This window comes from Taudactylus pleione, unplaced genomic scaffold (genome assembly GCF_031769625.1).
Source record: "Taudactylus pleione unplaced genomic scaffold, aTauple2 ptg000441l, whole genome shotgun sequence".
Lineage (NCBI taxonomy): Eukaryota > Metazoa > Chordata > Amphibia > Anura > Myobatrachidae > Taudactylus > Taudactylus pleione.
In genome coordinates, this window is record NW_028284843.1 from 455,692 (window position 1) to 691,199 (window position 235,508).

General features: G+C 47.4%; 1 protein-coding gene across 1 annotated transcript; it reads right to left on the bottom strand.

Moving 5' to 3' along the window:
* Window positions 1-90,031: 90,031 nt before the first annotated feature.
* Window positions 90,032-188,380, bottom strand: LOC148505730 (somatostatin-2-like). Its single transcript, XM_088447800.1, has 2 exons — window positions 188,255-188,380; window positions 90,032-90,853 (listed from the first exon to the last, which is right to left on the bottom strand). Exons 1-2 carry the CDS (start codon window positions 188,357-188,359, stop codon window positions 90,641-90,643), a joined length of 318 nt encoding a protein of 105 aa, XP_088303926.1. The 5' UTR covers window positions 188,360-188,380; the 3' UTR covers window positions 90,032-90,640.
* Window positions 188,381-235,508: the final 47,128 nt, after the last annotated feature.

Below are 235,508 nucleotides of genomic sequence, written 5' to 3' on the forward strand. Positions count from 1 at the left end.
GTGTAAGCACAGCCCAGCATAGGGACTCCCACTGCTGCCTCCTCATATCCGTACAGTGTAATCAGAGCCCAGCATAGGGACGCCCACTGCTGCCTCCTCATATTAATACAGTGTAATTAAACCCCAACGTAGGGACAGCTACTGCTGGCTTCTCATATCCATACAGTGTAAGCACAGCCCAGCATAGGGACGCCTACTGCTGCCTCCTCATATCCGTACAGTGTAAGTACAGCCCAGCATAGAGACACTCACTTCTGCCTTCTCATATCTGTACAGTGTAATCACAGCCCAGCATAGGGACGCCCACTGCTGCCTTCTCATATCAGTACAGTGTAAGCACAGCCCAGCATAGGGACACTCACTTCTGCCTTCTCATATCTGTACAGTGTAATCACAGCCCAGCATAGGGACGCCCACTGCTGCCTCCTCATATCTGTACAGTGTAATCACAGCCCAGCATAGGGACACCCACTGCTGCCTCCTCATATCTGTACAGTGTAATCACAGCCCAGCATAGAGACGCCCAATGCTGCCTTCTCATATCAGTACAGTGTAATCACAGCCCAGCATAGGGACGCCCACTGCTGCCAACTCATATCTGTACAGTGTAATCACAGCCCAGCATAGGGACGCCCACTGCTGCCTTCTCATATCCGTACAGTGTAAGCACAGCCCAGCATAGGGACGCCCACTGCTGCCTTCTCATATCTGTACAGTGTAAGCACAGCCCAGCATAAGGACTCCCACTGCTGCCTCCTCATATCTGTACAGTGTAAGCACAGCACAGCATAGGGACGCCCACTGCTGCCTTCTCATATCCGTACAGTGTAAGCACAGCCCAGCATAGGGACGCCCACTGCTGCCTTCTCATATCTGTACAGTGTAATCACAGCCCAGCATAGGGACACCCACTGCTGCCTCCTCATATCCATACAGTGTAATCACAGCCCAGCATAGGGACGCCCACTGCTGCCTCCTCATATCTGTACAGTGTAATCACAGCCCAGCATAGAGATGCCCACTGCTGCCTCCTCATATCCTTACAGTGTAATCACAGCCCAGCATAGGGACGCCCACTGCTGCCTCCTCATATCCGTACAGTGTAATCACAGCCCAGCATAGGGACACCCACTGCTGCCTCCTCATAGCTGTACAGTGTAAGTACAGCCCAGCATAGGGACGCCACTGCTGCCTTCTCATATATGTACAGTGTAATCACAGCCCAGCATAGGGACACCACTGCTGCCTTCTCATATCTGTACAGTGTAATCACAGCCCAGCATAGGGACACCCACTGCTGCCTTCTCATATCTGTACAGTGTAATCACAGCCCAGCATAGGGACACCCACTGCTGCCTTCTCATATCCGTACAGTGTAATCACAGCCCAGCATAGGGACGCCCAATGCTGCCTTCTCATATCAGTACAGTGTAAGCACAGCCCAGCATAGGGACGCCCACTGCTGCCTTCTCATATCTGTACAGTGTAAGCACAGCCCAGCATAGGGACTCCCACTGCTGCCTCCTCATATCCGTACAGTGTAATCAGAGCCTAGCATAGGGAGGCACACTGCTGCCTCCTCATATCTGTACAGTGTAAGCACAGCACAGCATAGGGACGCCCACTGCTGCCTTGTCATATCCGTACAGTGTAAGCACAGCCCAGCATAGGGACGCCCACTGCTGCCTTCTCATATCTGTACAGTGTAAGCACAGCCCAGCATAGGGACACCCACTGCTGCCTCCTCATATCTGTACAGTGTAAGCACAGCCCAGCATAGGGACGCCCACTGCTGCCTTCTCATATACATACAGTGTAAGCACAGCCCAGCATAGGAACGCCACTGCTGCCTCCTCATATCCGTACAGTGTAAGCACAGCCCAGCATAGGGACTCCCACTGCTGCCTCCTCATATCCGTACAGTGTAATCAGAGCACAGCATAGGGACGCCCACTGCTGCCTCCTCATATCCATACAGTGTAATTACACCCCAACGTAGGGACAGCTACTGCTGGCTTCTCATATCCATACAGTGTAAGCACAGCCCAGCATAGGGACGCCCACTGCTGCCTCCTCATATCCGTACAGTGTAAGTACAGCCCAGCATAGGGACGCCCACTGCTGCCTTCTCATATCAGTACAGTGTAAGCACAGCCCAGCATAGGGACGCTCACTTCTGCCTTCTCATATCTGTACAGTGTAATCACAGCCCAGCATAGGGACGCCCACTGCTGCCTCCTCATATCTGTACAGTGTAATCACAGCCCAGCATAGGGACACCCACTGCTGCCTCCTCATATCTGTACAGTGTAATCACAGCCCAGCATAGGGACGCCCAATGCTGCCTTCTCATATCAGTACAGTGTAATCACAGCCCAGCATAGGGACGCCCACTGCTGCCTCCTCATATCTGTACAGTGTAATCACAGCCCAGCATAGGGACGCCCACTGCTGCCTTCTCATATCCGTACAGTGTAAGCACAGCCCAGCATAGGGACGCCCACTGCTGCCTTCTCATATCTGTACAGTGTAAGCACAGCCCAGCATAAGGACTCCCACTGCTGCCTCCTCATATCCGTACAGTGTAATCAGAGCCCAGCATAGGGAGGCACACTGCTGCCTCCTCATATCTGTACAGTGTAAGCACAGCACAGCATAGGGACGCCCACTGCTGCCTTCTCATATCCGTACAGTGTAAGCACAGCCCAGCATAGGGACGCCCACTGCTGCCTTCTCATATCTGTACAGTGTAATCACAGCCCAGCATAGGGACACCCACTGCTGCCTCCTCATATCCATACAGTGTAATCACAGCCCAGCATAGGGACGCCCACTGCTGCCTCCTCATATCTGTACAGTGTAATCACAGCCCAGCATAGGGACGCCCACTGCTGCCTCCTCATATCCTTACAGTGTAATCACAGCCCAGCATAGGGACGCCCACTGCTGCCTCCTCATATCCGTACAGTGTAATCACAGCCCAGCATAGGGACACCCACTGCTGCCTCCTCATAGCTGTACAGTGTAAGTACAGCCCAGCATAGGGACGCCACTGCTGCCTTCTCATATATGTACAGTGTAATCACAGCCCAGCATAGGGACACCACTGCTGCCTTCTCATATCTGTACAGTGTAATCACAGCCCAGCATAGGGACACCCACTGCTGCCTTCTCATATCAGTACAGTGTAATCACAGCCCAGCATAGGGACACCCACTGCTGCCTCCTCATATCTGTACAGTGTAATCACAGCCCAGCATAGGGACACCCACTTCTGCCTTCTCATATCCGTACAGTGTAATCACAGCCCAGCATAGGGACGCCCAATGCTGCCTTCTCATATCAGTACAGTGTAAGCACAGCCCAGCATAGGGACGCCCACTGCTGCCTTCTCATATCTGTACAGTGTAAGCACAGCCCAGCATAGGGACTCCCACTGCTGCCTCCTCATATCCGTACAGTGTAATCAGAGCCCAGCATAGGGAGGCACACTGCTGCCTCCTCATATCTGTACAGTGTAAGCACAGCCCAGCATAGGGACGCCCACTGCTGCCTTGTCATATCCGTACAGTGTAAGCACAGCCCAGCATAGGGACGCCCACTGCTGCCTTCTCATATCTGTACAGTGTAAGCACAGCCCAGCATAGGGACACCCACTGCTGCCTCCTCATATCTGTACAGTGTAAGCACAGCCCAGCATAGGGACGCCCACTGCTGCCTTCTCATATACATACAGTGTAAGCACAGCCCAGCATAGGAACGCCACTGCTGCCTCCTCATATCCGTACAGTGTAAGCACAGCCCAGCATAGGGACTCCCACTGCTGCCTCCTCATATCCGTACAGTGTAATCAGAGCACAGCATAGGGACGCCCACTGCTGCCTCCTCATATCCATACAGTGTAATTACACCCCAACGTAGGGACAGCTACTGCTGGCTTCTCATATCCATACAGTGTAAGCACAGCCCAGCATAGGGACGCCCACTGCTGCCTCCTCATATCCGCACAGTGTAAGTACAGCCCAGCATAGGGACGCCCACTGCTGCCTTCTCATATCAGTACAGTGTAAGCACAGCCCAGCATAGGGACGCTCACTTCTGCCTTCTCATATCTGTACAGTGTAATCACAGCCCAGCATAGGGACGCCCACTGCTGCCTCCTCATATCTGTACAGTGTAATCACAGCCCAGCATAGGGACACCCACTGCTGCCTCCTCATATCTGTACAGTGTAATCACAGCCCAGCATAGGGACGCCCAATGCTGCCTTCTCATATCAGTACAGTGTAATCACAGCCCAGCATAGGGACGCCCACTGCTGCCTCCTCATATCTGTACAGTGTAATCACAGCCCAGCATAGGGACGCCCACTGCTGCCTTCTCATATCCGTACAGTGTAAGCACAGCCCAGCATAGGGACGCCCACTGCTGCCTCCTCATATCTGTACAGTGTAAGCACAGCACAGCATAGGGACGCCCACTGCTGCCTTCTCATATCCGTACAGTGTAAGCACAGCCCAGCATAGGGACGCCCACTGCTGCCTCCTCATATCTGTACAGTGTAAGCACAGCCCAGCATAGGGACGCCCACTGCTGCCTTCTCATATGCATACAGTGTAAGCACAGCCCAGCATAGGAACGCCACTGCTGCCTCCTCATATCCGTACAGTGTAAGCACAGCCCAGCATAGGGACTCCCACTGCTGCCTCCTCATATCCGTACAGTGTAATCAGAGCCCAGCATACGGACGCCCACTGCTGCCTCCTCATATCCATACAGTGTAATTACACCCCAACATAGGGACAGCTACTGCTGGCTTCTCATATCCATACAGTGTAAGCACAGCCCAGCATAGGGACGCCCACTGCTGCCTTCTCATATTAGTACAGTGTAAGCACAGCCCAGCATAGGGACACTCACTTCTGCCTTCTCATATCTGTACAGTGTAATCACAGCCCAGCATAGGGACGCCCACTGCTGCCTCCTCATATCTGTACAGTGTAATCACAGCCCAGCATAGGGACGCCCACTGCTGCCTCCTCATATCTGTACAGTGTAATCACAGCCCAGCATAGGGACGCCCACTGCTGCCTCCTCATATCCTTACAGTGTAATCACAGCCCAGCATAGGGACACCCACTGCTGCCTCCTCATAGCTGTACAGTGTAATCACAGCCCAGCATAGGGACACCCACTGCTGCCTCCTCATATCCGTACAGTGTAAGGACAGCCCAGCATAGGGACGCCACTGCTGCCATCTCATATCTCTACAGTGTAATCACAGCCCAGCATAGGGACACCACTGCTGCCTTCTCATATCTGTACAGTGTAATCACAGCCCAGCATAGGGACACCCACTGCTGCCTTCTCATATCAGTACAGTGTAATCACAGCCCAGCATAGGGACACCCACTGCTGCCTCCTCATATCTGTATAGTGTAATCACAGCCCAGCATAGGGACGCCCAATGCTGCCTTCTCATATCAGTACAGTGTAATCACAGCCCAGCATAGGGATGCCCACTGCTGCCTCCTCATATCTGTACAGTGTAATCACAGCCCAGCATAGGGACGCCCACTGCTGCCTTCTCATATCCGTACAGTGTAAGCACAGCCCAGCATAGGGACGCCCACTGCTGCCTTCTCATATCTGTACAGTGTAAGCACAGCCCAGCATAGGGACTCCCACTGCTGCCTCCTCATATCCGTACAGTGTAATCAGAGCCCAGCATAGGGAGGCACACTGCTGCCTCCTCATATCTGTACAGTGTAAGCACAGCACAGCATAGGGACGCCCACTGCTGCCTTCTCATATCCGTACAGTGTAAGCACAGCCCAGCATAGGGACGCCCACTGCTGCCTTCTCATATCTGTACAGTGTAAGCACAGCCCAGCATAGGGACACACACTGCTGCCTCCTCATATCTGTACAGTGTAAGCACAGCCCAGCATAGGGACGCCCACTGCTGCCTTCTCATATACATACAGTGTAAGCACAGCCCAGCATAGGAACGCCACTGCTGCCTCCTCATATCTGTATAGTGTAATCACAGCCCAGCATAGGGACGCCCAATGCTGCCTTCTCATATCAGTACAGTGTAATCACAGCCCAGCATAGGGATGCCCACTGCTGCCTCCTCATATCTGTACAGTGTAATCACAGCCCAGCATAGGGACTCCCACTGCTGCCTCCTCATATCCGTACAGTGTAATCAGAGCCCAGCATAGGGACGCCCACTGCTGCCTCCTCATATTCATACAGTGTAATTACACCCCAACGTAGGGACAGCTACTGCTGGCTTCTCATATCCATACAGTGTAAGCACAGCCCAGCATAGGGACGCCCACTGCTGCCTCCTCATATCCGTACAGTGTAAGTACAGCCCAGCATAGGGACGCCCACTGCTGCCTCCTCATATCTGTACAGTGTAATCACAGTCCAGCATAGGGACACTCACTGCTGCCTTCTCATATCTGTACAGTGTAAGCACAGCCCAGCATAGGGACGCCCACTGCTGCCTCCTCATATCCGTACAGTGTAAGCACAGCCCAGCATAGGGACGCCCACTGCTGCCTCCTCATATCTGTACAGTGTAAGCACAGCCCAGCATAGGGACACCCACTGCTGCCTCCTCATATCTGTACAGTGTAAGCACAGCCCAGCATAGGGACACCCACTGCTGCCCCCTTATATCCGTACAGTGTAATCACAGCTCAGCATAGGGGACACTCACTGCTGCCTTCTCATATCCGTACAGTGTAATCACAGCCCAGTATAGGGACACCCACTGCTGCCTCCTCATATCTGTACAGTGTAATCACAGCCCAGCATAGGGACACCCACTGCTGCCTACTCATATCCGTACAGTGTAATCACAGCCCAGCATAGGGACACCCACTGCTGCCTCCTCATATCTGTACAGAGTAATCACAGCCCAGCATAGGGACACCCACTGCTGCCTCCTCATATCCGTACAGTGTAATCACAGCCCAGCATAGGGGACACTCACTGCTGCCTTCTCATATCTGTACAGTGTAATCACAGCCCAGCATAGGGACACCACTGCTGCCTCCTCATATCCGTATAGTGTAATCACAGCCCAGCATAGGGACACCCACTGCTGCCTTCTCATACACATACAGTGTAAGCACAACCCAGCATAGGGACTCCCACTGCTGCCTTCTCATATCTGTACAGTGTAAGCACAGCCCAGAATAGGGACACCCACTGCTGCCTCCTCATATCTGTACAGTGTAAGTACAGCCCAGCATAGGGACACCCACTGCTGCCTTCTCATATCTGTACAGTGTAATCACAGCCCAGCATAGGGACGCCCACTGCTGCCTTCTCATATCCATACAGTGTAATTACAGCCCAGCATAGGGGACACTCACTGCTGCCTTCTCATATCTGTACAGTGTAACCACAGCCCAGCATAGGGACACTCACTGCTGCCTTCTCATATCCATACAGTGTAATCACAGCCCAGCATAGGGACGCCCACTGCTGCCTCCTCATATCTGTACAGTGTAAGCACAGCCCAGCATAGGGACGCCCACTGCTGCCTTCTCATATCCATACAGTGTAATCACAGCCCAGCATAGGGGACACTCACTGCTGCCTTCTCATATCTGTACAGTGTAAGCACAGCCCAGCATAGGGACACCCACTGCTGCCTCCTCATATCCGTACAGCGTAATCACAGCCCAGCATAGGGACACTCACTGCTGCCTTCTCATATCTGTACAGTGTAACCAGAGCCCAGCATAGGGACACTCACTGCTGCCTTCTCATATCTGTACAGTGTAAGCACAGCCCAGCATAGGGACGCCCACTGCTGCCTCCTCATATCTGTACAGTGTAAGTACAGCCCAGTATAGGGACACCCACTGCTGCCTCCTCATATCTGTACAGTGTAAGCACAGCCCAGCATAGGGACAGCCACTGCTGCCTTCTCATATCTGTACAGTGTAAGCACAGCCCAGCATAGGGGACACTCCCTGCTGCCTTCTCATATCTGTACAGTGTAAGCACAGCCCAGCATAGGGAGACCCACTGCTGCCTCCTCATATCCGTACAGTGTAATCACAGCCCAGCATAGGGACACTCACTGCTGCCTTCTCATATCCGTACAGTGTAATCACAGCCCAGCATAGGGACACTCACTGCTGCCTCCTCATATCTGTACAGTGTAAGCACAGCACAGCATAGGGACACCCACTGCTGCCTCCTCATATCGGTACAGTGTAAGCACAGCACAGCATAGGGACGTCCACTGCTGCCTCCTCATATCTATACAGTGTAAGCACAGCCCAGCATAGGGACACCCACTGCTGCCTCCTCATATCTGTACAGTGTAAGCACAGCCCAGCATAGGGACACCCACTGCAGCCTCCTCATATCTGTACAGTGTAATCACAGCCCAGCATAGGGACACTCACTGCTGCCTCCTCATATCCGTACAGTGTAATCACAGCCCAGCATAGGGACACCCACTGCTGCCTCCTCATATCTGTACAGAGTAATCACAGCCCAGCATAGGGACACCCACTGCTGCCTCCTCATATCCGTACAGTGTAATCACAGCCCAGCATAGGGGACACTCACTGCTGCCTTCTCATATCTGTACAGTGTAATCACAGCCCAGCATAGGGACACCCACTGCTGCCTCCTCATATCCGTAAAGTGTAATCACAGCCCAGCATAGGGACACCCACTGCTGCCTTCTCATATACATACAGTGTAAGCACAGCCCAGCATAGGGACACCCACTGCTGCCTTCTCATATCTGTACAGTGTAAGTACAGCCCAGCATAGGGACGCCCACTGCTGCCTTCTCATATCTGTACAGTGTAATCACCGCCCAGCATAGGGACGCCCACTGCTGCCTTCTCATATCCATACAGTGTAATCACAGCCCAGCATAGGGGACACCCACTGCTGCCTCCTCATATCTGTACAGTGTAAGTACAGCCCAGCATAGGGACGCCCACTGCTGCCTTCTCATATCTGTTCAGTGTAATCACAGCCCAGCATAGGGACGCCCACTGCTGCCTTTTCATATCCATACAGTGTAATCACAGCCCAGCATAGGGGACACTCACTGCTGCCTTCTCATATCTGTACAGTGTAATCACAGCCCAGCATAGGGACACTCACTGCTACCTTCTCATATCCATACAGTGTAATCACAGCCCAGAATAGGGACGCCCACTGCTGCATCCTCATATCCGTACAGTGTAAGCACAGCCCAGCATAGGGACGCCCACTGCTGCCTCCTCATATCCGTACAGTGTAAGTACAGCCCAGCATAGGGACGCCCACTGCTGCCTCCTCATATCTGTACAGTGTAATCACAGTCCAGCATAGGGACACTCACTGCTGCCTTCTCATATCTGTACAGTGTAAGCACAGCCCAGCATAGGGACGCCCACTGCTGCCTCCTCATATCCGTACAGTGTAAGCACAGCCCAGCATAGGGACGCCCACTGCTGCCTCCTCATATCTGTACAGTGTAAGCACAGCCCAGCATAGGGACACCCACTGCTGCCTCCTCATATCTGTACAGTGTAAGCACAGCCCAGCATAGGGACACCCACTGCTGCCCCCTTATATCCGTACAGTGTAATCACAGCTCAGCATAGGGGACACTCACTGCTGCCTTCTCATATCCGTACAGTGTAATCACAGCCCAGCATAGGGACACTCACTGCTGCCTTCTCATATCTGTACAGTGTAATCACAGCCCAGCATAGGGACACCACTGCTGCCTCCTCATATCCGTATAGTGTAATCACAGCCCAGCATAGGGACACCCACTGCTGCCTTCTCATACACATACAGTGTAAGCACAACCCAGCATAGGGACTCCCACTGCTGCTTTCTCATATCTGTACAGTGTAAGCACAGCCCAGAATAGGGACACCCACTGCTGCCTCCTCATATCTGTACAGTGTAAGTACAGCCCAGCATAGGGACACCCACTGCTGCCTTCTCATATCTGTACAGTGTAATCACAGCCCAGCATAGGGACGCCCACTGCTGCCTTCTCATATCCATACAGTGTAATCACAGCCCAGCATAGGGGACACTCACTGCTGCCTTCTCATATCTGTACAGTGTAACCACAGCCCAGCATAGGGACACTCACTGCTGCCTTCTCATATCCATACAGTGTAATCACAGCCCAGCATAGGGACGCCCACTGCTGCCTCCTCATATCTGTACAGTGTAAGCACAGCCCAGCATAGGGACGCCCACTGCTGCCTTCTCATATCCATACAGTGTAATCACAGCCCAGCATAGGGGACACTCACTGCTGCCTTCTCATATCTGTACAGTGTAAGCACAGCCCAGCATAGGGACACCCACTGCTGCCTCCTCATATCCGTACAGCGTAATCACAGCCCAGCATAGGGACACTCACTGCTGCCTTCTCATATCTGTACAGTGTAAGCAGAGCCCAGCATAGGGACACTCACTGCTGCCTTCTCATATCTGTACAGTGTAAGCACAGCCCAGCATAGGGACGCCCACTGCTGCCTCCTCATATCTGTACAGTGTAAGTACAGCCCAGCATAGGGACGCCCAGTGCTGCCTCCGCATATCTGTACAGTGTAAGCACAGCCCAGTATAGGGACACCCACTGCTGCCTCCTCATATCTGTACAGTGTAAGCACAGCCCAGCATAGGGACAGCCACTGCTGCCTTCTCATATCTGTACAGTGTAAGCACAGCCCAGCATAGGGGACACTCCCTGCTGCCTTCTCATATCTGTACAGTGTAAGCACAGCCCAGCATAGGGAGACCCACTGCTGCCTCCTCATATCCGTACAGTGTAATCACAGCCCAGCATAGGGACACTCACTGCTGCCTTCTCATATCCGTACAGTGTAATCACAGCCCAGCATAGGGACACTCACTGCTGCCTCCTCATATCTGTACAGTGTAAGCACAGCACAGCATAGGGACACCCACTGCTGCCTCCTCATATCGGTACAGTGTAAGCACAGCACAGCATAGGGACGTCCACTGCTGCCTCCTCATATCTATACAGTGTAAGCACAGCCCAGCATAGGGACACCCACTGCTGCCTCCTCATATCTGTACAGTGTAATCACAGCCCAGCATAGGGACACTCACTGCTGCCTCCTCATATCCGTACAGTGTAATCACAGCCCAGCATAGGGACACCCACTGCTGCCTCCTCATATCTGTACAGAGTAATCACAGCCCAGCATAGGGACACCCACTGCTGCCTCCTCATATCCGTACAGTGTAATCACAGCCCAGCATAGGGGACACTCACTGCTGCCTTCTCATATCTGTACAGTGTAATCACAGCCCAGCATAGGGACACCCACTGCTGCCTCCTCATATCCGTAAAGTGTAATCACAGCCCAGCATAGGGACACCCACTGCTGCCTTCTCATATACATACAGTGTAAGCACAGCCCAGCATAGGGACACCCACTGCTGCCTTCTCATATCTGTACAGTGTAAGTACAGCCCAGCATAGGGACGCCCACTGCTGCCTTCTCATATCTGTACAGTGTAATCACCGCCCAGCATAGGGACGCCCACTGCTGCCTTCTCATATCCATACAGTGTAATCACAGCCCAGCATAGGGGACACCCACTGCTGCCTCCTCATATCTGTACAGTGTAAGTACAGCCCAGCATAGGGACGCCCACTGCTGCCTTCTCATATCTGTTCAGTGTAATCACAGCCCAGCATATGGACGCCCACTGCTGCCTTTTCATATCCATACAGTGTAATCACAGCCCAGCATAGGGGACACTCACTGCTGCCTTCTCATATCTGTACAGTGTAATCACAGCCCAGCATAGGGACACTCACTGCTGCCTTCTCATATCTGTACAGTGTAAGCAGAGCCCAGCATAGGGACACTCACTGCTACCTTCTCATATCCATACAGTGTAATCACAGCCCAGAATAGGGACGCCCACTGCTGCATCCTCATATCCGTACAGTGTAAGCACAGCCCAGCATAGGGACGCCCACTGCTGCCTTCTCATATCCATACAGTGTATTCACAGCCCAGCATAGGGGACACTCACTGCTGCCTTCTCATATCTGTACAGTGTAAGCACAGCCCAGCATAGGGACACCCACTGCTGCCTCCTCATATCCGTACAGCGTAATCACAGCCCAGCATAGGGACACTCACTGCTGCCTTCTCATATCTGTACAGTGTAATCACAGCCCAGCATAGGGACGCCCACTGCTGCCTCCTCATATCCGTACAGTGTAATCACAGCCCAGCATAGGGACGCCCACTGCTGCCTCCTCATATCCGTACAGTGTAATCACAGTCCAGCATAGGGGACACTCACTGCTGCCTTCTCATATCTGTACAGTGTAATCACAGCCCAGCATAGGGACGCCACTGCTGCCTCCTCATATCCGTACAGTGTAATCACAGCCCAGCATAGGGACGCCCACTGCTGCCTCCTCATATCCGTACAGTGTAAGCACAGCCCAGCATAGGGACACCCACTGCTGCCTTCTCATATCTGTACAGTGTAATCACAGCCCAGTATAGGGACACCCACTGCTGCCTCCTCATATCTGTACAGTGTAAGAACAGCCCAGCATAAGGACACCTACTGCTGCCTTCTCATATCTGTATAGTGTAAGCACAGCCCAGCATAGGGACACCCACTGCTGCCTCCTCATATCCATACAGTGTAATCACAGCCCAGCATAGGGACGCCCACTGCTGCCTCCTCATATCCATACAGTGTAATCACAGCCCAGCATAGGGACACTCACTGCTGCCTTCTCATATCTGTACAGGGTAAGCAGAGCCCAGCATAGGGACACTCACTGCTGCCTTCTCATATCCATACAGTGTAATCACAGCCCAGCATAGGGACGCCCACTGCTGCCTCCTCATATCTGTACAGTGTAAGTACAGCCCAGCATAGGGACGCCCACTGCTGCCTTCTCATATCCATACAGTGTAAGTACAGCCCAGCATAGGGGACACTCACTGCTGCCTTCTCATATCTGTACAGTGTAAGCACAGCCCAGCATAGGGACACCCACTGCTGCCTCCTCATATCCGTACAGTGTAATCACAGCCCAGCATAGGGACACTCACTGCTGCCTTCTCATATCTGTACAGTGTAAGCACAGCCCAGCATAGGGACGTCCACTGCTGCCTTCTCATATCCGTACAGTGTAAGTACAGCCCAGCATAGGGGACACTCACTGCTGCCTTCTCATATCCGTACAGTGTAAGTACAGCCCAGCATAGGGACGCCACTGCTGCCTTCTCATATCTGTACAGTGTAGTCACAGCCCAGCATACGGAGGCCCACTGCTGCCTTCTCATATCTATACAGTGTAATCACAGCCCAGCATAGGGACGCCCACTGCTGCCTCCTCATATACATACAGTGTAAGTACAGCCCAGCATAGGGACGTCCACTGCTGCCTTCTCATATCCGTACAGTGTAATCACAGCCCAGCATAGGGACGCCCACTGCTGCCTCCTCATATACATACAGTGTAAGCACAGCCCAGCATAGGGACGTCCACTGCTGCCTTCTCTTATCTGTACAGTGTAATCACAGCCCAGCATAGGGACGCCCACTGCTGCCTCCTCATATACATACAGTGTAAGTACAGCCCAGCATAGGGACGTCCACTGCTGCCTTCTCATATCCGTACAGTGTAATCACAGCCCAGCATAGGGATGCCCACTGCTGCCTCCTCATATACATACAGTGTAAGCACAGCCCAGCATAGGGACACCCACTGCTGCCTTCTCATATCCGTACAGTGTAATCACAGCCCAGCATAGGGACGCCCACTGCTGCCTTCTCATATCCATACAGTGTAATCACAGCCCAGCATAGGGGACACTCACTGCTGCCTTCTCATATCTGTACAGTGTAAGCACAGCCCAGCATAGTGGACACTCACTGCTGCCTTCTCATATCCGTACAGTGTAATCACAGCCCAGCATAGGGACACCCAATGCTGCCTCCTCATATCTGTACAGTGTAATCACAGCCCAGCATAGGGACGCCCACTGCTGCCTTCTCATATCCGTACAGTGTAAGCACAGCCCAGCATAGGGACGCCCACTGCTGCCTCCTCATATCTGAACAGTGTAAGTACAGCCCAGCATAGGGACGCCACTGCTGCCTCCTCATATCTGTACAGTGTAATCACAGCCCAGCATAGGGACGCCCACTGCTGCCTTCTCATATCCGTACAGTGTAAGTACAGCCCAGCATAGGGGACGCCCACTGCTGCCTTCTCATATCCGTACAGTGTAAGTACAGCCCAGCATAGGGGACACTCACTGCTGCCTTCTCATATCCGTACAGTGTAAGTACAGCCGAGCATAGGGACGCCCACTGCTGCCTTCTCATATCTGTACAGTGTAATCACAGCCCAGCATAGGGACACCCACTGCTGCCTTCTCATATCCGTACAGTATAATCACAGCACAGCATAGGGACACTCACTGCTGCCTTCTCATATCTGTACAGTGTAATCACAGCCCAGCATAGGGACGCCCACTGCTGCCTCCTCATATCTGTACAGTGTAAGTACAGCCCAGCATAGGGACACCCACTGCTGCCTTCTCATATCTGTACAGTGTAATCACAGCCCAGCATAGGGACGCCCACTGCTACCTCCTCATATCTCTACAGTGTAAGCACAGCCCAGCATAGGGACACTCACTGCTGCCTTCTCATATCTGTACAGTGTAAACACAGCCCAGCATAGGGACGTCCACTGCTGCCTTCTCATATCCGTACAGTATAATCACAGCACAGCTTAGGGACGCCACTGCTGCCTTCTCATATCTGTATTGTGTAAGCACAGCCCAGCATAGGGACGCCCACTGCTGCCTTCTCATATCCGTACAGTGTAAGTACAGCCCAGCATAGGGACGCCACTGCTGCCTCCTCATATCTGTACAGTGTAATCACAGCCCAGCATAGGGACGCCCACTGCTGCCTTCTCATATCCGTACAGTGTAAGTACAGCCCAGCATAGGGGACACTCACTGCTGCCTTCTCATATCCGCACAGTGTAAGTACAGCCCAGCATAGGGGCGCCACTGCTGCCTTCTCAAATCCGTACAGTGTAAGTACAGCCCAGCATAGGGACGCCACTGCTGCCTTCTCATATCTGTACAGTGTAATCACAGCCCAGCATAGGGACACCCACTGCTGCCTTCTCATATCCGTACAGTATAATCACAGCACAGCATAGGGACACCCACTGCTGCCTTCTCATATCCGTACAGTGTAAGTACAGCCCAGCCTAGGGACGCCACTGCTGCCTCCTCATATCTGTACAGTGTAATCACAGCCCAGCATAGGGACGCCCACTGCTGCCTTCTCATATCCGTACAGTGTAAGCACAGCCCAGCATAGGGACACCCACTGCTGCCTCCTCATATCTGTACAGTGTAAGCACAGCCCAGCATAGGGACGCCCACTGCTGCCTTCTCATATACATACAGTGTAAGCACAGCCCAGCATAGGAACGCCACTGCTGCCTCCTCATATCCGTACAGTGTAAGCACAGCCCAGCATAGGGACTCCCACTGCTGCCTCCTCATATCCGTACAGTGTAATCAGAGCCCAGCATAGGGACGCCCACTGCTGCCTCCTCATATCCATACAGTGTAATTAAACCCCAACGTAGGGACAGCTACTGCTGGCTTCTCATATCAGTACAGTGTAAGCACAGCCCAGCATAGGGACACTCACTTCTGCCTTCTCATATCTGTACAGTGTAATCACAGCCCAGCATAGGGACGCCCACTGCTGCCTCCTCATATCTGTACAGTGTAATCACAGCCCAGCATAGGGACGCCCACTGCTGCCTCCTCATATCTGTACAGTGTAATCACAGCCCAGCATAGGGACTCCCACTGCTGCCTCCTCATATCCGTACAGTGTAATCAGAGCCCAGCATAGGGACGCCCACTGCTGCCTCCTCATATCCGTACAGTGTAAATACAGCCCAGCATAGGGACGCCCACTGCTGCCTTCTCATATCAGTACAGTGTAAGCACAGCCCAGCATAGGGACACTCACTTCTGCCTTCTCATATCTGTACAGTGTAATCACAGCCCAGCATAGGGACGCCCACTGCTGCCTCCTCATATCTGTACAGTGTAATCACAGCCCAGCATAGGGACGCCCACTGCTGCCTCCTCATATCCGTACAGTGTAAGCACAGCCCAGCATAGGGACTCCCACTGCTGCCTCCTCATGTCCGTACAGTGTAATCAGAGCCCAGCATAGGGACGCCCACTGCTGCCTCCTCATATCCATACAGTGTAATTAAACCCCAACGTAGGGACAGCTACTGCTGGCTTCTCATATCCATACAGTGTAAGCACAGCCCAGCATAGGGACGCCCACTGCTGCCTCTTCATATCCGTACAGTGTAAGTACAGCCCAGCATAGGGACACTCACTTCTGCCTTCTCATATCTGTACAGTGTAATCACAGCCCAGCATAGGGACGCCCACTGCTGCCTCCTCATATCTGTACAGTGTAATCACAGCCCAGCATAGGGACGCCCACTGCTGCCTCCTCATATCCGTACAGTGTAAGCACAGCCCAGCATAGGGACTCCCACTGCTGCCTCCTCATGTCCGTACAGTGTAATCAGAGCCCAGCATAGGGACGCCCACTGCTGCCTCCTCATATCCATACAGTGTAATTAAACCCCAACGTAGGGACAGCTACTGCTGGCTTCTCATATCCATACAGTGTAAGCACAGCCCAGCATAGGGACGCCCACTGCTGCCTCCTCATATCCGTACAGTGTAAGTACAGCCCAGCATAGGGACGCCCACTGCTGCCTTCTCATATCAGTACAGTGTAAGCACAGCCCAGCATAGGGACGCCCACTGCTGCCTCCTCATATCCGTACAGTGTAAGCACAGCCCAGCATAGGGACTCCCACTGCTGCCTCCTCATGTCCGTACAGTGTAATCAGAGCCCAGCATAGGGACGCCCACTGCTGCCTCCTCATATCCATACAGTGTAATTAAACCCCAACGTAGGGACAGCTACTGCTGGCTTCTCATATCCATACAGTGTAAGCACAGCCCAGCATAGGGACGCCCACTGCTGCCTCCTCATATCCGTACAGTGTAAGTACAGCCCAGCATAGGGACGCCCACTGCTGCCTTCTCATATCAGTACAGTGTAAGCACAGCCCAGCATAGGGACACTCACTTCTGCCTTCTCATATCTGTACAGTGTAATCACAGCCCAGCATAGGGACGCCCACTGCTGCCTCCTCATATCTGTACAGTGTAATCACAGCCCAGCATAGGGACGCCCACTGCTGCCTCCTCATATCTGTACAGTGTAATCACAGCCCAGCATAGGGACGCCCACTGCTGCCTCCTCATATCCTTACAGTGTAATCACAGCCCAGCATAGGGACGCCCACTGCTGCCTCCTCATATCCGTACAGTGTAATCACAGCCCAGCATAGGGACACCCACTGCTGCCTCCTCATAGCTGTACAGTGTAATCACAGCCCAGCATAGGGACACCCACTGCTGCCTCCTCATATCCGTACAGTGTAAGTACAGACCAGCATAGGGACGCCACTGCTGCCTTCTCATATCTGTACAGTGTAATCACAGCCCAGCATAGGGACACCACTGCTGCCTTCTCATATCTGTACAGTGTAATCACAGCCCAGCATAGGGACACCCACTGCTGCCTTCTCATATCAGTACAGTGTAATCACAGCCCAGCATAGGGACACCCACTGCTGCCTTCTCATATCTGTACAGTGTAAGCACAGCCCAGCATAGGGACACCCACTGCTGCCTCCTCATATCTGTACAGTGTAATCACAGCCCAGCATAGGGACGCCCAATGCTGCCTTCTCATATCAGTACAGTGTAATCACAGCCCAGCATAGGGACGCCCACTGCTACCTCCTCATATCTGTACAGTGTAATCACAGCCCAGCATAGGGACGCCCACTGCTGCCTTCTCATATCCGTACAGTGTAATCACAGCCCAGCATAGGGACGCCCAATGCTGCCTTCTCATATCAGTACAGTGTAATCACAGCCCAGCATAGGGACGCCCACTGCTACCTCCTCATATCTGTACAGTGTAATCACAGCCCAGCATAGGGACGCCCACTGCTGCCTTCTCATATCTGTACAGTGTAAGCACAGCCCAGCATAGGGACTCCCACTGCTGCCTCCTCATATCCGTACAGTGTAATCAGAGCCCAGCATAGGGAGGCACACTGCTGCCTCCTCATATCTGTACAGTGTAAGCACAGCACAGCATAGGGACGCCCACTGCTGCCTTCTCATATCCGTATAGTGTAAGCACAGCCCAGCATAGGGACGCCCACTGCTGCCTTCTCATATCTGTACAGTGTAAGCACAGCCCAGCATAGGGACACCCACTGCTGCCTCCTCATATCTGTACAGTGTAAGCACAGCCCAGCATAGGGACGCCCACTGCTGCCTTCTCATATACATACAGTGTAAGCACAGCCCAGCATAGGAACGCCACTGCTGCCTCCTCATATCCGTACAGTGTAAGCACAGCCCAGCATAGGGACTCCCACTGCTGCCTCCTCATATCCGTACAGTGTAATCAGAGCCCAGCATAGGGACGCCCACTGCTGCCTCCTCATATCCATACAGTGTAATTACACCCCAACGTAGGGACAGCTACTGCTGGCTTCTCATATCCATACAGTGTAAGCACAGCCCAGCATAGGGACGCCCACTGCTGCCTCCTCATATCCGTACAGTGTAAGTACAGCCCAGCATAGGGACGCCCACTGCTGCCTTCTCATATCAGTACAGTGTAAGCACAGCCCAGCATAGGGACACTCACTTCTGCCTTCTCATATCTGTACAGTGTAATCACAGCCCAGCATAGGGACGCCCACTGCTGCCTCCTCATATCTGTACAGTGTAATCACAGCCCAGCATAGGGGACACTCACTGCTGCCTTCTCATATCTGTACAGTGTAATCACAGCCCAGCATAGGGGACACTCACTGCTGAATTCTCATATCTGTACAGTGTCATCACAGCCCAGCATAGGGACGCCTACTGCTGCCTTCTCATATCAGTACAGTGTAAGCACAGCCCAGCATAGGGACGCCACTGCTGCCTCCTCATATCCGTACAGTGTAATCACAGCCCAGCATAGGGACACCCACTGCTGCCTTCTCATATACATACAGTGTAAGCACAGCCCAGCATAGGGACACCCACTGCTGCCTTCTCATATCTGTACAGTGTAAGTACAGCCCAGTATAGGGACACCCACTGCTGCCTCCTCATATCTGTACAGTGTAAGTACAGCCCAGCATAGGGACGCCCACTGCCGCCTTCTCATATCCATACAGTGTAATCACAGCCCAGCATAGGGGACACTCACTGCTGCCTTCTCATATCTGTACAGTGTAATCACAGTCCAGCATAGGGACACTCACTGCTGCCTTCTCATATCTGTACAGTGTAAGCACAGCCCAGCATAGGGACGCCCACTGCTGCCTCCTCATATCCGTACAGTGTAAGCACAGCCCAGCATAGGGAGGCACACTGCTGCCTTCTCATATCTGTACAGTGTAAGCACAGCCCAGCATAGGGACGCCCACTGCTGCCTCCTCATATCCGTACAGTGTAATCACAGTCCAGCATAGGGACACTCACTGCTTCCTTCTCATATCCGTACAGTGTAATCACAGTCCAGCATAGGGACACTCACTGCTGCCTTCTCATATCTGTACAGTGTAAGCACAGCCCAGCATAGGGACGCCCACTGCTGCCTCCTCATATCTGTTCAGTGTAATCACAGTCCAGCATAGGGACACTCACTGCTTCCTTCTCATATCCGTACAGTGTAATCACAGTCCAGCATAGGGACACTCACTGCTGCCTTCTCATATCTGTACAGTGTAAGCACAGCCCAGCATAGGGACGCCCACTGCTGCCTCCTCATATCTGTACAGTGTAATCACAGCCCAGCATAGGGACGCCCAATGCTGCCTTCTCATATCAGTACAGTGTAATCACAGCCCAGCATAGGGACGCCCACTGCTACCTCCTCATATCTGTACAGTGTAATCACAGCCCAGCATAGGGACGCCCACTGCTGCCTTCTCATATCCGTACAGTGTAATCACAGCCCAGCATAGGGACGCCCAATGCTGCCTTCTCATATCAGTACAGTGTAATCACAGCCCAGCATAGGGACGCCCACTGCTACCTCCTCATATCTGTACAGTGTAATCACAGCCCAGCATAGGGACGCCCACTGCTGCCTTCTCATATCTGTACAGTGTAAGCACAGCCCAGCATAGGGACTCCCACTGCTGCCTCCTCATATCCGTACAGTGTAATCAGAGCCCAGCATAGGGAGGCACACTGCTGCCTCCTCATATCTGTACAGTGTAAGCACAGCACAGCATAGGGACGCCCACTGCTGCCTTCTCATATCCGTATAGTGTAAGCACAGCCCAGCATAGGGACGCCCACTGCTGCCTTCTCATATCTGTACAGTGTAAGCACAGCCCAGCATAGGGACACCCACTGCTGCCTCCTCATATCTGTACAGTGTAAGCACAGCCCAGCATAGGGACGCCCACTGCTGCCTTCTCATATACATACAGTGTAAGCACAGCCCAGCATAGGAACGCCACTGCTGCCTCCTCATATCCGTACAGTGTAAGCACAGCCCAGCATAGGGACTCCCACTGCTGCCTCCTCATATCCGTACAGTGTAATCAGAGCCCAGCATAGGGACGCCCACTGCTGCCTCCTCATATCCATACAGTGTAATTACACCCCAACGTAGGGACAGCTACTGCTGGCTTCTCATATCCATACAGTGTAAGCACAGCCCAGCATAGGGACGCCCACTGCTGCCTCCTCATATCCGTACAGTGTAAGTACAGCCCAGCATAGGGACGCCCACTGCTGCCTTCTCATATCAGTACAGTGTAAGCACAGCCCAGCATAGGGACACTCACTTCTGCCTTCTCATATCTGTACAGTGTAATCACAGCCCAGCATAGGGACGCCCACTGCTGCCTCCTCATATCTGTACAGTGTAATCACAGCCCAGCATAGGGGACACTCACTGCTGCCTTCTCATATCTGTACAGTGTAATCACAGCCCAGCATAGGGGACACTCACTGCTGAATTCTCATATCTGTACAGTGTCATCACAGCCCAGCATAGGGACGCCTACTGCTGCCTTCTCATATCAGTACAGTGTAAGCACAGCCCAGCATAGGGACGCCACTGCTGCCTCCTCATATCCGTACAGTGTAATCACAGCCCAGCATAGGGACACCCACTGCTGCCTTCTCATATACATACTGTGTAAGCACAGCCCAGCATAGGGACACCCACTGCTGCCTTCTCATATCTGTACAGTGTAAGTACAGCCCAGTATAGGGACACCCACTGCTGCCTCCTCATATCTGTACAGTGTAAGTACAGCCCAGCATAGGGACGCCCACTGCCGCCTTCTCATATCCATACAGTGTAATCACAGCCCAGCATAGGGGACACTCACTGCTGCCTTCTCATATCTGTACAGTGTAATCACAGTCCAGCATAGGGACACTCACTGCTGCCTTCTCATATCTGTACAGTGTAAGCACAGCCCAGCATAGGGACGCCCACTGCTGCCTCCTCATATCCGTACAGTGTAAGCACAGCCCAGCATAGGGAGGCACACTGCTGCCTTCTCATATCTGTACAGTGTAAGCACAGCCCAGCATAGGGACGCCCACTGCTGCCTCCTCATATCCGTACAGTGTAATCACAGTCCAGCATAGGGACACTCACTGCTTCCTTCTCATATCCGTACAGTGTAATCACAGTCCAGCATAGGGACACTCACTGCTGCCTTCTCATATCTGTACAGTGTAAGCACAGCCCAGCATAGGGACGCCCACTGCTGCCTCCTCATATCTGTTCAGTGTAATCACAGTCCAGCATAGGGACACTCACTGCTTCCTTCTCATATCCGTACAGTGTAATCACAGTCCAGCATAGGGACACTCACTGCTGCCTTCTCATATCTGTACAGTGTAAGCACAGCCCAGCATAGGGACGCCCACTGCTGCCTCCTCATATCTGTTCAGTGTAATCACAGCCCAGCATAGGGACGCCCACTGCTGCCTTCTCATATCCGTACAGTGTAATCACAGCCCAGCATAGGGACGCCCACTGCTGCCTTCTCATATCCATACAGTGTAATCACAGCCCAGCATAGGGGACACTCACTGCTGCCTTCTCATATCTGTACAGTGTAAGCACAGCCCAGCATAGCGGACACTCACTGCTTCCTTCTCATATCCGTACAGTGTATTCACAGCCCAGCATAGGGACACCCAATGCTGCCTCCTCATATCTGTACAGTGTAATCACAGCCCAGCAAAGGGACACCCACTGCTGCCTTCTCATATCCGTACAGTGTAAGCACAGCCCAGCATAGGGACGCCCACTGCTGCCTCCTCATATCTGAACAGTTTAAGTACAGCCCAGCATAGGGACGCCACTGCTGCCTCCTCATATCTGTACAGTGTAATCACAGCCCAGCATAGGGACGCCCACTGCTGCCTTCTCATATCCGTACAGTGTAAGTACAGCCCAGCATAGGGACGCCCACTGCTGCCTTCTCATATCCGTACAGTGTAAGTACAGCCCAGCATAGGGGACACTCACTGCTGCCTTCTCATATACGTACAGTGTAAGTACAGCCGAGCATAGGGACGTCCACTGCTGCCTTATATCTGTACAGTGTAATCACAGCCCAGCATAGGGACACCCACTGCTGCCTTCTCATATCCGTACAGTATAATCACAGCACAGCATAGGGACACTCACTGATGCCTTCTCATATCTGTACAGTGTAATCACAGCCCAGCATAGGGACGCCCACTGCTGCCTCCTCATATCTGTACAGTGTAAGTACAGCCCAGCATAGGGACACCCACTGCTACCTCCTCATATCTGTACAGTGTAAGCACAGCCCAGCATAGGGACACTCACTGCTGCCTTCTCATATCTGTATTGTGTAAGCACAGCCCAGCATAGGGACGCCCACTGCTGCCTTCTCATATCCGTACAGTGTAAGTACAGCCCAGCATAGGGACGCCCACTGCTGCCTTCTCATATCCGTACAGTGTAAGTACAGCCCAGCATAGGGGACACTCACTGCTGCCTTCTCATATCCGCACAGTGTAAGTACAGCCCAGCATAGGGACGCCACTGCTGCCTTCTCAAATCCGTACAGTGTAAGTACAGCCCAGCATAGGGACGCCACTGCTGCCTTCTCATATCTGTACAGTGTAATCACAGCCCAGCATAGGGACACCCACTGCTGCCTTCTCATATCCGTACAGTATAATCACAGCACAGCATAGGGACACCCACTGCTGCCTTCTCATATCCGTACAGTGTAAGTACAGCCCAGCCTAGGGACGCCACTGCTGCCTCCTCATATCTGTACAGTGTAATCACAGCCCAGCATAGGGACGCCCACTGCTGCCTTCTCATATCCGTACAGTGTAAGCACAGCCCAGCATAGGGACACCCACTGCTGCCTCCTCATATCTGTACAGTGTAAGCACAGCCCAGCATAGGGACGCCCACTGCTGCCTTCTCATATACATACAGTGTAAGCACAGCCCAGCATAGGAACGCCACTGCTGCCTCCTCATATCCGTACAGTGTAAGCACAGCCCAGCATAGGGACTCCCACTGCTGCCTCCTCATATCCGTACAGTGTAATCAGAGCCCAGCATAGGGACGCCCACTGCTGCCTCCTCATATCCATACAGTGTAATTACACCCCAACGTAGGGACAGCTACTGCTGGCTTCTCATATCCATACAGTGTAAGCACAGCCCAGCATAGGGACGCCCACTGCTGCCTACTCATATCCGTACAGTGTAAGTACAGCCCAGCATAGGGACGCCCACTGCTGCCTTCTCATATCAGTACAGTGTAAGCACAGCCCAGCATAGGGACACTCACTTCTGCCTTCTCATATCTGTACAGTGTAATCACAGCCCAGCATAGGGATGCCCACTGCTGCCTCCTCATATCTGTACAGTGTAATCACAGCCCAGCATAGGGACGCCCACTGCTGCCTCCTCATATCTGTACAGTGTAATCACAGCCCAGCATAGGGACGCCCACTGCTGCCTCCACATATCCTTACAGTGTAATCACAGCCCAGCATAGGGACGCCCACTGCTGCCTCCTCATATCCGTACAGTGTAATCACAGCCCAGCATAGGGACACCCACTGCTGCCTCCTCATATCCGTACAGTGTAAGTACAGCCCAGCATAAGGACGCCACTGCTGCCTTCTCATATCTGTACAGTGTAATCACAGCCCAGCATAGGGACACCACTGCTGCCTTCTCATATCTGTACAGTGTAATCACAGCCCAGCATAGGGACACCCACTGCTGCCTTCTCATATCAGTACAGTGTAATCACAGCCCAGCATAGGGACGCCCATTGCTGCCTTCTCATATCAGTACAGTGTAATCACAGCCCAGCATAGGGACGCCCACTGCTGCCTCCTCATATCTGTACAGTGTAATCACAGCCCAGCATAGGGACGCCCACTGCTGCCTTCTCATATCCGTACAGTGTAAGCACAGCCCAGCATAGGGACGCCCACTGCTGCCTTCTCATATCTGTACAGTGTAAGCACAGCCCAGGATAGGGACTCCCACTGCTGCCTCCTCATATCCGTACAGTGTAATCAGAGCCCAGCATAGGGAGGCACACTGCTGCCTCCTCATATCTGTACAGTGTAAGCACAGCACAGCATAGGGACGCCCACTGCTGCCTTCTCATATCCGTACAGTGTAAGCACAGCCCAGCATAGGGACGCCCACTGCTGCCTTCTCATATCTGTACAGTGTAAGCACAGCCCAGCATAGGGACACCCACTGCTGACTCCTCATATCTGTACAGTGTAAGCACAGCCCAGCATAGGGACGCCCACTGCTGCCTTCTCATATACATACAGTGTAAGCACAGCCCAGCATAGGAACGCCACTGCTGCCTTCTCATATCTGTACAGTGTAAGCACAGCCCAGCATAGGGACACCCACTGCTGCCTCCTCATATCTGTACAGTGTAAGCACAGCCCAGCATAGGGACGCCCACTGCTGCCTTCTCATATACATACAGTGTAAGCACAGCCCAGCATAGGAACGCCACTGCTGCCTCCTCATATCCGTACAGTGTAAGCACAGCCCGGCATAGGGACTCCCACTGCTGCCTCCTCATATCCGTACAGTGTAATCAGAGCCCAGCATAGGGACGCCCACTGCTGCCTCCTCATATCCATACAGTGTAATTACACCCCAACGTAGGGACAGCTACTGCTGGCTTCTCATATCCATACAGTGTAAGCACAGCCCAGCATAGGGACGCCCACTGCTGCCTCCTCATATCCGTACAGTGTAAGTACAGCCCAGCATAGGGACGCCCACTGCTGCCTTCTCATATCAGTACAGTGTAAGCACAGCCCAGCATAGGGACACTCACTTCTGCCTTCTCATATCTGTACAGTGTAATCACAGCCCAGCATAGGGACGCCCACTGCTGCCTCCTCATATCTGTACAGTGTAATCACAGCCCAGCATAGGGGACACTCACTGCTGCCTTCTCATATCTGTACAGTGTAATCACAGCCCAGCATAGGGGACACTCACTGCGAATTCTCATATCTGTACAGTGTCATCACAGCCCAGCATAGGGACGCCTACTGCTGCCTTCTCATATCAGTACAGTGTAAGCACAGCCCAGCATAGTGACGCCACTGCTGCCTCCTCATATCCGTACAGTGTAATCACAGCCCAGCATAGGGACACCCACTGCTGCCTTCTCATATACATACAGTGTAAGCACAGCCCAGTATAGGGACACCCACTGCTGCCTCCTCATATCTGTACAGTGTAAGTACAGCCCAGCATAGGGACGCCCACTGCCGCCTTCTCATATCCATACAGTGTAATCACAGTCCAGCATAGGGACACTCACTGCTGCCTTCTCATATCTGTACAGTGTAAGCACAGCCCAGCATAGGGACGCCCACTGCTGCCTCCTCATATCCGTACAGTGTAAGCACAGCCCAGCATAGGGACGCCCACTGCTGCCTCCTCATATCTGTTCAGTGTAAGCACAGCACAGCATAGGGACGTCCACTGCTGCCTCCTCATATCTGTACAGTGTAAGCACAGCCCAGCATAGGGACACCCACTGCTGCCTTCTCATATCTGTACAGTGTAATCACAGCCCAGCATAGGGACGCCCACTGCTGCCTTCTCATATCTGTTCAGTGTAAGCACAGCACAGCATAGGGACGTCCACTGCTGCCTCCTCATATCTGTACAGTGTAATCACAGCCCAGCATAGGGACGCCCACTGCTGCCTCCTCATATCTGTTCAGTGTAAGCACAGCACAGCATAGGGACGTCCACTGCTGCCTCCTCATATCTGTACAGTGTAAGCAGAGCCCAGCATAGGGGACACTCACTGCTGGCTTCTCATATCTGTACAGTGTAAGCACAGCCCAGCATAGGGACACCCACTGCTGCCTCCTCATATCTGTACAGTGTAAGCACAGCACAGCATAGGGACACCCACTGCAGCCTCCTCATATCTGTGCAGTGTAAGCACAGCACAGCATAGGGACGTCCACTGCTGCCTCCTCATATCTATACAGTGTAAGCACAGCCCAGCATAGGGACACCCACTGCTGCCCCCTTATATCCGTACAGTGTAATCACAGCCCAGCATAGGGGACACTCACTGCTGCCTTCTCATATCCGTACAGTGTAATCACAGCCCAGTATAGGGACACCCACTGCTGCCTCCTCATATCTGTACAGTGTAATCACAGCCCAGCATAGGGACACCCACTGCTGCCTCCTCATATCCGTACAGTGTAATCACAGCCCAGCATAGGGACACCCACTGCTGCCTCCTCATATCTGTACAGAGTAATCACAGCCCAGCTTAGGGACACCCACTGCTGCCTCCTCATATCCGAGCCCAGCATAGGGACACTCACTGCTGCCTTCTCATATCTGTACAGTGTAAGCACAGCCCAGCATAAGGACACCCACTGCTGCCTCCTCATATCTGTACAGTGTAAGTACAGCCCAGCATAGGGACGCCCACTGCTGCCTCCGCATATCTGTACAGTGTAAGCACAGCCCAGTATAGGGACACCCACTGCTGCCTCCTCATATCTGTACAGTGTAAGCACAGCCCAGCATAGGGACACCCACTGCTGCCTTCTCATATCTGTACAGTGTAAGCACAGCCCAGCATAGGGGACACTCCCTGCTGCCTTCTCATATCTGTACAGTGTAAGCACAGCCCAGCATAGGGAGACCCACTGCTGCCTCCTCATATCCGTACAGTGTAATCACAGCCCAGCATAGGGACACTCACTGCTGCCTTCTCATATCCGTACAGTGTAATCACAGCCCAGCATAGGGACACTCACTGCTGCCTCCTCATATCTGTACAGTGTAAGCACAGCACAGCATAGGGACACCCACTGCTGCCTCCTCATATCTGTACAGTGTAAGCACAGCACAGCATAGGGACGTCCACTGCTGCCTCCTCATATCTATACAGTGTAAGCACAGCCCAGCATAGGGACACCCACTGCTGCCTCCTCATATCTGTACAGTGTAAGCACAGCCCAGCATAGGGACACCCACTGCAGCCTCCTCATATCTGTATAGTGTAATCACAGCCCAGCATAGGGACACTCACTGCTGCCTCCTCATATCCGTACAGTGTAATCACAGCCCAGCATAGGGACACCCACTGCTGCCTCCTCATATCTGTACAGAGTAATCACAGCCCAGCATAGGGACACCCACTGCTGCCTTCTCATATCTGTACAGTGTAATCACAGCCCAGCATAGGGACACCCACTGCTGCCTTCTCATATCTGTACAGTGTAATCACAGCCCAGCATAGGGACACCCACTGCTGCCTCCTCATATCCGTAAAGTGTTATCACAGCCCAGCATAGGGACACCCACTGCTGCCTTCTCATATACATACAGTGTAAGCACAGCCCAGCATAGGGTCACCCACTGCTGCCTTCTCATATCTGTACAGTGTAAGTACAGCCCAGCATAGGGACGCCCACTGCTGCCTTCTCATATCCATACAGTGTAATCACAGCCCAGCATAGGGGACACCCACTGCTGCCTCCTCTTATCTGTACAGTGTAAGCACAGCCCAGCATAGGGACGCCCACTGCTGCCTTTTCATATCCATACAGTGTAATCACAGCCCAGCATGGGGGACACTCACTGCTGCCTTCTCATATCTGTACAGTGTAATCACAGCCCAGCATAGGGACACTCACTGCTGCCTTCTCATATCTGTACAGTGTAAGCAGAGCCCAGCATAGGGACACTCACTGCTGCCTTCTCATATCCATACAGTGTAATCACAGCCCAGCATGGGGGACACTCACTGCTGCCTTCTCATATCTGTACAGTGTAATCACAGCCCAGCATAGGGACACTCACTGCTGCCTTCTCATATCTGTACAGTTTAAGCACAGCCCAGCATAGGGACGCCCACTGCTGCCTTCTCATATCCATACAGTGTAATCACAGCCCAGCATAGGGGACACTCACTGCTGCCTTCTCATATCTGTACAGTGTAAGCACAGCCCAGCATATGGACACCCACTGCTGCCTCCTCATATCCGTACAGCGTAATCACAGCCCAGCATAGGGAAACTCACTGCTGCCTTCTCATATCCGTACAGTGTAATCACAGCCCAGCATAGGGACACTCACTGCTGCCTCCTCATATCTGTACAGTGTAAGCACAGCACAGCATAGGGACACCCACTGCTGCCTCCTCATATCTGTACAGTGTAAGCACAGCACAACATAGGGACGTCCACTGCTGCCTCCTCATATCTATACAGTGTAAGCACAGCCCAGCATAGTGACACCCACTGCTGCCTCCTCATATCTGTACAGTGTAAGCACAGCCCAGCATAGGGACACCCACTGCAGCCTCCTCATATCTGTATAGTGTAATCACAGCCCAGCATAGGGACACTCACTGCTGCCTCCTCATATCCGTACAGTGTAATCACAGCCCAGCATAGGGGACACTCACTGCTGCCTTCTCATATCTGTACAGTGTAATCACAGCCCAGCATAGGGACACCCACTGCTGCCTCCTCATATCCGTACAGTGTAATCACAGCCCAGCATAGGGGACACTCACTGCTGCCTTCTCATATCTGTACAGTGTAATCACAGCCCAGCATAGGGACACCCACTGCTGCCTTCTCATATCCGTACAGTGTAAGTACAGCCCAGCATAGGGACACCCACTGCTGCCTTCTCATATACATACAGTGTAAGCACAGCCCAGCATAGGGACACCCACTGCTGCCTTCTCATATCTGTACAGTGTAATCACAGCCCAGCATAGGGACACCCACTGCTGCCTTCTCTTATCCGTAAAGTGTAATCACAGCCCAGCATAGGGACACCCACTGCTGCCTTCTCATATACATACAGTGTAAGTACAGCCCAGCATAGGGACGCCCACTGCTGCCTTCTCATATCCATACAGTGTAACACAGCCCAGCATAGGGGACACCCACTGCTGCCTCCTCTTATCTGTACAGTGTAAGTACAGCCCAGCATAGGGACGCCCACTGCTGCCTTTTCATATCCATACAGTGTAATCACAGCCCAGCATGGGGGACACTCACTGCTGCCTTCTCATATCTGTACAGTGTAATCACAGCCCAGCATAGGGACACTCACTGCTGCCTTCTCATATCTGTACAGTGTAAGCAGAGCCCAGCATAGGGACACTCACTGCTGCCTTCTCATATCCATACAGTGTAATCACAGCCCAGCATAGGGGACACTCACTGCTGCCTTCTCATATCTGTACAGTGTAAGCACAGCCCAGCATAGGGACACCCACTGCTGCCTCCTCATATCTGTACAGTGTAATCACAGCCCAGCATAGGGACGCCCACTGCTGCCTTCTCATATCCATACAGTGTAATCACAGCCCAGCATAGGGGACACTCACTGCTGCTTTCTCATATCTGTACAGTGTAAGCACAGCCCAGCATAGGGACACCCACTGCTGCCTCCTCATATCCGTACAGCGTAATCACAGCCCAGCATAGGGACACTCACTGCTGCCTTCTCATATCTGTACAGTGTAATCACAGCCCAGCATAGGGACGCCCACTGCTGCCTCCTCATATCCGTACAGTGTAATCACAGTCCAGCATAGGGGACACTCACTGCTGCCTTCTCATATCTGTACAGTGTAATCACAGCCCAGCATAGGGACGCCACTGCTGCCTCCTCATATCCGTACAGTGTAATCACAGCCCAGCATAGGGACGCCCACTGCTGCCTCCTCATATCCGTACAGTGTAATCACAGCCCAGCATAGGGGACACTCACTGCTGCCTTCTCATATCTGTACAGTGTAATCACAGCCCAGCATAGGGACGCCACTGCTGCCTCCTCATATCCGTACAGTGTAATCACAGCCCAGCATAGGGACACCCACTGCTGCCTTCTCATATACATACAGTATAAGCACAGCCCAGCATAGGGACACCCACTGCTGCCTTCTCATATCTGTACAGTGTAAGCACAGCCCAGCATAGGGACACCCACTGCTGCCTCCTCATATCCATACAGTGTAATCACAGCCCAGCATAGTGACGCCCACTGCTGCCTCCTCATATCCATACAGTGTAATCACAGCCCAGCATAGGGACACTCACTGCTGCCTTCTCATATCTGTACAGGGTAAGCAGAGCCCAGCATAGGGACGCCCACTGCTGCCTTCTCATATCCATACAGTGTAATCACAGCCCAGCATAGGGACGCCCACTGCTGCCTCCTCATATCTGTACAGTGTAAGTACAGCCCAGCATAGGGAAGCTCCCTGCTGCCTTCTCATATCCATACAGTGTAAGTACAGCCCAGCATAGGGGACACTCACTGCTGCCTTCTCATATCTGTACAGTGTAAGCACAGCCCAGCATAGGAACACCCACTGCTGCCTCCTCATATCCGTACAGCGTAATCACAGCCCAGCATAGGGGACACTCACTGCTGCCTTCTCATATCTGTACAGTGTAAGCACAGCCCAGCATAGGGGACACTCACTGCTGCCTTCTCATATCTGTACAGTGTAATCACAGCCCAGCATAGGGGACACTCACTGCTGAATTCTCATATCTGTACAGTGTCATCACAGCCCAGCATAGGGACGCCTACTGCTGCCTTCTCATATCAGTACAGTGTAAGCACAGCCCAGCATAGGGACGCCACTGCTGCCTCCTCATATCCGTACAGTGTAATCACAGCCCAGCATAGGGACACCCACTGCTGCCTTCTCATATACATACAGTGTAAGCACAGCCCAGCATAGGGACACCCACTGCTGCCTTCTCATATCTGTACAGTGTAAGTACAGCCCAGTATAGGGACACCCACTGCTGCCTCCTCATATCTGTACAGTGTAAGTACAGCCCAGCATAGGGACGCCCACTGCCGCCTTCTCATATCCATACAGTGTAATCACAGCCCAGCATAGGGGACACTCACTGCTGCCTTCTCATATCTGTACAGTGTAATCACAGTCCAGCATAGGGACACTCACTGCTGCCTTCTCATATCTGTACAGTGTAAGCACAGCCCAGCATAGGGACGCCCACTGCTGCCTCCTCATATCCGTACAGTGTAAGCACAGCCCAGCATAGGGACGCCCACTGCTGCCTCCTCATATCTGTTCAGTGTAAGCACAGCACAGCATAGGGACGTCCACTGCTGCCTCCTCATATCTGTACAGTGTAAGCACAGCCCAGCATAGGGACACCCACTGCTGCCTTCTCATATCCGTACAGTGTAATCACAGCCCAGCATAGGGACGCCCACTGCTGCCTTCTCATATCCGTACAGTGTAATCACAGCCCAGCATAGGGACGCCCACTGCTGCCTTCTCATATCCATACAGTGTAATCACAGCCCAGCATAGCGGACACTCACTGCTGCCTTCTCATATCCGTACAGTGTAATCACAGCCCAGCATAGGGACGCCACTGCTGCCTCCTCATATCTGTACAGTGTAATCACAGCCCAGCATAGGGACGCCCACTGCTGCCTTCTCATATCCGTACAGTGTAAGTACAGCCCAGCATAGGGACGCCCACTGCTGCCTTCTCATATCCGTACAGTGTAAGTACAGCCCAGCATAGGGGACACTCACTGCTGCCTTCTCATATCCGTACAGTGTAAGTACAGCCGAGCATAGGGACGTCCACTGCTGCCTTCTCATATCTGTACAGTGTAATCACAGCCCAGCATAGGGACACCCACTGCTGCCTTCTCATATCCGTACAGTATAATCACAGCACAGCATAGGGACACTCACTGCTGCCTTCTCATATCTGTACAGTGTAATCACAGCCCAGCATAGGGACGCCCACTGCTGCCTCCTCATATCTGTACAGTGTAAGTACAGCCCAGCATAGGGACACCCACTGCTACCTCCTCATATCTGTACAGTGTAAGCACAGCCCAGCATAGGGACACTCACTGCTGCCTTCTCATATCTGTACAGTGTAAACACAGCCCAGCATAGGGACGTCCACTGCTGCCTTCTCATATCCGTACAGTATAATCACAGCACAGCTTAGGGAAGCCACTGCTGCCTTCTCATATCTGTATTGTGTAAGCACAGCCCAGCATAGGGACGCCCACTGCTGCCTTCTCATATCCGTACAGTGTAAGTACAGCCCAGCATAGGGACGCCCACTGCTGCCTTCTCATATCCGTACAGTGTAAGTACAGCCCAGCATAGGGGACACTCACTGCTGCCTTCTCATATCCGCACAGTGTAAGTACAGCCCAGCATAGGGACGCCACTGCTGCCTTCTCAAATCCGTACAGTGTAAGTACAGCCCAGCATAGGGACACCCACTGCTGCCTTCTCATATCTGTACAGTGTAATCACAGCCCAGCATAGGGACACCCACTGCTGCCTTCTCATATCCGTACAGTATAATCACAGCACAGCATAGGGACACCCACTGCTGCCTTCTCATATCCGTACAGTGTAAGTACAGCCCAGCCTAGGGACGCCACTGCTGCCTCCTCATATCTGTACAGTGTAATCACAGCCCAGCATAGGGACGCCCACTGCTGCCTTCTCATATCCGTACAGTGTAAGCACAGCCCAGCATAGGGACGCCCACTGCTGCCTCCTCATATCCTTACAGTGTAATCACAGCCCAGCATAGGGACGCCCACTGCTGCCTCCTCATATCCGTACAGTGTAATCACAGCCCAGCATAGGGACACCCACTGCTGCCTCCTCATAGCTGTACAGTGTAATCACAGCCCAGCATAGGGACACCCACTGCTGCCTCCTCATATCCGTACAGTGTAAGTACAGCCCAGCATAGGGACGCCACTGCTGCCTTCTCATATCCGAGCCCAGCATAGGGACACTCACTGCTGCCTTCTCATATCTGTACAGTGTAAGCACAGCCCAGCATAGGGACGCCCACTGCTGCCTCCTCATATCTGTACAGTGTAAGTACAGCCCAGCATAGGGACGCCCACTGCTGCCTCCGCATATCTGTACAGTGTAAGCACAGCCCAGTATAGGGACATCCACTGCTGCCTTCTCATATCTGTACAGTGTAAGCACAGCCCAGCATAGGGGACACTCCCTGCTGCCTTCTCATATCTGTACAGTGTAAGCACAGCCCAGCATAGGGAGACCCACTGCTGCCTCCTCATATCTGTACAGTGTAATCACAGCCCAGCATAGGGGACACTCACTGCTGAATTCTCATATCTGTACAGTGTCATCACAGCCCAGCATAGGGACGCCTACTGCTGCCTTCTCATATCAGTACAGTGTAAGCACAGCCCAGCATAGGGACGCCACTGCTGCCTCCTCATATCCGTACAGTGTAATCACAGCCCAGCATAGGGACACCCACTGCTGCCTTCTCATATACATACAGTGTAAGCACAGCCCAGCATAGGGACGCCCACTGCTGCCTCCTCATATCTGAACAGTGTAAGTACAGCCCAGCATAGGGACGCCACTGCTGCCTCCTCATATCTGTACAGTGTAATCACAGCCCAGCATAGGGACGCCCACTGCTGCCTTCTCATATCCGTACAGTGTAATCAGAGCCCAGCATAGGGACGCCCACTGCTGCCTTCTCATATCTGTACAGTGTAAGCACAGCCCAGCATAGGGACACCCACTGCTGCCTCCTCATATCTGTACAGTGTAAGCACAGCCCAGCATAGGGACGCCCACTGCTGCCTTCTCATATACATACAGTGTAAGCACAGCCCAGCATAGGAACGCCACTGCTGCCTCCTCATATCCGTACAGTGTAAGCACAGCCCAGCATAGGGACTCCCACTGCTGCCTCCTCATATCCGTACAGTGTAATCAGAGCCCAGCATAGGGATGCCCACTGCTGCCTCCTCATATCCATACAGTGTAATTACACCCCAACGTAGGGACAGCTACTGATGGCTTCTCATATCCATACAGTGTAAGCACAGCCCAGCATAGGGACGCCCACTGCTGCCTCCTCATATCCGTACAGTGTAAGTACAGCCCAGCATAGGGACGCCCACTGCTGCCTTCTCATATCAGTACAGTGTAAGCACAGCCCAGCATAGGGACACTCACTTCTGCCTTCTCATATCTGTACAGTGTAATCACAGCCCAGCATAGGGACGCCCACTGCTGCCTCCTCATATCTGTACAGTGTAATCACAGCCCAGCATAGGGGACACTCACTGCTGAATTCTCATATCTGTACAGTGTCATCACAGCCCAGCATAGGGACGCCTACTGCTGCCTTCTCATATCAGTACAGTGTAAGCACAGCCCAGCATAGGGACGCCACTGCTGCCTCCTCATATCCGTACAGTGTAATCACAGCCCAGCATAGGGACACCCACTGCTGCCTTCTCATATCTGTACAGTGTAAGTACAGCCCAGTATAGGGACACCCACTGCTGCCTCCTCATATCTGTACAGTGTAAGTACAGCCCAGCATAGGGACGCCCACTGCCGCCTTCTCATATCCATACAGTGTAATCACAGCCCAGCATAGGGGACACTCACTGCTGCCTTCTCATATCTGTACAGTGTAATCACAGTCCAGCATAGGGACACTCACTGCTGCCTTCTCATATCTGTACAGTGTAAGCACAGCCCAGCATAGGGACGCCCACTGCTGCCTCCTCATATCCGTACAGTGTAAGCACAGCCCAGCATAGGGACGCCCACTGCTGCCTCCTCATATCTGTTCAGTGTAAGCACAGCACAGCATAGGGACGTCCACTGCTGCCTCCTCATATCTGTACAGTGTAAGAACAGCCCAGCATAGGGACACCCACTGCTGCCTTCTCATATCCGTACAGTGTAATCACAGCCCAGCATAGGGACGCCCACTGCTGCCTTCTCATATCCATACAGTGTAATCACAGCCCAGCATAGCGGACACTCACTGCTGCCTTCTCATATCCGTACAGTGTAATCACAGCCCAGCATAGGGACGCCACTGCTGCCTCCTCATATCTGTACAGTGTAATCACAGCCCAGCATATGGACGCCCACTGCTGCCTTCTCATATCCGTACAGTGTAAGTACAGCCCAGCATAGGGACGCCCACTGCTGCCTTCTCATATCCGTACAGTGTAAGTACAGCCCAGCATAGGGGACACTCACTGCTGCCTTCTCATATCCGTACAGTGTAATCACAGCCCAGCATAGGGACACCCACTGCTGCCTTCTCATATCCGTACAGTATAATCACAGCACAGCATAGGGACAGTCACTGCTGCCTTCTCATATCTGTACAGTGTAATCACAGCCCAGCATAGGGACGCCCACTGCTGCCTCCTCATATCTGTACAGTGTAAGTACAGCCCAGCATAGGGACACCCACTGCTACCTCCTCATATCTGTACAGTGTAAGCACAGCCCAGCATAGGGACACTCACTGCTGCCTTCTCATATCTGTACAGTGTAATCACAGCCCAGCATAGGGACGCCCACTGCTGCCTTCTCATATCCATACAGTGTAATCACAGCCCAGCATAGGGACGCCCACTGCTGCCTCCTCATATCTGCACAGTGTAAGTACAGCCCAGCAAAGGGACGCCCACTGCTGCCTTCTCATATCCATACAGTGTAAGTACAGCCCAGCATAGGGGACACCCACTGCTGCCTCCTCATATCCGTACAGCGTAATCACAGCCCAGCATAGGGGACACTCACTGCTGCCTTCTCATATCTGTACAGTGTAAGCACAGCCCAGCATAGGGGACACTCACTGCTGCCTTCTCATATCTGTACAGTGTAATCACAGCCCAGCATAGGGGACACTCACTGCTGAATTCTCATATCTGTACAGTGTCATCACAGCCCAGCATAGGGACGCCTACTGCTGCCTTCTCATATCAGTACAGTGTAAGCACAGCCCAGCATAGGGACGCCACTGCTGCCTCCTCATATCCGTACAGTGTAATCACAGCCCAGCATAGGGACACCCACTGCTGCCTTCTCATATCTGTACAGTGTAAGTACAGCCCAGTATAGGGACACCCACTGCTGCCTCCTCATATCTGTACAGTGTAAGTACAGCCCAGCATAGGGACGCCCACTGCCGCCTTCTCATATCCATACAGTGTAATCACAGCCCAGCATAGGGGACACTCACTGCTGCCTTCTCATATCTGTACAGTGTAATCACAGTCCAGCATAGGGACACTCACTGCTGCCTTCTCATATCTGTACAGTGTAAGCACAGCCCAGCATAGGGACGCCCACTGCTGCCTCCTCATATCCGTACAGTGTAAGCACAGCCCAGCATAGGGACGCCCACTGCTGCCTCCTCATATCTGTTCAGTGTAAGCACAGCACAGCATAGGGACGTCCACTGCTGCCTCCTCATATCTGTACAGTGTAATCACAGCCCAGCATAGGGACACCCACTGCTGCCTTCTCATATCCGTACAGTGTAATCACAGCCCAGCATAGGGACGCCCACTGCTGCCTTCTCATATCCGTACAGTGTAATCACAGCCCAGCATAGGGACGCCCACTGCTGCCTTCTCATATCCATACAGTGTAATCACAGCCCAGCATAGCGGACACTCACTGCTGCCTTCTCATATCCGTACAGTGTAATCACAGCCCAGCATAGGGACGCCACTGCTGCCTCCTCATATCTGTACAGTGTAATCACAGCCCAGCATAGGGACGCCCACTGCTGCCTTCTCATATCCGTACAGTGTAAGTACAGCCCAGCATAGGGACGCCCACTGCTGCCTTCTCATATCCGTACAGTGTAAGTACAGCCCAGCATAGGGGACACTCACTGCTGCCTTCTCATATCCGTACAGTGTAAGTACAGCCGAGCATAGGGACGTCCACTGCTGCCTTCTCATATCTGTACAGTGTAATCACAGCCCAGCATAGGGACACCCACTGCTGCCTTCTCATATCCGTACAGTGTAATCACAGCCCAGCATAGGGACGCCCACTGCTGCCTTCTCATATCTGTACAGTGTAAGTACAGCCCAGCATAGGGACACCCACTGCTACCTCCTCATATCTGTACAGTGTAAGCACAGCCCAGCATAGGGACACTCACTGCTGCCTTCTCATATCTGTACAGTGTAAACACAGCCCAGCATAGGGACGTCCACTGCTGCCTTCTCATATCCGTAATTCCGTACAGTATAATCACAGCACAGCTTAGGGACGCCACTGCTGCCTTCTCATATCTGTATTGTGTAAGCACAGCCCAGCATAGGGACGCCCACTGCTGCCTTCTCATATCCGTACAGTGTAAGTACAGCCCAGCATAGGGACGCCCACTGCTGCCTTCTCATATCCGTACAGTGTAAGTACAGCCCAGCATAGGGGACACTCACTGCTGCCTTCTCATATCCGCACAGTGTAAGTACAGCCCAGCATAGGGACGCCACTGCTGCCTTCTCATATCTGTACAGTGTAATCACAGCCCAGCATAGGGACACCCACTGCTGCCTTCTCATATCCGTACAGTATAATCACAGCACAGCATAGGGACACCCACTGCTGCCTTCTCATATCCGTACAGTGTAAGTACAGCCCAGCCTAGGGACGCCACTGCTGCCTCCTCATATCTGTACAGTGTAATCACAGCCCAGCATAGGGACGCCCACTGCTGCCTTCTCATATCCGTACAGTGTAAGCACAGCCCAGCATAGGGACGCCCACTGCTGCCTTCTCATATACATACAGTGTAAGCACAGCCCAGCATAGGAACGCCACTGCTGCCTCCTCATATCCGTACAGAGTAATCACAGCCCAGCATAGGGACGCCCACTGCTGCCTCCTCATATCCTTACAGTGTAATCACAGCCCAGCATAGGGACGCCCACTGCTGCCTCCTCATATCCTTACAGTGTAATCACAGCCCAGCATAGGGACGCCCACTGCTGCCTCCTCATATCCGTACAGTATAATCACAGCCCAGCATAGGGACACCCACTGCTGCCTCCTCATAGCTGTACAGTGTAATCACAGCCCAGCATAGGGACACCCACTGCTGCCTCCTCATATCCGTACAGTGTAAGTACAGCCCAGCATAGGGACGCCACTGCTGCCTTCTCATATCCGAGCCCAGCATAGGGACACTCACTGCTGCCTTCTCATATCTGTACAGTGTAAGCACAGCCCAGCATAGGGACGCCCACTGCTGCCTCCTCATATCTGTACAGTGTAAGTACAGCCCAGCATAGGGACGCCCACTGCTGCCTCCGCATATCTGTACAGTGTAAGCACAGCCCAGTATAGGGACACCCACTGCTGCCTCCTCATATCTGTACAGTGTAAGACACCCACTGCTGCCTTCTCATATCTGTACAGTGTAAGCACAGCCCAGCATAGGGGACACTCCCTGCTGCCTTCTCATATCTGTACAGTGTAAGCACAGCCCAGCATAGGGAGACCCACTGCTGCCTCCTCATATCTGTACAGTGTAATCACAGCCCAGCATAGGGGACACTCACTGCTGAATTCTCATATCTGTACAGTGTCATCACAGCCCAGCATAGGGACGCCTACTGCTGCCTTCTCATATCAGTACAGTGTAAGCACAGCCCAGCATAGGGACGCCACTGCTGCCTCCTCATATCCGTACAGTGTAATCACAGCCCAGCATAGGGACACCCACTGCTGCCTTCTCATATACATACAGTGTAAGCACAGCCCAGCATAGGGACGCCCACTGCTGCCTCCTCATATCTGAACAGTGTAAGTACAGCCCAGCATAGGGACGCCACTGCTGCCTCCTCATATCTGTACAGTGTAATCACAGCCCAGCATAGGGACGCCCACTGCTGCCTTCTCATATCCGTACAGTGTAATCAGAGCCCAGCATAGGGAGGCACACTGCTGCCTCCTCATATCTGTACAGTGTAAGCACAGCACAACATAGGGACGCCCACTGCTGCCTTCTCATATCCGTACAGTGTAAGCACAGCCCAGCATAGGGACGCCCACTGCTGCCTTCTCATATCTGTACAGTGTAAGCACAGCCCAGCATAGGGACACCCACTGCTGCCTCCTCATATCTGTACAGTGTAAGCACAGCCCAGCATAGGGACGCCCACTGCTGCCTTCTCATATACATACAGTGTAAGCACAGCCCAGCATAGGAACGCCACTGCTGCCTCCTCATATCCGTACAGTGTAAGCACAGCCCAGCATAGGGACTCCCACTGCTGCCTCCTCATATCCGTACAGTGTAATCAGAGCCCAGCATAGGGATGCCCACTGCTGCCTCCTCATATCCATACAGTGTAATTACACCCCAACGTAGGGACAGCTACTGATGGCTTCTCATATCCATACAGTGTAAGCACAGCCCAGCATAGGGACGCCCACTGCTGCCTCCTCATATCCGTACAGTGTAAGTACAGCCCAGCATAGGGACGCCCACTGCTGCCTTCTCATGTCAGTACAGTGTAAGCACAGCCCAGCATAGGGACACTCACTTCTGCCTTCTCATATCTGTACAGTGTAATCACAGCCCAGCATAGGGACGCCCACTGCTGCCTCCTCATATCTGTACAGTGTAATCACAGCCCAGCATAGGGGACACTCACTGCTGAATTCTCATATCTGTACAGTGTCATCACAGCCCAGCATAGGGACGCCTACTGCTGCCTTCTCATATCAGTACAGTGTAAGCACAGCCCAGCATAGGGACGCCACTGCTGCCTCCTCATATCCGTACAGTGTAATCACAGCCCAGCATAGGGACACCCACTGCTGCCTTCTCATATACATACAGTGTAAGCACAGCCCAGCATAGGGACACCCACTGCTGCCTTCTCATATCTGTACAGTGTAAGTACAGCCCAGTATAGGGACACCCACTGCTGCCTCCTCATATCTGTACAGTGTAAGTACAGCCCAGCATAGGGACGCCCACTGCCGCCTTCTCATATCCATACAGTGTAATCACAGCCCAGCATAGGGGACACTCACTGCTGCCTTCTCATATCTGTACAGTGTAATCACAGTCCAGCATAGGGACACTCACTGCTGCCTTCTCATATCTGTACAGTGTAAGCACAGCCCAGCATAGGGACGCCCACTGCTGCCTCCTCATATCCGTACAGTGTAAGCACAGCCCAGCATAGGGACGCCCACTGCTGCCTCCTCATATCTGTTCAGTGTAAGCACAGCACAGCATAGGGACGTCCACTGCTGCCTCCTCATATCTGTACAGTGTAAGCACAGCCCAGCATAGGGACACCCACTACTGCCTTCTCATATCTGTACAGTGTAAGCACAGCCCAGCATAGGGGACACTCACTGCTGCCTTCTCATATCTGTACAGTGTAAGCACAGCCCAGCATAGGGACACCCACTGCTGCCTCCTCATATCTGTACAGTGTAAGCACAGCACAGCATAGGGACACCCACTGCTGCCTCCTCATATCTGTGCAGTGTAAGCACAGCCCAGCATAGGGACACCCACTGCTGCCCCCTTATATCCGTACAGTGTAATTACAGCCCAGCATAGGGGACACTCACTGCTGCCTTCTCATATCCGTACAGTGTAATCACAGCCCAGTATAGGGACACCCACTGCTGCCTCCTCATATCTGTACAGTGTAATCACAGCCCAGCATAGGGACACCCACTGCTGCCTCCTCATATCCGTACAGTGTAATCACAGCCCAGCATAGGGACACCCACTGCTGCCTCCTCATATCTGTACAGAGTAATCACAGCCCAGCATAGGGACACCCACTGCTGCCTCCTCATATCCGAGCCCAGCATAGGGACACTCACTGCTGCCTTCTCATATCTGTACAGTGTAAGCACAGCCCAGCATAGGGACGCCCACTGCTGCCTCCTCATATCTGTACAGTGTAAGTACAGCCCAGCATAGGGACGCCCACTGCTGCCTCCGCATATCTGTACAGTGTAAGCACAGCCCAGTATAGGGACACCCACTACTGCCTCCTCAAATCTGTACAGTGTAAGCACAGCCCAGCATAGGGGACACTCCCTGCTGCCTTCTCATATCTGTACAGTGTAAGCACAGCCCAGCATAGGGAGACCCACTGCTGCCTCCTCATATCCGTACAGTGTAATCACAGCCCAGCATAGGGACACTCACTGCTGCCTTCTCATATCCGTACAGTGTAATCACAGCCCAGCATAGGGACACCCACTGCTGCCTCCTCATATCTGTACAGTGTAAGTACAGCCAGGCATAGGGACGCCCACTGCCGCCTTCTCATATCCATACAGTGTAATCACAGCCCAGCATAGGGGACACTCACTGCTGCCTTCTCATATCTGTACAGTGTAATCACAGTCCAGCATAGGGACACTCACTGCTGCCTTCTCATATCTGTACAGTGTAAGCACAGCCCAGCATAGGGACGCCCACTGCTGCCTCCTCATATCCGTACAGTGTAAGCACAGCCCAGCATAGGGACGCCCACTGCTGCCTCCTCATATCTGTTCAGTGTAAGCACAGCACAGCATAGGGACGTCCACTGCTGCCTCCTCATATCTGTACAGTGTAAGCACAGCCCAGCATAGGGACACCCACTGCTGCCTTCTCATATCTGTACAGTGTAAGCACAGCCCAGCATAGGGGACACTCACTGCTGCCTTCTCATATCTGTACAGTGAAAGCACAGCCCAGCATAGGGACACCCACTGCTGCCTCCTCATATCTGTACAGTGTAAGCACAGCACAGCATAGGGACACCCACTGCTGCCTCCTCATATCTGTGCAGTGTAAGCACAGCCCAGCATAGGGACACCCACTGCTGCCCCCTTATATCCGTACAGTGTAATTACAGCCCAGCATAGGGGACACTCACTGATGCCTTCTCATATCCGTACAGTGTAATCACAGCCCAGTATAGGGACACCCACTGCTGCCTCCTCATATCTGTACAGTGTAATCACAGCCCAGCATAGGGACACCCACTGCTGCCTCCTCATATCCGTACAGTGTAATCACAGCCCAGCATAGGGACACCCACTGCTGCCTCCTCATATCTGTACAGAGTAATCACAGCCCAGCATAGGGACACCCACTGCTGCCTCCTCATATCCGAGCCCAGCATAGGGACACTCACTGCTGCCTTCTCATATCTGTACAGTGTAAGCACAGCCCAGCATAGGGACGCCCACTGCTGCCTCCTCATATCTCTACAGTGTAAGTACAGCCCAGCATAGGGACGCCCACTGCTGCCTCCGCATATCTGTACAGTGTAAGCACAGCCCAGTATAGGGACACCCACTGCTGCCTCCTCAAATCTGTACAGTGTAAGCACAGCCCAGCATAGGGACACCCACTGCTGCCTTCTCATATCTGTACAGTGTAAGCACAGCCCAGCATAGGGGACACTCCCTGCTGCCTTCTCATATCTGTACAGTGTAAGCACAGCCCAGCATAGGGAGACCCACTGCTGCCTCCTCATATCCGTACAGTGTAATCACAGCCCAGCATAGGGACACTCACTGCTGCCTTCTCATATCCGTACAGTGTAATCACAGCCCAGCATAGGGACACTCACTGCTGCCTCCTCATATCTGTACAGTGTAAGCACAGCACAGCATAGGGACACCCACTGCTGCCTCCTCATATCTGTACAGTGTAAGCACAGCACAGCATAGGGACGTCCACTGCTGCTTCCTCATATCTATACAGTGTAGGTACAGCCCAGCATAGGGACACCCACTGCTGCCTCCTCATATCTGTACAGTGTAAGCACAGCCCAGCATAGGGACACTCACTGCTGCCTCCTCATATCCGTACAGTGTAATCACAGCCCAGCATAGGGACACCCACTGCTGCCTCCTCATATCTGTACAGTGTAAGCACAGCACAGCATAGGGACACCCACTGCTGCCTCCTCATATCTGTACAGTGTAAGCACAGCACAGCATAGGGACGTCCACTGCTGCTTCCTCATATCTATACAGTGTAGGCACAGCCCAGCATAGGGACACCCACTGCAGCCTCCTCATATCTGTATAGTGTAATCACAGCCCAGCATAGGGACACTCACTGCTGCCTCCTCATATCCGTACAGTGTAATCACAGCCCAGCATAGGGACACCCACTGCTGCCTCCTCATATCTGTACAGAGTAATCACAGCCCAGCATAGGGACACCCACTGCTGCCTCCTCATATCCGTACAGTGTAATCACAGCCCAGCATAGGGGACACTCACTGCTGCCTTCTCATATCTGTACAGTGTAATCACAGCCCAGCATAGGGACACCCACTGCTGCCTCCTCATATCCGTAAAGTGTAATCACAGCCCAGCATAGGGACACCCACTGCTGCCTTCTCATATACATACAGTGTAAGCACAGCCCAGCATAGGGACACCCACTGCTGCCTTCTCATATCTGTACAGTGTAAGTACAGCCCAGCATAGGGATGCCCACTGCTGCCTTCTCATATCCATTCAGTGTAATCACAGCCCAGCATAGGGGACACCCACTGCTGCCTCCTCTTATCTGTACAGTGTAAGTACAGCCCAGCATAGGGACGCCCACTGCTGCCTTCTCATATCTGTTCAGTGTAATCACAGCCCAGCATAGGGACGCCCACTGCTGCCTTTTCATATCCATACAGTGTAATCACAGCCCAGCATGGGGGACACTCACTGCTGCCTTCTCATATCTGTACAGTGTAATCACAGCCCAGCATAGGGACACTCACTGCTGCCTTCTCATATCTGTACAGTGTAAGCAGAGCCCAGCATAGGAACACTCACTGCTGCCTTCTCATATCCATACAGTGTAATCACAGCCCAGAATAGGGACGCCCACTGCTGCCTTCTCATATCCATACAGTGTAATCACAGCCCAGCATAGGGGACACTCACTGCTGTCTTCTCATATCTGTACAGTGTAAGCACAGCCCAGCATAGGGACACCCGCTGCTGCCTCCTCATATCCGTACAGTGTAATCACAGCCCAGCATAGGGACACTCACTGCTGCCTTCTCATATCCGTACAGTGTAATCACAGCCCAGCATAGGGACACTCACTGCTGCCTCCTCATATCTGTACAGTGTAAGCACAGCACAGCATAGGGACACCCACTGCTGCCTCCTCATATCTGTACAGTGTAAGCACAGCACAGCATAGGGACGTCCACTGCTGCCTTCTCATATCTATACAGTGTAAGCACAGCCCAGCATAGGGACACCCACTGCAGCCTCCTCATATCTGTATAGTGTAATCACAGCCCTTCATAGGGACACTCACTGCTGCCTCCTCATATCCGTACAGTGTAATCACAGCCCAGCATAGGGACACCCACTGCTGCCTCCTCATATCTGTACAGAGTAATCACAGCCCAGCATAGGGACACCCACTGCTGCTTCCTCATATCCGTACAGTGTAATCACAGCCCAGCATAGGGGACACTCACTGCTGCCTTCTCATATCTGTACAGTGTAATCACAGCCCAGCATAGGGACACCCACTGCTGCCTTCTCATATCTGTACAGTGTAATCACAGCCCAGCATAGGGACACCCACTGCTGCCTCCTCATATCCGTAAAGTGTAATCACAGCCCAGCATAGGGACACCCACTGCTGCCTTCTCATATACATACAGTGTAAGTACAGCCCAGCATAGGGACACCCACTGCTGCCTTCTCATATCCGTAAAGTGTAATCACAGCCCAGCATAGGGACACCCACTGCTGCCTTCTCATATACATACAGTGTAAGTACAGCCCAGCATAGGGGACACCCACTGCTGCCTCCTCTTATCTGTACAGTGTAAGTACAGCCCAGCATAGGGACGCCCACTGCTGCCTTCTCATATCTGTTCAGTGTAATCACAGCCCAGCATAGGGACGCCCACTGCTGCCTTTTCATATCCATACAGTGTAATCACAGCCCAGCATGGGGGACACTCACTGCTGCCTTCTCATATCTGTACAGTGTAATCACAGCCCAGCATAGGGACACTCACTGCTGCCTTCTCATATCTGTACAGTGTAAGCAGAGCCCAGCATAGGAACACTCACTGCTGCCTTCTCATATCCATACAGTGTAATCACAGCCCAGAATAGGGACGCCCACTGCTGCCTTCTCATATCCATACAGTGTAATCACAGCCCAGCATAGGGGACACTCACTGCTGTCTTCTCATATCTGTACAGTGTAAGCACAGCCCAGCATAGGGACACCCGCTGCTGCCTCCTCATATCCGTACAGTGTAATCACAGCCCAGCATAGGGACACTCACTGCTGCCTTCTCATATCCGTACAGTGTAATCACAGCCCAGCATAGGGACACTCACTGCTGCCTCCTCATATCTGTACAGTGTAAGCACAGCACAGCATAGGGACACCCACTGCTGCCTCCTCATATCTGTACAGTGTAAGCACAGCACAGCATAGGGACGTCCACTGCTGCCTCCTCATATCTATACAGTGTAAGCACAGCCCAGCATAGGGACACCCACTGCAGCCTCCTCATATCTGTATAGTGTAATCACAGCCCTTCATAGGGACACTCACTGCTGCCTCCTCATATCCGTACAGTGTAATCACAGCCCAGCATAGGGACACCCACTGCTGCCTCCTCATATCTGTACAGAGTAATCACAGCCCAGCATAGGGACACCCACTGCTGCTTCCTCATATCCGTACAGTGTAATCACAGCCCAGCATAGGGGACACTCACTGCTGCCTTCTCATATCTGTACAGTGTAATCACAGCCCAGCATAGGGACACCCACTGCTGCCTTCTCATATCTGTACAGTGTAATCACAGCCCAGCATAGGGACACCCACTGCTGCCTCCTCATATCCGTAAAGTGTAATCACAGCCCAGCATAGGGACACCCACTGCTGCCTTCTCATATACATACAGTGTAAGTACAGCCCAGCATAGGGACACCCACTGCTGCCTTCTCATATCCGTAAAGTGTAATCACAGCCCAGCATAGGGACACCCACTGCTGCCTTCTCATATACATACAGTGTAAGTACAGCCCAGCATAGGGGACACCCACTGCTGCCTCCTCTTATCTGTACAGTGTAAGTACAGCCCAGCATAGGGACGCCCACTGCTGCCTTCTCATATCTGTTCAGTGTAATCACAGCCCAGCATAGGGACACTCACTGCTGCCTTTTCATATCCATACAGTGTAATCACAGCACAGCATGGGGGACACTCACTGCTGCCTTCTCATATCTGTACAGTGTAATCACAGCCCAGCATAGGGACACTCACTGCTTCCTTCTCATATCTGTACAGTGTAAGCAGAGCCCAGCATAGGGACACTCACTGCTGCCTTCTCATATCCATACAGTGTAATCACAGCCCAGAATAGGGACGCCCACTGCTGCATCCTCATATCTGTACAGTGTAAGCACAGCCCAGCATAGGGTCGCCCACTGCTGCCTTCTCATATCCATACAGTGTAATCACAGCCCAGCATAGGGGACACTCACTGCTGCCTTCTCATATCTGTACAGTGTAAGCACAGCCCAGCATAGGGACACCCACTGCTGCCTCCTCATATCCGTACAGCGTAATCACAGCCCAGCATAGGGACACTCACTGCTGCCTTCTCATATCTGTACAGTGTAATCACAGCCCAGCATAGGGACGCCCACTGCTGCCTCCTCATATCCGTACAGTGTAATCACAGTCCAGCATAGGGGACACTCACTGCTGCCTTCTCATATCTGTACAGTGTAATCACAGCCCAGCATAGGGACGCCACTGCTGCCTCCTCATATCCGTACAGTGTAATCACAGCCCAGCATAGGGACGCCCACTGCTGCCTCCTCATATCCGTACAGTGTAATCACAGCCCAGCATAGGGGACACTCACTGCTGCCTTCTCATATCTGTACAGTGTAATCACAGCCCAGCATAGGGACGCCCACTGCTGCCTCCTCATATACATACAGTGTAAGTACAGCCCAGCATAGGGACGTCCACTGCTGCCTTCTCATATCCGTACAGTGTAATCACAGCCCAGCATAGGGACGCCCACTGCTGCCTCCTCATATACATACAGTGTAAGCACAGCCCAGCATAGGGACACCCACTGCTGCCTTCTCATATCCATACAGTGTAATCACAGCCCAGCATAGGGACGCCCACTGCTGCCTTCTCATATCCATACAGTGTAATCACAGCCCAGCATAGGGGACACTCACTGCTGCCTTCTCATATCTGTACAGTGTAAGCACAGCCCAGCATAGCGGACACTCACTGCTGCCTTCTCATATCTGTACAGTGTAATCACAGCCCAGCATAGAGACACCCACTGCTGCCTCCTCATATCCGTACAGTGTAAGCACAGCCCAGCATAGGGACGCCCACTGCTGCCTCCTCATATCTGAACAGTGTAAGTACAGCCCAGCATAGGGACGCCACTGCTGCCTCCTCATATCTGTACAGTGTAATCACAGCCCAGCATAGGGACGCCCACTGCTGCCTTCTCATATCCGTACAGTGTAATCAGAGCCCAGCATAGGGAGGCACACTGCTGCCTCCTCATATCTGTACAGTGTAAGCACAGCACAGCATAGGGACGCCCACTGCTGCCTTCTCATATCCGTACAGTGTAAGCACAGCCCAGCATAGGGACGCCCACTGCTGCCTTCTCATATCTGTACAGTGTAAGCACAGCCCAGCATAGGGACACCCACTGCTGCCTCCTCATATCTGTACAGTGTAAGCACAGCCCAGCATAGGGACGCCCACTGCTGCCTTCTCATATACATACAGTGTAAGCACAGCCCAGCATAGGAACGCCACTGCTGCCTCCTCATATCCGTACAGTGTAAGCACAGCCCAGCATAGGGACTCCCACTGCTGCCTCCTCATATCCGTACAGTGTAATCAGAGCCCAGCATAGGGACGCCCACTGCTGCCTCCTCATATCCATACAGTGTAATTACACCCCAACGTAGGGACAGCTACTGCTGGCTTCTCATATCCATACAGTGTAAGCACAGCCCAGCATAGGGACGCCCACTGCTGCCTCCTCATATCCGTACAGTGTAAGTACAGCCCAGCATAGGGACGCCCACTGCTGCCTTCTCATATCAGTACAGTGTAAGCACAGCCCAGCATAGGGACACTCACTTCTGCCTTCTCATATCTGTACAGTGTAATCACAGCCCAGCATAGGGACGCCCACTGCTGCCTCCTCATATCTGTACAGTGTAATCACAGCCCAGCATAGGGGACACTCACTGCTGCCTTCTCATATCTGTACAGTGTAATCACAGCCCAGCATAGGGGACACTCACTGCTGAATTCTCATATCTGTACAGTGTCATCACAGCCCAGCATAGGGACGCCTACTGCTGCCTTCTCATATCAGTACAGTGTAAGCACAGCCCAGCATAGGGACGCCACTGCTGCCTCCTCATATCCGTACAGTGTAATCACAGCCCAGCATAGGGACACCCACTGCTGCCTTCTCATATACATACAGTGTAAGCACAGCCCAGCATAGGGACACCCACTGCTGCCTCCTCATATCTGTACAGTGTAAGTACAGCCCAGCATAGGGACGCCCACTGCCGCCTTCTCATATCCATACAGTGTAATCACAGCCCAGCATAGGGGACACTCACTGCTGCCTTCTCATATCTGTACAGTGTAATCACAGTCCAGCATAGGGACACTCACTGCTGCCTTCTCATATCTGTACAGTGTAAGCACAGCCCAGCATAGGGACGCCCACTGCTGCCTCCTCATATCCGTACAGTGTAAGCACAGCCCAGCATAGGGACGCCCACTGCTGCCTCCTCATATCTGTTCAGTGTAAGCACAGCACAGCATAGGGACGTCCACTGCTGCCTCCTCATATTTATTTATTTATTTTATTTATTACCAGTTATTTATATAGCGCACACATATTCCGCAGCGCTTTACAGAGAATATTCGGCCATTCACATCCGTCCCTGCCCAGTGGAGCTTACAATCTATATTCCCTACCACATGCGCACACACACACATACACACACTAGGGGTAATTTTGTTAGGAGCCAATTAACCTACCAGTATATTTTTGGAGTGTGGGAGGAAACCGGAGTACCCGGAGGAAACCCACGCAAGCACAGGGAGAATATACAAACTCCACACAGTTAGGGCCGTAGTGGGTATCGAACCAACGACCTCAGTGCTGTGAGGCAGTAATGCTACCATTACACCGTCTGTGCTGCCCCATATCTGTACAGTGTAAGCACAGCCCAGCATAGGGACACCCACTGCTGCCTTCTCATATCTGTACAGTGTAAGCACAGCCCAGCATAGGGGACACTCACTGCTGCCTTCTCATATCTGTACAGTGTAAGCACAGCACAGCATAGGGACACCCACTGCTGCCTCCTCATATCTGTGCAGTGTAATCACAGCCCAGCATAAGGACACCCACTGCTGCCTCCTCATATCTGTACAGAGTAATCACAGCCCTGCATAGGGACACCCACTGCTGCCTCCTCATATCCGAGCCCAGCATAGGGACACTCACTGCTGCCTCCTCATATCCGTACAGTGTAATCACAGCCCAGCATAGGGACACTCACTGCTGCCTTCTCATATCCGTACAGTGTAATCACAGCCCAGCATAGGGACACTCACTGCTGCCTCCTCATATCTGTACAGTGTAAGCACAGCACAGCATAGGGACACCCACTGCTGCCTCCTCATATCTGTACAGTGTAAGCACAGCACAGCATAGGGACGTCCACTGCTGCCTCCTCATATCTATACAGTGTAAGCACAGCCCAGCATAGGGACACCCACTGCTGCCTCCTCATATCTGTACAGTGTAAGCACAGCCCAGCATAGGGACACCCACTGCAGCCTCCTCATATCTGTATAGTGTAATCACAGCCCAGCATAGGGACACTCACTGCTGCCTCCTCATATCCGTACAGTGTAATCACAGCCCAGCATAGGGACACCCACTGCTGCCTCCTCATATCTGTACAGAGTAATCACAGCCCAGCATAGGGACACCCACTGCTGCCTCCTCATATCCGTACAGTGTAATCACAGCCCAGCATAGGGGACACTCACTGCTGCCTTCTCATATCTGTACAGTGTAATCACAGCCCAGCATAGGGACACCCACTGCTGCCTCCTCATATCCGTAAAGTGTAATCACAGCCCAGCATAGGGACACCCACTGCTGCCTTCTCATATCTGTACAGTGTAAGTACAGCCCAGCATAGGGACGCCCACTGCTGCCTTCTCATATCCATACAGTGTAATCACAGCCCAGCATAGGGGACACCCACTGCTGCCTCCTCTTATCTGTACAGTGTAAGTACAGCCCAGCATAGGGACACCCACTGCTGCCTTCTCATATCTGTTCAGTGTAATCACAGCCCAGCATAGGGACGCCCACTGCTGCCTTTTCATATCCATACAGTGTAATCACAGCCCAGCATAGGGACACCCACTGCTGCCTCCTCATATCCGTACAGTGTAAGTACAGCCCAGCATAGGGACACCCACTGCTGCCTCCTCATATCTGTACAGTGTAATCACAGCCCAGCATAGGAACGCCACTGCTGCCTCCTCATATCTGTACAGTGTAAGCAGAGCCCAGCATAGGGACACTCACTGCTGCCTTCTCATATCCATACAGTGTAATCACAGCCCAGAATAGGGACGCCCACTGCTGCATCCTCATATCTGTACAGTGTAAGCACAGCCCAGCATAGGGACGCCCACTGCTGCCTTCTCATATCCATACAGTGTAATCACAGCCCAGCATAGGGGACACTCACTGCTGCCTTCTCATATCTGTACAGTGTAATCACAGCCCAGCATAGGGACGCCCACTGCTGCCTCCTCATATCTGTACAGTGTAAGCAGAGCCCAGCATAGGGACACTCACTGCTGCCTTCTCATATCCATACAGTGTAATCACAGCCCAGAATAGGGACGCCCACTGCTGCATCCTCATATCTGTACAGTGTAAGCACAGCCCAGCATAGGGACGCCCACTGCTGCCTTCTCATATCCATACAGTGTAATCACAGCCCAGCATAGGGGACACTCACTGCTGCCTTCTCATATCTGTACAGTGTAATCACAGCCCAGCATAGGGACGCCCACTGCTGCCTCCTCATATCTGTACAGTGTAAGCACAGCCCAGCATAGGGACACTCACTGCTGCCTCCTCATATCTGTACAGTGTAAGCACAGCCCAGCATAGGGACCCACTGCTGCCTCCTTATATCTGTACAGTGTAAGCACAGCCCAGCATAGGGACGCCCACTGCTGCCTCCTCATATCTGTACAGTGTAATCACAGCCCAGCATAGGGACACTCACTGCTGCCTTCTCATATCTGTACAGTGTAAGCACAGCCCAGCATAGGGACGCCCACTGCTGCCTCCTCATATCTGTACAGTGTAAGTACAGCCCAGCATAGGGACGCCCACTGCTGCCTCCTCATATCCGTACAGTGTAAGCACAGCCCAGCATAGGGACACCCACTGCTGCCTTCTCATATCCATACAGTGTAAGTACAGCCCAGCATAGGGACGCCCACTGCTGCCTTCTCATATCTGTACAGTGTAAGCACAGCCCAGCATAGGGACGCCCACTGCTGCCTTCTCATATCCGTACAGTGTAAGTACAGCCCAGCATAGGGGACACTCACTGCTGCCTTCTCATATCCGTACAGTGTAAGTACAGCCCAGCATAGGGACGCCACTGCTGCCTTCTCATATCCGAACAGTATAATCACAGCACAGCTTAGGGACGCCACTGCTGCCTTCTCATATCTGTATAGTGTAAGCACAGCCCCGCATAGGGACCCCCACTGCTGCCTTCTCATATCCGTACAGTGTAATCACAGCCCAGCATAGGGACGCCCTCTGCTGCCTTCTCATATCCGTACAGTGTAAGTACAGCCCAGCATAGGGGACACTCACTGCTGCCTTCTCATATCCGTACAGTGTAAGTACAGCCCAGCATAGGGACACCCACTGCTGCCTTCTCATATCTGTACAGTGTAATCACAGCCCAGCATAGGGACGCCACTGCTGCCTTCTCATATCTGTACAGTGTAATCACAGCCCAGCATAGGGACACCCACTGATGCCTTCTCATATCCATACAGTATAATCACAGCACAGCATAGGGACACCCACTGCTGCCTCCTCATATCTGTACAGTGTAATCACAGCCCAGCATAGGGACGCCCACTGCTGCCTTCTCATATCCGTACAGTGTAAGTACAGCCCAGCATAGGGGACACTCACTGCTGCCTTCTCATATCCGTACAGTGTAAGTACAGCCCAGCATAGGGACGCCACTGCTGCCTTCTCATATCCGTACAGTGTAAGTACAGCCCAGCATAGGGACGCCCCCTGCTGCTCTCTCATATTCGTTCGGTGTAATCAGAGCCCAGCATAGGGACACCCACTGCTGCTCTCTCATATTCGTACAGTGTAATCACAGCTCAGCATAGGGACGTCCACTGCTGCCTCCTCATATCCATATAGTGTAAGTACAGCCCAGCATAGGGACACCCCCTGCTGCCTCCTCATATCCATATAGTGTAAGTACAGCCCAGCATAGGGACGCCACTGCTGCCTTCTCATATCCGTACAGTGTAATCACAGCCCAGCATAGGGACGCCCACTGCTGCCTTCTCATATCTGTATAGTGTAAGCACAGCCCAGCATAGGGACGCCCACTGCTGCCTTCTCATATCCGAACAGTATAATCACAGCCCAGCATAGGGACGCCCACTGCTGCCTCCTCATATCCGTACAGTGTAATCACAGCCCAGCATAGGGACACCCACTGCTGCCTTCTCATATCCATACAGTGTTATCACAGCCCAGCATAGGGACACCCACTGCTGCCTTCTCATATCTGTACAGTGTAATCACAGCCCAGCATAGGGACACCCACTGCTGCCTTCTCATATCTGTACAGTGTAGGTACAGCCCAGCATAGGGACACCCACTGCTGCCTTCTCATATCCATACAGTGTTATCACAGCCCAGCATAGGGACACCCACTGCTGCCTTCTCATATCCATACAGTGTAATCACAGCCCAGCATAGGGACGCCTACTGCTGCCTTCTCATATCAGTACAGTGTAAGCACAGCCCAGCATAGGGACGCCCACTGCTGCCTTCTCATATCCATACAGTGTAATCACAGCCCAGCATAGGGACACCCACTGCTGCCTCCTCATATCTGTACAGTGTAAGCACAGCCCAGCATAGGGACTCCCACTGCTGCCTCCTCATATCTGTACAGTGTAATCACAGCCCAGCATAGGGACACCCACTGCTGCCTTCTCATATCCATACAGTGTAATCACAGCCCAGCATAGGGACGCCCACTGCTGCCTTCTCATATCCGTACAGTGTAATTACAGCCCAGCATAGGACGCCCACTGCTGCCTTCTCATATACATACAGTGTAATCACAGCCCAGCATAGGGACACCCACTGCTGCCTTCTCATATCTGTACAGTGTAATCACAGCCCAGCATAGGGACACCCACTGCTGCCTTCTCATATCTGTACAGTGTAATCACAGCCCAGCATAGGGACACCCACTGCTGCCTTCTCATATCTGTACAGTGTAGGTACAGCCCAGCATAGGGACACCCACTGCTGCCTTCTCATATCCATACAGTGTTATCACAGCCCAGCATAGGGACACCCACTGCTGCCTTCTCATATGTGTACAGTGTAATCACAGCCCAGCATAGGGACACCCACTGCTGCCTCCTCATATCCGTACAGTGTAACCACAGCCCAGCATACGGACGCCCACTGCTGCCTCCTCATATCTGTACAGTGTAATCACAGCCCAGCATAGGGACGCCCACTGCTGCCTCCTCATATCTGTACAGTGTAAGCACAGCCCAGCATAGGGACGCCCACTGCTGCCTCCTCATATCCGTACAGTGTAATCACAGCCCAGCATAGGGACGCCCACTGCTCCCTCCTCATATCTGTACAGTGTAAGCACAGCCCAGCATAGGGACGCCCACTGCTGCCTTCTCATATCTGTATAGTGTAAGCACAGCCCAGCATAGGGACGCCCACTGCTGCCTTCTCATATCCGAACAGTATAATCACAGCACAGCATAGGGACGCCCACTGCTGCCTCCTCATATCTGTACAGTGTAAGCACAGCCCAGCATAGGGACGCCCACTGCTGCCTCCTCATATCCGTACAGTGTAATCACAGCCCAGCATAGGGACGCCCACTGCTCCCTCCTCATATCTGTACAGTGTAAGCACAGCCCAGCATAGGGACGCCCACTGCTGCCTTCTCATATCTGTATAGTGTAAGCACAGCCCAGCATAGGGACGCCCACTGCTGCCTTCTCATATCCGTACAGTGTAATCACAGCCCAGCATAGGGACGCCACTGCTGCCTCCTCATATCCATACAGTGTAATCACAGCCCAGCATAGGGACACCACTGCTGCCTTCTCATATCCGTACAGTGTAAGTACAGCCCAGCATAGGGACGCCCACTGCTGCCTTCTCATATCCGTACAGTGTAATCACAGCCCAGCATAGGGACGCCACTGCTGCCTCCTCATATCCGTACAGTGTAATCACAGCCCAGCATAGGGACGCCACTGCTGCCTTCTCATATCTGTACAGTGTAATCACAGCCCAGCATAGGGACACCCACTGCTGCCTTCTCATATCCGTACAGTATAATCACAGCCCAGCATAGGGAGGCCCACTGCTGCCTTCTCATATCCATACAGTGTAATCACAGCCCAGCATAGGGGACACCCACTGCTGCCTCCTCATATCTGTACAGTGTAATCACAGCCCAGCATAGGGACACCCACTGCTGCCTTCTCATATCCGTACAGTGTAATCATAGCCCAGCATAGGAACGCCACTGCTGCCTTCTCATATCCGTACAGTGTAAGTACAACCCAGCATAGGGGACACTCACTGCTGCCTTCTCATATCCGTACAGTGTAAGTACAGCCCAGCATAGGGACGCCCACTGCTGCTCTCTCATATTCGTACAGTGTAATCACAGCCCAGCATAGGGACGCCCACTGCTGCCTCCTCATATCCATATAGTGTAAGTACAGCCCAGCATAGGGACACCCCCTGCTGCCTCCTCATATCCATATAGTGTAAGTACAGCCCAGCATAGGGACGCCACTGCTGCCTTCTCATATCCGTACAGTGTAATCACAGCCCAGTATAGGGACGCCTACTGCTGCCTTCTCATATCTGTACAGTGTAATCACAGCCCAGCATAGGGACACCCACTGCTGCCTCCTCATAGCTGTACAGTGTAATCACAGCCCAGCATAGGGACACCCACTGCTGCCTCCTCATATCCGTACAGTGTAATCACAGCCCAGCATAGGGACACCCACTGCTGCCTTCTCATATGTACAGTGTAATCACAGCCCAGCATAGGGACACCCACTGCTGCCTCCTCATATCCGTACAGTGTAATCACAGCCCAGCATAGGGACGCCCACTGCTGCCTTCTCATATCTGTACAGTGTAATCACAGCCCAGCATAGGGACGCCCACTGCTGCCTCCTCATATCTGTACAGTGTAATCACAGCCCAGCATAGGGACACCCACTGCTGCCTTCTCATATCTGTACAGTGTAAGCACAGCCCAGCATAGGGACGCCCACTGCTGCCTTCTCATATCTGTACAGTGTAATCACAGCCCAGCATAGGGACACCCACTGCTGCTCTCTCATATTCGTACAGTGTAATCACAGCCCAGCATAGGGACGCCCACTGCTGCCTTCTCCTATCCGTACAGTGTAATCACAGCCCAGCATAGGGACACCCACTGCTGCCTCCTCATATCTGTACAGTGTAATCACAGCCCAGCATAGGGACACCCACTGCTGCTCTCTCATATTCGTACAGTGTAATCACAGCCCAGCATAGGGACGCCCACTGCTGCCTCCTCATATCCATATAGTGTAAGTACAGCCCAGCATAGGGACACCCCCTGCTGCCTCCTCATATCCATATAGTGTAAGTACAGCCCTGCATAGGGACGCCACTGCTGCCTTCTCATATCCGTACAGTGTATGCACAGCCCAGCATAGGGACGCCCACTGCTGCCTCCTCATATCTGTACAGTGTAAGTACAGCCCAGCATAGGGACACCCACTGCTACCTCCTCATATCTGTACAGTGTAAGCACAGCCCAGCATAGGGACACTCACTGCTGCCTTCTCATATCTGTACAGTGTAAGTACAGCCCACATAGGGACGCCACTGCTGCCTCCTCATATCCGTACAGTATAATCACAGCACAGTATAGGGGACACTCACTGCTGCCTTCTCATATCCGTACAGTGTAAGTACAGCCCAGCATAGGGACGCCACTGCTGCCTTCTCATATCTGTACAGTGTAATCACAGCCCAGCATAGGGACAATCACTGCTGCCTTCTCATATCTGTACAGTGTAAGCACAGCCCAGCATAGGGACGCCCACTGCTGCCTCCTCATATCTGTACAGTGTAAGTACAGCCCAGCATAGGGACGCCCACTGCTGCCTCCTCATATCCGTACAGTGTAAGCACAGCCTAGCATAGGGACACCCACTGCTGCCTTCTCATATCCATACAGTGTAAGTACAGCCCAGCATAGGGACGCCCACTGCTGCCTTCTCATATCCGTACAGTGTAAGTATAGCCCAGCATAGGGACGCCACTGCTGCCTTCTCATATCCGTACAGTGTAAGTACAGGCCAGCATAGGGACACCCACTGCTGCCTTCTCATATCTGTACAGTGTAATCACAGCCCAGCATAGGGACGCCACTGCTGCCTTCTCATATCTGTACAGTGTAATCACAGCCCAGTATAGGGACACCCACTGCTGCCTCCTCATATCTGTACAGTGTAATCACAGCCCAGCATAGGGACGCCCACTGCTGCCTTCTCATATCCGTACAGTGTAAGTACAGCCCAGCATAGGGGACACTCACTGCTGCCTTCTCATATCCGTACAGTGTAAGTACAGCCCAGCATAGGGATGCCACTGCTGCCTTCTCATATTCGTACAGTGTAATCACAGCCCAGCATAGGGACACCCACTGCTGCTCTCTCATATTCGTACAGTGTAATCACAGCTCAGCATAGGGACGTCCACTGCTGCCTCCTCATATCCATATAGTGTAAGTACAGCCCAGCATAGGGACACCCCCTGCTGCCTCCTCATATCCATATAGTGTAAGTACAGCCCAGCATAGGGACGCCACTGCTGCCTTCTCATATCCGTACAGTGTAATCACAGCCCAGCATAGGGACGCCTACTGCTGCCTTCTCATATCAGTACAGTGTAAGCACAGCCCAGCATAGGGACGCCCACTGCTGCCTTCTCATATCCATACAGTGTAATCACAGCCCAGCATAGGGACGCCTACTGCTGCCTTCTCATATCAGTACAGTGTAAGCACAGCCCAGCATAGGGACTCCCACTGCTGCCTCCTCATATCTGTACAGTGTAATCACAACCCAGCATAGGGACACCCACTGCTGCCTCCTCATATCTGTACAGTGTAAGCACAGCCCAGCATAGGGACTCCCACTGCTGCCTCCTCATATCTGTACAGTGTAATCACAGCCCAGCATAGGGACACCCACTGCTGCCTTCTCATATCCATACAGTGTAATCACAGCCCAGCATAGGGACGCCCACTGCTGCCTTCTCATATCCGTACAGTGTAATTACAGCCCAGCATAGGGACGCCCACTGCTTCCTTCTCATATACATACAGTGTAATCACAGCCCAGCATAGGGACACCCACTGCTGCCTTCTCATATCTGTACAGTGTAATCACAGCCCAGCATAGGGACACCCACTGCTGCCTTCTCATATCTGTACAGTGTAATCACAGCCCAGCATAGGGACACCCACTGCTGCCTTCTCATATCTGTACAGTGTAGGTACAGCCCAGCATAGGGACACCCACTGCTGCCTTCTCATATCCATTCAGTGTTATCACAGCCCAGCATAGGGACACCCACTGCTGCCTTCTCATATGTGTACAGTGTAATCACAGCCCAGCATAGGGACACCCACTGCTGCCTTCTCATATCTGTACAGTGTAATCACTGCCCAGCATAGGGACACCCACTGCTGCCTCCTCATATCCGTACAGTGTAACCACAGCCCAGCATACGGACGCCCACTGCTGCCTCCTCATATCTGTACAGTGTAATCACAGCCCAGCATAGGGACGCCCACTGCTGCCTCCTCATATCTGTACAGTGTAAGCACAGCCCAGCATAGGGACGCCCACTGCTGCCTCCTCATATCCGTACAGTGTAATCACAGCCCAGCATAGGGACGCCCACTGCTCCCTCCTCATATCTGTACAGTGTAAGCACAGCCCAGCATAGGGACGCCCACTGCTGCCTTCTCATATCTGTATAGTGTAAGCACAGCCCAGCATAGGGACGCCCACTGCTGCCTTCTCATATCCGAACAGTATAATCACAGCACAGCATAGGGACGCCCACTGCTGCCTCCTCATATCTGTACAGTGTAAGCACAGCCCAGCATAGGGACGCCCACTGCTGCCTTCTCATATCTGTATAGTGTAAGCACAGCCCAGCATAGGGACGCCCACTGCTGCCTTCTCATATCCGTACAGTGTAATCACAGCCCAGCATAGGGACGCCACTGCTGCCTCCTCATATCCGTACAGTGTAATCACAGCCCAGCATAGGGACGCCACTGCTGCCTTCTCATATCCGTACAGTGTAAGTACAGCCCAGCATAGGGACGCCCACTGCTGCCTTCTCATATCCGTACAGTGTAATCACAGCCCAGCATAGGGACGCCACTGCTGCCTCCTCATATCCGTACAGTGTAATCACAGCCCAGCATAGGGACGCCACTGCTGCCTTCTCATATCTGTACAGTGTAATCACAGCCCAGCATAGGGACACCCACTGCTGCCTTCTCATATCCGTACAGTATAATCACAGCCCAGCATAGGGAGGCCCACTGCTGCCTTCTCATATCCATACAGTGTAATCACAGCCCAGCATAGGGGACACCCACTGCTGCCTCCTCATATCTGTACAGTGTAATCACAGCCCAGCATAGGGACACCCACTGCTGCCTTCTCATATCCGTACAGTGTAATCATAGCCCAGCATAGGAACGCCACTGCTGCCTTCTCATATCCGTACAGTGTAAGTACAACCCAGCATAGGGGACACTCACTGCTGCCTTCTCATATCCGTACAGTGTAAGTACAGCCCAGCATAGGGACGCCCACTGCTGCTCTCTCATATTCGTACAGTGTAATCACAGCCCAGCATAGGGACACCCACTGCTGCTCTCTCATATTCGTACAGTGTAATCACAGCCCAGCATAGGGACGCCCACTGCTGCCTCCTCATATCCATATAGTGTAAGTACAGCCCAGCATAGGGACGCCACTGCTGCCTTCTCATATCTGTACAGTGTAATCACAGCCCAGCATAGGGAGGCCCACTGTTGCCTTCTCATATCCGTACAGTGTAATCACAGCCCAGCATAGGGACGCCCACTGCTGCCTTCTCATATCTGTACAGTGTAATCACAGCCCAGCATAGGGACACCCACTGCTGCCTTCTCATATCTGTACAGTGTAATCACAGCCCAGCATAGGGACGCCCACTGCTGCCTTCTCATATCTGTACAGTGTAATCACAGCCCAGCATAGGGACGCCCACTGCTGCCTTCTCCTATCCGTACAGTGTAATCACAGCCCAGCATAGGGACACCCACTGCTGCCTCCTCATATCTGTACAGTGTAATCACAGCCCAGCATAGGGACACCCACTGCTGCTCTCTCATATTCGTACAGTGTAATCACAGCCCAGCATAGGGACGCCCACTGCTGCCTCCTCATATCCATATAGTGTAAGTACAGCCCAGCATAGGGACACCCCCTGCTGCCTCCTCATATCCATATAGTGTAAGTACAGCCCTGCATAGGGACGCCACTGCTGCCTTCTCATATTCGTACAGTGTATGCACAGCCCAGCATAGGGACGCCCACTGCTGCCTCCTCATATCTGTACAGTGTAAGTACAGCCCAGCATAGGGACACCCACTGCTACCTCCTCATATCTGTACAGTGTAAGCACAGCCCAGCATAGGGACACTCACTGCTGCCTTCTCATATCTGTACAGTGTAAGTACAGCCCACATAGGGACGCCACTGCTGCCTCCTCATATCCGTACAGTATAATCACAGCACAGCATAGGGGACACTCACTGCTGCCTTCTCATATCCGTACAGTGTAAGTACAGCCCAGCATAGGGACGCCACTGCTGCCTTCTCATATCTGTACAGTGTAATCACAGCCCAACATAGGGACGCCCACTGCTGCCTTCTCATATCCGTACAGTGTAAGTACAGCCCAGCATAGGGACGCCACTGCTGCCTTCTCATATCCGTACAGTGTAAGTACAGCCCAGCATAGGGACGCCACTGCTGCTTTCTCATATCCGTACAGTGTAAGTACAGCCCAGCATAGGGACGCCCACTGCTGCCTCCTCATATCCATATAGTGTAAGTACAGCCCAGCATAGGGACGCCACTGCTGCCTTCTCATATCAGTACAGTGTAAGCACAGCCCAGCATAGGGACGCCCACTGCTGCCTCCTCATATCCGTACAGTGTAATCACAGCCCAGCCTAGGGACGCCCACTGCTGCCTTCTCATATACATACAGTGTAATCACAGCCCAGCATAGGGACGTCCACTGCTGGCTTCTCATATCCGTACAGTGTAAGCACAGCCCAGCATAGGGACACCCACTGCTGCCTCCTCATATCTGTACAGTGTAATCACAGCCCAGCATAGGGACGCCACTGCTGCCTTCTCATATCCGTACAGTGTAAGTACAGCCCAGCATAGGGACGCCCCCTGCTGCTCTCTCATATTCGTACAGTGTAATCACAGCCCCGCATAGGGACACCCACTGCTGCTCTCTCATATCCATATAGTGTAAGTACAGCCCAGCATAGGGACACCCCCTGCTGCCTCCTCATATCCGTACAGTGTATGCACAGCCCAGCATAGGGACACCCACTGCTACCTCCTCATATCTGTACAGTGTAAGCACAGCCCAGCATAGGGACACCCAATGCTGCCTTCCCATATCTGTACAGTGTAAGCACAGCCCAGCATAGGGACTTCCACTGCTGCCTTCTCATATCCGTACAGTATAATCACAGCACAGCTTAGGGACGCCACTGCTGCCTTCTCATATCTGTACAGTGTAAGTACAGCCCAGCATAGGGACGCCCACTGCTGCCTTCTCATATCCGTACAGTGTAAGTACAGCCCAGCATAGGGACGCCCACTGCTGCCTTCTCATATCTGTACAGTGTAAGCACAGCCCAGCATAGGGACGTCCACTGCTGCCTTCTCATATCCGAACAGTATAACCACAGCACAGCTTAGGGACGCCACTGCTGCCTTCTCATATCTGTATAGTGTAAGCACAGCCCAGCATAGGGACGCCCACTGCTGCCTTCTCATATCCGTACAGTGTAAGTACAGCCCAGCATAGGGACGCCACTGCTGCCTCCTCATATCTGTACAGTGTAATCACAGCCCAGCATAGGGACGCCCACTGCTGCCTTCTCATATCCGTACAGTGTAAGTACAGCCCAGCATAGGGGACACTCACTGCTGCCTTCTCATATCCGTACAGTGTAAGTACAGCCCAGCATAGGGACGCCACTACTGCCTTCTCATATCCGTACAGTGTAAGTACAGCCCAGCATAGGGACGCCACTGCTGCCTTCTCATATTTGTACAGTGTAATCACAGCCCAGCATAGGGACGCCCACTGCTGCCTTCTCATATCCGTACAGTGTAAGTACAGCCCAGCATAGGGACGCCACTGCTGCCTCCTCATATCTGTACAGTGTAATCACAGCCCAGCATAGGGACGCCCACTGCTGCCTTCTCATATCCGTACAGTGTAAGTACAGCCCAGCATAGGGGACACTCACTGCTGCCTTCTCATATCCGTACAGTGTAAGTACAGCCCAGCATAGGGACGCCACTGCTGCCTTCTCATATCCGTACAGTGTAAGTACAGCCCAGCATAGGGATGCCACTGCTGCCTTCTCATATTTGTACAGTGTAATCACAGCCCAGCATAGGGACACCCACTGCTGCCTTCTCATATCCGTACAGTATAATCACAGCACAGCATGGGGACACCCACTGCTGCCTCCTCATATCCGTACAGTGTAATCACAGCCCAGCATAGGGACACCCACTGCTGCTCTCATATTCGTACAGTGTAATCACAGCCCAGCATAGGGACACCCACTGCTGCTCTCATATTCGTACAGTGTAATCACAGCCCAGCATAGGGACACCCACTGCTGCCTCCTCATATCCATATAGTGTAAGTACAGCCCAGCATAGGGACACCCCCTGCTGCCTCCTCATATCCTTATAGTGTAAGTACAGCCCAGTATAGGGACGCCACTGCTGCCTTCTCATATCCGTACAGTGTAATCACAGCCCAGCATAGGGACGCCTACTGCTGCCTCCTCATATCAGTACAGTGTAAGCACAGCCCAGCATAGGGACACCCACTGCTGCTCTCATATTCGTACAGTGTAATCACAGCCCAGCATAGGGACACCCACTGCTGCTCTCATATTCGTACAGTGTAATCACAGCCCAGCATAGGGACGCCCACTGCTGCCTCCTCATATCCATATAGTGTAAGTACAGCCCAGCATAGGGACACCCCCTGCTGCCTCCTCATATCCTTATAGTGTAAGTACAGCCCAGTATAGGGACACCACTGCTGCCTTCTCATATCCGTACAGTGTAATCACAGCCCAGCATAGGGACGCCACTGCTGCCTTCTCATATCCGTACAGTGTAATCACAGCCCAGCATAGGGACGCCTACTGCTGCCTCCTCATATCTGTACAGTGTAATCACAGCCCAGCATAGGGACTCCCACTGCTGCCTTCTCATATCCATATAGTGTAAGTACAGCCCAACATAGAGACACCCACTGCTGCCTCCTCATATCTGTACAGTGTAATCACAGCCCAGCATAGGGACACCCACTGCTGCCTTCTCATATCCATACAGTGTAATCACAGCCCAGCATAGGGACACCCACTGCTGCCTTCTCATATCTGTACAGTGTAATCCCAGCCCAGCATAGGGACACCCACTGCTGCCTTCTCATATCTGTACAGTGTAAGCACAGCCCAGCATAGGGACACCCACTGCTGCCTTCTCATATCCATACAGTGTAAGCACAACCCAGCATAGGGACACCCACTGCTGCCTTCTCATATCCATATAGTGTAAGTACAGCCCAGCATAGAGACACCCACTGCTGCCTTCTCATATCCATACAGTGTAAGCACAGCCCAGCATAGGGACACCCACTGCTGCCTTCTCATATCTGTACAGTATAATCACAGCACAGCTTAAGGACGCCACTGCTGCCTTCTCATATCTGTACAGTGTAATCACAGCCCAGCATAGGGACACTCACTGCTGCCTTCTCATATCTGTACAGAGTAATCACAGCCCAGCATAGGGACACCCACTGCTGCCTCCTCATATCTGTACAGTGTAACCACAGCCCAGCATAGGGACGCCCACTGCTGCCTCCTCTTATCCGTACAGTGTAATCACAGCCCAGCATAGGGACGCCCACTGCTGCCTCCTCATATCTGTACAGTGTAATCACAGCCAAGCATAAGGACTTCTACTGCTGCCTTCTCATATCCATACAGTGTAATCACAGCCCAGCATAGGGACGTCCACTGCTGCCTTCTCATATCCATACAGTGTAATCACAGCCCAGCATAGGGACACCCACTGCTGCCTTCTCATATCTGTACAGTGTAATCACAGCCCAGCATAGGGACACCCACTGCTGCCTTCTCATATCTGTACAGTGTAATCACAGCCCAGCATAGGGACACCCACTGCTGCCTCCTCATATCCGCACAGTGTAATCACAGCCCAGCATAGGGACACCCACTGCTGCCTCCTCATATCCGTACAGTGTAATCACAGCCCAGAATAGGGACACCCACTGCTGCCTCCTCATATCCGCACAGTGTAATCACAGCCCAGCATAGGGACACCCACTGCTGCCTCCTCATATCTGTACAGTGTAATCACAGCCCAGCATAGGGACGCCCACTGCTGCCTCCTCATATCTGTACAGTGTAATCACAGCCCAGCATAGGGACACCCACTGCTGCCTTCTCATATCCATACAGTGTAATCACAGCCCAGCATAGGGACGCCCACTGCTGCCTCCTCATATCTGTACAGTGTAATCACAGCCCAGCATAGGGACACCCACTGCTGCCTTCTCATATCCATACAGTGTAATCACAGCCCAGCATAGGGACACCCACTGCTGCCTTCTCATATCTGTACAGTGTAATCACAGCCCAGCATAGGGACACCCACTGCTGCCTCCTCATATCCGTACAGTGTAATCACAGCCCAGCATAGGGACACCCACTGCTGCCTCCTCATAGCTGTACAGTGTAATCACAGCCCAGCATAGGGACACCCACTGCTGCCTCCTCATATCTGTACAGTGTAATCACAGCCCAGCATAGGGACACCCACTGCTGCCTTCTCATATCTGTACAGTGTAAGCACAGCCCAGCATAGGGACACCCACTGCTGCCTCCTCATAGCTGTACAGTGTAATCACAGCCCAGCATAGGGACACCCACTGCTGCCTTCTCATATCTGTACAGTGTAAGCACAGCCCAGCATAGGGACACCCACTGCTGCCTTCTCATCCGTACAGTGTAATCACAGCCCAGCATAGGGACGCCCACTGCTCCCTCCTCATATCTGTACAGTGTAATCACAGCCCAGCATAGGGACACCCACTGCTGCCTTCTCATATCCATACAGTGTAATCACAGCCCAGCATAGGGACACCCACTGCTGCCTTCTCATATCTGTACAGTGTAATCACAGCCCAGCATAGGGACACCCACTGCTGCCTCCTCATATCCGTACAGTGTAATCACAGCCCAGCATAGGGACACCCACTGCTGCCTCCTCATAGCTGTACAGTGTAATCACAGCCCAGTATAGGGACACTCACTGCTGCCTCCTCATACCTGTACAGTGTAATCACAGCCCAGCATAGGGACACCCACTGCTGCCTTCTCATATCCGTACAGTGTAATCACAGCCCAGCATAGGGACACCCACTGCTGCCTCCTCATATCTGTACAGTGTAACCACAGCCCAGCATAGGGACGCCCACTGCTGCCTCCTCATATACATACAGTGTAATCACAAGCCAGCATAGGGACACCCACTGCTGCCTCCTCATATCCGTACAGTGTAATCACAGCCCAGCATAGGGACGCCCACTGCTGCCTTCTCATATCTGTACAGTGTAAGCACAGCCCAGCATAGGGACACCCACTGCTGCCTCCTCATATCCGTACAGTGTAATCACAGCCCAGCATAGGGACGCCCACTGCTGCCTTCTCATATCCGTACAGTGTAATCACAGCCCAGCATAGGGACACCCACTGCTGCCTTCTCATATCTGTACAGTGTAATCACAGCCCAGCATAGGGACGCCCACTGCTGCCTCCTCATATTTGTACAGTGTAAGCACAGCCCAGCATAGGGACACCCACTGCTGCCTTCTCATATCTGTACAGTGTAATCACAGCCCAGCATAGGGACGCCCACTGCTGCCTTCTCATATCTGTACAGTGTAATCACAGCCCAGAATAGGGACACCTACTGCTGCCTTCTCATATCTGTACAGTGTAAGCACAGCCCAGCATAGGGACACCCACTGCTGCCTTCTCATCCGTACAGTGTAATCACAGCCCAGCATAGGGACGCCCACTGCTGCCTTCTCATATACATAGAGTGTAATCACAGCCCAGCATAGGGACACCCACTGCTGCCTCCTCATATCCGTACAGTGTAATCACAGCCCAGCATAGGGACGCCCACTGCTGCCTTCTCATATCTGTACAGTGTAAGCACAGCCCAGCATAGGGACACCCACTGCTGCCTCCTCATATCAGTACAGTGTAATCACAGCCCAGCATAGGGAAGCCCACTGCTGCCTCCTCATATCCGTACAGTGTAATCACAGCCCAGCATAGGGACGCCACTGCTGCCTCCTCATATCCATACAGTGTAATCACAGCCCAGCATTGGGACGCCCACTGCTGCCTTCTCATATCCATACAGTGTAATCACAGCCCAGCATAGGGACGCCCACTGCTGCCTCCTCATATCTGTACAGTGTAAGCACAGCCCAGCATAGGGACACCCACTGCTGCCTCCTCATATCTGTACAGTGTAATCACAGCCCAGCATAGGGACACCCACTGCTGCCTCCTCATATCTGTACAGTGTAATTACAGCCCAGCATAGGGACACCCACTGCTGCCTTCTCATATCTGTACAGTGTAATCACAGCCCAGCATAGGGACGCCCACTGCTCCCTCCTCATATCCGTACAGTGTAATCACAGCCCAGCATAGGGACGCTCACTGCTGCCTCCTCATATCCGTACAGTGTAATCACAGCCCAGCATAGGGACGCCCACTGCTCCCTCCTCATATCCGTACAGTGTAATCACAGCCCAGCATAGGGACACCCACTGCTGCCTTCTCATATCCGTACAGTGTAATCACAGCCCAGCATAGGGACACTCACTGCTGCCTCCTCATATCTGTACAGTGTAATCACAGCCCAGCTTAGGGACACCCACTGCTACCTCCTCATATCTGTACAGTGTAAGCACAGCCCAGCATAGGGACGCCACTGCTGCCTTCTCATATCCATACAGTGTAAGCACAGCCCAGCATAGGGACGCCACTGCTGCCTTCTCATATCTGTACAGTGTAATCACAGCCCAGCATAGGGACACCCACTGCTGCCTTCTCATATCTGTACAGTGTAAGCACAGCCCAGCATAGGGACACCCACTGCTGCCTTCTCATATCCATACAGTGTAAGCACAGCCCAGCATAGGGACTCCCACTGCTGCCTTCTCATATCCATATAGTGTAAGTACAGCCCAACATAGAGACACCCACTGCTGCCTTCTCATATCCATACAGTGTAAGCACAGCCCAGCATAGGGACACCCACTGCTGCCTCCTCATATCTGTACAGTATAATCACAGCACAGCTTAAGGACGCCACTGCTGCCTTCTCATATCCATACAGTGTAATCACAGCCCAGCATAGGGACACTCACTGCTGCCTTCTCATATCTGTACAGAGTAATCACAGCCCAGCATAGGGACACCCACTGCTGCCTCCTCATATCTGTACAGTGTAACCACAGCCAAGCATAGGGACGCCCACTGCTGCCTCCTCTTATCCGTACAGTGTAATCACAGCCCAGCATAGGGACGCCCACTGCTGCCTCCTCATATCTGTACAGTGTAAGCACAGCCCAGCATAGGGACGCCCACTGCTGCCTCCTCATATCCGTACAGTGTAATCACAGCCCATCATAGGGACGCCCACTGCTGCCTTCTCATATCTGTACAGTGTAATCACAGCCCAGCATAAGGACTTCTACTGCTGCCTTCTCATATCCATACAGTGTAATCACAGCCCAGCATAGGGACGTCCACTGCTGCCTTCTCATATCCATACAGTGTAATCACAGCCCAGCATAGGGACACCCACTGCTGCCTTCTCATATCTGTACAGTGTAATCACAGCCCAGCATAGGGACACCCACTGCTGCCTTCTCATATCTATACAGTGTAATCACAGCCCAGCATAGGGACGCCCACTGCTGCCTTCTCATATCTGTACAGTGTAAGCACAGCCCAGCATAGGGACACCCACTGCTGCCTCCTCATATCCGTACAGTGTAATCACAGCCCAGCATAGGGACGCCCACTGCTGCCTTCTCATATCCGTACAGTGTAATCACAGCCCAGCATAGGGACACCCACTGCTGCCTTCTCATATCTGTACAGTGTAATCACAGCCCAGCATAGGGACGCCCACTGCTGCCTCCTCATATTTGTACAGTGTAAGCACAGCCCAGCATAGGGACACCCACTGCTGCCTTCTCATATCTGTACAGTGTAATCACAGCCCAGCATAGGGACGCCCACTGCAGCCTTCTCATATCTGTACAGTGTAATCACAGCCCAGAATAGGGACACCCACTGCTGCCTTCTCATATCTGTACAGTGTAAGCACAGCCCAGCATAGGGACACCCACTGCTGCCTTCTCATCCGTACAGTGTAATCACAGCCCAGCATAGGGACGCCCACTGCTGCCTTCTCATATACATAGAGTGTAATCACAGCCCAGCATAGGGACACCCACTGCTGCCTCCTCATATCCGTACAGTGTAATCACAGCCCAGCATAGGGACGCCCACTGCTGCCTTCTCATATCTGTACAGTGTAATCACAGCCCAGCATAGGGACACCCACTGCTGCCTCCTCATATCAGTACAGTGTAATCACAGCCCAGCATAGGGAAGCCCACTGCTGCCTCCTAATATCCGTACAGTGTAATCACAGCCCAGCATAGGGACACCCACTGCTGCCTTCTCATATCTGTACAGTGTAATCACAGCCCAGCATAGGGACGCCCACTGCTCCCTCCTCATATCCGTACAGTGTAATCACAGCCCAGCATAGGGACGCTCACTGCTGCCTCCTCATATCCGTACAGTGTAATCACAGCCCAGCATAGGGACGCCCACTGCTCCCTCCTCATATCCGTACAGTGTAATCACAGCCCAGCATAGGGACACCCACTCCTGCCTTCTCATATCCGTACAGTGTAATCACAGCCCAGCATAGGGACACTCACTGCTGCCTCCTCATATCTGTACAGTGTAATCACAGCCCAGCTTAGGGACACCCACTGCTACCTCCTCATATCTGTACAGTGTAAGCACAGCCCAGCATAGGGACGCCACTGCTGCCTTCTCATATCCATACAGTGTAAGCACAGCCCAGCATAGGGACGCCACTGCTGCCTTCTCATATCCATACAGTGTAAGCACAGCCCAGCATAGGGACACCCCCTGCTGCCTTCTCATATCCGTACAGTGTAATCACAGCCCAGCATAGGGACACCCACTGCTGCTCTCTCATATCCGTACAGTGTAATCACAGCCCAGCATAGGGACACCCACTGCTGCCTCCTCATATCCGTACAGTGTAATCACAGCCCAGCATAGGGACGCCCACTGCTGCCTCCTCATATCCGTACAGTGTAATCACAGCCCAGCATAGGGACGCCCACTGCTGTCTTCTCATATCTGTACAGTGTAATCACAGCCCAGCATAGGGACGCCCACTGCTGCCTTCTCATATCCATACAGTGTAAGCACAGCCCAGCATAGGGACACCCACTGCTGCCTCCTCATATCCGTACAGTGTAATCACAGCCCAGCATAGGGACACCCACTGCTGCCTCCTCATATCCGTACAGTGTAAGCACAGCCCAGCATAGGGACACCCACTGCTGCCTCCTCATATCCTTACAGTGTAAGCACAGCCCAGCATAGGGACACCCACTGCTGCCTCCTCATATCCTTACAGTGTAAGCACAGCCCAGCATAGGGAGACCCACTGCTGCCTCCTCATATCCGTACAGTGTAATCACAGCCCAGCATAGGGACGCCCACTGCTGCCTCCTCATATCCGTACAGTGTAATCACAGCCCAGCATAGTGACGCCCACTGCTGTCTTCTCATATCTGTACAGTGTAATCACAGCCCAGCATAGGGACGCCCACTGCTGCCTTCTCATATCCGTACAGTGTAAGCACAGCCCAGCATAGGGACACCCACTGCTGCCTCCTCATATCCGTACAGTGTAATCACAGCCCAGCATAGGGACACCCACTGCTGCCTCCTCATATCCGTACAGTGTAAGCACAGCCCAGCATAGGGACACCCACTGCTGCCTCCTCATATCCTTACAGTGTAAGCACAGCCCAGCATAGGGACCCTCACTGCTGCCTTCTCATATGCGTACAGTGTAATCACAGCCCAGCATAGGGACACCCACTGCTGCCTTCTCATATCTGTACAGTGTAAGCACAACCCAGCATAGGGACACCCACTGCTGCCTTCTCATCCGTACAGTGTAATCACAGCCCAGCATAGGGACGCCCACTGCTCCCTCCTCATATCTGTACAGTGTAATCACAGCCCAGCAAAGGGACACCCACTGCTGCCTTCTCATATCCATACAGTGTAATCACAGCCCAGCATAGGGACACCCACTGCTGCCTTCTCATATCTGTACAGTGTAATCACAGCCCAGCATAGGGACACCCACTGCTGCCTCCTCATATCCGTACAGTGTAATCACAGCCCAGCATAGGGACACCCACTGCTGCCTCCTCATAGCTGTACAGTGTAATCACAGCCCAGTATAGGGACACTCACTGCTGCCTCCTCATACCTGTACAGTGTAATCACAGCCCAGCATAGGGACACCCACTGCTGCCTTCTCATATCCGTACAGTGTAATCACAGCCCAGCATAGGGACACCCACTGCTGCCTCCTCATATCTGTACAGTGTAACCACAGCCCAGCATAGGGACGCCCACTGCTGCCTCCTCATATACATACAGTGTAATCACAAGCCAGCATAGGGACACCCACTGCTGCCTCCTCATATCCGTACAGTGTAATCACAGCCCAGCATAGGGACGCCCACTGCTGCCTTCTCATATCTGTACAGTGTAAGCACAGCCCAGCATAGGGACACCCACTGCTGCCTCCTCATATCCGTACAGTGTAATCACAGCCCAGCATAGGGACGCCCACTGCTGCCTTCTCATATCCGTACAGTGTAATCACAGCCCAGCATAGGGACACCCACTGCTGCCTTCTCATATCTGTACAGTGTAATCACAGCCCAGCATAGGGACGCCCACTGCTGCCTCCTCATATTTGTACAGTGTAAGCACAGCCCAGCATAGGGACACCCACTGCTGCCTTCTCATATCTGTACAGTGTAATCACAGCCCAGCATAGGGACGCCCACTGCTGCCTTCTCATATCTGTACAGTGTAATCACAGCCCAGAATAGGGACACCCACTGCTGCCTTCTCATATCTGTACAGTGTAAGCACAGCCCAGCATAGGGACACCCACTGCTGCCTTCTCATCCGTACAGTGTAATCACAGCCCAGCATAGGGACGCCCACTGCTGCCTTCTCATATACATAGAGTGTAATCACAGCCCAGCATAGGGACACCCACTGCTGCCTCCTCATATCCGTACAGTGTAATCACAGCCCAGCATAGGGACGCCCACTGCTGCCTCCTCATATCCGTACAGTGTAATCACAGCCCAGCATAGGGACACCCACTGCTGCCTTCTCATATCCATACAGTGTAATCACAGCCCAGCATAGGGACACCCACTGCTGCCTTCTCATATCTGTACAGTGTAATCACAGCCCAGCATAGGGACACCCACTGCTGCCTCCTCATATCCGTACAGTGTAATCACAGCCCAGCATAGGGACACCCACTGCTGCCTCCTCATAGCTGTACAGTGTAATCACAGCCCAGTATAGGGACACTCACTGCTGCCTCCTCATACCTGTACAGTGTAATCACAGCCCAGCATAGGGACACCCACTGCTGCCTTCTCATATCCGTACAGTGTAATCACAGCCCAGCATAGGGACACCCACTGCTGCCTCCTCATATCTGTACAGTGTAACCACAGCCCAGCATAGGGACGCCCACTGCTGCCTCCTCATATACATACAGTGTAATCACAAGCCAGCATAGGGACACCCACTGCTGCCTCCTCATATCCGTACAGTGTAATCACAGCCCAGCATAGGGACGCCCACTGCTGCCTTCTCATATCTGTACAGTGTAAGCACAGCCCAGCATAGGGACACCCACTGCTGCCTCCTCATATCCGTACAGTGTAATCACAGCCCAGCATAGGGACGCCCACTGCTGCCTTCTCATATCCGTACAGTGTAATCACAGCCCAGCATAGGGACACCCACTGCTGCCTTCTCATATCTGTACAGTGTAATCACAGCCCAGCATAGGGACGCCCACTGCTGCCTTCTCATATCCGTACAGTGTAATCACAGCCCAGCATAGGGACGCCCACTGCTGCCTTCTCATATCCGTACAGTGTAATCACAGCCCAGCATAGGGACGCCCACTGCTGCCTCCTCATATTTGTACAGTGTAAGCACAGCCCAGCATAGGGACACCCACTGCTGCCTTCTCATATCTGTACAGTGTAATCACAGCCCAGCATAGGGACGCCCACTGCTGCCTTCTCATATCTGTACAGTGTAATCACAGCCCAGAATAGGGACACCCACTGCTGCCTTCTCATATCTGTACAGTGTAAGCACAGCCCAGCATAGGGACACCCACTGCTGCCTTCTCATCCGTACAGTGTAATCACAGCCCAGCATAGGGACGCCCACTGCTGCCTTCTCATATACATAGAGTGTAATCACAGCCCAGCATAGGGACACCCACTGCTGCCTCCTCATATCCGTACAGTGTAATCACAGCCCAGCATAGGGACGCCCACTGCTGCCTTCTCATATCTGTACAGTGTAAGCACAGCCCAGCATAGGGACACCCACTGCTGCCTCCTCATATCCGTACAGTGTAATCACAGCCCAGCATAGGGAAGCCCACTGCTGCCTCCTCATATCCGTACAGTGTAATCACAGCCCAGCATAGGGACGCCACTGCTGCCTCCTCATATCCATACAGTGTAATCACAGCCCAGCATTGGGACGCCCACTGCTGCCTCCTCATATCTGTACAGTGTAATCACAGCCCAGCATAGGGACGCCCACTGCTGCCTCCTCATATCTGTACAGTGTAAGCACAGCCCAGCATAGGGACACCCACTGCTGCCTCCTCATATCTGTACAGTGTAATCACAGCCCAGCATAGGGACACCCACTGCTGCCTCCTCATATCTGTACAGTGTAATTACAGCCCAGCATAGGGACACCCACTGCTGCCTTCTCATATCTGTACAGTGTAATCACAGCCCAGCATAGGGACGCCCACTGCTCCCTCCTCATATCCGTACAGTGTAATCACAGCCCAGCATAGGGACGCTCACTGCTGCCTCCTCATATCCGTACAGTGTAATCACAGCCCAGCATAGGGACGCCCACTGCTCCCTCCTCATATCCATACAGTGTAATCACAGCCCAGCATAGGGACACCCACTGCTGCCTTCTCATATCCGTACAGTGTAATCACAGCCCAGCATAGGGACACTCACTGCTGCCTCCTCATATCTGTACAGTGTAATCACAGCCCAGCTTAGGGACACCCACTGCTACCTCCTCATATCTGTACAGTGTAAGCACAGCCCAGCATAGGGACGCCACTGCTGCCTTCTCATATCCATACAGTGTAAGCACAGCCCAGCATAGGGACGCCACTGCTGCCTTCTCATATCCATAGTGTAAGCACAGCCCAGCATAGGGACACCCCCTGCTGCCTTCTCATATCCGTACAGTGTAATCACAGCCCAGCATAGGGACACCCACTGCTGCTCTCTCATATCCGTACAGTGTAATCACAGCCCAGCATAGGGACACCCACTGCTGCCTCCTCATATCCGTACAGTGTAATCACAGCCCAGCATAGGGACGCCCACTGCTGCCTCCTCATATCCGTACAGTGTAATCACAGCCCAGCATAGGGACGCCCACTGCTGTCTTCTCATATCTGTACAGTGTAATCACAGCCCAGAATAGGGACACCCACTGCTGCCTTCTCATATCTGTACAGTGTAAGCACAGCCCAGCATAGGGACGCCCACTGCTGCCTTCTCATATCTGTACAGTGTAATCACAGCCCAGCATAGGGACACCCACTGCTGCCTTCTCATCCGTACAGTGTAATCACAGCCCAGCATAGGGACGCCCACTGCTGCCTTCTCATATACATAGAGTGTAATCACAGCCCAGCATAGGGACACCCACTGCTGCCTCCTCATATCCGTACAGTGTAATCACAGCCCAGCATAGGGACGCCCACTGCTGCCTTCTCATATCTGTACAGTGTAATTACAGCCCAGCATAGGGACACCCCCTGCTGCCTTCTCATATCCGTACAGTGTAATCACAGCCCAGCATAGGGACACCCACTGCTGCTCTCTCATATCCGTACAGTGTAATCACAGCCCAGCATAGGGACACCCACTGCTGCCTCCTCATATCCGTACAGTGTAATCACAGCCCAGCATAGGGACGCCCACTGCTGCCTCCTCATATCCGTACAGTTTAATCACAGCCCAGCATAGGGACGCCCACTGCTGTCTTCTCATATCCGTACAGTGTAATCACAGCCCAGCATAGGGACGCCCACTGCTGCCTTCTCATATCCATACAGTGTAAGCACAGCCCAGCATAGGGACGCCACTGCTGCCTTCTCATATCCATACAGTGTAAGCACAGCCCAGCATAGGGACACCCACTGCTGCCTCCTCATATCCGTACAGTTTAAGCACAGCCCAGCATAGGGACACCCCCTGCTGCCTTCTCATATCCGTACAGTGTAATCACAGCCCAGAATAGGGACACCCACTGCTGCCTCCTCATATCCGTACAGTGTAATCACAGCCCAGCATAGGGACGCCCACTGCTGCCTCCTCATATCCGTACAGTGTAAGTACAGCCCAGCATAGGGACGCCCACTGCTGCCTTCTCATATCTGTACAGTGTAATCACAGCCCAGCATAGGGACGCCCACTGCTGCCTTCTCATATCCGTACAGTGTAAGCACAGCCCAGCATAGGGACGCCCACTGCTGCCTCCTCATATCCGTACAGTGTAATCACAGCCCAGCATAGGGACACCCACTGCTGCCTCCTCATATCCGTACAGTGTAAGCACAGCCCAGCATAGGGAGACCCACTGCTGCCTCCTCATATCTGTACAGTGTAAGTACAGCCCAGCATAGGGACGCCCACTGCTGCCTTCTCATATCTGTACAGTGTAATCATTGGTAACACTGATGCAGATCAGGCAGCCTTACAGCATATGCGGGAAGCCACAAACACTGCCGCGCTCCTTATATGCAGAGAGCTCTCATGCTGCATTAAAGATCGCAGTGGCTAATTTATGCATAACCATGAAATGACATTTACACAGACAGACATGTCTGCTTTTTTCTGTTCACCCCCCTTTACGCCCCCCAAACACTGACTCCCTGTCACTCACTTTGTGAATTTGAGAGGATAAATGCAAAACAATCGCTGCACGTACGCAGTGTGGATTACTTACATGTGAAATGGCTAAATTGCTCGATATGTGTAGAAATCAGTTTGTGTACATCTCTGAATCATGCCCCCAGTCTTGTTCTATTGCTGTGTCTCCCAGAGCGAGTCCTAGGTTTAAAAATAGGGGGAAAAAATGAGTGGGGTTCCCTTTATTTTTAAAACCAGCACCGGACTCAATTCTAACCAAGGTGTAATGCCACAGCCAAGGGTCTCCCCGGCCAAAGCATTAACACCCCAAGCTAGTCAACACAAGCTGGGGATCTCAGGGGAGGTGGGGACCCCCCAATAAAGGAGTCCCCCACGTCCTAAGCCTGGGGCTCTTTCCTGCACCCCTGGCCAGTGGGTGCAGGGGTAATAGTGGTGAAAAATAGAATGATACTATTGTTTTTTACAGTGGAACTACAGGTGCCAGCATGCCTGCCCTTTGACACATGTGGAACTACAAGTGCCAGGAGGCAGCCGGCACCAATACCCCCACTGTAAAAAAAATAGTAAAAAAAACACAGGCCCTGATTCAGAGCCACTCACAAAAAGCGAGCGCTCACTCTGAATCAGGGCGGGCGCTTGTTTTTTAAGTTGCGACCTCCTGGCCGCTCGCATAGCTGTGGGTGACCACCAATAGCTTATGCGAGCGGCCAGGTGATGGTCGCGATGGTCAAGACCATCGCGACTATAGGTCTTGCGACGAGACCCTTACGGTAGGGTCTCGTGGCCGCAAAGCCCCAGTAGACTTCCTGTTCTAATAGAGCAGGAAGTCCACCTACTGACATCACGAGTGATGTCAGTAGGGCCACCCACAAACAGCAGGCATTCCTGCAGGAACGCCTCCGTTTGCCCAGCCACGCCCCTCCCCGCCTACAAAATGGGGCGAGCTGTCGATCAACATCGACAGCCGCCCCGTTTGTCGCGAGTGCTTTTTGCACTCACTCCGGGGCTTGCGTGCGCACTGGCCAACCATCGACCCGCTTGCGAGTGCTATGCGCTTGCAAGCGGGTCTGAATCAGGCCCACAGTAAACACACACCGTAGATTTTAAAAGTTCATTACACACCTAACATACTCATACTTACTTACTACAAAAAAACCAGCGCTACAAAAAAAAGACAGTAAGTCGTGATAAACAATTTAATAACACTAAAATCACAGACACAGAAAAATATGAAATATAAAAATAGAAAGTATAATAAAATAAATTATATTCAATAGATAGACATGCACATATTAAAATATGTGGTAATGTAATATAGCCACATTGGAATAAATAAAAATCAACACTGCTGGTCCATGGTAGATACTCCTTCCAGGCCAATAAGATGACACAAGTCATAGGGGCTCACACAGTTAATCAGGACTTCTCTCCCTCTAGGCGAAGAGTTTTACCGGATTCCAAAGTATCTTCTCTGATTACCAGCGTTTAACTCATTCTTTAAATGCTGTTTTAAAAGGGACTTTTTATATTTAGATATAAGGATATCTGTGTTTGACAACAACCAAAAATCAGGACCAGTTGGTACAGGAAAGCTAAGAATCTTTGACGCCAAGGCTATTACCTCCCTCCAAAACGGTATGATAAGTGGGCAATCCCACCAAATATGAAGTAGTGTTCCTTTTTCCTTCATACATCTCCAGCATAGCGGCAACACACCCGGGAGAATTTGTGTATTATGTTGGACAACGATACCATCTCGTCATCACCTTATACTGTGTTTCAAGAACTTCCAGGCTGGCTGGATGAGCAGGCACTAGTTGTCTGAAATACTTTATCCCAGTTTATCTGGATGCCTTGGGAGATAAAATCCTTTTCCCAAGCTTCTTGAAATGTTCTATTACTTGGAATATTGCTAGTCAATAATATGTGATATAATGATACTAAAAAAAGTGTCAGGAGAGGGTGCGCAAAACCTGCAGTCTACCTATTGTACAGAATCCGAGTATCACCCTACTCAAAACACAATATAAAACAAATTATTTCCAGTAAATTGGGAAATTATCTTGTTAAGAATCACATCTAAAAGGACTTTTGTTTTTACTTGTGTTTTTCCGGTTTAAACAATATGGAGAAGCACCGAAGATTTTGACCACCGACAAGGAAGTGTATCTAACACCAAGGCAAAGGGGAGAAGGAGAAATAGAGGATTAAGTAGTTCTCTTTTGGACATTATATTTATTTTTTTTGGAGATTTTGATATCCAGCGCCATCCCATGCACAGACTGCTTTTGTTAAATATTTGGTATAAGTCAGAGATAACATGTCTAGAGATAGCAGGTTTAGTACACATACTCTCAAAGGGGGCAAATTTCTATAAAATTTAGCGGCTCTTCCCAATGAGAAAGCAAAATGGGGAACTTGCAAATAGAACCAGTGATCTAGCTTAATTAATCACCCCATTTGAAACAGGTGACCCATTCTAGTAATACCCTTTGCAGCCCAATTTAATGCTGTCTGACCCGAAGTCCTGGGGACATAAGGGGGTTATGTATAATGGGGTTAGATGTGAAGTCTCTGAAGAGATCTCAGGTTTTGTGCATAGTTTCCTCCATTGCAACAAGGTCGACCCTACTGTAGGGTGGTCAGAACCCACCACTCTCAAACACCATGGCATAATATGTAAATGTAGATTTGTGGATACTGATTCTATCTCCACCCACTGTTTCTTCCCAAAGCCTCTAGACCAGAGGTTCTCTAACGCGGTCCTCAAGGCTCCCCAACAGCTCAGGTTTTGTAGATATCCATGGTTGAGCACAGGTGATTAAATCAAATTGACTGCAGTACTAATTAAGTCACCTGTGTTCAACCATAGATATCTCTAAAACATGAACTGTTGGGGAGCCCTGAGGACCGTGATTGGGAACCTCTGCTCTAGAGCAATCTAGTATCTCACTCAATACAGTTGCCTAGTAATATGCTGAGATCATTGGCAGCTGTCTACCTCCTGGGAAGTTCGCCGAAACAATACCTGATGTTTTAATCTGGGTTTACTACCTCCCCATACAAATTCACAAATAATATTATGAACAATTGATAGAAAATGAGGAGGAAGCCCTGTTGGAAGACGTTTGAAACAAATATAAAAGTCGAGGGAGCACGTTCATTGTTATCAGATTTATTCTACCCAACCAAGAGAATTTCTGCGGGAGCCACTGAGACAGTTCTGAGCGCAACTTATTGAGCATTGGAATATGATTTAGTGTGAATAATTGGTTAAGCCAGTTTGGTATCATTATACCTAAATATTTTATATATGATGGATACCATGTAAACGGGAAAGAAGCACTAAGGGCTGAAACTGTCTCTCCAAAGGCAGTTACGTTAAGAGCTGTGGACTTCATATAATTAATTTTGAAATTAGACAACCGGATAAAGCGGTAAAACTCCTCCATGAGATTTGGTAGAGATGTCGCTGGGTTCCTAATAATTGCCAGTAAATCATCTGCAAAAAGTGCCAGACGATAGTTCTGTGCACCTTCTCTCAAGCCAGTCAATGAGGCGATTGGCCATAAGCTTAGCATATAATTCAATGTCTACATTCAAAAGAGATATGAGTCTGTACCTAGCTGGTAAACAAGGGTCTTTTCCTTCTTTTGGAATGACCGTTATATGAGCGGCGAGGGACTGGTCTGAAAAAGGAGTCTGATTTGATATGGCATTACAGGCCTGTAGAAGAAGAGGGACCAATTTATCCTGGAAGGCCTTAAAATAGGAAACGGGAAAGCCGTCTGGGCCCAGACTTTTCCCATTAGGGGACGATTTAAGGGCTTCTAACAGTTCAATTTCTGTGAATGGTGAGTCTAAAGCTTGAATCACCCCTTAGGAAGAGTTGGGAAATCAATTTTCCTCTAGATATTGCTGAATGTCTGAATCGTGCTTCAACCAATCCTGTTCTGACTGAGATATTGTCAAATTATATAGGCCTGAATAATATCTGTGGAAAATGGCGGTAATCTCTTTGTCAGAAGCACGCAGATTAATTGCAGAATCCTAAATTTTTTGGATATATGTCTGGGACCTTTGTGCTCTTAAAGCCCTCACTAGCAACCTACCTGGTTTGTTTCCCCACTGGTAATATTTATGTCTACAATGCCTGAAAACTCTCTTAGCTCCCTCATTGAGTAGAGAATGAAACGATTTTCTAGTTCTTTGCAATTCCGCAAACGTGTCAGAGGCAAGAGTACTCTTATGGGCCAATTCCAACATTTTTATTTTGGATAGCAAGGCGTCTCTGCATTCAAGTTTCTGTTTTTTAAGAAACGACCCCAGTTGTATACATTTGCCTCTGATGACGCATTTATGGTCTTCCCATATCGAAACCAGGGAGATGACATCAGTCACATTGGAAGAAATAAAATTATCCAAGCATTCTATTAATTGAGCTTGACAAGTAGGGTCTCTGAGAAATTGCTCATTAAATTTCCAATGCCAGTGACGAAGTGAAGGGTGGCAAACAAGCATCGTTAAAGAAATAGGTGCATGATCAGAACCAGCAATATGGCCTATCGTTGCGTCTAATAACATGTCGAGATGTGAATGGTTTACATAGAAATAATCTATGAGAGAATATGTTCCATGGTGATGAGAGTAAAATGTGTAATCTTGTTCTGCCGGATGAAGTAGTCTCCAAGTGTCAACTAATTGAAACTCATGTAGAATTGTTCTAAATCTATTAGCTCCTTTAACAGAGGATCTAGGAGCTCCTGAGGAGGTGTCCAGCTGAGGTTCCAATGCCCAATTAAAGTCACTACCCACAAGCAACACTCCCTCTATATAGCTTTCAATACATTCCAGAGACTCACGCAGAAATCGGGATTGACCATGATTAGGCAGATAAAGATTTACAAAGGTATATCTTTGATTAGCTATAGTAGCCTTTACAAGGATGACTCTTTCATCTCCAATAGGAATCTCCTCAATATCAGTTAATATTAAAGTTTTGGAGAATAGGATGGCAACTCCTCTAGCCTTGGCTTTAGAGAAACTATTAAAAAAACCTAAAGGAAAATGTCTTGAGCACAAAGAAGGAGAGATGCCTCTCTTAAATTGTGTCTCCTGTATAAAGGCAATATCAACTCTATCTACATGTAGTGTGTTTAACAGACGCAACCGCTTTACCGGGACATTAAGACGATTCACATTATTAGGAAATAACAATAGTGTAGTCATGACAAAGTAAGAATTAGTGGACCTGCAGTTGCGTATACCCCATTGAAAGCTCAGTCCACATATCCACAAAAAAAATAACTAGGGTCTGCTTGAAAAAACAAACAACAAAAAAAACGAAAAAGGGAAAGGGGAAAGGAAAAAACAGAAGGGTAAGACATAAAAACAAAAACAGATAGGGGAACAAAAACAATAAACATAATTTTAAAGACCAACTATATCATCATTGGTAAAATGAATACAAATATAAAATGATAGGAAATTGAAAAAGAACGCTCTGCATAAAAAGCCATGAAAACTCCTAACGAGTCCACAGTCAACATTTGTACAGCAGAGAAAGGGGGAAAACTGAGGGAAATAGTGCACGTGACATCACTATAAAGTCCCATCAAAGTATGGGAGAAACCTTAAATAATTTGGAATTCCTAGGATATAAAAATATGGATCATACATAGGCAACCTACATAGAAACAATCAATGGATTGGAATATGATTCGAATTTTAGCATACTAAACAGTCCTGTGGTGTAAAAGAAACAAGAAAAACAAAAACCAGCAAACAGTAAGAGAATATACAGTACATCACCACAGAATTAGTACTGGAAACCACATTGTCAGCAGGTTATATTATCTAGAATCAAGTTCTCATTTCAGATAACCGTAGAATCATCTACTTCTGGAGAGCTGTGTGGCCATCGTTGGGAGCTGCGAACCTTCTGCCAAACCTTATTCCTTGTTTGAGAGACTACATTGGACTCCGAAGGTTCTAACCAGTTTGGCATAGATAAAGCTGGTAATCCCAGGGAGGAAAAGAATGGTGGTACGTCATCATAGTCTTTAATAATATGAAGAACACATTCACGGACAACCGTAATACTTAGGGGGAATCCCCAACAAAATCGAATATCTCATTTCCTAGGTTCCTCATTAAGCAAGTCGAAGTATGCGTCATTGTTGCAGGGTATTCCAGGATAAATCTTGATAAACTTGTATTGGGTTACCGTTGAAATCTATCTCTTTGGCTAAACGAGCCTTCATCGATATGTCCTCCTTGACCGTGTAATAATGGAGCCTACAAATAATGTCCCAAGGTTTCTCTGAGGGCATACCCTTTGGGCGTAGAGCCCGATGGACTTGGTCGAATAGGATCTGGGAGTCCGGTTCCACCTCCACTAGTTCATTGAAAATTTTTGTTAGCACATCCATCAAACCTTGCTGTAGGATAGCTTCCGGTACACCTCTGATTCTCAAATTGTTTCTATGACCCCTGTTGTCTATGTCATCCAACCTACGTTGCATATCGATCAACCAACGTGATTGACATTTGGAAGCCTCAATTAGATCCGTTAGTTTAGAGTCAGTCTCTTCCTTGTGTATCTCCAATGACTCCACATGGTCTGCAACCTTTGTAAGGTCTGCTTGGATAGTTGCTATATGGGTCTTCACTGTGTCTTTTATACTTTGTTCAAGATGTTGAAGGTCTTGTTGTATATCCTGTCTTGTTGGGAGAGACTATAGGTGATTTAATATCTCACTAACATCAGGGTTCAGGATTTGAGAGGATGATGATAAACGAGGTGAACGGGTTAAGGGGTGGAGCTATCCGAAGCCATTTGCAGAGATCAAGGGCCAGTTGGCGTCGGTGAGGAAGAATTAGATACCCCAAAAAGAGTATGGAATGCAGCAGCCGACAAAGTCTTGGCAGTGGTAGCGGCAGTATTTTTAGGAGCACTTCGTCTTCCCATAAGGCAGGCCAGTAAAATATATCTGAGATTTTATGAATATGTAGGTAAAGGTACAATGTAAAACAGATGTCACATTACATCTCTCTCAACACGTTGTGTTCATGGCCAGACAGGCATCATCCGTATATACGTTTTAGGACATGGTTAGTAGAGAAGCATCTGTGACCGAATATAAAGGGAAGGGCAATCCCAGTAATGTGTGTCTGCTAATGACAACCACAACACTGAGGGGACCCACAGAAATGGCAAGAATGTGGCACTAATCAGTAATCATACAAAATTATGGTTAATTCACTAAATTGTGTAATTGCAGCCACAAGGGGGGAACCGGGGAGCCAGATCCTCAATTATCACTGGAAAGGGGGCACTGTGAATATATGCAAGGGAAATACAGTCCCAATCCTGATAAAATAATGATAAAATGTCAGCTCTGGCCAGTCTACATCAAAGCCAGCAGCAGTACAATAGCAAAAGTTCCTTGTACAACTACTGTCCAGTGACCATATTGTTGGAGCAGGGCACCCAGCTACAGTGACAGAGTGTTCTTCAGTCAGAGCCGCAGGACTGACAGAGAGCCCCGACTCCTCCGCACACAAGCAGAAGAGGCATACCTCCAGTAAGCGCTAATGTAGGGAGCTTACAAGAAACTCTTCAGTGCTGGACAAGTATCTCAGGATAGAGGTGTTCCGGAGTTCATGGGTGTCACGGGCAGGAGCTCCGTCCGCCGCAGCCAGCTGTGGCACCTGCCCAAAATAGAGGTCCCGGCCTGGCCCAAAGCTGCAATCTGCAAGCACACCTAATGTGTCCCCCGACTCCGTGCACCTCGCTATCCAGGGGAGCCTGGGTTAGTAGCCGCAATCAAGCCCCAGGAGTGTCCCCAGCGCTATGGATAAGGGATTCCCAGGGGGTTATTAGAGGAAGCCGATAGGAGCACTATGGATTCACGTCCTATACTGCTGCCTGCCAGGCCACGCCCCGAACTAGTTATTTTGATGAAAAAAATATTGCTAAATGCCATTCTTCACCACTTATTTAAAGACGCTAATAGCAAGCTTTGGGAGGAAAAAAACCCAGATTACCTTTATTAGGGGTACTAGAACACCCCTATAGTGATCCCCTATGTTAGTGCTGCTTTTCGGGTAGTACAGAGTGTTTTCCCCACTTTTCGCCCGGTCCGAATTCGCTCGGTGCCGTTTTTGCTGATTTCTAATTGAATACAGGGATAAGCGGAGACTTTTCCGCATTGAAAATCAGCGATGATGGTGAAAAGTCCGGCATGCGAAATGTATGGGACTTTTTGCACTTAATTGAATATGCCCCTTAGTGTCACAAGATTAATTATTTATGAATAAGACCTTTGTAGTCGGCGTGTAGACTAATCATTAATTCACAAATGAGGTAAGAAGTGAAAAGTTGAATTTTAGACTGCGCTACCACTTACAGTGTCACAAGATTAATATTTATGAATAAGAATGACACACTGCGCTAACACTCAGGGGCAGATTCAATTAGCCGCGAGGTTCTCCCCATGACTAATTTCCATCCAAAATCCCCACTGCGCGGGGAAAAGCTATTCAATTAAATAGCCTTTTTCCCGCACCGTAAAATCGGGACTGAGTAACTGCTGAATCAATGTGTTTTTTCCCCACGCGCGAGGCCGATTTGGTTGTTTTAACATAGATTTTACCTCACACTTCAATGAGCTGCGAGGTCAAGTCCAACTGCGGGGACTTGGGCGCGGGATCTCGGGGACTCCCGGGCGAGGAATCCCCTGCAATTGATCTGCAGCTTGGTGTCACAAGAGTAATTATTTATGAATAGGAATAACACACTGCACTACCACTTACAGTGATGTTAGTATGTTTTATATATAACGCATGTTATTTAGCACTTTGTTGTGGTCTTGTAGTCGGCGTGTAGACTAATCATTTTTTCACACATGAGGTAAGAAGTGAAAAGTTGAATATTAGACTGCGCTACCAATTACAGTGTCACAAGATTAATATTTATGAATAAGAAGAACACACTGCGCTACGATTTATAGTGTCACAATACATGGACGATAAACTGCGGTCTGGCAGTGTCACCAAACAATAATAGCGCAGCTAAGTTGCTAACGCACACACAGAAAAAAATATATCTTTTTTTGTGGATTGATATATGATATTATTCATTTAAATTCGCTTTCAATTTTTCACACTGGGAAAGAGCACCCCTGAATGAGGCAGCACCCCATGGACAACAAAGCACCCCTGCCAAGTGCGGACAGACCACCTGCAGAGTCACAAATACATGGACGATAAACTGAGGTCTGGCCGGCAGTGCCACCAAACTATAATAATGCAGCTAAGTTGCTAACACACACTGGGGAAGACACAGCAGCTGCAGCACCCACTGAAGCCCCCTTCAGGACAGGACAAGTTGGTCAACACATCTGTTCAGTTCACCTTCCACACTCGGATTGAAAATGGCGCGAGAATCCAACAGTGGGATGATGACATTTTGCCTTGTTTTAAGATCTGAGTCATGCGGAAAAACCTGAGCCGAGCTCGGCTCTCGCCTCGGATCTGGAAGTTTGGGTGGGTCAGGTTCACTGAGAACCGGACCCGCTCATCTCTATTTACTACCCTTCATGTCCCTGCTTTCAACTACATACATACTCCAACTCCCTCAGGCCTCTTGAATAATAAACACATATGTTTCCTTATGTGCCATGTTGGAAGTTGAACTGTCACATGTTTGTGCTGCCCACTGATGCCGCTTAGCTTAGTCAGCCAGCTAGCTTGGTGCAAATTTTAGGCTAAAACCGGGCTGTGAGTTGGTCAACATTTACTGGAAATGAGTGGAAATTAATATTATTGAGGTTAATAATACTGTAAATCCCCAAATTATGTGATTTTAGCAGATTTTATAAAAAAAAAATGTAAATACAGATTCCAAAACCAAAACCAAAACCCGCCATCACTCCTCCTAATGACTAATTAAGCTTTTGGAAATGTCCAAATTTGCTTAGTGAGTAATTACTCACCTTCTGCTGCTCTGTCTTCTGCTTCCAGCATCGGGACCCGGACTCCAGCAGCAGCGGTGAGTATGAGTGAGTGTGTGTGAGTATGAGTGAGTGTGTGTGAGTATGAGTGAGCGTGTGTGTGTGTGTGACCCCCGGTGTATGTGTCCCCCCCCAGTGTCAGTGTGGCCCCCCAGAATGGGCGCTGGGAGAACTTCATCTCCCAGCAACCCTTGCCTCTCCCACCAGCCCCTGGAAAGACTTAGCAGCCCCCAAGACTCCCAGCAGCTCCACCGGAGAGAGGGGTTTTCAGAGCTGAAACCCCCACGAACACTTTTTTAAATTGGATTCCGCGGGTATCGGGATTACGCATACCCGCGGTAAGTCAAAATTGGGCGCAAGGGGTACAAGGTTTTTTCCTCACGCCCAATTGAATATGCCCCATAGATTATCAATGCAAACATTGGAAGGAAACTGGTGATGTCATTGGTAATCTGCAGCAGCTCTGCGATACCGTCCAACAGAATGTAAATGCAACAGGAGGTGTCTGGAGGTAACAGCTGCATCTGAGAGATCCAAGTGCAGCATCCATAGACACGATCATCGGCTGCCCCTTTGGCTAGGTTGCATAAGGTGAGACTTATTCAGCCTGGACGGTTCCTGGCCACTTGAGAGGCTAGGAAATTTGCGTCCAACGATCCTGGCCTTATCTCTCCTGTAAAACAGGGATGATGCGCCCGTTTCCAGAAAGGCTTGCCAGTAATGCCCCCATTCTGGCCCCCCAAATGCTGCAGCCTGTCAATCAGGCTGCGGCTGGGAGACACTGTGAGTGGACTCTCAGATGGAGGGCTGCACATGCGCAGTATAATCGGAGATGCGCGCTATCCATCGGGTTAGCGTACATCTCTGCCTCAGGCCGGCTGACCCAGCACACGATGGCTCCAAAACTACTAGTATGTAATATCTAGCAATGTCCACTACTTGTCGCATTTGTGCTTGGAAGGAAATGTCTGGGTGAAACTTGTTGCTTTATTAATTTGAAACCATATATTTGATTTCCATTTTAATAAGTTACATTGCATTAACTATTAAGTTTCATCATATTTGAAATAAGAACATTCTTCTGTATAGAAGCCCTTGTTAAGTTATACCTCTTTTCCTCCAAAAACCCAGGTCTGACACCGTTTATAAAGCACCATCAATCTGGGTTATTCCCAAGTCAGCCCCGTTCACACTGAACCTGGTTCTGTCCTGCTATACTTGGGAGGTCATAAAAAGTGGGAGGTGACTGCTCCACAACCACCAATCAGCTCATTTTAGGCATGACCCAGGTCGGATAACCCAGGTTGCGCTGTTTACACTGCACCATTACCCAGGTCAATCCTGGGTCCGACCCTGGTAGCTACCTGGGTTGGATTGCTGGGTCACTTGACCCGGGTTATTTTTCAGGGACCCTTTTACACTGAGCTGCGACCCGGGTAGACCCAGCAAAAACCCATGTTTTTGCTCTGGTGTAAAAGGGGTATAAGTGATGTATTCGTTTTAAACAATACAAAAACTTTAATTGAAGATGATGTCTAGTTTTGATGAAATCACTTTGAAAATGTTTCATTCAATTCATAAAACCCCCAAAAAAGTTGAAAAGTATAATTGTTGTTTCTCTTCAGTCTGTTTTTTTATGATTGGTTTGTTAAACAAAACACAATATAACCTCTTAGTGCTGGATGACTCTTTAATATGTACGGTGACAATCTGAGCCCACAGGGGGATAATGTTGTATTATTTACAGTCCTGTAAAGCACAAATGTTGATTCAGGGCTGGGAGCAAAACGAAAACTGCTCACACAAAGGTTATTAATCCAACCATTGGAAGGAAACTGGTGATGTCATTGGCAATCTGGTAATGTAACCGGTGATATGGTAATGTAACTGGTAATATGGTAATGTCATTGGTAATCTGGTAATGTAATCGGTGATATGGTGATGTCATTGGCAATCTGGTAATGTAACCGATGATATGGTAATGTAACCGATAATATGGTGATGTCATTGGTAATCTGGTAATGTAACCTATGATCTGGTAATGTAACCAGTAATATGGTGATGTCATTGGCAATCTGGTAATGTAACCGGTGATATGGTAATGTAACCGGTAATATGGTGATGTCATTGGTAATCTGGTAATGTAATCGGTGATATGGTGATGTCATTGGCAATCTGGTAATGTAACCGATGATATGGTAATGTAACCGATAATATGGTGATGTCATTGGTAATCTGGTAATGTAACCTATGATCTGGTAATGTAACCAGTAATATGGTGATGTCATTGGTAATCTGGTAATGTAACCGATGATATGGTAATGTAACCGATAATATGGTGATGTCATTGGCAATCTGGTAATGTAACCGGTGATATGGTAATGTAACCGATAATATGGTGATGTCATTGGTAATCTGGTAATGTAACCGGTGATATGGTAATGTAACCGATGATATGGTAATGTAACCGGTAATATGGTGATGTCATTGGTAATCTGGTAATGTAATCGGTGATATGGTGATGTCATTGGCAATCTGGTAATGTAACCGATGATATGGTAATGTAACCGATAATATGGTGATGTCATTGGTAATCTGGTAATGTAATCTATGATCTGGTAATGTAACCAGTAATATGGTGATGTCATTGGTAATCTGGTAATGTAACCGATGATATGGTAATGTAACCGATAATATGGTGATGTCATTGGCAATCTGGTAATGTAACCGATGATATGGTAATGTAACCGATAATATGGTGATGTCATTGGTAATCTGGTAATGTAACCGGTGATATGGTAATGTAACCGGTGATGTGGTAATGTAACCTATGATCTGGTAATGTAACCAGTAATATGGTGATGTCATTGGTAATCTGGTAATGTAACCGATGATATGGTAATGTAACCGATAATATGGTGATGTTATTGGCAATCTGCTAATGTAACCGGTGATATGGTAATGTAACCGGTAACATGGTGATGTCATTGGCAATCTGGTAATGTAACCGATGATATGGTAATGTAACCGATAATATGGTGATGTCATTGGTAATCTGGTAATGTAACCGGTGATATGGTAATGTAACCGGTGATGTGGTAATGTAACCTATGATCTGGTAATGTAACCAGTAATATGGTGATGTCATTGGTAATCTGGTAATGTAACCGATGATATGGTAATGTAACCGATAATATGGTGATGTCATTGGCAATCTGGTAATGTAACCGGTGATATGGTAATGTAACCGGTAACATGGTGATGTCATTGGCAATCTGGTAATGTAACCGGTGATATGGTAATGTAACCAATGATATGGTAATGTAACCGGTAATATGGTGATGTCATTGGTAATCTGGTAATGTAACCGGTGATATGGTAATGTAAGCTATGATCTGGTAATGTAACCAGTAATATGGTGATGTCATTGGTAATCTGGTAATGTAACCGGTGATATGGTAATGTAACCGGTGATATGGTGATGTCATTGGTAATCTGGTAATCTAACCGGTGATATGGTAATGTAACCGGTGATATGGTAATGTAACCAGTAATATGGTGATGTCATTGGTAATCTGGTAATGTAACCGATGATATGGTAATGTAACCGATAATATGGTGATGTCATTGATAATCTGGTAATGTGACCGGTGATATGGTAATGTAAACGGTAATATGGTGATGTCATTGGTAATCTGGTAATGTAACTGTTGATATGGTAATGTAAACGGTAATATGGTGATGTCATTGGTAATCTGGTAATGTAACCAGTGATATGGTAATGTAACCGATAACATGGTGATGTCATTGGTAATCTGGTAATGTAACCGGTGATATGGTAATGTAACCGGTGATATGGTAATGTAACCGGTGATATGGTAATGTGTCTGAGCAAACGGCAGTTGGCTATTTCCCCCCAAAGGCTGGAAACTGGATGAAAACAGTTGTTCAGACAAATTGATTAAATCATATTAATTCAACCAACTTGTTTGAATAATTGATTTCTGGCATTTGGGAGGAAATGGCCAATTGCCGTTTGCTCCAATACATTACCAGATTACCAATTACATTACCAATTAGTTGGCTGGCTGGAATGATAAGCTTTAGACAGGTGACTCCTTGGAAAAACCATGCTGCACTGTAGGTGGGGAGCTATAAATGAGCAGAGAGACTTATACCCCACAGCTAAAATCTGACTTATTGACATGTTAATCCGGGCTGCTGCTGCTGCTGCTGCTGCTTGGTGTAAAAGGGTTAAACTGGGTTCCGTGGTAGCAGGGCAGTGTAAATGGGTGACCAGGTAACTGCATACAGAGGGCTGCATTCCATACACTGGGAGATAATGTCATGTCAGCCACCAGATCAGGGAAGCCCCGGCAATATCCTGGGTCCAGCCTGCGGTGTGAATGGGTTTCCAGCCACGGTGACACGGCTTGAAACCCCTGTTCAGTGACCTGGGCTGAACCCAGAGTTTTAGTACAAAAGGGGTGTTAGATGTGGGAGGGGCGCAAGCTGTCCAGCATCTGTGGGCTACATGCAGAAGCAGCAGAATAATAAAATGCATCTGCACCCTCTCATGGCAGCGTGGTTTCCCCATTGTTACTCCTGCTCCCATCTCTGAATCAGCCACACAATGAATAAGGGCAGGAATCTGCAGCAGGTCACTGGCACATAGTGAACGTCTTCCAGAAGAAATGTTTGCACGAAGCTTTTCGTTCACGTGGAGAAAAATGCTGGAATTTCATGGCTGGAATAAACTTGGTCTCAGAAGTGTCAGGAGAGGCTCTCTCCACCTCTAATGAATGACTCTCTGCGCTATCTGTCCACCCAGACAGCAGTTTCAGTAGGAGATCTTCCTGTATTGCCCCCAACTCCTAAGATAAAACACAAAACATTAACAGATTACATTTTACTTATTGAGAAGTTATGTTCTCTAATCAATCTCGTTATACTGGGCACCATAACTTAATGGAATAAATCCTAATACTTCAAAAATAAGTTGTGCTTGAAATTACCAGGTGAAAGGTTGGTACACACTAGAACGACCGGCAATCTTGCCAATGGTTGGAGCAATTACCTTTCTCCCCGGACCAGGCAAGGTGGCTAGTACACACTAGGAACGATGGAACAATCACTTGTTCCATCCTTCATTAAACTACACAGCTCGGCAAGTGATATTGGACCTGATTCAGAGCCGCTCACTAGATGCGATCGCTCGCCCCAGCGTATGGAAATTCGGCTAAGTGACGCCATGGCATGTGCTCGCTCAGAAAGGCATAAGCACGCCCACTTTGTATTTGTGAGCGATCACTTTGTGTATGCAGACACCCATTAGAGTATGTAGAGACGCCCACTAGCGCACGTCATCTCCAGGAAGTGTATTAAAACATTGGTACATCGTGGACCCTCGGAAGGGTTTGCAGCGCTTGTGGTTGCCTTACCTTACCGCAAGCACTGTGAGGATTTCAGTGTAAAAAAAAGGATGGTGACATGTACTATGACGCTGTCTGTTAATTATGCACGCCTGCATTCGCACCTCCGCTCCCCCGTTATTAGTGTCCTGCCCCTGCTACCACCCACAAATGGCCTCTCCTGTCACTCATTACACTGGGCTGTCTTTCCTTAGCGAGCGAGCGGATTCCGATTGCTCTGAGTAGTTTGTGCATGCGCAGAGAGAAGCATACACATGCGCGGTCACTTAATATAAGCCGCGTAGGAGCGAGCAGCCGTTTGCGCCTGGATCTGAATGAGCTCCATTATGTGCAGCACAGCCAATTACACGAAATCGCATGCGACCTGTGAGAGCGCGCAATCGGGCATACACACTGCACGATTTGCCCGATCTGTTGCTCCGATTTGCCTGGAAATGACAAATCAGGCCAATAATGTGCAAGTGTGTACCCGGCCTTAAATTCAGTAACAGCTTTATCTAACATTTCACAAACAGGTACTTATTAGCAACATCTGCATTCATTATACAATCACCGCAGTCCAACGCTAATCTCCATGGTTACATATGTTGCTATGAATGACCGCCGGCCGTATGGCCAAATCCTTGCGCCAGAAGACCAGTAGGAGTGAAGATCCCGACAGGTAATTAAGGTAAGTAAAACTAACCCTACTCCCCCCCCTAACCCTAACCTCCCCCCTAAGTGCCTAAACCTAACCCCCATGTCCCGGAACCCTAAACCTTACTCATCAGGGGGGGTGCCTAATCCTAACCTCCCCCTAGTGCCTAACCCTAACCCTAACAGAGTGGCAGTAATAATGTCAGATACAGAGTGGCAGTAATGATGTCAGATACAGAGTGGCAGTTATGATGTAAGATGCAGAGTGGCAGTAATGATGTCAGATGCAGAGTGGCAGTAGTGATGTCAGATAGAGAGTCATGGCAGTGATGTCAGATGCAGAGTCGCAGCAGTGATGTCAGCTACAGAGTGGCAGTAGTGATGTCAGATACAGAGTCGCAGCAGTGATGTCAGATACAGAGTCACAGCAGTGATGTCAGATACAGAGTCGCAGTAGTGATGTCAGATACAGAGTGGCAGTAGTGATGTCAGATACAGAGTGGCAGTAGTGATGTCAGATACAGAGTCACAGCAGTGATGTCAGATACAGAGTCACAGCAGTGATGTCAGATACAGAGTGGCAGTAGTGATGTCAGATACAGAGTGGCAGTAGTGATGTCAGATACAGAGTGGCAGTAGTGATGTTAGATAGAGAGTCATGGCAGTGATGTCAGATACAGAGTGGCAGTAGTGATGTCAGATACAGAGTGGCAGTAGTGATGTCAGATACAGAGTGGCAGTAGTGATGTTAGATAGAGAGTCATGGCAGTGATGTCAGATACAGAGTGGCAGTAGTGATGTTAGATAGAGAGTCATGGCAGTGATGTCAGATACAGAGTGGCAGTAGTGATGTCAGATACAGAGTGGCAGTAGTGATGTCAGATACAGAGTGGCAGTAGTGATGTTAGATAGAGAGTCATGGCAGTGATGTCAGATACAGAGTGGCAGTAGTGATGTCAGATACAGAGTGGCAGTAGTGATGTCAGATACAGAGTGGCAGTAGTGATGTCAGATAGAGAGTCATGGCAGTGATGTCAGATACAGAGTGGCAGTAGTGATGTTAGATACAGAGTGGCAGTAGTGATGTTAGATAGAGAGTCATGGCAGTGATGTCAGATACAGAGTGGCAGTAGTGATGTCAGATACAGAGTGGCAGTAGTGATGTCAGATACACAGTGGCAGTAGTGATGTTAGATAGAGAGTCATGGCAGTGATGTCAGATACAGCGTGGCAGTAGTGATGTTAGATACAGAGTGGCAGTAGTGATGTTAGATAGAGAGTCATGGCAGTGATGTCAGATACAGAGTGGCAGTAGTGATGTCAGATACAGAGTGGCAGTAGTGATGTCAGATAGAGAGTCATGGCAGTGATGTCAGATACAGAGTGGCAGTAGTGATGTCAGATACAGAGTGACAGTAGTGATGTCAGATACAGAGTCGCAGCAGTGATGTCAGATACAGAGTCACAGCAGTGATGTCAGATACAGAGTGGCAGTAGTGATGTTAGATAGAGAGTCATGGCAGTGATGTCAGATACAGAGTGGCAGTAGTGATGTCAGATACAGAGTGACAGTAGTGATGTCAGATACAGAGTGGCAGTAGTGATGTCAGATACAGAGTGACAGTAGTGATGTCAGATACAGAGTGGCAGTAGTGATGTCAGATACAGAGTGGCAGTAGTGATGTCAGATAGAGAGTCATGGCAGTGATGTCAGATACAGAGTGGCAGTAGTGATGTCAGATACAGAGTGGCAGTAGTGATGTCAGATACACAGTGGCAGTAGTGATGTTAGATAGAGAGTCATGGCAGTGATGTCAGATACAGAGTGGCAGTAGTGATGTCAGATACAGAGTGGAAGCAGTGATGTCAGATACAGAGTCGCAGCAGTGATGTCAGATACAGAGTCACAGCAGTGATGTCAGATACAGAGTCGCAGTCGTGATGTCAGATACAGAGTGGCAGTAGTGATGTCAGATACAGAGTGGCAGTAGTGATGTCAGATACAGAGTGGCAGTAGTGATGTCAGATACAGAGTGGCAGTAGTGATGTTAGATAGAGAGTCATGGCAGTGATGTCAGATACAGAGTGGCAGTAGTGATGTCAGATACAGAGTGGCAGTAGTGATGTCAGATACAGAGTCGCAGCAGTGATGTCAGATACAGAGTCACAGCAGTGATGTCAGATACAGAGTCGCAGTAGTGATGTCAGATACAGAGTGGCAGTAGTGATGTCAGATACAGAGTGGCAGTAGTGATGTCTGATACAGAGTGGCAGTAGTGATATTAGATAGAGAGTCATGGCAGTGATGTCAGATACAGAGTGGCAGTAGTGATGTCAGATACAGAGTGGCAGTAGTGATGTCAGATACAGAGTGGCAGTAGTGATGTTAGATAGAGAGTCATGGCAGTGATGTCAGATACAGAGTGGCAGTAGTGATGTCAGATACAGAGTGGCAGTGGTGATGTCAGATACAGAGTGGCAGTAGTGATGTTAGATAGAGAGTCATGGCAGTGATGTCAGATACAGAGTGGCAGTAGTGATGTCAGATACAGAGTGGCAGTAGTGATGTCAGATACAGAGTCACAACAGTGATGTCAGATACAGAGTCACAGCAGTGATGTCAGATACAGAGTGGCAGTAGTGATGTCAGATACAGAGTGGCAGTAGTGATGTCAGATACAGAGTGGCAGTAGTGATATTAGATAGAGAGTCATGGCAGTGATGTCAGATACAGAGTGGCAGTAGTGATGTCAGATACAGAGTGGCAGTAGTGATGTCAGATACAGAGTGGCAGTAGTGATGTTAGATAGAGAGTCATGGCAGTGATGTCAGATACAGAGTGGCAGTGGTGATGTTAGATACAGAGTGGCAGTAGTGATGTTAGATAGAGAGTCATGGCAGTGATGTCAGATACAGAGTGGCAGTAGTGATGTTAGATAGAGAGTCATGGCAGTGATGTCAGATACAGAGTGGCAGTAGTGATGTTAGATAGAGAGTCATGGCAGTGATGTCAGATACAGAGTGGCAGTAGTGATGTTAGATAGAGAGTCATGGCAGTGATGTCAGATACAGAGTGGCAGTAGTGATGTTAGATACAGAGTGGCAGTAGTGATGTTAGATAGAGAGTCATGGCAGTGATGTCAGATACAGAGTGGCAGTAGTGATGTCAGATACAGAGTGGCAGTAGTGATGTTAGATAGAGAGTCATGGCAGTGATGTCAGATACAGAGTGGCAGTAGTGATGTTAGATAGAGAGTCATGGCAGTGATGTCAGATACAGAGTGGCAGTAGTGATGTTAGATAGAGAGTCATGGCAGTGATGTCAGATACAGAGTGGCAGTAGTGATGTCAGATACAGAGTGGCAGTAGTGATGTTAGATAGAGAGTCATGGCAGTGATGTCAGATACAGAGTGGCAGTAGTGATGTTAGATAGAGAGTCATGGCAGTGATGTCAGATACAGAGTGGCAGTAGTGATGTTAGATAGAGAGTCATGGCAGTGATGTCAGATACAGAGTGGCAGTAGTGATGTTAGATACAGAGTGGCAGTAGTGATGTTAGATAGAGAGTCATGGCAGTGATGTCAGATACAGAGTGGCAGTAGTGATGTCAGATACAGAGTGGCAGTAGTGATGTCAGATACAGAGTGGCAGTAGTGATGTTAGATAGAGAGTCATGGCAGTGATGTCAGATACAGAGTGGCAGTAGTGATGTTAGATAGAGAGTCATGGCAGTGATGTCAGATACAGAGTGGCAGTAGTGATGTCAGATACAGAGTGACAGTAGTGATGTCAGATACAGAGTGGCAGTAGTGATGTCAGATGCACTGATGCAGAAGTGATGTCAGATAGAGAGTCATGGCAGTGATGTCAGATACAGAGTGACAGTAGTGATGTCAGATACAGAGTGGCAGTAGTGATGTCAGATACAGAGTGGCAGTAGTGATGTCAGATAGAGAGTCATGGCAGTGATGTCAGATACAGAGTGGCAGTAGTGATGTCAGATACAGAGTGGCAGTAGTGATGTTAGATAGAGAGTCATGGCAGTGATGTCAGATACAGAGTGGCAGTAGTGATGTCAGATACAGAGTGGCAGTAGTGATGTTAGATAGAGAGTCATGGCAGTGATGTCAGATACAGCGTGGCAGTAGTGATGTTAGATACAGAGTGGCAGTAGTGATGTTAGATAGAGAGTCATGGCAGTGATGTCAGATACAGAGTGGCAGTAGTGATGTCAGATACAGAGTGGCAGTAGTGATGTCAGATAGAGAGTCATGGCAGTGATGTCAGATACAGAGTGGCAGTAGTGATGTCAGATACAGAGTGACAGTAGTGATGTCAGATACAGAGTGGCAGTAGTGATGTTAGATACAGAGTGGCAGTAGTGATGTTAGATAGAGAGTCATGGCAGTGATGTCAGATACAGAGTGGCAGTAGTGATGTCAGATACAGAGTGACAGTAGTGATGTCAGATACAGAGTGGCAGTAGTGATGTTAGATACAGAGTGGCAGTAGTGATGTTAGATAGAGGGTCATGGCAGTGATGTCAGATACAGAGTGGCAGTAGTGATGTCAGATACAGAGTGGCAGTAGTGATGTTAGATAGAGAGTCATGGCAGTGATGTCAGATACAGAGTGGCAGTAGTGATGTCAGATACAGAGTGGCAGTAGTGATGTTAGATACAGAGTGGCAGTAGTGATGTTAGATAGAGAGTCATGGCAGTGATGTCAGATACAGAGTGGCAGTAGTGATGTCAGATACAGAGTGGCAGTAGTGATGTCAGATACAGAGTGGCAGTAGTGATGTCAGATAGAGAGTCATGGCAGTGATGTCAGATACAGAGTGGCAGTAGTGATGTTAGATACAGAGTGGCAGTAGTGATGTTAGATAGAGAGTCATGGCAGTGATGTCAGATACAGAGTGGCAGTAGTGATGTCAGATACAGAGTGGCAGTAGTGATGTCAGATACACAGTGGCAGTAGTGATGTTAGATAGAGAGTCATGGCAGTGATGTCAGATACAGAGTGGCAGTAGTGATGTCAGATACACAGTGGCAGTAGTGATGTTAGATAGAGAGTCATGGCAGTGATGTCAGATACAGCGTGGCAGTAGTGATGTTAGATACAGAGTGGCAGTAGTGATGTTAGATAGAGAGTCATGGCAGTGATGTCAGATACAGAGTGGCAGTAGTGATGTCAGATACAGAGTGGCAGTAGTGATGTCAGATACAGAGTGGCAGTAGTGATGTCAGATAGAGAGTCATGGCAGTGATGTCAGATACAGAGTGGCAGTAGTGATGTCAGATACAGAGTGGCAGTAGTGATGTCAGATACAGAGTGGCAGTAGTGATGTCAGATACAGAGTGGCAGTAGTGATGTTAGATAGAGAGTCATGGCAGTGATGTCAGATACAGAGTGGCAGTAGTGATGTCAGATACAGAGTGGCAGTAGTGATGTCAGATACAGAGTCGCAGCAGTGATGTCAGATACAGAGTCACAGCAGTGATGTCAGATACAGAGTCGCAGTAGTGATGTCAGATACAGAGTGGCAGTAGTGATGTCAGATACAGAGTGGCAGTAGTGATGTCAGATACAGAGTGGCAGTAGTGATATTAGATAGAGAGTCATGGCAGTGATGTCAGATACAGAGTGGCAGTAGTGATGTCAGATACAGAGTGGCAGTAGTGATGTCAGATACAGAGTGGCAGTAGTGATGTTAGATAGAGAGTCATGGCAGTGATGTCAGATACAGAGTGGCAGTAGTGATGTCAGATACAGAGTGGCAGTGGTGATGTCAGATACAGAGTGGCAGTAGTGATGTTAGATAGAGAGTCATGGCAGTGATGTCAGATACAGAGTGGCAGTAGTGATGTCAGATACAGAGTGGCAGTAGTGATGTCAGATACAGAGTCACAACAGTGATGTCAGATACAGAGTCACAGCAGTGATGTCAGATACAGAGTGGCAGTAGTGATGTCAGATACAGAGTGGCAGTAGTGATGTCAGATACAGAGTGGCAGTAGTGATATTAGATAGAGAGTCATGGCAGTGATGTCAGATACAGAGTGGCAGTAGTGATGTCAGATACAGAGTGGCAGTAGTGATGTCAGATACAGAGTGGCAGTAGTGATGTTAGATAGAGAGTCATGGCAGTGATGTCAGATACAGAGTGGCAGTAGTGATGTCAGATACAGAGTGGCAGTGGTGATGTTAGATACAGAGTGGCAGTAGTGATGTTAGATAGAGAGTCATGGCAGTGATGTCAGATACAGAGTGGCAGTAGTGATGTTAGATAGAGAGTCATGGCAGTGATGTCAGATACAGAGTGGCAGTAGTGATGTTAGATAGAGAGTCATGGCAGTGATGTCAGATACAGAGTGGCAGTAGTGATGTTAGATACAGAGTGGCAGTAGTGATGTTAGATAGAGAGTCATGGCAGTGATGTCAGATACAGAGTGGCAGTAGTGATGTTAGATAGAGAGTCATGGCAGTGATGTCAGATACAGAGTGGCAGTAGTGATGTTAGATACAGAGTGGCAGTAGTGATGTTAGATAGAGAGTCTTGGCAGTGATGTCAGATACAGAGTGGCAGTAGTGATGTTAGATAGAGAGTCATGGCAGTGATGTCAGATACAGAGTGGCAGTAGTGATGTTAGATAGAGAGTCATGGCAGTGATGTCAGATACAGAGTGGCAGTAGTGATGTTAGATACAGAGTGGCAGTAGTGATGTTAGATAGAGAGTCATGGCAGTGATGTCAGATACAGAGTGGCAGTAGTGATGTCAGATACAGAGTGGCAGTAGTGATGTCAGATACAGAGTGGCAGTAGTGATGTTAGATAGAGAGTCATGGCAGTGATGTCAGATACAGAGTGGCAGTAGTGATGTTAGATAGAGAGTCATGGCAGTGATGTCAGATACAGAGTGGCAGTAGTGATGTCAGATACAGAGTGACAGTAGTGATGTCAGATACAGAGTGGCAGTAGTGATGTCAGATGCACTGATGCAGAAGTGATGTCAGATAGAGAGTCATGGCAGTGATGTCAGATACAGAGTGACAGTAGTGATGTCAGATACAGAGTGGCAGTAGTGATGTCAGATACAGAGTGGCAGTAGTGATGTCAGATAGAGAGTCATGGCAGTGATGTCAGATACAGAGTGGCAGTAGTGATGTCAGATACAGAGTGGCAGTAGTGATGTTAGATAGAGAGTCATGGCAGTGATGTCAGATACAGAGTGGCAGTAGTGATGTCAGATACAGAGTGGCAGTAGTGATGTTAGATAGAGAGTCATGGCAGTGATGTCAGATACAGCGTGGCAGTAGTGATGTTAGATACAGAGTGGCAGTAGTGATGTTAGATAGAGAGTCATGGCAGTGATGTCAGATACAGAGTGGCAGTAGTGATGTCAGATACAGAGTGGCAGTAGTGATGTCAGATAGAGAGTCATGGCAGTGATGTCAGATACAGAGTGGCAGTAGTGATGTCAGATACAGAGTGACAGTAGTGATGTCAGATACAGAGTGGCAGTAGTGATGTTAGATACAGAGTGGCAGTAGTGATGTTAGATAGAGAGTCATGGCAGTGATGTCAGATACAGAGTGGCAGTAGTGATGTCAGATACAGAGTGACAGTAGTGATGTCAGATACAGAGTGGCAGTAGTGATGTTAGATACAGAGTGGCAGTAGTGATGTTAGGTAGAGAGTCATGGCAGTGATGTCAGATACAGAGTGGCAGTAGTGATGTCAGATACAGAGTGGCAGTAGTGATGTCAGATACAGAGTGGCAGTAGTGATGTCAGATACAGAGTGACAGTAGTGATGTCAGATACAGAGTGACAGTAGTGATGTCAGATACAGAGTGGCAGTAGTGATGTCAGATGCACTGATGCAGAAGTGATGTCAGATAGAGAGTCATGGCAGTGATGTCAGATACAGAGTGACAGTAGTGATGTCAGATACAGAGTGACAGTAGTGATGTCAGATACAGAGTGGCAGTAGTGATGTCAGATGCACTGATGCAGAAGTGATATCAGATAGAGAGTCATGGCAGTGATGTCAGATACAGAGTGGCAGTAGTGATGTTAGATAGAGAGTTATGGCAGTGATGTCAGATACAGAGTGACAGTAGTGATGTCAGATACAGAGTGGCAGTAGTGATGTCAGATACAGAGTGGCAGTAGTGATGTCAGATACAGAGTGACAGTAGTGATGTCAGATACAGAGTGACAGTAGTGATGTCAGATACAGAGTGGCAGTAGTGATGTCAGATGCACTGATGCAGAAGTGATGTCAGATAGAGAGTCATGGCAGTGATTTCAGATACAGAGTGACAGTAGTGATGTCAGATACAGAGTGACAGTAGTGATGTCAGATACAGAGTGGCAGTAGTGATGTCAGATGCACTGATGCAGAAGTGATGTCAGATAGAGAGTCATGGCAGTGATGTCAGATACAGAGTGGCAGTAGTGATGTTAGATAGAGAGTCATGGCAGTGATGTCAGATACAGAGTGACAGTAGTGATGTCAGATACAGAGTGACAGTAGTGATGTCAGATGCACTGATGCAGAAGTATACTGAAAATGTATGGTGCATTCTTTGGCAGGGACAGGACGGTGACTGGTCAGACACATGGAGATGGTTCTTTTCTTGGGCGTGTTATGGGTTTGTACCAGGAATGTCGGTGAAATGGTTGTGCACACAGACACTTAGTTGCTCACATTGGAGCTCACACTTACACAGAGATTCTGTGCCATGCATTGCGGCTGGTACAGGTTTAGATACACTAAGATGTACTAAGCACGGTTACAGTGCCTGGGGCGCTGTAAATGGGGGGTATCTGTCTTTGCTCAGTCATATACACAGGTGTACATCTGGGGAAGTGCTTGTAGCGGCATTAGCATAAAGTCACAGACATGCTACTGGCAAAAGATGCTGCGTCCCGTTTAGAATCAGCCCCTTAGTCTCAGCCTTAGTACTATCCCTGCCATAGGTGATGCTATTTTATATTGCTTCTTTTAAATGGCCACTAAGTTATTATTATCACAATATCTTACTGCTGGCCTTTACAGAGCCTTTACAGAGCCTTTACCGAGCCTTTACAGAGCCTGCACAGAGCCTTTACAGAGCCTGCACAGAGCCTGCACAGAGCCTTTACAGAGCCTTTACAGAGCCTGCGCAGAGCCAGCACAGAGCCTGCACAGAGCCTTTACAGAGCCTTTACAGAGCCTGCGCAGAGCCTTTACAGAGCCTGCACAGAACCTTTACAGAGCCTGCACAGAGCCTGCACAGAGGCTGCACAGAGCCAGCACAGAGCCTTTACAGAGCCAGCACAGAGGCTGTACAGAGCCTGCACAGAGCCTGCACAGAGCCTTTACAGAGCCTGACAGAGCCTACACAGGGCTTGCATAGAGGCTGCACAGAGCCTGACAGAGCCCGCACTGAGGCTGCACAGAGCCTGCACTGAGCCTGCACAGAGCCTGCACAGAGCCTGACAGAGCCCGCACAGAGCCTGCACAGAGGCTGCACAGAGCCAGCACAGAGCCAGCACAGAGGCTGTACAGAGCCTGACAGAGCCCGCACTGAGGCTGCACAGAGCCTACACTGAGGCTGCACAGAGCCTGACAGAGCCCGCACAGAGCCAGCACAGAGCCTTTACAGAGCAAACACAGAAGCTGTACAGAGCCTGCACAGAGTCTGCACAGAGCCTACACAGAGCTTGCATAGAGCCTTTACAGAGCCTGCACAGAGCCAGCACAGAGCCTTTACAGAGCCTGCACAGAGCCAGCACAGAGCCTTTACAGAGCCTGCACAGAGCCTTTACAGAGCCTGCACAGAGCCTTTACAGAGCCTGCACAGAGCCTTTACAGAGCCTGCACAGAGCCTTTACAGAGCCTTTACAGAGCCTGCGCAGAGCCAGCACAGAGCCAGCACAGAGCCAGCACAGAGCCTGCACAGAGCCTTTACAGAGCCTGCACAGAGCCTTTACAGAGCCTGCACAGAGCCAGCACAGAGCCTGACAGAACCTTTACAGAGCCTGCACAGAGCCTGCACAGAGGCTGCACAGAGCCAGCACAGAGCCAGCACAGAGCCAGCACAGAGGCTGTACAGAGCCTGCACAGAGCCTGCACAGAGCCTGCACAGAGCCCGCACTGAGCCAGCACAGAGCCTTTACAGAGCCAGCACAGAGGCTGTACAGAGCCAGCACAGAGGCTGTACAGAGCCTGCACAGAGCCTGCACAGAGCCCGCACTGAGGCTGCACAGAGCCTTTACAGAGCCTGACAGAGCCTACACAGGGCTTGCATAGAGGCTGCACAGAGCCTGACAGAGCCCGCACTGAGGCTGCACAGAGCCTGCACTGAGCCTGCACAGAGCCTGACAGAGCCCGCACAGAGCCTGCACAGAGGCTGCACAGAGCCTTTACAGAGCCAGCACAGAGGCTGTACAGAGCCTGACAGAGCCCGCACTGAGGCTGCACAGAGCCTGCACAGAGCCTGACAGAGCCCGCACAGAGCCTGCACAGAGCCAGCACAGAGCCTTTACAGAGCCAGCACAGAAGCTGTACAGAGCCTGCACAGAGTCTGCACAGAACCTGCACAGAGCTTGCATAGAGCCTTTACAGAGCCTACACAGAGCCTTTACAGAGCCTGACAGAGCCAGCACAGAGCCTGCACAGAGCCTGCACAGAGCCAGCACAGAGCCTGCACAGAGCCAGCACAGAGCCAGCACAGAGCCTGACAGAACCTTTACAGAGCCTGCACAGAGCCAGCACAGAGCCTTTACAGAGCCAGCACAGAGGCTGCACAGAGCCTGCACAGAGCCTGCACAGAGCCCGCACTGAGGCTGCACAGAGCCTTTACAGAGCCTGACAGAGCCTACACAGGGCTTGCATAGAGGCTGCACAGAGCCTGACAGAGCCCGCACTGAGGCTGCACAGAGCCTGCACTGAGCCTGCACAGAGCCTGCACAGAGCCTGACAGAGCCCGCACAGAGCCTGCACAGAGGCTGCACAGAGCCTTTACAGAGCCAGCACAGAGGCTGTACAGAGCCTGACAGAGCCCGCACTGAGGCTGCACAGAGCCTGCACAGAGCCTGCACAGAGCCTGACAGAGCCCGCACAGAGCCCGCACAGAGCCTGCACAGAGGCTGCACAGAGCCAGCACAGAGCCTTTACAGAGCCAGCACAGAAGCTGTACAGAGCCTGCACAGAGTCTGCACAGAGCCTACACAGAGCTTGCATAGAGCCTTTACAAAGCCTGCACAGAGCCTTTACAGAGCCTGACAGAGCCAGCACAGAGCCAGCACAGAGCCTGACAGAGCCTTTACAGAGCCTGACAGAGCCTGCACAGAGCCAGCACAGAGGCTGTACAGAGCCCGCACAGAGGACGCGCCCGGGCAAACAGTACCTGCTCCCCCCCCTCTCGGCGCCCCTGGCTGTGCCCTCCATAGACATGGTTCTCCTTCAGAAGTTCCAGCAGATTTCCCCACTGCTGCTGGCACATGCATTAAGGAGCTGGCAGGCAAACCTGGCTTGGGGGACACCTGAGAGAGGGGTAAGGGGCAATTTAACAGCAATCAAGCTGACTGCAGCTGCAGCAGGGATCCCCGAATTTCACAGAACTGCTCCCGGCGGGGTTATGGCTCTGCCTCTGCATTAGGCTCCTCCCCCCGCTGAGCTTCTCCAGAGCAGCATGAGGAATGGTCCTGGGATAAGGTGCAGGTGCAATGCCCCTAGTACTGGTCGTGGGAGGGCATCGGCAGGGCAGTCTCTTACATTGGGCTTTTAGGGCAGTTGTCCAAGGGCCCGAAGCTTCAAGGGGCCCTCCAGCCCCCTGCAGCCGCAGCCAGTGAGTAAATGTTGTTTTTTTTTAAAGCACTTTCCGTCAGCCCCCCCCCCGTGACGAGCGAACCCCCTTCCATGACAAGCGACCCCCCCTGGTACGCAGCCACGTAGGGCGCCACATAGTGGAGGGCAACGCCGCCTTGGCTGCAGTGCCAAGCGGGCCGCGGGAAGTCTGTGTCTCTTTGACACAGCTGCACCCCACGTGTAGTGCTAACCGGATGGAGTACGATCAGCACTACACAGTGACAAACACACAGCCGCTGGCACCGGCAGCTGTGTGTTTGTTTTAATTAGCAGCCAATGAGAGTCTGTCAGACTCTCATTGGCTGCTGCGCCCACTGCCGGAGCTGACTCATGAGCTCCATCTTCCGGCTCTCACAGTGGGTAATGGGAGAGACGTCTCTCCCATAATGCAGAGCGGGCCGGCACAGGAGGAGCGGGTGGCGGCGGCAGGAGCAGGAGCAGGGATTCAGGTAAGTGTTTTATTATTTATTTTTATTACGTGTGTGTCTACTGGGGAGGCACTACTGGGGGCACTACAAGGGGGGGACTACTACTAGGGGAAATACAAGGGGGACTACTACTAGGGGAAATACAAGGGGGGACTACTACTGGGGGCACTATAAGGGGGGACTACTACTAGGGGAAATACAAGGGGGGGACTACTACTAGGGGCACCACAAGGGGGGGACAACTACTAGGGCCACTACATAGGGGGGGAGATCTCCACTGGGGGAATTACAAGGGGCGTACTACTACTAGGGGCACTACACAGAGGGGAGACCTCCACTGGGGCATTACAAGGGGGGGACTACTTCTAGGGGCACTACAAAAGGTGGTTCAACTACTAGGGGCACTACAAGGGGAGGGGACTACTACTAGGGGCACTGCATCAGGGGACCACTATTGTGGGCTCTATATAAAGGGCAATACTTGGGGTACTGCATAGGGGGGAGACTACAACTGGGGCCACTATTTAAAGGCACTGCATAAGGGGTACCACTATTGGGGGCACTGCATGGGGGGGACTACTACTGGGGGAACTATATAAGGGGCTTACTACTGGGGGCACAAGGTTCACTGCACAGGGAGGACCACTACTGGGGTTACTGTATAAAGGGCACTGCATTTTTTTTCCATGAATGGGTGGGTTGGGGCCCCAGTGCAATGCTTTGCCCAGGGCCCACACTGCTGTTAAGACAGCCCTGGGCATGGGGCACTTCCACAGGCTGAGCAGCAACCCCTCCCCCTTCCCGATCATGGCCAGCAAAGCCTCACCCCCTCCTGAAAAAACAGTGGGGCCACCAGGGATTTACCCGATTCCCCGGCAGCCCAGTCTGAGCCCGTTTGCACCCCACCCATCTGCCCTTCGGTGCATTTAATCATCTACACAGGTTCCTACATTTCCTATGTACATATTAGAATGAGCACAATGTGTTAGTATTAAGGATGTTAGGGACCCATCTTATGGGGTTCACCTTGACGTGGTGGAAGAGCAAACAAATTTGCCCAAACTTGTACTAAGAACCTGACTAATGCTCCATTATAATTGTAGAGTTTATCAGGATTATTTTGACAATCATTGTTCTTAGTACTCAGAGGGCCCGAATCAGACCCGCTCGCTAGGCTGCGTTTGCACGCAGCTGGCCGGTTTTCACATTCTGCGTAAAGGACGCAGTGCGCGTGCGCGAATAAGTCCTAGTGATCGGGAAGCGGTCTTTCATAGTACACAGACTGCCCACTACTTTGAGTGACAGAATGGGTGACAGAATGAGTGACAGAATGGGTGACAGAATGGGTGACAGAATGAGTGACGGAATGAGTGACAGAATGGGTGACAGAATGAGTGACAGAATGGGTGACAGAATCAGTGACAGAATCAGTGACAGAATGGGTGACAGAATGAGTGACAGAATCAGTGACAGAATCAGTGACAGAATGGGTGACAGAATGAGTGACAGAATGAGTGACAGAATGGGTGACAGAATGGGTGACAGAATCAGTGACAGAATGGGTGACAGAATGGATGACAGAATCAGTGACAGAATCAGTGACAGAATGGGTGACAGAATGGATGACAGAATGGGTGACAGAATCAGTGACAGAATGAGTGACAGAATGGGTGACAGAATGGGTGACAGAATGGGTGACAGAATGGATGACAGAATGAGTGACAGAATGGGTGACAGAATGGGTGACAGAATGAGTGACAGAATGGGTGACAGAATGAGTGACAGAATGGGTGACAGAATCGGTGACAGAATGAGTGACAGAATGGGTGACAGAATGAGTGACTGAATGGGTGACTGAATGGGTGACAGAATGAGTGACAGAATGGGTGACAGAATGGGTGGTAAGAGGGGAGAATCTAGGAAAATGGGGGAGTGGATGTGCGACTGCAGGCATGTCTGTGCATTCTAACGGAATTTAATAGGCGTGCATAATTAACATGGAGCGTCATTGTACACGTCACCTGGTTGTATTTCACACTGCAGTGATCGCAGTACTTGCGGTGGGGTAGGGTCTACCTCAAGGGCTGCGAGCAGCTCCAATGGCCCTCAATGTTACTGATAAAGCATACTGGACCTCATTCAGAGTCGGTCGTTGCGGCCGCTCAGTCGTACGCAGCCGATGTTCGCTAAACTGTTCATGCATAAAATTCGCAATGCACGTGCGCAAACTAGCTGTTACGATCAGAAATATCTCTCTCCTTGAACTTGGACAGGTCGTTAGTTGAGTGACAGGATGAGGCGTTTGTAGGTGGTAACGGGAAAGTGCTTGTGAACGGGGGAGCGGTGATCCGAACGCAGGCGTGCCTGACTATGCAAACGGCGTTTTATGGGAGTGCATACGGTTTATGGGAGTGCATAATTAACAAAGTAGTGTCATAGCACATGTGACATGGGAGGTTTTTACACTGACATGATCGTACAGCTTAAGAGAGTGTATGGTCAACCTTAAGCTCTACGACCAGTTCCGATGGTTCCCGATGGTCTCGATTAATCCTTATATGCCCAGAGATGACGTGTATTGCGAACGAGAAGGGGGTGTTTTTTTAGTTTTACGGCCGCATCCTCCCCTTGATCGTCCAGCTAACGATCCCATCTTAACGACGCAACTTGCAAGTGCATCATTTGCATATCCGGCCCCTTTTCCCTTAAGACCGTGCGGCCGCAACGACCGACTCTGAATGAGGTCCACTGTACACTTCCTGGACATGACGTGTGCTGCGAAGGGAAGGGGGCATCTTTAGACTGGCGTGCGATCATTCTGACATCACTCGCTAAGAAATAGTAGGCGTCCTCTCGCCTTGCTATGCGATCACTTTCTATGCATATATTAGCAGCATAGCGGCTGCGTGCGAATGCATCTAGTGAGCGGGTCTGAATCGGGCCCAGAGTGTGCACTGTGTTCTTTCTTTCCTCCAGAACAAAATCATGTCAGCAAGCCCTGCAAATCGTGCAATTGTTTAGACTTTAAAGACTGCTAACTATGCTGAGTAACATGCAGAGGAGTAGCGTATAGCCAGGGTGCCCGGAGCACGTGCGTGCTACGGCGCGCCCCCCCCCTCGAGTGTTCCAGGGAGGAGGTGGGTCCATATGGGATTAAAGTAAAGAGAAGTAAAAATAAAGATTAGGGGCAGCCCCATATGCAGTGCCCCCTGTAGTGGTGCCCATATGCAATGCCCCCTGTTGAAGCCGGATGATTGGCTGAGACCAGATCTCAAGTCAATATCGGGCGACGCAATCTTATGTTGCCCCTGATGACGCCATCTTGCGTCATCCGCATGAAACCATTGTGCACAGTTGCGCTGTTTATCAAAGCACTCTACACATAAACGCACCACGCATATTAGCGACTATACGCAATAATTTCACACTTACATATACCGAAACTTCTAAAAAGGTCCCTCCACATTAAAGGCTTAATATTAGAGGTTATATTAGCGAATATTTATGTTGTGAAATGTAAGGCATACGATATTTAAAGTACATAAGCTATTAGACATATCATGTTTGGTACCAGGGGCAGAACTATGGGAGACAATGGACGCACCTGTCGCCGGGCTCCAACACTGAAGGGGCACCTCCTCTATTGTCCACAACATATTCACCCCACGTAGGGCTGTAACTATGTACCTGGAGTGTACCGTCACGGCCGCCCAATACATGGCATCCCTTCCCGGCACCTGAGAAGCCACCGTACAATAGTGAGAGCTCCATGTCAGACCATCAGCTGCTGCCTCCGTCTGTCTATAGCCTGTCTGCATGAGAATTATTAGTGTCAGATGCTGTGATGGGGGGGCACCAAATTATAACTTGCCTCCGGGCGTCTGGTATAAACTTACGCCACTGTTTGGTACCATTCTAAAGCACTGTTTGTTTGCAGATTTCCGGTTCGACCCGCAAGGAAATCGCATCATGCGTTCACAAGATATGAACAATATGAAAATTGAGGTTAGAATGTGAAAATGTATGAAGTGCTTTTTTATTAGTTCAAAGTTCAAACCAGTTCTTTGGCAGGAAAGCCACACAAAGCAACATCTGAGGAACTGGGACATACCTCTAGTGATGCTATATAAACTGTCCAATGACCTGCATCGTACCAGAATGTCCAGGAGCAAGACCCAATGGAAACCCGTTAACTAGTTTCTTTGTTCTGGGAGGGTATATAGCTTGCATGCTGGTTCTAGTATACAGCCATTCTTTCTTGGATGACCACAGGCTTCTGGACTGATGACTGTAAGCTGGGACCAGTGCACACGCGTATGTGTTGGGCTGTATCGTATTCTGTATTTCATTGTCTTTGCGCTAATTGTGCTAGATGAAAGCGTGTAACTTTCTTTTATTACAATAAGAACTTTTGTGCGTTGGAAACACAATTATTGTCTGGACAGCGATTATTTCTCTCTAGCAATATAAGGGTATTCATAGACGGGGGCTCGCAGTTGATATCACGCCACCTGGTTCGCACGATAGCAAACGTACCTCGATTCCACAACGAAGGTTGGAAGGCGCCATAAGCAGGTAAGAACGCACTGTGTTCAAAACCCTGCTACCATGCAGTGTTGTGGAATCGATGTCCTTTATTGTGTGATCTTAAGGGGCGCTGATTAGGAACTTGGGGACAAGAGAGAAAGGTTTCTTTTAATGTTTGTCCGTGTTTTGTGTGTTAGTCGCATTATTGTGTATGCTACTAGTTGCAAAATAGCGTATACGTGTTTCCGGTGTTCAAACAAATTGTTTAAGATTGCATTGTTGTATTGATAGCATGATTACATTGTTTTAAGGGCCTGATTCAGAGCCGAACGCTCTGACCAGAGCGCTCGCTCTGAATCAGGGCCCTCCTCCCTAAAAATAGAGCGTCCTCTTGGACGTTCGCATAGCTGTGGGTTACCACCCACAGCTTATGCGAGCGTCCATGATGATGGTCGCGATGGTCAAGACCATCGCAACCATCGGGCTTGCGACGAGACCCTGCGGTAGGGTCTCGCTGCCGCAAGCCCTGGAGTGATTTTGGCTCTATCAGAGCCAAAATCACTCCCACTGACATCACTAGTGATGTCAGTGGGGCCAGCTTCAGACGGTAGGCGTTCCCATGTGAACGCCTTCGTCTGGCAGCCACGCCCCCGGCACGCCTACCAAAGGGGGCGTGCTGTCAGTCACCATCGACAGCACGCCCCCTTTGGTGCGAGACCCTGAGCAACATATTCCTCGTCGCTCGCCGGGTCTCGCGCATGCGCACGACGGAGCTCCCTCCGTCGTGCGCATGCGCACGACGGAGCTCCCTCCGTCGTGCGCATGCGCATTCGGGCACCATCGACACGCTTGCGAGCGTCCTTCGCTCGCGAGCGGGTCTGAATCAAGCCCTAAGTCTCTTAATCATACTGCCATATCTGAGAAAAAGTTTCATTTCTTTTCTGAGCAGAAAAGGTGCATGATAGACGTATATGTATGCTGAGAATAGGGGTACTGAGTGTTCCCTATTACTAGGGGTACTGTGTGTTCCCTATTACTAGGGGTACTGAGTGTTCCCTATTACTAGGGGTACTGAGTGTTCCCTATTACTAGGGGTACTGAGTGTTCCCTATTACTAGGGGTACTGTGTGTTCCCTATTACTAGGGGTACTGAGTGTTCCCTATTACTAGGGGTACTGAGTGTTCCCTATTACTAGGGGTACTGAGTGTTCCCTATTACTAGGGGTACTGTGTGTTCCCTATTACTAGGGGTACTGAGTGTTCCCTATTACTAGGGGTACTGAGTGTTCCCTATTACTAGGGGTACTGTGTGTTCCCTATTACTAGGGGTACTGTGTGTTCCCTACTACTAGGGGTACTGAGTGTTCCCTATTACTAGGGGTACTGTGTGTTCCCTATTACTAGGGGTACTGTGTGTTCCCTATTACTAGGAGTACTGAGTGTTTCCTCAAACTAGGGGTACTGAGTGTTCCCTATTACTAGGGTTACTGTGTGTTCCCTATTAGTTGGGGTATTGTGTGTTCCCTTTTAGTAGGGGTAATGTGTGTTCCCTATTACTAGGGGTACTGTGTGTTCCCTATTACTAGGAGTACTGAGTGTTCCCTATTACTAGGGGTACTGTGTGTTCCCTATTACTAGGGGTACTGTGTGTTCCCTATTACTAGGGGTACTGTGTGTTCCCTATAACTAGGAGTAGTGTGTGTTCCCTATTACTAGGGGTACTGAGAGTTCCCTATTACTAGAGGAACTGTGTGTTCCCTACTACTAGGAGTACTGTGGGTTCCCTATTACTAGGAGTACTGTGGGTTCCCTATTACTAGGGGTACAGTGTGTTCCCTATTACTAGGAGTACTGTGTACTCCTATTACTAGGGAGTACCCCTATTACTAGGGGTTATACCTATTACTAGGGGTACAGTGTGTTCCCTATTACTAGCGGTACTGTGTGTTCCCTATTACTAGGGGTACTGTGTGTTTCCTATTACTAGGGGTACTGTGTGTTCCCTATTACTAGAGGTACTGTGTGTTCCCTATTACTAGCGGTACTGTGTGTTCCCTATTACTAGGGGTACTGTGTGTTTCCTATTACTAGGGGTACTGTGTGTTCCCTATTACTAGGAGTACTGTGTGTTCCCTATTACTATGGGTACTGTGTGTTCCCTATTTCTAGGAGTACTGTGTGTTCCCTATTACTAGGAGTACTGTGTGTTCCCTATTACTATGGGTACTGTGTGTTCCCTATTACTAGGAGTGCTGTGTGTTCCCTATAACTAGGAGTGCTGAGTGTTTCCTATTACTAGGAGTATTGTGTGTTCCCTATTACTAGAGGTACAGTGTGTTCCCTATTACTAGGGGTACTGAGTGTTCCCTATTACTAGGGGTACTGTGTGTTCCCTATTACTAGGTGTACTGTGTGTTCCCTATTACTAGGGGTACTGTGTGTTCCCTATTTCTAGGAGTACTGTGTGTTCCCTATTACTAGGGGTACTGAGTGTTTCCTATTACTAGGGGTACTGAGTGTTCCCAATTACTAGGAGTAACGAGTGTTCCCTATTACTAGGGGTACTGCGTGTTCCCTATTACTAGGGGTACTGTGTGTTCCCTATTGCTAGGGGTACTGTGTGTTCCCTATTGCTAAAGTTACTGTGTGTTCCCTATTGCTAGGGGTAATGAGTGTTCCCTATTGCTAGGGGTACTGAATGTTCCCTATTGCTAGGGGTACTGTGTGTTCACTATTACTAGGGGTACTGTGTGTTCCCTATTACTAGGAGTACTGAGTATTCCCTATTACTAGGAGTATTGTGTGTTCCCTATTACTAGAGGGTACTGTGTGTTCCCTATTACTAGGGGTACTGTGTGTTCCTTATTACTAGGGGTACTGTGTGTTCCCTATTACTAGGAGTGCTGTGTGTTCCCTATAACTAGGAGTACTGTGTGTTCCCTATTGCTAGGGGTAATGAGTGTTCCCTATTGCTAGGGGTACTGAATGTTCCCTATTACTAGGGGTACTGTGTGTTCACTATTACTAGGGGTACTGTGTGTTCCCTATTACTAGGAGTACTGAGTGTTCCCTATTACTAGGAGTATTGTGTGTTCCCTATTACTAGAGGGTACTGTGTGTTCCCTATTACTAGGGGTACTGTGTGTTCCTTATTACTAGGGGTGCTGTGTGTTCCCTATTACTAGGAGTATTGTGTGTTCCCTATTACTAGAGGGTACTGTGTGTTCCCTATTACTAGGAGTATTGTGTGTTCCCTATTACTAGAGGGTACTGTGTGTTCCCTATTACTAGGGGTACTGTGTGTTCCCTATTACTAGGAGTGCTGTGTGTTCCCTATAACTAGGAGTGCTTAGTGTTTCCTTTAACTAGGAGTAGTGTGTGTTCCCTATTACTAGGGGTACTGAGCGTTCCCTATTACTAGGGGTACTGTGCGTTCACTATTACTAGAGGTAGTGTGTTTCCTACTACTAGAAGTACTGTGGGTTCCCTATTACTAGGAGTACTGTGGGTTCCCTATTACTAGGGGTACAGTGTGTTCCCTATTACTAGGAGTACTGTGTACTCCTATTACTAGGGAGTACCCCTATTACTAGGGGTAATCCCTATTACTAGGGGTACAGTGTGTTCACTATTACTAGCGGTACTGTGTGTTCCCTATTACTAGGAGTACTGTGTGTTTCCTATTACTAGGGGTACTGTGTGTTCCCTATTACTAGAGGTACTGTGTGTTCCCTATTACTAGCGGTACTGTGTGTTCCCTATTACTAGGGGTACTGTGTGTTTCCTATTACTAGGGGTACTGTGTGTTCCCTATTGCTAGAGGTACTGTGTGTTCCCTATTACTAGGATTACTGTGTGTTCCCTATTACTATGGGTACTGTGTGTTCCCTATTACTAGGAGTACTGTGTGTTTCCTATTACTAGGGGTACTGTGTGTTCCCTATTACTAGAGGTACTGTGTGTTCCCTATTACTAGCGGTACTGTGTGTTCCCTATTACTAGGGGTACTGTGTGTTTCCTATTACTAGGGGTACTGTGTGTTCCCTATTGCTAGAGGTACTGTGTGTTCCCTATTACTAGGATTACTGTGTGTTCCCTATTACTATGGGTACTGTGTGTTCCCTATTTCTAGGAGTACTGTGTGTTCCCTATTACTATGGGTACTGTGTGTTCCCTATTACTAGGAGTACTGTGTGTTCCCTATTACTATAGGTACTGTGTGTTCCCTATTACTAGGAGTGCTGTGTGTTCCCTATAACTAGGAGTGCTGAGTGTTTCCTATTACTAGGAGTATTGTGTGTTCCCTATTACTAGAGGTACAGTGTGTTCCCTATTACTAGGGGTACTGTGTGTTACCTATTACTAGGGGTACTGTGTGTTCCCTATTACTAGGGGTACTGTGTGTTCCCTATTACTAGGGGTACTGTGTGTTCCCTATTACTAGGGGTACTGAGTGTTCCCTATTACTAGGGGTACTGTGTGTTCCCTATTACTAGGGGTACTGTGTGTTCCCTATTACTAGGGGTACTGTGTGTTCCCTATTACTAGGGGTACTGAGTCTTCCCTATTACTAGGATTACTGTGTGTTCCCTATTACTAGGAGTGCTGAGTGTTTCCTTTAACTAGGAGTATTGTGTGTTCCCTATTACTAGGGGTACTGAGTGTTCCCTATTACTAGGGGTACTGTGTGTTCCCTATTACTAGAGGTACTGTGTGTTCCCTACTACTAGGAGTACTGTGGGTTCCCTATTACTAGGAGTACTGTGTGTTCCCTATTACTAGAGGTACTGTGTGTTCCCTATTACTAGGGGTAATGTGTGTTCCCTATTACTAGGGGTACTGTGTGTTCCCTATTACTAGGGGTACTGAGTGTTCCCTATTACTAGGGGTACTGAGTGTTCCCTATTACTAGGGGTACTGTGTGTTCCCTATTACTAGGGGTACTGAGTGTTCCCTATTTCTAGGGGTACTGAGTTTTCCCTATTACTAGGGGTACTGAGTGTTCCCTATTACTAGGGGTACTGAGTGTTCCCTATTACTAGGGGTACTGCGTGTTCCCTATTACTAGGGGTACTGCGTGTTCCCTATTACTAGGGGTACTGCGTGTTCCCTATTACTAGGGGTACTGTGTGTTCCCTATTACTAGGGGTACTGTGTGTTCCCTATTACTAAGGGTACTGAGTGTTCCCTATTACTAGGGGTACTGAGTGTTCCCTATTACTAGGGGTACTGAGTGTTCCCTATTACTAGGAGTACTGTGTGTTCCCTATTACTAAGGGTACTGTGTGTTCCCTATTACTATGGGTACTGTGTGTTCCCTATTACTAGGAGTACTGAGTGTTCCCTATTACTTGGAGTATTGTGTGTTCCCTATTACTAGAGGGTACTGTGTGTTCCCTAATACTAGGGGTACTGTTTGTTCCCTATTACTAGGGGTACTGTCTGTTCCCTATTACTAGGAGTGCTGTGTGTTCCCTATAACTAGGAGTACAGAGTGTTTCCTATTACTAGGAGTATTGTGATTTCCCTATTACTAGGAGTACTGTGTGTTCCCTATTACTAGGAGTACTGTGTGTTCCCTATTACTAGGGGTACTGAGTGTTCCCTATTACTAGGGGTACTGAGTGTTCCCTATTACTAGGGGTACTGAGTGTTCCCTATTACTAGGAGTACTGAGTGTTCCCTATTACTAGGGGTACTGAGTGTTCCCTATTACTAGGGGTACTGAGTGTTCCCTATTACTAGGAGTACTGCGTGTTCCCTATTACTAGGGGTACTGCGTGTTCCCTATTACTAGGGGTACTGTGTGTTCCCTATTGCTAGGGGTACTGTGTGTTCCCTATTGCTAGCGTTACTGTGTGTTCCCTATTGCTAGGGGTACTGAGTGTTCCCTATTACTTGGGGTACTGAGTGTTCCCTATTACTAGGGGTACTGAGTGTTCCCTATTACTAGGGGTACTGAGTGTTCCCTATTACTAGGAGTACTGTGTGTTCCCTATTACTAGGGGTACTGTGTGTTCCCTATTACTAGGGGTACTGAGTGTTCCCTATTTCTAGGAGTATTGTGTGTTCCCTATTACTAGAGGGTACTGTGTGTTCCCTATTACTAGGGGTACTGTGTGTTCCCTATTACTAGGGGTACTGTGTGTTCCCTATTACTAGGAGTGCTGTGTGTTCCCTATAACTAGGAGTAGTGTGTGTTCCCTATTACTAGGGGTACTGAGTGTTCCCTATTACTAGGAGTGCTGAGTGTTTCCTTTAACTAGGAGTAGTGTGTGTTCCCTATTACTAGGGGTACTGAGTGTTCCCTATTTCTAGGGGTACTGAGTGTTCCCTATTACTAGGGGTACTGAGTGTTCCCTATTACTAGGGGTACTGAGTGTTCCCTATTACTAGGGGTACTGCGTGTTCCCTATTACTAGGGGTACTGCGTGTTCCCTATTACTAGGGGTACTGCGTGTTCCCTATTACTAGGGGTACTGTGTGTTCCCTATTACTAGGGGTACTGTGTGTTCCCTATTACTAAGGGTACTGAGTGTTCCCTATTACTAGGGGTACTGAGTGTTCCCTATTACTAGGGGTACTGAGTGTTCCCTATTACTAGGAGTACTGTGTGTTCCCTATTACTAAGGGTACTGTGTGTTCCCTATTACTAGGGGTACTGTGTGTTCCCTATTACTAGGAGTACTGAGTGTTCCCTATTACTTGGAGTATTGTGTGTTCCCTATTACTAGAGGGTACTGTGTGTTCCCTAATACTAGGGGTACTGTTTGTTCCCTATTACTAGGGGTACTGTCTGTTCCCTATTACTAGGAGTGCTGTGTGTTCCCTATAACTAGGAGTACAGAGTGTTTCCTATTACTAGGAGTATTGTGATTTCCCTATTACTAGGAGTACTGTGTGTTCCCTATTACTAGGAGTACTGTGTGTTCCCTATTACTAGGGGTACTGAGTGTTCCCTATTACTAGGGGTACTGAGTGTTCCCTATTACTAGGAGTACTGAGTGTTCCCTATTACTAGGGGTACTGAGTGTTCCCTATTACTAGGGGTACTGAGTGTTCCCTATTACTAGGAGTACTGCGTGTTCCCTATTACTAGGGGTACTGCGTGTTCCCTATTACTAGGGGTACTGTGTGTTCCCTATTGCTAGGGGTACTGTGTGTTCCCTATTGCTAGCGTTACTGTGTGTTCCCTATTGCTAGGGGTACTGAGTGTTCCCTATTACTTGGGGTACTGAGTGTTCCCTATTACTAGGGGTACTGAGTGTTCCCTATTACTAGGGGTACTGAGTGTTCCCTATTACTAGGAGTACTGTGTGTTCCCTATTACTAGGGGTACTGTGTGTTCCCTATTACTAGGGGTACTGAGTGTTCCCTATTTCTAGGAGTATTGTGTGTTCCCTATTACTAGAGGGTACTGTGTGTTCCCTATTACTAGGGGTACTGTGTGTTCCCTATTACTAGGGGTACTGTGTGTTCCCTATTACTAGGAGTGCTGTGTGTTCCCTATAACTAGGAGTAGTGTGTGTTCCCTATTACTAGGGGTACTGAGTGTTCCCTATTACTAGGAGTGCTGAGTGTTTCCTTTAACTAGGAGTAGTGTGTGTTCCCTATTACTAGGGGTACTGAGAGTTCCCTATTACTAGAGGTACTGTGTGTTCCCTACTACTAGGAGTACTGTGGGTTCCCTATTACTAGGAGTACTGTGTGTTCCCTATTACTATGGGTACTGTGTGTTCCCTATTTCTAGGAGCACTGTGTGTTCCCTATTACTATGGGTACTGTGTGTTCCCTATTACTAGGAGTACTGTGTGTTCCCTATTACTATGGGTACTGTGTGTTCCCTATTACTAGGAGTGCTGTGTGTTCCCTATAACTAGGAGTGCTGAGTGTTTCCTATTACTAGGAGTATTGTGTGTTCCCTATTACTAGAGGTACAGTGTGTTCCCTATTACTAGGGGTACTGTGTGTTCCCTATTACTAGGGGTACTGTGTGTTCCCTATTACTAGGTGTACTGTGTGTTCCCTATTACTAGGGGTACTGTGTGTTCCCTATTTCTAGGAGTACTGTGTGTTCCCTATTACTAGGGGTACTGAGTGTTTCCTATTACTAGGGGTACTGAGTGTTCCCAATTACTAGGAGTAACGAGTGTTCCCTATTACTAGGGGTACTGCGTGTTCCCTATTACTAGGGGTACTGTGTGTTCCCTATTGCTAGGGGTACTGTGTGTTCCCTATTGCTAGGGTTACTGTCTGTTCCCTATTGCTAGGGGTAATGAGTGTTCCCTATTGCTAGGGGTACTGAATGTTCCCTATTACTAGGGGTACTGTGTGTTAACTATTACTAGGGGTACTGTGTGTTCCCTATTACTAGGAGTACTGAGTGTTCCCTATTACTAGAGGGTACTGTGTGTTCCCTATTACTAGGGGTACTGTGTGTTCCTTATTACTAGGGGTACTGTGTGTTCCCTATTACTAGGAGTGCTGTGTGTTCCCTATTACTAGGAGTACTGTGTACTCCTATTACTAGGGAGTACCCCTATTACTAGGGGTAATCCCTATTACTAGGGGTACAGTGTGTTCCCTATTACTAGCAGTACTGTGTGTTCCCTATTACTAGGAGTACTGTGTGTTTCCTATTACTAGGGGTACTGTGTGTTCCCTATTACTAGAGGTACTGTGTGTTCCCTATTACTAGGATTACTGTGTGTTCCCTATTACTATGGGTACTGTGTGTTCCCTATTTCTAGGAGTACTGTGTGTTCCCTATTACTATGGGTACTGTGTGTTCCCTATTACTAGGAGTACTGTGTGTTCCCTATTACTATGGGTACTGTGTGTTCCCTATTACTAGGAGTGCTGTGTGTTCCCTATAACTAGGAGTGCTGAGTGTTTCCTATTACTAGGAGTATTTTGTGTTCCCTATTACTAGAGGTACAGTGTGTTCCCTATTACTAGGGGTACTGTGTGTTCCCTATTACTAGGGGTACTGTGTGTTCCCTATTACTAGGGGTACTGAGTGTTCCCTATTACTAGGGGTACTGCGTGTTCCCTATTACTAGGGGTACTGTGTGTTCCCTATTACTAGGGGTACTGAGTGTTCCCTATTACTAGGGGTACTGAGTGTTCCCTATTACTAGGAGTACTGAGTGTTCCCTATTACTAGGGGTACTGAGTGTTCCCTATTACTAGGGGTACTGAGTGTTCCCTATTACTAGGAGTACTGCGTGTTCCCTATTACTAGGGGTACTGCGTGTTCCCTATTACTAGGGGTACTGTGTGTTCCCTATTGCTAGGGGTACTGTGTGTTCCCTATTGCTAGCGTTACTGTGTGTTCCCTATTGCTAGGGGTACTGAGTGTTCCCTATTACTTGGGGTACTGAGTGTTCCCTATTACTAGGGGTACTGAGTGTTCCCTATTACTAGGAGTACTGTGTGTTCCCTATTACTTGGGGTACTGTGTGTTCCCTATTACTAGGGGTACTGAGTGTTCCCTATTTCTAGGAGTATTGTGTGTTCCCTATTACTAGAGGGTACTGTGTGTTCCCTATTACTAGGGGTACTGTGTGTTCCCTATTACTAGGGGTAATGTGTGTTCCCTATTACTAGGAGTGCTGTGTGTTCCCTATAACTAGGAGTGCTGAGTGTTTCCTTTAACTAGGAGTAGTGTGTGTTCCCTATTACTAGGGGTACTGAGAGTTCCCTATTACTAGAGGTACTGTGTGTTCCCTACTACTAGGAGTACTGTGGGTTCCCTATTACTAGGAGTACTGTGGGTTCCCTATTACTAGGGGTACAGTGTGTTCCCTATTACTAGGAGTACTGTGTGTTCCCTATTACTAGGGGTACTGTGTGTTCCCTATTACTAGGGGTACAGTGTGTTCCCTATTACTAGCGGTACTGTGTGTTCCCTATTACTAGGGGTACTGTGTGTTTCCTATTACTAGGGGTACTGTGTGTTCCCTATTACTAGAGGTACTGTGTGTTCCCTATTACTAGCGGTACTGTGTGTTCCCTATTACTAGGGGTACTGTGTGTTTCCTATTACTAGGAGTACTGTGTGTTCCCTATTACTAGGAGTACTGTGTGTTCCCTATTACTATGGGTACTGTGTGTTCCCTATTTCTAGGAGTATTGTGTGTTCCCTATTACTAGAGGTACAGTGTGTTCCCTATTACTAGGGGTACTGTGTGTTCCCTATTACTAGGGGTACTGTGTGTTCCCTATTACTAGGTGTACTGTGTGTTCCCTATTACTAGGGGTACTGTGTGTTCCCTATTTCTAGGAGTACTGTGTGTTCCCTATTACTAGGGGTACTGAGTGTTTCCTATTACTAGGGGTACTGAGTGTTCCCTATTACTAGGAGTAATGAGTGTTCCCTATTACTAGGGGTACTGCGTGTTCCCTATTACTAGGGGTACTGTGTGTTCCCTATTGCTAGGGGTACTGTGTGTTCCCTATTGCTAGGGTTACTGTGTGTTCCCTATTGCTAGGGGTAATGAGTGTTCCCTATTGCTAGGGGTACTGAATGTTCCCTATTACTAGGGGTACTGTGTGTTCCCTATTACTAGGGGTACTGTGTGTTCCCTATTACTAGGAGTACTGAGTGTTCCCTATTACTAGGAGTATTGTGTGTTCCCTATTACTAGAGGGTACTGTGTGTTCCCTATTACTAGGGGTACTGTGTGTTCCTTATTACTAGGGGTACTGTGTGTTCCCTATTACTAGGAGTGCTGTGTGTTCCCTATAACTAGGAGTGCTTAGTGTTTCCTTTAACTAGGAGTAGTGTGTGTTCCCTATTACTAGGGGTACTGAGCGTTCCCTATTACTAGGGGTACTGTGCGTTCACTATTACTAGAGGTAGTGTGTTTCCTACTACTAGGAGTACTGTGGGTTCCCTATTACTAGGAGTACTGTGGGTTCCCTATTACTAGGGGTACAGTGTGTTCCCTATTACTAGGAGTACTGTGTACTCCTATTACTAGGGAGTACCCCTATTACTAGGGGTAATCCCTATTACTAGGGGTACAGTGTGTTCCCTATTACTAGCGGTACTGTGTGTTCCCTATTACTAGGAGTACTGTGTGTTTCCTATTACTAGGGGTACTGTGTGTTCCCTATTACTAGAGGTACTGTGTGTTCCCTATTACTAGCGGTACTGTGTGTTCCCTATTACTAGGGGTACTGTGTGTTTCCTATTACTAGGGGTACTGTGTGTTCCCTATTACTAGAGGTACTGTGTGTTCCCTATTACTAGGGGTACTGTGTGTTCCCTATTACTATGGGTACTGTGTGTTCCCTATTTCTAGGAGTACTGTGTGTTCCCTATTACTATGGGTACTGTGTGTTCCCTATTACTAGGAGTACTGTGTGTTCCCTATTACTATGGGTACTGTGTGTTCCCTATTACTAGGAGTGCTGTGTGTTCCCTATAACTAGGAGTGCTGAGTGTTTCCTATTACTAGGAGTATTGTGTGTTCCCTATTACTAGAGGTACAGTGTGTTCCCTATTACTAGGGGTACTGTGTGTTCCCTATTACTAGGGGTACTGTGTGTTCCCTATTACTAGGGGTACTGTGTGTTCCCTATTACTAGGGGTACTGTGTGTTCCCTATTACTAGGGGTACTGAGTGTTCCCTATTACTAGGGGTACTGAGTGTTCCCTATTACTAGGGGTACTGTGTGTTCCCTATTACTAGGGGTACTGTGTCTTCCCTATTACTAGGAGTGATGTGTGTTCCCAATAACTAGGAGTGCTGAGTGTTTCCTTTAACTAGGAGTATTGTGTGTTCCCTATTACTAGGGGTACTGAGTGTTCCCTATTACTAGGGGTACTGTGTGTTCCCTACTACTAGAGGTACTGTGTGTTCCCTACTACTAGGAGTACTGTGGGTTCCCTATTACTAGGAATACTGTGTGTTCCCTATTACAAGGGGTACTGTGTGTTCCCTATTACTAGAGGTACTGTGTGTTCCCTATTACTAGGGGTAATGTGTGTTCCCTATTACTAGGGGTACTGTGTGTTCCCTATTACTAGGGGTACTGAGTGTTCCCTATTACTAGGGGTACTGAGTGTTCCCTATTACTAGGGGTACTGCGTGTTCCCTATTACTAGGGGTACTGCGTGTTCCCTATTACTAGGGGTACTGCGTGTTCCCTATTACTAGGGGTACTGTGTGTTCCCTATTACTAGGGGTACTGTGTGTTCCCTATTACTAAGGGTACTGAGTGTTCCCTATTACTAGGGGTACTGAGTGTTCCCTATTACTAGGAGTACTGTGTGTTCCCTATTACTAAGGGTACTGTGTGTTCCCTATTACTAGGGGTACTGTGTGTTCCCTATTACTAGGAGTACTGAGTGTTCACTATTACTTGGAGTATTGTGTGTTCCCTATTACTAGAGGGTACTGTGTGTTCCCTAATACTAGGGGTACTGTGTTCCCTATTACTAGGGGTACTGTCTGTTCCCTATTACTAGGAGTGCTGTGTGTTCCCTATAACTAGGAGTACAGAGTGTTTCCTATTACTAGGAGTATTGTGGTTTCCCTATTACTAGGAGTACTGTGTGTTCCCTATTACTAGGAGTACTGTGTGTTCCCTATTACTAGGGGTACTGTGTGTTCCCTATTACTAGCGGTACTGTGTGTTCCCTATTACTAGGAGTACTGTGTGTTCCCTATTACTAGGGGTACTGTGTGTTCCCTATTACTAGGGGGACTGTGTGTTCCCTATTACTAGAGGTACTGTGTGTTCCCTATTACTAGGGGTACTGTGTGTTCCCTATTACTAGGAGTACTGAGTGTTTCCTCAAACTAGGGTTACTGTGTGTTCCCTATTACTAGGGGTACTGTGGTTTCCCTATTACTAGGGGTACTGTGTGTTCCCTATTACTAGGAGTACTGAGTGTTCCCTATTACTAGGGGTACTGAGTGTTCCCTATTACTAGGGGTACTGTGTGTTCCTTATTACTAGGGGTACTGTGTGTTCCCTATTACTAGGGTTACTGTGTGTTCCCAATTACTAAGGGTACTGAGTGTTCCCTATTACTAGGAGTACTGAGTGTTCCCTATTACTAGGGGTACTGAGTGTTCCCTATTACTAGGAGTACTGTGTGTTCCCTATTACTAGGAGTACTGTGTGTTCCCTATTACTAGGGGTACTGTGTGTTCCCTATTACTAGGGGTACTGAGTGTTCCCTATTACTAGGAGTATTGTGTGTTCCCTATTACTAGAGGGTACTGTGTGTTCCCTATTACTAGGGGTACTGTGTGTTCCCTATTACTAGGGGTACTGTCTGTTCCCTATTACTAGGAGTGCTGTGTGTTCCCTATAACTAGGAGTACTGAGTGTTTCCTATTACTAGGAGTATTGTGGGTTCCCTATTACAAGGAGTACTGAGTGTTCCCTATTACTAGGGGTACTGAGTGTTCCCTATTACTAGGAGTACTGTGTGTTCCCTATTACTAGGAGTACTGTGTGTTCCCTATTACTAGGGGTACAGTGTGTTCCCTATTACTAGCGGTACTGTGTGTTCCCTATTACTAGGAGTACTGTGTGTTCCCTATTACTAGGAGTACTGTGTGTTCCCTATTACTAGGGGTACTGTGTGTTCCCTATTACTAGAGGTACTGTGTGTTCCCTATTACTAGGAGTACTGTGTGTTCCCTATTACTATGGGTACTGTGTGTTCCCTATTACTAGGGGTACTGAGTGTTCCCTATTACTAGGGGTACTGTGTGTTCCCTATTACTAGGGGTACTGTGTGTTGCCTACTACTAGGAGTACTGTGGGTTCCCTATTACTAGGAGTACTGAGTGTTCCCTATTACTAGGGGTACTGTGTGTTCCCTATTACTAGGATTACTGTGTGTTCCCTATTACTAGGGGTACAGTGTGTTCCCTATTACTAGCGGTACTGTGTGTTCCCTATTACTAGAGGTACTGTGTGTTCCCTATTACTATGGGTACTGTGTGTTCCCTATTACTAGCGGTACTGTGTGTTCCCTATTACTAGGAGTGCTGTGTGTTCCCTATAACTAGGAGTGCTGAGTGTTTCCTTTAACTAGGAGAATTGTGTGTTCCCTATTACTAGGGGTACTGAGTGTTCCCTATTACTAGGGGTACTGTGTGTTCCCTATTACTAGAGGTACTGTGTGTTCCCTACTACTAGGAGTACTGTGGGTTCCCTATTACTAGGGGTACTGTGTGTTCCCTATTACTAGGGGTACTGTGTGTTCCCTATTACTAGGATTACTGTGTGTTCCCTATTACTAGGGGTACAGTGTGTTCCCTATTACTAGCGGTACTGTGTGTTCCCTATTACTAGGGGTACTGTGTGTTCCCTATTACTAGGGGTACTGTGTGTTCCCTATTACTAGAGGTACTGTGTGTTCCCTATTACTAGGAGTACTGTGTGTTCCCTATTACTACGGGTACTGTGTGTTCCCTATTACTAGGGGTACTGTGTGTTCCCTATTACTAGGGGTACTGAGTGTTCCCTATTACTAGGGGTACTGAGTGTTCCCTATTACTAGGGGTACTGTGTGTTCCCTATTATTAGGAGTACTGTGTGTTCCCTATTACTAGGGGTACTGAGTGTTCCCTATTACTAGGGGTACTGTGTGTTCCCTATTACTAGAGGTACTGTGTGTTCCCTATTACTAGGGGTACTGTCTGTTCCCTATTACTAGGAGTGCTGTGTGTTCCCTATATCTAGGAGTACTGAGTGTTTCCTATTACTAGGAGTATTGTGGTTTCCCTATTACTAGGAGTACTGTGTGTTCCCTATTACTAGGAGTACTGTGTGTTCCCTATTACTAGGGGTACTGTGTGTTCCCTATTACTACGGGTACTGTGTGTTCCCTATTACTAGAGGTACTGTGTATTCCCTATTACTAGGGGTACTGTGTGTTCCCTATTACTAGGGGTACTGTGTGTTCCCTATTACTAGGAGTACTGTGTGTTCCCTATTACTAGGAGTACTGTGTGTTCCCTATTACTATGGGTACTGTGTGTTCCCTATTACTAGAGGTACTGTGTATTCCCTATTACTAGGGGTACTGAGTGTTCCCTATTACTAGGGGTACTGTGTGTTCCCTATTACTAGAGGTACTGTGTGTTCCCTACTACTTGGAGCACTGTGGGTTCCCTATTACTAGGAGTACTGAGTGTTCCCTATTACTAGGGGTACTGTGTGTTCCCTATTACTAGGGGTACTGTGTGTTCCCTATTACTAGGATTACTGTGTGTTCCCTATTACTAGGGGTACAGTGTGTTCCCTATTACTAGCGGTACTGTGTGTTCCCTATTACTAGGGGTACTGTGTGTTCCCTATTACTAGAGGTACTGTGTGTTCCCTATTACTAGGAGTACTGTGTGTTCCCTATTACTACGGGTACTGTGTGTTCCCTATTACTACGGGTACTGTGTGTTCCCTATTACTAGGAGTACTGTGTGTTCCCTATTACTAGGGGTACTGTGTGTTCCCTATTACTAGGGGTACTGTGTGTTCCCTATTACTAGGGGTACTGAGTGTTCCCTATTACTAGGGGTACTGAGTGTTCCCTATTACTAGGGGTACTGTGTGTTCCCTATTATTAGGAGTACTGTGTGTTCCCTATTACTAGGGGTACTGAGTGTTCCCTATTACTAGGGGTACTGTGTGTTCCCTATTACTAGGAGTACTGTGTGTTCCCTATTACTAGAGGTACTGTGTGTTCCCTATTACTAGGAGTACTGTGTGTTCCCTATTACTAGGAGTACTGAGTGTTCCCTATTACTAGGAGTACTGTGTGTTCCCTATTACTAGAGGGTACTGTGTGTTCCCTAATACTAGGGGTACTGTGTGTTCCCTATTACTAGGGGTACTGTCTGTTCCCTATTACTAGGAGTGCTGTGTGTTCCCTATATCTAAGAGTACTGAGTGTTTCCTATTACTAGGAGTATTGTGGTTTCCCTATTACTAGGAGTACTGTGTGTTCCCTATTACTAGGAGTACTGTGTGTTCCCTATTACTAGGGGTACTGTGTGTTCCCTATTACTAGGGGTACTGTGTGTTCCCTATTACTAGGAGTACTGTGTGTTCCCTATTACTAGGAGTACTGTGTGTTCCCTATTACTATGGGTACTGTGTGTTCCCTATTACTAGAGGTACTGTGTATTCCCTATTACTAGGGGTACTGTGTGTTCCCTATTACTAGGGGTACTGTGTGTTCCCTATTACTAGGAGTACTGAGTGTTTCCTCAAACTAGGGGTACCGTGTGTTCCCTATTACTAGGGGTACCGAGTGTTCCCTATTACTAGGGGTACCGCGTGTTCCCTATTACTAGGGGTACTGTGTGTTCCCTATTACTAGGGTTACTGTTTGTTCCCTATTACTAGGGGTACTGTGTGTTCCCTATTACTAGGGGTACTGTGTGTTCCCTATTACTAGGAGTACTGTGTGTTCCCTATTACTAGGGGTAGTGTGTGTTCCCTATTACTAGAGGTACTGTGTATTCCCTATTACTAGGGGTACTGTGTGTTCCCTATTACTAGGGGTACTGTGTGTTCCCTATTACTAGGAGTACTGAGTGTTTCCTCAAACTAGGGGTACTGTGTGTTCCCTATTACTAGGGTTACTGTGTGTTCCCTATTACTAGGGGTACTGTGTGTTCCCTTTTACTAGGGGTACTGTGTGTTCCCTATTACTAGGAGTACTGAGTGTTCCCTATTACTAGGGGTACTGAGTGTTCCCTATTACTAGGGCTACTGAGTGTTCCCTATTACTAGGGGTACCGCGTGTTCCCTATTACTAGGGGTACTGTGTGTTCCCTATTACTGGGGGTACTGTGTGTTCCCTATTACTGGGGTTACTGTGTGTTCCCTATTACTGGGGGTACTGTGTGTTCCCTATTACTGGGGGTACTGTGTGTTCCCTATTACTGGGGTTACTGTGTGTTCCCTATTACTAAGGGTACTGAGTGTTCCCTATTACTATGGGCACTGAATGTTCCCTATTACTAGGAGTACTGTGTGTTCCCTATTACTAGGAGTACTGTGTGTTCCCTATTACTAGGGGTACTGTGTGTTCCCTATTACTAGGAGTACTGAGTGTTCCCTATTACTAGGAGTATTGTGTGTTCCCTATTACTAGAGGGTACTGTGTGTTCCCTATTACTAGGGGTACTGTGTGTTCCCTATTACTAGGGGTACGGTCTGTTCCCTATTACTAGGAGTGCTGTGTGTTCCCTATAACTAGGAGTACTCAGTGTTTCCTATAACTAGGAGTATTGTGGGTTCCCTATTACTAGGAGTACTGAGTGTTCCTTATTACTAGGGGTACTGTGTGTTCCCTATTACTAGGAGTACTGTGTGTTCCCTATTACTAGGAGTACTGTGAGTTCCCTATTACTAGGGGTACAGTGTGTTCCCTATTACTAGCGGTACTGTGTGTTCCCTATTACTAGGAGTACTGTGTGTTCCCTATTACTAGGGGTACTGTGTGTTCCCTATTACTAGAGGTACTGTGTGTTCCCTATTACTAGCGGTACTGTGTGTTCCCTATTACTAGCGGTACTGTGTGTTCCCTATTACTAGGAGTGCTGTGTGTTCCCTATTACTAGGAGAGCTGAGTGTTCCCTAGGGGTACTGTGTGTTCCCTATTACTAGGGGTACTGTGTGTTCCCTATTACTAGGAGTACTGTGTGCTCCCTATTACTAGGAGTACTGAGTGTTCCCTATTACTAGGAGTATTGTGTGTTCCCTATTACTAGAGGGTACTGTGTGTTCCCTAATACTAGGGGTACTGTGTGTTCCCTATTACTAGGGGTACTGTCTGTTCCCTATTACTAGGAGTGCTGTGTGTTCCCTATAACTAGGAGTACTGAGTGTTTCATATTACTAGGAGTATTGTGGTTTCCCTATTACTAGGAGTACTGTGTGTTCCCTATTACTAGGAGTACTGTGTGTTCCCTATTACTAGGGGTACTGTGTGTTCCCTATTACTAGGAGTACTGTGTGTTCCCTATTACTTGGAGTACTGTGTGTTCCCTATTACTAGGGGTACTGTGTGTTCCCTATAACTAGGGGTACTGTGTATTCCCTATTACTAGGGGTACTGTGTGTTCCCTATTACTAGGGGTACTGTGTGTTGCCTATTACTAGGAGTACTGAGTGTTTCCTCAAACTAGGGGTACTGTGTGTTCGCTATTACTAGGGTTACTGTGTGTTCCCTATTACTAGGGGTACTGTGTGTTCCCTATTAGTAGGGGTACTGTGTGTTCCCTATTAGTAGGGGTACTGTGTGTTCCCTTTTACTAGGGGTACTGTGTGTTCCCTATTACTAGGAGTACTGAGTGTTCCCTATTACTAGGGGTACTGAGTGTTCCCTATTACTAGGAGTACTGAGTGTTCCCTATTACTAGGAGTATTGTGTGTTCCCTATTACTAGAAGGTACTGTGTGTTCCCTATTACTAGGGGTACTGTGTGTTCCCTATTACTAGCGGTACTGTGTTCCCTATTACTAGGAGTGCTATGTGTTCCCTATAACTAGGAGTGCTGAGTGTTTCCTTTAACTAGGAGTATTGTGTGTTCCCTATTACTAGGGGTACTGAGTGTTCCCTATTACTAGGGGTACTGTGTGTTCCCTATTACTAGAGGTACTGTGTGTTCCCTACTACTAGGGGTACTGAGTGTTCCCTATTACTAGGGGTACTGAGTGTTCCCTATTACTAGGGGTACTGTGTGTTCCCTATTATTAGGAGTACTGTGTGTTCCCTATTACTAGGGGTACTGAGTGTTCCCTATTACTAGGGGTACTGTGTGTTCCCTATTACTAGGGGTACTGTGTGTTCCCTATTACTAGGGGTACTGTGTGTTCCCTATTACTAGGAGTACTGTGTGTTCCCTATTACTAGGAGTACTGAGTGTTCCCTATTACTAGTAGTATTGTGTGTTCCCTATTACTAGAGGGTACTGTGTGTTCCCTAATACTAGGGGTACTGTGTGTTCCCTATTACTAGGAGTGCTGTGTGTTCCCTATAACTAGGAGTACTGAGTGTTTCCTATTACTAGGAGTATTGTGGTTTCCCTATTACTAGGAGTACTGTGTGTTCCCTATTACTAGGAGTACTGTGTGTTCCCTATTACTAGGGGTACTGTGTGTTCCCTATTACTAGCGGTACTGTGTGTTCCCTATTACTAGGGGTACTGTGTGTTCCCTATTACTAGGAGTACTGTGTGTTCCCTATTACTAGGGGTACTGTGTGTTCCCTATTACTAGAGGTACTGTGTATTCCCTATTACTAGGGTACTGTGTGTTCCCTATTACTAGGGGTACTGTGTGTTCCCTATTACTAGGAGTACAGAGTGTTTCCTCAAACTAGGGGTACTGTGTGTTCCCTATTACTAGGGGTACTGTGTGTTCCCTATTACTAGGGGTACTGTGTGTTCCCTTTTACTAGGGGTACTGTGTGTTCCCTTTTACTAGGGGTACTGTGTGTTCCCTATTACTAGGGGTACCGAGTGTTCCCTATTACTAGGAGTACTGAGTGTTCCCTATTACTAGGGGTACTGAGTGTTCCCTATTACTAGGGCTACTGAGTATTCCCTATTACTAGGGGTACCGCGTGTTCCCTATTACTAGGGTTACTGTGTGTTCCCTATTACTGGGGGTACTGTGTGTTCCCTATTACTAGGAGTACTGTGTGTTCCCTATTACTAGGAGTACTGTGTGTTCCCTATTACTAGGGGTACTGTGTGTTCCCTATTACTAGGAGTACTGAGTGTTCCCTATTACTAGGAGTATTGTGTGTTCCCTATTACTAGAGGGTACTGTGTGTTCCCTATTACTAGGGGTACTGTGTGTTCCCTATTACTAGGGGTACGGTCTGTTCCCTATTACTAGGAGTGCTGTGTGTTCCCTATAACTAGGAGTACTCAGTGTTTCCTATTACTAGGAGTATTGTGGGTTCCCTATTACTAGGAGTACTGAGTGTTCCCTATTACTAGGGGTACTGTGTGTTCCCTATTACTAGGAGTACTGTGTGTTCCCTATTACTAGGAGTAATGTGAGTTCCCTATTACTAAGGGTACAGTGTGTTCCCTATTACTAGCGGTACTGTGTGTTCCCTATTACTAGGAGTACTGTGTGTTCCCTATTACTAGGGGTACTGTGTGTTCCCTATTACTAGAGGTACTGTGTGTTCCCTATTACTAGGGGTACTGTGTGTTCCCTATTACTAGCAGTACTGTGTGTTCCCTATTACTAGCGGTACTGTGTGTTCCCTATTACTAGGAGTGCTGTGTGTTCCCTATTACTAGGAGTGCTGAGTGTTCCCTAGGGGTACTGTGTGTTCCCTATTACTAGGGGTACTGTGTGTTCCCTATTACTAGGAGTACTGTGTGCTCCCTATTACTAGGAGTACTGAGTGTTCCCTATTACTAGGAGTATTGTGTGTTCCCTATTACTAGAGGGTACTGTGTGTTCCCTAATACTAGGGGTACTGTGTGTTCCCTATTACTAGGGGTACTGTCTGTTCCCTATTACTAGGAGTGCTGTGTGTTCCCTATAACTAGGAGTACTGAGTGTTTCCTATTACTAGGAGTATTGTGGTTTCCCTATTACTAGGAGTACTGTCTGTTCCCTATTACTAGGAGTACTGTGTGTTCCCTATTACTAGGGGTACTGTGTGTTCCCTATTACTAGGAGTACTGTGTGTTCCCTATTACTTGGAGTACTGTGTGTTCCCTATTACTAGGGGTACTGTGTGTTCCCTATTACTAGAGGTACTGTGTGTTCCCTATTACTAGGGGTACTGTGTGTTCCCTATTACTAGGAGTACTGAGTGTTTCCTCAAACTAGGGGTACTGTGTGTTCCCTATTACTAGGGTTACTGTGTGTTCCCTATTACTAGGGGTACTGTGTGTTCCCTATTAGTAGGGGTACTGTGTGTTCCCTATTAGTAGGGGTACTGTGTGTTCCCTTTTACTAGGGGTACTGTGTGTTCCCTATTACTAGGGTTACTGTGTGTTCCCTATTACTAGGGGTACTGTGTGTTCCCTATTAGTAGGGGTACTGTGTGTTCCCTATTACTAGCGGTACTGTGTGTTCCCTATTACTAGGAGTGCTGTGTGTTCCCTATTACTAGGAGTGCTGAGTGTTCCCTAGGGGTACTGTGTGTTCCCTATTACTAGGGGTACTGTGTGTTCCCTATTACTAGGAGTACTGTGTGCTCCCTATTACTAGGAGTACTGAGTGTTCCCTATTACTAGGAGTATTGTGTGTTCCCTATTACTAGAGGGTACTGTGTGTTCCCTAATACTAGGGGTACTGTGTGTTCCCTATTACTAGGGGTACTGTCTGTTCCCTATTACTAGGAGTGCTGTGTGTTCCCTATAACTAGGAGTACTGAGTGTTTCCTATTACTAGGAGTATTGTGGTTTCCCTATTACTAGGAGTACTGTCTGTTCCCTATTACTAGGAGTACTGTGTGTTCCCTATTACTAGGGGTACTGTGTGTTCCCTATTACTAGGAGTACTGTGTGTTCCCTATTACTTGGAGTACTGTGTGTTCCCTATTACTAGGGGTACTGTGTGTTCCCTATTACTAGAGGTACTGTGTATTCCCTATTACTAGGGGTACTGTGTGTTCCCTATTACTAGGGGTACTGTGTGTTCCCTATTACTAGGAGTACTGAGTGTTTCCTCAAACTAGGGGTACTGTGTGTTCCCTATTACTAGGGTTACTGTGTGTTCCCTATTACTAGGGGTACTGTGTGTTCCCTATTAGTAGGGGTACTGTGTGTTCCCTATTAGTAGGGGTACTGTGTGTTCCCTTTTACTAGGGGTACTGAGTGTTCCCTATTACTAGGGGTACTGAGTGTTCCCTATTACTAGGAGTACTGAGTGTTCCCTATTATTAGGAGTATTGTGTGTTCCCTATTACTAGAGGGTACTGTGTGTTCCCTATTACTAGGAGTGCTGTGTGTTCCCTATAACTAGGAGTGCTGAGTGTTTCCTTTAACTAGGAGTATTGTGTGTTCCCTATTACTAGGGGTACTGAGTGTTCCTTATTACTAGGGGTACTGTGTGTTCCCTATTACTAGAGGTACTGTGTGTTCCCTACTACTAGGAGTACTGTGGGTTCCCTATTACTAGGAGTACTGAGTGTTCCCTATTACTAGGGGTACTGTATGTTCCCTATTACTAGGATTACTGTGTGTTCCCTATTACTAGGGGTACAGTGTGTTCCCTATTACTAGCGGTACTGTGTGTTCCCTATTACTAGCGGTACTGTGTGTTCCCTATTACTAGGGGTACTGTGTGTTCCCTATTACTAGAGGTACTGTGTGTTCCCTATTACTAGGGGTACTGTGTGTTCCCTATTACTAGGAGTACTGTGTGTTCCCTATTACTACGGGTACTGTGTGTTCCCTATTACTAGGAGTACTGTGTGTTCCCTATTACTATGGGTACTGTGTGTTCCCTATTACTAGGGGTACTGTGTGTTCCCTATTACTAGGGGTACTGTGTGTTCCCTATTACTAGGGGTACTGTGTGTTCCCTATTATTAGGAGTACTGTGTGTTCCCTATTACTAGGGGTACTGAGTGTTCCCTATTACTAGGGGTACTGTGTGTTCCCTATTACTAGGGGTACTGTGTGTTCCCTATTTCTAGGGGTACTGTGTGTTCCCTATTACTAGGAGTACTGTGTGTTCCCTATTACTAGGAGTACTGAGTGTTCCCTATTACTAGGAGTATTGTGTGTTCCCTATTACTAGAGGGTACTGTGTGTTCCCTAATACTAGGGGTACTGTGTGTTCCCTATTACTAGGAGTGCTGTGTGTTCCCTATAACTAGGAGTACTGAGTGTTTCCTATTACTAGGAGTATTGTGGTTTCCCTATTACTAGGAGTACTGTGTGTTCCCTATTACTAGGAGTACTGTGTGTTCCCTATTACTAGGGGTACTGTGTGTTCCCTATTACTAGCGGTACTGTGTGTTCCCTATTACTAGGGGTACTGTGTGTTCCCTATTACTAGGAGTACTGTGTGTTCCCTATTACTAGGGGTACTGTGTGTTCCCTATTACTAGAGGTACTGTGTATTCCCTATTACTAGGGTACTGTGTGTTCCCTATTACTAGGGGTACTGTGTGTTCCCTATTACTAGGAGTACAGAGTGTTTCCTCAAACTAGGGGTACTGTGTGTTCCCTATTACTAGGGTTACTGTGTGTTCCCTATTACTAGGGGTACTGTGTGTTCCCTATTAGTAGGGGTACTGTGTGTTCCCTTTTACTAGGGGTACTGTGTGTTCCCTATTACTAGGAGTACTGAGTGTTCCCTATTACTAGGGGTACTGAGTGTTCCCTATTACTAGGGGTACTGTGTGTTCCCTATTACTAGGAGTATTGTGTGTTCCCTATTACTAGAGGGTACTGTGTGTTCCCTATTACTAGGGGTACTGTGTGTTCCCTATTACTAGGGGTACTGTGTGTTCCCTATTACTAGGGGTACTGTCTGTTCCCTATTACTAGGAGTGCTGTGTGTTCCCTATAACTAGGAGTACTGAGTGTTTCCTATTACTAGGAGTATTGTGGGTTCCCTATTACTAGGAGTACTGAGTGTTCCCTATTACTAGGGGTACTGTGTGTTCCCTATTACTAGGAGTACTGTGGGTTCCCTATTACTAGGAGTACTGTGTGTTCCCTATTACTAGGATTACTGTGTGTTCCCTATTACTAGGGGTACTATGTGTTCCCTATTACTAGGAGTACTGTGTGTTCCCTATTACTACGGGTACTGTGTGTTCCCTATTACTAGGAGTACTGTGTGTTCCCTATTACTATGGGTACTGTGTGTTCCCTATTACTAGGGGTACTGTGTGTTCCCTATTACTAGGAGTGCTGTGTGTTCCCTATAACTAGGAGTACTGAGTGTTTCCTATTACTAGGAGTATTGTGGTTTCCCTATTACTAGGGGTACTGTGTGTTCCCTATTACTAGGAGTACTGTGTGTTCCCTATTACTAGGGGTACTGTGTGTTCCCTATTACTAGCGGTACTGTGTGTTCCCTATTACTAGGGGTACTGAGTGTTCCCTATTACTAGGGGTACTGTGTGTTCCCTATTACTAGGAGTACTGTGTGTTCCCTATTACTAGGGGTACTGTGTGTTCCCTATTACTAGGGGTACTGTGTGTTCCCTATTACTAGGAGTACTGTGTGTTTCCTATTACTAGGAGTACTGAGTGTTCCCTATTACTAGGGGTACTGTGTGTTCCCTATTACTAGGGGTACTGTGTGTTCCCTATTACTAGGGGTACTGTGTGTTCTCTATTACTAGGGGTACTGTGTGTTCCCTATTACTAGGGGTACTGTGTGTTCCCTATTACTAGTTGTACTGTGTGTTCCCTATTACTAGGGGTACTGTGTGTTCCCTATTACTAGGGGTACTGTGTGTTCCCTATTACTAGGGGTACTGTGTGTTCCCTATTACTAGAGGTACTGTGTGTTCCCTATTACTAGGAGTACTGTGTGTTCCCTATTACTATGGGTACTATGTGTTCCCTATTACTAGGAGTACTGTGTGTTCCCTATTACTACGGGTACTGTGTGTTCCCTATTACTAGGAGTATGGGTACTGTGTGTTCCCTATTACTAGGGGTACTGTGTGTTCCCTATTACTATGGGTACTGTGTGTTCCCTATTACTAGGGGTACTGAGTGTTCCCTATTACTAGGGGTACTGAGTGTTCCCTATTACTAGGGGTACTGTGTGTTCCCTATTATTAGGAGTACTGTGTGTTCCCTATTACTAGGGGTACTGAGTGTTCCCTATTACTAGGGGTACTGTGTGTTCCCTATTACTAGGAGTACTGTGTGTTCCCTATTACTAGGGGTACTGTGTGTTCCCTATTACTAGGAGTACTGTGTGTTCCCTATTACTAGGGGTACTGAGTGTTCCCTATTACTAGGGGTACTGTGTGTTCCCTATTACTAGGAGTACTGTGTGTTTCCTATTACTAGGAGTACTGAGTGTTCCCTATTACTAGGGGTACTGTGTGTTCCCTATTACTAGGGGTACTGTGTGTTCCCTATTACTAGGGGTACTGTGTGTTCTCTATTACTAGGGGTACTGTGTGTTCCCTATTACTAGGGGTACTATGTGTTCCCTATTACTAGTTGTACTGTGTGTTCCCTATTACTAGGGGTACTGTGTGTTCCCTATTACTAGGGGTACTGTGTGTTCCCTATTACTAGGAGTACTGTGTGTTCCCTGTTACTAGGAGTGCTGAGTGTTTCCTAGAATACACATAGCAGGTGTTTGTTGTTATGAGATGCATGAATGAGCCAGTATCCTCATCCTGTTGTACTTCAACAGTGACATCTTCAATTTGCATATCAGCAAGTGGACTGTGGGTGCTCTTTCAGCACTTGCAGGGGGCGTGCAAATGGTGGAAAGAGCCACCTCTTCCCGTCCAGTGCTGGGAAGGTCAGGCATCGCAACCGCCACCACACTTGGGGCTCTATTTACTACAATCCGCATATTGAATGCGGATTGTAGTGTGATATTACCGAGTGAATTCGCATTGCAAATTCAGGCAATATCACATGGATTTACTATAAATCCCTTGCAGGGACAGAGCTTGCGATAAAGCTCTGTCCCTGCGGATCCCATCCACACTCTAGTCGCGGTATTTTTGGAAAAAATACCGCGACTAAGACCCCGCGCATGTGCCGACCGACCACCGCTACTACCCCCCCCACCGGCGCTAAGCCCCGCCCCCCGTGATCGCGGACCCCCGCGACCCCCCCCCACGACCCCCCCCTTCTTTACACTTACCTGCATCCTCCTGGCCTCTGGTGATCATCTCCGGGCTTCCCGATCAGGTGATCTCCCATACTGCACTGGGGCCCGATCACCTGATGACCGGGCCCCAGTGTACTATGGGAGACCAGCTGACCGGAGAGGAGCCATCACCGGAGGCCCGATCACCGGTCCCTGGTTTCAGGTAAGGAAAAAAAAAATGTTTAATTTTTTTTTTCTTTTTTGTACAGCAATCAGCTTGCGGTCTGTTTAGACCACATAGCTGATTACTGGTACCGGCTCCCGCCTCTGCTCTCCCCATTAGAGCAGAGTGGGAGCCCGGTAACCGGGGGAGACCCTGGATAACGCCACCTCTAGGTGGTGTTATTATCACAGGGCTTTCCCCGGTATTTTTTTTAAATTTATTTTTAGTAACTGTGGTCGGATCACATTTCCCATTACAATTATGGGAAATGCGATCTGCTTTACTAAAAATAAGTGATACTGGGGGTTGGAGTAGAATTTTACTAATTCTACTCCAATTGCCCTGTAATAACTACAGGTGAAACTAAAATAATGTGAAAAGGGTGTGAAAACACAAAACAGCCTTTATCACTTTATTTTAGTTAAAATAATATTAATAAATAGAGCCCTTGGACTCTCCTTGGGGATTTGTGATATCTTCTTAGAACGCACGGTTCTTCGCTGTGCTTTTGCCAGCTTAACTCGTTTGATTTTTTTAGCGGGAGGAGAGGTTCCATCGTCATGTGAAGCTGAACCACTAGTCATGAACATAGGGAAAGACCTTAGCCGTTGCTTGCCACTCCGTGTCGTAAATGGCATATTGGCAAGTTTACATTTCTCTTCAGATGATTTAAATGTTTTTTTCAAGGTCATTTTCCTGAACTTTGTCATTTGGGATTGTATGTGCCCTCTTCTATGACATTGGGCATCGGCCTTGGCAGACGATGTTGATGGCATGTTATCGTCTATGTCATGACTAGTGGCAGCAGCTTCAGCACTAGGAGGAAGTGGCTCTTGATCTTTCCCTATTTTATTTTTATCGGAGAAAGTTTGGTCCTCCATTTATGTTATATTGATATATACGTGCGGCTAAGGCGCACTCAAACACAGAAAATATTTTTTTATTTTTGCTGGAGAGTAGTGCACTTTGTGGGTTACACCACCCTTTACGAAATGAGCCAGCCGGCCCTTTACTTATGGGACACAGGCGCACACTTGGCGCTGCTCCTTCGTTGATGCACGTGCAGCCACAGTGCACACAATTCACAAACACAGAAATTTTTTTTTTATTTTGTTTGGAGTGCCCTTTGGGGGTTACAGCACCCTTTAGCGGTCAATCCAGCCGGCCCTTTATTTATGGGACACAGGCGCACTCTTGGCACTACTTTGTTGATGCACTTGCGGCTACTGCGCACACAATTCACAAACACAAAAAAATATATTTTTTTATTTTGTTTGGAGTGCCCTTTGGGGGTTACAGCACCCTTTAACGGACAAGCCAGCCGGCCTTTTACTTATGGGACACAGGCGCACGCTTGGCACTACTTTGTTGATGCACGTGCGGCTACTGCGCACACAATTCACAAACACAAAAAAATATATTTTTTTATTTTGTTTGGAGTGCCCTTTGGGGGTTACAGCACCCTTTAGCGGCCAATCCAGCCGGCCCTTTATTTATGGGACACAGGCGCACGCTTGGCACTACTTTGTTGATGCATGTGCGGCTACTGCGCACACAATTCACAAACACAAAAAAATATATTTTTTTATTTTGTTTGGAGTGCCCTTTGGGGGTTACAGCACCCTTTAACGGACAAGCCAGCCGGCCTTTTACTTATGGGACACAGGCGCACGCTTGGCACTGCTCCTTTGTTGATGCACCTGCGGCTACTGTGCACACAATTCACAAACACAGAAAATATATTTATTTTTTTAGCACTTGGGGGGAGCACCCCTGACGGACAGAGCACCCCCTGGACAACACTACAGCACCCATTTAGGACTGGGACATTGCACAGGACTTTGGAGTGGACACAGCCCCTATGGACAACTGACTGCACAACACAGTCCAGCCAGCCCCTATGGACTTTGAAGTAGTGGACACAGCCCCTATGGACAACAGCAGCACACTGCAGCACAGCACAGAACAACACTACACTACACTACACTACAACACTACACTACACTACACAGCCCAGCCAGCCCTAACTCCCACCCTCCCTCTTCACTGTCCACAGCCGAGTGAGAAAATGGCGCCGACCCGGGTACCTTATATAGGAACCAAAACCCGCGAGACCCAGAAGGCGGGATGATGACGTTTTGCCTCGATTTCAGATCTGAGTCAGGCGGGAAAAGTCAAGCCTGACTCGGATTGGCCTCGGATCGGGGGGGCTCGGGGGGGTTCGGATTTCAGAAATCTGAATCCGCTCACCCCTACTTATTAATTAGTCTTACACATCTATACGTTACACTTCACTGTCACCCTTCTTCCTTTTTTCGTGTGATGCCCTGGGGGGGTCCTGGGCTGGACATTTTTTGGGGTGCCCTACTCCCCGGACGTGAACCTCCTAATGTTAGGGACTTTTAGTGACAGAGAAGCCGTGATGCGGCCTAGCAGCTTCCCATGTAGTTGCAAATGCATGCAACCATTATCTCTGAATCTCTATTACCATATAGTCTTCATATATTGTTGCAAGTAGAATTCAGTGTGCTGAGGAACATTAGGGGGTTAAAACCCCCCTCTTTATTCTACTTGGTATGACCCTTTCCTTTCATGCACCTGAATGATATTGCCAGATTAATTGAGCAGCTGCCATTTTGTGTTTGGTATTAAAAGGGGTACTGTGTGTTCCCTTACTGATAGGGGTACTGTGTGTTCCCTTACTGATAGGGGTACTGTGTGTTCCCTTACTGATAGGGTTACTGTGTGTTCCCTTACTGATAGGGCTACTGTGTGTTCCCTTACTGATAGGGCTACTGTGTGTTCCCTTACTGATAGGGGTACTGTGTGTTCCCTTACTGATAGGGTTACTGTGTGTTCCCTTACTGATAGGGGTACTGTGTGTTCCCTTACTGATAGGGGTACTGTGTGTTCCCTTACTGATAGGGGTACTGTGTGTTCCCTTACTGATAGGGTTACTGTGTGTTCCCTTACTGAATAGTGGAACCGTGTGTTCCCTTACTGATAGGGTTACTGTGTGTTCCCTTACTGATAGGGGTACTGTGTGTTCCCTTACTGATAGGGGTACTGTGTGTTCCCTTACTGATAGGGGTACTGTGTGTTCCCTTACTGATAGGGTTACTGTGTGTTCCCTTACTGATAGGGTTACTGTGTGTTCCCTTACTGATAGGGGTACTGTGTGTTCCCTTACTGATAGGGTTACTGTGTGTTCCCTTACTGATAGGGTTACTGTGTGTTCCCTTACTGAAGGGTTACTGTGTGTTCCCTTACTGATAGGGGTACTGTGTGTTCCCTTACTGATAGGGGTACTGTGTGTTCCCTTACTGATAGGGGTACTGTGTGTTCCCTTACTGATAGGGTTACTGTGTGTTCCCTTACTGATAGGGGTACTGTGTGTTCCCTTACTGATAGGGGTACTGTGTGTTCCCTTACTGATAGGGTTACTGTGTGTTCCCTTACTGATAGGGGTACTGTGTGTTCCCTTACTGATAGGGTTACTGTGTGTTCCCTTACTGATAGGGTTACTGTGTGTTCCCTTACTGATAGGGTTACTGTGTGTTCCCTTACTGATAGGGTTACTGTGTGTTCCCTTACTGATAGGGGTACTGTGTGTTCCCTTACTGATAGGGTTACTGTGTGTTCCCTTACTGATAGGGGTACTGTGTGTTCCCTTACTGATAGGGTTACTGTGTGTTCCCTTACTGATAGGGTTACTGTGTGTTCCCTTACTGATAGGGGTACTGTGTGTTCCATAGAGGTGAACTCGGCTCTCAGTGTGATTGCAGAATCCATTGATCAGTTAGGTTCTTTGGGCATTGTGATTGAACCGCACGGTTGTGGCAGATCGTGATTGTGAACTGAGTTATGATGGAGGAAATCACTGCTAGTAGTGGAGAGTTCTTGAAAAGGGATTTTTTTTTTTCTGTGTTCATATGGGGTACTGTGTGTTCCCGTTGGTGTGGGGTACTGTGTGTTTACACTGGTTAGGGGTACTGTGTGTTCCCTATCCGAAAGGCAGGATATTGTATAGGCGGCATTCTGCTGCTTGTTGTGTAGGTTGACTGTAACGATTAGCGGGTTGGTTGTACACAGCAGGTGAAGTTGAGTGGACGCAGCTTGTGAATTCGTCCACCGGTCCACATACTAGCGAAAAGTGCTTAGCGTTTTCCCAGATAGGTGCCAGGCTGTCGCTGGGTAGGGTGAATGATGCGCTGCTTTTGGAAGGGCCGACAGGATTGGCTCGGCATATAATGCATACTAAGTACGGAGCGTATGCAACTGCACACTGTAATGTATGGATTAATATGACGAGGAAGTGTGTGATACCTTTTCCGCAGTTGGCAGTTTTGATGAGGAAATATTGAACAATGTTAGAGATAGTATCTGTGTGGTGAAATCTCTAAAGAAAAGAGTAGACTATAACGAGTGCTTGAAACTGTGGCAGCATGAGGGAAACATGTGGCATAGCGGTGTGCACGCTGCGAAAAAAAGCGTTGCGCACACGATGCAAGGGAGCGCGCACGCAACGCACAATAGCGTTGTATGCGCACCACAAGGGAATGCGTATGCACGGCATGGTAGCGTTGCCGAAAGTACAGTTAGTAGCACAGGTGCACCTTCATCGCCCTACGCGGTGGGAGGTGAAGATATAGCCCATACCAAAAAATGATAAAAATGTAACAAGTAACTTGTACCCTCCCCTGAGTAATTATAAGGAAAATGTTTATGAAACAGATAATGAACCTGTTGTAATGTCAGCCATTTCTCATGCAGTTCAGATGTTAAATGTTCCTCCACAGCAGGTACAGAAAGTGCCCTCACCAATGGTAGTAGCAGAAGTGCGACCACCCACAGTAACCGTAATGGAAACTGCTGTAAATAATATCATAAGTTGCAGTAATAGACTGAACCCCCCAAGTACCAAGGCCAGACGTAACGGTGTGGTAGGCATGCATCCAGTCCATACAATAACAGTTCCCAATGGGATTCCGGATGCACATGGTGTAGTGCCTACAATGGAGGTAGCAATGCATTGTCCATGGACGAGAGCGGAGCTACATTCCATAATGACAGATTTCCCTGACCCTAGAAAAGAGTTAGCAAAGTGCCAGAGATTTATAAAAGATTGTTGGTTGGCTCATGAGCATTACCTAAAAGATTGGTGAGTGGTATTACGGGCATGTCTTCCACACAATACCGACGTGAAAAAGTTTATCACGGCTTGTGTATTGGATGGAGATAGTCCCATAACTGATGAAGGTAATCAGAACAACATAGCCCGCATAATCACCCAATTGGCCGTATATTTCCCAGTGGTAGTTAACTGGAGTAAAATTTTTACAATTAAACAGAAGGAGAGTGAGTCTGCAGAAGATTATTTCACCAGAGCGCTGCAGGCTATTACCCAGTACACTGAGATAGAGGACATAAAAGATAGTACACATCACAGGGAAATGGTCATCACGGTACTTATGGATGGTCTTAAAGACAATCTAATGACCAGGTTCAGACCTCACATCCTGGGTGGAGGGGAATTACAGTAGACACCCTCAGGGAAACTGCTATTGAACATGACAAAAACATCCTCAGGAAGCGTGAAACACAGAGTGAGAAGCTAATGGCTGTTAGCATTCAAGTTCTTGAAACAATGCATCTACAGCCACCAGACACCTACTCACCTATGCAGCTACAAGTTCTCATACACATCATCCTGCGCAGTCACAAATTACACAGCCATACCACACATATCACACTCGGCAACAAAACACATATCAACATACCTTGCCTCAGAACACATTCCACACACAGCCACAACCCCCATATCCACATCCCCAGCCATTATCTTTCCACACTCCCGAACCCACACAACAACAACCTTTCAAACCATACTCACCACGAAGGTGTTATAACTACAACCAGAAGGGACACCTAATTAGGGACTGTAAAGCAAGGAAACAGGGACCAACTTAACCAGGGATCTCCAAAACACCCCCAGAATGCAGGGAACTTTCAGCAATCACCTGCTCACATAGTAGCAGTAAATGCTTTATTGGAGCAGGACAGTCTGCTCTAGGGGTCTGGTCACACCTGTACTCTACAGCCAGTCAGGTTAACTGGGAGTACTAGGGAAGAACCTGTAATGACGGTTGATGTAGCTGGTACTAAACATACTATTCTTGTAGACACAGGGGCGACCAGATCAGTGTTAAAATCTCCATCCAATTTACAGGTGACCTGCAAGACAGTACCAGCAATGGGTATAATGGGTAAAGTGCAGCATTATCCTTTAACCGAATCTGCAGAGGTTACTATCGGGCAATTGCATACCAGGCATTCCTTTCTCCTGGCAGTGGCAGCTCCTACTAACCTACTGGGAAGGGATTTATTATGTAAGATGGGATGTGTTATATATTGTACCCCTGATGGTATATTTTTAGATATCCCAGAGAGAGTTGCGCACGAGGTAAGGGGATATATTGGACACTCCACAAATGTTAATGCTTCACTCTACCATCCTAGCGCAAAGTCCATCACAGGTAAAGGAAATATTATCTCAATTACCGGGTTCCCTTTGGACCAAAGATGGACAGGACACTGGTTTAATGGCAAATATAGCTCCTGTAATGATCAATTTAAAGATGGGAAGACAGGCTCCAAAAATCCCTCAGTACCCTTTAAAACCAAAGGTGGAGTTAGGGGTGTATCCCATAATTGAGAGATTGCTCCAGCATGGAATTTTAGTCCATACAGCTAGTGTAGCCACCAGTCCCATCTTTCCTGTGAAGAAGAGTGGTGGGAGGGGTTATAGGCTAGTACAGGACCTTAGAGGGGTTAATAAGGTAGTTGAAAGCCAATTCCCTGTAGTGCCAAACCCAGCTGTCATTCTCATGCAGATCCCACCAAATGCAACCTATTTTAATGTCATTGACCTCTGTTCTGCCTTCTTCTCTGTCCCTCTTGAACCTGACTGTCAGTACTTATTCGCCTTCACATACAAGGGGGACAATACACATGGGGACGGTTTCCCCAGGGCTTCATAGACAGCCCCAGTATCTTCTCCTATGACTGTTTACAATCTTTTCAACCTGCCAATGGATCTGTTCTAATACAATATGTAGATGATTTGTTGTTGTGTTCTGATTCATTTATGTCATGTTTAAATTATACTAAACTACTGTTGCTTCATCTCTCACAGACAGGACACAAGGTTGCTAAGGACAAATTACAGTGTACCAGACTAAGGTTAAATACTTGGGACACTGCCTAACCCAGGGACTACGACATCTGACTACTGACAGAATACAGGCCATACAGTCCATGACACTGCCGCAAAACCAACAGCAAATCCATACCTTCTTCGACATGTGTGGATCATGCAGATCATGGATCCCTGGTTTTTCTATTTTGGCTTTACCATTGCAGGACTTAGTTTCTTCCTCAAAACCCGACCGTGTCACACACACTGAGGAAATAGAGCAGGCTTTCCTTAACCTTAAGGACAGTCTGACAAGAGCACCAGCATTGGGAATACCAGATTACAAAAAACCTTTTTATTTATATTGTACGGAGGCTAATGGTTGCGCAGCAGGTGTCCTCACACAAAAATATGATGATGCTAGTTGACCCGTAGCATACTACAGTGCACAATTGGACACTGTGGCAAGATCACTCCCAACATGTTTAAGAAGTGTAGCAGCAACTGCTCTTTTGGTCAGTAAGAGTGAGGATGTAGTATTAGGCCATGATATGATTGTTTATACACCCCATGCTGTATCTGCTTTGCTGAATTCTGCCCAAACCAGACATGTTTCCTCAGCTAGGTTCACGAAATGGGAACTAGCTCTAATAGCCCCTGCAAATATCACCATTAAACAGTGCAGTACGCTAAACCCAGCAACGTATTTACCATATGTGCCTCAGGATGCACAAAGGGTGGAGAGAGGTGAGTCGCTGGTGGAAGGTGAGTTCTGCAGGTATATTGATGCACATGATTGTATGGGATATTTGAATCAGACATTAACTGCAAGACCTGACATACGTGACACAGCTTTAGAAAATGTAGATGTGACATTTTACACGGATGGGAGTTGTCATAAACAAACTGACACTGGAGAGTTATGTACAGGTTATGCTGTTGTAATGACAAGGACATTATAGAAGCTGAACCCCTTGGTCCACCTCACTCAGCTCAAGTGGCTGAACTGGTGGCACTAAAGAGAGCGTGTGAACTGGCAGAAGATAAGTCAGCTAATATCTACACTGACTCCAGGTATGCCTTCGGGGTAGTGCATGATTTTGGAGCTCTTTGGCCTCTGAGAAATTTTATGACAGCAGCAGGCACACCAGTAGCACACTCAAACCACAATAAAGCACTGTTGACAGCAATTCAAAAACCAAAGGCAGTAGCCATCATTAAGGGTAAAGCCCATACATGTGAGGATTATCCGGTGTCACTGGGCAATAATAGAACAGACAAAGCTGCCAAATGGCTATCAGGGTTTAAGAGTGAACATGCCAATTAATCAAATGATGATGTTTCAAACTATTGATATGCAGAAATTAATTGAGTTGCAAAATTTGTGTTCCATTCAGGAAAAGGCAGTCTGGAGATCCAAGGGATGTGGGCAAGAGTCTTCTGGACTCTGGAGAGATGGACAAGGTAAGCCGGTGGCTCCCAAAGCGTACTACCCAAGCTTGGCTGAGGCAGCGCATGGTCTGACTCACCTGGGTAAACAAGGTATGTGCAAGTTGGTGAGGGTGTATTGGTGTGCACCAGGTTTCTCTTCCCAAGCCAAAAAGAGGGCAATGTCCTACTTGACATGCTTGAGGAAGAACATTGGAAAACCAATACCAACTAAGCCATCTCACATCCCTCCGACAGACGGACCTTTTCAGGTAATACATTACCACCCTCCAGGAATCTCAAGTATGTATTAGTTTGTACAGATGTGTTTTCTACTTGGGTTGAGGCATATCGGGCTGCCACTAATACTGCTGCGTTTACTGCTAAAATAATTGTTCAGGAATTTTTATGCAGGTATGGTATCCCTAGAATCATAGAAAGTGATAGGGGTACTCATTTCACCGGAGATTTCTTCCAGAACATGTGTAAGTTGATGGGTATTAATAGTAGACTTCACACCCCTTACCTACCTCAAGCCAGCGCCAAGGTGGAGAGGATGAACGGTACTATTAAAAATAAACTGAGTAAGATCATGGCAGAAACTGGATTAGGTTGGCTAGAAGCTTTACCGCTAGTCCGTCATAGCATCAGGACTACTCCTAGACCCCCTTTAATTTGTCCCCCTTTGAGATACTGTTTGGTAGACAACCTCATTTGATTATAAGTCCACAGGAATATTTGAAGAGTAACAACAAGGTTACTCATTGTTATAAGATACCTTACAGTAAACAGTTGAAGCAGCAGCAGAAGAAACTGAAATTGTTGTCACCTGATATGCCAGAAACAATGTCATGATGTTGAACCTGGAGAATTTGTTATGATCATAAATTTCTTACATTCAGGTTGTCTGACAGATCGGTGGGAAGGTCCATATCAAGTGTTGCTGACAAGTACGACATCCTTGAAAGTGGCAGAGAGATACTGTACCTGGGTCCATTCCACTCACTGCAGAAGGTCAACTATCCGGTAGAGATACAAGGCGAAGTCGAGGCAGATAACATGGACCTGTCGATTGCGAGCTTGGTCCGGGAGAGTTAAAGGGTGCAGTGAGATACCTGAGCTAGGGAAATTTGCAGCTCACTATTCCAGCAATGGAATGGCGGGCTGGGTTTGCGTTCCTATTTTCGTCCAGAATTCTCATCATCCTTGTTTGGTTCAGGATGTCCTGTTTCTGTAATGGTGGGCAGATGATAGAGGGAGAGGTCGACGATGATATCGATGGAGTGGAGTCGGGAGAAGGAGCAATACAGTCACAAGGGCGGTATCTGACCAAACTCAGTACAGTAATTGCTAAGAGATCTGTTAGCCTGGAAACTCGGAGACAGTGTGAAGGTTTATCGTCTGAGGAATATTGTATTTGTGAGTTTTGTGGGTCCCTAGTTGATGAGAGATGCACCCAATGGTGCCAACCTAGGTATAACCAGTATTGGGGTGGGTATCCTTTAGAGGATTATCATCATTATCACTGACTGTTGGGTGTGCTCTCACGTGCCTCAGGGACAACATAATGTAGGGTTAGTGCCATTTCCATTAAATGTCTCTGAGGTTTTAGAATTGCAATAAGGGAAGACGCTGGATGGAAAATTTCTTATGTACAAATCACCTCATTTTAAACTCCACCAGTACCAAGTAGATAGATCACTTTTGTGTTTGAACATCACCAACTTCAACAAACCAGGAAGTTGGGAGGTGACTGGGAATAACCAGACGATGACCTTATCACTAAGAGCTGATAATGAACCTATAAATTTTGAACTTTTACGCACAATTAGATTAAGTGGGAGACACTTGCTGTATCGGTATACACGTAGTGACACCAAAGAAATGGTTGGTAGGGTACCAGAAGGGTACTGTGCCAGGGTTATACAACCAGAAACGTGTGTTGGTCAGATGGGAGAACCTGAGATAGGATCATTTGCTAGGGAAATGTGTTTAATGATTATGATGCATTCTATTCCTTACGTTCTCCCCGATGATGTGTATTTTATATGTGGAAGGAAAGCATATAAGTGGCTCTCTCCGAGTTCAGAAGGTTTATGTTATCTGGGAAGGGTACTCCCAGAGGTTATGACTCTTACACATGGTGAAATGCTTGGTATTCATAAAAACACACCATCACCGTATCTTCACACACAGTATGAACATAGAGACAAAATAAATATGATACCTGGTGATGTACATAAAGCCACACAATTGATTAGTGAAACAACTGGCTTTCAAGTTTTAGTCACATTGGATCCCACCAGGATCGCTCGGGGTACTTTAAATTTTAGATACATCCAAGACCTTGCTAAATTGATAGATAATATCACCAAGATGTATGATGACACATTTAGGTACACAGTTAAGGAGTTACAGGCCTACAAGAAAGAACTTGTGCAACATAGGCTAGTGTTAAATTATTTAACAGCTGTCACTGGAGGGTACTGTGTGACTTTAGCCACCCAATTTGGTGTAAAGTGTTGCAAGTACATCACAAATAACACTAGTGACCCCAAGGAGGTGATAGACCGGAAAATGGACGAAATTCTGCAGCTAAAATGGGAATTTTGGAAGAACCATAATGCTTCAGTGGCTGAAGTAGAGGAAAAGGTAGAGGAGTGGTTCTCTTGGTTGAACCCTGTAAAATGGTTCTGTGGTCTAGGAGAGTGGGTCCAGGAAATGGTTGCTAGTGTAGGTAAGCTCCTGATCCTCATAGTGGTTGTCATCTTAGTAATTGGCTTATGTGTCAGATGTGTTCCTGCTGTGTTGAAGTGTGGAAAATGTAATGCTAAGGCAAACCGGGACAATTAAATCATGATGGTGGTAAGCAATGATAGTATGAATTCCAAGGTAAATGAAGAATTGTATTACAATCCTGAACTAGAATGTGCCATTAGATGATGTATAGATTTAGCCATGCATGAAATGTGTTATTAAATGTTATTTTAAACATCCTAAATAATGTATGTCCCTATCCTCTTCAAGACTTCCTTTATAGGTTAGGTGCATCCCCACATCTTTCCCATGAACTTCCAAGATCTGCAGTGTGCGTATAAGGGTAGTTTTATGTCCCTCCCAGGGACACATATTATGGGATGGCACAATGTGGTCATTAAACCATCAATAATAACATAAAATAATATTTCATAGTGTAAGCCTGAATAAACTTTAAGACCAGAGTGCGATAGCATGTTGTTTGCTATCAAAGGGTGGACTGTCAAAGCCGGATGATTGGCTGAGACCAGATCTCAAGTTAATATCGGGTGACGCCATCTTATGTTGCACCTGACGATGCCATCTTGCGTCGTCAGCATGAAACCATTGTGTGCGATGCTAATTTGCTATTATTAGCATTGTGTGTCTGCATTGCTACCGCATATTATTAAAAGTCCTACCATACCCCATACGCACATTAAATCATACATATAATTTACAAGACGCACAGCACACAGTTGCGCTGTTTATCAAAGCACTCTACACATAAACGCACCACGCATATTAGCGATTATACGCAATATTTTCACTTACATATACTGAAACTTATAAAAAGGTTCCTTCACATTAAAGGCTTAATATTAGAGGTTATATTAGCGAGTACTTATGTTGTGAAATGTAATGTATACGATATTTAAGGTACATAAGCTAGTAAACATATCATGTTTGGTACCATTCTAAAGCACTGTTTGTTTGCAGATTTCCGGTTCGACCCGCAAGGAAATTGCATCATGTGTTCACAAGATATGAACAATATGAAAATAGTAGTTAGAATGTGAAAATGTATGAAATGTTTTTTTATTAGTTTAAACCAGTTCTTTGGCAGGAAAACCACACAAAGCAACATCTGAGGAACTGGGACATACCCCTAGTGATGCTATATAAACTGTCCAATGACCTGCATCATACCAGAATGTCCACGATCAAGATCCAATGGAAACCTGTTAACTAGTTTCTTTGTTCTGGGAGGGTATATAGCTTGCATGCTGGTTCTAGTATACAGCCATTCTTTCTTGGATGACCACAGGCTTCTGGACTGATGACTGTAAGCTGGGACCAGTGCGCACGCGTATGTATTGGGCTGTATCGTATTCTGTATTTCATTGTCTTTGCGCTAATTGTGCTAGATGAAAGCGTGTAACTTTCTTTTATTACAATAAGAACTTTTGAGCATTGGAAACACAATTATTGTCTGGACAGCAATTATTTCTCTCTAGCAATATAAGGGTATTCATACCCCTGTAGTGGTGCCCATATGCAATGCCCTCTGTTGTGGTGCCCATATGAAGTGCCCCCTGTAGTGGTGCCCATATGCAGTGCCCCCTGTAGTTGAGCTCTTATGCAATGCCCCCAGTAGTGGTACTCCCTATGCTGTGCCCCTTATATAGTGCCCCCAGTAGTAGTCCCCCCCCATTCAGTGCCACCAATAGTGGTACTCCCTTATGCAGTGCCCTTTAAATAGTGGCCCCAGTTATAGTCTCCCCCTATGCAGTACCCCCAGTATTGCACTTTATATAGAGCCCCCAGTAGTAGTCCCCTGATGCAGTGCCCCCAGTGATGGTCCCCTGATGCAGTGCCCCCAGTGGTAGTCCCCCCTTTGCAGTGCCCCTAGTAGTAGTCCCCTCCTTTTGTAGTGCCCCTAGTAGTAGTCCCCCCTTGTAGTGCCCCTAGTAGTAGCCCCCCCTTGTAGTGCCCCCAGTAGTGGTCCCCCTTGTAGTGTCCCCAGTAGTAGTGCCCTCAGTGGAGGTCCCCCTAATGCAGTGCCCCTAGTAGTAATCCCCCCTTGTAGTGGCCCCAGCAGTGGTCCCCTCCTTGTAGTGCCCCTAATAGCAGTCCTCCCCCCTTGTAGTGCCCCCAGTAGTGGCCCCCCTTGTAGTTCCCCTAGTAGTAGTCCCCCCTTGTAGTGCTCCCAGTAGTGGTCCCCCCCTTGTAGTGTCCCTAGTAGTAGGCCCCCCCTTGTAGTGACCCCAGTGAAGGTCCCCCTGATGCAGTGCTCCTAGTAGTAGTCCCCCCTTGTAGTAGTCCCCCCCTTGTAGTGCCCCAGTAGTGGTCCCCCCCTTGTAGTCCCCCCAGTAGTAGTCCCCCCCTTATAGTGTCCCTAGTAGTAGTCCCCTCTTGGAGTGCCTCCAGTGGAGGTCACCCCCTGATGCAGTGCCCCTAGTAGTTGTCCCCCCCTTGTAGTGCCCCCAGTAGGTCCCCCCTTGTACTGTAGTACCCCTAGTAGTATCCCTCCCTTGTAGTGCCCCCCCGTATAGACACATGTAATAATAAAAAGAAAATAAACACTTACCTGAATCCCCGCTCCCGCCACCACAATCCGCTCCTCCGTCCATCCTCCTGGGCAGGCCTGCTCTGCATTATGGGAGAGACATCATGACGTCATGATGTCTCTCCCATTACCCACTGCTGGAGCCAGAAGATGGATCCCGGCTCCAGCAGTTGGCACAGCAGCCAATGAAAGTCTGACAAACTCTCATTGGCTGCTAATTAAAACAAACACACAGCTCCCGGTGCCGGCGGCTGTGTGTTTGTTACTGTGTGGTGCTGACCGAACTCCATCCGGTCAGCGCTACACGCGCGGTGCAGCTGTGTCACAGAGACACAGACTGCCCGCGGCCCACATGGCGCTGTGGCCCAGGGGGGCACATGACACTCTGCCCCCCCGGCCAAGCCTGCCTCTGCCCAGCAGGCTGTCATCTTAGAAAGTTGCCCGAGTACACAGCGGGCGGCGCCTCCAGACACCTTCGGCACCTGGAGCTTGCGCTCCACTGGAACCGCCCTCCCTACGCCCCTGGTAACATGGGCCTGGAAAATTGTTTTTCGGCAGTAGCAGTGTCAATTCACTTGAAGAGTCGTGCATCTACAGATGCTGTAAAAGGCAGCACACAGCTAGGGGTGTGGTCTGGAAGCAAGCCAAATGTCAATCATCTCAGCATGTTTGGATGCAAAGCTTATCTGCAGATTCCAAAAGCAAAGAGACACAAGCTGGATCAAGTCAATGGAGTGTATCTTGCTTGGATACTGCCAAGTAAGGGATATAGACTATGGAACATTACAAATAAAAAACTTATATAGTTCAGGGATGTGGTGTTCTGTGAAACCTAACGTGAGTCTGGAGCAAGAATCACAGCACAAATTTGTTTAATTGGATATGCCTATAGTTGGAAAACGTGTCTGGGTTTGGGACTGCCAGTGTGGATACCCAATTGCAGAACAGGAGTTCTGTAAGAACAAACAAATGAAAGACCACAAGAGATATCATGAGGAGTTTGCAAATATCTTTTTCTGTGAACTCCCTAATATCCAAGAGGCAAAATCAAACAGCAACTGGGGAAAATGGAAGGCACCAATAGCCCAAGAATTAGCATCATTGCATGACAATAAAAAATGGACTCTTGTAAAAAGGCAGAGTCACCGCAAGACAATGAAGAGCAAATAGGTCTTCTGCAAGAAGTTCTGAGCGTGTTCCTAAAAGTATGTGGACTGTAATACACTTGATATGTTTCATTGTTTTTAATGCATAACCAAAATGTTTCTAGTCACAGTATGGACTTTGCCAAATGATTATTGAGTAAAGTGTAATGTCAGCAGGAGGGCTGACCCCCAAAATGCGCTACTGCAATTGCGCACCCTGTTGGGGCTTCTTTCCTTCGAGGTGTTCCATGTTAAAGGACGTGCCCTCTAAGACACCAGTTACTACAGAGCCATACAGAGCCTGCAGATTATAAAATGTGTCACCACTGCTGCCATAGAGTGCCATAGAGTGCCATAGAGTGCCATAGCTGTTACAGAGCAGTGTGCTCCAGAATTGTCTGATCTATCTACTATACATTCTGGGTACTAGGACCCAGAGTCAGGAAGAAGTGCAACCTCCAACCTGATGATGTCACCACTGAGCTACTGCTCATGAACAGCTGGCACCATCTTTACTGTGTAGAGTGTCACAGTACTGTGGATGAGACCCCAAAATTCCACTGTTATGCCCTGCAATACTGCTATTCTGCTTACCACTAATACCACTGTGTGGCCTAACAGTCACTTTCACATTCTGCCTAACACCTATTGTGACAACCACCTAAATAGGCTACAGTATAGCAATATTTGTGATCTAATATCCAAGAGTTATGTACCCAACACACCCAGGGTAGGGCCAGGCCCAGGTACTGTAGAGGGTAAATAAAATAAAAATTATATGAACTGTGCTAGATCAATCTGATTTGCCCAAAAAAATACAGATATACAGTCAGGTGCATAAATATTGGGACATTGACAGAATTTTCATATTGTGGCTTCTATTCACCACCACAATGGCTTTGAAATGAGACGTGCTTTAACTGCAGACTTTCAGATTTAATTTGAGGGTAATTACATCCAAATCAGGTGGACAGTGTAGGAATTACAACAGTTTCTATATGTGCCTCCCACTTTTTAAGGGGCCAAAAGTAATGGGACTATCAACTCAAAATCTATTTCATGGACAGGTGTGGGCTATTCCCTCGTTATTTCATTATCAATTAAGCAGGTAAAAGGTCTGGAGTTGATTCTAGGTGTGACATTTGCATTTGGAATCAGTTGCTATCGACTCTCAATATGAAATCCAAAGAGCTGTCACTATCAGTGAAGCAAGCCATCATTAGGCTGAAAAATCAAAACAAACCCATCAGAGAGATAGCAAAAACATTAGGTGTGGCCAAATCAACTGTTTGGAACATTCTTAAAAAGAAAGAACGCACCGGAGTGCTCAGCCACGATCCGGAAGACTACGGAAAACAACTGTGCTGGATGACAGAACAATTATTTCCCTGGTGAAGAAAAAGTCAGTTGGCCAAATCAAGAACACTCTCCAGGAGGTAGGTGTATATGTGTCAAAGTCAACAATCAAGAAAAGACTTCACAAGAGTGAATATAGAGGGTTCACCACAAGATGTAAAACATTGGTGAGCCACAAAAACAGGAAGACCAGATTACAGTTTACCAAACAACATCTAAAATAGCCATTACAGTTCCGGAGCAACATCCTATGGACAGATGAGACAAAGATCAACTTGTACCAGAGTGATGGGAAGAGAAGAGTATGGAGAAGGAAAGGAACTGCTCATGATCCAAAACATACCACCTCATCAGTGAAGCATGGTTGTGGTAGTGTCATGGTGTGGGCATGTATGGCTGCCAATGTAACTGGTTCCCTTGTATTTATTGATGATGTGACTGCTGACAAAAGCAGCAGAATGAATTCTGAAGTGTTTCGGGCAATATTATATGCTCGTGTTGAGTCAAATGCTTCAGAACTCATTGGACGGCGCTTCATAGTGCAGATGGACAATGACCCGAAGCATACTGCAAAAGCAACCAAAGAGTTTTTTAAGACTAAAAAGTGGAATTTTATGCAATGGCCAAGTCAATCCCCTGACCTGAATCCGATTGAGCATGCATTTCACTTGATGAAGACAAAACTGAAGGGAAAATGCCCCAAGATCAAGCAGGAACTGAATACATTTGCAGTAGAGGCCTGGCAGAGCATTACCAGGGATGAAACCCAGCGTCTGGTGATGTCTATGCGTTCCAGACTTCAGGCTGTAATTGCCTGCAAAGGATTTGCAACAAATTATTAAAAAGTGAAAGTTAGATTGAGGATTGTATAGTTTGTCCCAGTACTTTTGACCCCTTAAAAAGTGGGAGGCACATATAGAAACCGTTGTAATTCCTACACCGTTCACCTGATTTGAATGTAATTACCCTCAAATTAAATCTGAAAGTCTGCAGGTAAAGCACATCTTGTTTGTTTCATTTCAAAGCCATTGTGGTGGTGAATAGAGGCCAAAATATGAAAATTCTGTCAATGTCCCAATATTTATGCACCTGACTGTATATTAGGGGTGTGCACCGGCCACTTTTCATGTTTTGGATTTGGATCTGGATTAGTTTTGCCAAAACCACCCTTCCGGGTTTTGTGTTTTGTGTTTTGGTTTTGGATCTGTATTTTTTTGGGAAAAAAGCATAAAAACAGCTAAAAATCACAGAATTTTTTTTTTTTTTGTTCCTACGCTATTATTAACCTCAATAACATTCACTATGCTAAGCGACACAAGTGGGCAGCACAAATACGTGCCCATCTAGGAGTGGCACTGCAGTGGCAGACAGGATGGCAGTTTGACACACCCATATGTTGTATAAACAGGATATGCACACTTTAACAAACCAAACATTTCAGCGCCAGAGTCTGCCACACGACTGTGGCTGAAATGATTGGTTCGTTTGGGCCCCCACAAAACAAGCTGGCAATTAATTTGTCCCTGCACAAACTGGCTCTATGGAGGCAAGATGTCGTCCTCATCCTTCTCATCCACCGATTCCTCACCCTCTTCAGTGTTGTGTACATCCTCATCCTCACAGAGTATTAATTTATCCCCGCTGGAATACACCACCACAGGTCCTTCTGTACTTCCTGGAGGCTGGACTTCCTGTAAGAATTGATAATTCATTTTGAAGACCATCATCTTCTTCACATTTTGTTGAAGCAACCTCCTACGCTTTTTGATGACAAGGTTCCAGTCTGCACTAAAACTCTTTCGGAGTACACACTGGAGGGGGGGCAACTTAGGTAAAATAGAGCCAGTTTGTACAGGGGCCTCCAAATTGCCTCTTTTTCCTGCCAGTACAGGTACGGACTGTCTGACATGCCTACTTGGATGCTGTCACCGATGTAATCCTCCACCATTCTGTCAATGGTGACAGCTTCATATGCAGTGACAGTAGACATGTCAGAAAGTGTTAGCAGGTCCTCCAGTCTGGACCAGATGTCCAAACTTGGTCCTGCCTGCCCTGCATCACCGCCAGTGGATTGGTTAGGATAGCTAAGTTGTTTCCTGGCAGATAATGAAGAAGGAGCTGTTGCCGTGTCACGTTCTGCTTCAGCTGACAGTGTTTTCACCAGCAGGTCTTTGCACCTCTGCAGGCTTGTGTAAGCTGGAAAGAGAGACACACCACGTAGGTTATAAACCTAGGATCGAGCACGGTGACCATAATGTAGTGGTCTGATTGCAACAGATTGACCACCCTCGAATCCTGGGAAAGCGAATGAAGGGCTTCATCCACAAGTCCCAATTACCAAGCGGAATTGCTCCGTCTTAGCTCCTCCTTAACTTTCTCCAGCTGCTTCTGCAAAAGCCTGATGAGGGGAATGACCTGACTCAAGCTCGCAGTGTCTGAACTGACTTCGCATGTGGTAAATTCGAAGGGCTGGAGAACCCTGCACAACAACAAAATAATTCTCCACTGCGCTTGAGTCAGGTGCATACCCCCTCCTTTGTCTATGTCATAGGAGGATGTACAGGCTTGAATGGCCTTTTGCTGCTCCTCCATCCTCTGAAGCATATAGAGGGTTGAGTTCCACCGCTTTACAACCTCTTGCTTCAGGTGATGGCAGGGCAGGTTCAAGAGTGTTTGCTGGCACTCCAGTCTTCGACACACAGTCGCTGAATGGCGAAAGTGGCCTGAAATTTATCGGGCCACCCAAAGCATCTCCTGCACTTCTCTGTCTTTTTTAAAAAAATTCTGCACCACCAAATTTATTGTGTGAGCAAAACATGGGACGTGCTAGAATTTGCTCAGATGTAATTCCCGCACAATATTGGTTGCGTTGTTCCCAGGAGAGTCTAAGTGGGGTAAGCCATTGGGCGATGATTTCCCTCAGTTTCTCTAAGAGATGGTCGGCGGTGTGCCTCTTACTGAAACCAGTGATACACAGCGTAGCCTGCTTTGGAATGAGCTGGTGTTTCTGGTGCTGCTACTGGTGACGCTGTTGTTGCTGCATAAGGCAATATATCTACCCAGTGGGCTGTCACAGTCATATAGTCCTTAATCTGCCCTGTTCCACTTGTCCACATGTCCGTGGTTAAGTGGACATTGGGTACAACTGCATTTTTTAGGACACTAAGGACACTTTTTCTGATGTTTCTGTACATTCTCAGTATCGCCTGCCTAGTGAAGTGGAATCTAGATGGGATTTGGTACTGGGGACACACCACCACCATCAGTTGTCTAAATCCCACCGCACTAATGGCAGAAACCGGACGAACGTCTAACACCAACATAGCTGTCAAGGCCTCAGTTAACCGCTTTGCAACAGGATGACTGCTGTCATACTTCATCCTCCTCACTAAGGACTGTTGGAGGGTCAATTGCTTAGTAAAAGAAGTAGTGGTGTTCCAACTTCCTCTTTGGGATGATGAACGACTCCCAACAGCAACAGCAGCAGCAACAGCAACAGTAGGCATAGCAATGCATGATCCTCCGGAGGAATCCCGGATAGGAGAGGAGTCAGTCATGCCAGTGACATGGCCTGCAGGACTACTTCCGATCCTGATTGAGGAGGAAATTGATGAGGAGGGAGTTGACGGTGTGGTTTGCAGGTGCTTGGATACAACAGGACAAAGGGATTTAGGTGTCCCTGGACTGCTTATGGTCTTAGCCACAGTTTCTGACCTTGACAGTAACGTTTTATGAACACGTTGCAGGTGACATATAAGTGAGTATGTTCCTAGGTAGGTTAACGTCCTTACCCCTACTTATTACACCTTTACATACGCTACATATGGCAAGACAGTTGTCCGGATTTGGATAGAAATATTTCCAGACCAAAGAGGTGGAATGTTTGGTCTTCTGCCCAGGCATGACAATGGGCTTTTTCATCCACGGACAACAACTCTTTCCCTTGGTGCCTGAGTTAAACAAACCACATCACCATCAAAATCCTCCTAGTAAACTTCCTCCTCAGCGTGTTGTACTTCAACAGTGACATCTTCAATTTGAATATCAGCAAGTGGACTGTGGGTGCTCCTTACAGCACTTGCAGAGGGTATGCAAATGGTGGATGGAGCCACCTCTTCCCATCCAGTGTTGGGAAGGTCAGGCATCGCAACCGCCGCCACACTTGGACTCTCCTTGGGGATTTGTGATATCTTCTTAGAACGCACAGTTCTTTGCTGTGCTCTTGCCAGCTTAAATCTTTTTATTTTTCTAGTTGGAGGAGGGCTTCCATCGTAAAGTGAAGCTGAACCACTAGTCATTAACATAGGCCAGGACCTTAGCCGTCCCTTGCCACTCCGTGTCGTAAATGGTATATTCTCCTCAGATGATTACAATTTATTTTATGGGTCATTTTACTGAACTTTGGCTTTTTGGATTTTACATACCCTCTACTATGACATTGGGCATCGGCCTTGGTAGACGATGTTGATGGCATTTTATCATTGTCCTCTATTATTTTAATAGAGTGCATTATTTTTATGGAGTGAATAACCCCTGTAAAAATTATTTTGATGAAGGGCAGCTTACACCACACAGGACAACCCCTGTAAAAAATATTTAGTTGAAGGGCAGCGTACAGCCCATATAAAAAATATTTGGTTGAAGGGCAGCGTACAGCCCATGTAAAATTATTTGGATGAAGGGCAATGTACACCACACAGGACGGCCCCTATAAAAATGATTTGTATGGCCATTCATATTTGCGGAATTCTCCTCTTGGGAGACTATCCATTCTTTGCAACCTTGGAAATCCCTGTTGACTGTTATGGTCACAGTGGCTAAGCATTTGATCCTCAAACATTGGATTTCTAGTTCAGCACCTACTTTAACTGAGTGGAGGTCTGCTATGCTGGAAGTGTTATATCACGAGAGGCGGATGGCTACGTATGATATAGAAAGAGGTGTTCTCATCTTCTCCAAAAAGTGGGAATTATATGTTGCACAGTTGCCTGATCATTTGCAAGATAACATCTGGAAGGTGTTCGAACATACGGATTGGTTTTTACGAAGACAAATTGTTTAGTTACTTTTTTAATTACACTTTCACCACCTCTTCCTCTCTATCTCTTATATGATTAGGTGCCTGGTTTGAGAACTTAGGTGCTTAAACTTGTAAATGCACTTTATGATATTATAAGTTCTGGCCCGAGCGTGGCGTGGGAATTTGTCGGATAACCCTGCTGGGAAAAGTTAATTCTCACAGGAATGTGAACCTTGTTGTATCAACCGAAATATTATTATGTGATGCACATGTCGTTTATTATATTTTATTGATCTTATTTTATTTTTCTTCTATTTCTTTTTATTTATTTTTTTACTTATTTTATTTTATTACCTTATTTTCTGGTTACTTTTATCACCTCTATTTCCATTCTATTGTAAAAAAAAAAAAAAAAAGAGGGACAGTAATTATTGTATTTGTCTTTAAAACTAACATTGTTTGTAAGTGTTTATGCAAAATCCCGATTGGTGGAGATGTATGTTCATACAATATGTGACTTTTCTCTTATGCTGTTCAATAAACAGTTTTCAAAAAAAAAAAAAAATGATTTGTATGAAGGGCAGCTTACATCACACAGGACAGTCCCTGAAAAAATGATTTGTATGAAGGGCAGCTTACATCACACAGGACAGTCCCTGAAAAAATTATTTGGATGAAGGGCAGCTTACATCACACAGGACAGTCCCTGTAAAAAATATTTGGATGAAGGGCAGCGTACACCACACAGGACAGTCCCTGTAAAAAATATTTGGATGAAGGGCAGCTTTTCACACTGGGGGGTGGGTGAGGAGTGCACCCCTGAAGGACAGAACACCCCCTGGACAACACAGCACTACAGCCAGCCAGCCCCTATGGACAGGATAACAGCCAGCTCCTATTTGTACAAGGACAACAGTAGCCAGCCAGCCCATATGGTCAGCGTCAGCAACAGCTCCCAGCTCCCTCCCTCTTTACAGTAACACACAATACTGAGTGACAACAGTAGCCAACAGCTCCCAGCTCCCTAACTCTGCATACTCCACAGCTGGAATGAAAAATGGCGGCGATCACGGGACCTTTACAGAATACAAAACCCGTGAGAATCCGACAGCAGGATGATGACGTTTTGCCTCGTTCTGGGAACCTAGTCTGGCGGGAAAGCCCGAGCCGGACTTGGTTCCTGGCTCGGATCAGGGGGCTAGGGAGGGGTTCGGTTTCGGAAATCTGAACCTGCTCTTCCCTAATATATAGTAAATGTCATTAATTAAAACATATCTGTTAATAGCACAACTCTGTTATATAGATTCTAATATTTTAAACATCCTCAACATGAGACAATTGGACAATAGATAACACATGTATAAATCAATAAAAAATAATAATAAACATATATCCTTTATCCCTTAATAGGAAAAAAGGGGAAGAGGAAAAAAAAAAGTTTTCAATATACCATGAATAGTGAAAAAAAAATTATATTTATATATATATATATATATATATATATATATATATATATATATATAGAAAATAAATATGCCCACACTCGGTTTTACCCATATCATACAGCTGCATGGCAATATTAATGCCATATATGTATACAAAACAGAAAAGCTTTTACTATCGGCGCTAACAATAATATACTACAAATTTATGTGTGTGCAGCAAATAAAACAAAGGGGATTTTGTCATGATTTGATCAAAGCATTTAAGCCTGCATATTTCTTTTCTGTTTTGTTTCAAAATTTTGCCTTGTGCTATCATGGCAGCTTTCAATTAAGGCTATAAAAAGCCTAGTTGGGTGTGGCTAACAGCCAGCCCTGTATAGATGTGTCCCTCTGTATCTAGGAGGTGAGTACATTTAACTGCAATGTAATGATGTGCTAGGCATATATGCTAGTGTTAGGGACCTGCAGAAAAATGGGGTCTCTTGATGCTGGGCTGCAGGCTTAAATGCTTTGATCAAATCATGACAAAATCCCCTTTGTTTTATTTGCTGCACACACATAAATTTGTAGTATATTATTGTTAGCGCCGATAGCAAAAGTTTTTCTGTTGTGTCTATATATATATATATATATATATATATATATATATAAATAAAACAAGAGATATGGTAAGAACTTACCTTTGTTATCTCTGTTTCTACGGGGTCCATAGGGTCCACAGGGTTGACCTTGGGGTATAGCTGGATCTGGATCCACGGGCACCACACAGTTAAAGCTTTGCTGCTCCCAGGATGCACTGGGTCCATCCTCCTCTATACCCCGCCCCAGCCACAGGCACTTGAGTTGGTAAGTAGCCAAGGCCGGAGGAGATAAAAACAGAGAGAAGGAAGACTGGAACACACAGAACCATACTCACAGAAAGGGAGACAGAAAACTGGTGACCAGCCACATAGCCCATATGGAGCCAGGTGCATCAGGGCGGGCGCCCTGTGGACCCTATGGACACCAAACAAACAGAGATAACAAAGGTAAATTCTTACCATATCTCTTGTTTTCTACTTCAGGGTCCAAGGGAGTCCACAGGGTTGGCCTTGGGGATGTCCCAAAGCAGTACAACTAAGGGCGGGGATGCTCCTGCACTGAAAGGAGAATCCAGCGCCTGAAGGATGCATCCTGAGATGTGAAGGTGTCAAACTTATAGAACCATAGAAAAGTCTGTATGGAAGACCAGGTGGCCCCCTTACACATCTGAACAGCTGAGGCGCCACAGCCAGCAGCCCACGAGGGACCCGCAGACCGAGTGGAATGAGCCTTAACAGAGGCTGGAACAGGTAAACCCTCCTGTGAATAAGCCTCACAAATAACTAAACAAAGCCAGCGGGCCAAAGTTTGTTTGTTGGCAGGCCAACCCCTCTTGTGAAAACCAAAGAGGATGAATAAAGAATCCAATTTGCGAATGGAACTAGTGCGATCAATATAAACTTTGAGAGCACGGACAACATCTAAGGAAGCCTCACCAGCCGAGAGATCAGGTGACTGAAATGCCGGCACAACAATTTCCTGATTAATGTGGAACTTAGAGACTACCTTAGGAAGAAAACCCGGACAGGTACGAAGCACTGCCCTGTCCTGGTGAAAAATCAGAAAAGGAGAATGGCAAGAAAGTGCAGCTAGTTCTGATGCTCTCCTGGCCGAAGCAATTGCCAGGAGAAAAACAGTCTTAAGTGTCATCCACTTGAGTTCCACCGACTCCAGAGTTTCAAGGCCCGAAGCACCACTGCCAAATCCCAAGAAGCCACTGGTAGGCTGAAACCTGAGGACTCCCTGGAAAAAGGTACGGACATCAGGCAGAGTATCGATTCTACGCTGGAACCACACAGACAGTGCAGACACATGAACTTTCAATGAAGCGAGGCGTAAACCTAAGTCCAATCCAGACTGAAGGAACACCAAATCCTAGAAATACAAAACGCTTGAGGATCATAGTTTCTGGACTCACACCATTGAAAATAAGTATGCCACACCCTGTGGTAAATCCTGGCGGAAGCAGGCTTGCACGCCTGTAGCATTGTGCTGATGAGGACCCGGGGTTTTTCCAACTCAGTCAAGACGGATGTCTCAAGAGCCACGCCGTCAATGACAGATGACCCAGATCTGGGTAAAGGCAGGGCCCCTGAGATAACAGGTCCTGGCGTTGAGGCAGAAGAAACGGAACATCTATGGATAGGCCCCAAAGATCGGAGTACCAGGGACGTCTGGGCCAAGCCGGTGCCACCAGCAGAAGCGTGCCGCCCTCCTGTTTGAATTTCCGAAAGACTCAAGGCAGCAAGGCTATCGGAGGGAAGAGATATGCCAGTTGAAATGTCCATTTCACTGACAGCGTGTCCACTAGGCTTGCACCGACGTCTCTTGTCCTGGACCCGCACACAGGCAATTTGCGATTGTGATGGGAGGCCATGAGGTCCACCTCCGGCACTCCCCACTTGTCCACGAGCAGTAGAAATACATCTGGATGAAGGGACCATTCTCCAGGATGCACATCGTGACAGCTGAGGAAGTCCGCTTCCCAATTGAGAACTCAAGGAATGAAGATGGCCGAGATGGCCGGAAGGTGGCATTCCGCCCAAGACAGGATGTGTGACACCTCCGACACTGTTGCTCAACTGCGAGTCCCCCCTTGATGGTTGATGTACACCACTGTGGTGGCGTTGTCGGACTGAACTTGCACTGCCCTTCCGTGAAGAGTGTGACTGGACAACTGGAAGGCCCTGTACATGGCCAAAAGTTCCAGAATATTGATGGGAAGAACTGCTTCTTCTGCTGTCCAATGTCCCTGAAGGGAAAGGGGACCTGACACCGCCCCCCAACCCCGGAGACTGGCATCCATCATGAGCAGGACCCAGTCTGGGATCCAAAAGGGGTGGCCCTTGGTGAGATGAGGCGTCTGAAGCCACCAGGTCATCGACAGGCGCACCTCCAGAGACAATACAAGCATCTGAGTCCTGATTCGGTGTGGTAACCCATTCCACTTGGATAGAATCAGCCCCTGCAGGGGCCTGGAATTAAACTGGGCATACTCCACCATGTCAAATGTCAACACCATGGACACCAGAACTCTCATTGCTGAGTGAACCGACACCTGGGAACTCTTTAGACAACTGCTCACTCGTAGTTGTAGGGAGGCAACCTTTTCTGGAGTCAGGAAGATCCTTTGCTGATGAGAGTCTAGAAGGGCTCCCAAATGAACCATCCTCTGTGAAGGAATGAGATATGACTTCTTCCAGTTTATCAGCCACCTGTGCGCTTGGAGACAAGCGATCATCACGTGTAGATGTTGCAAAAGGTCCTCCGGAGAGCCGGCCAGCAATAGGAGGTCGTCCAGATATGGCAGAAACCGTATACCCTGGCTGCGCAGATGGGCAGCTATGACAGCCATCACTTTGGTGAACACCCTCGGAGCTGTGGAAAGACCAAAGGGCAGAGCCTGAAACTGGAAGTGAAGATGTTGTATAGCAAGCCTCAGATACTGCTGGTGTGAAGGGACTATAGGAACATGGAGGTAGGGGTCCTGGATGTCCAGGGAGACCATATAATCGCCCGGTTCCATAGCCAGAATGATGGAACGCAAAGTTTACATCCTGAAAGTGGGCACTCTGAGAAACTTGTTCAATGATTTCAGGTTGAGAATCGGCCGATGAGATCCATTGGGTTTTGGAACCAGAACTAAAGAAGAGTAGTAACCCATACGGGTTGAGAAAATGGAATGGAAACAACAACCCCTGCTTTCAGCAAGGACTCTATGGCTTCCTGGATCTGCAAGGCCTTGGTCTTGTCTTGGGAAAGCCTTGTGCAGAAGAACTGTTAAGGGGGTCTGTACCGAAAGACAGGGCGTAACCCTGAGAGACCACTTCTTGTACCCAAGCATCCGTGGTGGTATTGCACCAGCAATGGGCAAATTGAAGAAGTCGGCCCCCCACTCTGGGATCCCCCAGAGAGGCCCATCCCATCAGGCTGAAGGCTTGTCTTTGGGCTTGGAAGCAGGGCTTCTAGTGCTCCAGGCCTGCTTCTTTGGTTTTGGGGCAGTCTTGGTTGACGACTGCTTCAGGAAGGATTGACTCTTGGACTTACCCTGAGTCTGAAAGGACCGAAAGGCTGAGGTCCGAGCTTTAAAAGACGCAGCAGCTGATGGCAAAAACGCTGACTTAGACTTTTGCCAAGGTATCAACAATTTTGTCCAGGTCAGGTCCGAACAAAATTTCCCCATTAAAGGGTAAGGCCTCTAGGCCTTTCTTGGAATCCGCATCCGCTCCCCAAGAACAAAGCCACAAAGTCCTGTGAGCAGAGACTGCTGCCACCGAAACTCTAGAAGTGAGGAGACTGACATCCAAAGACACCTCCCCAATATAGGAAACAGCATCTCTCATCTGACCAATGAAAGCTCTCTGAACCTCCGAAGCTTCCTCAGGAAGCGTATCCTCTAGTACATTGGCCCAGCTCTCAATGGCTTTAGCCACCCAAGAGATGGCCATGGATGGACGGGCCACCGCCCCAGAGAGAGAATATATGGATTTCAAACAAGTCTCCACTTTCCTGTCCATGGGATCCTTTAGGGATGAAATGGACGGCATTGGCAAGGTAGCACTGTTGATCAGGCGAGTGATGTGAGAATCCACCGGCGGCGGTGTTTCCCACTTCTTGCAATGATTAGCAGGAAACGGATAACTACTGCTTAAACGTTTCTGCCGCTGGAACCTCTTACTAGGTGATTGCCAGGCCTCCGCAATAGGATCAGTCAGTTGGTCAGACAAAGGAAAAACAGCCGAAGTCACTTTTTTGGGGGGGTGCATCATCCTCTATATCCAGAATGGACCGCACCGCCCGCACCAATGCCGGCACATTAATGGTAGACTTTGTCTCCACTTCTGGAGCAGGGGAATCTGAATCAGAATCCTCATGCATTCGCCCTCATCCGAGGACGCATCTGAGTCTGAAAACTGCGCAGACTGGGATGACGGAACAGTGCGTTTTGATGCCTTGTGAGGGTTGTCACTATGCAACATGGTTTGAAAAGCCGAAGAAGAGGCAGCCAAACTCTGGATAGAATTGGAGAACACATCCACCCATGGTGAGTTAGCTTGCGGGAGACCCTGGAAGGGGATGACGGATTGCTGCGTCATCGGAAGAGACTGAACATACATAGGGAACCCCGCATATGGTTGAACTGTCTGAGGCCCAGGGGGAGACTGCAATAATTGTGGTACACCCAGAGAAGGGGGGGTTGTATGGTTGTGGTAACCTCCTATGGGGGAGGGTAGTCGGGACCGCCAGGGGGTCCGCGATGGAGGCCAGCATCTGCAAGTGAGTAAATTGGGAGCCGCAGAGCGGTCAACTTCCTCATCAGACATGCTAAACAATAGATTGTGTATATATATATATATATATATATATATATACACACAAAGATATATAGCAATACAACAGGGAAGTTTTTGCCTCGCCCACAAGTATGCAGCACACAAGTCCACAAATATGGCACCGTGTAGCACACAACAGTATGTTACCGACCTCACAAATACGTGATTTATATAAGTGAGATCCTTGAAAAGCCCTTCCCCCACACACCTGCCAGGGCTGGAGGAGAAGGAAAGGGACAGGTATAAACTGACAGTACAGTAGAAATCAGCAGGTACAGGGCCTGATTCAGACCCACTCGCAAGCGGCTGTCCGCTCGCAAGTGAGTCGATGGTGTGCACTGAGCATGCGCACGACGGAGGGAGCTCCATCGTGCGCATGCGCCAGACACGACGAGCGAAGGAAAGTCCTTCGCTCGTTGTGTCTGATCAAAGGGGGCGTGCTGTCGATGTTGATTGACAGCACGCCTCCTTTGGTAGGCGTGCCGGGGGAGTGCCTCCCTGATGGGGGCGTTCCCACGGGAACGCCTCCCGTCAGAAGCCGGCCCACTGACATCACTAGTGATGTCAGTGGGAGTGATTTTGGCTCTGATAGAGCCAAAATCACTCCGGAGCCTGCGGTTGAAAACCTCAACCGCAGGCTCCGGCTTGCAGTTTCGATGGTCGCGATGGTCACGACCATCGCGGCCATCAAACTGCACGCTCGTATAGCCTGTGGGTGGTGACCCACAGCTATACGAGCGTCCAGGAGGACGCTCCATTTTCATGGAGGGCGGCCCTCATTCAGAGCGTGCGCTCTGCTCAGAGCGTACGGCTCTGAATGAGGGCCACAGTCAGCACTAGCAAAAGTCACATACAATGCAGAAAGTTAAACTCCCTGCACTTTATCACTACAATCAACCGCCCGGATTCAGTTTCTGGGAGGGCTATAGTGTTGTGTACACTAATCTTTTGCTGGGGAGAGGCACACAGGGGGATCGACTGCACACTTCCAGGGGAGATCTGCGCTGCCCACCAAGAAAGATGGCCACCGGAAACCTCAGAGGAGGAGTGGCCGAAGGAGGAAGCCGCTCAGCATTGCCAGAACAAAGGATAAAGGCGCGCTGAGCTGAGGGGAGGAGCAGCTAAACACGGAAGGCTCTCTCCCCTGGCTAGCGTTTAATCCCCGGGACGCCGGTTCCCGCTGCCGGCCTGTATTCCCTGGTGGTCCAGTGGTCTCACGGGGTATGCCTCCGGGGAGGGGGAGGGGGAGCCCGCCGCCACTAGCTAGCACCTCTGGTCTATTCCCAGAGACCGGAGGCAAACGACTGTATTTAAAAAAGGTATGACACACGTGGGTCACCGCAAGCAGTGACCAGCGGCTTACCTTGTCCCCAGCGCTCTGGCAGCAGTCGAGGGAGAGCCCAGAGCCGGTGCTAGTGCAGACTCTGGGGTCCCGCCGCGATCCCCAGATCTGTACTGGCGTTGTGGCACCAGCAGGGTAGGAGGAGCTGCAGCTTAGACGTCCAATGGACAGTAAAAATAGCACTAAATTGAAGCTTAGGGGCTGCCAAGCAGCCCCCCTGCGCTAGTGTGACCCGACTCCGGCCGGGCACCAACTAAAACTGAGGAGCCTGTGGCTGGGGCGGGGTATAGAGGAGGATGGACCCAGTGCATCCTGGGAGCAGCAAAGCTTTAACTGCCTGGTGCCCGTGGATCCAGATCCAGCTATACCCCAAGGTCAACCCTGTGGACCCTATGGAACCTGAAGTAGAAATATATATATATGTTTCTCATTAATCTTCTTAAAAAGTCTGTATCACAGTCATATTGAATAAAAGTTGTATATGTAATAAAAAATCTACTGAGTGAACTGAATTATTCCTCAAACAGATGGTAAATGTCTCTGTCTCTGTTAGATTGTACCAACGAATGAATGTTTGCTCCACTTAGTTAAAAAGATGCCACTTATAGCTGCATTTGTATAAAGCTGGTAACCCTTACTGCATGTATATGGGAGTGAGGTAGGGCGCTCACTACACTACAATTGGGGATGGGGTGTGAGGTACAGCACTCACTACACTACAATTGGGGATGGGGGTGTGAGGTACGGCACTCGCTACACTACAATTGGGGATGGGGGGTGTGAGGTACGGCACTCACTACACTACAATTGGGGATGGGGGGTGTGAGGTACAGCACTCACTACACTACAATTGGGGATGGGAGTGTGAGGTACGGCACTCGCTACACTACAATTGGGGATGGGGGGTGTGAGGTACGGCACTCGCTACACTACAATTGGGGATGGGGGGTGTGAGGTACGGCACTCACTACACTACAATTGGGGATAGGGGGTGTGAGGTACAGCACTCACTACACTACAATTGGGGATGGGGGTGTGAGGTACGGCACTCGCTACACTACAATTGGGGATGGGGGGTGTGAGGTACGGCACTCACTACACTACAATTGGGGATGGGGTGTGAGGTACAGCACTCACTACACTACAATTGGGGATGGGGGTGTGAGGTACGGCACTCGCTACACTACAATTGGGGATGGGGGGTGTGAGGTACGGCACTCACTACACTACAATTGGGGATGGGGGGTGTGAGGTACAGCACTCACTACACTACAATTGGGGATGGGGGTGTGAGGTATGGCACTCGCTACACTACAATTGGGGATGGGGGGTGTGAGGTACGGCACTCGCTACACTACAATTGGGGATGGGGGGTGTGAGGTACAGCACTCGCTACACTACAATTGGGGATGGGGGTGTGAGGTACGGCACTCGCTACACTACAATTGGGGATGGGGGGTTTACGGCACTCACTACACTACAATTGGGGATGGGGGTCTGAGGTACGGCGCTCACTACACTACAATTGGGGATGTGGGTGTGAGGTACGGCACTCACTACACTACAATTGGGGATGGGGGGTGAGAGGTACGGCGCTCACTACACTACAATTGGGGATGGGGGTGTGAGGTACGGCGCTCACTACACTACAATTGGGGATGGGGGGGTGAGGTACGGCGCTCACTACACTACAATTGGGGATGGGGGGGTGTGAGGTACGGCGCTCACTACACTACAATTGGGGATGGGGGTGTGAGGTACGGCACTCGCTACACTACAATTGGGGATGGGGGTGTGAGGTACGGCACTCGCTACACTACAATTGGGGATGGGGGGTGTGAGGTACGGCACTCACTACACTACAATTGGGGATGGGGGTGTGAGGTACGGCGCTCACTACACTACAATTGGGGATGGGGGGGTGTGAGGTACGGCACTCACTACACTACAATTGGGGATGGGGGGGTGTGAGGTACAGCGCTCTCTACACTACAATTGGGGATGGGGGTGTGAGGTACGGCACTCACTACACTACAATTGGGGGTGGGGGGGTGAGGTACGGTGCTCACTACACTACAATTGGGGGTGGGGGGGTGTGAGGTACGGTGCTCACTACACTACAATTGGGGATGGGGGGGTGTGAGGTACGGTGCTCACTACACTACAATTGGGGATGGGGGGGTGTGAGTTACGGTGCTCACTACACTTTGGGGATGGGGGTGTGAGGTACGGCGCTCACTACACTACAATTGGGGATGGGGGTGTGAGGTACGATGCTCACTACACTACAATTGGGGATGGGGGTGTGAGGTATGGCGCTCACTACACTACAATTGGGAATGGGGGGTGTGAGGTACGGCGCTCACTGCACTACAATGGGGGATGGGGGGTGTGAGGTACGGCGCTCACTACACTACAATTGGGGATGGGGGGTGTGAGGTACGGCGCTCACTACACTACAATTGGGGATGGGGGGTGTGGGGTACGGCGCTCACTACACTACAATTGGGGATGGGGGGTGTGAGGTACGGCGCTCACTACACTACAATTGGGGATGGGGGGTGTGGGGTACGGCGCTCACTACACTACAATTGGGGATGGGGGGTGTGAAGTACGGCGCTCACTACACTACAATTGGGGATGGGGGTGTGAGGTACGGCACTCACTACACTACAATTGGGGATGGGGGGTGTGAGGTACGGCGCTCACTACACTACAATTGGGGATGGGGGTGTGAGGTACGGCGCTCACTACACTACAATTGGGGATGGGGGTGTGAGGTACGGCGCTCACTACACTACAATTGGGGATGGGGGTGTGAGGTATGGCGCTCACTACACTACAATTGGGGATGGGGGGTGTGAGGTACGGCGCTCACTACACTACAATTGGGGATGGGGGTGTGAGGTACGGCACTCGCTACACTACAATTGGGGATGGGGGTGTGAGGTACGGCACTCGCTACACTACAATTGGGGATGGGGGTGTGAGGTACGGCGCTCACTACACTACAATTGGGGATGGGGGGGTGTGAGGTACGGCACTCACTACACTACAATTGGGGATGGGGGGGTGAGGTACGGCACTCGCTACACTACAATTGGGGATGGGGGGTGTGAGGTACGGCGCTCCCTACACTACAATTGGGGATGGGGGTGTGAGGTATGGCACTCACTACACTACAATTGGGGATGGGGGGTGTGATTTACGGCACTCACTACACTACAATTGGGGATGGGGGGTGTGAGGTATGGCGCTCACTGCACTACAATTGGGATGGGGGAGTGTAAGGTACGGCACTCACTACACTACAATTGGGGATGGGGGGGTGTGAGGTACGGCACTCACTACACTACAATTGAGGATGGGGGGTGTGAGGTACGGCGCTCACTACACTACAATTGGGGATGGGGGTGTGAGGTACGGCGCTCACTACACTACAATTGGGATGGGGGAGTGTAAGGTACGGCACTCACTACACTACAATTGGGGATGGGGGGTGTGAGGTACAGCGCTCACTACACTACAATTGGGGATGGGGGTGTGAGGTACGGCACTCGCTACACTACAATTGGGGATGGGGGTGTGAGATACGGCACTCGCTACACTACAATTGGGGATGGGGGTGTGAGGTACGGCGCTCACTACACTACAATTGGGGATGGGGGGGTGTGAGGTACGGCACTCACTACACTACAATTGGGGATGGGGGGGTGAGGTACGGCACTCGCTACACTACAATTGGGGATGGGGGGTGTGAGGTACGGCGCTCCCTACACTACAATTGGGGATGGGGGTGTGAGGTATGGCACTCACTACACTACAATTGGGGATGGGGGGTGTGATTTACGGCACTCACTACACTACAATTGGGGATGGGGGGTGTGAGGTATGGCGCTCACTGCACTACAATTGGGATGGGGGAGTGTAAGGTACGGCACTCACTACACTACAATTGGGGATGGGGGGGTGTGAGGTACGGCACTCACTACACTACAATTGAGGATGGGGGGTGTGAGGTACGGCGCTCACTACACTACAATTGGGGATGGGGGTGTGAGGTACGGCGCTCACTACACTACAATTGGGATGGGGGAGTGTAAGGTACGGCACTCACTACACTACAATTGGGGATGGGGGGTGTGAGGTACAGCGCTCACTACACTACAATTGGGGATGGGGGGTGTGAGGTACGACACTCACTACACTACAATTGAGGATGGGGGGTGTGAGGTACGGCGCTCACTACACTACAATTGGGGATGGTGGGGTGTGAGGTACGGCGCTCACTACACTACAATTGGGGATGGGGGGTGTGAGGTACGGCGCTCACTACACTACAATTGGGGATGGGGGGTGTGAGGTAAGGCGCTCACTACACTACAATTGGGGATGGGGGGTGTGAGGTAAGGCGCTCACTACACTACAATTGGGAATGGGGGGTGTGAGGTATGGCGCTCACTACACTAAAATTGGGGATGGGGGGGTGTGAGGTACAGCGCTCACTACACTACAATTGGGGATGGGGGTGTGAGGTACGGCACTCACTACACTAAAATTGGGGATGGGGGGGTGTGAGGTACGGCGCTCACTACACTACAATTGGGGATGGGGGGGTGTGAGGTACGGCACTCACTACACTACAATTGGGGATGGGGGTGTGAGGTACGGCACTCGCTACACTACAATTGGGGATGGGGGGTGTGAGGTACAGCACTCACTACACTACAATTGGGGATGGGGGTGTGAGGTACGGCGCTCACTACACTACAATTGGGGATGGGGGGTGTGAGGTACGGCACTCACTACACTACAATTGGGGATGGGGTGGTGTGAGGTACAGCGCTCTCTACACTACAATTGGGGATGGGGGTGTGAGGTACGGCACTCACTACACTACAATTGGGGGTGGGGGGGGTGAGGTACGGCGCTCACTACACTACAATTGGGGATGGGGGGTGTGGGGTACGGCGCTCACTACACTACAATTGGGGATGGGGGGTGTGAGGTACGGCGCTCACTACACTACAATTGGGGATGGGGGGTGTGGGGTACGGCGCTCACTACACTACAATTGGGGATGGGGGGTGTGAAGTACGGCGCTCACTACACTACAATTGGGGATGGGGGTGTGAGGTACGGCACTCACTACACTACAATTGGGGATGGGGGGTGTGAGGTACGGCGCTCACTACACTACAATTGGGGATGGGGGTGTGAGGTACGGCGCTCACTACACTACAATTGGGGATGGGGGTGTGAGGTACGGCGCTCACTACACTACAATTGGGGATGGGGGTGTGAGGTATGGCGCTCACTACACTACAATTGGGGATGGGGGGTGTGAGGTACGGCGCTCACTACACTACAATTGGGGATGGGGGTGTGAGGTACGGCACTCGCTACACTACAATTGGGGATGGGGGTGTGAGGTACGGCACTCGCTACACTACAATTGGGGATGGGGGTGTGAGGTACGGCGCTCACTACACTACAATTGGGGATGGGGGGGTGTGAGGTACGGCACTCACTACACTACAATTGGGGATGGGGGGGTGAGGTACGGCACTCGCTACACTACAATTGGGGATGGGGGGTGTGAGGTACGGCGCTCCCTACACTACAATTGGGGATGGGGGTGTGAGGTATGGCACTCACTACACTACAATTGGGGATGGGGGGTGTGATTTACGGCACTCACTACACTACAATTGGGGATGGGGGGTGTGAGGTATGGCGCTCACTGCACTACAATTGGGATGGGGGAGTGTAAGGTACGGCACTCACTACACTACAATTGGGGATGGGGGGGTGTGAGGTACGGCACTCACTACACTACAATTGAGGATGGGGGGTGTGAGGTACGGCGCTCACTACACTACAATTGGGGATGGGGGTGTGAGGTACGGCGCTCACTACACTACAATTGGGATGGGGGAGTGTAAGGTACGGCACTCACTACACTACAATTGGGGATGGGGGGTGTGAGGTACAGCGCTCACTACACTACAATTGGGGATGGGGGTGTGAGGTACGGCACTCGCTACACTACAATTGGGGATGGGGGTGTGAGATACGGCACTCGCTACACTACAATTGGGGATGGGGGTGTGAGGTACGGCGCTCACTACACTACAATTGGGGATGGGGGGGTGTGAGGTACGGCACTCACTACACTACAATTGGGGATGGGGGGGTGAGGTACGGCACTCGCTACACTACAATTGGGGATGGGGGGTGTGAGGTACGGCGCTCCCTACACTACAATTGGGGATGGGGGTGTGAGGTATGGCACTCACTACACTACAATTGGGGATGGGGGGTGTGATTTACGGCACTCACTACACTACAATTGGGGATGGGGGGTGTGAGGTATGGCGCTCACTGCACTACAATTGGGATGGGGGAGTGTAAGGTACGGCACTCACTACACTACAATTGGGGATGGGGGGGTGTGAGGTACGGCACTCACTACACTACAATTGAGGATGGGGGGTGTGAGGTACGGCGCTCACTACACTACAATTGGGGATGGGGGTGTGAGGTACGGCGCTCACTACACTACAATTGGGATGGGGGAGTGTAAGGTACGGCACTCACTACACTACAATTGGGGATGGGGGGTGTGAGGTACAGCGCTCACTACACTACAATTGGGGATGGGGGGTGTGAGGTACGACACTCACTACACTACAATTGAGGATGGGGGGTGTGAGGTACGGCGCTCACTACACTACAATTGGGGATGGTGGGGTGTGAGGTACGGCGCTCACTACACTACAATTGGGGATGGGGGGTGTGAGGTACGGCGCTCACTACACTACAATTGGGGATGGGGGGTGTGAGGTAAGGCGCTCACTACACTACAATTGGGGATGGGGGGTGTGAGGTAAGGCGCTCACTACACTACAATTGGGAATGGGGGGTGTGAGGTATGGCGCTCACTACACTAAAATTGGGGATGGGGGGGTGTGAGGTACAGCGCTCACTACACTACAATTGGGGATGGGGGTGTGAGGTACGGCACTCACTACACTAAAATTGGGGATGGGGGGGTGTGAGGTACGGCGCTCACTACACTACAATTGGGGATGGGGGGGTGTGAGGTACGGCACTCACTACACTACAATTGGGGATGGGGGTGTGAGGTACGGCACTCGCTACACTACAATTGGGGATGGGGGGTGTGAGGTACAGCACTCACTACACTACAATTGGGGATGGGGGTGTGAGGTACGGCGCTCACTACACTACAATTGGGGATGGGGGGTGTGAGGTACGGCACTCACTACACTACAATTGGGGATGGGGTGGTGTGAGGTACAGCGCTCTCTACACTACAATTGGGGATGGGGGTGTGAGGTACGGCACTCACTACACTACAATTGGGGGTGGGGGGGGTGAGGTACGGTGCTCACTACACTACAATTGGGGGTGGGGGGGTGTGAGGTACGGTGCTCACTACACTACAATTGGGGATGGGGGGGTGTGAGGTACGGTGCTCACTACACTACAATTGGGGATGGGGGGGTGTGAGTTACGGTGCTCACTACACTTTGGGGATGGGGGTGTGAGGTACGGCGCTCAATACACTACAATTGGGGATGGGGGTGTGAGGTACGATGCTCACTACACTACAATTGGGGATGGGGGTGTGAGGTATGGCGCTCACTACACTACAATTGGGAATGGGGGGTGTGAGGTACGGCGCTTACTGCACTACAATGGGGGATGGGGGGGGTGAGGTACGGTGCTCACTACACTACAATTGGGGATGGGGGGTGTGAGGTACGGCGCTCACTACACTACAATTGGGGATGGGGGGTGTGAAGTACGGCGCTCACTACACTACAATTGGGGATGGGGGGTGTGAAGTACGGCGCTCACTACACTACAATTGGGGATGGGGGGTGTGAGGTACGACACTCACTACACTACAATTGAGGATGGGGGGTGTGAGGTACGGCGCTCACTACACTACAATTGGGGATGGGGGGTGTGAGGTACGGCGCTCACTACACTACAATTGGGGATGGGGGGTGTGAGGTAAGGCGCTCACTACACTACAATTGGGAATGGGGGGTGTGAGGTATGGCGCTCACTACACTACTATTGGGGATGGGGGTGTGAGGTACGGCACTCACTACACTAAAATTGGGGATGGGGGGGTGTGAGGTACGGCGCTCACTACACTACAATTGGGGATGGGGGGGTGTGAGGTACGGCACTCACTACACTACAATTGGGGGTGGGGGTGTGTGAGGTACGGTGCTCACTACACTACAATTGGGGATGGGGGGGTGTGAGGTACGGTGCTCACTACACTACAATTGGGGATGGGGGGGTGTGAGTTACGGTGCTCACTACACTTTGGGGATGGGGGGGTGTGAGGTACGGCGCTCACTACACTACAATTGGGGATGGGGGGGTGTGAGGTACTGCACTCACTACACTACAATGGGGGGTGGGGGTGTGAGGTACGGCACTCGCTACACTACAATTGGGGATGGGGGGTGTGAGGTACAGCACTCACTACACTACAATTGGGGATGGGGGTGTGAGGTACGGCGCTCACTACACTACAATTGGGGATGGGGGGTGTGAGGTACGGCACTCACTACACTACAATTGGGGATGGGGTGGTGTGAGGTACAGCGCTCTCTACACTACAATTGGGGATGGGGGTGTGAGGTACGGCACTCACTACACTACAATTGGGGGTGGGGGGGTGAGGTACGGTGCTCACTACACTACAATTGGGGGTAGGGGTGTGTGAGGTACGGTGCTCACTACACTACAATTGGGGATGGGGGGGTGTGAGGTACGGTGCTCACTACACTACAATTGGGGATGGGGGGGTGTGAGTTACGGTGCTCACTACACTTTGGGGATGGGGGTGTGAGGTACGGCGCTCACTACACTACAATTGGGGATGGGGGTGTGAGGTACGATGCTCACTACACTACAATTGGGGATGGGGGTGTGAGGTATGGCGCTCACTACACTACAATTGGGAATGGGGGGTGTGAGGTACGGCGCTCACTGCACTACAATGGGGGATGGGGGGTGTGAGGTACGGTGCTCACTACACTACAATTGGGGATGGGGGGTGTGAGGTACGGCGCTCACTACACTACAATTGGGGATGGGGGGTGTGGGGTACGGCGCTCACTACACTACAATTGGGGATGGGGGGTGTGAAGTACGGCGCTCACTACACTACAATTGGGGATGGGGGTGTGAGGTACGGCACTCACTACACTACAATTGGGGATGGGGGGTGTGAGGTAAGGCGCTCACTACACTACAATTGGGAATGGGGGGTGTGAGGTATGGCGCTCACTACACTACAGTTGGGGATGGGGGTGTGAGGTATGGCGCTCACTACACTACAATTGGGGATGGGGGGGTGAGGTACGGCGCTCACTACACTACAATTGGGGATGGGGGGGTGTGAGGTACGGCACTCACTACACTACAATTGGGGATGGGGGTGTGAGGTACGGCACTCGCTACACTACAATTGGGGATGGGGGGTGTGAGGTACAGCACTCACTACACTACAATTGGGGATGGGGGTGTGAGGTACGGCGCTCACTACACTACAATTGGGGATGGGGGGTGTGAGGTACGGCACTCACTACACTACAATTGGGGATGGGGTGGTGTGAGGTACAGCGCTCTCTACACTACAATTGGGGATGGGGGTGTGAGGTACGGCACTCACTACACTACAATTGGGGGTGGGGGGGGTGAGGTACGGTGCTCACTACACTACAATTGGGGGTGGGGGTGTGTGAGGTACGGTGCTCACTACACTACAATTGGGGATGGGGGGGTGTGAGGTACGGTGCTCACTACACTACAATTGGGGATGGGGGGGTGTGAGTTACGGTGCTCACTACACTTTGGGGATGGGGGTGTGAGGTACGGCGCTCACTACACTACAATTGGGGATGGGGGTGTGAGGTACGATGCTCACTACACTACAATTGGGGATGGGGGTGTGAGGTATGGCGCTCACTACACTACAATTGGGAATGGGGGGTGTGAGGTACGGCGCTCACTGCACTACAATGGGGGATGGGGGGTGTGAGGTACGGTGCTCACTACACTACAATTGGGGATGGGGGGTGTGAGGTACGGCGCTCACTACACTACAATTGGGGATGGGGGGTGTGGGGTACGGCGCTCACTACACTACAATTGGGGATGGGGGGTGTGAAGTACGGCGCTCACTACACTACAATTGGGGATGGGGGTGTGAGGTACGGCACTCACTACACTACAATTGGGGATGGGGGGTGTGAGGTACGGCGCTCACTACACTACAATTGGGGATGGGTTGTGAGGTACGGCGCTCACTACACTACAGTTGGGGATGGGGGTGTGAGGTATGGCGCTCACTACACTACAATTGGGGATGGGGGGGTGAGGTACGGCGCTCACTACACTACAATTGGGGATGGGGGTGTGAGGTACGGCGCTCACTACACTACAATTGGGGATGGGGGTGTGAGGTACGGCACTCGCTACACTACAATTGGGGATGGGGGGTGTGAGGTACAGCGCTCACTACACTACAATTGGGGATGGGGGGTGTGATTTACGGCACTCACTACACTACAATTGGGGATGGGGGGTGTGAGGTATGGCGCTCACTGCACTACAATTGGGATGGGGGAGTGTAAGGTACGGCACTCACTACACTACAATTGGGGATGGGGGGTGTGAGGTACAGCGCTCACTACACTACAATTGGGGATGGGGGGTGTGAGGTACGACACTCACTACACTACAATTGAGGATGGGGGGTGTGAGGTACGGTGCTCACTACACTACAATTGGGGATGGGGGTGTGAGGTACGGCGCTCACTACACTACAATTGGGGATGGGGGGTGTGAGGTACGGCGCTCACTACACTACAATTGGGAATGGGGGCTGTGAGGTATGGCGCTCCCTACACTACAATTGGGGATGGGGGTGTGAGGTACGGCGCTCACTACACTACAATTGGGATGGGGGAGTGTAAGGTACTGCACTCACTACACTACAATTGGGGATGGGGGGTGTGAGGTACAGCGCTCACTACACTACAATTGGGGATGGGGGGTGTGAGGTACGACACTCACTACACTACAATTGAGGATGGGGGGTGTGAGGTACGGTGCTCACTACACTACAATTGGGGATGGGGGTGTGAGGTACGGCGCTCACTACACTACAATTGGGGATGGGGGGTGTGAGGTACGGCGCTCACTACACTACAATTGGGAATGGGGGCTGTGAGGTATGGCGCTCACTACACTACAATTGGGGATGGGGGTGTGAGGTACGGCACTCACTACACTAAAATTGGGGATGGGGGGTGTGAGGTACGGCGCTCACTACACTACAATTGGGGATGGGGGGGTGTGAGGTACGGCACTCACTACACTACAATTGGGGATGGGGGTGTGAGGTACGGTGCTCACTACACTACAATTGGGGATGGGGGGGTGTGAGGTACAGCACTCACTACACTACAATTGGGGATGGGAGTGTGAGGTAGGGCGCTCACTACACTACAATTGGGGATGGGGGTGTGAGGTACGGCACTCACTACACTACAATTGGGGATGGGGGGTGTGAGGTACGGTGCTCACTACACTACAATTGGGGAGGGGGTGGTGTGAGGTACGGTGCTCGCTACACTACAATTGGGGATGGGGGTGTGAGGTACGGTGCTCACTACACTACAATTGGGGATGGGGGGGTGTGAGGTACGGAGCTCACTACACTACAATTGGGGATTGGGGGGGTGAGGTACGGCGCTCACTACACTACAATTGGGGATGGGGGGTGAGGTACGGCGCTCGCTACACTACAATTGGGGATGGGGGGTGTGAGGTACGGCGCTCGCTACACTACAATTGGGGATGGGGGTGTGAGGTACAGCAGACAGTCAGAGTAGATAAGCAGGCAGACAGGCAGAGGAGACAGGCAGAGTAGACAAGCAGGCAGACAGGAAGGTAGAGGAGACAGGCAGGCAGAGTAGACTAGCAGGCAGGCAGGCAGAGGAGACAGGCAGTGTAGACAAGCAGGCAGGCAGAGTGGACAAGCAGGCAGACAGGAAGGTAGAGGAGGCAGGCAGGCAGAGTAGACAGGCAGGCAGTGTAGGCAGGCAGGCAGACAGGCAGAGTAGATAGGCAGGCAAGCAGAGTAGACAAGCAGGCAGGCAGAGTAGACAAGCAGGCAGACAGGAAGGTAGAGGAGGCAGGCAGGCAGAGTAGACAGGCAGGCAGGCAGAGTAGACAAGCAGGCAGACAGGAAGGTAGAGGAGACAGGCAGGCAGAGTAGACAGGCAGGCAGAGTAGACAGGCAGGCAGAGTAGACAGGCAGGCAAGCAGAGTAGACAGACAGGCAGAGGAGACAGGCAGGCAGAGTAGGCAGACAGGCAGGCAGAGTAGACAGACAGGCAGACAGGCAGGCAGAGTAGACAGACAGGCAGAGGAGACAGGCAGGCAGAGGAGACAGACAGGCAGAGGAGACAGGCAGGCAGAGTAGGCAGAGTAGGCAGACAGGCAGAGGAGACAGGCAGGCAGAATAGGCAGAGTAGGCAGACAGGCAGAGGAGACAGGCAGGCAGAGTAGGCAGACAGGCAGAGGAGACAGGCAGAGGAGACAGGCAGGCAGAGTAGGCAGACAGGCAGACAGGCAGGCAGAGTAGGCAGACAGGCAGAGGAGACAGGCAGGCAGAGTAGGCAGAGTAGGCAGACAGGCAGGCAGAGTAGGTACAGAAATATCACTTTTAGAAAAAGGATTAAAATTCGCACCAGCCATTAAACCTAATTTGTTTACATTATTTGTAGACCTCAATAAATTTGTTCGTACTTTGAGTCGCAAACGATACTTTGCTCTAAAAAATATGAGAAAGAAAGATCTTGATGGTCTACCAATAGTATTAGATGAGAATGACTTGATGTACGTAGCAATTTTAGAAACACTTGTTGATGAACCTGAGGATACGAATGTTAATAATTTGGATTATGGTAATCAAGATCCTGTAGATAATATATCAATAGAAAAAATTTATGATATTACTAGATCCAATATAGATAATAGAAAATTCAAAAAAACATCCAATTTCTATCCACTACAATATTGTGGTCCACATATTGAGAGCTTTTATAGTACCACTATGGAGGACTTTAGAAAACTTTGTCAGAAAACGGAAAAGGCCCCATTTAGAGATAATTTGTCTAAATCAGAGAGATCTGCTCTAAAGAAATTAATGAAGAATAATGAACTAATTATTAAACAAGCAGATAAGGGTGGAGGCTTAGTGATACAGAACACTAAGGATTACTGTGATGAGGCTTACAGACAATTGAATGACATTACATTTTATTCTCGTTTGTCCAAAGATCCCACTACCCAATTTAGACTTGAATTGGAACAATTGTTGGGGATCGCTTCTTTAGAGGGTGCAATATCCAAGGAGGTTTATCAATTTCTTTTTCCACAATATCCGATAACACCCATTTATTACCACCTACCCAAGATTCACAAAACACTGATTAAACCACCTGGGCATCCTATAATTTCGGGAATAGGGTCACTTACCAGTAATTTATCTTATTTTGTAGATGCACATTTACAAGGTTACGTGACGTCTCTTCCATCATATATTAAAGATACATCGCATTTTTTGAATCTAGTTCAATCAATAGTTTGGAAGGATTCATATAAATTTTTGACTTGTGATGTTGAGTCCTTATATACAAATATACCTCATGAAAAAGGACTCCTCGCAGTCAATTACTATCTTGGTAATGATCCATCTGTTGAAGAGACGTCACGTAACCTGATACTTAATAGTATTAGATTTATTTTGGAGCACAATTATTTTTCTTTTGATACGCAGTTTTTTCTTCAAACACAAGGTACTGCCATGGGAACCAGCCCCGAGTTATGCTAACCTCTACATGGGTAGGTTTGAGGACCGATACGTGTGGGGAGGGGAGGTCGGGGCACACCTGGTTCTCTATGGCAGATTTATCGATGATTTGTTTTTTATTTGGGATGGGGATGCACAATCCATTGAATCTTTCGTTAGACACTTGAACAATAATAATAATTTTGGGTTAAAATTCACAAGCACTTTCAGTTCATTATCTATTAATTTTTTGGATATTGCACTCTCGATTGATAAGGGACAAATTCAAACAGCCACTTATGTTAAACCTGTTGATTGTGGTAACTATTTAAATTATAAGAGCAGTCATTATAGACCCTGGAGGGATAATATCCCAAAGGGTCAGTTTCTGCGTTTGAAAAGGAATTGTTCAACTCTTGATACCTTTCAAAATCAAGCATTAGGACTATATAATTCATTCTTGCATCAGGGCTATCCTCGTGCGTTGTTAGATAAGGCTTTGGAGTCAGTGGAGAAAAAAGAGAGATTATCTCTATTAGAAGATAAAAACAAAATAAAAACAGCTAGACACTTTGATTATACATCATTGACTGATAGTGGAGAGATGGAACAAGTACCTTTCATCACTCAATATAATTCATCTGCTTATGCAATTAAAAGAATTATCTCAAAGAATTCACTACTTTTGAAGTCTGATAGAATACTAAATCAAAATCACAACATTTTAGACAAAGTGGTCTTTAGGAAAGCTCCGAATTTAAAACATAAACTGGCTCCAAGTCTTTTCAACAAATGCGCTTCGGATGACCAAAAATCTCTTAAGTCTTGGTTACCATCACAACCATCAGGGTTTTTTAGGTGTGGGACAAATAGATGTTTGACTTGCCAATTTTCGGCAAGAAAAACAACAGAAATAACATCGTTCCACACTAAAAAGAGACATATTTCATAGATGGTTTTTTGAATTGTAAGTCATCTTATGTCATATATGTCATTCAATGTGTCTGTGGCCTACAATACGTAGGCAGGACAACTAGACCACTACAGATTAGATTCTCAGAACACAGATGGAATATTATTAACAAATTACATAATCATAGTCTACCACGTCATGTACATTCTTGCCATGACAATAAACTTGATGGCATTTCTATTAGAGCCATAGAACAGATTAGGAACACCATGAGGGGAGGTGATCGGTTCAGGAAGCTTTGTAATAGAGAAGCTTTCTGGATATTTCAGCTAGACACTCTAGTCCCCTATGGTTTAAATGATATGGTTGAGCTTAATCACTGTTGATGTAAGAGAGGGTTGTAGTCAGAAATAGGGTCATAGGCTGGAACTTTCGGGTCCCCATTGGTCGGCCATGTGGTTCACTCTCCATCCACTTCCCTCGTCTATCTGTTGTTTCTATCTTTACACATGTCTGTGGTGGATTATCTATCTCTTGTCATCATTTTAAATTATTATTTCATTTATCTTTAGTATGTTTATCCACCTTTTATATCACCCTTAGGGTTTATTCAAACCCACTCTGGTTTTTTGATATATTTTGATATAATTTAATCTAATTTATATCTATATCCAACATAGTTATTCTTGTATTGCATGTCATTTGGGGTCTGCACAGTACAATATATATTTATATGACATTTTAGGTTATTTAGTATCTGATTTTGAGTCGTTATCGATGTACAGTGCTATCGATTCTATACGATGGTTCTGTTAGTTTAATCAGTGTATGTGTATTTATAGTGTTTTTGTGTACATTCACATATTCTTTATGTGGATGTGTATGTTTGCATGTATATATGTATATGTATGTGCATGTGCGTATATATATATATCTATATTGGAAAAACATTTATGTAGCCATTTAATTGGTGGCATATCTATGACATTATCCATTATAGATAGGATAGAGGTTAATTAACCCATGTGTACATCTTTTTTTATACATGTGTGTGTATATATTTATGCAATTATACATTTATATATGTTATGTGTATTAACATTTGAGCATCCTGCTTATGAGTTCTCCAACCAGAAAATAGAGCGATTTATACTATATTATTTTTTTAAAATAAACATTTTATTGATACGTATTTTCATAGTTTATATATGGGTATAATTTATCATGTTTTATTATTTTTATTGTAGGGTATTTTTATTTACAAATATTCTTTAATTAGTTTTGTGCTTGTTATATATAATATATTTATGAGTCTTATGAATATTGATCAATGTCTCCGTATGTATGAAGGTTTTTAATACCTTATCAATCTTAATTGGAGTTTAATGAGACAACGGTTGATACCAATTTAACTTTATTAACATATATGTATATATATCAGAGAGACAATCTCCTATTCCATTATGCCTCTGAGGAAACGGCCCCATTGATTGGCTGAGAAACGCGTCAGGTGTTCCCCACCAGGAAGTGTATCATTGAGCCAGGAGACAGGAGATGCTGCCTACGAGCACATGCAGACTTATAGTGTCAGCCCAGTGTTAGCAGACAAGCGGGCCTCTCTACCAGCGAGACAGCGGACGTCGTCTGCGTCCTTACGCCTCGACCAGCTGACTTTGAGGGACCGCGAGTTAGGACGGCTGGATATCCACACTACAGCCGTGTACAACCAGGCGGCCACGATCTCCCTAACAGCAGTTCCGGTGAACGAATCCCCATGCACCCAGACACACGTTTGTGAGCGGTGAGCGGTGGCTCTGACGCTGGTGTCTTTTGGAGTTCCAACATTATTTTTTCAGCAACAACAGTAAGGTACACCATTGAGGGATTTCACTGGTGAAGCATTGTGTATTAGCTGACCGGGACGCCGGTATCAGCTGATTATAATTCAATATACATATTTTTTCACCTCAAGAGTATAACTATTTCTACAAGCACCCAGGAGTCTGTGGATTGATTCTATGTAACAATAGAGGTGCTTAATATTTATTCTGAGACTACTCGGAGGTCACCATTTTTTGCTGCCTGCTAACTTTGAACTGCTATATATTACTAACACCATCTAATCTATATTAACCCATTGCTGGAGTCTGCTATCATACCCACTGGTTACTAACACTTGTGCTAATTATGGAAATTTGCTCATGATCTCCATTTGTCCCAATTTTGTGACCTTAACCATTTTCCATTGGAAGCATGCTGTTCATTGTTCATCATATTGTTCATCTCATATATATTTTTTAACCATACTGTTGCTTGGTCCCATTTAACATTTATCTGTGTGCGCACTAGATTTTAATGTAGACTCCTTTGAGCTCAATGTCTATCCTGTAGGAGAGATTGTTGTTATTTTTATTTTTGCATTTATACATTGAATATATGTATCTATTTTTGTATTAAATATATCACTGTATCATTGCCGCAGCGCTCCCTGTTTTCTTTGTCTATATTCTTCTTAGGCAGAGTAGGCAGACAGGCAGACAGACAGACAGACAGGCAGAGGAGACAGGCAGGCAGAGTAGGCAGACAGGCAGACAGACAGACAGACAGGCAGAGGAGACAGGCAGGCAGAGTAGGCAGACAGGCAGGCAGAGTAGACAGACAGGCAGAGGAGACAGGCAGGCAGGCAGAGTAGACAGACAGGCAGAGGAGACAGGCAGAGGAGACAGGCAGGCAGAGTAGACAGGCAGACAGGTAGGCAGAGTAGACTGCTCAGTGGCAGCAGCCTCCCTGGACCCACAGTAGCCCAGCTCACAGCAGCATGTGCTGGGCTGGGGAGAGGCTGCTATTGCTGACAGGTTAGAAGGTGGGGGCTTGGGAGTGGGGACATGCGTGGTCAGCAGCACATGCACAGTCAGCATCACATGCACGGTCAGCAGCACATGCGTGGTCAGCAGCACATGCGTGGTCAGCATCACATGCACAGTCAGCAGCACATGCGTGATCAGCAGCACATGTGTGGTCAGCAGCACATGCGTGGTCAGCAGCACATGCACAGTCAGCATCACATGCACGGTCAGCAGCACATACGTGGTCAGCAGCACATGTGTGGTCAGCAGCACATGCGTGATCAGCAGCACATGTGTGGTCAGCAGCACATGCGTGGTCAGCAGCACATGCACGGTCAGCAGCACATGCGTGGTCAGCAGCACATGCACGGTCAGCAGACCATACATGCACAAAAAGTCCATGGTTCACAACATAGAAGTGAAATGATTTTAGTTCTTTGCCCATGGCAGGGACGGTCGTCCTTTCTGCCCCCTCTCCCTGTATGAGATTTTTACTACAGTTGGGCGAATGTAAATTTCTTATTGCTGCAAATATCTGTGATAACAAATTGTAATTATCAGCTCTAAAAACGTGATAACTAGTAAATATGTCGCTTATAGGGGCATATACAATTGGGCGTGAGGTTGTGAAGTAAAAACCTTGCGCCCCTCGTGCCCAATTTAGAAATATTGTGGGTATGCGTGCCCCCGATACCTGCGGCATTCAATTCCAAAAATACTGGTTGCGGGGTTTTCAGTTCTGAAAACCCCACTCCGCATATTTAATTAAAAAAAAAAAAACTTACCTTGCCTGGGGTCTCCAGTGGTCTCCGCGGCTCACGGTGGCTTCCCCTCTTCTTACTAGAGAGGGGGCTGCTGGGAGTCCCTGGGGCTGCTGGGAGATGTAGAACAGGCTCCCGGAGGTAAGCAGGAGGTAAGCAATTAAGGACTAATTAATTAAGCTAATTGGATACTTCCAATTGCTTAATTAGTCCTCAGGGGGGGTGCCGTGGGGGTGTCAGAGCAAGTCCTGGTGATTTTATCTAAAATCATCGATTTTAGGAAAAATCACACTTGCTCAGGAGGAGCGTGAAAAAAAACACGTACCTAATAGAATAGAAAAAACCTGAACCTACAGTAAAAACCTCGCAGGTGCGGGATTATTGCTATTCTCGCAGCCTATTGAATATGCCCCATAGTGTACTAGGTAGTAAAGATTAGTGTTCTCGCACAGCAAAGTGCATGGAGCACTATACAGGGCTAATTGGTGTTGATTTGGTGGTAAGGGGACACATCTGTATGTGCGCTCCTCTGTTTGTGGTCTTGCAGTTAAAAATATAAAGTTAACATTAGCTTTTAGAAAGGTTATCTCTAAAAGTCAAAGGATATATTATTTCCACGGTAAACTGTTCTGTTAATACCGTTGATGTGATGTATATACTGTCTTGTTATTACTCCTGAGGTGATGTATATACTGTCTTGTTATTACTCCTGAGGTGATGTATGTACTGTCTTGTTATTACTCTTGAGGTGCTGTATGTACTGTCTTGTTATTACCCTTGAGGTGCTGTATGTACTGTCTTGTTATTACTCCTGAGGTGATGTATGTACTGTCTTGTTATTACCCTTGAGGTGCTGTATGTACTGTCTTGTTATTACCGTTGAGGTGATGTATGTACTGTCTTGTTATTACCCTTGAGGTGCTGTATGTACTGTCTTGTTATTACCCTTGAGGTGCTGTATGTACTGTCTTGTTATTACCGTTGAGGTGATGTATGTACTGTCTTGTTATTACCGTTGAGGTGATGTATGTACTGTCATGTTATTACCGTTGAGGTGATGTATGTACTGTCTTGTTATTACTCTTGAGGCGATGTATGTACTGTCTTGTTATTACCGTTGAGGTGATGTATGTACTGTCTTGTTATTACTCTTGAGGCGATGTATGTACTGTCTTGTTATTACCCTTGAGGCGATGTATGTACTGTCTTGTTATTACCCTTGAGGTGCTGTATGTACTGTCTTGTTATTACTCTTGAGGTGATGTATGTACTGTCTTGTTATTACTCTTGAGGCGATGTATGTACTGTCTTGTTATTACCCTTGAGGCGATGTATGTACTGTCTTGTTATTACCCTTGAGGCGATGTATGTACTGTCTTGTTATTACCCTTGAGGTGCTGTATGTACTGTCTTGTTATTACCGTTGAGGTGATGTATGTACTGTCTTGTTATTACTCTTGAGGCGATGTATGTACTGTCTTGTTATTACCCTTGAGGTGCTGTATGTACTGTCTTGTTATTACCCTTGAGGTGATGTATGTACTGTCTTGTTATTAATCTTGAGGTGATGTATGTACTGTCTTGTTATTACCCTTGATGTGATATATGTGCTGTCTTGTTAATACCCTTGATGTGATATATGTACTGTCTTGTTATTACCCTTGAGGTGCTGTATGTGCTGTCTTGTTATTACCCTTGAGGTGACATATGTACTGTCTTGTTATTACCCTTGATGTGATGTATGTACTGTCTTGTTATTACCCTTGAGGTGATGTATGTACTGTCTTGTTATTACCCTTGATGTGATATATGTACTGTCTTGTTATTACCCTTGAGGTGCTGTATGTACTGTCTTGTTATTACCCTTGAGGTGCTGTATGTACTGTCTTGTTATTACCCTTGAGGTGCTGTATGTACTGTCTTGTTAATACCGTTGAGGTGATGTATGTACTGTCTTGTTAATACCCTTGATGTGACATATGTACTGTCTTGTTAATACCCTTGAGGTGATGTATGTACTGTCTTGTTATTACCCTTGAGGTGCTGTATGTACTGTCTTGTTAATACCGTTGAGGTGATGTATGTACTGTCTTGTTATTACCCTTGAGGTGATGTATGTACTGTCTTGTTATTACCCTTGAGGTGATGTATGTAATGTCTTGTTAATACCCTTGAGGTGATGTATGTACTGTCATGTTATTACCCTTGAGGTGATGTATGTAATGTCTTGTTAATACCCTTGAGGTGATGTATGTACTGTCATGTTATTACTCTTGAGGTGATGTATGTACTGTCTTGTTATTACCCTTGAGGTGATGTATGTAATGTCTTGTTAATACCCTTGAGGTGATGTATGTACTGTCATGTTATTACTCTTGAGGTGATGTATGTACTGTCTTGTTATTACCGTTGAGGTGATGTATGTACTGTCTTGTTATTACCCTTGAGGTGATGTATGTGCTGTCTTGTTAATACCCTTGATGTGATATATGTACTGTCTTGTTATTACCCTTGAGGTGGTGTATATACTGTCTTGTTAATACCGTTGAGGTGATGTATGCGCTCTCTTGTCAATACCATTGAGGTGATGTATATACTGTCTTGTTAATACCGTTGAGGTGATGTATGTACTGTCTTGTTATTACCCTTGAGGTGATGTATGTGCTGTCTTGTTAATACACTTGAGGTGATGTATGTACTGTCTTGTTAATACCGTTGAGGTGATGTATGTGCTGTCTTGTTAATACCCTTGAGGTGCTGTATGTACTGTCTTGTTATTACCCTTGAGGTGCTGTATGTACTGTCTTGTTATTACCCTTGAGGTGCTGTATGTACTGTCTTGTTAATACCGTTGAGGTGATGTATGTACTGTCTTGTTAATACCCTTGATGTGACATATGTACTGTCTTGTTAATACCCTTGAGGTGATGTATGTACTGTCTTGTTATTACCCTTGAGGTGCTGTATGTACTGTCTTGTTAATACCGTTGAGGTGATGTATGTACTGTCTTGTTATTACCCTTGAGGTGCTGTATGTACTGTCTTGTTAATACCGTTGAGGTGATGTATGTACTGTCTTGTTAATACCGTTGAGGTGATGTATGTACTGTCTTGTTATTACCCTTGAGGTGATGATGTACTGTCTTGTTATTACCCTTGAGGTGATGTATGTAATGTCTTGTTAATACACTTGAGGTGATGTATGTACTGTCTTGTTAATACCGTTGAGGTGATGTATGTACTGTCTTGTTAATACCGTTGAGGTGATGTATGTACTGTCTTGTTATTACCCTTGAGGTGATGTATGTACTGTCTTGTTATTACCCTTGAGGTGATGTATGTAATGTCTTGTTAATACCCTTGAGGTGATGTATGTACTGTCTTGTTAATACCGTTGATGTGATGTATGTACTGTCACAGTGGGTGCTGGGGGTTCACAGGAAAAAAAAACCTAGTGGGTTCCTAGTGTAATAATGTTGGGGAAGTACTTCTAAAGTGTAAATGCTTACTAGAACCCAATGTATAAAGGTTCTTTCCATAGGGTCTGTGTAGAATTACCTTTGCAGTGCAATGTGCTTTACTTACAGTAGCTGAAAATTCTGCACATGCACAAATTTGCACCCAAATGTCACCAACATCGTTGTGTGAGAGCAGCACAAGCAGCATTACCCTAATATTGATTACGTTAGGAAGTTTCTATTGACATACAAAAGATTTAGAGGTAAATTTACTAAGATGGGAGTTCTATTAAGAAGTGATGTTGCCCATAGTAACCAATCAGATTCCAGGTATTATCTTCTAGAAGGTGCTATATAAATGAGAAGTAGAATCTGATTGGTCGCTATGGGCAACATCACTGAACTCCCATCTTACTAAATTTACCCCTTAGACTGGTCTCAAAACTATTCAGTACAAGATGCATTGGAAAATAAAGTATGAATGAAACACAACAATACATTTCAAATAATTACATTTGTTTAATTTGCCTTCAGTCCCAAATAAGTACTGTGTATAGTTATCTTCCTGTAATAGGGGGAGGGTAAACTAACCAAATATGACATTTAGGATGACATAGATCTCTTTTTTGTTCCATATAGAAGACCACTTGCACTCATGCACCCATACACCCATACAGCCATGCACCCATACAGCCATGCACCCATGCACCCATACAGCCATGCACCCATACACCCATGCTCCCATGCATCCATACACCCATACAGCATACAGCCATGCACCCATACAGCCATACACCCATACAGCCATGCACCGATGCACCCATACAGCCATGCTCCCATGCATCCATACACCCATACAGCCATGCACCCATACAGCCATACACCCAAACACCCATACAGCCATGCACCCATACACCCATGCACCCATACACGAATGCTCCGATGCACCCATACACCCATACAGCCATGCACCCATACACCCATACAACCATGCACCCATACAGCCATACACCCATACAGCCATGCACCCATACACCCATTCAGCCATGCACCCATACAGCCATACAGCCATACAGCCATGCTCCCATATACCCGTGCACCGATGCACCCATACAGCCATGCACCCATAAAGCCATGCACCCCATGCACCCATACAGCCATGCACCCATACACCCATGCACCCATACAGCCATGCAGCCATACACCCATACACCCATACATCCATACACCCATGCTCCCATACACCCATACAGCCATGCACCCATGCACCCATACACCCATGCACCCATACAGCCATACAGCCATGCACCCATACAGCCATACAGCCATACAGCCATGCTCCCATATACCCGTGCACCGATGCACCCATACAGCCATGCACCCATAAAGCCATGCACCCAATGCACCCATACAGCCATGCACCCATACACCCATGCACCCATACAGCCATACACCCATACAGCCATGCATCCATACACCCATACACCCATGCCACTGCTAATCCCATAACTAGCTCATCAATCACTGTCCGGTCACAGCTATCTCTTTATGTCACCAGCCACTCTCATCTTCCATAATGTGCATATCTGTAATAATAACCTAAAAGGAAAAATAACTCTATTCCAAAAAAATAGAAGTCAGAAAGGAGTAAAATTCAGCACCGCAGGGCAGTGGGTCTTGTAACCCTAAATACGCTTTATTGGGGGAAAATAAAAATATTTCACAATCAGAATTTGGTTTCAGACAATTTCATCTGAGCACATTTGGATTGTGCCAAGTAATATCTATAATAAGAATACATAGATAATCTGAGCTAATGATGCCTTTATTTAGTGGCAGCTTTCACTCACCTGGTTGTGAGCGAGTCTGATTCCATTTTCATCTGGCTGAGAAAAACCTCTGGTGCCCCAAACCAGCAGCAGCAAGACGGTCCCTGCAGATCCCAGGAGCAGCATGGTGAGGACTTGTCACAGTGCAGAGGGGAGCGAGGAGAATGCAGAATGAGCAGTGTCTGAGGAGCTGACTCCTTTTATATTGTTCCTCAAACCCAAATATGACGTAAGGAATGTAGAAGGAAGGTGATTACACTCTCCCAGCCAGAGACAGGGGCAGGTGCTACAAGTATAGAGTAAGAACACTCCAGCAGTCCACCTTAATGTCTCACTTCCTATGCATACTATATAAATACTACTGTAGCTGAGACACCCAGAGTTGAAGACTGGACCCTGGAGTACACCTGCAGCCTTCATTTTGTAACATTGTCCTCACATAACCCCGATAACTATGTACATTAGCAGTAAATGACAGTGCAGGCAGTGTATTCTCATACTGTTGGAATCGATATGAGATGCGGTTCATATACCGACAGTGAAAGCCCAAACTCTCACCTCCCCCCGGGGCTGCTGAACTCTAACCCTCCCTCCCTTTAGCCTAACCGTAACAATCCCTGGGGGGCGCTTAACCCTAAGATCCCCTGGGGGTGCCTGATCCTAACTCCTCCCCCCATCCCCAGCTAAGCTTGCATACTTACCGCCGTCCCGACGTTCGGGCTTCCGGCGGTCAGGATGCGGACACCAGTATCCTAATATCCATCAAGCTATCGGCATCAACATTATGCCGGGAGGCAGGATTCTGGCTTTGGTATTTCGACTGCCGGCACCCTGTCCGCCGACATATCAACTGCATTCCCGTTGGAATGGAGTATATCAGGAGCAGACTGACTTAAGCCACGTATCCACTTGCTGATATAAATGAGCGATTGAACAAAACGACATTGTTATCGTTCAATCGCTCATTATTCGTGCATAAATCAGCAAGTATAATGTTGGAAACGACCAGTGATGCGCACTCCAACTGGTCATTTCCAACATCAACCATCACCTGAACATGCCGATAATGACAAATTTTGCATGTTCGGGGATGAGGGAGGGTACCTGCACTGAGCGACATATTGTTCACAGATGTCGTAACCCCTGGGTTAGGCAGTGTCCCAAGTATTTAGCCCTGGACTGGCATGGCTGTAGTTTGTCCTTAGCAACCTTGTGTCCTGTTTGTGAGAGATGAAGTAATAACAGTTTAGTATCATTGAAACATGACATAAACTAATCAGAACATAACAATTTATCGTCCACATATTGTATTAGAACAGATCCATTGGCAGGTTTAAAAGATTGTAAACAGTCGTGTAAAGGCCTGGGAGAAGATACTGGGGCTGTCTATGAAACCCTGGGGTAATTGTGTCCATGTGGATTGTACACCGCTGTATTTGAAAGCGAACAGGTACTGATAGTCAGGATGAAGAGGCACAGAGAAGAAAGCAGAACAGAGGTCAATGACAGTGAAATGGGTTGCATTTGGTGGGATCTGAATAAGAATGACAGCTGGATTTGGCACTATGGGAAATTGGCTCTCTACCACCTTATTAGCCCCTCTAAGGTCTTGTACCAGCCTATAACCCCTCCCACCACTCTTCTTTACAGGAAAGATGGGACTGTTGGCTACACTTGCTGTGTGAACTAAAATTCCCTGTTGTAATAATCGCTCAATTATGAGATAAACCCCTAATTCTACCTCCTGTTTTAATGGGTACTGGTGAATTTTTGGAGCTTGCCTACCACTTTTTAGATTTACCATTACGGGACTTACGTTTGCCATTAATCCAGTGTCCTGTCCATCCTTGGTCCAAAGTGAATCTGGAATTTGGGATAACATTTGATCTACCTGAGATGGATTTTTACTTAAACCAGTAGAGTGATACTGTATATTATACTTTGGGGAGTGTCCAACATGTCCCTCACCTCATATGCAACTCTCTCTGGGATATCTAGAAATATACAATCAGGGGTACAAAATATGACATCCCATTTTACATAACAAATCCCTTCCCAGTCGGTTAGTAGGAGCCGCTGCTGCCAGGAGGAAAGAATGCCTGGTATGCAATGGCCCAGTAGTGACCTCTGTGGATTTTGTTAAAGGATAATGTTGCACTTGACCTGTTACACCCATTGCTGGTACCGTTTCGCTGGTTACCTGTAAGTTAGCAGAAAATGTTATCACTGATCTGTTCGCCCCTGTGTCTACAAGAAAAGGATATTTAGTACCAGCTACATCAACCATCATTACCGGTTCTTCCCTAGTACTTCCCGTTAACCTGACTATCTGTAGACTACAGGTATGACCTGACCCCTAGCGTTGACTCTCACTCTCTAATACAGCATTTACGGCCACTATTGGAGCTGGTGACTGTTGTGGGTTTCCTGTACTCTGTGTATATCCCTTATGGGAATATCCAGGTACTCCCTGGTTAGGGGGTCCCGCTCTCTTCACCTTACAGTTTCTACTTACATGTCCCACTTGGTTGCAGTTAAAGCACCTTCGTGAGTGGGGTTGGTGAAAGGATTGCTGTGTGGGTTGAGCGGAAGGGAAAGATGGTGGGTGTGGATAAGGCTATTGAGGGAAATATGGTGGTTGTGGATAGTATGGGTTTTGTGGCTGTGTGTGATAAGCGGGGTAGGGCTGTGTTTGAGGTGGTGAAGGATTGGTGAGGACGTGTAGCTGTGGAGGTGTATGTGTGTCTGCTGGCTGTGATGTTACAGTCATTCCTTCTAGAGCTTGGATACTGACAGCTATTAGCTTCTCGCTCTGGGTCTCTCTCTTTTTAAGAATGTTCTTATGTTCAATAGCGGATTCTATGAGGGTGTCTACAGTGACTCCTCTCCAGCCAGGAAGTAAGGTCTGAACTCGGGTCTTTAGGTTCTCTTTCAGACCATCCATAAGTACAGTGATGATCATTCCCCTGTGATGAGTGCTATCTTTAATATCCTCTATCCCAGTGTACTGGGTGATAGCCTGCAGAGCTTGGTTACAATAATCCTCTGCAGATTCACTCTCCTTTTGTTTTATGGTAAAAATTTTGCTCCAGTTAACTACTACTGGAAATTATACACACAATTGAGTTATAATGCGGGAAATGTTACCTTGGTTAATTTCGTCTGTTAAGGGAACATCTCCATCCAATACGCAATCCGTGATGAACTTTTTCACGTTGGTATTGTGTGGAAGACAGGCCCTTAACACCACTCGCCAATCTTTATTGGTTGGCTCGTGAGCACTACCCAAATTCTTTAAAAATGTTTGGCATTTGGCTAATTCCTTATGGAGTTTAGCTCCGCTCTTGTCTAAGGACAATGCATTGCTACTTCCCGTGTGGGCACTACACCATTCGCATCCGCATTCCCATTCGGAACAGTTATTGTCCGGGTAGGATGCAGACCGGCCGCACTGCTACATTTGACCTTGTTACCTGGTTGGGGATTCAGTCTATTACTGCTATGTATATATTTAACAACTTCCTCTATGGGTGCAGGGGATGTTACCACTTCCTGTACTATCACTGATGAAGATGGTGCCACCACTTGTGCTTGTCGTGGTGGAGCATCTAACATGTGTACAGCATGGGAAATGGCAGACATGACAATAGGCTCATCATCCGCATCATAAACATTTTCTTTATGATTACTTGAGAGGGTACAAGTTACTTGTTACATTTTTATGGGTTTTTTCAATAACTGTACCTGCACTCCCATCCGCATAGGGCGGAGGTGGGGCGCGTGAACCACTGGCAATACCTTCTGCACCGCTACCTTGCTGCACGTGCGTGCTATTTCATGGCTTGCATGCACCGCAATTTAGCATTGCGGGTGTGCTCTCCTGTAACGTGTTCGTGACGCTAATTTGCGTCGCGTGCACACCTTTAAGCCACGCATCACACTCATGCTGCCATAACTTTAAACACTCGTTATATTTTACCTTTTTCATTCGAGAACGAACCATACAGATACTATCTTGGACATTGTTCAGTACCTTTTTAATAAAAGCTACCAATTCTGGGAAAAGGTCTAACACTCCTCATCATCATTTTAAACCATACATCACAGTACCTAGTTGCATAAGCACCGTACCTAGTATGCATAATATGCTTGCCGCTCCAAGCGGCGCTTCCAACAGCAGCACATCATCTACCATCTATACCGTTTGCTTGGCCCCCATTCTGGGAGAACCCTAAGCTTTTCAATAAAGATTTAAACTGGCGAAAGACAGTCAAGATACTTTCACTTACCTGTGGACGATATTAACAGGATGCCTCCACTCACCTATTCCCTTTTTGACTACCTTTCAACTGCTAGCATGTAGGCATTCCAATAACACCTACCCTTTTCAGTGATTTCATCCACCCTCTACCCAGTTCACAATCACAATTTAGCCAAAACTGTGCGGTTCAATTACAATGCTCAAATAACCCTAACTGATCACTGAATGCTGCAATCACACTGAGAGCCGAACCTACAACAAAGACAACTACACCTGCTTATGTGTATAGACTGCGGTATCTACTACCGAGCCACTAGGTTGACCCTTGCGCCTAGTCCTTAAGGGTCCTCCGATACCCTTAACTTGGGAACTGTTGTCCCTATCAACAAATACTCACTGATACACACCCTTTTCCTGCGCAGAAAAATACTCGATTTTCCAGACTATGGGAACACTGATCAAGATGCTTACAACAATGTGCTCTCAACGGTTTTGTTCAAAACACGTGGCAGCAATACCGGAAGTACGTATACGCTATTGTGCAACTAGTCGCATACACAATAATGTGACTACTACACAACACGTATTATGACTTTTTACGCTATAGTGCGACTGGTTGCATACACAATAATTCGACTTCCCCTTTTTCACGCACAAAAAACTATCGATGAATGAAAACAAACTTTTTCCTCCCTCGTCCTGGATTCTCAATCAGCGCTCCTAAAGCCACAATAACAGGTAGCGGACTCTCAGCAACACAGTAGTAGCAGATTTTGAAGGCACAACGCGTTCTCCTGCTATGGCTCCTCCACCCTTTTGCTGAGAGATCGCTACCGAGTGTTACCTAGTGACCGTTAGCGTGATTTCACACTGCGAGCCCCCAAGTATCGATACCTATTTAAAACCTCTATGCAATCCTGTCTATACCTTCTAAAATCCTGCCTATATATTCTAAAATTGTTGCTATTTAGCGTAATAAGTCGCACAGTAAATAACTGCTTTCAGACTTTGAATGTGGTTCCAAAGCACAAAAGGTTATTATTCTATATAAAAACAGATGGTTACATGCTGTGATCTAAAGACAATTAGCGCAAAAAAATCATACAGACCCAAAGTACAGTTGTTACATACGCACGTGCTCTGGGCCCAGATACCGGCATCAGCAATAGAAACCTCCGTCAACAGCACAGCAAGAAGACTCTCGACTGGGGTCAGAGAGCGCACATATATACACTTACAGGGATAGGCAATACAATAGACAAGTTTAGCATGATTCCATTGGTTCTTCTTAAAGGTGCTTCTGTTACAGGATAGTTCATAGGTCAATTCAAATGGACACAAGTCAGCCTCCAACAGCCCTTTGTATCCTTTTTCCCGCTGCATGCTAATCTAAGCTGGTAACATTACAAAGTACATTTTAATGTTTTAACTCTCTATAGTCCATAGTTTGCAGACGCATGTTGCGATGATACCGGAAATCTGTTGAGACACAGTGGATCAGTACAACACCAAACACGGTCTGCTTATCATGTACTAAACCTTAGATATCGAATAACCTTTATTTCACAACATTAATAGTCACTGAATAAACCTTGAATATTACACTTTAATGCTAGGAAACCTTTTATGTAAGTGTGCAGTGTGTAAGTATTGGGGAATTGAGAAAAGACGCTAGTTAGCGCTGTGCGACTATGTGTTTCATGGCGTACACCATGGTACATGTTTTGCAGGTTTAATCAGTTGATATGTTTTAGTGACTGTCTGTATTTATGTGGTGAGGACTTTTAACTTCATTTTATTGTGTGGGAATCGCACGACGCTATATAATAGCATCGCCGTATGTACTTATAATGGGCGAGATTCACTAAAATGGCACTGGGCGGCCAGTCGCAAAATGGTGTCTCATTGTCATTCGCAAAATGGCGTCGCGCAGATTTCATTTTAAACCGATCCTATCTCAGCCAATTATCCAGCTTCGACACAGTAAACACCTTCTGTTAACCAATGAGACTTACCGAATTCCAATTAGGAGGCTGAATGGTCTTACACTGCAGCATTGTCAACTACTATAGATTCAAACTCATAGTCATTGAAAAGCGCATTGACAAGTCTCCAGTAGACCAAGTGGTGTGGAAGTAACTTGGCCCAAAGAAGTTCTGGGATGAAAGAAAGAAGAGTCTGTGCATTCAGGCTGGCCCCAGCATGCTTTGCCAGTATGGTAGGACAGCAGAATGGCCAGGAGAGTCAGCACTACTCTGCTGCACTCTACAGATAGGAAGAACTTAAATAAAAAGTGAAATTATGACCTTATGCCAACCTCCTATGCAGAGCACTTGGGGGATAGTGACCAAAAAGAAGAAAACCTGGGAAGAGGATAAGGATGGCTGGTTGCAGGGAGGAATTACTCCTGCCTTCCCACGGGATGTAATCTGTCTGCGTCATCACTGACGCAAGAGACGTTCTCCTAGAACTAGAAATTCCTGCACCATATGAAATCTCTCTCCTCTGTTACACACAGGTGGGAATGTTGTAAAGATATATTGGAGTTCAGATAACCTTCATCTAAAACAAATGAACCCAGCGGAGGGTAATCTGTGTGTTTGGAAGCCAAATGCTGTTGAAGAATATGTTTTTGCTATCCACAAACTCTGAGATCTGCAATTCTTTACAATGGGCACCTTTTTGGTTCTTAGAATATTGGCACCCTAATAATATAAATATTACCCATAAAAGAAAACTATGACAACACCCACCACCAATGTATAAGACATGACACCCGCTTTGCAAACATAGTGTGCTGCAAATTATAATATTTCATTACCAGTCATGCTTTAATTTAATACATTCCCTGGTTCCTATTCAGTATTTATTACCAATCATAAACTTAATCTGCATACAACAGTACATTAATTAGAAAGTATGTTGCTAATGAAAAACTAAACAATGGGTCACAATAAAGATGCAATTATAGCATGGTCCCAAGACAAGAGGGTGAATTTGCTACAAAGCGCCTTTTAAAGCCTCCACAGCCGCACAATTTAAAGGGGCTATGTTTTGCACTGAATAATATTGCCCCTTTAAAACCAGGGGCCAAATGTGAAGATGGAACTATTATGAGATATGCTGCAGGGTAAGTTTACCAAAAGACTAAAGTGGAAATGTATCAAGTTAGTGGTATAGTTGTGACCTAAACAGCCAATCACTGTCTAATACTGTCTAATACTGTGCTAGATAACGAGTTAGACGCCGAACTTCTCCGCTCTGTCTCTCTCTCCAAGGCTTCATACATCGCAGTGATAACGTTGACGGGAATGCCGTGGGTGCACGAGGAGGGTGGCGTCACCGGGGAGATAGTGTGTTCTATAAAGGTATGTGATGTATGTGTATGTAGTGTGCTCTATAAAGGTATGTGATGTATGTGTATGTAGTGTGTTCTATAAAGGTATGTGATGTATGTGTATGTAGTGTGTTCTATAAAGGTATGTGATGTATGTGTATGTAGTGTGCTCTATAAAGGTATGTGATGTATGTGTATGTAGTGTGCTCTATAAAGGTATGTGTTGTATGTGTATGTAGTGTGTTCTATAAAGGTATGTGATGTATGTGTATGTAGTGTGCTCTATAAAGGTATGTGATGTATGTGTATGTAGTGTGCTCTATAAAGGTATGTGTTGTATGTGTATGTAGTGTGCTCTATAAAGGTATGTGATGTATGTGTATGTAGTGTGTTCTATAAAGGTATGTGATGTATGTGTATGTAGTGTGCTCTATAAAGGTATGTGATGTATGTGTATGTAGTGTGCTCTATAAAGGTATGTGTTGTATGTGTATGTAGTGTGCTCTATAAAGGTATGTGATGTATGTGTATGTAGTGTGTTCTATAAAGGTATGTGTTGTATGTGTATGTAGTGTGTTCTATAAAGGTATGTGTTGTATGTGTATGTAGTGTGTTCTATAAAGGTATGTGTTGTATGTGTATGTAGTGTGTTCTATAAAGGTATGTGTTGTATGTGTATGTAGTGTGTTCTATAAAGGTATGTGATGTATGTGTATGTAGTGTGTTCTATAAAGGTATGTGTTGTCCGGGAGGACTGAAACGTTGGACTCTACACACTAAATCGTTGTTGACTCTTCTTTTCTGAGAAATACCATGAGTGCCGCCTTACATCTATGGTATATATAAAGCAAGAAAGAGCTATTTTTTGTTTTCGTTTATGCTATTTATGTGGTTGCCTATATATAATTTATATAAAACAAAATACAGCAGCAGGCAGCACTCATCAAACATGGATGTATACCATATACTGCAGGTGCCCTCCTGGTCTGCCACAACCATATAGCAGACATACAAAAAACCAAATGGGCAGCAGCCCTCAGTGCAATAAAAGACACATACTGCGGTTTGAAGTTATGCTGGAGGCATATTTGTCAGGGTGCAAGATACAAAGCAAAAACACATTACCCTTATAGAATCTCCTCCTAGACTGTCCATCCGTGGTGGCGGGCCGCCGGCGCAGTCACGGCAAATGTGTGATGACGTCATCAGCAGCGCGACATCATGGAAACTGATAGGACAAGATTTTACTAGGCAATTACGTAAATAGCATAAACGAAAAGAAAAAATAGCTCGTTTTTGCTTTGTGTTTGTTTATACTATTTATGTGGTTGCCTAGTAACATCTTGTCCTATCAGTTTCTGCTACGCAGATCACATACTGAGACCTCCCTGACGAAAATGCCCCTAGCAGTGAAACCTTGGTAACTTCTAAGCGCAGCATGCGTCTTTTTTTGCAGAGTGCCGCCGCCCATTTGTTTTTTTAAATATGTATGTATATGTATGTATGTATATACATATGTAACCCCCTTTACCCTCTAAAGGGACACTAGGTTACTAACTCACATCTCTTTTTCCCACCCTTAAACTCCTATTAGGTGTTGTACCTCCTACTATTATTGCAGTGCCTCCACCTCGGCTGTATTTCAGGGCTAGCCTAGGAATCTCTAAGTTTTCAATATAAATTACACATAGGGGCATATTCAATTAGCCGGGATAAGCCGTTTTCGGTGAAAAAGTTTTGTCGGTGACGTCAATAAAACGACTTACCCGAACCAGGGCGGACATGTGTAAGTATATACTGTTACATATACTTACACGTCGCGAAATGACAGATGACCGAAGTTCTCACGGGCCGCGAGCCAATCAAAGGCCACTTTACATGTAGCGGACGCTCATTGGCTGGTTCCACGTGGGTCCCAGCCAATGAGCGGCTGCTACATGTAAAGCGGCCGCTGATTGGCTCACGGCTCGTGAGAAATTGCAGCTGACTTCGGTCATCTGTCATTTCGTGACGTGTAAGTATATGTGTCAGCATATACTTACACATGTCCATCCTGGTAAGTCGTTTTATTGTTTTAACAAGACCCTGGATGCTACGGAGAACCAGGATCTAGGTGAGTATAGACTCTTTTTTTAAGCTCCTGTCATGGATTCTACATGGAGAAGTGGACAGAAACATCTGGAAGCAGTTGCATAGACTGAATGTGTGTATTCCAATGAGCACACAATTCTGTGAATTAGCAGCTCCACCATTTTGTGAGTGACAGCAATCTCACTCTGTGAGAGTTCTGAATCTGCAGTTAACCACAGGGTGTGATGGCATACCATATCTGTATTGCGCAAGGAAGGCGGCAGCCTTAATGATCGTAATTTCATTGCTTTTTTTAGTTTGAGTGGCACAAATTCAGAAGGTTTTGTGAAATTTCAGATCAAGTCTTAGAATGGGACATGTGAAACCGTAAGAATTTTTGCCTATGGAATATATATATATATATATATATATATATATATATACACACACACACTGTATGTATGTATTTAAGTGTGTGTGTATATATATATATATATATATATATATATATATATATATATATATATAATCCAAATAGATAGAAAAATAGAGAGCACTTTGTAGAAAGATAGTTTATTCACAGAGAATTAATACATACTCATTCAGTTGGCATTTTGGTCACAGCACATGACCTTCATCGAGACAGGAGCATCACCAAGAGAGCCACCACAGTGCTCGTGAACTCCTTTTACACCATAGGCAATCTGTTAGGAGACACTCCCCCAACAGGTACCTGGAAGTGACATCATATTATGCATAAACATACAAATGGGGCTTGCTGGACTCTACCAGCCTGTATGCCTGTATGTTGTGGTATACAGCGCTAATGCATATACAGGGGTCAGTGCTATCCTTCATTGCTGGCTGGGGCTGCTGTCTCTGTTAGAATGTAGCTGAGTGACTACACACGCCCCCTAGCAACAGACTGTTGTGGGGGCTTGATTTTTCAACGTTTCAGTTACTCCAACTGTTGTCAGGAAATATGTGATTGTGTATATATGTATATATATATATATATATATATATATATCTAAGTGAGAAGGCATGTCTGTCCATCTTCTTGTCCTTTATGCATGGCCACAAATTTGGTATGGTAGTGTAGTTTGACCAGAATTAGGTTTTTGCCCAGGTTTGAAGTTTAAACTTCATCAGGGCCACATACCCCTTCACACAATCCCTAAACATTGGGACACTCTTAAATTATACAGGTTCCAGGGCTGGCTCCAGTGGAAATTGTCAGTCTGCCAAAAACCTATGAGACAGCTACAAAAGTATCCTTTTAACCTCAGTCTGAGCAAACTTGATAACTCATGCAAGTTAATTTTAAATCCAGCAGCCTCTCGTCTCCCCCTGTGTTCCATCAGCAGCCAGCAGGTGTGGATTTGGGGCCTGGCCGCCAGCTAATTACAGCTGGCACAGCAGCAGACATGGACAGACAGTGCCACTGCAATTTGAATCTGTGATCGCAAGCCAATCAGAGCTCACGGACCAGCAGCCAATCAGGAGCCACCACTACTATTTGGCTGCTGGTCCGCAAACTCTAAATGCCTCACGTCCGGTGGTGCTGTCTTTCCATGTCTGTCACCTAGTGCGCCAGTTGTAATCAGCTGGCGGGTTGGCACCTGATCAACATCGCTGGTACTTCGACCCCCCTCGATGGCCCTGACTGGACCGGCCAACCTTGTGTATGTGACTGGGTGAAGGGGGAGCAGCGGCCAGAGGCAGCTCAGGCACTATAGTAGCCGCACACCTTGCAATTCCGATCTGCATCCCCCAGTGGTAACCAGTGTTTTCAATATGTCTGCCCTCTGATTAAGGCCCCATCTATCTCTCATATCTATCTATCTCATATCCTTCTATCTACAGTATCTATCTCTCATATCTATCTCATATCCTTCTATCTACAGTATCTATCTCTCATATCTATCTATCTCTCATATCTATCTCTCTCATATCTATCTATCTCTCATATCTATCTATCTATCTCTCATATCTATCTCTCTCATATCTACCTATCTCTCATATCTATCTATCTCTCATATCTATCTCTCTCATATCCTTCTATCTACAGTATCTATCTATCTATCTATCTCATATCCTTCTATCTACAGTATCTATCTCTCATATCTATCTATCTCATATCCTTCTATCTACAGTATCTATCTCTCATATCTATCTATCTCATATCTATTTATCTCTCATATCCTTCTATCTACAGTATCTATCTATCTCATATCTATCTATCTATCTCATATCTCTCTCTCTCATATCTATCTATCTACAGTATCTATCTCTCATATCTATCTCTCTCATATGTATCTCATATCTATTTATCTCTCATATCTATCTATCTACAGTATCTATCTATCTATCTCATATCTATCTATCTATCTCATATCTATCTCTCTCATATCCTTCTATCTACAGTATCTATCTCTCATATCTATCTCTCTCATATCTCTCTCTCTCATATCCTTCTATCTACAGTATCTATCTCTCATATCTATCTATCTCATATCTATTTATCTCTCATATCCTTCTATCTACAGTATCTATCTATCTATCTCATATCTATCTATCTATCTCATATCTCTCTCTCTCATATCTATCTATCTACAGTATCTATCTCTCATATCTATCTCTCTCATATGTATCTCATATCTATCTATCTCTCATATCTATCTATCTCTCATATCTATCTATCTCATATCTATCTATCTCTCATATCTATCTATCTCATATCTATCTATCTCTCATATCCTTCTATCTACAGTATCTATCTATCTATCTATCTCTCATATCTATCTCTCTCATATCCTTCTATCTACAGTATCTATCTCTCATATCTATCTATCTCTCATATCCTTCTATCTACAGTATCTATCTCTCATATGTATCTCATATCTATTTATCTCTCATATCTATCTATCTACAGTATCTATCTATCTATCTCATATCTATCTATCTATCTCATATCTATCTCTCTCATATCCTTCTATCTACAGTATCTATCTCTCATATCTATCTCTCTCATATCTATCTCTGTCATATCCTTCTATCTACAGTATCTATCTATCTCATATCTATTTATCTCTCATATCCTTCTATCTACAGTATCTATCTCTCATATCTATCTATCTCATATCCTTCTATCTACAGTATCTATCTCTCATATCTATCTATCTCATATCTATCTCTCTCATATCCTTCTATCTACAGTATCTATCTCTCATATGTATCTCATATCTATCTATCTCTCATATCTATCTATCTCTCATATCTATCTATCTCATATCTATCTATCTCGTATCTATCTCAAATCTATCTATCTCTCATATCTATCTATCTCATATCTATCTCTCTCATATCCTTCTATCTACAGTATCTATCTCTCATATGTATCTCATATCTATCTATCTCTCATATCTATCTATCTCTCATATCCTTCTATCTACAGTATCTATCTATCTATCTCTCATATCTATCTCTCTCATATCCTTCTATCTACAGTATCTATTTCTAATATCTATCTCATATCTATCTCTCTCATATCCTTCTATCTACAGTATCTATCTATCTATCTCTCATATCTATCTCTCTCATATCCTTCTATCTACAGTATCTATTTCTAATATCTATCTCATATCTATCTCTCTCATATCCTTCTATCTACAGTATCTATCTATCTATCTCTCATATCTATCTCTCTCATATCCTTCTATCTACAGTATCTATTTCTAATATCTATCTCATATCTATCTCTCTCATATCCTTCTATCTACAGTATCTATCTATCTATCTCTCATATCTATCTCTCTCATATCCTTCTATCTACAGTATCTATTTCTAATATCTATCTCATATCTATCTCTCTCATATCCTTCTATCTACAGTATCTATCTATCTATCTCTCATATCTATCTATCTCTCATATCCTTCTATCTACAGTATCTATCTATCTATCTCTCATATCTATCTCTCTCATATCCTTCTATCTACAGTATCTATCTCTCATATCTATCTATCTCATATCTATCTCTCACATATCCTTCTATCTACAGTATCTATCTATCTATCTATCTATCTCATATCTATCTATCTCTCATATCCTTCTATCTACAGTATCTATCTATCTCTCATATCTATCTATCGCATATCTATCTATCTCATATCTATGATATGGATAGAAAGATATGAGATAAATAGATATATGATAGATAGATATTAGCTAGATAGATAAGCAATAGATACGAGATAGATAGACAGATAGATAGATATGAGAGAGATAGATATGAGAGAGATATGATATAGAAAGAAATATAGATGAGATAGATAGATATGCAATAGAGCGATAGATACGAGATAGATAGATATGAGATAAATAGATATGAGATAGATAGATATGAGATAGATAGATAGATAGATATGAGATAGATATGAGATAAATAGATATGAGATAGATATGAGATAGATAGATAGATAGATAGATAGATAGATAGATAGATAGATATGAGATAGATAGATATGAGATAAATAGATATGAGATAGATAGATAAATAAGAGATAGATATGAGATAGATAGATATGAGATAGATAGATAAATAAGAGATAGATATGAGATAAATAGATATGAGATAGATAGATAAATAAGAGATAGATATGAGATAGATAGATATGAGATAGATAGATAAATAAGAGATAGATATGAGATAGATAGATATGAGATAAATAGATATGAGATAGATATATCTATCTATCTATCTCATATCTATCTATCTCGTATCTATCTCATATCTATCTATCTATCTATCTCATATCTATCTCATATCTATTTATCTATCTATCTCATATCTATCTATCTCATATCTATCTATCTCATATCTATTTATCTCATATCTTTCTATCCATATCATAGATATGAGATAGATAGATATGCGATAGATAGATATGAGAGATAGATACTGTAGATAGAAGGATATGAGAGATAGATAGATATGAGATAGATAGATAGATACTGTAGATAGAAGGATATGTGAGAGATAGATATGAGATAGATAGATATGAGAGATAGATACTGTAGATAGAAGGATATGAGATAGATAGATATGAGAGATAGATACTGTAGATAGAAGGATATGAGAGATAGATAGATATGAGATAGATAGATAGATACTGTAGATAGAAGGATATGTGAGAGATAGATATGAGATAGATAGATATGAGAGATAGATACTGTAGATAGAAGGATATGAGAGAGATAGATATGAGATAGATATTAGAAATAGATACTGTAGATAGAAGGATATGAGAGAGATAGATATGAGAGATAGATAGATAGATAGATACTGTAGATAGAAGGATATGAGAGATAGATAGATATGAGATAGATAGATATGAGAGATAGATATGAGATAGATAGATAGATAAGAGATAAATAGATATGAGATAGATAGATATATCTATCTATCTATCTCATATCTATCTCTCATATCTATCTATCTCATATCTATCTATCTCATATCTATTTATCTCTTATCTATCTATCTCATATCTATCTCTCATATCTATCTATCTCATATCTATCTATCTCTCATATCCTTCTATCTACAGTATCTATCTATCTATCTATCTCTCATATCTATCTCTCTCATATCCTTCTATCTACAGTATCTATTTCTAATATCTATCTCATATCTATCTCTCTCATATCCTTCTATCTACAGTATCTATCTATCTCATATCTATTTATCTCTTATCTATCTATCTCTTAGATCATGGATGGGGAACCTCAGGCTCGGGGGCTGTATAAGGCCCGTGGAATCATTAGGTCTGGCCCTCTGAGATTTTTTCTGTTAGCCTCATCTGGCTATCAGGGTGACTAGAATGACCCGCTGCAGCCAGAGTCTATGCAGCTGTGCCACCTGGGGAGTCCTTAGGATGCTTCAGACAGTCACACCGCTGCCCTTACAGCTCCCCGGAGCATCCTCAGGATGCTCTGGGCATTGCTGTAATCACTGGCGATTGTGGCCCCGCCCCATGTGGCATCACACAGAGGGGGCGTGACCTGCACCGGGCCCGCGAATAATGTTATATATATCAAAATGGCCCTCCACGGAAAAAAGGTTCCCCACCCGTCTGAGATATGAGATTAATATCTATCTCATATCTATATATCTATCTCATATCTTTCTATCTATATCTTATCTATCCATCTCTCTCATATCTATTTATCTCTCTCATATCTATCTATCTCTCTATGGCATATATATCTCACATCTATCTATGTATCTCTCATATCTATGAGACAGATAGATATGAGATAGATATGAGATACATACTGTAGATAGATAGATATGAGATAGATAGATATGAGACAGAAAGATATCTCTCATATCTATATATCTATCTCATATTTATCCATCTCATATCTATCTATCGCTCTATTGCATATCTATCTCATATCTATCTATCTCATATCTATCTATCGCTCTATTGCATATCTATCTCATATCTATCTATCTCTATCTATCTCATATCTATCTATCTATCTCACATCTATCTATGTATCTCTCATAACTATGAGACAGATTGATATGAGATAAATATGAGATACATACTGTAGATAGATAGCTAAGAGATAGATAGATATGAGACAGAAAGATATCTCTCATATCTATATATCTATCTCATATCTATCTATCTATCTCTATCACTCTATTGCATATCTATCTCATATCTATCTATGTCTATCTATCGCTCGCTCTATTGCATATCTATCTATCTCATATCTATCTTTCTATCCTCATATCTGTCTATCTCATATCTATCTATATCATAACTATCCATCTCACTCAGATATATAGATATGAGATAGACAGGGCCATAGCTAGGGTAGTGTGGCCGGTGCCATCACACAGGGCACCACAGGGCAGAGGGAGCTGTTTGGGCCTATCAAATTTCTGTTTATTATCATTCTTGCTTGTAGCTTCCTCTTATTTCATCCCCAGCATCTCCTGGCCTCCCCTATCTCTTCCCTGGCCCTTCCCCATGAGGCCATGGCCCTCTCTCAGGTGCACTATATTATGTCCTATTTATCCCCAGCATCTCCTGGCTTCCCCTATCTCTTCCCTGGCCCTTCCCCATGAGGCCATGGCCCTCTCTCAGGTGCACTATATTATGCCCCTATTTATCCCCAGCGTCTCCTGGCCTCCCCTATCTCTTCCCTGGCCCTTCCCCATGAGGCCATGGCCCTCTCTCAGGTGCACTATATTATGTCCTATTTATCCCCAGCATCTCCTGGCCTCCCCTATTTCATCCCTGGCCCTTCCCCATGAGGCCATGGCCCTCTCTCAGTTGCACTATATTATGTCCCTATTTATCCCCAGCATCTCCTGGCCTCCCCTATCTCTTCCCTGGCCCTTCCCCATGAGGCCATGGCCCTCTCTCAGGTGCACTATATTATGTCCCTATTTATCCCCGGCATCTCCTGGCCTCCCCTATCTCTTCCCTGGCCCTTCCCCATGAAGCCATGGCCCTCTCTCAGGTGCACTATATTATGTCCCTATTTATCCCCGGCATCTCCTGGCCTCCCCTATCTCTTCCCTGGCCCTTCCCCATGAGGCCATGGCCCTCTCTCATGTGCACTATATTATATCCCTATTTATCCCCGGCATCTCCTGGCCTCCCCTATCTCTTCCCTGGCCCTTCCCCATGAGGCCATGGCCCCCTCTCATGTGCACTATATTATGTCCCTATTTATCCCCAGCATCTCCTGTCCACTCCTGTAAATATATATAAAGAGAGAGAGAGAGAGAGAGAGGGAGAGAGATATCTCATATCTATCTATCTACAGTATCTATCTATATATAATATATCTATCATATCTATGTGTATATATATATATATATATATATAGATAGATAGATAGATAATGAGATCTCTCTCTCTATCTACAGTATCTATCTATCTAGATAGATATGCAATGGAGAGGTAGATATGAGATAGATGGATAGATATCTATATATAATATCTATCTTACTCATATGAGATAGATACTGTAGATAGATATATCTCTCTATCTCATATGTATCCATCAGTCTCATATCTATCTATCTACAGTATCTATCTAATAGATATTATAGATAGATAGATAGATAGATAGATAGATATGCAATGGAGAGGTAGATATGAGAGAGAGATATATGAGATGGATATATAGATATGAGATAGAGAGATATACGAGATGGATATATAGATATGAGATAGATATCTCTCATATCTACCTCTCCATGCATATCTATCTATTAGATAGATACTGTAGATAGATAGATAGATAGATAGATAGATAGATAGATACATATGAGATAGATACTGTAGATAGAGAGATATATCTATCTCATATGTATCAATGTCTCATATCTATCTATCTCATATCTATCTATCTATCTATCTATGAGATAGATACAGTAGATAGATAGATACTGTAGATAGATAGATAGATAGATAGATAGATATGAGAGATATGGATACATATGAGATAGATACAGTAGATAGATAGATACTGTAGATAGATACTGTAGATAGATAGATACAGTAGATAGAGATATATATCTATCTATCTACTGTATCTATCTCATATGTATCCATATCTCTCATATCTATCTATCTACAGTATCTATCTATCTATCTCTCTCTCATATCTGTCTCATAGATAGATAGATATGCAATGGAGAGGTAGATATGAAATAGATATGAGAGAGATATATATCTATCTCATATATATGAGGATAGATAGATAGATAGATAGATAGATAGATAGATAGATAGATAGATAGGTAGGAGAGATAGATATATCTATCTCATATCTATCTATCTCATATCTATTTATCTGTCTCATATCTATCTATTTATCTCTCTCATATATATCTATCTATCTTATATCTATCTATCTATTGCTGCCCATCCACTAGAAGACATGCAAAAAACTGCACGATTACGACATTGTAAACGTGCAGTCATTTGTCAGTCTGTCATGAGCTTATTATGAGCGAGCAGTCATTTGTCAGTCTGTGATGTGCCTATAATGAGCGAGCAGTCATTTGTCAGTCTGTGATGTGCCTATTGTCACAATTGGTGCTCGAGGGTTACCTGTATCAGGTGATGAACTGGAAACACTGGAGGCTGGCTGGACTGGAACCATGGGGGACATGAATAGCTTGGGAAGCCGTGGGTAGACGTGGTAGCATGGAAGCTACTTGGAGCGGCCTGGGAGCCGTGGGCGAGAGGTGGTAGCGTGGAAGCTACTTGGTGCGGCCTGGGAGCCGTGTGGAGAAGCTGGTAGCTGGGTAGCCACTTGGAGAAGCTGGTAGCGTGGAAGCTACTTGGAGCAGCCTGGAAGCCGTAGGCGAGAAGTGGTAGCGTGAAAGCTACTTTGTGCGGCCTGGGAGCCGTGTGGAGAAGCGGGTAGCGTGAATAGTCACTTGGAGCGGCCTGGGAGCCATAGGCGAGAAGTGGTAGCGTGGAAGCTACTTTGTGCGGCCTGGGAGCCGTGTGGAGAAGCGGGTAGCGTGGATAGTCACTTGGAGCGGCCTGGGAGCCGTGTGGATAACTGAACGTAGCAGGCTTTACAGATAGCACTGGTCTAGGAACCAGCAGGAGCCTGGGACACACTGGAACTCAGGTACAGCTACTGCACAAGTTGTACACCATGGAACGTAACGAGATGTTCAAGCACTGAGTGCTATTAGAGGAGGATCTATATACCAAGAGTCTGGCAGCGATTGGTGGATGCAGACAGGTGGTCTGGCAGTGGCATTCAGAGTGGAGCAAGACACAGCATGCAAAAGGAGTATTCATCTCTGCAGCTCTGAGAGTCAGGACCACACCTGTGATTCCAATTAAGACTAGCAATGCTCACAGACAGAGCAGGGTCCAGGTGGTTAATCAGTTTGGCTAGGAGAGCATTCTGCACACACAGATATCACAGCCAGCATGATTCAGCCAGAGCAGATGTCCCAGGAGAATTGCAAACACAGATCCATGGAGCAGCTGACAGGTAAGTCTCAAGGCAAAAAGGTGACAACTAGACAGGATCGTGACAGTACCCCCCTCTTATGGGTGGACTCCGGACACCAAAACAAAAACTTCTAAAAACTTGGCTGAGCCTGTCCGATATCTTCAAGAACTTGAAGCTTTGAGAACTCTAGAAGGTGTTTGGAATATTGTTTCCTGAGGTAATTTGCTCAAAAAATCTTTCCTTGGAGAGCATAATGTCAATCAACTTAAACAAGCCATCTTCCTTAATAACCTTGACCCCAAGACTCTTTGCTTTCTCTCGCTTGGTTTTTCCACCAAAACGACCCATAACGAGATAATCGATTTTACTGCATATCTTCTCGGAAACTTTGCCTCCATAACTCTCAATTAACAACTTGGCTTCCTCCTTTTCTATGGACTCCAAATATCCCACGATCACAAAGGTTAATCCCTTCAAGCATCTCTCTGTTCCTAGAGGAATTTGCATAGTGTTAAGAAGAGTAGCAGAAGAATTTTCCTTTTTCAGCAAAGTAGTTTTTATTGGTAATTCTTGGGAGAACGTATGACTAGGAAGAACATGGTCTGATACCAAATGGTTGTCGAGGAAAGGAGTATTGTCATGCACAGGATCGAATTCAGAATCAGAATCCATGTCCAAAGGAAGATCAGAGGAGTTAACATGACTTGAAAACCTAGAGGACTCCGAAGATGGGCAGAGGGAAACACAACCAACTCTCATGGTATCATGTTGTTGGTCTCTAATAGTTCTTTGAGTATTCTTCTTTTGGACTGATTGATCCTATACCATATGATTTTGAGAAGGGAGAACAGCGGTGTATGCGAGTTTAATATCTGAAGGTGCTGAAATAACTCCAGAATATTTATCAGAACGGGTATCTGGAGACGGACACATAGGAGCAAATTCTTTAAGCAGAGCTGTACTGAAGGCTATTATGTCTTGTAGAATTGGATCCTTGGACTCAATGAGTGGGTTGGCCCACTCCAAGGCTTTACCTCTAAAGTGCATAAAAAGAAACATGACGATGTTGGTGGGAGTAATACCACAAGCTGGATTGGTTCTCATTAGGGCATCATAATGCTTAAGCAATATGGTGTACTGGGACACATCATCATCGAAGGTCATGGACACTATATCATCCTGATTTACAGCATTCTTTTCAGGAACTGAGAAGGAACCACTTACAGATTCTTTAACGCAATGATTGGATGATTCAGCCAAAGTTGATTGATGTTCTTTCTTAGACAGGACAGTAGAAACTTCCACCAAGAGTGTGGTACTTGAAATCTGCTCCTGTGGAACGGGACTTGAAACCCCCTCTTGGGGCATGAGACTTGGGACCCCCTCCTGGGGCGCGAGACTTGGGACCCCCTCCTGGGGCGCGAGACTTGGGACCCCCTCCTGGGGCGCGAGACTTGGGACCCCCTCCTGGGGTGCGAGACTTGGGACCCCCTCCTGGGGTGCGAGACTTGGGACCCCCTCCTGGGGTGCGAGCCTCGGGACCCCCTCCTGGGGTGCGAGACTTGGGACCCCGTCCTGGGGTGCGAGACTTGGGACCCCCTCCTGGGGCATAATTCTTGTAACCCTCTCCCGGGGTGAGAGACTTAAGGTCCCCTCCTTGAGTACAGAGCTTGACACTCCCTGTTGGAGTATGGTACCCAAAATCCCCTTCTGGGGAAGCTGACTCGACTTTTCCTCTTGGGGTATGGAACATGAACCCCCTTTTTGGGATGCACGGACAGAGACTTCCTCCTGGGGTGAGTGACTCAAAATCCCTTCTTGGGTTACAAGACTTAAAGACTCTCCTGGGGTTGAGACTCTGGAGACCCCTCCTGGGGTTGCCACCTGGAGTTCCCTACCGGAACAGCTAGAATCCGGGCTGAGACCGGAACAGGCAGAATCCGGGACGGGACCGGAACAGGCAGAATCCGGGACGGGACCGGAACAGGTAGAATCCGGGACGGGACCGGAACAGGCAGAATCCGGGACGGGACCGGAACAGGCAGAATCTGGGATGGGACCGGAACAGGCAGAATCTGGGATGGGACCAGAACAGGCACTGAGACGTTGACACCTGGAACCACTGCTGGAATTGCAAAGGGAACAGTCCTTGATAAAGTGGTCAGAAGCTCCACAATAACGACAGAGATGTAAATCTTTACGCCGCTGGCGTTCAGCCACAGAGAGCTTGGAGCGCGGGTAACTTCGATGTCTCACTTCACTTGGCATGGAAGAATCTTTGGTTCTTAGAGATTCCAAGACAGAGTTTTTAGTTGAGACAGAGGTAGCTCTAAGAAATTCAGGAATGAGCTGAAAGATTTTGCTGAGTAGAGCCTGTAGCTGTTCCAGCAGTTGATGGAAAGTAGTTAGGGGTTCAGGTAAGATTTGGGTATCATCTAGCCGGTTAGTCAGAATTTGCAAAAGCTGTAATATTTGATGCTGTACCGCCTCCTGTGAATCCAAACGAGTGATTAGGTTACGGAAAGCACTTGATCCAGGATTAGGTGCTTGATCCGCCACCATTGTTAGGCTTGAACATACTGTCACAATTGGTGCTCGAGGGTTACCTGTATCAGGTGATGAACTGGAAACACTGGAGGCTGGCTGGACTGGAACCATGGGGGACATGAATAGCTCTTTTTATAAAAGAAGTGGGTAGCAGTGAGAACTGCCTTGGGTGATGAGTGACTGGAACTGGAAACTTAAGAGGTTGGAATGAGACCAGAAGGAACTTGGAGGGACCGGACTGGGACCGGCAGGTAGGCAGACTGAGCTGGTCGGAGTACCAGTAGATGAGCTTGCAGACGGATGGTAGCGTGGAAGCTACTTGTTGTGGCTTGGGAAGCCGTGGGTAGACGTGGTAGCGTGGAAGCTACTTGGCGCGGCCTGGGAGCCGTAGGCGAGAAGTGGTAGCATGGAGGCTACCTGGTGCGGCCTGGGAGCCGTGTGGAGAAGCGGGTAGCGTGGATAGTCACTTGGAGAAGCTGGTAGTGTGGAAGCTACTTGGAGCGGCCTGGGAGCCGTAGGTGAGAAGTGGTAGCGTGAAAGCTACTTTGTGCGGCCTGGGAGCCGTGTGGAGAAGCGGGTAGCGTGAATAGTCACTTGGAGCGGCCTGGGAGCCATAGGCGAGAAGTGGTAGCGTGGAAGCTACTTTGTGCGGCCTGGGAGCCGTGTGGAGAAGCGGGTAGCGTGGATAGTCACTTGGAGTGGCCTGGGAGCCGTGTGGATAACTGAACGTAGCAGGCTTTACAGATAGCACTGGTATAGGAACCAGCAGGAGCCTGGGACACACTGGAACTCAGGTACAGCTACTGCACAAGTTGTACACCATGGAACGTAACGAGATGTTCAAGCACTGAGTGCTATTAGAGGAGGATCTATATACCAAGAGTCTGGCAGCGATTGGTGGATGCAGACAGGTGGTCTGGCAGTGGCATTCAGAGTGGAGCAAGACACAGCATGCAAAAGGAGTATTCATCTCTGCAGCTCTGAGAGTCAGGACCACACCTGTGATTCCAATTAAGACTAGCAATGCTCACAGACAGAGCAGGGTCCAGGTGGTTAATCAGTTTGGCTAGGAGAGCAGTCTGCACACACAGATATCACAGCCAGCATGATTCAGCCAGAGCAGATGTCCCAGGAGAATTGCAAACACAGATCCATGGAGCAGCTGACAGAGGTAAGTCTCAAGGCAAAAAGGTGACAACTAGACAGGATCGTGACACCTATAATGAGCGAGCAGTCATTTGTCAGTCTGTGATGTGCCTATAATGAGCGAGCAGTCTTTTCTATGTCTGTGATGTGTCTATAATGAGCGAGCAGTCATTTGTCAGTCTGTGATGTGCCTATAATGAGCGAGCAGTCATTTGTCAGTCTGTGATGTGCCTATAATGAGCGAGCAGTCATTTGTCAGTCTGTGATGTGCCTATAATGAGCGAGCAGTCATTTGTCAGTCTGTGATGTGCCTATAATGAGCGAGCAGTCATTTGTCAGTCTGTGATGTGCCTATAATGAGCGAGCAGTCATTTGTCAGTCTGTGATGTGCCTATAATGAGCGAGCAGTCATTTGTCAGTCTGTGATGTGCCTATAATGAGCGAGCAGTCATTTGTCAGTCTGTGATGTGCCTATAATGAGCGAGCAGTCATTTGTCAGTCTGTGATGTGCCTATAATGAGCGAGCAGTCATTTGTCAGTCTGTGATGTGCCTATAATGAGCGAGCAGTCATTTGTCAGTCTGTGATGTGCCTATAATGAGCGAGCAGTCATTTGTCAGTCTGTGATGTGCCTATAATGAGCGAGCAGTCATTTGTCAGTCTGTGATGTGCCTATAATGAGCGAGCAGTCATTTGTCAGTCTGTGATGTGCCTATAATGAGCGAGCAGTCATTTGTCAGTCTGTGATGTGCCTATAATGAGCGAGCAGTCATTTGTCAGTCTGTGATGAGCCTATAATGAGCGAGCAGTCATTTGTCAGTCTGTGATGTGCCTATAATGAGCGAGCAGTCATTTGTCAGTCTGTGATGTGCTTATAATGAGCGAGCAGTCATTTGTCAGTCTGTGATGTGCCTATAATGAGCGAGCAGTCATTTGTCAGTCTGTGATGAGCCTATAATGAGCGAGCAGTCATTTGTCAGTCTGTGATGTGCCTATAATGAGCGAGCAGTCATTTGTCAGTCTGTGATGTGCCTATAATGAGCGAGCAGTCATTTGTCAGTCTGTGATGTTCCTATAATGAGCGAGCAGTCATTCAGTGTAGGAACATCAATCATCTGCTAACGTTATCGTCAGGTTGTCCAGCATGTTTGCCCGATGATAGATGTCTAAAACCACCAGCAGGAGTGCGCATCGCTGGTCGTTTTAGACATTTTAGTGAACGATTTGCAAACGATTAATGAACGATTGAATGATAATGATATCGTTATCGTTCAATTTAATTGCCTAGTGGATGAGCAGCATATCTCATATCTATCTATATCATATCAATCCATCTCTCTCATATCTATTATCTATCTCATATCTATTCATCTCTCTCATATCTATTTATCTATCTTATATCTATCCATTTCTCTCATATCTATTTATCTATATCATATCTATCCATTTCTCTTATATCTATATCCTATTAATCCATTTCTCTCATATCTATTATCTATCTCATATCTATTTATCTAGCTCATATCTATCCATTTCTCTCATATCTATCTCATATCTATCCATTTCTCTCATATCTATCTCATATCTATCCATTTCTCTCATATCTATTTATCTATCTTATATCTATTCATTTCTCTCATATCTATTTATCTATCTTATATCTATCCATTTCTCTCATATCTATTTATCTATCTTATATCTATTCATTTCTCTCATATCTATTTATCTATCTTATATCTATCCATTTCTCTCATATCTATTTATCTATATCATATCTATCCATTTCTCTTATATCTATATCCTATTAATCCATTTCTCTCATATCTATTATCTATCTCATATCTATTTATCTAGCTCATATCTATCCATTTCTCTCATATCTATCTCATATCTATCCATTTCTCTCATATCTATCTCATATCTATCCATTTCTCTCATATCTATTTATCTATCTTATATCTATTCATTTCTCTCATATCTATTTATCTATATCATATCTATCCATTTCTCTTATATCTATATCCTATTAATCCATTTCTCTCATATCTATTATCTATCTCATATCTATTTATCTAGCTCATATCTATCCATTTCTCTCATATCTATCTCATATCTATCCATTTCTCTCATATCTATCTCATATCTATCCATTTCTCTCATATCTATTTATCTATCTTATATCTATTCATTTCTCTCATATCTATTTATCTATCTTATATCTATCCATTTCTCTCATATCTATTTATCTATCTTATATCTATTCATTTCTCTCATATCTATTTATCTATCTTATATCTATCCATTTCTCTCATATCTATTTATCTATCTTATATCTATCCATTTCTCTCATATCTATTTATCTATCTTATATCTATCCATTTCTCTCATATCTATTTATCTATCTTATATCTATCCATTTCTCTCATATCTATTTATCTATCTCATATCTATCCATTTCTCTCATATCTATTTATCTATCTTATATCTATCCATTTCTCTCATATCTATTCATCTATATCCTATTTATCCATTTCTCTCATATCTATTTATTTATTAACAGTTCCTTATATAGTGCAGTAAATTCCGTTGTGCTTTACAATTTCAATCAACATTAACATTTTACTGGGTTGTAAAAGACCTACATAAGGGTAAGAGGGCCCTGCTTGCAAGCTTACAATCTATAGGGAAATAGGTGTTGATACACAGGGATAGGAGCTATATATTGCAAATTGGTCCAGCCGATTGCAGATGTTCTTGGTGAGCTGTATGATCCAATCACACTGGAAAGTTGGCCTAGGGTTAGAAGGATGTTACATTGAAGAAAGAGAAGATGTGATAGGTGTTACTATGAGAAGAGAGTTAGATAGGGAGCTATAAAAGGTTAGGTGGGCGGTCCTGGAATCTGATAAGCTGTCTGAGGAGGCGAGTTTTCAGAGAGCGCTTGAATGTTTGGAAACTAGTGGAAAGTCTTATTGTGCGTGGGAGGGTATTCCACAGGGTGGGTGCAGCCCGAAAAAAGTCCTGTAACCGTGCATGGGAACAAGTAATGCGCGGGAATGAGAGACGCAGATCTTGTGCAGAGCGGAGATCTCGGGTTGGAAGATATTTTGAGATAAGTGTGGAGATGTATGTTGTTGTGGTTTGGTTAATAGCTTTATGTGTGAGTGTAAGTATTTTATATTGAATACAGTAGAAGACCTGCAGCCAATGGAGAGACTGACAGAGTGGATCAGCAGACACTCAACGTTTGGTGAGAAAGATCAACCTCGCAGCTGCATTCAAAATGGATTGTAGTGGGGAGAGCCTATTTTTGGGAAGACCAATAAGGAGACTATTGCAATAGTCAATGCGGGAAATTATGAGTGCGCGTATTAGAGTTTTTGCAGTGTCTTACGTAAGATATGGTCGAATTTTGGCTATGTGTTTTAGATGTATGCAACAGATTTAGAGACAGATTGAATGTGGGGAACAAAAGACAGTTCAGAGACAAGGATGACAACTAGGCAGCAAGCTTGTGGGGTGGGATTGATTGTTGGGTTGTCAACAGTAATAGAGATATCAGGTTGGTAACTGCTATTGGCCAATGGAAATATAATTAATTCTGTTTTGGATATATTAAGTTTGAGGTGGCGAGATGACATCCAAGATGAAATGGCATAAAAGACATTCAGTGACACGGACCAATACAGATGGTGATAAATCTGGAGAGGATAGGTAAATTTGAGTATCATCCGCGTACAGATGATACTGAAATCCAAAAGAGCTGATTAGTTTGCCAAGAGAGGTGAAATATATTGAGAAAAGCAGAGCACCTAAGACTGAGCCTTGTGGTACTCCAACTGATAAAGGTAGCGAAGTGGAGGTAGAATCAGAAAAACAAACAGTGAAAGAGCGATTAGATAGGTAGGATGAGAACCAAGAAAGGGCTTTGTCTTGAAGACCTAGGAATTGTAGTGTTTGTATGAGAAGAGAGTGGTCAACAGTGTCAAAGGCAGCAGAGAGATCTAGAAGTGAATAATGGCCTTTAGCCTAGGCAGTGACCAGATCATTTACTACCTTAGTCAGTGCTGTCTCTGTGGAGTGTTGGGAACGAAAGCCGGACTGAAGTGGGTCCAATAAGTTGTGTGAGTTAAGAAAGTGTGTGAGGCGGGTGTAGGCAAGTCTCTCCAGTAGCTTGGACGGGCAAGGGAGTTGGGAGATGGGATGGTAATTTGAGAGAGAGTTAGGGTCAGAATTGAGTTTTTTCAAAATGGGAGTCATAACTGCGTGCTTGAACAGTGATAGAAAGATACCAGTAGAGAAAGAGAAATTACAGATTTTAGTTAGGTGTGGGATGAAACAGAGCTTTACTGATATGTGAGGGTATATATAGGATCAAGAGGAGAGGTAGTAGAGTAGGAGGATGAGAAGAGTGTAGATACTTCATCTTCATTAGTGGGGTCAAATGAGGAGAACGTGCTACTGGGTTCAGGTAGGAAACTGAACAAGACCCTGGCTGAGGAAGTGCATACCATTTCATTTCGGATATTATCAATCTTGTTTTTGAAATAGGAAACAAGATCTTGTGCACTGATAGTAGCAGGTGGGTTGGGTGACGGAGGGGTAAGAAGTGATTTAAACATATTAAAAAGTCACTTGGGGTTAGAGGCTTGATCAGAGATAACAGATTGGAAATATGTTTGTTTGGCATTATCCAGTGCATTACGATAAGAGTGGTAGATAGTCTTATATGTAAGGAAGTCACTTGGAAGAGTATGAGACTTTCGCCACTGATGTTCTACTTTATGTGAGTTTTTGTAGGTGTCTTGTCAATTTGGAATGCCATGGTTGACGCCTAAGTCTACGCGGAGTGTGATGGGTAGCTGGAGCTACTTCATCAAGGGCTAGTATCCATCTATCTCATATCTATACATCTATCTCATATCTATCTATCTCATATCTATTCATCTATCTACCTCATATCTATCTCTCTCATATCTATCTTATATCTATTCATCTATCTACCTCATATCTATCTCTCTCATATCTATCTCATATCTATTCATCTATCTACCTCATATCTATCTCTCTCATATCTATCTCATATCTATTCATCTATCTACCTCATATCTATCTCTCTCATATCTATCTCATATCTATTCATCTATCTACCTCATATCTATCTCATATCTATTCATCTATCTATCTCATATCTATATATCTCATATCTATCTTTTATATCTATCCTATCTATCTCATATCTATCTATCTATCTCTCATCTATCCTACCTGTGTCCCCCGATTACACTACAGCCTGTCTGCGTGTACCTGGAAATATCACACATGGGGCCGTATTCAATTTGAGGCGAAAAGCCATTTCCGTGTGTTTTTGGCGGAAACTTTTTGCCGATAACGTCATTTTCGCCTGTTTTGACTTCCCGCCTAGGCAGAAAGTCAATGCAATGGAATAGGCGGGAAAGTTTCGCCTATGAATGGGAGGCGGAAAAAAGTGCATAATTGGGGTTTTGGGGTGCAACGTTGTGGGAACCCCTGTGCAGCCTTCAGAGAGTCCCCCAAAGGTAAACTGTGTCAACATATTAAAAAAAAAAATCTCTTAAGAACACCCCAAAAAATTACTTTGAATTTGGGGGCGTAAAAAAAAAATGTTGGGGGACAAAATTAAAAAGTAGCGAACTTGACTCTGAGGGGGTCCCCAAGTATGTCCCAAGTGTTTTTTTCATTGCAGGGGCTTGCGGAAGGTGGATATTTCACGATTTTTTCAACTTAACTTTAGCAACTTTTAAATATGCTGACCCCCATTTTCATGTACCCCAAATTTGCTGGGATAAGTTATTTTCTGCAAATAAAACTCCTGAATACTATTCTGCACCATGTACAGAAAAACGCTATTTAGCAGCTATTGAGCCCGTTTAAAAACACCAAATACCTTCAGCCAGCCAAATCGGGGGTAACCATAGCTAACCCCCATGTCAGAGCATCATTTGGGGGGTGTCAGGCTGATTTCCCCAAATCTGAAAGTACTTTCCGCCTGGTCAAGTTTCGCCGGGTCCCGTTGTCGCCTACTTTCAAATTGAATACGGCGATACGCAGGCACACGCTCAATACTTTTCCACCTACAAAAGACGGGTTGTATGTGAGAAGGCCGGGAGGCGGAAAAGTATCGTGGGTCCGCTCAAAATGAATACGGCTCATAGTGGTTATTTACCTATTATTTTTTTTAAGGGGGTGTTTCTTTATTTGACAGTAGCGGGTGTGGAACTTCTAAGAAGCCATCTCCACACTTTCATCTCAGGGGATAAAAAGTGGGTATTGGTTGTGGTGGGGACATTTTGCCTTTGGGTGCTGGGAAAACTTGTACCGGCCCTGAGCACAATTTACTTAATTTAATAATTATTTCTGAATTTCTCAATAAGGAACTTTTGGCCTAGGTGTGCTGTGAAAAACACTCCTGGGCGTGGCTCAGCAGCCATCTTAGGTAGTTGCATCCTTGTGGTGGTCCAGTCCTGGACTGCTCATGTGACCTTGGATTACTGCCCCTTCACCGTACTGCCTCCTCTCTATCGTCTCTCCCGGCCCCTGCTGCATCGGGGAGCTGATGGGACCTGTGGCTGCGTACTCCAGTGCCCGCAAGCACGCCTCTCGCACTGCAGCTTATTGTTACTGTGGGGGCTCCGGATCATCCTGACCGAGCTGTGACCGGAGCTGACAAGGATTGCAGCTCTCGCCATCACAGAGGGCCTGCCGGGGCGAGTGCCTTCTTCTGAAGTGGCGCTGTGTCCCACTTACCACTGGTCACTGTGGTCTCAGCACCCTCCCACCTCTCAGCTCCTACCTTACCTGGAGTCCCGAACGTGTCCTGTCTCCATTGGGCCCCCCTTGACTGGACGACTCCTTCTACCCAGCAGTGCAGGGCTGTTACCTGGATTCTCCGGTGTGCTGTTGGATTGGAGTCCTGGGAGGATTTGCAGCTACCAGGACCTCATATCTCGTCTTCATCTGGCTGAACACTGTCCCAAGTCCTCTGGAAATAACTCTAAACAGCGAGTATACCTCTAGATTGGGTTCAGTTCCTCCTGCACACAATTTTCTCTTTAGTTAATTGTTATGCTTCTTGTCTTCCCTTCTATGGAAAATCATAATGGCTCATTAATGCTCCACAGAAGGTGAACTCTTACATTTATTTCAAGTCTAGGACTGCCTATACCATCTTCCATACTTTTATTTCTCCATACGCATTTTTATATCTGCTTCACCATTTCTTCCATATAATATCGCTACAACTGGTTCTGGCTACAGGGGGTGTATTGCCCATGAACATGGTGTCAGGATCCTGACTATTTCATCATGTTGTCTTGTGACTTACCCCTGCCGCTGGGTCACTTACTTCTCCCGTGGCCAACCAGCTCGCTCCCTGAACTCAGTTGTGTGTCCACTATCATCCCTGTGAGACGCAGGCTTCATTTGTCTCCGGCCTGTTAGGCCGCCGTCCACATCAGAGCCTAGCCTGGAGTACTGCTGTGACAGGCTCCGATCACCTGACCACGATCCATCCAATCCTATGCCAGACTGAGCCTCCCTTAATCACCCGATTCTGCTCAGCCTCTCACAGCTAACCCAGGGGTATAAGTTCCACCTACTGGCTCTAGCAAATTGTCAGTGCTACGTCTAACAGTTACCATTGTGGCAGGATTTTCCTTACTATCTACAGTCGTTTCCTGCTAGCGCTATTTCTGATCATCCATGCAGTTCCTTCTGACTGCCATACGGAGTCCAATATCCAGCTACTGATCTCTGCCTTCAGTAACCAGCAGAGTTCACTATTCCCTGTCTGCAATACTTACAGCCATAGTTATTGCCCAAGTCCCTGATTGCTAAACACCACTCAAGGTTAATTACTTACCTGAGGATTTATCTGTGTATGCAAGCCTGTGGGATCCAGATTGCAGTGTTTATCAGAGTCCTAGCAAGTGCTGCTGCAGTGCATTTCTCAATCTGTTGCAGAGATCCTGATTCCTGGCATGCTATTAACCTATGAAACACCTGCAAGTTACATGAGTCAGGGAGTTCTCACAGTGTCCTGTCATACCAGAGCTCCACAGCATTTCTGTGGAATACTAGTGCAATTACCATTTGCTGCACTCCTGACTCCTAATTTATTCCTGCCAGTTCCAGTCCGGACCAAGAAGCATCTTGGATATCCAGCATCCTTGGCTCCTGTGAATCTCTTCTGGCTCTCTGGCTCCACAGTATTGGTGCCTGAATCCAGTTTCTCCACAGAATCCAGTTCACAACCCAAGTTCGGATTTACAAACCAATCGGTACGTGACACATGGCGCCAAAGAAACAAGGATCTCCGAAAGTGGCCTCCTGTGTCCAGTTCTTTGGGAAGAGGACATCTACATATACATCAAGCTCTGGTTGTACCCCATCACCTTACTCCTCCACCCTAATGTCACTCTAGAACATCGTCTTCCCTATGTGGCGTTTAGGATGAAAGGGGTTCGGAATATGCCATTCCTTCAGTAGCATTAGATGGCCCTGTTACGTTACAGTCCATTCATTTACTTCTATCCTCCTTGAAAGCAGATATAAAGTCATATTTTAAAGCTACTGTTAAGGACCTAAAATTGGATATAGCAGAACTGGGCTCACGTATGGATCACCTGGAACAATCTAGTCACCTCACATAACAACCCGATTTCTGCCCATGACACACTTCAGGAGGAAATCACTTTTTTCAAGATAAGATGGCTGACCTTGAGGACAGGTATAGAAATAATAACCGCAAAACCCATAGTATTCCTGACTCAGAGCCTGATTACACAATGCCGATATTTACACACATCAAGTGATTGTTTATGATGGTGCATGTATGTAAGCCGCAGAGCGCACACAACGTTTGTGTGAGTATAATCGCAAAACAGGATTCCTGTGCAAAGTGAGTGACAGGCAGGTCAGTGTTAGGGGGGGGAACGGAGGTGGCTATGTAAACGCAGGAGTGTCTGACCGTTTAAACGCGGTTTCATGGGTGTGAATAAATTAGGCATTGTAATCGCCTTCACAGCATGAGAGCGCTCTCCATCATCAATCACTACTGAACATCTTAAAGATCTTCAGATGTATGCTAATATTTCAGCCTCCATACTATCGAAAGTCGCACTTTCTGCCCCATCACAATCGCTCAGCGGGCAGCTAATATACCATATAGTTGGGGATACACTACATAAGCTGCTCGTCAACCAAAACTGATCCCACCAGGTTATAAACACCGTAGAAGCAGGGTCTCTGTCCTGAAAGACTGGGATTTGTCAGTAGTAGCTTCTTCATTCTCTACGTGTTGCTGATACAGTAGAAGAGTTGGTTTATAGTTAGTTGAGACTTTGACTTTCTTGGACTCTTCTGTGATTTTGTTCTTTTCGCTCCCTATTCGATGGGCCTATCTGGACCTTTGTAATATTAATTTAGAGCACTCCATTGCCCTTCTCACAACAGATGTTTAGTCCCTGGTTTTTTTGTCAGTATGGACTTCATTTAGAAGACAGCCCTTGTTCCTAGTCCAGTGCATGATCCATGTTTCAGCGGAGCTCATAGCAAGTATCAGTTTGTTGATTTCTTTTTAAACAGTTTCCTATATTGTTCTAGTATTATGACTGTCTAGGCTGTTATGTTATAAATGTTACGCTTGATTGTTTCTATTTTCCATTAATGTTTTCTATCTGCAAAATGATGGTAGGTAGTCCTGGCCGGTGCCCCCATTCCCCAGTAATACTTTTTTTTGCTACATTTTTCTGTTTTGTGTGGCAAAAACTCTAGCTTCCTTATGACGGCTATTTTGTTTGTTCCCTTTTTTTTTACCCCGTTGCCCATTAAATGACTTTTCTACCGATTATGTGATCATATTCTCGTACCATTTTTCATTTGTCTGATGGGACGGCTTAATTAGTATCAATGCCAAAGGACTAAATTCCCCTAATAAACGTCAGTGGCCCTGCATTGCTTTGCATCTTAGAAAACGGATTTTGTTGCTGTTCAAGGGACTCATTTTTCAGCCCATGCCTCTAAAAACTCCTATCCCACGTGTTACACTTCTAGTGCCCCTTAAAAACGTAATGGTGAGGCAATTTTAGTACTGGGTGGCTGCCCCTTCACCCTCAAAAATAAGGTTGCCGATAGGAATGGCAGGTATTTGATTTTAATTGGGAAACTTGGCGGTAGACTAGTTACGTTGGTTTCAATATATGCTCCTAATTAGAGAGAGATAGTTTTGAACAGGTTAGAAAAGGCAGCTTGATAGGGGCGTGGCCACGGCAGCAATAGTGTAGGACACAGGGACTCTGAGCTCTCCGGCTGATAATCCTGCTTACCCCTCCTGAGACCCCTATATCAATGTTACTACCCTGCTGTCTCTCACATACCTTGCCAGGAACCTGCTGACTTGGTTGGAGCTGTGTGGAGTGAGGAGAGTGGCTCTTGAGGGCCTCCATTGCATTCCCTGGGCCTGCCTATCTGTGATTCCAGAGCTGCACCCAGGCCTCTCCTCTCCTGTTGGCTTCTGTATTATGCAGCCTGTCTGTGCCTGACAAGGGGGCTTTGCTGGGAGCTTCTGGTCTGCTTCTCCTGCCTGGCTTGTGTTTAGAGTCAGGGTCAGGGAGGTTATCTCTGAGTCTGATACTGCCAAGTTCTGCCAGATATCACTATTTCTCCCTGCTCTGTGTGGAGAACTGTCAGCTCTGCAACTGTGGGACTCAGCAACACTTCTTTCCTTGTAAGTGATTTCTAAGTTTGGAGGAATCTCTGCCTGTTGCTGCTGCTGTGTCACTACCTGTGCATTTATATATTATAACTAGTCTCCTACATTATTCTCCTACATTATATTAATACTATGGGGAAAACAGGTCATGCTGCTGCTGCTGCTGCAAAACTGGAACGCTTTGCCCGTTCCTCTACTCCTGTGCCCCCAGTGTGTTGTGATCCCCAGGGTACATCCAAGTCTGTGACCCCACCTCCCCCTGCTGCATCTGGGTCAGATTCATCATCAGAAGTTACGCTGCAACAAGTGCTGGAAGCAGTTACCTCCTGCGAGACTAAATTGGCAGATAAGATTGAGAAAGTTCAATCCGATATATCTTCTCTTCATCAAGGTCTCCAGCAGGTCCGTGAAAGAGTCGGGGAGGCAGAAACACGTCTATCTAATCTGTAAGATTCCCAGACCCAACTACGGGCTCAAGTGGCCTCCCTGACATCCCAAATGTCCGCAATGCAGCATAAAATTTCCGATATGGAGGGCAGACTGCGCCGCAATAACGTGCGGTTCGTTGGTCTCCCGGAAAGAGAGGAGGGGTCTTCACCTGAAACATTCCTTGAGAAGTGGTTGGGGGATACATATGGCAGAGACTCATTTACTAACCAATTTGCTGTGGAGAGAGCGCATCGGATCCCTACCCGTCCCCTGCCACCTGGCGCTCCACCGCGCACATTTATAGCCAAATTTCTTCATTACCAGGATCGTGATACTGTGCTTCGATTGGCTCGAGTTAAAGGGCCACTGGAACGCAACGGTGTAAAAATTTCTATGTTTCCTGATTTCGCAATGGATGTCCAAAAAGACAGAGCTAAATTCCTTCCAATAAAGCGTCTTCTCCGGGATTTAAATCTTCAGTACGCTATGATTTTTCCATCTAAGCTGCGAGTGGTTACGGATGGAGAGTCAAAATTTTTCTCTACACCACGGGAGGCTGCGGCGTGGCTGGACCGGAGATCTCCTGGGAACAGGCAAATGGCACCGGAATTACTGTACTGATTGCATTTGCTGATTATATTTGTTTATGGCCAGAAATTGCTAGTGTCATTACGACATTAAATAGGCCTTTTTCTGATATTCCAATATTTATATTTCTATAATAATATTTATGTTGTGATATTGGTTGGATATTGTTCTATGTCCCGCTCCCCTTACTGGGTATATTTAATTTTTTTTTCCTGGTAGGGTTTTTCTTTTTCTTTTGTTGTTTATGTTGATATTTCGGTCAAAATATGGCCGGAGAGTACCGTTGCATTGGTGGTTATTTTTATTCCAGTGCCTTTTACGCCTATAAGGATCGAGTAGTTGTATCCTGTGGGTTTTAGTGTAGTTTAGTTTAGTTTTGGGTTTAAGTATGCCTAAGTTCGGGTGGGTATACAGGGTGGGGGGTGGTTTTGGATGGGTTGTCCAGTCTTTTTCTTACAAATGTTTTTTTTTATTTTTTCTGTACCACACTATTTTTAAGGCAACTTCAATTATGCTTTATAGTTCAATGTATTACAATGGTGAAACTTTTAACATGGAATGTCCGGGGGGTTAATGATCGTTTAAAGCGCTCTTTGGTCTTTAAAATGATTAAGCAATATGGGCCTGATATTTCTTGTCTAATGGAGACGCATTTGGTCGGGAGTAAGGTACTAGCTCTAAAAAGACCATGGGTGGGATGGGCTTATCACTCCTCGCATACTTCATCATCCAGGGGTGTCTCCATTCTTATTAATAAATCTGTCCCTTTTTCTTTTACTGCCCTTATGGCAGATGTGTTTCTGGATTGTGTACTGTATTCTAAGCCCATTTTATTGTTAGCAGTGTACATCCCCCCTCCTTTTTCATATGACGTTTTAGAAAAAGCTGCTGAATTTGTGGCCCGTTCTCCAGATACGCCAGTGCTCTGTTTGGGAGACTTCAATAATATAATGGACCAGTCTATGGATAAGTGGCGTGAGTCTTCAAGTTCTCTTTCTAAAGGTGGTGAGGGCTTTGCTAAGTTTGTAACTGACTTGGGATGGGTTGATGCGTGGCGAGTTAAACACCCTGGAGTACAACAATTCTCCTGTTTTTCCTCCGCGTATCACTCTTTCTCTAGATTGGATTTGGCCCTGGTGTCCCCATCTATTGTACCTAATATAACTAACATTGAATATAAAGCCAGAGGAATCTCAGATCACTCCCCACTTCTAGTAGAATTGAATATGTGTAGTCCTAGAGGTCTCTGTTTATGGAAACTACACCCCTCTTGGCTTCTTCAAATGGGTGCAGGTTCAGAGCTGGAAGTTATGTGGGATGGCTATTTCACTGACAATGTGGGATCTGCCTCTGTAGCTAATGTTTGGGACGCCTTCAAGGCCTATTTACGTGGGTCTCTGATCAAAAGGGTAGCAGAATTAAAAACATTTTATAGGGAAAAAGAACGTGTTTTGGAGATGGCCTGTAGAAATCTTGAGTTGGATTACTTGGGGGACAGGTTGGAATCTTCACGTTTAAAATGGTTGACTGCACAGACAGTGGACTGATCATTTGACAGATAGAATGAACCGTAGACTGTTATTCCGTTCTCATTTATATTATATGCAGGCTGACAGAACTGGTAGTTTTTTGGCACACTTGGTTCAAGCTGATCGTCCTTCTGCTGTTGTCTCGGAACTAATTGGGCCTGAGGGTTCTATGGTCACATCTACACAAGATATTGCAGAGGTTTTTAGTTTATTTTATAAAAACTTATATCAAACACAGTTGACTGAGGACGTGAATGCTTTGTCATTATATGTTGCTTCTGCTAGGCTTCAAAAATTGTCATCCGAGGCTCGGGCGTATTTAGATGCCCCGTTGACCCTGGAGGAGGTAGATGCTGCGATTAGTTCCTTTCCCGGTAACAAGGCACCCGGATCTGATGGGATTCCCATAGAGATATATATATAAAAAACATGCTCGTATCTTTGTTCCAAGACTTTTAGATCTGTTTAATGGGCTCTATGAAGATAATTTGTTCTCTCCATCTATGTCTGAAGCCATAATTGTTGTGCTCCCTAAACCCGGGAAGGATCCTAGATACCCTGATTCCTATAGGCCAATTTCTCTAATTCCCACAGATGCCAAAATTTTGGCTAAGATCCTTTCTATTCGGCTAAACACTGTTATTACTTCGATTGTTCACCCAGACCAATCAGGATTTATGCCACGCAAGTCGACGTCGGAGAACATTAGAAGGCTGCACACTCACTTACAGGCCTCCCATGGCGAAGAATCGTCCTCTGTTATTGTGTCATTAGATGCTGCAAAAGCATTTGACTCTGTGGAGTGGCCCTTTCTGTGGGAGGTCATGTTATGTTTTGGGTTTGGGCCGGTGTTCTTGAAATGGGTAAAACTTATGTATGCGAACCCTACTGCCAGGGTGTCAGTGAATGGGTTTATCTCCCCATCCTTTCCCCTGTCTCGGGGCACAAGACAGGGTTGCCCCTTGTCCCCAAACCTGTTTGCATTGGCTATTGAGCCGTTAGCCTGTATTATACGTTCTCACCATGATATTATAGGTCTACAATTGGGTAATAGAATGGACAAAGTTTCCTTATATGCAGATGATTTATTACTTTTTTTGTCAATGTAACAGCTATGCCTGTGGTTCTTCAAGTCATAGAACAATTTGGTATTTTTTCTGGTCTTAAAATAAACTGGGACAAATCATCTATCCTTCCTCTTAGGGGGTTGTATCCGACTGTTCCCATTGTCACTCTCCCTCTCTGTTGGGTAAATAAATTTAAATATTTAGGTATCTGGATAACTAATTCCTCAAAGGACTATATAGTATTGAATGTTGAGCCCGTTTGTCTACTTAAAGGGCAAACTTCAGTCCTGGCGCCGGCTCCCTCTTACCGTTACTGGTAGAATTAACTTAATAAAGATGGTGGTGCAGCCAAAATTTGTGTACGTTTTGCAGCATTCTCCTGTTTTTATTACAGATACATTGTTTAGGCGTTTGAATAGTCTTCTTTCTTCATTGGTCTGGGTGAATCGTCGACCACGTATTCAATTGGCAGCTCTGACCCGATCTAGGTCTGGGGGAGGTTTGGCTCTTCCAAATTTTTAATTTTATTATTATGCAGCGCAGATGGCACATATACGGTTATGGCTTCAAGATGACTCCCCTAATGCCCTGCACGTTTTGTTGGTTTCTCAGATTTTCCCTAACTTTACACCATTGCAGGCCTTGCTTGCGGGTAGAATTATACAGAAAGGCCCTCCCCTGTTGATGCAAGCTATTAAGATATGGAAATTGGTATCTAGTATTCTACAGTTTACGGGATTAGATCCAGACACTTCTCTATGTAGTTATCGTATATTACCTGAACTGGCCTCTTTACAGCTTGAGGTGACATGGGGTTCTAACGGTGTAACTACATTGGGTCATTTATATGACACTTCAATTCTTAAATCATTTGCACAACTCCAAGAAGCTCATCATCTCCCTCAATCATATTTCTATAGATATTTACAATTACGGCATGCTCTCTCAGCTCAATTTTCAGATGGCCCTCCTCTAATTCAAATATCCCCATTGAAGTCATTCCTTTTATCTTTAGGTCCCCGGAAGACGCTTTCTTACTTATACTCCTATATATTGTCTTCTTATCATAAGGATAGTTTACCACATCTTAGATCAAAGTGGGAGAGAGATATTGGCCTTATAAGTGATGCGGAATGGGATAATGCTCTAGAAGCTCCTCGTATTTCCACAACTTCTATAAGATTTCAACAGATTCAACTGTTTATTTTACACCGTACCTATTTAACTCCTGTTCGTTTGCTGAGATTTGGGGGGAGAGCATCTGACATATGCCCTAAGTGTAAAATTAGTAGCGGTACTTTCTGGCACCTTCTATGGGATTGTCCGATGGTTAGCACTTTTTGGAATAAGGTTCTGAGAGTTTTGTCCAATACAGGTATTGCTCCCACTTTAGCTACGCCATTGACGTGCTGTTTAGGCTCTATGGACGATGAGGTAGTGGACAGATATCTTAAACAATACATTGTCAATATGTGTACACTAGCTGAGGTATGTGTGGCTCGGTCGTGGATGGCTCCTACAGGACCAGATTATAATGCTTGGCTGTCCTTGGTCCGTACCACTGTTGAACATGAAAAACATGTGTTTATTTGTCGCAAAGCTGAGAAGAAGTATGAACGTATCTGGAGCAGTTGGCTTAAATCCTGTTATGCCCGTGCATTGCCTAATGATTGACCGGTATATTATTGTTAGGATAATTAGGTAGATTATTACCTTGTTGGAGGTAATGTGCTGTGTGATAAGTTGAGAATTTGTTGGGATCTAGTTGATTTTGCCAATTTTTCAGGTGTTATTTTTGACAATATTCCAATATTTGTATAGTGTGGTATTTTTTTTTTTTATATATATATATATATATGTTTTATGTGTATGTGTATATATATTTTGTTTGGTTATTTGTTAATGTATTTCTATAAACCAATAAAAATGTACTCAATTTAAAAAAAAAAAAAAAAAAAAAAAAGGCAGCTTATTTATTATGGGTGACTTCAATTTAGCCCCTGACCCGGACCTCAAAACGTCTGCTGCTCTCTCCAAACCTGCTCTTCAGATTGCCCGTAACCTGTTTGCTTCCTTCTACCAGGTATTGGCAGAATATGACCCGTACAATGCCCGGCCCCACTGATTACTCCTTTATTCTAACATACATAAATCTTATTCCCCCATTGATTTATTGCTTACGGACAAGTGGTCTTTACAATCTCTATTTCCCTACTATCACATGGTCTCACCATGCTCCACTGACCTGGGCTTGGGAGCCCTCCACATGGCACAATCCTCTGAGACCATGGAGGCTGCTGGCCTACATTGTATCAGATGATGAAGGAACACTCATTCTACATGAAGCTCTTCATTCCCTTCTACAGACCAATGATCCTATGATACCTGGTACATTAGTGTGCGCTGAAGGCAGTGATTAGCGTTGTGACCATACAGGCTGCAGCCAGAATAAAAATAAATAAAATGAATAGTGGGGTTCTGGTGTCCTACCAAGCACAACTTGCCCTTTCAGAGGCACAACATAAAATAAACCACTTAGACGCACAACTTAAGGTTGCCCTTGATGAGGCCGATAAACTCTAAATGTTATACCCTGGGCAACAGAGCTAGCAAATTGTTATGCCCAAGGTAAGTCTCTCGATACCCCACAGATATTGCAAACCAGTGTGCAGCCTATTATGAACAAGTGGATAACCTTAAACATGATCTTTCTATCCACCAGGCCACAGAATTATCTATTGCTTCCTTTCTAGACTCTCGTGACCTTCCTAAGCCATCTCCTGCCGACTCTCCCACACCTTCCGCAGAGTGCAGTGCTGAGGAAGCTCCGAGCACCATTTTGTCCTTACCGACCCAGATGGTTCTACAGATAACTCTTATATTGCTGCCAGTCTGTCCTGACACCGGTCTTTACCAATTTATTTCATCATTTCACAAAGAAATGTTGATTTTCCTTATGAAATGTTGGAAGCAAAGATTTTCTCCATCCTCAAACCTGGTAAGGATCCAGCAAGCCCCCAAAACTACCAGCCTATCGCCCCATCAAACTCAGACATTACAATATTTGCTAAATTAGCCAACAGACTCACTGATTCACTATGGATCTCTATTCTGCTTATACGCACGCAACGCAGTTGCTAAATTCAGTGGTGATATGTAATTGTTTGCATTCGCATTGCGATCGCAGCCTGACATAAGAAAGCCCACTTCCCCTTACTCACATCCGTATACTTGGCCGACATAGAGAAACAATTGGTAACATTGGACAGTTAACGAAGCCCAGACCTTACTCAGGAATTACTTACTTCAGTGCACGCTATGAGGCATCTAGTATAGTGGATAAATTATGCACACCCATGCAACAGCTTTGAAACACTGGCACGCTTGCATTCGCCTGACCCCCCCCCAGTCACCACCCACAAACGGCACTTCCTGTCAATCACTCTGCCATGGGTCTACATATCCTCTGCGATCGATAACCCGTGATGGATGTACTGCATATACATCACTCACTGTAATGGATACGCAGTACACACCAATCAACAGATTGCGTGCGTCTAAGCAACTGCGTTCCTTGTTGAATTAGGCCCTCAATACCCTCCTTCCAAGTCTAATACATCAAGATCAAATGGGTTTTTTAAAATTGGCAGCCAAGCTGTTAGCAAATTAAAGACCCTTCTCGTATTGTTAACTTGTTAACATATCGTGATAAATTGTCCACTCGATGCAGAGAACGCATTTGACAGATTGCATTGGAAGTACGTCTAAGGTCCTTGCCAGGTTTGGACTAGAGGGGTCTTTCCTTGTGTTGTACAAGAACCCTTCAGCCAGAGTTTAGGAATAGATTCATGTCCACAAAATCCTCCATTTCTAATGGAACTAGACGGTACTGCCCCCCTCTTTCCACTACCGATTGAACTTTTAGCTGAATGTATTAGAAACCATGAACAGATCTCTGGTATTTCAGTAGGTCCTCACCAATATAGAATTTGTCTTTTCGCAGATTTGTTACTAACCCCAAGTCAGATGCACTGGCCCTGGGTATTGACCAGAGATTGCTCCAGTCTCTTAAATTCTTGTACCCATAAATTTGGCAAGAATCCTCTATAGGTTATTTTAGCGTTAGAATCCCTGCGGATCTTCATACTACTATAGATTGTAACTATTCTATACTGCTAAAACAATTCACTTCCCTCAGTTAGGATTTAGCGTGGATGGGGTGGCGTGGATGGGCAGATTGGCTGCTGTAAAGATAATGCTTCTCCCAAACTTCTCTGTATTTGTCATGCAAATCCATATGTACTAACTTGCTCACTTTTGAACCAATTTTACATGGTTTCCTCTTCTTTTATATGGAAAGGAAAAAACCCAGACTCTCCTGACCATGTGTTTCAGTTTAAGGCTAGGGGGGGGGGGGGGGGTGTGGTGGTGGTTAGCAGCACCCAAATTGGAGTTTTATCAACTAGCCCCTATGATCACTCAGCTCTCAGACTGGCTTATCTTTACCACTAAGCCCTGGATAGGGGGTGAACACTTTCTGTCCATCTTTTTACCATTAACAGACCTCCTTTGGTTAGATCCCAAACATAGGCCTAGAACACCTACCTTACTGCAAAGTACCCATGATTCATTGTAAGCCTGGGATACTATGATTATACTCACTGGTAATATTGTGTTACCCTCACCCCAGCTATCCGTGCAGGTCATATCTAATTGATACCGGACCTTTCCTTGTCCCTTTGGTTGGATATTGGACTCTCCACGTGTCTTGACCTCCTGGGGAATACTAGGGGGTATATTTACTAAAGTGAGAGTTTTTAGAATTGAGTTTTAGAAGTGATGTTGCCCATAGCAACCAATCAGATTCTACTTAACATTTAACTAGCACCTTCTAGAAGATAATAGCTAGAATCTGATTAGTTGTTATGGGCAACATCACTTTTAAAACTCACTTCTAAAAACTCTCACTTTAGTAAATGTACCCCCTACTGTCAAATCATTTACTCAATTGCAATTTCAATATAGAATTACTATATGTGACTTCTATAAATATTTGCACGTCCAGCCTTGGCTCCAATCACTACAACTAGCACCCTCTCCCCTGACTTCACCTCCACCCTTTGTAATGTCCAAATTATCCTTCCAGTCTTTAAAAGGGAACATCTCTTCATGGTATAGGACTCTTATCCCCTGGTCAGGTGGATAAATTATTGGTTTTAACTAAATGGGAACATAATCTACAGGTTTCCTTATCAGATCTAGTGTGAGAGAATATATTCTGTAAAGTGTTCTAAATGTATCAACCGCTCAGAAATACTTGTTACGTTTCGGCAAAAAATATACAGTCAGGTGCATAAATATCGGGACATTGACAGAATTGTCATATTTTGGCCTCTAGTCACCACCACAATGGCTTTGAAATGAAACAAACAAGATGTGCTTTACCTGCAGACTTTCAGATTTAATTTGAGGGTAATTACATCCAAATCAGGTGAACGGTGTAGGAATTACAATGGTTTCTATATGTGCCTCCCACTTTTTAATGAGCCAAAAGTAATGGGACAAACTAAACAATCCTAAATCTAACTTTCACTTTTTAATACTTTGTTGCAAATCCTTTGCAGGCAATTACAGCCTGAAGTCTGGAACGCATAGACATCACCAGACGCTGGGTTTCATCCCTGGTGATGCTCTGCCAGGCCTCTACTGCAAATGTCTTCAGTTCCTGCTTGTTCTTGGGGCATTTTCCCTTCAGTTTTGTCTTCATCAAGTGAAATGCATGCTCAAATCGGATTCAGGTCAGGGGATTAACTTGGCCATTGCATAACATTCCACTTTTTAGCCTTAAAAAACTCTTTGGTTGCTTTTGCAGTATGCTTCGGGTCATTGTCCATCTGCACTATGAAGCGCCGTCCAATGAGTTCTGAAGCATTTGACTGAATATGAGCATATAATATTGCCTGAAACACTTCAGAATTCATTCTGCTGCTTTTGTCAGCAGTCACATCATCAATAAATACAAGAGAACCAGTTCCATTGGCAGCCATACATGCCCACGCCATGACACTACCACCACCATGCTTCACTGATGAGGTGGTATGTTTTGGATCATGAGCAGTTCCTTTCCTTCTCCATACTCTTCTCTTCCTATCACTCTGGTACAAGTTGATCTTTGTCTCATCTGTCCTTAGGATGTTGTTCCAGAACTGTAATGGCTTTTTTAGATGTTGTTTGGCAAACTCTAATCTGGTCTTCCTGTTTTTGAGGCTCACCAATGGCTTACATCTTGTGCTGAACCCTCTATATTCACTCTTGTGAAGACCTCTTGATTGTTGACTTTGACACATATACACCTACCTCCTGGAGAGTGTTCTTGATTTGGCCAACTGTTGTGAAGGGGTTTTTCTTCACCAGGGAAATAATACTTCTGTCATCCACCACTGTTGTTTTCCGTGGTCTTCCGGGTCTTTTGGTGTTGCTGAGCTCTCCAGTGCGTTCTTTCTTTTTAAGAATGTTCCAAACAGTTGATTTGGCCACACCTAATGTTTTTGCTATCTCTCTGATGGGTTTGTTTTGATTTTTCAGCCTAATGATGGCTTGCTTCACTGATAGTGACAGCTCTTTGGATCTCATATTGAGAATCGACAACAACTGATTCCAAATGCAAATGTCACACCTAGAATCAACTCTGGACCTTTTATCTGCTTAATTGATAATGAAATAACGAGGGAATAGTCCACACCTGTCCATGAAATAGCCTTTGAGTTGATAGTCCGTTTACTTTTGGCCCCTTAAAAAGTTTGAGGCACATATAGAAACCGTTGTAATTCCTACACCGTTCACCGGATTTGGATGTAATTACCCTCAAATTAAATCTGAAAGTCTGCAGTTAAAGCACATCTTGTTTGTTTCATTTCAGAGCCATTGTGGTGGTGACTAGAGGCCAAAATATGACAATTCTGTCAATGTCCCCAATATTTATGCACCTGACTCACTCCAACACACCTACATAAATTCTGGCCTGATGTCTCCCCCCTCCCCCCAAAAATGAAAAAAAAAAAGTGGGGGGACAAGGGTAAAAAGTAGCAAAATGGGTTTCTTGGGGTGCTGTATGGATGGACTGATTACCCCAATCTATTCTGTACTTTCCGCCTATTTGCATTTTTGCCTGTTCTGTAACTGAATAGGGCGAATAGTGGTGATGCGCATGCTGCAAATTTGCGTCTCAAACAGGCAAATGCGGCAGAATGTACAACAGGCAAAAAGTTTCTGACTTTTCGCATCTAATTGAATACGTGCCTAAAAGAGCTATGGCATGGATACTCTGCGATATAAATATTCTACCTACATTTTGCTCTGGTTAAGTGGAGACTGTGGTTTGATTATTATTCCCCATTGAGACCCTTGTCTAGTTCCCCTGTGAGCGATCTACCCTTATGTTCTGTGGGTTTTAGTTCTCTTTTTGATGTACTGTTGTATAGCGCTTTGTCACTAATGTTCTCTTTTTTCTCTAAAATACGAGGTTTGAAGATTAAATAACGAGACTGTACTTGTAAATATAAAACCATACTGCGCGAGTTAGAAAACATTGACCTTGGACTATCCCAAAACAAATTTGCAAGTTTCATCCCCTCACACAGTATTTGAAGAAGTTGTATTTCCCATTTATCGTAAAAATGCTTAGTTCAAAAGTAGAGCAACGTGCCAAGTAAAAATTGTTAAATTGGACAAAAACTCCCACCAAATCTTTGTTTGCTCTGCCAGCCTTGGTTAGTACACGTAGGTCACGTGCGTCTGAGCGGCACAAAAGAGTTCGTGACTGTTGTGAGGATGCTGAAGACGAATGTCCCAGAAGGCCTTGCACAACAAGTACAAATGAAAATGCAGAGGAAAGAAAGAGAAAATTGTTTGAATTGACGCCCACTCAGCATTGAAATGATCGCAGAAATGGTGAACAGCGCCAAAGAAACGGTTAGACAAGTTTTGCATCAAAATCATAACATGACAAAGATTTGTGCTAAGATGGGTCCCAGACGTCTCACGGCCGAGCAAATCGAAAAATCCAAAGGAAATTTTTATAGACATTTTCGAACAAACTCAAAGCAGATTGAGTCACATTTTATTAGATAAAGTTATTCTCTGTGATGAAACCTAGATCTTCCAGTACGATCACGAGACAAACACCAGTCCATGTACTGGGAAACACCATCATCACCCAGAGTGAAGAAAGCGCGTCACAGCAAATCAAAGTCACGTCAGTTGTTTTCTTTGATATCAAGGACGTCATTTTGGAAGACTGAGAACAAGAAGGTGCAACAGAAAATTAACATTACCACAAGAATGTTCCAGCAACTTTACAGACAAGAATCAGAAAAACGAGGCCAGAGATGTGGAAAAATAGTTTCATCCGCCATCAGGACAGCGCACCGGCCCACACATCTCTCTCTGCGACGCAGTTACTAGCTGAGAAACAGATTGCAGCGCTAGGGCACCCTCCATACTCGCCAGGCCTAACGCCATGCGACTTCTTTTCCCCAAAGACACATTTGTACTCAAGGGAACCCATTTTACATCAGTTACTGAGAAAAGAGGAAACCGCCGGAGCTGGTGAGACAGGCGACAGATAATGAGATACAGCGCGGCCAAAGGGGAAGAGAGTTAAAATGTACTTAATAGAATTAAACAAATATAGCATCAATCTCGTTATTTAAGAGCCAAACCTGGTACAGAGTATACTAGCTGGGATACCCGGCGTTGCACAGGTTGAAGACTGGACCCTGAAGTATACCAGCAGCCATTACACATTAGGAGTAAGTGACAGTACAGGCAGCGTAGTCTCATACAGTGTATAATGGGGAATATCAGGAGCAGTGATTACATTGTCCTCACCTATAACCTGGATAACTATGTACATTAGGAGTAAGTGACAGTACAGGCAGCGTATTCTCATACAGTGTATAATGGGGAATATCAGGAGCAGACTGATTACATTGTCCTCACCTATAACCTGGATAACTATGTACATTAGGAGTAAGTGACAGTACAGGCAGCGTAGTCTCATACAGTGTATAATGGGGAATATCAGGAGCAGACTGATTACATTGTCCTCACCTATAACCTGGATAACTATGTACATTATGAGTAAGTGACAGTACAGGCAGCGTAGTCTCATACAGTGTATAATGGGGAATATCAGGAGCAGTGATTACATTGTCCTCACCTATAACCTGGATAGCTATGTACATTAGGAGTAAGTGACAGTGCAGGCAGGACGTGTGCTGTTGAGCTCCTGACTTCCGTAGGAGTGTCAAATTACAGCCAGCGGTTCTGCGGGCTTCCCCAGGAAAGATGCGCCCTCCTGGGGCAGGGAAGGGGAAAGGTCCCTTGCAGAAGGGATCGCGGACCCAGCCAGTAAGGAAAAAGAGTGCCTTGCAGCTGGACACCCGGGCGGAGGATCAGGCTGATGCTTTCAGCCAGCCCGAGGTGCTGAAGCGGGAGAGCGTTGGCGGGAGCGCGGCGGCCGCGAGGCAGAGGCAG

Bases quoted from the DNA above. Each gene is read 5' to 3' on its own strand.
- LOC148505730 (XM_088447800.1), bottom strand. From the start codon at position 188,359: ATGCTGCTCCTGGGATCTGCAGGGACCGTCTTGCTGCTGCTGGTTTGG. The intron at 90,854-188,254 runs GTGAGTGAAAGC...GTTTTATCTTAG, and splicing joins TCAGACTCGCTCACAACCAG to GAGTTGGGGGCAATACAGGA.